Source organism: Denticeps clupeoides, chromosome 12, assembly GCF_900700375.1.
Source record: "Denticeps clupeoides chromosome 12, fDenClu1.1, whole genome shotgun sequence".
NCBI lineage: Eukaryota > Metazoa > Chordata > Actinopteri > Clupeiformes > Denticipitidae > Denticeps > Denticeps clupeoides.
Window position 1 is genome coordinate 20,469,814 of NC_041718.1, and position 283,803 is coordinate 20,753,616.

General features: G+C 48.3%; 13 protein-coding genes across 21 annotated transcripts; 7 read left to right on the forward strand and 6 right to left on the reverse strand.

The window, feature by feature from the left end:
* Positions 1-99,695: 99,695 nt before the first annotated feature.
* On the reverse strand, positions 99,696-104,112 carry LOC114800327 (protein FAM72A). The gene is made up of 4 exons (XM_028997523.1): positions 102,733-104,112; positions 101,941-102,018; positions 101,741-101,865; positions 99,696-101,088 (listed from the first exon to the last, which is right to left on the reverse strand). The coding sequence occupies exons 1-4, from the start codon at positions 102,876-102,878 to the stop codon at positions 100,994-100,996; spliced, it is 444 nt and encodes a 147-aa protein (XP_028853356.1). The 5' UTR covers positions 102,879-104,112; the 3' UTR covers positions 99,696-100,993.
* Positions 103,500-154,061, forward strand: srgap2 (SLIT-ROBO Rho GTPase activating protein 2). Of its 5 annotated transcripts, none has more exons than XM_028997504.1 (23): positions 103,500-103,602; positions 103,855-104,078; positions 126,529-126,721; positions 135,197-135,359; positions 137,981-138,043; positions 140,968-141,183; positions 141,358-141,486; positions 141,685-141,906; positions 142,821-142,922; positions 143,599-143,796; positions 144,136-144,220; positions 144,694-144,721; positions 145,077-145,107; positions 146,098-146,158; positions 146,405-146,482; positions 146,564-146,698; positions 147,602-147,707; positions 148,612-148,836; positions 150,337-150,416; positions 150,619-150,817; positions 150,915-151,043; positions 151,124-151,439; positions 152,883-154,061. In XM_028997504.1, the coding sequence occupies exons 2-23, from the start codon at positions 104,009-104,011 to the stop codon at positions 153,354-153,356; spliced, it is 3,303 nt and encodes a 1,100-aa protein (XP_028853337.1). In that variant the 5' UTR covers positions 103,500-103,602; positions 103,855-104,008; the 3' UTR covers positions 153,357-154,061. The 5 variants fall into 5 exon arrangements, with proteins under 5 accessions (XP_028853337.1, XP_028853336.1, XP_028853338.1 ...); XM_028997503.1 differs by having other exon boundaries at positions 103,509-103,602; positions 103,852-104,078; XM_028997505.1 differs by having other exon boundaries at positions 103,509-103,602; positions 103,852-104,078; positions 150,637-150,817.
* Positions 154,062-155,294: 1,233 nt separating this feature from the next.
* On the forward strand, positions 155,295-164,889 carry ikbke (inhibitor of nuclear factor kappa B kinase subunit epsilon). The gene is made up of 21 exons (XM_028997509.1): positions 155,295-155,529; positions 156,051-156,154; positions 156,249-156,386; positions 156,457-156,592; positions 156,671-156,852; positions 157,208-157,368; positions 158,148-158,258; positions 159,301-159,480; positions 160,048-160,244; positions 160,793-160,851; positions 161,692-161,783; positions 162,098-162,199; positions 162,281-162,338; positions 162,417-162,529; positions 162,663-162,739; positions 163,640-163,679; positions 163,764-163,865; positions 164,032-164,128; positions 164,234-164,307; positions 164,428-164,499; positions 164,583-164,889. Exons 2-21 carry the CDS (start codon positions 156,065-156,067, stop codon positions 164,629-164,631), a joined length of 2,130 nt encoding a protein of 709 aa, XP_028853342.1. The 5' UTR covers positions 155,295-155,529; positions 156,051-156,064; the 3' UTR covers positions 164,632-164,889.
* Positions 164,890-166,022: 1,133 nt separating this feature from the next.
* Positions 166,023-192,108, forward strand: rassf5 (Ras association domain family member 5). 3 transcript variants are annotated; one of them, XM_028997516.1, is made up of 6 exons: positions 166,023-166,443; positions 178,277-178,386; positions 189,104-189,217; positions 189,317-189,578; positions 190,124-190,239; positions 190,414-192,108. In XM_028997516.1, exons 1-6 carry the CDS (start codon positions 166,065-166,067, stop codon positions 190,564-190,566), a joined length of 1,134 nt encoding a protein of 377 aa, XP_028853349.1. In that variant the 5' UTR covers positions 166,023-166,064; the 3' UTR covers positions 190,567-192,108. The 3 variants fall into 3 exon arrangements, with proteins under 3 accessions (XP_028853349.1, XP_028853350.1, XP_028853351.1); XM_028997517.1 differs by lacking the exon at positions 166,023-166,443 and adding an exon at positions 170,879-171,203; XM_028997518.1 differs by lacking the exons at positions 166,023-166,443; positions 178,277-178,386 and adding an exon at positions 181,537-183,272.
* Positions 192,109-193,055: 947 nt separating this feature from the next.
* On the forward strand, positions 193,056-197,510 carry dyrk3 (dual specificity tyrosine phosphorylation regulated kinase 3). The gene is made up of 3 exons (XM_028997512.1): positions 193,056-193,763; positions 194,163-194,278; positions 195,872-197,510. Exons 1-3 carry the CDS (start codon positions 193,721-193,723, stop codon positions 197,450-197,452), a joined length of 1,740 nt encoding a protein of 579 aa, XP_028853345.1. The 5' UTR covers positions 193,056-193,720; the 3' UTR covers positions 197,453-197,510.
* A 15,392-nt stretch (positions 197,511-212,902) lies between these two features.
* Positions 212,903-236,073, forward strand: mapkapk2a (MAPK activated protein kinase 2a). Its single transcript, XM_028997515.1, has 10 exons — positions 212,903-213,475; positions 227,703-227,842; positions 233,451-233,515; positions 233,615-233,694; positions 233,808-233,934; positions 234,020-234,095; positions 234,175-234,299; positions 234,439-234,524; positions 234,614-234,691; positions 234,789-236,073. The coding sequence occupies exons 1-10, from the start codon at positions 213,257-213,259 to the stop codon at positions 234,939-234,941; spliced, it is 1,149 nt and encodes a 382-aa protein (XP_028853348.1). The 5' UTR covers positions 212,903-213,256; the 3' UTR covers positions 234,942-236,073.
* Positions 236,074-240,095: 4,022 nt separating this feature from the next.
* Positions 240,096-241,665, reverse strand: il10 (interleukin 10). The gene is made up of 5 exons (XM_028997522.1): positions 241,472-241,665; positions 241,326-241,385; positions 241,077-241,241; positions 240,935-240,997; positions 240,096-240,235 (listed from the first exon to the last, which is right to left on the reverse strand). Exons 1-5 carry the CDS (start codon positions 241,658-241,660, stop codon positions 240,140-240,142), a joined length of 573 nt encoding a protein of 190 aa, XP_028853355.1. The 5' UTR covers positions 241,661-241,665; the 3' UTR covers positions 240,096-240,139.
* Positions 241,666-246,538: 4,873 nt separating this feature from the next.
* il19l (interleukin 19 like) lies at positions 246,539-247,701 on the reverse strand. Its single transcript, XM_028998975.1, has 5 exons — positions 247,530-247,701; positions 247,156-247,218; positions 246,867-247,019; positions 246,723-246,785; positions 246,539-246,628 (listed from the first exon to the last, which is right to left on the reverse strand). The coding sequence occupies exons 1-5, from the start codon at positions 247,680-247,682 to the stop codon at positions 246,539-246,541; spliced, it is 522 nt and encodes a 173-aa protein (XP_028854808.1). The 5' UTR covers positions 247,683-247,701.
* A 5,045-nt stretch (positions 247,702-252,746) lies between these two features.
* Positions 252,747-255,207, reverse strand: prelp (proline/arginine-rich end leucine-rich repeat protein). The gene is given in 4 exon segments (XM_028997513.1): positions 252,747-253,445; positions 253,447-253,550; positions 253,767-254,719; positions 255,001-255,207. Coding segments are annotated over 4 exon segments (1,215 nt in total). The 5' UTR covers positions 255,096-255,207; the 3' UTR covers positions 252,747-253,382.
* A 6,362-nt stretch (positions 255,208-261,569) lies between these two features.
* On the reverse strand, positions 261,570-264,545 carry LOC114800323 (lumican). Of its 2 annotated transcripts, none has more exons than XM_028997519.1 (4): positions 264,482-264,545; positions 263,564-264,207; positions 263,158-263,475; positions 261,570-261,893 (listed from the first exon to the last, which is right to left on the reverse strand). In XM_028997519.1, the coding sequence occupies exons 2-4, from the start codon at positions 264,177-264,179 to the stop codon at positions 261,742-261,744; spliced, it is 1,086 nt and encodes a 361-aa protein (XP_028853352.1). In that variant the 5' UTR covers positions 264,180-264,207; positions 264,482-264,545; the 3' UTR covers positions 261,570-261,741. The 2 variants fall into 2 exon arrangements, with proteins under 2 accessions (XP_028853352.1, XP_028853353.1); XM_028997520.1 differs by having other exon boundaries at positions 263,564-264,194; positions 264,482-264,543.
* Positions 264,546-271,268: 6,723 nt separating this feature from the next.
* Positions 271,269-273,239, forward strand: fmoda (fibromodulin a). Its single transcript, XM_028997521.1, has 3 exons — positions 271,269-271,339; positions 271,736-272,674; positions 272,792-273,239. Exons 2-3 carry the CDS (start codon positions 271,780-271,782, stop codon positions 272,941-272,943), a joined length of 1,047 nt encoding a protein of 348 aa, XP_028853354.1. The 5' UTR covers positions 271,269-271,339; positions 271,736-271,779; the 3' UTR covers positions 272,944-273,239.
* A 1,481-nt stretch (positions 273,240-274,720) lies between these two features.
* slc6a14 (solute carrier family 6 member 14) lies at positions 274,721-279,835 on the forward strand. Of its 2 annotated transcripts, XM_028997511.1 has the most exons (14): positions 274,729-274,955; positions 275,729-275,891; positions 275,977-276,108; positions 276,194-276,349; positions 276,449-276,542; positions 276,632-276,764; positions 277,277-277,417; positions 277,506-277,734; positions 278,134-278,259; positions 278,338-278,456; positions 278,701-278,800; positions 278,875-278,984; positions 279,065-279,232; positions 279,327-279,835. In XM_028997511.1, the coding sequence occupies exons 1-14, from the start codon at positions 274,890-274,892 to the stop codon at positions 279,474-279,476; spliced, it is 1,887 nt and encodes a 628-aa protein (XP_028853344.1). In that variant the 5' UTR covers positions 274,729-274,889; the 3' UTR covers positions 279,477-279,835. The 2 variants fall into 2 exon arrangements, with proteins under 2 accessions (XP_028853343.1, XP_028853344.1); XM_028997510.1 differs by having other exon boundaries at positions 274,721-274,955; positions 276,194-276,542.
* A 140-nt stretch (positions 279,836-279,975) lies between these two features.
* LOC114800476 (acidic mammalian chitinase-like) lies at positions 279,976-282,231 on the reverse strand. The gene is made up of 11 exons (XM_028997899.1): positions 282,207-282,231; positions 282,097-282,126; positions 281,804-282,005; positions 281,638-281,694; positions 281,408-281,573; positions 281,202-281,326; positions 281,001-281,124; positions 280,729-280,914; positions 280,523-280,645; positions 280,288-280,426; positions 279,976-280,208 (listed from the first exon to the last, which is right to left on the reverse strand). Exons 1-11 carry the CDS (start codon positions 282,229-282,231, stop codon positions 279,976-279,978), a joined length of 1,410 nt encoding a protein of 469 aa, XP_028853732.1.
* Positions 282,232-283,803: the final 1,572 nt, after the last annotated feature.

The window sequence follows — 283,803 nt, forward strand, 5'->3', positions numbered from 1 at the left end:
GACGGTTAAATACAGAGGACACGTTTCACCGTGTGCTGTGCTGCGGCGTTTCACTTTAACGTCTTCCACTAGAACACTGAAATGAATAAACCAAACTTTCAAAAGTCCTGTACATTTCATAAAATCTCCTCATTGCTGAGGCCTTCGTCCCACCATAACAGTGAAGCCGACACCCAGAAATGTGGCCCGCCAGAAGTAAACAGGAAGTCAGAATCAGACAAGCTGTCTGTGCTTCGCTCTTACAGTCGCTGTCAATGTTTTTTACAGATTTTTTAGAACTCTGAGCCCAACACCGATGCAAACGAGTCCAAATTCAACAGCAGTCATGCTCTTTCAGCCTTTTATAAGCAACTTAAAGCAAGTATGTTCCATACGTTCTGGTTCTATTCTTTCAATTAAAATTGTTACTTTCAATAGTGTGAAAAAATTATTTCAATCTTTCATTTAAATTCACCTTATATTAATAAAACTTCATGAATAATAGTATATAAATATACAGATATTATTATTAGTGTATAATCTTTTTTATAGGTTTTTAAAATAAAAATAATACACATTTTTATGCACGCTTTGTGTTAGGGTCTTCTGAGTGGGTCTGTAGCCCGATCCGCCCCCTCCAGACCCGCAAACCCACCCCCCAGCTGTGGACACAAAATGGCGCCGGCTGATGATGTAATTTACAGAGGCCATATTAGCGCTAATGTGAAGCCATGTCTGTCCGGGAAGTGAGACGGAATTGCGTGACGGTCGCACACTTCCGAGATTGGATGGAGGTTAGTTAGCGCGACACCTTCCCCTCCAGCGCGCCGAGCGCTTGGCCAGGTGTCGCTGCATGGAGATTACTGTCAAAGAATTTTGGAGGGTCCAGCAATGCAAAGAATCTGGTGTGGAAAATGGAACGGTGGCGGGAAGAATGGGAGTCAGGATAAAGAGAAGGGAAAAAAATGGAGACGGAGAGGAGGAAGAAAGGCATGAAAGGACCAAAGGCGTTTAATCCATCTGTGTCGGAGGCGAGCTCTCAATTATAAATTCCTCAGACTCCTCCATCACTGCTCGTTTTTCATTCATTTATAACACTGAAACAAATTACCTTTGCATGGATGAAAATTACACCTAAATGTACCGTAGCCGTTTGGCATTTGGTGATTAAATATTCCCTGTGGATTTCGCATGCGTGATGAGGCATCGGCTCTATGATGAACGCCGGCGATGTTATTAAGTTAGCAATGAAGACCTGCTAATTTCCCCGTGTACACATTTGTTAAAACCAGCGAGCGGGCGGTGACGGGACGACTCAAGTGCATCAGATAAACACGGCGTCGCCGTCGCACACTTGCATCTGGGACTGCTCCTCACCAGCCTTCGCCACAGAACAGACACCAGACTGGACGCCGGTGAGGACACCTTCGCCCCTCCCACCGCCGTTTCCCATCGGCCCATCAGCAGCCTGTTTTGTTTGCGTGCGGTTATGCATGACTTCCAAAGACATACTTTAATGATGTTTAACCACCGTCTGCCGCTGCTTCTGTTTGTTCTCTCCGACCACCTGCAGACTCCAGTAAAGGGACCACCAGATGAATGCTGGTCCCTAGCAATGAAGTGCTAATGAGACGACTTAGCATGAAACGAACCGGAGGGTCACCACAGCCACCACCACCGTAACAGCCAAAGCTTCAGGGATCTTCAAATGGACCAGTAGCATCACAATGGACACGTAATGCGGACCATGACACTGGACTAAAACCTACTCTGCACTGTCCAGCACCTCCAAACATGGACAGATGCTCTATACTACACTTTGGACTTCTCCACCTCTACAACTGTTGGACTTTTTCTCTTATTGGACAAATCACCACCAACCCTGCGCTGACGCCATTCCCTCTCTGTATCACTCCTTCCCAACGTTTCTTCCTTTCTTTTTTCTCTCTCCTACAGTTTTTCTTTGTGTGCAGAAGGGTCTAGTGTGTTGGCTGTCAACTGTAGGGTCTGTCAAAGCCAATTGAGACATACTGTATGTGGTTATGGGCAACATAAGAAATACATGTTGTTGTTGTTTTCATAAGCAAAGATTAAAAGGGGAGGGGCTTGTAGGCATGATTGACAGCTCTCACACATCCCACTTCCTCACTCCCTCCAGTCAATACGTCACATGCCCAGGTGCAGCGTTCGTCTCCTCTCTTCCTCCCCCGTTTACCTCCATTCTCCACACTCCTAAAACCCCTAAAACACACACGTGACCACGCCCACTACCAACACCAACGTCAGCGTTTCAATCAGGCATCCTGATGACATTAGTGAGCACATTTCGTTCCATTGAAGAGATTTTTATCATGGATTAAAGTTTGGAAAATTTACCCAGCCGCCCCTGTACCTAGAGATACGGTCTGAAGATGTGCGCGGGGTCAAAACGAGCCCAGCAGAAAAAAGAAACGCCAGTGACTTGGAGAAGGAGAGCGGAACTGGAGTTGGTCTGCATGCTAATCACCAAACGCCTGCATTTTCCGACTCGCAGCCGCTTGCTGCCGCATTCAGGTGATGATTGATCCTCCATCAGACGCATTGTGGAATGAGCGCGTCATGAAAGGCGAGGCCCCTCCCGAGAAAAGACTAATAAATAAAACGTACGCCGAGCGCCAGAGATAACGGAGACGGGGATCTTTTTTCTCTTTGCCTGCCGCCTATAGATTAGCATTAGAAGTTTGTTTGGGTGCCGCCATTGTCCGCCTCACCGGCGACTCAGCCTAGGAGGCTTAGAGCAAAGAAAAGATACCTGGCGCTTCCCAGCCGCCTGTGGAGCACGTTGTCTTGTTGTCAACTGGAGGGAGACGCTTTGGGAGCAGATGCCCTGTTTCATCCGTGAGGTGAAGGGTTGTCGAAGTCAAAGACTCCAGTCGCAGGTTCAAACCCCACTGACCATGACATTTACATTTACAGCATTTACCAGACGCCCTTATCCAGAGCGACTTACAGTAGTTACAGGGACAGTCCCCCCCTGGAGACACTCAGGGTTAAGTGTCTTGCTTAGGGACACAATGATAGTAAGTGGGATTTGAACATAACACAATGTAACACACTCGCCTATGAACCAGAAGACCCAGGTTTGAATCCCACTTACTACCATCGTGTCCCTGAGCAAGACACTTAACCTTGAATGTCTCCAGGGGGGGGACTGTCCCTGTAACTACTGATTGTAAGTCGCTCTGGATAAGGGTGTCTGATAAATGCTGTAAATGTAATGTAAATGTTCCATGTAGCCAGTGACGCCAAGCTGCTCTGGATTTACCTCGTCAGCTTGGGACAGTTAATGGACCAGCGCGGCGATGACGATCGCCACATTGTCCTGAGTTTGATGTGGAAAAGCTTCACTGGGAAATCCCCAACCGATACCAGACCTATCAGAATTCTGGTGAATGTTTTAGCGTTTGGTTTGGGCTCTCTCTCTCTCTCGGCTCGCAATTTCAATCAAAGTTTCAACCAAGCCCTACACGAACCATCTGTGCATCCTTCCATCCGTCCAAAACTTGCTGGTGCCTGAGATCCCAATCTGGACATAAGCCGCAAACGTCCTGTGACTGGGTCTCTAGTTCTTAAAACCGTCCATTCGTCCATAATTTACTGGGGCTTAAGATCCCAATCTTCACATAAAACCGAGACGTCCCGTGATCGTGTGTCCCCAGTTCTTAAAACGTCTCCGTGCTCCCAGAACTTACTTACGTTCGCGCCGTAACTCCGTCCCGCTTTTGTCATTAGTTCGTTAGCGTATTTAGTTGGGGGTGGATGGAGGCGGGCCTCCCCTCATCCAGACGCCTGCCTGCGCCGGCGGCTCGTCGGGAGTTTATTTTCTGCCCGGCATGAAAGCCATTACTCGGGGAGAAGGCGCCCTCACCGCCGACTGCATCCGTGTCAATTATTTCCCCCCCCCCCGATCCCGCCGACTATTTACACGCCCGCTTGAAAGCCGCCGCGGCCTAATGGGATCGCTTTCACCGGATGACGATAAGCCACATTTCCCGCGCCACCTCGAATTGAGGCACAACAGCGTCTCCGGCAGAAGATTAAGGCGGGGGGGAGAAAACAAATCTTCCCCCAACGGGGAATTTGAATATGAAACGAAAGCGGGGCTGGCGTCGGCACCGGCACCGGCTGACAGGTATTAAAGGCGCGTGGCAGGCATTGTTACCGCCGAGAGAGGAACACGCGCTACAAGAGGGTTACAGGCTAATAAACGCGCCGCGAACACGACCGCCGGCTTTGTGGCGGCGCGGGGGAGGAAGGGGGGGGGGGGGCGTAAACTGTCAACAGGGGCGCGGGAAACGGGCCCTCAAATTAAGCGGGCCGCGCGGCCGGCCCCGCCGGAGGTGAATTGGCTTTTATCACTTCGCCGAGCAACGGGCAGGCCGCCGGCGCTCAGCCCCGATAACCGCGAGCGGCCCTGTATTTACATCTCTCACTCCCTCCGCCTTGATCCCGGCCAAGTTCCCCTCCCGGCTCTCAAGTGTCGGAATCTTCAACCCTGTTTACTGCTTCCGAACGGAACGCCGCCTTGTTCTGTAAACCGGCCGTTTACCGGCGGCGGCCGCAATGTTTTGACGGGCGGCTCCGGAGCGCTTCTTCCTGCTCTTTGGCTGGTTCGATCCCTTCGTTCCCATGAGCAGTTTTCGACACTCCGGTGAAAGCGGGATTTCTTTACGGATCCCGTACGCAACCGCGGCGGCCGGAATTCCGCGAGGCAAAGCCGCACATTCGCTCGGCCGCTCTCACGAGCTCTCACAAAGGAGCCCAGGTTTAGCGGCGAGGACTTCAATCCCTCTATCTTGGTAAGGAATAAGACTTTAGCAGGGAGCGGGATTGCTTTAATAAGGACGCAAGCCGAGGGGATGATGATTTCATGATCCGCCGCTAAGTGGGCAGGTAGATGCCAGGAGCTTAGCCGGACCTGAAAGAGGGGCATAGAACTTGACTCTGAACAACTTGAAGTATTTCTTGCGTGTGTGTTTATTAGTCCTGCGGTCGCAGAAAGAGACTAACAGATAAGAACCTGAACTTGTGAACTCGGCTATACAAACAGACCCACAATATTCTGATCACGTCACTTTCAATTCTGTTGTTGGATCCACCAAACTAGGAAACTCTGTATTTTCAGGGCAGGCAGATGTATCCTGTATCCAGATATTCATTTGCATTTATCTGAATTTAATGAGCTAAATTTAAATTGATACCAAGGGTGGTAGTAGCCTAGCGGGTAACACACTCGCATATGAACCAGAAGACCCAGGTTCGAACCGCACTTACTACCATCGTGTCCCTGAGCAGGACACGTGATTATAAGACTTAACATCCACGAAGAAACAGGCCCCAGGTACATTTTACATGTACATTTACAGCATTTATCAGACACCCTTATCCAGAGCGACTTACAGTCAGTAGTTACAGGGACAGTCCCCCCCTGGAGACACTCAGGGTTAAGTAAAAATATTTTTTATTGATTAAAACATAAAACCATCCACCATCTGACCATAAGCAGCCCTTCTCTGCTGGAATCACATAGTTTCTGTGTTTTGTGTAATATTGATATAAATATGGTTACCAATATTTTCAATAGTTATAATTTATGCTTGTCAGTAGTGCAGACATTGGTATTGTAGCAGGTATGTATAATTGTTTGTTAGGGTTTAATTTTTATATTTGTGTATTATTAATAAATATGCATTTGATTAAAAAGAACTTCAAAACACGTCATGTTAACATTGTGCTTTTGCAAAAAAAAATTATATATATATATTTTTTTTCATGTATTTAATTATTAAAGCCCAAATTTGTTATTGTCAGTGAGGTGTTACATTCTCAGTATTCAACACCATCACACTGCACACACACTCCACCATCTTTTTTCTCTGCAGCCATTGGAGAGTCAATTATAATCATCTTCATTTGTGGTTTGTGGAGGCTATCCCCAGCTGACTCCAGACTCTTTCAGGCTTAATGAGGGGATGTTAAGTGCCTTTTTTCCTTGCTCTATATGTGTGTATGCTAATGCGCCCAGCCCTCACTTTATGCATTTTTGGCCCAGAGCCCCCATCCAGGCGCTGGCTGCGGTTCTATTAGGGACCCTGTTTAATATTTATACCGCCGCTGCTGACAGGGCCATCCTCTTCAGCAGCGCCGCTCCATTGAGATGTTCCGTTTGAAGGTCCCACGGATGACAATGCGCTCACACTTCCTCCAAATTGTTTTGATGGCCTTTCCCTCTGGGAGTCTTTAGTGCGCTTCCTCCCAGCCCGGCGAGGCCAGAGGAGCTGTCTGGGGTGGAGAGGGTCTCTGTATGATTTAGTACAGGAGAGAAACAAGAAATACGCCCTGCGGGGCCCGAACGACGCGGAGGAGGCGTGGAGGAGTGGGCCGTGATGGGATTCTGACAGCCTGCTGGTGCCTGCAAGCCTTGGTGTTTGTACACACTGTAGACCTCTGTGTGTTACACTCTGCACGTGCACATTAAAGACAGATGCGGGGGGTTAGAATTGCAATTCAGCTGCGTGTTTGTGTGTGAACTCAAGTATCATTTTCCACTGGTGATCGGATGGTCCTAGGTTCTCTGGCCTCTGTTCCGATACTGGAGGGATGGAGTTCTTCCAAAAGGTTGTTCCTCATTTGGTGGTGTGATGTAAGAAAATGCTGAAAATCTTTACATTTATGGCATTTATCAGACGCCCTTATCCAGAGCGACTTACAATCTGTAGTTACAGGGACAGTCCCCCCCTGGAGACACTCAGGGTTAAGTGTCTTGCTCAGGGACATGATGGTAGTAAGTGGGGTTTGAACCCGGGTCTTCTGGTTCACAGGCGAGTGTGTTACCCACTAGGCTACTACCACCAATCTTGCCGAGGTATGGAGTTGGGTTGATACATGGTGACTGTAGGTCACTTTCATATTCGTCATAAAAAGCACAAAAATGGTCATTTGTCACCTGTTCTGCCATTTTGAGTACAACCATCAGTCCCTAAAAAAGGGAGGAAACGCTATCGACATGGCCACGAAAAGGAATAAATGAGTAGATAAAAATCAGGTTCTGAGTATATCTAAGATGTGCAATCAGATATTAGGAAGGGGGGAGGCCTTTGGTCTTGTCTGAGAACCTAAAGTAAACTACATTTTTAAGTTTTCTATTTTGTATTTTCATTCATTTCTTTCATCATTTATTTAATAGCAAATTGTTATGAATAAACTTGAGTGTTGTAGTGTCCTTAAGTCAATGGCTCCTAATCAATTCCTACTTCACTTCGGAGCACCATAATTGATGATGATTGATCAGATGATTCAAGCGAACCGTTCATGTTAATCAATGCGATTGCGAGGTATTCCTGCGAGTATTGTACAGAATTCCGTGTAAAACACACAACAGTCCAGAAGATTCGATAGACGTCGAATGTTTCTGTACATTCTGAAAGAAGACCGAACTATGAAAGCAAGTTTGTACGACTGAGGAGGTGCCGGATAGCAGTTTGTGATGAAGAGCATCGCCTGTGTGCAGAAGACGTTGAGGCAGACAATAGTGATCCAGATTTTTGGACCTCTTCTTCTGAAAGGTATGTACTCTCTGTTTTAAAATGTATTATTATAAAGAACCGTTATTCATGCATTTTTCAGCTAAAACTAAATGAGGTTTTCTCCTCATTGTTGAATTCCTGAGTACAGTATACAGTTACATAATCTAAATGGCTGGCTACTCATGCATTTTCATGCATTTTCTACCCCCACCTCTCTGCCAAGCGCCAGTGGAATACTGCAGGATGCTGGAATCCATGGAGTGAAAACAGCCATACGCTGCAGAAAGTGTCAGGTGCCACTGTGCCTCACTTCCAAAAAGAACAGATTCAACCACCGGCATGAAACACAATAATGTAGATACAGTTCAATCATTTCTTATTATTAATGGATTTATATATAGTTTATTTTTAGACAACTGTTATATATTTTTCATTTTAGTGTTATTTTTATTGTTTTTCTAATCAATAAATAGTGCTTTTGTTTAGCCAATTGTCCTGCATGTTGTTCTTTTTAATTGGTAACATATAAATGGGGTATATATATATATATAGAGATAGTGAAGACAGCAGAGCGCATCATCGGGGTTCCACTTCCACCCATCTCCCAGCTCTACAATAAACACCTCATCCGTCGAGTTCGGAACATAATGAAGGACTCTCACCACCCCTCACACGCCCTGTTCTCCCTCCTACCGTCTGACAGACAGTTCCGCAGCATCAGAACTGTATCTGCCAGACACGGCAAGAGCTTCTTCCCACAAGCAGTCAGAGATCTCAATGCCCCGCCATCACCAGAACACGGATAAACTCAACAACAATACACTTCCAGCCTTATGCACCTGAGTTTCGCACATCTCTGCTCTTTTTGCACATTCCAATTCATTTTGCACATGTTTGTCTTGTCTTGTGTGTCCTGTTTGAAATATCCAACATATCCACTTACAAGCGTCCTACATGATGTTGTCCAGTTATGTCCTGTTCATTGTACAGAAAGGTTTTACTTTTCTCTTATAGATGAAGTTAGTATAGTTAAGTGTGTAAATACATATATATTTTTCTTTTATGATTGCACTATGGGGGGGTCTGTGTGAAACATTATTTCAATGCGTGGTATACTGTGTATACTGTTGTACTGACAATAAACCAATCTTGAAACTTGTGATATTTTTAAAACAGTCGCAAAACAGCTGTAATTATATAACTATAGTCTCAAGTAAAATTCTAATTCAAATGTTATTTGTCACGTACACAGTCATACATGGTATGATATGTTGTGAAATGCTTTAGCGACTGCTACAGCCCACAGTATTGCAAATATTGCAAGTATACAATAAGTGAAAAACTGCTTTATAGTTTGGTTCCTGTGACATCTCAAATGGCACAATATGGTGTCCAAAACGTCCCGTTCTCTTTTATAGCAATATGTTTGATTGAGGTTTATTATTAGATTTAGTATCATGGGTTACTGAGGAGCTTCTATAGCCTCTCTCAGATGGCCAAATCACTGTAAAAGTGATTGTTCCATCTTCATTTTTTTCCTGACCCAGTTGAAATATATGCTGATTTCTACACTCTGGAGTAGTTTCAGGAGAAGTAAAAAATAGTAAAAAAAATTACTAATAGACCATGTAGTTGTGGAGATGTTCTCTGTTCAAATCTGGGTGTGTCCACTCAAAAAGAGCAGAGCTGACCCGGTCTCCTCCTGTGAAGATGGTCCCAACCCACATATCTAAGGACCCTCCTTTTGCTCGAAGCATGTATCAGTGTATCAGCGAGGCTAATGTAGCTGCCAAACAGATGCAGGCCATGATGAAATACGTAATAGGCATCGATTTCAATCAATTCATCAATCTGTGTTTTTTCCCTTCCTGCATGAGCAGCGGTTTCACACGAGTTTCCTGGCCGCTGTAGGTCTACAGCAGCACTGAGATAAACAGGCAGATTATCGGGGCATCTGTGACCGGTAATATAACTCTGTGTGTGTGTTTGTGTTGAGTAATCCAGGCAGTAAGGAAAACCGTAACTGAGGAGTAGGCAGCAGTGAGGTCAACACTGGAAACCTCTGCCGATTCCCACCGCTTTTCCCAGCGGCGGCGGAGGCTCGGATGTCTGACGGCAGCAACGCTGCAGACGAGCCGTGACGAGTTCTGGTCTGAGGCAATTAGCTCTGGCATCTCAGGAGATGGATCTCCCTCCTCAAGTACACACATGCAACCCAGCATTGGCCAACACACACACACACACACACACAAAGCATAGCACAGAAAAATGCACACCAGCATTCAAAGGAGGAAAAAAAATGACAAAACCCAGTCATTAAGGGGCAACAACTTACTAACACTCAACACACACAAACACAGATACATAGGCTCCATTCAGCTAATGTATGCAGTGGTATGCAGCGGGGCAGTGGTGACCTAGTGGTTAAGGAAGTTGCCCCGTAATCAGAAGGTTGCAGGTTTGAATCCCGCTCCGCACACACTGCTCCCCGGGCGCCTGTCATGGCTGCCCACTGCTCACTCAGGGCAGAGGACAAATTTCCCTGTGTGCACCATGTGTTGTGCTGCTGTGTATTCACTTCACTAACAGCACTTTTACTGTTAAATAGCAGTTTCTCTCATTGCGCTCTCATTGGTTGGTGCCCAGTTAATGCATTATGCAGTATTCATTTATGTTGTACTGTGTACATATATTTGTGATTCTGTATGAGTATCGGTGTGCAAAATATGCAAAGGTTTCAGGCACGTTCTGAGTGGCCTCCAACACAATGTTCATAACCGCTAAATACATGTAATTATTTGTATGTTTTCTTCTCTTTTTATCGAAAAGCACATGAAAATCAACACTCGCACTAATGCGTCATTCACAATAGAACTCTTAGCCCGACAAGAATAAAACGCCACGGATCAAGATCATTCCGCCTGGAATTCCATTCGGACTGGGTTGAGTCACCTTGATCGGATCTGTTGCAGCGCTTGCGAGAGGTGGCCTTGGAAATGCACGTCCCTGTAAATAATGGCAGTTTTGTGTGTGTGTGTGTCCAAGTAAACAGATTCATGAAATAATAATAATAAAAAAAATGAAAGTTTAATGGCTTGGTCCCTGTGCGCATATTTGCATGGATTCCTGATATTTTCTTACAATAACACTTTGCATGAAAGATTGGAGTCCTGAACTCCTGAACTTTTCCCTTCCAAGCAGCGCAGCAGCAGCCAACCTGTTCAAGTTGAAAAATGCAGGAAAGCATAAATAAGATTAAATCAATGGTCGTCGTGCGGCATAAAAGCCCCACATGCGTGATGAGTGGGGGGGTAACGCTGATTCAGGAACAGCTGTGACATAAAAGCTTCTCCATCACAATGTACCGGGATCCTTTACCCGCCCGCTTCACGGCTCCAGGCGTGCGGGGCGCGGACACGTTTACTCGCCGAGCTGCAGGAGAACAATCCCTCTCCGCCGCGGGCGTATCTGAAGGTGAGGCCGGGTTTCACGCCGCTGACCCCGCAACTGCAGCCTCGGGGCGACGGGCGAGGACAGCGGCCCTCAGCTGAGGGGAGCCACAAAGGAGCGGTGGCTCGCATCACATCGCCGATGGCCGTAATGGAGATGCGGCGAGGGCGACGATTTGGAGGAAAGCGAGAAGTCTGATCTTCAAACGTTCTCATCCAACACACACACGCACGCATGCACACATCCATCACCTGCTTAAACACACGTCTACACTTACAAATACACACTCACACACACACGCACTACCTCATGCACGTATTTACACATTCACAGCTACACACACGTTTGCATCAGTGCATATTTACATTTACAGCATTTACCAGAAGCCCTTATCCAGAGCGACTTACAGGGACAGTCCCCCCCTGGAGACACTCAGGGTTAAGTGTCTTGCTCAGGGACACGATGGTAGTTAGTGGGGTTTGAACCTGGGTCTTCTGGGTCATAGGCGAGTGTGCTACCCGCTAGGCTACCACCACCCACATGCGGAAGTTTGCTTTTCAACGCATACGGACTCCTTTCTTCGCCTTGCCGACTTACACAGAACACGCGAAAGTACACAGAACAGCACAACTTCCTGTGTATGAATTCCCAACAAACAAAAGGAGCCGCAGCCCCCCAGTTCTACACCCCCCCCCCCCATATAATTTATTCATTCCGCAGCATCGCAGGCGAGAGGCCTGATAACTTGGGCATGACAGCTCTCCCGCTGCGGTCGTCATGGCGCCCAACGGCCCAGCCGATGCTACATTGTCTCCCGCGCGGCGCTGCTGTGGCAACAATGGCGGGAGCGGCGTGGCGCGCAACCCGCTGTTTAAACTTTATCGTAATTGGAAGGAAAGTTGGAATGGAGGGATGGGGGGGGGGTAACAAAGCACGTACCTAGTGTTTACAGTCCTTTAAAAGGAAAAAGACCAAGGGAGATGAAAGACAGCGTGGGGGGAAGACAACGGAGCGGGACGCAACGTTTACGGCCTTTTTTATTATTTCAAATGGATTCGCAACGCCGCGAAAGACACGAGGCGGCCGCCATTCCCGCGCCTCACGCGAAGTGCATTAAAGGCGGCGGCTGCTTATCGGCCCTAATTTGCGGTAACTTTTCCTCGTCTGTTTATTTATTTATTTTCAAACGAGCGTTCGCGGCAGACTTATCGCCAAGCCCGCACTTCGTACGGGCGTAGCCGCTATCTGGCAAGGCGCTCGCTCGCTCGCTCGTCACTTCATTTACCCTCCTCGCTGTCAAAAGGCATCCGCGTAGTTACCGAGGAGGCGAAAAATAGCTCCCGGGTTCTTTGTCCTTGGTCCCGGCTTTTTGTGATTGCAACGAAAGGGAAAACACAAGGCGCGGCGCCCGTTTGGTGTTTCCCGCCTTTGCTGAACTCTGACGCACTCCCGCTGCGCTCGACGGCCCTTTAATCTTCTACGCCGGCACTCGTGCGACAACAACCAATCAACTCCATCGAAAGAGAAAAGTTCAGCGCGTCAGACGTTTCAGAGCTCGAGGTGGGCGTGGCCGAAGATGGTGGCGCGTTTGCGTTAGAAATGACACCACCGCGGTACAGAGGGGTTTACATTACATTTACGGCATTTACTAGACGTCCTTATCCAGAGCAACTTACAATCAGTAGTTACAGGGACAGTCCCCCCCTAGAGACACTCAGGGTTAAATGTCCTGCTCAGGGACACGATGGTAGTAAGTGGGATTTGAACCTGGGTCTTCTGGTTCATAGACGAGTGTGTTACCCGCTAGGCTACTACCAATGCTATACCGATAACATTCGGAAGACAAACAGGCTCCGGCCTCAAGGCTTCAGGTTACAGGTCACGTGACTTCCATGGTGCCGTTGGGGAGCGGCCATCTGTCCCTCCTGAAGGTGCCGGTCGTGTTTTTTCGGCACCTGCCCGTTCAGAGCAGCTCACACACAACCGCTTCTGTCTTTCCTGAAATTGGGGTTCAGCTCAATTACCCACATTCCATCTGTCCGCTTCCCCCTGCCAGCTCCCCTCCGCTTCCACTCCTTCCGCGTCCTCGTCCTCCTTTACACCGCGGCTGACAGAAGGCCACGCCCTCTGTGAAAAGGCGAGACCTGAGAAACCAAGCTGAGGAGGGCCAAGGTGAGGGGACAGCGCGTCACCGATCGCCGCGAACCCCCGCCGGAGTGACGCGGTGGACGGCGGCGGGAACTATGACTTTCCAATAGGCTCCTCAAGGACAAGAACAAACTCAGGCGAGGGACAGCATCAAGCGCCACCAGAGCACCGCATCGCCGTGGAAACGTTGCTTCCGCCGCTTGTGCGGACCAATGCCGGAGCAACGCGTGTGTTTGTGCTTCTTTTATCCCCCTTGTCCCTCTGTTGTGATGAAGACACAGCGACGACCTTTGGCAGCGCCGAGGGGACGTGGACACACAGCTGCGGCAGTGATTGACGTCAGGCAGACCAAGGCCCCGCTTTCGAGAAAAAGAAAGAAAAAAATCAATCTTTTCAGCCCAATAGGTCTCCGGCTGCAATTACCGGCAAAATAAGGGTTTCCACTAACAATGTCCACCTTTCTCAGGCAACTTTCTCCTTTGACAAAAGCGAGGGACATAGAATAGGACGAGGAAGGACAACAGATATGGCACCACGCTGCAGGCACAACATAATGGAGGAGCTTCACAGAGAGAACTAGCGACCATAAGATGATTCTGGTGACGGTGGGAGTGGGACAATGACCGACTATTTGACTAGAGTGGACCGCCCAAGGCCTGACCTCTCGTAAGGGTGGGTCCTCAAAAAAAAAAAAAAAGACCTGCGACTCTGTGAAGCAACAGAACGTTCCAGAATGTCAGTAGTGTTTATCCATCTTCACAATCTTCATTACTCGGTTACATTAAAATATCTTTATGTGAACGGCCTGGAATCCGATCGTCCGTGTAGCAGAAAAATATCCGCCATGTCAGTCCTGTTGCATCTGATAATATCGGGATGTTTTATGGCAATTTATTCTGAAAGAATTGGCCCTCTATCCAATACGAGAGGATAATCGCAGACAGTGATTAGGAAAACCTGGTTATTGTGCCGTTCCATAATGGCCACAGCGTCTCTGATTGGTTGATGAGTATGAAACGAAGGAACCAAGACTGGAGAACCTGGCAAAGGGACGGAAACATGGAACGCAGACGCTTGATGACGGGCTCTCGATTCGTCTTTGCCGCTGTCTGTTGAAACAGCCCCCAGGAAGCGTTGCGGGAACGTTCTCACCGGGATGGTCGTCTCGCCGTGTCTCCGTCCGTGTTCCTGTCGAGCGGTGAGTGTGTGTGTGTGTGTGTGTGTGTATAAACATCACTGTTTAGCCGAGCGTGCCGTTTCTGGCAGCGGGAATCAGCGACGGCCGCAACCCCGCCGCCGGTCGTCCTCGTATGGTCATACCTGCGACGAAAAACAGAACCACGTCCGACAGGAGGGGAGAGGGGGGCAGGAAGAGGAAGACACTTTTCCACTCGCCGCTCTTTCATGTAAGCAGCATGCTGACACACTCGCACACACACATCTTCGCTCGCTGTCTCACACACACTGATAGATGTGCTTTTTCATAGTCTTGTGAGGACCGTCTGTCATCAGTGTGTAACACTCATTATTATAAATGTGTTTCTCTCTTCGTCTAATCCAGTTTTTGCTTTCTGACGCTTAAAAAGTATATGGATCAATATACACACTCAGTGCATTCAGTGTTATTCACTCGTGTTCATCCTTTCACACCAACACACACACACACACACACACCTCTGAGCTGCTGGTAATTATTTCTTATTTGGAGCCTTGTCCTCGGGGTAGGGGAGCTGTGTGTGTGTGTGTGTGTGTGTGCGTGTAGCACTTTGTGTGTTGTGTGGCCTGAGAGAAGAAGAGGGCCGGTTTAATTTCTCCTGCTTCATTAGTCAGACACTCTGTCTCTACCTCCCCCCCCATGTCTCCTTCACTCTGTTTGGCTCAAACACACTGTTCAGGTCGGATCAGCTTCGTTGGCAAGCTGGATGTTGTCTGGATATCCAACGCCTGATGAAATGTTGCACTTTACACATTCCTATATTGCTATATATGTTCCTTTAATATTATTATAATTCCAGATTTGTGTCTTCTCTGTACAGGATTAAAGCTCTAAATTATTACATGTAATTTTTGGAATCTGGACACCGCATTTGCTGCAGGAATCTCTCCATGCCTGCGGGAGGGGGGAGCGTGTCCTCACACGTCCACTTCCTGTCAGTTGCGCACGGCACATTCAGCATTCATCTAAATGTTAACTGGCTGCTCATGCTGAGTCCCATTTAGATTAGTTTAGATCTGGGATTTCCTCTATCTATCTATCTATCTATCTATCTATCTATCTATCTATCTATCTATCTATCTATCTATCTATCTATCTATCTATCTATCTATCTATCTATCTATCTATCTATCTATCTATCTATCTATCTATCTATCTATCTATCTAAACACATACACACACAAAGAATAAAATTGCCATTAAAATAGATTAACTTTCTGATATTGTTTTTTAGATCAATGCATTGGTTTGATGATTGGTTATATTGGTTCGATGGTGGACCTGGACCCCACTCCTCTGCTCGGATGCCAGTCTTGAAGTGGCAGTGCCAGGCAGCGTGCCACTGCTGGAACGCCGCTCTCATTTCCTGCCTTTAGAGTAATCCTGTTTAAAATACGACCAGCGGTCTAATCCGGCGGAATCTCCTTAATGGCCTCTTCCTCACAAGCGGCTCCGGTGGCAACCCTGCTGGGCATTGTGGGGTGGCCTTTGCATCGCCACGGAAACAGCAACATGACGAGTCACTGGTTCAGTGTGTCAATACTCCCCGACTTGTCTGAACAAAACCTTTTTTTTTCTTCTTTTTTTTGCCTTTGCAGTGATTTGTGAGTCCACTTTTCTAGAAACACACTCATAACCCATCAGTGCTCTGTGCATTACAGACATACAGGACAAGTGTGGTGCCCAGTGTGGGGCCATTGGACGATCACAACAGGTGCTCCTGCACCAGATTATGGAGTCCTGGTCCATCCCAGCTGAAACCGATTAGGACTCCATAAGACCCGTTAGGCAGCACCCAGTAGGTGCTGCCACATTAAAGTGGACATTACCTAACCTTTGTGTTTAAGTTGCTCCTGGTCTTCGTACCACACCCCATAGTGATTGTTTAAGTTCCTTTTGTATTTCCTTTCTGGCCTGTTTCATTTTTCATTTATAATAAATATCCTTTTTCTGTAATGTCCCGCTTCTGGTCTCCTTCCCCCTTGAGCGCCAAGACGTGACAACAAGTGTGAACAAGCGTTGGGAAAGTATGAATAAACACTTAACCTCATCATACCAAGTCTCGGTAATTCCCTTCAGGGTGTTACCTTGAGCCTCCAGCTGGGTATAAAACATATAACAATTTATTATGGTTATTATCATGGCTCTTTGAAGATGTTACAAAGAAAGACTTTAAAAATGCTAAAAATGTACAAAATATGCTATTTAACACAGTAATACCACTAATTTTGCTGTCTCAGATAAAGCAAGTATACTTTTTATGAGGATGTTTGTCACAGAACACTTTTATTAACCTAAAGCTAACCCCACCTCTAAATTTAGAGCCAAAAGACAAATCTTAATCTCAAAATGTTCCATTATATCCATATGCACCAACACAAAACCCACCACACACACATTTTCACCCTCATGTAAGAACACACGCACACACACAGACATTCAGAATCTTTAAAAAAGTCACAGATGTTCACTCACAGAATCTCTCACCTCTACTGAATCACTCACACACACATTCTCACACCAGACACACACACACAGGCAGTTGTGTGAGTGTGATTGTGTGTGCAGCGGAAACTCAGCCCTGCTGGTGACCCACCCTCTAGGCCCCCGGAGGGGTCAGATCCTCTTGACCTCCACATTTCACACACCGCCTGCTGGTGCTGTGAGAAGTGCCTGTTACACACACACACACACACACACACACACACACACTGCTTTGAGAGGACCTACTGTGATGATAACTATGTAACAACTTTTCTAATCTCGCGAAACTTTGTTTCTTTTTGTTTTAAATATTGATTACTTGACGATAAGCTAACACACACACACACACACACACACACACTTTCACTCTCATTCAGATTCACCCATCTGCCTCTGGCTGCAGGCATTGTGTGCTGAAGGTGACTGTTAACGGGGTGAGGGTGATTTAAGAGGACACACACACACACACACACACACACACTGTATGACCTTTGTGATCTGAGACACTTTGGCCCGAACGCTCCTCCTCTTCAGGGTTCTCTAAGTTTCTCCCCCCCCCCTTCTCCACCCACCCAGATCAGACTAAACAACTGTGACTCGACTGGGAAAGAACTTTGGATCCAGATGCTGTTTCTCTCCATCTGCCTCAACCCCCACCACCTTCATCCCTCCTCCTCGCTCTCCTTCTCTGCCTCTCTCTGTTGTTTTGTCTACACCCCCCTCACTCGCTCATTCGCTGGCTGTGGAAAGGTTTAATTGGAGAGGTCAGCTCACTCTCTCTCTCTCCCTCTCTCTCTCCCTGTCTCTGATGGGAATGCTCTGTTGGCAGCACCGGCGGGTCTGCACTCCAAATAAAAGAAGGCGAAGCAGCGGCGACGGGTGCAGCGTTTCAGGTGTTTACTGCGGCCGCTGCACATCTGCTGCTGCTGACACACACACACACACACACACACACGGATAGAACACACGCAGTGCTAGTGCACGGTAAACCTACGCTGCCGAGCACAGAACTCAAAATCGGACTTTTGTGTTTATAACTGAAAATTTCACGATTTTTTTTATTTTTATATTTATATTTTAAAGTGAAGTGGTTGTCATTGCATCACCCTTGGTGAGCAGTTGGCAGCCATGGCAGGCGTCTGGGGACCAGTGTGTGGGGACGGTGCTTTGCTCAGTGGCACCAGGATCAGGATTCAAACCGGAATATTCTGACATCTCGCTTGGAGAAGATTAAGTGTCAGATCTGCGCAATTTTAAACGATAAAACTACATTCATTTTGTGATATAATGATGACTGAACCAATCTGAGGATTCAGTATTTATAACAATATGAAGCAACAGTAAAATGCCAATATTTAAGGTAGATGGAATTCTGAGGTCCTGGTTGTTAGGACTGAGGACAGGAATCAGGAATTTGGGAGGGTTGTATTCTAATGGCGAAGGACTTCCTCTTTTAGCTCCTCCCCTCCCCCAGGGCTGGTACGATCAGAACGTGAGACTGAAGTGACCCTGGGGGTCAGGAAGTGCTGACAGGTAGGGATCCCCCCAGTGAGAGATGGAGGAACTTTCCAGGACTTTCATTTCCCCGATGTGCTCCGCAGAGCAACGACTCAATTACATTTTCTTGTTCCGAAATTTTGCCGCTTTCCACTTAAATTTGCCGGGGAATAAATCAGCGGTGTGGAAGCTTGGAGAGGCAACCAAAAAAAAAAAAGAGGAAAAAAATGGAACCGGTCCCCCATTCCCTCTGGTGCAAAGAGCGGGACTGCAGACAGGGACACTGTCCCGTCTGACCGCCTGACCCTGCCGGTTCCTGAGCCCACTTCCCCCTCTTCATCGTGCCGGTGAAATCAGCGGGCGCACACAGTCCCCCTCTTCAGCACTTTTCCGAACAGGACCTCTCCGAGGCCGTTCCCAATAAAAGAAAAACATGGAAAGAAAAACAAGAACGCAGCAGAAAGCGACGGCGGAAACGTTCTTTAAAAGGTACCAGACCGCATCATTTTCCAGCGATATTATAAACTCGCCGCCGTATCCAAAATATATACGGGCTGACAGCCAAGAATGTAAAAATAAAATACAGAGACTCAACATCTGGACAGAGGCTGAACAAAACGTCCATTTAATCACAGCTGCGCCCGCCCCGCCCTCGGCGTTCCTAAACACCCGTTTAACCCCTGTTCCCGGGGGGGGGGCACTGCCTCTGATCTCGGCGCGGATCACCTTTCACCGGCGCTTCCTGCAACGCTGACAAAACGCTAGCTTTTTGTTACAGTCACCCACATTGTGGCGGGCGTGGCTGGCGTTTGGGGCGGCCCGACGGGCCACTGGGTGCTAGCAGGCCGCGGGGCCGGGGCCCCCGTCCGATCCGGCCGGACGGAATGTCAGATCCGCGGGTGTGGGGACTCGTCACATTCTCATCCAGTTTTTTTTCAGCCATTTCCATGAAGGATAATGGCCTGGTGGGTAAAACACACCCGGAGCGAGACACTTAGCCCCGAGTGTCTCCAGGGGGGGACTGTCCCTGTAAATGCTGCTTGTAAGTCGCTCTGGATGAGGGCGTCTGGTAAAAAAAACATGATCACCAGTTCACCAAAGCTTCACGTGTGTGTGTGTGTGTGTGTGTGTGTGTGTGTGTGTGTGTGTTTGTGTGTGTGTGTGATGAGCTGATTAGTCTTTTACAGTTTTTACTCATTGCATGAACACTATGCTTAAACCAAAGAAACATAACTTGAAGCTGTTGTTACTGCACCTTAAACAAAAGTGCTGCTTAGCAACACACACTCGCTCCCGCACACTACACACTACACACTACACACTCTCTCATACATAAGATACCTTGTTCAAAAGCGATGTCTCCAGGTACCATTGGGAAAACAACTACAACATTTATTTCTTATGTAGCCCAAAATCACATACAGTATGTCTCAATGGGCTTTGACAGGTCCTGTAGTTGACACCCAACACACTTGACCCTTCTGCACACAAGGAAAAACACCACACAAAAAACCTCTAGGAGAGAGAAAAAAAAGTCGGAAGAAACGTTGGGAAGGAGTGATAGAGAGAGGGACGCCCTTCCAGGGTAGAGTGAGCCTGCAAGTGGTGTCAGTGCAGGGTTGGGGATGGTTTGTCCAATAATAAAAAAAAAAAAAGTCCTACAGTTGCAGGGTCATGGTCTACATTACGTGTCCATTATGATGTTACTGGTCCACTTGAAGATCCCCGAAGCTGTAGTTGTTACGGTGCGGTGGTGGTGGCTGTGGTGACCCTCTGGGCATCTATTCAAAATACAAAACACACTGGGCAACAAAAAAGAAGAACACCAATCAGCCATCTACAACAAGACCTCACTTTGCAAGCCTGAAAGCAGGGAGAGCTGGACGTCGAGTTAAAGGAAGAGGAAGACAGACTCTGGCGGACCATGTCATGAACCATGGCCTGGCCATGTGGGACGCTGGGCAGAGAGTCTACCCTAATGTCAGCCGTTTCACAGTTTCATCCATAATTAGAACATTTCCACTGGAAAACAGGTACGTCATCAGCTCTCTACTCTGACTGTATCTAGAGTATTTACAGTACTGTACCATATCACATGTACTGTATTTCAGGGTGGATAATGCTCCTTTTTAACAAAAGTAGTAGTTGTGTGAAACACGGTGATAACGTGTTGTTCTTCTTTGTTGTACTTGGCTGGTGGAATGACTTGCCCGGCTCCATTCGACTAGCCAAGACTACCACCACCTTTAAGAAGCAGCTGAAAACCCACTTATTCAAAAAGTATTTCAGACAAATCAAACACTTACACACGCGCATGCGTACACATTGCACAATCGACGAGCACTGAACAATCTCCAAGCATGTTCTGGGTTTATCAGGGCTCTTAGTTTTTGTAAACTCAAAATCTATAGAAATCGAACGAGAATTGCTGGTGTCGTCCTCCTGTAAGTCGCTTTGGATAAAGTAAAGTAAAGTAAAGTAAAGTGTTGAGATGTTTTAGTACTGTGTGTGTTGTGTCTTGGTTTGTGCGTGTGTTTCTGTGTGTATATCAGTGTTTGTTGTGTCTGTGTGTGTGTTTCTGTGTGTATATCAGTGTTTGTTGTGTCTGGGTTTGTGTGTGTGTGTTTGTTTCTGTGTGTATATTAGTGTTTGTTGTGTCTGGGTTTGTGTGTGTGTGTTTGTTTCTGTGTGTATATTAGTGTTTGTTGTGTCTGGGTTTGTGTGTGTGTGTTTGTTTCTGTGTGCATATCAGTGTTTGTTGTGTCTGGGTTTGTGTGTTTGTTTCTGTGTGTATATCAGTGTTTGTTGTGTCTGGGTTTGAGTGTGTGTTTGTTTCTGTGTGTTTATCAGTGTTTGTTGTGTCTGGGTTTGTGTCTGTGTGTGTGTTTCTGTGTGTATATCAGTGTTTGTTGTGTCTGAGTTGAGCCGAGTGTGTGTGCGTGTGTGTGCTTGTTTGTGTGCATGTATGTGTACATACGTGTGTGCATGTGTGTGTGCTTGCTGGTGTGTTTCTTGTGCATGTGTGTGTGCATGTGTGTATGTGTGTGTGTGTATGTGTGTGTATGTGTGCGTGTGTGTATGAGTGTGCATGTGCATGTGTGTGTTTGTGTGGGTGTATGCGTGTGTGGGTGTTTGTGTGGGTGTGTGTATTTGTGCGTGTGTGTATATGTGTGTGTGTGTATGAGTGTGCATGTGTGGGTGTGTTTGTGTGTGTGTATGTGTATATGTGTGTGTTTGCGTGTGTGTGGGTGTTTGTGTGAGTGTGTGTATTTGTGCGTGTGTGTATATGTGTGTGTGTGTATATGAGTGTGCATGTGTGGGTGTGTTTGTGTGTGTGTGTGTGCGTGTGTGTGTATATGTGTGTATGTGTGTGTGGGTTGACTTATCAGTGCCTGATGGAGTTGTCAGGCCAGGTGAAGGCCGCTCGGCAGCTTGTCTCCGTCAGGTCCCCGCAAGGCTGTCAGCCAACCAGCAGCCTCCCCTGGTGTGTTTACACGGCCTGTTATCAGATAACCTGGAGACTCCATTCACCGCCGGCAGGATTCTACACGCCCCGCCACCGCCGCCGCTGATACGTATACAGATATCACACCAACACCAACACCATTCACACGCGTCCTCAGAAGACGTCCTCAGAATGGACCCAGGATGGCGCTTATGGGGACCAAATCCCACAATTCCTGAAAGTTCTGAATCTAAAACATCAGTTGAAGAATCTCTACTAAATCTCCAATCTTTGTGTGTTTTTTTGTTATTTTATGGAGGGGAATAAACACGTTGCTCAGGTGAATCGTCTTTGCTTGGGAGGAAATGTGGGTTCAGGGACGCTGTAACCCCGAGAAACCGGGCTGCCTTTTTTTTTTTTTTGGTTTGCCGAGCACTAGCGAACAATTTTCTGCCCTTTTCCGCTCTAAAAAGCTGTTTGTTTGTCTGGTGGAGACTGGATTATTTTTTACAAAGCCGACCCCGTCGCCATTAGCGAGGTCGGGCCGCCCCGGCCGATCAGCCCCCCCCTCATCGCGGCCGAGGTTACCGGGGGCGACAGGTGGCGCTCGGCGAGACACGTCTCCACGTTTCCGGGCCTGAAGGACGACATCGGCCGCGTTGCATCAGTGTGACGTGTGAAGTGACGTATAAAACGGGTGGGAATGCTGCTCCGATGCAGGCCTGTTTATGTCCCTTCGGCCACCGCGGGGGAGAACAGGAAGGCCTTTGTCTTCGTTTCGGGGAGAGAAAACGCCATTGTGCCGTGGCCATGCTGCCCCGCGGGTCACGTGACCTTCGCTCGTACACAGGCCGCCGAACGCTTTGCCTGATTAATTCGTTTGCCGACTTGGACGAGGTTAATCACAGCCTTTCTTCGCTATCGGAGAGCAGAGGGGGCGGAGCCTGCGGCTGTATTGCACATGGTCAGCTGCTCTCGCCGCCGCAGGGACCGGCAACAAATTACAGTTACTCTCGCGTAAACAACGGGGGTGCGTGTGTCAGAGAGCGCCAGAGACTTTAAGTCAGCCTTTGTCCTGGCGCTTGGACCGGAGACACTTCAGAAGACACTTTATCAGCAGGGCGTGGCCGTGAAAGGGTATCCCAAAAATGCGTCAAAAGGAAGGAGGAAGAGAAGAAGGGAAGAACGAGAGAGCAAATAAAAGTGAACGAGAGAGAGAGAGAGAGATGGAATGAAAGACTGTATGTGTGTCCAATGTGTAGAATATTTCTGTTTGGACATCATCTCCCTTATCTGACAGTAGACTCCACCCACCCCACAACAGAGATCTGCAGCAGGTTGGAATCTGTTTAATACATTCACAGTATTTACCAGCCGCCCTTGTCCCCAGGGACAGTCCCCCCTTGGAGACACACAAGGTTAAGGGTCCTGCTCATGGACACTAGGCCACTACCACCCATAATAAAGGTGTAACTACCTCTTTATAACAAGAAATATAAACCATACAACCGTAGCCTGACCAGCGATCCCAGCATCTTTCAGCTCTTTTTAGATTTTACTCTTTTTTTTTGTTGTTTGTTTGAATAGAATAATTTTCCCAGTGGAGATCCAGTTTTCTTATCTTCATTTGGAAGCTTGGTGTTCCCACATCTGTTAGATACACATGCACAGACACAACAGATAAAACACACACACACACACACACACACACACACTTCTCCCTTTCCAGGCCTCTCCACCTCATAGGACAGAAATTCAGGACGACTTGTCACAGCTGGACCAAAATAATCCGTTATTCCAGCATTCTCACAGCAGATATGGAATTTTCCACCACTTCTGAACAAAAAAAAAAACAGATTCATTTTCCCTGTAATAAAATATGCATTTGATCACTCTTTTGTGTTATGCTGTAATTTTCTTTTGCTGTACTGTTGTGTAGTTAATAAATAATAAATATGTAAATAAAAGCAGAGGGGAAAATTCCCTTTTCCTTATAAAAGTCAAAAGATGCTCAAGCAGAATCTGAGATCAGAGTTTCATTCGTCTGAAAAGCAACCAGCAGCGGCAGCTTTGTGTGTGTGTGTGTGTGTGTGTGTGTGTTTGTTTCATAGACGATTCCTTCTGGTTGGTCAGACTCCCAGAAATCCAGTTTACATGTCATGTCACTACATTCGTCACTAGATTTCGTCAAACCTGAGAAGTGTGGGCGGAGAGAGGGGCGGGGCCACCTGTCGTTACCACGGCAGCACTTGTGTCGTTTTAATTGCAAGTGCAGAGGTGTGCATTTCGTGTGTGTCGGTGTGCATGCTGAGTGTTTGTAAGTGCGTACGTCTCCTCGCGGCGAGATAAATTAAGTGTGCGGGTCCCTTGTGAGGGTTTGATAAGTGCCACGCCCTCTCCTCCACGCCTCCCCCCTCCGCTTAATATTCATAAGACATCAGACAAATGATGGCGGCTCCCGAGAGAGCGCCCCGCACGCTGCTTAAGCTGACAAGGTGCTGAACTCTAATTGAAACGAGGAGGGGCGGCGTAACGAAGGCGCTCATCGCCACCGACTGACGAACTTTGAAGTGGATCCGTGGGCGGAGGGCGGGGGGAGGCGGCGCTGTTCTCGGTGCTCGCGTTCGTGCTCCGTCTACGGTCACTTTTTATTCGCAGGCGGACGGGCCTTTTGAAGGCGGTAATGCGAAGGCCCAACCCCAAGATATGCGGGGGCGGGGCCTTCGGGGGGAACCCCGCCTCCTCTGCTACGCCATTTATTTGCGGTTTAACCCGCTGGAGAGCAGGTGGAGGTGAATACTGATCGCGCCTGCAGGACCCACATTTCACTTAGAGACATAATTTATTTAAATGGACACAGTGCGCTTTAATGAAAAGTCATTAGGCTTCAGTATCTAATTAATTATGCAAATGATCACACGAGCACCCATTATACATGTGCTAATTAACATATATGTATATGTATGTCTGTGTGTTGCATAATGAATTACCAGCTGATAGGTGTTGGTTTTGACAGATTCTGACTGCTGTACTGAGGTCAGTTCGTCACTTTTAATTACGTACAACCAATATAATGACGAATAATCGATAGAATGTGGCTCTGTGTTAAAAAGGGCGTGGCCCTTCACTCTCACAATGCAGACGAAGGGGGAGGGGTCGGCATGGATTTCGTGTTTAAGGCCCGTATCTTTCGCCAAATAAAGAGGTGACGTGTTTTGTGGCGGAACGTGGTGCTGGCGTGCCGGTGGCCATGTTTGCGCCTCGGAGGTTGTGCGCATGTCTGTTTGAGTGTGCGTTTGCATGAAGTTCCCGTGCGATTGCTCAAGTGAAGGGTGCATGCATCCCTGAGTGTGTGTGTGTGTGTGTGTGTGTAATTATGTGACCACTTGTCTACTTGTGCGTCATGTTTGAATTAGTGTCCATATGCGTGCGCCATTGTGCGTTGGAAGTGTGTTGGAAGTGTGTGTACGTGAGTCTACGTGAACCATTGTAGGTACCTGCATGCACGCGCGTGGTGTTTGTGTTGGTACTGTATGTCCGTACGTTCTCTACACTGTATTTAACTACAAGGTTTGCTTACGTCTGTAAGTGTGTGTGTGTGTGTGTGTGAGCGTCTTAGTGTTTGGTTAACGTGAGGAAGGCTGATAAACAGCACAATGGTGAGGCCAGCGCCGAGGCAGGCAGACGGAGAATGAATGTTCTTTGTGAAGGTTAAAATATCTGACATGAACCTTTTCAAGCACTAAAGTTTATGTCAGATGTTTTCAAGGAGATAAATTCAAGGAGAGGCTGCGTTTCAAGACACCCGACAAAGACAGGTTCCCTGCCTTCAGAACCAGAAAAAGAAGGAGCTAAACAAACCGAAGAAAAAGACGTTTATTTCTGCCTCACGTTCGCAGCTACTGCACAACTTTCAGACGCCGGGCCGGGCCGGGCCCGGGTTCAATCATCATTACACGTCATCTGAAACAAAGCTGCCCGCTCGAGTGTTGTGGATCATGTAATGCCGTTAATAAAATATTCTAATGACGCCAGTCATTGGAGGACATGTACGCGTGCCGATAATTAACATCTCACAACGGGACACGCTGGCGCCGGATTTATTCATTTCCCGGCTGCGGCGTCGTTCCAAGTTCCTCCCCCGACCCTCCTCATTTAAGCCAATTAGCAGGAAGCTCTCCGGCGAGCACCGCGAGGAGTCCAAGGTGCGGGCCGATCGATGGACGTTAAACCTCAAGTTCAGATATAAACAGCCGGATAAGTTGGGGATCAATAGAGCCAGATCCCGGAGCAGCTGGTCAATATTTCATCACTTCGGTCCCGCCCGGCACGGGCGGAGGATGTTAATGACTGCGCCGCGGCGACCCGGGCCGATAAGCTGATAGCCGCTCGCCGCTGATTCAATAGACGGCGCCGTGATGAAAAAAAAAGAAGAAGTGCGCCTCCCGTCGCCATCGATTTTCCCGCCGCCGGTTTGATTCCTTCCGGCCGGCTAATTCACTTGTGTGGGTTCAACACGGACACCGGCGGGCCGGGCCGCGGTTAAAAACGGGTTTATTACTGGACACATGAAATTCCCTCTCCTTCTCCTGCCATCTGCTCCTAATCAGCCTTCCTTGCCTGAGCGGACGCACCGTCCGGGCCGGGATCGGCTTTATTAGCGCCGCACAACGTCACCGGCGGCGATTAATGAGTCCCGAAATAAACACGCGGCCGGGCGGAGCGCTGTTTATTTGGCCTGCGGTCGACTGTTTACGCCGAATAGGCCCGAACCTCGCTGTCACGATCCGGTCCGAAAGGGGGGTTACTCCGGTCCGGATCAGGATCCGGACCGGAGTTTCATTGTTGTCCTGTGTAATGTTCCCTAATCGTTTTCACCTGTGTTAATTGTATAAAGCTGCCCTGTTCGTTTCTGTCCGCGGTCAGGTCTTTGAAGTTATGTTCCATGTTCACCAGTGTCTTCGTCTCGGATGTCTCCCCTGTCCTGTGATTCACTAATTAAACCCCTGTTCCGTGATGTCAGGTGAAAGCGTCCTTCATTCCTCGTCACTCTTCGTCCTCTCCGTTCACCCGCCGCGTCATGCCCGCATGGACGTGACAGAAAGACCTGACCGACATTTGGACGCCACCTGACGCAGCCCCGCTGATCGGAGGAGCCGCGACTCGCCGGGAGGACGCCGCCAGCTTCCTTGTCCCTGGCCTTCCATGGCTTCATTTTCAGCAGGGTCCCGACCCCTGCCTCTCAGTCCCGTGTCTGGCGGCGTTGAAGGTGAGGAGCGGCCATTCAGCGGGGCGAGCCGGAGACTGACAGGGAGCGGCGGACGCATGTGGACGGCGGACGAGGTGCCGGTACCACACTGGCCCGAAGCCGTCTGCGCTGGACATCCGCCGCTCGTCCATCGTGAATACCGGACCATTCATTCATCCAGTCATTAATCATTCATCTCTGCTCATCTTTTCTATCCTGGTTCACTCAAATCGATTCCGTTCGATTCCTCCTGTCCACTCGAACCATTCAGACTCTGTGTATGGACTTTTCCCCCCTCCTTCATGGACTGCTCCGTTTGGCCCGCCAGGCGTCGTGCCATAGGAGGGGGGATTCTGTCACGATCCGGTCCGAAAGGGGGGTTACTCCGGTCCGGATCAGGATCCGGACCGGAGTTTCATTGTTGTCCTGTGTAATGTTCCCTAATCGTTTTCACCTGTGTTAATTGTATAAAGCTGCCCTGTTCGTTTCTGTCCGCGGTCAGGTCTTTGAAGTTATGTTCCATGTTCACCAGTGTCTTCGTCTCGGATGTCTCCCCTGTCCTGTGATTCACTAATTAAACCCCTGTTCCGTGATGTCAGGTGAAAGCGTCCTTCATTCCTCGTCACTCTTCGTCCTCTCCGTTCACCCGCCGCGTCATGCCCGCATGGACGTGACACTCGCCAGGCGAGTCCGTAATGGCGGCCCGCCCGTCACTACAACCGCTCGGCCCCGAATCGGTAAAATACTTCGGTAATTACGTTTCCTTTTTTTCTGCGCGTGATAATCAGGCGAAAACGGGCCGGAAGTGACGGCGAACGTGATCGCGGCGCCGCCGCCACCGTTGACCCTCTTCCATCGGCTACTAATGGAGCGTTTCCACTCGGGTGGCTCTCGCCGGGCGGGGGCGGAGCTGCGGTCCAGACAACAACATGTGGAGTGCATTAGGCGCAGAGTCTCTGCCCAGCACACACACACACACACACACACACACACCGCAGGGTTCACCTACTGCAGGGTCCGGCCTGCGAGGCGACGGGATGGTTTTCACAGCTGGGCCAAATTGAGTGGAAAAAAAGGAGAGAAGGATGGGATATGAGAGAGAGAGAGAGAGAGAGAGAGAGGGGATCAGGGGGAGAGGGTAATGTTACAGGTTAGGTGTGGGAGAGGACCATTCTGACACACGCACACACACACACACACACACACACTGGGGAGGGAGCGGGGTGTTACAGTAGCCTGTGTGTTGGGCGGTCAGCGCGGTGGAGAAGATGGACTCCATATGGCCACTGTTTTCACTGCCTGCAGGAAACGGCGGACGCGATGGAAAACACTCCGCTGCTCCGTGAGGTTTCCTTTTGTGTGTGTGTGTGTGTGTGTGTGTGTGTGTGTCTGCATATTTTTCTGCAGCCTTTTTGTGTTTGTGTTGTCAAGCTGCTCCCAGCGTTGAAAAGCGCCCAGTCAAATAAATAAAGAAATGCATTAGTACCGAGCAACGAAGAGATAAAAAATGACTGTGATTTTATGTTCTCCGTAACGTAGTGGCAGCCGGTTAATAAATTAACATTTGCTCTTTATAAAAAAAAAAAAGAAGAATATGTCCCAGTGGCAAAGATTAAATATTATAACTCCCGCTGTATATGATGTTTTTATCATATCACAGGCTGGCTGATAGCTAAGTGAATTAAATAAATGTACAGTAAAATACAGGCAGTGGTGGTGATCAATTTTGCTTTACATTAGAAAGGTTTACCTTATTTGCATGTAGTTAACAAATGAAACCTCGAAAACGATAAGCGCAGGAAAAGTTCCAAAGACGCTTTTTAATGAAAGGTGAGGTGACCACGACCTGTAGGGTCGACATCTACAAAGAATCGGCAACAACTGTTCCTTAAATGGCCGTGTCACACAGGTGCTTGTCGCCTGGCAACCGAGTGACCAGGATGTGTGGCCGTGACCGCTCCCAGTGGCGCTCTGCCCCGCACCTCGCACCCTCCCGACACCGGCGAACAATTAATAAGCACTCATGCATTTTTAACAGCCGACCCCACGAGACTGGAAATGGGTAAAAATATGCCACGTCTGTTCCATGGCGCTCGTGCTAATGAAGCCGAGGCGAGGGACTGGGGGCATCAATCACGACCCCGCCCTGTTCAGAAGAGCCAGAACACACGCGTTTCTTAAAAGAAGTCAATAGAATAGAACATAAATAATTGACAAATTGTCACTTTATGATAATTAAATTAGTTCCATTCAAAACTACAATCACATGCAGTCCACACTCAAATAAAAAAACTCAAATGACAACTATCGAATGTTCATTGATGTCCAATCGTCAAAACAGACGCGCTTCCGTCCCGTCCAGCGCTTTTTGGAATTTCCTGTTGTACACGCCCAGTAGACAGAATGCTTCTCTTCATTTCCCCTCAAGGTCTAGATAGTTCTACAGTGTCTTAAAGTAGCATGGCTTCATAAGGGGTGCTAGTAGCCTAGTGGGTAACATTCTCAACCAGAAGACCCAGGTTCGAGCCCCACTTACTACCACCGGAGTGTCTCCAGGGGGGCACTGTCCCCCCGGATAAAAGCCCTAAACGTAGCCGTATGAGGATTGCGATCGGTGCGAGCCTGGCCGAGGTTGGGGGGCCGGCTGTTGTCTGCGTGGGGGCCGAGCTCGATATTAATAAGCGGCGTTAAAACCCGACACCTCTCTCCGGCTACTGCGCCGCTTGTGCACAAGCCTAATTAAAAGACCGGCTCCATTCTCCTCCTCTCCGGCGAGGTGGGGGCGGCGGGTCGAGGTGGAGGCGAGGGGACGCGGCGGCGGGCGCGGTGGCAGTTGGATGGGGGCGGGTCGTTAATTACCACATAAGAAGTATTAATGACTCGCTTCACCTCCATCTCTTTGAGGAAAGGTCATGCGAACAGCATTCGCCATTAATCTCTCCGAATGTGGACACACAGTGACCGGACCGCGGCTCCTGGCCATCAAGCGGCCGGCGAAAAGGTGCTCAAAATTCTAAACGTTAGTTCCCCTCAAAAAGGGATTAGCGCCGCACGGGCTGGGCCGCCACCGCGGTGTCCCATTCGGTGGCATTTCGTCTGGTTGGAAAGAGACCTCGGCGAAAACGCTGCTGGCGTTGGTGCCATTTAGCGTACGAACGAATGGGCTAAAGGTGTACAGATGTACGCTGTGGCCCCATGGCCCCCTTCCTCGTGATCCTGCCCCGCCGAGATTTATGCCCCGCCTAGCCCGTGACCTATTAGCATGCTAATAGCTTTCCGCGCCGTGTATATATAATCCCGCGCAGACATATGTATCCCGTCCCGCTGCATATGCAAGAGGGGTCGTTAGACAAAAGGGCCGGTTAAAAGAGACAAGAGGGATGAAGGAGTCCCACACAACTCTTCCTCTGCAAACACACGCCTGATGGCAGCATCGGTATTCCCTCCGGCAGACTTTAACGATATTTTGGACTCGTTATATATAATTCTCACGCCATCGGAGAAATGAAACGAGCGAATTATTGAAGGGGGAAGACGAAGACGCGCATGTTAATGTCTGCGCTCGGCAAGTCCACACTGTACGCTGTCTAAGCGGCGGAGAGTAAGCGAACCAGACAAGGTAAATGTTTAAATCGGCAGTCAATATGAAGAAGACGCAGAGCAGACGGAGCGTAGACACGGCTCTGTTAGATCAGCCTGAAGATAAATGGGACATTACGAATGAAATAAAAATGTCGGAAAAAGGGGCTCTTGCAATTGTTTCGTCTTGATGACGATGCATTTTTGATGCCTTTATGTATGGTGCTCAGTTACTTTTTAGTCTCTTATCAGTTTTTTTCCAGGGCATTCAATCGTAAGGCGGTAGTAGCCTAGTGGGTAAGACACTCGCCTGTGATCCAGAAGACCCAGGTTCAAATCCCACTTACTACCATTGTGTCCCTGAGCAAGACACTTAACCCTGAGTGTCTACAGGGGGGGGGACTGTCCCTGTAACTACTGATTTTAAGTCGCTCTGGATAAGGGCGTCTGATAAAGGCTGTAAACGTAAATGTAAATGATTTATAGAAATGATATTCGCGCTTAATCACAATTGCAGAGTACTTTGTGTCCAGGGGCAGCAGAAGCATCGCTCCCGTGTTTCTTGTAAAGAGCTCGGCGTCCGAGTCTCCGAGTTTTGCTCCCGTGTCATATTTCAGGAAGTAAACAAAACCCAGCCGCATTAGCTGTGTTTTACAGCGTTGAACATTTATACATCTATTTGCTTTGACAGCCCTGGCCCTATTTCTCCAACAATTGCTGCTGTTAACTGCATGATTCATATTCACAAAATGCACGTAGCACCTGTGGGGGTTGAGCCCTGGACCCAATCTTACACAGAGCTTCTTTAAGCGCAGACATCCTAAAACAAATTGACTTACTGCACCAGCAGCTAAATGAACTTGTTGTGAGTAAATGGCGGATTCAGATTGAGATCCATTTATAGGCCCCCAAGGAGGAAATTAGTTTTCACAGCCCGTACACACACGGCGTCAAGTCATAAATACTTACACAAGTAACAAAGCGCGCCGAACAGGGACTATACTAAATCATGTGCGGCCGGCTCAGGGCACAATCCAGCCATGTCCGCCATGGCCCACAGCATGAGGTCAACCGTTCACCTTCTGCTCACATCACTACTAATATGTTTCTAGAAAATGCCGTTTAAGAACACTAACTTGTAAACGCTTCATGATGATGCCACACTGTACCCTGTATACCGTCCGATTCTGATATCGATGGGTGAGATCCATATCGGTTTGAAGAAAAAAAAGGAACATATTTTGACGTGACCCGCTGATTTCATTCTTCAAAACACGTGTAGTGAACAAATTGTTTCCATATTTTTTCATTTCGAAAATGTCATTTTGGCGTCAACTGCTTATGTATGATTGGTGTTAAGTCATGGGTCTTTTGTTTAGCAAACTGATAAATTTGTTCGTACTATTTTTACCCGTAGTAAGAGCCGATCAAGAACTTTCATTTTACATATATATCTCAATTTCGGCCCAAAAATGTCACTTATACCCATACGGCTGTCACCTTTTGAAATGTCATTACTGAGACTCCACAAACACAGGTGTAGAACTGTTTGATGGTGGTCTGGTCTCTTGGTAAGAATCTAACATGTGTTTATCTAAAAGCGGCATCATCCACGGGCACGAGAACACATTTTCCCGTCCAGAACGGGCGGAAAGAGCCGGAAATAAATAAATAAATAAATAAAAACCCTCCTCTGAAACCAAAAAACCCGCGCGCGCGCACAGCAAGCTTTAACAAGGAGCAATTACTGCCTTCTGCCGAACTGTTTTTAATTATGAGCCTATTCACACCGCCTAATGGAGAGGTGTTTATCTCATAAACGGACCACATGAAACCCCCGGCGCACCGCGGCGCATGTTGTTGTGTTGTGCCGCGCGACGTGCCCCCGGTCGCCGGACGCGGAGGGGTCACCCAGCCCCGGCTCATTATCTCCGGCTCGAGTAATAAAGCGGGGCCGAGGAGCTCGGAGCCGACGGAGGCCTGTTTCATTTGCCGGGATGTGACATTTGGAGTCGGCACGAAAAAAAAAAAAAAAAAAAAAAAGCGGCTAATAAGGGAGGGTGCCCGGCTGCAGCATAATAACACATGAACGCGGGGCCCAAATAAGCGGCCAAAACAAGGCGAAGTGACGCAAACAGCCGGACTGAAGACGGAGGGAGGTTAGGGCCGTAGCCGAGGGAATTAGAGGAACAACTGGTGCACAACCGAAAGGCCAATAAAAAGCAACTTTTTCAGAGCGACAATTAGACCCGAACTATAAACCGAACCGTCCAACTGGTACGAGTGGAGGTGAACTTGGTGGGTTGAAATGGAATATTTACATTTACGGCATTTACCAGACGTCCTTATCCAGAGCAACTTACAATCAGTAGTTACAGGGACAGTCCCCCCCTGGAGACACTCAGGGTTAAGTGTCTTGCTCAGGGACACAATGGTAGTAAGTGGTATTTGAACCTGGGTCTTCTGGTCCATAGGCGAGTGTGTTACCCCTCTAGGTTACTACCACCCCGTAAATGCACTATTACATATCGGCCCAATTGAAGAAAAAGGATCCAGAATTGCACGTGTTTATTTACGGATTGCGTTGAATTGCGTCTGTTCATCCGACGCTCTGCACAACCGCCGAGCGAATTGCAAGTCTCCCCTGAGACGCGCGCAGGCCTCCGTGTCCTGGAGTCAAACCTCCAAAAATCTCCGGTGTGAATAAAAACCCGCTAATGAGATGATGGCACCAGTCCTTTGCGTGACGTTCCGAAGTCGGTTTTGAGGCTTCAGATCGGCATGAAAGGCTAAATTCGACCCCCCAGCCGGCGCCCCGATCGTGTCCGCGGCGGGGAATGGCCGCACGTCCCACGCTCCGGCACCATTAGCTCTGAATGACAGGTGGGAAAGTGCCTGAAGGAACGCGCCGCGCTCGCACAATAGCCGGCGTGGCTGTTTAATTTGCCGTTGAAGGGCGTAAAGATAATAAATTCATTTAGGGACTCTCACCTACGATGAAGCGGCCCTTTTATTTTTCACTTGGCTGGGTTGGGAAGAAAAAAGCCTTTGTCTTACGTCGACAACATTCACCACTTTTCCCTTTCTTAATTATTCCTTTTTTTTTTTTTTTCCTCTGTAATTATTTTTTTAATGATTCTTTATTAGCTAAAGTTATGGACGCTGCCGTCTTTGTTTTTCGGTGCTGGTGCTGAACAAAGGCGGCTAAAGCGAAAATGGGACACACTCCTCGCTCGCGCGGGGTGGCTAATTATGGGACAATTATTCCGGGAGGACACGAGCGAGAGGGACCGTCCCCTCCTGCCCACCAATCGCGAATCCCGCTTTTCAAACGACGCCGGCATTCCCGGCCCTCCAGGCCCGAGGCGCGGCGGCCGGGTAAATAAAACCGGAAGGCGGCGGCATTATCTGCAAAAAAGGCAAAATTTCCCATGAAAAGGAGGCGAAGAGGCGAAATCCGTTTCCGGCAGCGGAGCGGAGAGGAGATTTCGGAACAAGCGACGACAGTGGGGCGGCAAAACAAAGAGCGGCGGCGCGGCGGTCCGAACCACGTCTTTAAATATTACAATTTGACTTTGAACAAAGTGACTTTTGAAGTGAAAGAAGCCATTGGCCCCCCTCCTCTTTTTCTTTTTTTTCTCATTTTTCCCCCTATATTTTAATGCTCCCCGCTCTATCATGCAAATCCCCATTCAAATTATTAGAGTATTAGAGCCCTCAGCACTAATGTCAGGGAGACAAAATGAGATGGGGGACTTAAGCACCTAACGAACAATGAAATTTCAAAGCCCTGGGACAGGACAATTAAGCAGCAGGCTTAGCCAATGATGAAAATTTATTGCTATCTAATACATATTTCTATTTTCTGAACACTAACCAATTTGAATGTGATTAAGGGGGGGGGGGAGGGGTCTGTTCATTAAAGTATGGCTGCTGCCAAGGGTCTGCACTGGAGTCGCTTTTGATGTTAAATTACAAATATTATTTATTGTCTTTTTTTTCTTCCCCCGTCTTGTGGCCGCACATTGTTTCGCCGCTTCGTCTTAAAAGGCTTCTTTAACCGCCGCGCCGGCAGATCCGATCGCCGAGGGCTTTTAATGAGCGGCTGAAGAGGGGAGACGAATATAATGTCTCTCCTCCCGCCCCCCCTCGCCGCCGCTCTCCGGCGGGTTCATCTGAATGAAATTGGCCTTTCATTGTTCCCCACCGCTCTCCCTCCGCCGTTATTATAACCTGGGCTCTCCGAAGGCCCGGACGGGCAGAGGTGTGCGATACGGCCTAAAAAAAAGGGGCCGTCGAGCGGAGAGGGTTCCTCGCGGGCCCGGCGTCCGCAGAAGGGCCGAAGGGCCCCCGGACGTTTTTTCTCGGGGACCCGGCCTTTTGTTATTTACCCGCCGGCTCGGGGACGTTTAATTTCCAGCGAGGGTGTGCGCATACATCTCACGGGCTCAGAGGCGCGGCCGCGTTCCCATTAATTCCCCTTAATAAATGCAGTCTCAGGCACAGTTTAACTGGGATAAAGGACATTTTCATTAACTTTCTTTATATTTAATGTTCAATTAGTCCCGGGTATAACTGGACACTAATAAGATGGAAATATGGGCGGCGGGGATTAATGTTCCGCCAGGCGCGGACCCCCGGAACAGTGTGCAGGCCCGGTGACACGGACGCGGCGGTTAAATAAAAAAAAAAAAAACTTGTAAATACGACACTTTTGTTTTTCTGTGTGCGGTACTGAGGTGAAATCTGCCATGAAAATGACGTCTAGGGACCGAGGGTGACGTTGTGCGCGCCGCGGGGGTCACGCTTCTCGAGGTTCCTTCACGCTCCGATGTCTGTCCGTGCTGGAAAACCGCCGGAGGACTGGGAAAAAGAATCGGGAACGGCGACCTGCTACTGTTTACACACAAATAAAGATCCGATTTACACAAACGTATTCAGCATGGACGCGAGCATCGTTTAAACACACAGACACACACATCAGAGGCGGGCGGTTCTCCACCTGGGTGGTGTTGGAACACAGGAGAACCATTGTGTGGTCTGAGACGTTCCACGCTGCCCAGCCCACACACTTCCTCCCAAACTGCACTCAGACAGAACGCGGTGTGTGTGTGTGTGTGTGTGTGTGTGCGGGTCCCAGAGGGAACGAGAGAGAAAGCTGAGCACAGAACTTTCACGCGGTTCTTCAACTTTTTTCCTTCGTTCTGTCCATCCGGCCGCTGCAGAGACCCCCCTGAGCGTCCATCGTGCGGATTAGGACCGCCCACAAATGCCCGGACACCCGAGCTCCCAACACTAGAGCCCGGAGAACCCAAACAGACCAGCACCAGCACACGGAACCTAGAACACAAGAAGCGCCACTGGGAACAGAGTTCTCTCTCTCCGTGTGTGTGTGTGTGTGTGTGTGTGTGTACAAGTCTTCAAAGGTGTGAAGGGGTCGAAGTGGCACAGAAGTGGTGACCCCGTGTGACCCCTCCCACGCCATTCCAGTCCATCACCATTCACTGTAAATCCGCTCTGTTGTTACGCATCTTCCTGCCAACAAAGACCGATTGTGTTCCCTGGCCAGACTACACACACACACGCACACACACACACACACGCACGCACACACACACACGCACACACACAAGCATTCAGTAGGCAGGCCAGTTTCATGACCGGAGCCATAAATATTTCTAATTGAAGAGGCATGCCGGCGGAGGGGAGGGGGGTTCCAGCACTTTAAAGACACCTCGCCTCGCTCCGGATGACTGATGCTGCTATTTAGCGCGTAATTTCGCCCGCTGAGACGAGTGGCCATCTTTAATGTGATTATTAAGGGGGACGACTGGGTCCGATCAGATAGACGCGGCCGCCCTCGCGGGACGAGCGCTGTAAATAACGCCGGCCCCTCTTAACAAATAACAATAATGGCCATAAACACGCCGATTTGTCCTGTAAGCGGCAGCCGTGATGGGAGGCGCCGACGACTCATTAATACCCAAAAATGCAAATGAGCGCCATCAATAACCAAGTTATTTTATCATTTCATCACCGTTTTCAGTTTCCTGTTTGTGTATAGGGTGGGTAGTAGCCTAGTGGGTAAGACACTCGCCTGTGAACCAGAAGACCCAGGTTCAAACCCCACTTACTACCATCGTGTCCCTGAGCAAGACACTTAACCCTAAATTGCTCCAGGGGGGGGACTGTCCCTGTAACTACTGATTGTAAGTCGCTCTGGATAAGGGCGTATGGTAAATGCTGTAAATGTACATGTATATATATTTAATATATACATATATAATAACGTAACATACTGGTCGGAAATAAACACAGATGGTTTGACGTGGAGGGAGGAAAAACTGTCCCCACAATTGAATAATAGTGCAAAGTGGGCTTATATCAGCGATACGATAATCTCCTTAAACCTGCCATGGAATCCGTATCTCCAGCCTCCAGTTTAGGCCTGGCCGTTGGACGGGGGGGCAACTCGTAAACGCCGGGCTAATTTCGCGCCGAAAGCCCCTCACATCAGCCGGGGCCCCGGTGACATTATCGGCTTTACAATTAACTAACAAAAACAGATAACCTCCCAAATCTTATACACTCGCAGCCGCGGTAATCGCCCAGCGCAGCCTATGGATAAAGAGCGTCCTGCGGGGATTTCTTCCCAATTAACATGCATACAAAGCGATTTGGCGCGGAACAAGACGTTTTTGTTTGAGTGCTTCTGGGTAAATTTTTCCCCTTCTTCCCCGTGTTCGAGGCCAAAGAGCCGTTTGGGGGAAGCGCAATGGATTTCCGGATGTAAAAAATAAAAATGGCCGCCTCCCTCGGCCCGCGGCCACAGACAAACACGGGCGCGCCGCAAACATGCCGGGAATCCGTATGGGCCAATATAAAGGCGTCGCATCGTTGTTAATTCCGTTCATTAGCCTCTTCCGGGCCGGCCGATTTCATTTGCGCTTGTCTTTTAGCGAGCCCGGCGACACAAATTGAATTTGCCCGGCGTCGCGGCCTCGATGCGCCGGCGACCTGCGACTTTCGCTCTTTACAGCGTTTCTCGCTCGGCTCAATAAAATCAACACTGATTAGTGGCGACTAAAAGGGGCTCGAAAGCGTCGAAAAAATATCCAACAAACAGCAAGTTATTATTATTATTATTATTATCATTAATATCATTATTATTATTATTAGTCAGCGTGAGATCGTATTAGGCCGAGTAAAAATAGGGTGGTAGTAGCCTAGTGGGTAACACACTCGCCTATGAACCAGAAGACCCGGGTTCAAATCCCACTTACTACCATTGTGTCCCTGAGCAAGACACTTAACCCTAATTGCTCCAGGGGGGGACTGTCCCTGTAACTACTGATTGTAAGTCGCTCTGGATAAGGGCGTCTGATAAATGCCATAAATGTAAATGTAAAAATGGTGGCACGGCGACACGATTGCGGCACGGAGCCAAATGCGGGACAATCCCGGGCAGGAACGCCGTTCGCCACTAAACACACAGGAAGTTATTATTATTATTATTATTATTATTATTATTAGTGGGATCGTATTAGGCCGAGTAAAAATGGTGGCACGGAGCCACGATTGCGGCACGGAGCCAAAGGCGGGACAATCCCGGGCGGGAACGCCGTTCGCCAGTAAACACACAGGAAGTGTGTGTGCCAACCTGAAATGCCAGCGCCGCCCCCCCCCCTCGCCTGCCCGCCATAATTAAACCAATAGTCAGTTTCAATTAGTGCGAGATCCCCCCCCCCCCCCAACACGCCTTTATAGAAAAATTAATTAGTCAATTAGCCAATTAACATCTGAACAGGGCTTTGTGTTAACAAGGCTTTTACAAGCAGCGGTAACCCTTCTGTAATGACACCGGCGTGTGCCGGCATCCAGGGACCGGCGCGCCGGAAAAGGGCCCGCCGCCGACAGCTTGCACTCCATCTGGCCCTCGACACACGACCAAAACAAATCAGGAATAATCGCTGTTTGTTTTTCCGCCGTGCCGCGCGTCTCCGGCCCCGGTAATGAGCGTTCTCGCGGCGCGGTAATCACCGGGCCGCCGCGCTGCTGCCGGGGGGGATGCATAACGCTGATGGATTCGAGGAACGGCTCCCGGTTCAAGTAAACAGACACGGAGCCGCCGACCCGCACCGTCACCGCCGCTAAATCATATCTGTTGGCATTTATCAATGAACACGCGGCAGAGAACCGGGCCGAGTCCCACGCCACCGCCGCCGATACCGGCCAGCAGGCCGCGCTCGGCGAGAAGAGGGTTTATTTTATCCAAACAGGCCCTTAAAAGGCAGCGCGGCAACTTGACGGCCCAGCGTCACGTTTACCGAACACGGGCCTCTAATGAGGACGTTTAAAATCCCGGCGTTAATTGCAGAGGCAGCGCGGCGAACGAGAGAACCGCGCAGAACCGAGAGAACCGTGGCGAGAGAGAGAGAGAGAGAGCGCATCTGCCGGCGCGCTCCGCCGGCCGGGCCGTTCACAATTTCTGTGTAAACAAGAGCCAGTTTTCACCTTAAAAGGGCACGGCGCCGTCCACACGCCGACCCCGCCGCGTACGGCACAAACAGATACGATAATGGCCTCTGTTTTGAGGCCCCTCGCGACCGGCACACGTCCTCGCCGATAAAAGGCCGCGGGTGTAAACGCGGAACCTGCGGTACAAAAAAAAGAGGCCCGACAGTGGAGCCAATCCGTTCGGTAAAAAAAAGTTCTTTTTCCTTTTTCTCCGCGTGATCAGAACGGATGAAAAACTTTTCCAATTTTTGCCCAGAGAGCACGGAACCAATCCTTCTGATCTTAATTCATTCCCCTCCGTTCGGCGTCCCCGGCAGATTACGGTGGACGACTGGACGGCCTCGAGCTTCGCGATTTTCACGCCACCGCTTCTCCGACTTGAGCCAGACCGTACCGCGATCTGGACCCGGTTTTCAGGCACTTTCTTAATCGGAAGTGGGCTCATCATTTCTCACAAAGCGATAATTTCATACATAATTGCAAATTTTTTATTTGAAACTATTCTGAAAGGCGAGTCGCGGTGAAGTGATGTGTTCTCGACGCCTCCCACAAGTTCACGACTCTCGTCCTCGAGGCCACGGTCAACACCGCGCATATTTATTTATCCCCTCATTCATTCGGCACGCATAGAATGAACCCCCTTCTCGTTCTGCTGGTCGTTGTATAGATGAATCGCCAAGGTTCTCTTTAGAACCGTCTGCATGTTTTGAATGCCGCGTCTTCCAGCAGGATTCTGTATCCTTGGTGTTTAGAGACTGTTTCCTGGTGGCAATGTGCGGCGGGGTGAAGAGGGCAGAGGGTGCCCTTCACCAGCATCAACTTCTAGTTCTGGAACATTCCCTCGTAGTTTTTAGTCCTGTTCTCTGAACCTTCGCTGGCGTCTCGATTCGATTCTGATTATCAATGCGCCACGTCACATTATGTTGAGTTGAGAGTTAAGTTCTAGTTTCTTCTGCCATTCGTGGCGTCAGTTGAGCACGGACTGAACCTTTTTCTGCCCATTGGAGCAAATCAAAGCGTCCACACGGGCGATCAGGGCGTTCTGATGCCATCAAATAAACGTAGCACGTCAAACACCAACAAGCGAATGCCGGTGAGACATAGACAACCAACTCTCCTCCTCGACACACATCAGCAATATTTCTCGCTCCTGTAGATTCCTTCTCTACAATATCAGACGAATCCGCCCTTATCCATCAAAACATGGCCATCCAGATACTGGTTCAGACTGGACTACTGTAACTCCCTTCTAGCTGGTCTACCTCTATGTACCATCCGACCTCTACAACTCATACAAAATGCAGCAGCACGACTGATCTTCAACCTTCCCAAGTTCTCCCACACCAGGGAGACGTTCCCTCCACTGGCTCCCAGTACCTGCACGCATCAGGTTCTAAATACTGATGCTGGCCTACAAAGCCAAACATGGAGTAGCACCATCCTACCTCACAGCCCTTATTACACCTCGCACTGCACCTCGTATACTCCGAGCCTCCAGTACTGCTCGTCTGGTCCCTCCATCTCTGAAGGTAAAAGGAAGACGCTCATCTAGACTCTTCTGTCTTGGCCCCTCGGTGGTGGAATGAACTTCCAGCTCAGTCACTGAGCACCTTCACACGGCAGCTCAAGACCTTCCTCTTTAGAGAAGATTTAGATGAACTTGTAACCTTCTTCTTGTCTGACTTCTGTATAGAAACTAGAACAGAGTGAATAAAAAGATTGTATTCATAGTTGGGGGTCCTAGTGAACCAGAACTGATCACTTCATCCATGGTGACATGGAAGCACGTTGTAAGTCGCTCTGGATCAGGGCGTCTGCCAAACGCCTTAAATGTAAATTCATATTACGGCGAACTTATGGCTTTTACCAGACGCCCTTATCCAGAGCGTATAGTGTCCAGTGGGCCGAACTCCTGTCTGAAGCGGCGCCACAGTCCCCACCGGCCAGAAAATCACCGAGCAACGGCGTTATGAAATAATCGATTGTGTCCTGCGATGCATCGATTATTTCCGATTCCTTTCGACACCCCGGCTCATGATGTCGCGTTCTGTTCTTGGAAATGCAGAGCGAATTAAAGGCCACGGAGATCAGGAACGAGGTGGACGAAGGCGGTGGAAGTGCAGCTCGAGGGAGAGATGTTTCCTCACCGCGACAGGGCGGAAGCGGCCATTAAGCTGCTCTAGAGAAGTTTGTTTTGTTCCTGTCGGCCGGAGCCAAACCGCCATTAACCATCGTAAACACGGCGGCGGCCGCGGTCCTTCAGCTGGAGAAAGTTCGTTCCTGTCTGACGTCGGTGATGCCGTTTTATCGGAACCGGGCGGCCTGTAGAGGGGAACCTCGACTGAAAGGTCAGAACCCGCCGAAACGGGACGTTCTCGCTTCTTCCCCACTTATTTATGTTTTATCTCCAGCTTTTCCTTTCTGGACACGTGTTTGATGGCTCAGGCTGATTCCGGCGCCGCCGGCAGACTGACAGTTGACATTCTCCGTCTTTTCACGCCGCAGCCTCTCCCCCCGCCGCTCAGATCGGCAGACAGATCCAATCGTCAGGAGGGAAGGGGGCGCCGCAGAGGCGGTGGCTTTGTGAGGGAGACGCCGTCCCTCCTTTATTTCCATCGGAGAGACATCAGAGGCCCCGGGTGGACGCGGTTCCACCACCCGCCGAGCGGGCCTCCACCGCGCCGCTTGTTAGTCGTGTACGGGTGCGGCGGTCCTCGCCGTAATCGAGTTTGTCCATGTGGAAAAACAATAGATGCGGGGAAAATACTTGCTGCCTGCTGGTTTGTATACATGTCAGGTCGGATGAGCGTTCGCCAAACGGAGGCCGTTCTAAGTGTGTCAGTGTATCACGTGTCACGTATTCCGAGCCTGTTCCAGTACTTAATACATTTTATTTAGCTTTATTCTGACACACGTCTGGTTCCCCTGATCATATCTGGTCATCTAGAAATACATTTTATTAAGAATTGAATCCTTATTTCAGAGATATGTACATTCAGGTTGAAAAAGAACATTCTTATAATAATAATAATTATTATTATTATTATATTAATAATAGAAGATTTCCCAGATTGGGAAAAGGAACTTGCACAAATTCCCTAAAAATAAATTGCTACAAAAACTTGTCACATTGCTGTCACATTGTGGCTCACAACTGACTGAAATACGGGATGATGGTGAAAATGTAGGATATTCACGTCTTCTGTGAGTTTATCCCATATTTCTAGTGTAATCGTGCACTTTTCAAAAAAAAAAAAAATAGAAAAGAACCTGTTTGTTTTCAGTGTTGTTATGGCAACTGTTCTAATCATCACCTGGTCAGTCAGAAGGGTTCGATCAGACCTGACCAGGACCCTAAAGAGCCCCATCTCTCCACGTCCACGCCTCCGGCGGGAACGTTCGTAATCCCATCAGAAAAATGAACCGCACTCATTCATCCCTGTGATGAATTGGGCCCCGCGGAGCACGTTTGGTGACCCGGCTCCGTGGGGACGTAGGCGCGGCTCCGGCCAGCGGTTCTCAACGCTAATAACGACCGGCGTGGGCCGTCCGTTCGCATTTGCCCGTCGGCCGGGAGCTAAATTGTGTCTCGGTTTCACAAGAGGCTGAAAGTAAAAGTGGCTTCCCGCGCGTGTTCATCACGAGTGCTACTTTGCGGGCCCTTTATGAGCGAAATGGATTCCTCTCCCCCGCCCGCCCGCCCGGCCTCTCTCTCTCCGCCTGTCGGTGCCGCGCCGCGCCGCTGATATGAATTCGGCGGGGATTGTTATTTCAGATGTGCGCCGTGGCGCTAATTGAAATGAGCAGGTAATAAAGGGGGCCTGATGCCGGGAAAGTTGAGAGCAGAAGGCCAGAGCCGCCGGAGCCGCTGCGCCTTAATTAAAGTTTTGGGGTACGGACCTCCTGCTCGCACGCTCGTGCGTGCGTGTGTGTTTTAACGCGGGAGAATGCACAGATAGAATGTGTGTGTGTGTGTGTGTGTGTGATTTTTATTTTTGAGAGAGAGAGATTCTGCACATTCACGTCGGCCTTTTAATAAAGAACGACCCCCGAAATGACCAGCGTTCCTGCGGAATATTAAACCTCACGACTGCAAAATATCAGCACGCTACAGTTAAACAGAGCAGAATTCTACTTTCGGAGCGGTCAGCGACCGGACCTGCCGCCTGCCCGGTCGAGTCGCCCCCGCCGGCGGCCATGTGTCGGTTATTGAGTTGCTCCGCAGATGGGATCCGCGAAGGAGAGACGAGGAAAACCTCATTCTCACTCGTCCGCCGGCCAGCTGTCACCGAGCCCGGCGTCTCGATATGAAGACGCGAGGCCGACCGCAGACTGACCGCTCTGAACGCAGACACACATCATCGCGTACTGGAAACGTAATCAATACATTTACATTTACAGCAATTACCAGAGCGACTTACAATCAGTAGTTACAGGGACAGTCCCCCCCTGGAGACACTCAGGGTTAAGTGTCCTGCTCAGGGACACGATGGTAGTAAGTGGGGTTTGAACCTGGGACTTCTGGTTCATAGGCGAGTGTGTTACCCCACTAGACTACTACTGCCCAGACACCCAATTCATTTGTTATATCTGGGCATATAAAATATTTTTTTGACATTTTTGGCATTTGCATTTTTTACACTTTTGAAAAGCCTGAATTTAACCTGTGATTGGAGGTTGGCGACACACCCGCACCCTGACCAGTCTGCAGCTGCGCTGTGTATCAGAAGCAGTGGTTCTGCGGTGGTTCCTCGGTGGTTCTGCCACTGGATCAGAGCAGACGGGACCTTTGTTTAACTGGCTTTAATGTTGCGGCTGATCAGTACGAAAAAAAATCTGAAATAAAACAGCATTTCCACGCATGGCCACCGGTTTCTACTGGCGTCTACTTTACCATGAAATGAAACTGTGGTTTTGGATTTTGTTTAGATGTCTCAGTCCCATCAATGACTCTCAGGATCAAAACCAAAGAATCTGATTGGATTAGGCCGGTTTCCGAGGCCTGAAGTTATCTCAGCGGGGTGAGACGATGGCAAGGAGAGTTTTTCTCCCCCAACTCCCTCACCAGATTTCATTTGGCCCCATGGCCACAGCCCGCTGAAATGAACTGACCCCGAGTGTGTCCAGAACACACACCCTCACACACACACACACACACTGTGTGAAGTGGACAGAGGGGGGGGGCAGCAGCGACACTGAAGGGGTTGGCGGAGGGCAGAGGCAGCAGGTTTTTTTTTTCCTCCCCAGTTAACTACTTCAATTGATCTATTATACAGCGACTGTAAACCCAGGCGATAAGTGGGTCTCAGCTTTTTGGGAGATTGCACCGGGCCCCGGCGTGGAGGTTAATAATAACTTTCAAGCGAGGGAGCGCGCCAAATGGTAGGGGCGCAAGACGGGGGTAAAAAAAGAAAAAGGACAGATTTATCTGTCTAATGGAGAGGAGCGTGCCCGACGGAACCGTGTCAGGCTGCAGGCCGGCCAGTGGAACAGAGCCGGAGACGGGGGAGACGCGAGGACCCCGAAATGGATGAGGAAGGAGCCGGGACTTCTATTCTCCTGGAAACCATAGATGGGGGAGACGCGTGGACCCCGAAATGGATGAGGAAGGAGCCGGGACTTCTATTCTCCTGGAAACGAGAGACGGGGAGACGTGTGGACCCCGAAATGGATGAGGAAGGAGCCGGGACTTCTATTCTCCTGGAAACTAGAGACGGGGGAGACGTGAGGACCCCGAAATGGATGAGGAAGGAGCCGGGACTTCTATTCTACTGGAAACCAGGGACGGGGGAGACGCGAGCACCCCAAAATGGATGAGGAAGGAGGCGGGGACTTTTATTCTCCTGGAAACCATAGATGGGGGAGACGCGTGGACCCCGAAATGGATGAGGCTGGAGCTGGGGACTATTATTCTCCTGGAAACGAGAGACGGGAGAGACGTGAGGACCCAGAAATGGATGAGGCCGGGAGCCAGGGACTTTTATTCTCCTGGAAACCAGAGATGGGGGAGATGCGTGGACCCCGAAATGGAACCCGAAATGTGGGGCAGTGGTGGCCTAGCAGTTAAGGAAGCGGCCCCGTAATCAGAAGGTTGCCGGTTCGAATCCCGATCCGCCAAGGTGCCACTGAGGTGCCACCGAGCAAAGCACCGCCCCCACACACTGCTCCCCGGGCGCCTGTCATGGCTGCCCACTGCTCACTCAGGGTGATGGGTTAAATACAGAGGACACATTTCACTGTGTGCACCGTGTGCTGTGCTGCTGTGTATCACATGTGACAATCACTTCACTTTAAACTCACTTTAAACTTTAATTGGATGAGGCCGGAACCGGCTTATTCTACTGGAAACCAGAGATGGGGGAGACGCGCGGACCCCGAAATGGATGAGGAAGGAAGGAGCCGGGGACTTTTATTCTCCTGGAAACGAGAGACGGGGGAGACGTGTGGAGCCCGAAATGGATGAGGAAGGAGCCGGGACTTCTATTCTCCTGGACGTTTTTATTCTCCTGGACGACACGCACACCAGAGAGGAAGACGACAGGTGGTGTGCCAACACGCGCCGATTTTCCTGCCATTCACGGGGACGTCCCTCTGTCCCCACTCCCAGCCCTGCCATCAAAGTCAAACACTGTAAAGGCGGCGAATTAAACATGCGGCGCAGGCGCCTGCGATACGTTCAAGCCAACCCGCTAATAAAAGATGCGCCCATACATATTCATGATAGGAATCTAGTAATTAGTGAACCTGCACCCCCACAGCACCCCTCGTTCCCCGGTGCTGTCGCACCATGCATGTGCGCGTGCACACACACACACACACACACACACACACACATGCAGGCGACGTCCTCATGCATATTAATGTCTGCGGCCCAGCAAACAAAGCCACTGGCAGCTCAGGGCATCGTCCATTAACACAGTGTGATGGCGGAGATAGGGGCGCCGCCTCTCACGCCCCGCCCCCCAAGTCCCCACATGGTCACAGCAACAGAAGACCCTGTCCTGAGCTCGGAACACACAATCTTACTCATGCTGCACTGAAAGTCGCACACCAGGTCATCATGCGTACAGTATGTGCTGCATGAGTGTAAATTCGGGGCGCGGCTTCCCAGCTACTCACATCCACTCATGTGCTCCCCCAGATACGATAATTCCAGAGCGGGGGCCGCTCTGTTAGCGAGGCGTCATGCAGGGACGTGACATCACTACACCGGCACTTCAGCTCCGACTCTTTCATGTGGGCCAGAGGGGCAACGCTGTGTGTGTGTGTATGCTACTTGTCGGTAAAATCTATGTTGTATGGTTTGTGTGTGTGTGGTTTGTGTGAAATTGTGTTGTATGGTGTGTGTGTGTGTGTGCGTATATGCATGTTACTTGTCTGTGAAATTTTGTTGCATGGTGTGTGTGAAATTTGTGTTGTATGGTGTGTGTGTGTGTGTGTGTGTGTGAAATTTGTATTGTATGGTGTGTGTGTGTGTGTGTGTGTGTGTGTGAAATTTGTGTTGTATGGTGTGTGTGTGTGTGTGTGTGTGAAATTTGTATTGTATGGTGTGGTGTGTGTGTGTGTGTGTGTGTGTGTGTGTGTGTGTGTGTGTGTGTGTGTGTGTGTGAAATTTGTGTTGTATGGTGTGTGTGTGTGTGTGTGTGTGTGTGAAATTTGTGTTGTATGGTGTGTGTGTGTGTGTGTGTGTGTGTGTGTGAAATTTGTGTTGTATGGTGTGTTTGTGTGAAATTTGTGTTGTATGGTGTGTGTGTGAAATTTGTGTTGTATGGTGTGTGTGTGTGTGTGTGTTTGTGTTATATCTGTGTCCCCAGTCAGTCCTGTTCCTGAACCCCACATTACAACTCGGGTCTGATGCACAAACGGGTCACGTTGCGAAAGCCAAAATGTGTTGTCTGTCGGCAGCAGTGAAGTGTGCAGACGGTAGCCGTGCCCGGAGTCCCAGACGGGACGCTTTTTTACTTCATCTGGTCACCAGGCGTCTTGGCCGCGTCGCCCGGCGGCCACATGCTGCTAATTAATTCAGCGAGCGGTGACGTCGCGGCTCGGAACCGATAGCCAAAGATGATGGAATCCCTGCGTTGTTCCAAAAAACTGCCACGGCCTCAAAAACGCAGACGGGGAAAACGACTGCACTGAAAAAAATGATTATTCTTCCATCCACAAATGCACACATCTTCACAAACACCATTCATCCAGATCGCAGTACGATGTGGTCGGATTATTGGAAGGTTCGAATCACGACCCGCCAAGGTGCCACCGAGGTCCCCTTGATGAAGGTAGCATCCCCAGGTGCCTGTCATGGCTGCTCACTGATGGTTAAAGTGAAGTGATTGTCACATGTGATACACAGCAGCACAGCACACGGTGCACACAGTGAAATTTGTCCTCTGCATTTAACCATCACCATAACAAGCGCCCGGGGAGCAGTGTGTGGGGACGGTGCTTTGCTCAGTGGCACCTCAGTGGTACCTTGGCGGATCGGGATTCGAACCGGCAACCTTCTGACTACGGGGCCACTTCCTTGACCGCTAGGCCACCACTGCCCCAGAGGGCACGTTTCACCTCGTGACCATGCACTGTGCTGCGGCGTCTCACAATGACAATCGCGTCACTTTCCACCATTTCCAGGACACCGTCGTAATTCCCTGACTTCACCTGCTGCAGCGCCGGTCCAACGCAGTGTAACCAAACCCACTTAAATTAAAGTAGGATTACGGTACGGGAGGGGGCGACTTCTCAGTGATCCCCTAATTGAGCCTTAGAAATAAGTATCAAATTAACATTCCCCTTCAGCCAGACGGAGGAGATGGGACGAGGAGGCCCGCTGCGTCCCCTCCTGCGGCATCTCGCCGTGATCTGGCCCTGGCGCGTCGCCTCAGGGGCGGTCGCTGCTCGGCCTGCTCGCTCTGTCCCGCGTTGCGTTTCCGTGACGCTCGGCCTCGGATGCCGAGCGGTTGAAGGGAAGCCCCCGGGGCGTCAGCTCCGTCCAAAAAGTTCCCCTGAAAAAACATGTCTGCGGAGATGGAGGAGAACAGAAGGAAAGTTGGAGACAAAGCTTTACCGGGATTTGGAGCCGGAGAGATGGAAGCACCAATCACCAGACAGCCTTTGATCTGTTTTTTTTTCCTGATACATTTAGAGCTTCAAGATCTCACACACACACACACACACACACCTAAGAGGACAGGAGACAGGATGAGGACAACCAGGGCTCAGAAACCTTCGTGCTATTGTTGCCTATTATTGAGTGTCTATTATTTATTGATCCAGTGTGTGAAAGAGGCGGGGTCTCGTAATCAAATAGTTGTTAATGAATCACCATGGTTACGCAATAAAAAAAAAAACAAAATGTATTTTTTTAAACATCTTTCAAATGGTGCATGATAATTAAAAAAATATGTTACCACAGCAACTGATCTGAAATATGTTGCTCTTTTTGCATGATTTTTTCCCTTAGAATTAGATGACAAAACCATAGACCTCTATGACAAATGTAAATGAAATATCAATTGCAAATTTCAAAGGACATAAAGATTTGTGATCTGCATAATTACCCCCATGCCATGCTGGCCCCATCAGGCTTTTAATTTCGGCCATGGTAATTTATGCAGATAACCGTCACCCTGTTACATGTGTGCATATGCAAAGCCTGGAATGATGTTTGTACTGGGTTTTCTTTAATAAGAATTTTTCTAGAAAAAGACAAATGCACACGCACAGCGCAGCTTACGCAGGCGTGGGCCGCGACATGAAAATGTAAAAAGCTAATCAGATGGCAAGGTCAGATTTTAAAAAGCCATATAGAACACTGCCACACCCCATCAGTGTCCTGTGCATCTTGTAATGCACTACCCAGGATGCAGCATTCAGTGTCAAAATTGCATCATTTTTGGGATCCATGACTGTTAATACTTTGTTGCATCCTCAGACAGGTGCAATGATGTTTCTCACAAATTTGCAATGTTTCGCAGAGTTCGAGTTCAATGAACAAGAATTTCCGTAGCCAGGGCACATTCTAAGGTCATTACATTCTCTCACCTTTTGTTGTGAACTCTGACCTGTTCATAAATCTCACAAACTGTTACCAACGAATGAATATCTGAACTATTGCGATGTAAATTCTGTACATGCAGGTCAAAGACAGAATGGATAAAGAAGCTAAAGTTAGTTAAATGTACTGAGCAGTGACATTTGTCAAGATGAGCTAATGCCTTTCACTCAGTTGTGAGCTCAGTAAACGGACATTTTGGGGAATGATTTCCTCACAGTGTTAGGTGAAGAGCCTCGATGGACCAGCGTTGCCGGCAACATTTCACGTGGCTAAAAGCTAAAATTCCCAAGTGATGAGTGTTTTAATCTATCGGCATGTGCGGCCCACACACGTCGACCTCCTAATGCGCCGCACCTACAATATTATCACTCCTATGCATACAAAAATATCAATTTTTTCCAGTTTAGAGACACACACACACACACACACACACATTATTAAAGAAAAAAAATGCCAGAAAGCGGGCACCGGCGCTTTGGTCCAATTTAATGGGGCACCTCTGATTAACTGGTGCCATGGCCAGAGCCACTTTAACTAAGTATATTACACGTCTCCATTTAAATGTGTAATTTAACTTTCCTCAAATGGAACATTGTGCTCTTTTCATAAAGCCCGCCCGGAAGAGATTAAACTTTAAGTCATTATGTCTCCATAAAAGAGGACTCTTCCCCGCTCGGAATTAGGTAATATTTTTCTGCTGATGGTCTCTGCGCGGTGGCGCCGAAGGCGGCGATTGGTTTTATTCACCCGCCGTGAGCCGAGGAAAAGAAAGAAAGAAAGAAAGAAAGAAAAAAAAAAAAAAACGCTCCATTCCGCAAAGACAATGGCGGCGCGTCGTGGAGTCGGAGGCACGAAAGGGCCGCAATAAACCAGGTCACGGGGCCAATCTGCCGTACCTGAGCCGTGCGCCGCGGCGGGAAAATGCCTCTATTCCCCTGCTCTTCCTGACAGGCCCCACTTTGATGGACGAAATTAATTGAACCGTCTGGACCGTCCCTCCGACTCTGGGCCTCTGTTCTCCCCCAGTTCGGCTTCCCAGACCCTAAACGGTAATGCCGCTAATGAGGATAACGCCGCTCACCGCACTAATGCCGTCACTTAAGTCGGCAGGTTTGGTTTTAATGATCTTTAAGTTGGACGCGGAGCCTGGAGCTAAGACCCTGGGATAATCCCCTTTAGTGTTCTGCGCGAGCCGGCCGGCGCTGGATCCGAGTCCGGACGCGCGGCACCGCGGCCGCGGCCTATTTATGCGCTGATGAGAGCAGCACATGGGGAAACGGCGGCACAAATAAGGAGAAAAGAGGCAGGCGGATGCGGCGAAGGACAAGGGCGGCATTGTTAACCGTTTTTCCGCTTTTCTCCCCCTTCGTTCCCCGTCTGTGCAGGTTCTGGAGAACGAGAGCGAGCGAGCGAGAGACCCACATTCGCATGTAACTCGACACGTCCACGTCCCAGCCAGGAAAATGTCTTTTCTCCAAAAGGAACCATAAGGCAAAATATTTTGGACAAACGTTGGACATCGTCCGCCATCCAAATGGCCGGAAGCAGAACGTAAGCAAGTGTCACGCGTGTCATTTAAGAACAATATTCCGTCTCCATTTCCATTCCCGTGCTGACAAATAGAGGGTTTTTTTACGGGCCCGTTATTGAATGGCGACGTCACGTCGGAAACTCACCGCGATCGCCAGACGGGGAGCACGGAACCGTGCCGCCGCAGGCGGTCACGCTTTGCTGCCTCTCACAAACACCAGCTCCGCTCGCTCCCCGCCGAAACTTGTTTATTCCGACAGATCCGGCATCATCCTGGGTTGTGCACTCTGTGCCTGTTCTCTGGAGAGATTATGCCGCAAGAACCAACTGGAACCGGAACCAACGTCACCATGGGTTCTAGTTACCTAGCCAGATAACTAATAATTTGATCTGTTCCTGTGCTGTTCCGATACTGTTCTGTTCTGTGACATTTTGTGTGTGTTTTGTGAACCACAATGGCGACAAATCAGTCACGTGTGTAGTTCTTTTTGGGCGGCCTGCCTTCAGTTTTAGTTTAATTTTAGTCTAGTCATTGCGTCCAGCTGTCATTTTAGTCATTATTAGTCTTAGTCATGTCCAGACTCATTTGAATCTAGTCAAGTTTCAGTCAACTATAACTACATATTTTATTCAGAGTTAACCATGAATATTTTAGTCTAGTTTAAGTCAATGAAATGAGTATTTTCGTCTCTTTTTTAGTAATGCAATTCTATTTAACCCAGTCAGTATAGCACAAGAACCCAGTAGAACAGACAAAAACAACATTTTCTTTTAGTCGAACATATTTCAGCTAAACCCAATTATTATATTATTGTTGCCTCATATACTAAAGAATACTCAACATCCATTCCAGACACGGAAGAAACTCGGATTTGTTCCATGTTTTCTTTTCCACTTCGTTACAAAGAAAGTCCGTCTGAAGGTCCCTTTGTCTTTTTCTGCTGACCCACCACAAGCATCCTGAAATTTAATTAATGCTGCAAATGCATACTGAGGAAGTGATGTCATCTGTGCAACCGGATGGAGGGCACATTCCGATTTGGCATATTATGTGAAGAAAGATTACTTAAGGTTTCATTTTAAATTCATTTTATTCAGATTTTCTGTTGCCTAGAAAAGATAAAGAAGAGCCCGTCCTGATATTGCGTGTGGAATAGTCTCAGGGCACTGGGGTAAAAGCCGTTTCTAAAACGTGCCGTGCGTGTGTATGGTCTCAGTGCAGGGTGGCTGAAGTCCTCCATGATGCGCTTTGTGTTTGGTGAGGAAGCGGCCTCGTAATCAGAAGGTTGCCGGTTCGAATCCCGATCCGCCAAGGTGCCACTGAGGTGCCACTGAGCAAAGCACCGTCGCCACATGGCGCCTGTAATGGCTGCCCACTGCTCACTCAGGGTGATGGTTAAAAGCAGAGGACACATTTCACTGTGTGCACCATGTGCTGTGTATCACTCTCTGAGAAATCGCGTGGAGTTAACGTCCTTAATTGCATAAAGTGGGGTGCCGACGGTCCTCTGCGGCGTCTTCACCACTCTCGTCATGTGCAATGCAGCCGCTCCCCCCGGGAGGGGGGAAAGATGAAGCTTGATGGACGAAAGCACTAGTCATGCGCAGGGACACGTTGCCCGTGGTCGCACAGCCAGGCTCACGTTCCCTTTCAGAAGAGCCTGTCTCATTGTGCGCCGCTGTCTGCCTGCGTTCTATTACCAGTGTGGTACGGCAGTGCACTTCAAAGCTCCAGATGGACTGCCTGTTTGTTGCATTTGCTGCTGTGAAGGAGAAATCGAAGTAGATGCTGTATCAAGGTTATTGTGGCTTGGTAGCTTGAGGGCCATTATTCACTGAAAAGCTCCTCCGCAGCGGCCGTGTTGTCTTATGAAGAGGAATCGGGGGGGGAGGAAACAGAACCATGGACACTCCTGGTGACTGTGTCCCCGATGGCTGCTGGATATGTTCAGTCTCTATCTACTAGGCAAAAAGCGGGGCTGATGGGGAAAGACGAAGCGTCGATAATGAATGCACGTGTGTCCCGTCGCCACCCTGGTCAGCTGAAATGATTTAAATGCCACCTCGGCAATGCCGGCCTCTGGCTTTTTTATCTGCCTCGGCCGCAGCTCCCAGTCATTTTAAGTCATAATGGGCCGGGGTTGCACGGGCCTTTTCTGTGTTAATGTCAGTCAAGCCGCTATTAAAGCCGCCGGACCACCGAGAGGAATTTAAAGAGTGCCAAAACAGACATGCCTGACCTTATAGTGTGTGCAAAGGCACAAAAAAGAAAAGATGTCTCTGTGCAGTTTAGAGGAGCCATTGGTCACACTGATGACGGTGCCATGGGACTTTTTAGGTTAAAACTTTTGAACCATGTTTCCTTTAGCTTTTGTGGTGAATCTGCGGCCATAAATAAATAGACAACGATTGCAAAAATATGTCTGCTTTCGCCTGAGGTTTATAGGTAAAAGTGTTTCGCATGTTGTAAATGAGTTTTATTGAATGGTAACATTTTAATGAAACGTTAATTCGATTCGCAATTCTCGGCCACCGCGAGGCTAGCCAGAGGCCTGTGGAAATTATGGCCATTTCTTTCCCTCTTAGTCTGGCGCTCGTAGCGTGCAAAATAAAAAAACACACGGGGAGTGTGTACTTCTCAGGTCGGGTTCTGTCGGGCCTAACTTTTTAGGTCCAATTTGATGGACCTAAAAGGTTATCGGGAAGATGGCACATTTGTTCCTATTTGTCAAATCGAGTAAATAAAAGCTGCAGCAGCCATCCCTCCCGTGCGGTAATGAGCCGCTTTTAATGACTGCACGCTGCCTGCAGGAAGTCATTGAACGAAGACGCAGCCCGCCGTCGCCCCGAGGAGGGGCGCAGAGGGGCGAATTCATGAATACCTTCCCCGGTGCCGGCCGCATTTTGTGTTGTTGTTGTTTGAATATCCGTCTTTTGCTCCACCCCCCCTCGTGTAAAAATGCAGAAGGGGGAGCTTAAGTGCTGAAAAAAGATGCATAATTAACACGTAGTGCTTAATCTGCACGGGGGGAAAAAGGCAGCAAATTCGCCTCGTCTCCCCCCCCCGACCTTCCCTACAGCCACGGGGGACGGGCCTGGACCAGAGAAATAAATAGGTGAGCTGGAAAATAATTAAGCAGAGAGGACAGGCCGCACCTAGATGAGGGGACAAAACAAGTTTTATGCAAATATAATTAAGAGGCGGTCTGAGGTATGCTAATTAGATGCTTTTTTGCTAACGAACCAGCCACGTCTCATTACGGCGGCGGCGTGTAAACAGCGAGCCAGAAAACAAACATCTCAATTCATCAGGAGCCCATTGTTGGAGGACTAATTAATTTGTTTGTGTGATTGCTTCCCTGCTCACCGTGTTCCGCCGGAGAACATCACCGATAACCTCGGCCGAACTTTTCTCTTCGCTCCTCTTCCTCTTCGAGGTTATCGTCCTAATGGCATTCCAGCAGGTCACATTGTGTCGGCCCTCTTATCGCCCTCCCAACAAAAGCCGGCGGCTGCCCTGAGACTGTCCAGAGACGGCGGGAGTCTTGGCCAAGATCACCGCTTCGTCGGGCCGGGATGTTCCTCCATCCTCCAATCCCACGCGCTGACATTCTGCAAGCTGGTTCTATATAAAAAAGAGATTCATTTACGTTGCCCGGGTGAAGGCTGAGAGGAGAACCGGATCCTCGGTAGAAGCCTTGAGCCCCCAGGCCCTCAGCTTCGGCCAAATTACAATACCGCAACAATATGGGGTGTTCAAAAAAGCCCTCTATATTAATCTTTACATACTGGGGCCGAGGTAGCGGTTAAGGAAGTGGACTCTTAACCCAAGGATTGTGGGTTCAAATCCCGAACCACGAAGGTGCCATGGAGGTCCCCTTGATCAAGGTGCTTTCACCGGGCGCCTGTCATGGCTGCCCACCGCTCATTATGAGTGATGGTTCGATACAGAGGACACGATTCGTTGTGTCACTGTGTGCTGTGACAAAAACTAAAGAACCACTTGCTCTTAATTGTCACCTAACGGGCAGTTATTCCTTCATTTATGAATGCATTCAGTTATGTTTGCAGTTCATACCCCTGTTGATCCAAACCCAGAGGATCGCCATCATCACACCAGTTCTCCATTTCACACAGCATCGTTGTCCTGAGAACAATGGTCCACTTTGATATTCCCGTCCTCTCCAGTTTGCACGGGGTTGTTAACATCTCGATAAGCGAAAGTCGTTGCCTGTGTTCCTGTGCTACTTTAATGCGACGATTATTATTCCATTAATGCTAGAAATGAAAACTAATCCGTATATTATTCTCTTTCTTTAATGTGTGCTTGCTGATTGTATTATGTTCAGATGTATGGAAGGGCTTCATATAAAACTTTTTATGCAACCGATGCTGGTTAAAGCTTTTCCATTAAACATTTGATGCTAATCATCAAAAATGCTGCGGTCGCGATTATTAAAACGAAGCCGCATCTGCGACTTCGTACCGACTCAGAGGACAATAGACGCGCGAAAACACATCAAACAAACATCAGAGCGACGATAGCGAGTTTCCCGAACGCCACGCAGAATTAAAACCGGCAAAACGCCAGGCCCATTTTCCGCAGACAAAAAGCTCATTTCTATGGTAATCAATCACCTTCGCATTCGTGTTCCTTGGCGCCAATGCATCTTTCTGCCACTATTAAAATCATTAGCGGAGCCTTTTTCCCACGAAACAGAAGGCCCGGGCTGTAAAAAGCCAACGCAAATATGTGGTTGAAAATAGCGCCTTTAGCATTAGCGCTATGGAAGCGCCTAATGCGTCTTTTGTGCGGCGAAAGGCGCTACTTTCACTTCCACAACAGGTGTGTGGCCACCGCACTTGACTGCTGTCTGGCTTTATGTGGCTGAAAGAGAAAATGAGAGGAGGGAGAAGAAAAAAAAAGAAATGGCGTTTTTTCCACTCCGCCGTAATTACCGTCATTCCCTTTGATGACCAATTAGATGATATTGATTGAAAATGTAGAGAAGCGTGGGATCCTTTCAACAACAAAGATATAAATCATGATATTTGGGTTATTAATATCCGCCGAGCTATTAGTTCTGTGATTTATGGGCCCTTAGAAAGGGTGTGATTAACAGGGAGGTTTGGGTTATCTCCTGAGAGCACACTTATTAACACATTATTTTCCCCCAGAATATCAGCACACGCTGCGCCTCTGCTGCTGGCGTTTCCACCGGCAACTTCGCGGCGTCCTCCTCGCCACACATGATGCCACGGCCGCTTTTGTCCTTTTCTGGATGAGCGACGTCTCCGTTTTCACTGCTTGGGTGTCGGCTTTCTCACGGTCTCGGCCACTCCACACCGGGCTCTCCCCGTGCTGCACCAGGTCTCCTCTGGGTTCTCCAGTTATCTCCCATTTACACTAGTTTGGTTGACTCTGAGTTGTCCATAGGTGTCCATAGGTGTATGACTTGGACTATGGAACGTGAACAAACCGGTTAGAGAAGAAATGTTTTGTTGCAGCACCTTTTTATTACGCCATTCAGTCTTCTTGAGTTGGAGTTTCGCGCCTTTGAATGGCATCAAATAAACAACCAAGGAACGTTAAACAATGACGAGTGGATGCCACACGTCCGTGTGGACGAGGCCGAACTCGTACCCAGAGCAGCGCTGTACTCAGATCAGGCCGCCAAGACTTTTCTTCTACCGCAACGTGAATATGAAATACTCGGTTATGATCTGCACTGCATTAATGCAGAATCGTCCGCGTCTGCATCTCGGTGCATCGAGTATGAGATTACTTCCAACACCCAGCGGTCGCGCTTCTCTTCTCCCTCCTCCCTCCTCTACCTTGTGACGGAACATCTGACTGGAGGGATGGTCCTGTCAGTTCTCCCCTCACGCCAGCCCTTCATCCAGTCCCCCCCTCAAAAAAAACCCAACAAGCTCAAGCGCCCCTGAAAAAACTGTGGACCCGCTCACACCTAATCCCTTGCAGGTGACTCGGGACCTGGGCAGCGCCAGAGCGCCTCTCTCCAGACTGAGCCGCGGGAGGGGCGGGCCGGGGCGGGCCAGGCGGGGCGTTTCTGATGCGCGCCGCTGCATCCCAACACAGGCTCGCATTTTAACCACTCCAACGGGGGCTTCGGGGGCTTCTGTTAAATGATTTTGTACTGTGGATTATTTCAGAATGTTCTCAAACATTCGCTTCCGTCCAAAACATTGGTGAACATAAAAGTGTAACTCAGTCCATGTTCTATATGGCCTGAATAGTGAGAATTTTATTGATTATAAAATTAGGAGAAGGGGGTGCTTTTGTAATAAATTTTAATATTTACACATCCTGTAAAATGTAAAGATGAAATTCCCCTGTTCAGACATTTTTAAAAAAATGAGCCGGATATCAGCAGATCCCCTCTGGATTGTTGTCACTCTCATCTTGATGGCAACATTGATGATCCACATGGAAGGTGGATTTGAAGCTCCATCGGAGAAGTAAAAGGAGGGAAACGGGGGGGGGGAACAACAACAACGGCGGCGGTGGCGGCGGAGCTCAAAATAACCTTTTCAAAATGAAAAGAGAGATGAGAGTCTGGCTTTCAGGGCCTCTGCCGCCGCACTTAACCGGTTGAAAAGTGTCACGCCGCCTTCGCACTGCTGCAAAGGGAAGATGTGACAAGAGCGGGGACTCTGATGAAAAAGCCTGTAAACGTTCATATCATCTCATCTACAAAAAATATACAAAACCTTCAGAGTGTTTTCCTTACTGGATAAAGAGTTCTCATTCAGCAGAAAGTCTTTTAAAAATCCATAAATCTTTATAAGCCTGTAAAAATGGATGCAATATTACTTAAACATTGGCCAAAAGAAGACAAATTCAATTAAAATTCAGTTAAACTTGAACATTGAAGCATAAAAACAGTCATCCGTGTATAAGAAGCGGTGAAAAAAAAAAAAAAAATAGCAATAAGAGTCAAGTCATACACATACATACCAACACTGTACCAACACTGTGAGGTGGTAGTAGCCTAGTGGGTAACACACTCGCCTGTGAACCAGAAGACCCAGGTTCAAATCCCACTTACTACCATCGTGTCCCTGAGCAAGACACTTAACCCTGAGTCTCTCCAGGGGGGACTGTCCCTGTAACTGCTGACTGTAAGTCGCTCTGGATAAGGGCGTCTGGTAAATGCTGTAAATGTAAATGTAAAATGTAAATGTATGAAAAAGTATATTCGGGAATTTTCAGTAAAGGGCCATTGTGCGATATTGTGCATGAGTAAATACGGTTATAATATAAAGTATATAACTATAAATAATGACAATGCAGTTATGCATACGTGTACGAAATAGTCTCTGATTTGCCTCCCCGACTTTTAATCACAAATTTAAAACTCACACTGTCCTAGTTATATAATCGTTATGTAACCAAATAACCATCATAATTAACCAAAGCAGATTCTGAACGAATAAGACTTTCCTTGGTTTTGCTAGATTTCTCCGTCCTCGGCTCTTTGTTCTCGCCCTTTTCGAGTGCGGGGGGATTATTTTAGCTCAGTCAGTTTGGATTATTTCACACTGAGCTGTTCCTTTCACCAACACACCTGAGTGTGCAGCTGGGAAGGGAGGAAGCACAGAGCTGGGCGGAGTTAAAAACCGCCGGCCCATCTGATGCCGATAACTGGGAGCCTAATGGAAAACAAGCAGCTATCTCTCAGCTGGTCAGGGGAACGTCATGTGCGAGGAATCGGTTGGCCACCGGCCACAAACAAGCGGCAGGAGCCTGTCAGATAGCTGCGGCAAAAGCAGCGGCTGGACTGGAGCGGCCGTAATTGAAAGTTGGCTCGCTCCAGGGAGCGTGACACAAAATCAAGTAGCAGGAACCTTTTTTTTTTTTTTTTTTTCTCCTCCTCCTCCTCTTCCTCCTCGCCAGACGCCGGGAGGAGAGGGGGCTGCGTCGGCGAGGACGACCCGAGCCACTCCGCGCACCCTATGGATGGCTGGGTCAGCGGTCGGGCAGCCGGATCCGGCCATAAGCGCTTAACTGGCGAGAGGTCCGGGAGGGCGGCGTTAAATCCTGTCTGACATGGCTAATGCTCAAATCTTATTCCCCCTTTTTACAACAACACAGGATCAACAAAGCCGCGGCCAAAAATCCTTTGAGGCAGTGACACAGAAAATTCCCATCCCGGAGCTTCCAGGGGAACAACAAACAGAGGCTGGAAATGCAGCTGCATACGTTCGCCCAGATAACGCTCCCCAACCCTTTTTACCCAGGAGCCCCTCCCCCACGGCCGCTCCGGTCGCCCCGACTTTCACAGCCGGGGTCGCGGGGTTTCTGTCGGGGCTGGAGAGCACCTAGCACCACCCGGAACATGTGGCTCGCACACGGGAAAGGGCACGGCCACCCGCGGGAGCGAAGGATCGCTGCCGCACGCGTCTGGGCCGGACAGATGCCCGCCATGCCGGGCGAGAGGCTTCCTCCAGGCCGTTTGATGTAATCCAGGAAGTTGGTTCAGTAACCCAAGCCCTCCATCTTGAATGGAGTGAAGGAGGCCCTTGTCCAGCAGGGCCCGGCCCGCTTTTTCCACATCTGCCTTCTGCATTGTGCCTGTCTGTATAAACACTCCCCTGCTTGTTATGGCTGCACATGTTGGGCTTTTTTTTTAACGCTGATTGCATTTAAGCGTTAAATCGTCCGCGTCGAAGTTAGCGTTCGCGGGCAAACAGCGTGTTTATGCGACATTAGCGGTCCGATTTCTGCAGCAGGAGAACATCCGGCAGCGTCCTTCATGACTTCGGCACCTGATATTATTACTTTGCCCGCTGCCGTAACCCGGCAACCAGCTGCGACTTTCCTGCGTTGCGCGCGAAGTCCAAAGCAAACAGAGAGGAGCGTTACCGACAGGGAGCCTTTTCAGCCGCGTCCTCGCAGTGTTGACTGTCGGCACGCAAACGGCCATCAGCAGAATGAACCGGACTCAGAAGAATGTTCCAGAGAGGAGCGAAACCCTTTTTTCCCCTCCGCTCAGGCATGCGGGCCGGAGTCGGCCCTGCGCCACGGAGGACTGAGGTGATTCAAAAGTTCGCGATTCGACACAATGCCATCGGGTCTGCTGTTCAGCGGAGCAAAAATAATCACATCATCACAGAGACTCTGCAGACAAAGGGACAATCCGGACGTGAGACTTCAATCACGGAGAAAAGGGAAGGTAAATCGGGAGGCTCATAAAACACCAGGAAGACGGATGAACTGTGTGATGCAGGACATCAGACCAGGACTACCATCTCGGTGGGACCTTCACTGAATGTCAAAAAGCAGTTTGTTTAAATTGAATTGCATGTGTTTGGCGTGGTAGTAGCCTAGTGGATAACACACTCGCCAATGAACCAGAAGACCCAGGTTCATATCCCGCTTACTACCATTGTGTCCCTGAGCAAGACACTTAACCCTGAGTGTCTCCAGGGGGGGACTGTCCCCTGTAACTACTGATTGTAAGTCGCTCTGGATAAGGGCGTCTGATAAATGCCGTAAATGTAATGTAAATGACTAAGAAACCCACCATAAACACGCCAGATGAAGTCAGCATGGGACTTGAGGGCGGCGCCTGCTGGGCACCAGTCCCTGGTGCACAACTCACTTGTGGTCCTTTCTTCTGCATGGCACTAGATCGCCTCAGCTGTTTTGTGAGATCATCTTACGTGTTTAAGTCAGGGGTCACCAGCCCTGCTCCTGGAGGGCACTCATCCAGCCCTCCAGGTTTGGGCGGGGTGGAACATGGAAAGATCTAAGCGTTGCAAGGACGTAGCCCTCTGGGACCAGGGCTTCCGACCTCCCGGGTTTATCATTACAGTCTCTTTTCATGTCACCACTTGACACTTGTCATGTCACAGTTTGTTCAGAACTCTGATGGAGGGGACCAAAAAAAAACAGGTTTGACATTTTTATCCCAAAACAAATCCCTAACATGATCTCTGATTGATAAATTCTGGCAAAAAGATGATAGCTGGCCACCTGAACAGCAGCAGGTATTTGAGAAGTCCACTAAGAATCAGTTAGAAGCATTTAGAGTATTTGTTCATAATGTTACCTTTCAAAAACTTTCCCTCCACAAACAAAATGTGTTGTAGAAGATTGTGTCCAACCTGGCAACAAGGTGGTTGGACAGGTTTGATATTTGAAAAAAAAAAAGTCATTTGGAATGATGATTTGGAATTGGAATATTTTCAATTTAGAACAACCGAAGATTGCATTCATGGAAAGATGGAAATGTACATTTAAAATCAGAAGTTACAGGGACAGTCCCCCTGGAGACACGCCTCAGGGACCCGATGGAATAAGTGGGGTTTGAACCTGGGACTTCTGGTTCGTAGGCGAGTGTGTTACCCGCTAGGCTACTACCACCCTAGTGGGGTGCTTTCCAGTAAGCAGGCTTGTAAAGCCAATTGCTTTTAATCACATCATGCACGGGGTTCATTTCATCAACTTGTATGAAATGTTGAGCTTGCGGTGAATCCAGATCCTTGTGCTGGAAAATGCCGCTGATGTCGATTCTCCGGAATTCCGGAATTCTGCTGCACATTTTACAACCAGTAGCCTTTCCCGATTCCCAAAAACCCCTGATGCATCTGCTGGCGTTGCAGCGGAGGCCATTATCTGCTATTACATTTTTTTTATCTTTCACTGGAGGGAGGGAAAGCATTCCTGCGCCGTTTGGTCACAGCCTGCGCTGCAGCCAGTCCTCTTATTTATGGCACCGCTTGAAAGGCGCAGTGTTTTTACACTAAACGCGCTCATGGGCGCATAATTACGCCGTGATCTGTGTGTCTTTTTTGGAAATGCCGTGGCAATAACTGGAGAGGATTGTAATGAAGGGTTCATAGTATGATCATAAATCTGTACACGCTCCGACAGTTAATATCTCTCTACTCACGTAGAAACAAACACACACACACACACAAGCAGTATATACAATACGACATTTATACAGAGGCGGGCGTGGACGCATCCAGCCCAAAAATAAGCATAAAATGAGCAGATACAGGTTTCTGCTTGTAATTGCACATGAAGTTTGAAGTGTTTGTTGGATTTACACCAAATGGAAATAAGACTGTTCATTTTTGGGCCAAAATATAAGCCAATGAGCATTTGCTTTTATCAATGAATCAACAATCAAGGCATTGAGACACACATTGTGAGGCCTTATTTTACACACATAACTACATTTGAAATATTTGGTGTTCGGTCTTTGAAAATCCTGCTGCATTCTGGTGTGCGTTAATGCTGAACAGTTCTGGCCAGATGTGTCAGGTTGGACACAAGGCTGCTCTGTTTTTCTACGCCATTCCATTAAAACACCGCAATCCTCCAATTTAATTCAATTAAAACTTTTAAACCTCCTAATTGGAAACAACTGCCTGGAAAAATATAAATTGCATAAACAAAAATACTTCAGCAGATTACGTCTAATATTAGACATCTGGACCATAGTAGGTCGGAATAATAATAATAATAATTTTAATTTAGGAAAATAAACAGTGTTGTGTCTGTGGGTGCACCTCAGCAATGGTGATTTTATGGATGAAGAAGTCGCGGCCTATAGGTGCTCAAATGGGGAACATGTGAAGAAAACACACAAAGTGGATTCTAAACGCTGACATATTCCCACAGGAGAAGGTTCCATGCAGCGGAACACAGACCTCCTCTATCTGCTCCCCTCTGTCATCACGTTAATTGAAAGCAGCGTCGTAAAAGCCCCGGTTTCAAAATCGATGACTGCGATCGCATCTCAACCCAGAAACACACTGAAGAGGCTCACACAAATGTCCTCATGAGAGGGACATCAATAAAACCACAACTCGTGCCACTCAGCATCTTCTAACGCTATAAATATTCATATAACTAATCCACAGTAATGTTGTAAGCGTGACAGAAACATGTACGCTGTAATTTCCACCACGTGAGGCGGGATTACAGGCAAACGCAGAATTCAATGAGATTTGTGTATTTTCCATTCATATACATGCATCACTTTGCACAATTACGTACAAAGTCTTAAAAAATAGTGAACAGATCCCAGCTAGAGTTGGGGCAGTGGTGGCCTAGCGGTTAAGGAAGCGGCCCCGTAATCAGAAGGTTGCCGGTTCGATTCCCGATCCGCCAAGGTGCCACTGAGGTGCCACTGAGCAAAGCACCGTCCCCACACACTGCTCCCCGGGCGCCTGTCATGGCTGCCCACTGCTCACTCAGGGTGATGGGTTAAATGCAGAGGACAAATTTTACTGTGTGCACTGTGTGCTGTGCTGCTGTGTATCACATGTGACAATCACTTCACTTTCACTTTCAAATGATCGGTCAGCAAACACAGACTTCTGGTCTATAGTACCTATCCTTTCCGCACGATTCAGAAAAAGTGTTTCGCATGCTGTAAATGCGTTTTATTAGATGTCAAGTTCTTTAATGAAATGTTAATTTGATTTTGACATCTTGTCCACCGTCGTCAGGCGATGCGCTTTAATCATCACGAGAGATACTGACGATCATATTTCCCCACGCGTGTGCAGCCAGGCTTTTAAAAATGAAAAATTCCCAAATTCTGTCGGGCACATTTTAGGCCCGATTGCTGCTCTACGCCATCCTGCAGGTAAAGAACACGAATCCCCTCCATTAGAAGCGGGGAAAAGCCATTCCGAGTGTGCTAGCTTCACCTCTCATTGCAGCTAGACTCTAAACAGCCGAAGTCACGTCTGGTGGGGATCAGCCGACCGAGAAGAAGAAGAAGAAGTTCTCAGCAGAGGGGCTGTGGCGTGGGCGGAGCTGTGTCATTTGCCCGCATGTTCGCACGCCGACCCGCTGATTGATTAAAGCCACGGAGCGCGGTTTAAAAAAAGACATCAGGCACACTCGTGAAAAGCAATTAATTTCAGGCTTTGGAGGCTCACACGTTCGCCGGCTTACTGGGCGGAACAGGGGGGAGCCAATGGGAGCGCGGCCCTGGCGCGACTCTGAATGTCACACTCAAGGTAGCCGAGGCCGGCCGATGCCCGGCCCGGCGAGCGAGGGGAGCGCCCGGCCACGGATCATTAAGGAAACATGCGAGGTGATTATGAGTTGAGATCATCAGGGCCTGGGCTCCCCTTCATTTGCAATGCTCGGCAGCGGCGGCGGCGGAGACAGCATTAGCATCCAGCTTTAATCCCGGAGCGCGGCTCCGCAGGCGGCTTGCGGTCAAATTACCACGCCAGGATGCCACGCTCACTTGGCGCTGAGAGGAATGAGGTCTCGTCTCAGAACCAGGGCTTAGCTTCAATTCGAGCTTGTCACCCGAAACCCTGCCCTTAGTACGCGGCCTACGAGAACCAGAACATCTCTTACCCGAAAATGCTTTTCTTTTCTCGGTTTCTAAAAGAAAATGTGTCCACGCGGCGTTCATGAGAGAAAAAAAACCTCGCTTCGCCATCTGGACTGATACGCGGGAAAAAGAAATTACATTTACATTTAAGGCATTTGGCAGACGCCCTGATCCAGAGCGACTTACAACCTGCTTCCATGTTGTCATGGATGAAGTGATCAGTTCTGGTTCACTAGGACCCCCAACTATGAATACAATCTTTTTATTCACTCTGTTCTAGTTTCTATACAGAAGTCAGACAAGAAGAAGGTTACAAGTTCATCTATATATTCTCTAAAGAGGAAGGTCTTGAGCTGCCGTGTGAAGGTGCTCAGTGACTGAGCTGTTCTGACCTCGAGGGGAAGTTCATTCCACCACCGAGGGTCCGAGATGGAGAAGAGTCTAGATGAGCGTCTTCCTTTTACCTTCAGAGATGGGGGGACCAGGCGAGCAGTACTGGAGGCTCGGAGTATACGAGGTGCAGTGTGAGGTGTAATAAGGGCTGTGAGGTAGGATGGTGCTACTCCATGTTTGGCTTTGTAGGCCAGCATCAGTATATTGAACCTGATGCGTGCAGCTACTGGGAGCCAGTGGAGGGAACGTAGCAGAGGGGCGGTGTGGAGAATTTGGGAATGTAATTCGCTGTGGAAGTCATTTTCTAAAAAAAAAATCCAAACGCCAGATCGGATAGAAACCTTCTCGTTTTAGAGAATAATCCTGTCGTGTGGACGGGGGCCTTAGATTCACGCACTGGGATTTAGAATAAAGAACATTGGGACAGAGCTGTTGTGCTGTAAACTGTATTTTCTGTCTAAGCGCCGTTGTATCAACTGTCATCATGCTGGGAGTGAGCGGCGGGAATAACAGAGCGCAGGAATCGAGCTTGTTCAACATGGCCGGGATTTGCAGCCTCACAAGAGCCGCAGCTTTCATCACCGTTGCCCCGTCTTGTTCCCTTCCATCACAGTAGCTATGGTTTCGTTGCCATGTCCCCTGCAAGTGAAGAAATAACACAGTCAGAGACTCTGCCAATCACTGTCTGGCCCAACTTAATCCACAGGTAAGACTGGGCTTTGCCACTGAGGGAAGGGAAAATGAGGCGCTGAAACCCCCCCAAAAATGTGCTGGAGTGTGATACCCCGTCACACTTGACAACAAAAGGAAGCTGAGTGAAGGGTTTGGAACTTCAGGTTCAGGTTCCAACCCAGAACCGACACCAGGGTTGCCAGTTTGGGTCAGTTCCCTGTAGCGAGAGCAACCGGCACCGTGCCTATATTATCCCGAGGTACTGATGAAGACCTCTGTATAATTGGGTCGATGTATTCAGCCCTTTCATAGCACCCAAAAAAAATGATTACATGATTAGAATTTAGAATAAAAAAATAAGTTTTCTGTTGCTCTTGAATGTCGCACTGAGGACTTGAAGGGCATAAAAAGATGTTCCGCACGTTCCTGCATCTTTAAGTTGTAAGGTAGCTAATGGTTGAAAGGATTTAAAAGGCTCACCTGTGTTTTTCGGCGAGATCTTAAGAAAACATTTTTTAATGCAATTAAAAGCATCTCTGGAGTGGGCGGAGGAGAAAAGGATCCCTTTCAAGGACGGAAGGATTGTCAGCCAAAAGGCCGCTGTCCTTGTGTAGCCGTGGAGGAAAACAGACAGAAACATAGAAAGAAATGGGATGCAAGTATCATGGTGAATTTCTTGTTCAAAACTGACACAGAAAGTCACTTTAATATCCACGAATATTTATTCATATGACATTTATTGAGTTTTGTCAATGTATATATCTATTTAATTACTTATTTTGCACTCCTCCGTCTGAAGTGTTCTTTTTTTGTAAAGTAATGGCGCTGCATTGTTTTGTGTTTTAGCACAGTAAGCGTGAACTTGAACCCTTTTTTGTATATACGTTCCATGGCCAGCGCGTAGGCTGGGTTCGATACAAAGCTGCGTCTCCTGGGATTTTCTTCTGTTCTGCGTCCCTCAACAACAAGACCTCTTTCAAGACGCTGTCTTCGCGGCCTGAATGGGCTCCATGGTTTCTTTTTTTTTTTGGGTGGGGGACAATTGACTTCATTTAGTGCTCGTCAAATGACAATGGGGACCCTTTGTTGACCTGGAGCTTTGAAGGAGAGGAGGACAAGTTTGTCATCTGCAGGAGCACAATTACAGCTGCGAAGTTCTTCTTTCAGTAGGTGATTGCCAACTAGGTTTTCAGGTAAGGGCCAGAACATTTTTGGATTTTAAAGTCTTTTCTTTATTTCTTTTCTTTTTTTTAATAACCATGCCAATGTCAAGGGGCTTTATAAAATCTCATCTAATTCACCATCTGAAATCAGAGCGATAAATCTTCCGTGATTTTGTATCTGTTTCTTTATTAAAAGTACTGATACGCAACCACATTGCAGGTATGAACATGCAGACCAATAACATTTCTTTTTTGGTGGGAGTTCTGGAAAAAAACAGCATTTCTCAGTGACGCGATGAGGGGAAGGGGGCGGGGCTGAGGGCGTCGCCCAGGAAGATTTATACGCCCGACATCTGCGTGACGTGGAGTGACTTACAGCCAGAGCCTCCTCCCCGTCCGCCGGCCGGCCACTACATCACCGTCGCCCTGACAGCCGGGTGTCTCGTTCTCAAATCAGACATCTATTACGGAATAATGGGCCGGGATGGAGGGGTAGAGTTTCCCTATGGGGGATTAGCCCACTGTAATTTATAATCCATAACCTGGATGGGAAGTAATTCATACCCATTACCCCGCCGTGCCCTTGTCAATCAGTTACCGGAAGAGATGGGGGATACAAGTAGTGCAAGATGGAGGGGTTTTTCGCCCTTTCTGGTCTTTCTGACGGAGGTCAGGGGGTTGCCTCGTACATCTGTGTCACGTCTGTCTCTTTTCTACCTCTGCGCCTGTACAAAGGGTCAGATGGACCACAGATATCAGATAAATAGGTAAACAGATAGACAGATCAGGCCTTTGTTCTCATTACTGTCCTGGCGATTATTAAGAAGCCTTGACAGTGAGTATGCAAATGTCCGTGATGAAATAACGATCATCTGTTCCCATTTGCATTCTCCAGGCGTGTCTGCTCCGCTGAATTATCATTACCAACACCTGATGGCCCGTAGCCCGCGAGCAGGAACACGCACAACGCCGCGCTGTGCTTCAATTTTAATTTTGCCACGTCCTGATGCATGACATGCTTTTGAACATACAGCGGCGCAATTAAAATGCAAATGGCGCAAAAAAACGGGGAAGATGAATACACAGATAGAGTCGTCAGCGATGAGGCCTGGCAGTTGCATCCCCCGGCGGACGAGTGGAGTTCTGATGGGACCGCCGGCTAATCTCAGATGAGCAAACAGATACCTGCAGAGAAGTGTGTCGTTGTTGTGCACTGGGGGGTGAAAGGTTAGCAGACGTGGCTTCCTGCTCTCTGCAGACGTCTGCAGGCCAGGGTGTAGCGGTGGGGAACTGGGTCGTGGGTAAGTGCTTCTATGCTGGGAACTGGTGGCTCCATTATTAGCCTTCAGTCTCGGAGACGGAGCAAATGCCACAGCTCTCAAGACGCTGAAGACATTAAAAAACGCCTCACTGGGGGAGCAACTCCTGCTTTTTATGTTCAGATCCGAGGGGAAGACACAAATTTGGAGCACAAGCGGTACAGTTGGAAAACTTCAGAAAAGAGAAACTTTTCCATGCAAGGATGCTCATTGAAATGAAGTACATCTTCAAGCCACCCTGTACACAATTCATTTTAATATTTAGATAACATTAAAAATTGAAAAAATTAATCACGACTAATCGAAGGTATTTGTTGCTTGTGACAAAATTCAACAAAAGTTTAACATTTGTAACTTTATTCTTTAAGCACAGCAGGCGATTAATCACGATTAATCTTCTTTCTTCAGCTGTTCCCATTAGGGGTCACCGCAGTGAATCAACTGGCCTGGATGCCCCTCATGGCGCAACCCTCCCCATTGACCAAGGCTCAGGACCAGGCATGGTCAGACGCATCCCCAGTGGCTGGGTAAAGTGATTAATCGTGATTAATCATGACTCATTTGAACTAATTAATCGCACCTTTTTACAATGTTGCCAGTCATCAGTCCAAATAGACACAGAAATGTCCCACTTCTTAAAAAATGTAGATGCTCAGTACTTGTTTGGAGCTGAAGGTTTGACCTTTTTTTAAATGCTCTTGTATGTGCAGTGGGCGTGAGCTTTGAGAAAGGCAGGGGAAGGAAATAGTTAACGGCGGCACCGCTGCCAGGTACACATCTGTTTGAGCTGACAGGGTCCTCCGGCTCCCACGGTGGAGACAGGGCGTCCGGTGAAGATGAAATATGGCGTACGCGTCGAGGCGCGTACGAGCCGTGGCGTCAGGCGGAGGCTCACCTGCTGACCGACGCTCTGACGGCGGCTTGCGGTAAGATTTAAACATCCATACCATGTCCGCCCCCGGCAGGCCGATCGGAAAGCGGATAGAAAACGCTGGCCCGTCAGTCACTCCGGTGGCACAGGAGGCGTGTTTACACGGGCGGGGAAGTGAAGGACGCTAAGCTGTAGATATACGGGCTGAAGTGTCATTATGGAAGCAGGCGGACTCTTATTACCCACTCCAGGCGAGGAAGGGAGGAGGCTAAACGCCTTCAACCCGGCCTGATCCCATCACGCCGTTCTAATCAGGCCACGCGTTCCAGCTGTGCTCTACAGCAGCCCACACTGACACATCACGCCTGGCCCGAGGTCACCCTCACAGACCGCTGGGGTCACGGGGTCAGCGGTGCCGTTCACTTTCATTTAAATCTGAGTCTGATTCTATTTATCATTCTTTTACTATTTAATCGGCATGAAATGCATTTAACCCTTAAAAGATTACAGCCATTTCATAATATGTTACAAACCACCCCAATTAGGGATAAATAATAGTTTATTTGTCCATTATTCATTTATTGTTCCTAGAAATCTACTCACCAGTGACCCAAACTTCCCAGTGTGTCTCACTACATGAATAAAGTTAAAATGATCCTAATAACACAAGACAGAGGTTAATACGAGATTAATAAGCAGTTAAAATACAATTCAAATTGGACTTCTGTTAACGTTCTGTTAATGTGTGACAGATACTGAACTCCAGAGGGTGAGGTTGGCGCTCACCGATTACTGCAATTCATCTCAAGAATAAATAATAGAACAGGATTAATATGATTGCACACATAGGAATAAAAACGGATATGGAAAAGGCATCACCTACCGATCTGCTTATTGTCCTGCTTATTCTAGACTTCTTATTATTGTCACCATCGTCGGTGAGATCAGTGATCAGGATGAATACGAAGTATAAACCACAGGGATCCAGCAACAGGTTTTATATATTTTTATATCTATATGTAAGCGGTGACACCCTGCAGCGCCTGTTGTCTTTGTCTTTGACAAAATTCACGTCTCCTGGGAGCTAAATGTGGCAGGAGAGTTCAAAGCAGCATTTTTGGATTTATGTACATATGAGAGTGACATCTCGGCTGCGGTTTTATTGGAACGGCTTGAAGAACCGACTTCCTGTCGGTACTGCAGCAGCGGCCCTCGACGCGCTGTACATAATTACTCATTTAAGTCAGAGTCTCGCCGCCGAGTGATTTACGCTCGACGTTTCGGCTTCAAACGGTAATTGTAGCTCGCAGTGTGCCGCTGCCACTGTTTTAAAGATGCGGGAGTTTATCGGAACGCTGCCGAGCCCCCCGGCGGAAAAGCGGGGAGAGAGGGGAAGGTGCCTCGCTGACAAAGGGGTCTCACATGAAACACTCCCAGATATAAAACCCGATACCTGTCATCGTCTCCGCGCCGGTGTGAGCTCCTCGCCAAAAGAATGCCGTAAACCTGACTTTTACGGCACACACACGCACACACACGCACGGACGGGGACCTGTGAGGACCAGATGCCTGTTGTCACCTCCGCCGGAGGGGCTTCTGACGGCCGCTTCCCACATAAATAAACAGGGAGGGGCCTGTCGCGCCGGGCCGGGCCGGGCCGGGCCTGTGTCTCGGGGTCGGGGAATTAAAAACGGCGAAGGAGAAGCGGGATCCCTCCGCCTCGTCTCCCTGCCTCCGGCTTTGTCAGCTGCCAGCGGCTGACGTCTCCTTTCATGTTCCGGTGCCCGGCGAGGGCTTTGAACACTCGTTTGATTCTTTTAAGATAATAGCTGGTTAGCTGTCAGGCGGAGGATGATCAGTTAAAACCTTAATCACCGCCTGTCGGCCGGCGTGACGGTTGCGCTTGTTTTATTTATTTATTTCGCCGCCCGGCTCGTTTCGGGAACTAATCCCGCGTAGCGACGCCACAGCAAACACGGCCGCGCCGTTGTTTAGGAGGCCGCGGCTTCAAATGCACGCCGTAAACCGAGAGGATTATGGGGCTTTTTTCTGTGCGAGCGAGTGAGTGCTTCGGAGAGTTAGTTAACTTTATTCACACCCCTCCGTGTCTCATCAGAAGACAAGATCACCGGGTCTTCAAACCCCCCCCCCGGTAGCTTGTCAACTCCTCGGCGTTCCGGCTGCGGAAAGAGTGAAGAAGGTGTGGAGGAGACACCAGGTAGACGTGCAGCACCTGTCAGGCTCTCCGGCGCGGTGACACTCGTGCAGCCGGTGAGAAGCAGGGCCTTGATCTACCAGGCCAGCGCTGGGAGAGCCGTCACTCGCTGACACCGCCGCGCCGGAGACGCGGAAAGCCGGCGAGACGCGCCGGAGACGGGAGCGGAACTCCGGACGCCGCTCGGGCCCCCGTGTCAATTAAAAGTACGTTCCGTTTGATCCGTTCTCTCAAAGACACCGAGCGGAAGTTAAAAGTTGGCCTTTTCTTTCAGCCTGTCGCTCAGCCCACGGTGGAGCGACGCCGTTCGCCTTCACCATGGTCTACCAGAATACTCCATTCTGATTGGCCGCTTGATATGCACCAGTAGTCTTGCTTCCCTGTATTGTAGAAAATTTAGTCATTTTCACCTCACCATTCTCAAATCTGATCGGCCGGTCAAGTCAGTAGCTCTGGATGCGTTTAGGCAAAGCCGCCCAACCTTCAACCTGACCTTTGACCCCAAATACATCATACATAGAACGATGGCGTATAACACGGTGCAGATAATGTGGGTGCAGGTTTTTTTAGAGAAAAGCGTTCTCGTGTGGACATGTTAGCAATAAGACAAATAAATATGTTGTCACGTGATTCCATCCACGCGACCGGGAGCCACGTGGAGATGATGAGGTGACGTGACTCCCATAAATTGGCATGATGGCCACTGCCGGCTGCTCAGTGATTGACCGCTTGTGTTTGCAAAGAATTGGGCAGAATCACCTCTTACCAAGCAAGAAATATCCAGTTTTGTCTCCTCACCTGTCAACTCTGTCCTCTCGCCCCGTCCCCTCCCCAATCAGCATCCATGGGGTGTGGCGGCTCTCGTTCGCAGATTCAGCCGGAGGAAACCGGTCGCACCGGCGTTCCTCGTTGCTTTATGAAACAAAGCCTTGTTTTATTTCCTAAAATTGATGTTTTCATCTTGCAACTCTTCATTTGAATGATCCGATTATGTGATCTGTTTCTCAAATTCAAGTAGAATAATTTGTACCTTCGTATAGTATCGATCTGACGCGTCTGTGTGTGTGGTGAACATCACCTCATTTCCACACATGTGCCCCCTTGACTCCTGCATTCAGACCAACAGAGACTCTCCAAAGACACAGGTCACACACACACAAACACACACACACACACACACACACATCGGCTAGACTTCCACCTAGAGGAGGTCGGAGGTCGTCTCAGCAGATCAGAGACGAGAGAATGAGCGATGAAGTGCGAGAGCAGAGGAGCCTCCTTCACTCCGAGGGGCCGCTTCAGGGACCCTGCTGGATTTGTTTTGCAGAATTGTCTTGCAGAACCACCTACTGGAATGTTCTTATTCCAACCCCAACTCTAATGAGCCTCATAATGAATGTTTCAGGTTCGAATGCGGGAAAAAAAAAAAAAAACCCGCCGGATTAATCCCGAGCTGGCGAACTCGCGTCGAAAATTTGCTCGGACTTGGCCCGCATGGCGGCCGACGGAGGAGATGCGACTTGGAGGGGCTTAGACACGCCCTGGCTGCCAGGGCATCAACTGGTACGGCTGGGATGATGGCAGCGGCGGCACTTAAGCTGCCAGCTCCAGCGAGGCACTTCATCTTGGATCTGCGAGGGGACGGGGAAAGTCGTCGGAGCCGCCGGAGCGAGCGTCGCGTCGGGGGCCCGCTGCCGGCGCGCTTTCATCACGCCCCGACTTAGAAGTGACAGGGCCGCGCCCAACAAAGGGATTTGTAGTGCCGCCGAGAGACTGCGCTTCGCTCCTTATTATTTCACATTATCCGCGGTAATGAATCTTAAAACAAGATACGGGCCCTCCAGCCTGGTCGGGTTCCCTGGGAGCGCCGATCCACCGGAGGACGGACGTCCGCGTGGCACGGCCGCGCACGGGGGCGTGGAAACACGGAATAAAAAGAAAAACAATGCGCCACTTGTTAGTCTGTTCCTTTCCGCGGGTCTGAAGGGTCGGAAGAAGAACGGCGAAACACAAAGGCAGAGAAAACAGGATAAATTGGGGTTTGTGGCACAAAAGCCCCGCTAATCCTCGCATTTGGATATTTGAAACAGAAGCTCCGCGGAGGAGGCATCAAAGACGGCTCCAAATTAGCCCGTGGAAGAGCGAGCGGGAGGGATGGAGGGAGGGAGAGAGAGGAGGAGAGGGAGTCTGCCGGTTTCCACCGCGGCGAGGGAGCCGCAATCTCGCAGGGGCCCAGATTAGAAACACACACTCATTATTCTCTCTCAGTGGGTGTCTAAACCCCCGAAAATCCCGCTTCCAGGGAGACGCCGCTAACCCCAACGCCGCTCCACCTTTGTAGCCGCGCCGCACCGCCATCTCGGAGGGGGAAGAGACTGACGAAAGCCGGCAATTAGGGCGGGAAGAGTTGCACTCGTACCGGAGGAGGAGGAGTTTGTGGTTTTTGAGCGTTCTTTCACCACCGTTACAAGATTACACAGGCCCTGGGCAGCTTCTCGCCGCGAGATGTTCACCAGGCCGTCGGATGTGCGCTACATGAGCTGCGGGAGGTTACGATTAGAACGTATTTGCTTTATTGTCTTTGCAAGGCTGACGGAGGTTTCCTTCACGACCTGCGGTGAGGATAGTGGTGGAGGCAAAATGCACGGCTCAAGGAGCTGTCCTCCCTCCATCCCTTCGTCACTCCATCTTTGTTGGTGGTTGTTGGTAGTCCAGATCCACCTGGAACCCAAATTGGTTTGCCATGCCGGGTTGAGAACATTGAGACCTCGGCTGTACATCCTCTGACCCACCCTGAGCACAAGAGTTTCACTTCATCATTTTTCACTTTTGGTCACACTGCAGACCAAAGAACAGCAAGAACAGTGGATCATAGGTCCACTCGTCCATTTTGCAACTCTCTAGCTTAAAATGGCAATATAGAATAAAAAGCAGAGAACATTTATATAGGGGTGGTAGTAGCCTAGTGGGTAACACACTCGCCTATTAACCAGAAGACCCAGGTTCAAACACCACTTACTACCATTGTAGTACAACTGTAGGACTTTTTTTTTTCTTATTGTACAAATCATCACCAGCCCTGCACTGACACCATTTGAAGGCTCACTCTACCCTGGAAGGGGGTCCCTCTCTGCATCACTCCTTCCCAACATTTCTTCCTTTCTTTTTTTCTCTCTCCTAGAGTTTTTTTGTGTGTAGTTTTTCCTTGTGTGCAGAAGGGTCAAGTGTGGGGGGTGTCAACTGTAGGGCCTGTCAAAGCCCATTAAGACATACTGTATGTGATTTTGGGCTGTATGTATTTTTTTATTGATGGGAGGAGCCTGTAGGCATGATTGCATGGGCGTGTTCACAGTCTGGCCAACTCACCACAGCTGTTAAACAGTTTATTAAAGTAGCATTTCAAAATCGTGTCCTCTGCATTTAACCATCACCCTGAGTGAGCGGTGGGCGGCCATGACAGGCGCCCGGGGAGCAGTGTGTGGGGATGGTGCTTTGCTCAGTGGCACCTTGGCGGATTGGGATTCGAACCGCAACCTTCCAATTACCGCTAGGCCACCACTGCCCCAGTTGCTTACTTGATTGATAAGTAAGTTGTGTACAGTTGCTAGTTATTTGTGTTTTTGAAGTAATTAAAGGTCCCCTGACATGAAAATGTGACTTAGTGAGCTTATTTAACATTAATACGGGTTACCCTGGCCTGTCTACAGTCCTGCGGTGGCTAGAACTGGCGGTCGGTGTAAAGAGTGTTTTGGTCATTCTGCTTCACCGTTCAGAGAGGGGCAGCTCAGACAGTCGGATCTGGAATTTGTCCCCTTATGACATCATAAGGGGGAAGGTTACCTCCCGTTTCTCATGCTTTTTCCGCCCAGAAAATTTCCTGCCCCTCCCCTAAAACTTTATCCCCACCGACCATCATGGCTTCCAAAGGTGCGAAGCATTGCAGTTGCTCAGTGATTGGATTTAATAATGAGCAAAATGCCCGCTCAACTCCCATTGGCCGCTCTCCTCCTCGTCACGCCTCTCTCCTCCTCATTAGCATTTAAAGCTACAGAGACCAAAACGGCGCGTCCTGCGGAAATCTCATTGTCTGACTGGATAAAAGTGGCTGTAATTCTGCACCACGGCTGAATTCCAGAAAGAGACTTCAGATATGGTATTAGGGGACCAACAAGACCGATATAAAAGCAAAAAAAATGTAATGTTATGTCATCGGCTTCTACATGCATATCCGTGCTGGTAATTAAACGGCTTGTCTAGCCCTGCATGATTGACAGCTCTCACCTTCCCTACTTCCTGGACGGTTTTAACTCCTCCTGTCAATACGTCACACATCCAAGTTTAGCGCAACTTCCATCTTCTCCCTTTCTCCTCCCTTTCCCGTACACAGGGTATGACGGGTAAGCTTGTGAGTTACTGGGAAAATCATTAAACAGTCACTTCTTCGGAAAATTGGTTTAAAAATGTCCCACACTAATTTACGGGGGTAAAATCCATTAGTGCACGTTACAGTGAACATGTGGCCAATTGTCCTTGAACAGAAGCCTCTGTCATTGTTTCCGCACCGAACCACAATAGTTTATTCCCAAATCGAGCATAAAAGGAAGCAGACATCAATGCAGCAAAAACAACGGCTGCAAATCCCTTCAGCAAGAACTCAAATAATGCGCCTTCCCTCCTTCCGTGTGTGCGCAGCAGATTAATCTCGTTCCACAGACGCGAGCGCTAAATATTTACGATTCGGCATTTTTTTTCCAATTGAATTAGTGTTTATCTCATTAGCGGGCTCATCTCGAGTGACTTCCAGAACTTCAGTAAACGCTCAGTCCCCCTGGCTTTCAAGTCTAATGACCTAGAATGGGAGAAACGCTGTTTACAAGCCGGAGACGTAACGAGACGACTTTCTAATCACCGACGTGGAAATACGGTCGTAATGAGACCCTTCCTCAGCAGCAGATGCAAACAAAAGGGTCGGCGTGTGGGCCGAAGAGGTCACGGGGTCCCCGCGCCGCTCGCGCCCTTATCTCCAGCGTAGCTGACGGAGCCCGCAGGCCCGCCGCACCCCCTCCTGGCGCCGCCCGCTGTCACGCCGCGGCGCGGGGCTCCGGCCCCCTCGCGCAGACAGTAGCAATTATCGCAATCAACAGCTCGGCCCAATTATAACTTCCTGCTCATTACGCCCCGGGGGCCCTGCAGTCCGACGTACAAGGAAATTACGCGGCCGCCCAGCTTTGCATAACTTAATTTGAAATGACAGGGTGTGACATCGGGGTTTTCTGACCCTGCCAGCAACCAGCCCCATGTGTGGCAACAATTTACACTGGCAAATTGCTCCCAGACTGCCCTTGGCCAAGGAGCCGCGGACGAACCCCCACTTTCCAGCGGGAACTCGGCCCTCCCCACTCACACGCCGCGCTGGGCTCCCGGGCGCAGTTCCTGCGCGCGCTCCAGAGCCGTAAAATCCCCCCGAAATATTACCCCCCAAAAAAACGGAATTGCCTCCTCGCGCGGTAGTTAGCGGCCATTTTTTATTAGCAGGATTCTTCTGCTTTGTGAGCTCGTGCGAATGTGAACTGGAAGTCTCACATCCTGGACATTGTACACCATTCCTCAACATCCCGGTACGTGGGTTTTAGAATCTACGCAACGCCGGAGGCAGCCATCTTGCTTTTTCCCCGTTCTATTCCGTTTAACCCATGCGGTTTGAAAATTCCGAATCCCATCTGCTGACTCTAGAGTTGCCGAAGAGGACAAGGCCCAGGACGTGGTAGTTCGGAGGACAGCGTTTAATGACAAACGCCCTCTTTTATTCACATTTGTGAAGGTACTTTCCCACAGTCCCCAGGACGGCAAGAGCCATTTTCTCAGCACGTATCTCTGTGGCGCGTATTTCATTAGCACGCTGCAGATAAACCGTATCCGTCCGTAATTAAAGCGGACCGGCGAGGACGCTCGGCGAAATGTTTTGTTAGCGGCCCGAGCGCCGGAGAAGGCGGCGCGTAATTGCCGTGGATTAATTATTTGGATATGGGCTCCCGCCCCTGGGAGGCTTGACGGGCTGCTGAGAACGCGGCCCCGTCCCCCGTCTCACCGCGGGCGGAGATAGCGCGAGACGGGCCGGGGTATTTATAAGTGGACTCGGAGGGGAGATAACGTTATAAAGACCGACTGACCGGCTGGGAAGGCTAATCGGCGTCGGTAACGCAACCCTCCCGATAGCCGGGACTCGCTTTTTGAAGTCACCATTTTTTATTTTTGGGCCGCGCCGGAGAGGGAAAAACTTCTTCCAGGCGTCCACACATGCATGCGTGCGTCCGCAGATGGGAATGGGGAAAAGTTCAACTTCAACATGGTTTTTACAGCAAAAGTTTCAGGTTCATGAATTAAAAACGGTTTATCTGGTGGTAGTAGCCTAGCGGGTAACACACTCGCCTGTGAACCAGAAGACCCAGGTTCAAACCCCACTTACTACCATCATGTCCCTGGGCAAGACACTTAACCCTGAGTGTCTCATCTTAAGTTACAGGGGGACTGTCCCTGTAACTACTGATTGTAAGTCGCTCTGGATAAGGGCGTCTGGTAAATGCTGGAAATGTAAATGTAAATATGACAACTTACCAACTAAACACGCAGTATGCAGGTTTACTTTTGGCAAGCGCAACATTTTATTGGGTTTTATTTTAGCTTCATGAGCTGCTGCCGTGTAGTGCACAATATGGGCCAGGACGTGCCGACCTGAGGATCGCGGCCGCTTCGGGTTTCACCGCGCCTGTTTTGACAGCAACAAATGACGAGTTTTCTCGCGAGTGCGGCAGAGTAACCCAACCTGTTGTTGTTTTTTCCGCTCGTCCACAACACATGCACACATCTCAAGGCCTGTGGCTCCAAATATGTCCGAAAAATGCCTCCGCGGTACAGTATCCGGAAACAGTGCGTTATGTGCTGTGCACAGAGCATTACGATGCATTTGCTTGCATCTTAAAATAGAAATGGTTCTTTAATAAATATCCTATAATGGTATTTATAGTGCACATTTGACCAAAAAGAGAAAAAGCATTAACATTGTAGGTGAACATTACGACAGTTACAACCGTTTAGAAGTCGTTATAATGCATTATGCATGGCACATAAATATAGATGGCATACAATGTGAAGGGAGCGTTTTTTTCAAGCGTTAGCAATAACGATAAGTATAAATGTAGAAATATCTTGATTCCTCACGTTTTTTTTTATCGTAAGCTGTAATTAAATGTTTAAGAAAGAACCCCTGACCGCGGTTTTACCGTCCAGCCGTAACCTCTACCTCTCACCCACAGAAAAAGTCCGGGAGCAGGTAGAGCCATCTGTGCAGAATATCCAAGCCAGATGTCAGGGACCCGACCGCCAGGCCGGATCGGCTTACATAAGTAGTTTACCATGTGAAGAAATAATTTAGCCATATTAATTGACGGTAAACTTTCCCAAAGAATTCCAGCCGCTGGCCCCCGACACACAGGTGGGTTCTTTCACTCGCAGGAACAAAGTGGGTAACCGGAGTCTGATCAAAAGGAAGATTGACATAAATAAAGAGCCTGCAGGAATGCATTGTGCAAACAAAATATGAACAGGGCCTCCAAACATTCAGGGCAGGGGCAGCTGGGGGCTGCGAGCGGGAGGGTGGGCGAGGGGGACCGGGGTCTGGGGAGCCTGGTGCTGCCTCATTACTCACCTTTAACATTCAATCTGTTGTGCGTGCAAAATTGCGGGGTTTTTTTTTTTTGGTAGAGTAAAAAAAAAAAAAATTATTATTATTGCGATAGGCTCAGTAGAGCTGGATCTTAAGGACGGTGTTTTTTTATTTTTTGACGAAATGTATTTTCGTTGTGCCTGTCGATTTTGCCAAACCAATTGTGCAGACGGCCAGACTGGTTGATCCAATGTGGCGACCCCTAACGGGAGATGCCGTAGGTAGAAGAGAACGAAAAGTATTTGGTACAAAGTACATTTGACAGAGAAAAAAATAGTTCAGTACGCCCTGCCGCGCAGCAAGAATTGAAGAACGTGACCACGAGTTTGAGTGTTGACTTGGCCCCCAGACGCTGGAAAAACAAGTCTGAAGCGTGGAGGCATCACCTCGCATCTTAAGATACGTCTTGGTACCTGATACAGCAGGCTTCGATGGTCCAAGAGGAGCGGGGACAATATCGCACAGCTGGTTTTAATGTTGTGGCCATTTGTTCATGTGACTTGTGAAGCTTCTTCACAGATTTGCTTGTTTTTTTTAAGAATAATTTTTTATTAAAGTTTTACTGATCAAATCGCAAACGTCTCACCCTGTCATCCTGTTTTTTTTGTCCTAAAAAGAGCAAAAGCACTTAGGAGGAAGAGCGGCAGTAAGTGACAGTAAGTGGCCAGGTGGGCGTGGTCGTGTCACCTTTCCCCGATTGTTGCCGGCAGGAGTTTCCATTCCTAAACAAGGACACGGGTCCGGGCCACGACCCTAAACCTGCCCACTTTGATATGGAAGCCGCGGCCGGGGCGTGGCCCGGCGCTCAGGTTATCCCCAGACGGGGCACGCACCCGGGGTGCGATCGCGCCCATGTAAGGAGCGAAGCCTCCGAAGGAAAACACAGTGCCCCCGAGCTCGCGCTCGCCAGACCATAAGAGGAGTTAACGGCCAAACGGAGGGGTCAGTCACCCCCCGAACTCCGAGCTACTTTCGGAGTTTCTCCCAAAACAGGCCGCGGGAAGCGGAGGGAACGCGTAAATATATAAAACGGAGACAAAGCTGCTGCTGCTGCTGTAAACCAGTGGGAATTTTTCAAAACCCCCGAAATGACTTCTGCGCCCCGAAGGGTGAAAACTTCTTAAAACTCCTGTTGAAAGGAACCCCGTTTACCTGCGACGTCCTCGCTCCAGTCGGGGGAATTATGCCGCGGTGGCGGCAAAAACAAAAGATCAGAAAACTTCCCTTGGCAATCAAGAGAATCGACCCGTGAGGGGATGAGAGCGGCCTCTTTCTGGGGGGAGCCACCGAGGGCCCTCTTTATTCGGGGACCGGGGGCGTCCCCCCGGTGAGATCCCGCTTTGTGGCGCCCCCGCGGTACATCACAACCCCCCGGAAAGGGTGACAGGCCCCTCGGGTGAGCCGAGCCCAGGGTGGGGGGGCGCCGCCTCTGCCTCCTGGCAACACCGACGGAGGGTACCAGGGGGGTTACCCCGAGAGCCGGGGACACCCAGGGGCGAATAAGAACAGAGGTGTTTGTGCCTGTGTGTTTACACGCACGATCCCTGGAGGCGAATGGCGTTCGCGGAGGAGCCGTCCTCACATCATGGTGGGTTTTCGGGGCGCCTGGGTCTCTGTGGGCCTTCCAAGAGCCCCATTCCCGCTCGCACATGCCAAAGAAGTTCAAATAAAACCTTCTTATTAGGCGTGAAAGTGCGCGTTAGCCACGTCTCCACCCGAACCCGAACCCGGGCCCGTCCCGCCGCCGAGCTGAGCAGCTGGAAAGGAAAACAGGAGGGGCCGAAATCTAATTAGAGGCGCGCACAGCGGCCGAAACAATAAACCGTGTGTTCCTCCGGCATCCTCCGATCGGGCGGCGATACGGCGTGCCGGGGTAACGCGATATCTTGTTTGTTTGCGCTCGGATTTTTCTCAGAGGCCCGGCCGAGCTGAGAAATTCCTGCGCCGGAGAGATGAGCGCCGCCGACGGCCTAATCGAAGCCACATCTCGCGCTCCCGCCACAATCCGGCTGCTACCAGAACTCCATCGGTGGTGAGGCGCTGACCTCGGCCAACTTTACACTTATCTTCGGTGATGAAGTCCAGTGTCTCGGTCCTGCTCCTGGAGACCACGGTCTCAGGTTCTTGCAGCTCCGGTGCTTCATGACTTGGATCAGGATCCTGCAAAATGCGGGGAAAAAAAAGAAAATACATAAATAAACTAACCGTACGACAGCGAGAACAAGTGGGGTTTTGGGTTTGATTTAAAAGCCTCCAGAGATGGAGGGAGAAGGAGGAGATGATCCATCATTTTTGAGTGTCAGCGGAGAGACACTATAAATTCCACAGGCCCGTGCACCGGTTTAGCAGGAGAAATTCCAGGGAGAACATGGAGAAATGCATGTTCACGGTGGCCTGCTTGTTATATAATTAGGGGTTTTTTTTATGTTCCTGTAGATGGAAGCTCCACCACTTTCATCAGGACTTTACCACCGGTTCTCCAGCCCGGTAAAGTTCAGAGAAAGTCGCCAGACGAGGTCACTTCTCTGAGTTTTCAAGAACTGTAGGCTTTAGTCATGGACCTCTCTCCTCCCCAACGCCGAGAACAAAGCCGAAGGCCGTCAGGCAGGCCCTACCTGCGCTTTGCCTCCATCTTTAATTCATGCCGCTCCGCACCTGATTGATTTTAATCGGTGACACGCCGCACGCGTTGGCTCCGATGGCTCTGAGGCTTGACATTTTTCTTCTCACTTCAGAACTTCTTAAAAGAAGAGAGACCTGCCTACTGCCTACACTCACTTCCTGTGATGTCAGTGCTCATCCACTTTTAATGTGACACCCATCAATTATGACTCTGCTATGCATCACCTTCCTGTACCTAAATCTGCACATTTCATTTTCTTTAAAGAAGGATATTGTCCCAGGATGGGCTCTGGCAGCCATCACCCTGATTGGGATATTTCTTTTCAGGACTTACAGTCTATGTTAGCACATTTTTTTGTAAACTTTGTTTATTGGAATTAGAGCATGAGCAATAGCAATATTCTCAAGAGGTTACAAAAGAAAACGGCTCAAACAATCCCCCAATCTACACCCCTATAAAATTAATAAAAGCAAAAAAACAAAACCAAACAACAGGGAAAAAAAAAATATATATATATATATATATATACACACACACACACACACACACACATACATACATACGTATACATACAAATAAATAAATAAGAAAACCTCCATTGCAGAGCTCCACCCAGACAGACAGGGGCAGTGGTGGCCTAGTGGTTAAAGAAGCGGCCCCGTAATCAGAAGGTTGCTGGTTCGAATCCCGATCTGCCAAGGTACCACTGAGGTGCCACTGAGCAAAGCACCGTCCCCACACACTGCTCCCCGGGCGCCTGTCATGGCTGCCCACTGCTCACTCAGGGTGATGGGTTAAATGCAGAGGACAAAATTTCACTGTGTGCACCATGTGCTGTGCTGCTGTGTATCACGTGTGACAATCCTTTCACTTTCATCTGTATCACCCAGGAACAGAACTCTTACTCTTAACCAGATTGAGAAAAGGACCCCAAATTATTTTAAATGTTTCATGGGAACGCCTTATCCTTTCCAGTTGAATGAAGTAAAGAATATCCCGTATCCCGTGAATTTGGCTGGGATGTTTAGAGGATTTCCAGGTTGTCGTAATTAATCTTCTCACCAGTAAGGTAGAAAAGTCCGGCGCGTCCCTTTTGTGGGCAGACAGCGAAGGAGGTGAGGTAGAAAACCCCGAACAATGCCCCGAGCGCGTTGGGCCCTACTCTTTTCCCCACAAATTCTGACAACATGTTAAGGCTAATACATAATTTAACTACAAGGACTCGAACTCGTGGTGGTTGAATTTACCTGCTTAGCAAAGCCTGTTAAGTAGTAGTCGTGATAATAATAATGATATTATTATTATGGCTCCAAATTTGTTCGGGCCGGCCCTGCCTACGATGTGTCCCTAATGAAGAGGCTGCGAGCGTAGTCAGATCTGGCCGCCCGGAGCAGAGGAACGCGAGGAGCCCCGACCCCAAATCCAAACACTCCCGAGAGGAGCTTCTACACGCTCTAGGCGAAAGAAAACGGAAACCCCGCTGCCAGCCTTTGTGGATTTAAGAGTGAGATCAGGAGAGGAAAGGAGAAAAGTTTCAAGCGGATGAGTGACAGGAAGGTGACGAGGGACCTTCCTGCCACCCCTCGGAGGTCGTGGCCAGCGCGAGACCGGGGCGCTCGTCCAGCGCATCAGCGGTGATATTTGCCATGTTAATGACCATGAAAGGGAACACCGGCTCCCCCCCGAATGGCTGACTGTAAACACGGGGCTTTTTCTCCTGCTTCTGGCTGCCGTTTTCACCGCCTTGTGCCTCTCTGTGCACCTGACTCTTCTTCATGAAACAAAGCCGCACGTTCCGGAATCTTCCTACATTGCAGATCATGGGATAAGTGAGCATATGGATTTGGTTCCACTTGTCCCCTTTGACTGAATGGTCACTGCAGATTTCACCCTACAATAAAACATTTGCATTCTGGACAGAGTCCCTAGTTGGAGGTGCCACTGATTGGAAATATGAAACCAGATCAGGAACTCTTCACCTATTTCCTTTTCACTGCAACCGTGAATTCTGCTTCAGAAAATCCATTTTTTTATCTGAGCCCCTTTCACAAACCCAAGGTCGTTGTACATATACATACATACAAAGAATAGTAACAAAATACACATTAGTACACATGCAGAATAGACGTACATCCATGCAAAATACTAAAGTTTTGAGTTCTGAAATAGAGAGACCGGAACAATCATGGAGAGACTGTGGGGGCCTTAACCCTAAAGGACCTGCCATCATGGGCGGAACATCTGGTGCCTGGGACAGTGAGGAGTATACTGATGGAGGACCTGAGAGAGCGACATGGAGTGTATGGCGCTGAGTAAGACAGAGAGGGGTAAGTGTTGTGTTGTAGGGTGGTGGGACATTTCCGGCAGGACAGCATTAACATTGAAGGCTACAGTAAGGTCATTTAGGGTTTTGGTGGTTAAAAGCAGGATCTTCCATGGAATTCTAGATTGGACCAGTAAACGGTGAAGTTGGGATAGAATCGATGTGGTGTGAACAGAGTGGATGTTACAAATACTACTCTTTGTGAGGGACTTGACAAAGTGGACTTGGCATCTGTGTCTCTAAGTTGCTTTGGATAAAAGTAAAGTAAAGTAAATTAAAGTCTCTCAGAAGGACAACTGAAACCTGAAACTCCTCCCATTACAACAGAAGCCCCTCCCTGTGCAAATAAAACCACTCCCCAATGACAAAATCACTGGTTGTCATGTTATGAGCTGATTTGCATATGCCCACTCACATAAAAAGAGGATTTTTTAATTGTAAATTAAAATGTGGTTAAGGAAGTGGACTGAAGGGTTCAGGTCCCCAACCACCAAGGTGCCACGAGGTCCCCTTGATGAAGGTACTGTCCCCACACGCTGCTCCCCAAGCGCCTGTCATGGCTGCCCACTGCTCACCAAGGGTGATGGTTAAATGCAGAGGACACGTTTCGTTGTGTCACCGCGTGCTGCGCTGCAGTGTTTCACAATGACAAAAACTATAACTTTCTACAGCTCAGATGTCATTATCTATGTACGCCACCAAAAACAAAAAAGGAAAAATGCAAAGAGGAAGGGTCTGTTGGAGAAACAGTCAGGCAGGGACGTGGACTAGTGCTGGGTGCTGGGCGCTGGGCTCCGGTGTGCTGGGCGTTAGCGTCCGTCTCAGGTTACAAACACAACATGAGTGTGGGGCGCAGAGGACGCGGAAAAAAAGCACACTCGTCATTGTTCAAATTCACCCGAGGCGAGCGAGAAAAGCGCCACCATGGATGTTAATTTGCGAAGCATTCCTCGGGCCTGACTCACTCGCTGCAGCGCGTTCAAAGGGCAACTTCCTGCGGCCCAGAAACGAAATACCACCGCGTTCTGCCGAAAGGAGGGAAAAACAAATAACCGAGGTCAAGGCCGAAATGGCGGGGAGATGTCCTATAGGCCGGAGAATGCGGGCCGCACACACGCAGAGGCCCTCGGTGGGGGCATGGACACCCCAGAACAAAGACGGACCCACCTGCCCGCCAGGCTGCCTCAATCGCGCCGGTAGGACGTGTTAATGACAAGCATGTGCTCGCCAAGTCGGGAGGCCTCATCCTCGCCGGCCAGAAGAGTCGTTACGGCTGAACCCCCCCATTCCCCCACCCCCAGTGGGCATTGGGGCGTGGGCCCAATGCCCCGTTTTTACTGCCCACCGGCCGTAAGCACCTTCAGGCCCCCCCCCGCGCCCTCTGCCGTTGTTTGCCGCGCTCCCCGTCTGAGGATTCTCTCCCGGTCGCGGCGAGATGGAAATTTGCCATTTACCCCGCGCTCCGGCAGATTAAACGTCGAGAGGATAATTGCTTTTAGGGTTCCGATGCCGACAACGGCGGCGCGGGGGGAAAAAAAAAAAAAAAAAGCAGAAAGGCAAACGGCGTAGCCGCGCAAAGTAAAGAACATGCGGCCGGCAGCCGAGCATGAAAAGATCTTGGCTGGGCGCGGGCAAATGAATAGAGTAAACCACAATAAATTAAGCGGCGCATCAAGGTGGCGGGAGGCGAGTCGGCAAGGGGAGAGGGTCTGATTTGTGTAATCTCCTCAATGGAATTGACTTTTAAATACAATATTCAATTTCCGCGCCGGCGCCGAGTGTTGCTTCTTTGCCTGTCTTTTTTTCGCATGTTAATAATAGCGAAATAACATGCTCGGGCCATAAAAGCAAACATCAAAATGACAAGAGCCGCGCTCACGGGCCGGAACACAATTCCAAGGGAGGGTTTTTTTTTTTTTTTTTTTTTTTTTTTTTGTCACTCCCAAGGTACAAACACTCAATCCGCCGGCCTTGGCTAACAAGGGCGTATCGAATTAGTTCCGCCGCGGCCTTTCTGTTTTCCACAATGGGAAGGAGGCGAGGCTCAGACTCTCGCCGAGATATGGATTTTACAATCGAGTGCGAGGGAGACGGCGGCCATTAGAGGACGCATTCGCCGGACGAGGACATGCATACTCCTGCGGCGTGCGTTTATACTCTTCCTCCAGCGCCAGGTTATGATGGCGGTAGTAGCCTAGTGGGGTAACACACTCGCCCGTGAACCAGAAGACCCAGGTTCGAACCCCACTTACTACCATCATGTCCCTGAGCAGGACACTTAACCCCGATTGTCCCCAGGGGGGGACTGTCCCTGTAACTACTGACTGTACATCGCTCTGGATAAGGGCCTCTTGTAAATACTGTAAATGTAAATGTAATGCACCATGGAGAGGTGTGGCGTTTTCCACCCCGAAAGAAGAACAGAGTGGATTCAGAATTGGTTATAACATTCATATGTACGAAAAAAAAAAACTGACTCACCCGCCCGTAAACGTAATAAATTACAGTGATTAACATGCAAATTTTGACTATTGTAATCGCATATTCACTACTAGGATTAGTTTGCCATTTATAGGTCAATTTTGACAAATATTTAACGTATGAAGTATCGAAGGTGATCAGGCTGAAAAAGAAGGTACATTTTGCCTATTTTGTGGTAATTTACGCTTTTACGTAACTCTGGAAGCGTGCCGTTCTTTTCCTTAGCATGCAAATGCTGCATGTGGGAAATTGTGTCAAGATGATGTGCGGGAGATGTGGAGACGCTAAGGAGGAGGTCACGAGCCAACATTCTTGCTGAGCAGTGGTGATCAATGCCTCCCGGCACTCGGGCCAATTAAAGATAACGCCACGCCGGACCTGTCGCTACGCGGCTGCCGGAGAAACGCAGGTGCGGCGTCGAGTGGTTCCTGGGTCGGATCCCGCTCATTTGCGGTCCTAACAAAGAGTCGCTGGTGCGAGCCAGACAGATGAGTCAAACACACCGAGGACAAATGGGGAGGGAGGAAGAGGAGTCGTAAAATCAAGGAAGGCGGTGACAGATATTAAAACAGCATGAGGGTCCTGGAGGGTAATGAGGCGAGATTCGTGGCGCGGGACGGGGGGACGGCGCACAGGCGGGAGAACCTCGGGACTCCTGCGGAAACCCGATCTCTTCTAGTAGCCCGAGACGGAGACAGACAGAAGCGTCTCTCTCCCTCTCTCCCTGTCCGTCTGCGAGACGCTAGGCTCTCCCCGGCCGGCGAATAACGGGCCAAATTTATGGCCCCCTTCTCCTTTACGGCCCTTCTGGACGAACAGAGACGATTCAGACTGCACGTTGAAGGGCCGGACACTCACGGCCAGACGCTAATGTGCCGGAAAGCGTACGTTCCGCCTTCCCCCCATCCGTCTGGCGCTCCGAGCGCGTAACGTCACTTCGGGACAACGCTCTGTTTGTGGAACTGGGAACAGGATCCATCAAGTCGTGCTTTACAGGTCGGGATTGATGCGAGGAGCAGAGAACGGTGGGAACGAACGGGCGATCCTCCGAAGACTTGGCCGTGAGCGCCAAATTGCTCTATTATTTTGCGGCCTGCAACAAATCAATTGGTTCACCCCGGCGACTCCGCAGCGTGCGTCGCGGCATTCGCATCCAGACAGACACACACACACACACGCGCCGAGCCACGTTCCGGAACAATCGATAAGAGCAGACCGCTCCGACGACAATCTCCGGCCCGGCAAAACACACCTGCGGCTCGGTTCTCGGTGAAACGTTCCCCGCGCGGAACCCGAAGACGTGGAGGCTGCGAGGACGCGTCACCGTGCCAACGAATCGATCACGATCGCGCTCGGGTGTAATTTGAATATAATGGATCCCTTCCCTCGGATGAAGAAAGGCTAATTGCAGGTTTCCCGGTGCGCGGCGCCGCCACATTGACAGCCTTAATGCGAGGCCACTCTAACGAGCAATCTTCCCCGTCCACGTCCCTTCTCCCATCACCACACGCTACAATTTGACTGTCTTAACGCACATCTCCTCGCGTCAGATGGAACCCGATTGTTCTCCATTCCCGATGGAACACCTCATCGTGTCAAGCGTTGATATGGACTTGTCTGATGTGTGTGCGTGAAGTTCAGCTAAGAACGGAATATTCAAACCACATTTAGCTGTGTTGCGTAATCGCGGCGAGTACGAGGAAAACGCATTTAAACAGAAACAACGTATCACCGCAAGTATCCATCGCATCGCTGAAAACATTTACAGCATGTACATTTACAGTATTTACCAGACGCCCTCATCCAGAGTGACTTACAATCAGTAGGTACAGGGACAGTCCCCCCCTGGAGACACTCAGGGTTAAATGTCCTATTCAGGGACACGATGGTAGTAAGTGGGGTTCGAACCTGGGTCTCCTGGTTGAAATTCAAAATTCCAATTTTATTTGTCACATACACTTTACTTTACTTTACTTTACTTTATTTGGCAGACGCTTTTATCCAAAGCGACTTACAATGGGAAGACACCAGCAATTCTCGTTCGATTTCTATAGAATATCAAGTATACAAACTAAGAGCCCTGATAAGGCTTAGACTTGTCATTGAAGAACATGCTCGGAGAGTGTTGGGTGCTAGACTAAGAAAAATTATAATGTATTTATACATTTTGTATTTGTTTGTTAAATGTGTATGCATGTGTATGTGTTAAATTTGTCTGTAATATTTTTGGAATAAGAGGGTTTTCACCTTCTTCTTAAAAGTGGTGATAGTCTCGGCTAGTCGTGTGGAGGAGGGCAGGTTGTTCCACCAGCCAGGGACAACAACGGAGAACAGACATGATTGGAATCGGAGACCCCGTGAAGAAGGAATTTTTAGTCTAATAAATAGGACGGTATGATGTGCAGTGAAATGCTTTTTTGCGACTGCTACAGACCTCAATATTGCAAATGTTGCAAGTAAACAATGAAGACCAATATGCAAATATTGCAAACATAACCAAATATGACACTTTTATGTATTTAACATAAAAGATGTGTAACAAGTTCATAGGCGAGTGTGTCACCCACTAGGCTACTACCACGAGTCGTTAGCCTCAGTTTCTTGGCCAGTTAAAGCAGATTAATGTAATTTAACGGCAAAATGTCTTATTTTAACGTTGTGTACCACATGTTAACAAGCCATTCAGGAATAATGTGACTAAACGTAAGTCGAAGGTCAGTTTTGTCCAAGAAGTCATTTTGGTTTCAGTCATTGTAATGTAGTTTTAATTTGGTAATTAGTTACATTACTCGTTAATTGACGCTGATTATGAAATCATGCTATTTGCAAACAGACGTGTACTGTAAGGGTTTTTTTTTATATCTGGAGGCCTGGATAGAAGCTTTTCTGAAGATGGCTGCCACGTTGAAATGACCAAGATCAATCCTATTTATTAGCAGCTACAACTCCCTCACGTGCGTAAAATCTACAGACATGCTAACTGTCCATGATCGTGGAGCAAAGTATAAATAGCGTCGGGGTAAAAATAAATCCAGCGGACTCCCCGGAGTGGCGCTGAAGTAATGGCCATCCGTCATGGGCGGCGCGATGGACTCTCGGTATCGGCCCGGCCCGGCCCGATAGCGGGGAAGAAATGCATTACCATAAATTCATTACGGCGCGCGGGCAGGGTTTATAAACACGCTGAGATGTTGTTTAAAATTTCTGACTTAACAGATTACAGATATAAACTTTTTACGGGGGGGAAACGGCGGCGAAATATGCCGTGTTTACACGGCCGGGGGGAAGGTACACACGCAGGCCTGAGTGGCACGCTAAAAAATGAAATAAACACGCGCCGCTCGCGCACTCTCGGACGACAAAAGGCCCTTAGCCTGGGGGCGGGGGCGCGGTTCGGCGGGGTCGAGCGGCCGGCCCCTTGTCTCCGGATACTCAGGTGCTGATTTGAAGGAACCGAGGCTGAATGAAAGGAAGAAAGAGGTCCTACACGCCTTTGAAAGGTGCTTTCTGCCGGCGCGGAGAGCCATACACGCCGCTTGTGAAGAAAGGCATGGTGTTACAGCTGGAGTAAGAATCGGCTCAAGGGCACTGAAGAGGCTTTTAGCCCCGCGACTAAAGGATCCATACATAAGCGGCCCTTCTGCGGGACAGAAGAGGGAGGAATAAAACTGCAGTTAACGCGGCCCCGGCATGAATGCATCCATATGTCCAGAGAGCCTGGTGTTCTATGGAACTAAACGGCAGAATTCCCAGATAAAACGTGAACGCGGTCATGTGGTTTTGTGTAGCCGCAAATATCAAAGATTACACATGTGAATAAATGTATGAATAATTTTGATGCTCGTTTCGTCTTGCATGCTTACTATACTCTATATATATATATATATATATATATATATATATATATATATATATATATATATATATATATATATATATATATATATATATATATAGAGAGAGAGAGAGAGAGAGAGAGAGAGAGAGAGAGAGACTTGACTTGTGGTAGTAGCCTAGTGGGTAACACACTCAACTATGAACCAGAAGACCCAGGTTCAAACCCCACTTACTACCATCGTGTCCCTGAGCAGGACACTTAACCCTGAGTGTCTCCAGGGGGGGACTGTCCCTGTAAGTACTGATTGTAATTCGCTCTGGATAAGGACCTCTGGTAAATGCTGTAAATGTAAATAAATATTTCAAGCCATTTACTGGTGACATGTGTAGGTGTGCACACGGTTAGTCCCAAGATCGGCTCCAGAAGCCGCTCCCTGATCTGGATTCAGTGGGTTGATGAGTGCTTTTGTGAATTCTCTTCTGTCTCCCGTGTCCCGTACTCTGCAGGTGATACAACAGCAGGTTGAAACGGCCCCGATCGGACGTGGGTCACGTGGACCGGGGGGAATTGCACGGCGGCTCCGGAGCGCTGGCAGCACCGGCGCTGGTTCCCTCGTATTGTTTAAGAAGAGAAGCAACGCTTCCTGATCTCCTGAGCTGACGGGGAAGCAGCAGAGAAAGAGCTAATGCAGGCGTCTTCCTGCGAAAGTGCAGCCAGTCCATCACTGTTTAATGTCTCCGTGACATTTCTGCTCCAGCCTGCAGGTCCCCCTCCGCCTCCCTCCAGCGAAAGAAAGGGGGGGGATAAAGGGAAAAGCAGCGGCGGGGTCCAGAATTAGACGAGACGTGCGCTGCCTGTATTTCACGCGGGGTTGCGCGGCCCAGACGAGGTCAGAGGTCAGGGTTCACCGGTGGGCCAGGGAGGCCCGGCAGCGGCGGGATTATGTTTCGGGCCCGAGCCGCCTCCGCCTTTTTCATTCTCTGAAGGTTACAGCGGGCTGTTTGTGAAGTGCCTCGCTGAGCACCTTGATCCGCGTGTACCGCGCTTCTCAGCCGGCCGGATCAGGGCAGAGCGCCAGACGGCCCGGAATGGCCACGTAAGCCCGGCTTCCGCCAGCCAGGCGACCGGTTCCGCTCGCTGGTCCAATTTAAAGCATTCTCACTTCCTAACTGCGATGGCCAGGACAGGCAGGTCACACATTCGGAAATAAAATACATTAGAAAGTAGAAAATAGAAAATGAAATGATTGTCACATGTGATACACAGCAGCACAGCACACGGTGCACACAGTGAAATTTGTCCTCTGCATTCAACCATCACCCTGAGTCAGCAGTGGGCAGCCATGACAGGCGCCCGGGGAGCAGTGTGGGGGGACGGTGCTTTGCTCAGTGGCACCTCAGTGGCACCTTGGCGGATCGGGATTCGAACCGGCAACCTTCTGATTACGGGGCCGCTTCCTTAACCGCTAGTCCACCACTGCCCCGAACTTTCCCTGACCGGGAAAGAAAATCTGTTGTCCACCAGATCATCTCAGCCGAGCCCGTGTGGTTTAATTCTTCACGTTGATTAATAACTCATTTCGGTGTAGATACTTACGTGGTCAGTTAGTCGTTTCGTGTGATTTCCACCATTTCGAGGAGACTGAAGTGTCGGAACTGGGGAAGAACAAGAACGGTATGCACACAGAGCCGAATTCCCATGATGCTCTTAGAGCAAATTTATGGAGACGGAACCTGATGGATGATTTCAGACATCAAACCGTCAAGCCGATGGGATCAGAAGTCTGACGTCCATTCAGAACACGTCTGACCCCCGGATGATGCGGCGTAAGGAAGTCCCTTTATTTTCGGGGCTTGACTCTGCAATAAAACCGATTCCTCGGAAATAAATCCGCTTTTACACACACGGGACGGGAAATTCGAGGGAAAAACAACTTTCCACCCGTCGCTTTCTCAAAGTTTCTCAAACTTTGGCCTTTTGACTTCGCACGTCTGCCTCTTCCTGCACAGTTTACATACCTGTCACTGGTCCTACCTGAGGCTGCCAGGGTCCATTTGCCCCCCCAGACACACACACACGACACGCACAACTCACACTCACACACACACACACACGTCCAGCCCCAGCAGCCCTTGCTCTCTGGACTGCAAACATTTGAAATAACTCGATCAGCACTAAAACAAACAGAGGGGGGACCTGCTACCCCACGCCACATCTGTGTTGTGTTACCGCTGACAGGGGAGCGGCGGGGGGACAAAAAAGGGCCGGCCGGCTTTTTTAAAAGGCTGCCACTCTGCCTCGCGGCGCGGGCAGCGGCGCTTCACCCCAAAATATAGTCCGGGGTCCCACCAAACACTCCCCGAACAATGGGAATGTTGTGGATTTAAAGCAGGAAGAGTCAAGTTCACCAGTAATCCCCCAGTTTGGCCATGGAACTGTGTGTGTGTGTGTGTGTGTGTGTGTGTGTGTGCGCCTTCTGAATTACTGGCCAGATGTAATTGGGGGTTATGCACCCGCGCGGGCCAGTAAGGACGTCTGGGGGCCGAGCCCTACGCCCCTCTCGGGGTCGACCCGCAGAGGTTTCTGGCCTCCGTGTCACCCGGGGAAGGGGGGAGGAGCCTCACGATCCAGCCAATCGGAGCCCCTCGTTTGTTCGGTGTCTCTCGGAGACAGGGTACCTCCTTTTAAAACGACAGCTCGGGTACGTAATGCACTTTAATCTCGCCACATCCGCGCCGCGAGTTGCCTTGACAGGGAAAAGTCAACATTTAGATGAATGTTTTCTCTTAAAATCCACACTGGAGCGCCCATGAAAACCTAAACAATCGCTGGAATGCAAACATGAATCCTTTTCTCGCCGGCGCTCCACCTGTGCAAACTCTTTACGAGGAGGGAAAAAAAGGCGGGAAGGCCGCCTGCAGCCCCCCCTGCTGGCGGAGGCCAGCGTCCAGAGCGACTCTGGCAGGGCCCTCGCCGCTGGTCCGGAGCCAGCGAGTCTCGCTCGGCTCGGAAGCTTCTGTCAAAACAAGGGGACGACAACAACTGTTTGTTGTCACTACAGAACGCGGGAGCATCGCAGCTCCTGGAACGTCTGGCGGCTGTTACCCCACGACCGCCGCCGGGCCTTATCTGTAGGCCGCGCCGAAACCCGAGCTGCCGCGGTCCGCCATTATTTCCTAATCAGCTCTCGGCAGCCAGGCTGCCCTCATAACGCCGAGAGGGGTGTGGGTGGAGCTGAGAGGTGGTGCAAATGACACCCTTCTAACCCCCCCCCCCCCCCACCATCGCAAGCACCCTCTCTCTCTTTTTCACCCCGGTCCTCTTGGGGCGAGCGGGGCCGCCTGTAACCACCTGCAAATTACAACTTAGTACTTGAAGAGTTAAGAATGTGTTTCTTTCAGGCCATTGTTGGAGTGTGCGGGTCAGGAGGGAGGAGCCGGCAGAATCTGGTGAAAAGCCTTTAATCCCGGGCCTGTCAGACCCGAGCCCGGCTTGACGTCCTATTGATGTGTAGCAGAACAAAACACAGGGCCCCTCACTAAGCTCAGGCCCGGGCCCCATTCACAGCAACAGGAGAGCAAATTCTTCAGCCCGGAGGCCCCCCGTCTTAAAGGGGCCACGCAGCCGCCAGGCGGACCCACCAGGCGGGCGGCCAGCACAGGCCAGCGACCATTTCAAGCTCCTCCCAGAGGACAAAGAGAAATATAGTGAAACAATGGCCTTAAAATATTATAAATAAAATTACTATTTAATAAAGAAATATATTAAAATGTAACAAAATGTATCTTTTTTTTTTTTTTTTTTCAAAGCAGCAGCATAATTAGAATCAAGAATATTTCAGGAAACTGATAACGAGTTGCCACACTGACAGGATGCATTTGCATTATAAAAGCATTTAATATTTTGTTTGTAATTAATAAGAAAAGATTCAAGGACTCCGGACATTGTGCTCCAGGACGGGGTTTGAAAGGCCCTGGATTGTAGTGAAAGTGTCTGGCAAGGCCATGCGGTAAATGTCCAGTCGGCGCGAGTCTCGGCAGGCGGAGCTCCTACTGAATCCCCGCAGCTGCGGAATAAACCGCAGATGAATCCTGCAGCGAATGCACCCCTGCTCTCTGTGATAAATTATTTCTAATAATGCTCCAAAGTCCAAAATGGGTGTGTAAATACTGGCTAGAATTATCGGATGTGATGCATTTATTTCTGATATATTTTGCATGCACTTTAAATGCACAAATGATATTTTCTTTAAAATGAAATTAATTTCAGGCTGTATTTGAAAAGGAGAAGCATTGCACTGAATTTATACCATTTAAGATTTAAATTCAGACACAAATTGCAGGATTATTATTTCCCTTATTTATAGGGGTAAAGCGACCACTGTTAATGAGAGTGAATTTAAGAGAGGGGGCAGGACGGTGGAATCTCATCTCCTCTCTTGTTATAAAACACACAGTTATGAACGATGAAGCATCTTTCTGCCGGACTGTGCTGCTAATGCTCCAGGTTAAAGCATGCGCCGTCCATGCATATTCATGAGGAGGGCATTCAAATGCAAAGACATGATTATGGGAGCCGGGTCCTCTCTCAGCAAACCCCCACCCCACGTAACACTGTGCCCGGCTCCCGTTTATGCAAATACAGGAAAGATAAAGGTATAGTAATTAAACACCACAAAACCGGGAGTCCTTTCATCAGTAAAGCAGGACGGAGGCTCTGAAAAGGCAGATTGGCAGGAGTCTGCAGGACAATGGGGCTCGTGCCTTTACTAAGAGACAGGTGGAGTGATCGGGTTCTATGGCCTGATGTTAACCCGTATTTTACTGAATGTGACTTTCATGAAATAACATGTGGAAGAAAAAAGCAACAGATTAAATAAGGATTCTGGTCAGAAGTAAAAACCCAATAATAACAGTAATATTAATAATAACATGCAGTGTACTGATTTTTAAAAATAAATTATTTTAATAATAAAATAAAAATGATTTTGATCATTTACATTACAAATCGCACCCGATGTCATATTTTAGGTTATATTTTCTTGCTTCAGACTGGATGGAGCGTCACGAACAGATCCACAGGTCCCCTGTCTGGAGGCAGGTGCCACCTGCCACCTTGTGGCCTCAGACGGTCATGGGGTTTGATGCTGCTTTTGGCAGTGAAAATGTGTCCAGTTAAACAGGAACCAACAAGTAAAAAATAATAACAATAATTATTGGTTATTAAAATAAAAATATGTTTAAAATAATATTTTATAATTATATAATTATAATACGAAAGGTTGAACAACATATACAACCTGAAATAGGTCCTAAATTAAATCTTTAAACATCACACTTAAACTCACTCATATTCAGATCCAATAAAACAGTTTATTGTGAAAATATGCTTCATTTAATATTTTTCCTCTTTCCATGGCCGGAAAACAGTTTGAAGCTCGATTCATATTAAATATAGTGATGGCATATTAATGATCTTAATATCCCTTAATAATGATGGCCGTGAATGAGTGTTTCGAGATGAATCTACTGCAATTTAGCGCGCTGATGCGATTAAAATGCAGATCTATGTCATGAAAAATAAAAAATCTCCGAAACAACCAAATAAAGCCCTTTCTGACCTGGCAGAGCTCAGGGTTTTCCTATTGAGGCCATTTTCTCCATCTGACAAGATTAAAAAGAAACATTAATAACATTATCTGTATTAATAGTGACAGGCTAATATAGATGGAGCAGCGCTGTTCTTGGACTTCATTAGAGGCACCAGAAAGGAAGCCGTGACCTCTGCTGCTGCCATCTTGACCCGCTCACAGTTCTTACAGCAAATAAAATGGAGCTTTTACCTGCTCAACACTCTCATTTGCTTCCTCTAGATCATTGCAGGAACCATCACACGGAGAACAGAGGAGGGCTTGATATGATTGGCGGGTTCTAATGAAATTGAACATGCGGAGCACGTCACGTTTCTTTTATTACAGCTAATTAGAGATTAAAAGTGTATCGCATTCAAATAAGAAAAGTGTGTTTTTTTTTCAAATATATGTGTAAATCAGCCCTGCAAATTCACAGTGACCCCCCCATAGTGATTTTCAATCAATGTGAATTTCTATAGAAACGTTGCACAGAATGTGAAATTCTGTGTTTGGGTGAAAAAGTGCTTGAATAAATGAAAGGTTCCGTAGTGCAGTGTTGGAAATGAGCAGATAATGACTCAGGCTGTCCCTGCAGTGATCTTCACGCAGCAGAAACGGCACCGATCTTGTTAAAACGGAAGGAGGAACTGCTGGAGCAGAGCGGCAGTCCTGATCCTAATCCCATTAGGAATGTGCGGAATTCGTCAAAACTTTCTTCCAAGTGTACACGCACTCTGGAAATATGGAAATATCGTCACTTTAACCATTTATAAACGCTTAATTAATGTGACACAACACAGATGAAGAACTGGTCAAAATAATAATTTGAAAAATATTAAATGCAATTTCCAAAGAAAAAGAAAAATAACCGAATACAAATCTGTAGCCTTCCTGGCAGAGACTTTTACTGATGAACAGGCATATCATCACTAAAAGATGAATTTTGCATATTTCTTCAGCAAATGCCAGCTGCAGTATGGACAGAAACTTTGATTTCAGTTTTGTGACGAAGTCTTGGCCATGAAAGCTCAACAGAGCTCAGGGAAAACTTCTCTGTAAGAAAAGAGGCGATGAAGGAATAAGGAAGGGAGAGAAAAATCTGTTCTCCTCGAGTTCGTGTTCGGTTTTAATAAATCAGAGCCATAAAACAGCAGCACGAGCGCCTTCACTGTCAGAACTGAAACTCATTCTGCTCCTTTTGGGAAAACCTGTCACCAGTTTACATTATTTCAGCTTAAACTCACTTCTGGAGGGTAGCCGCACTCACCCGGCCGATCAGCAGATGGCGCCACAATACAACCTTCTAGCACGGGCTCCTACTGAGGTCACCAGGCCCAAACCCTCTTACTGTTCAATTCAGTACTACCTTTTCATCTGATCTTTCAACTGGGTTTTTCAACTGAAATGTTCGCCACAGACCTGAACATCACACAAGGGTTATAAATGGACCATGTCAAGGAGCTTGACAAAGGATCCCAACCAGATCTCTGAAGTTCCTGCATCATGGATTTCTAGGACTAGAACTTAAAAGTGAAGAGATTGTCACATGTGATACACAGCAGCACAGCACACGGTGCACACAGTGAAATTTGTCCTCTGCATTTAACCCATCACCCTGAGTGAGCAGTGGGCAGCCATGACAGGCGCCCGGGGACCAGTGTGTGGGGACGGTGCTTTGCTCAGTGGCACCTCAGTGGCACCTCAATGGATCGGGATTGAAACTGGCAACCTTCTGATTACGGGGCCGCTTCCTTAGCGCCACCACTGCCCCGCCCCACCGCTTCCAGCTGACCCCAGATCCACTCAAACCCCAACAATATCCACATCCAGACTAAGAACACTGTTGTTCACTGACGGATTACAACTTTTTTGTATTTTGTAAGTCCTTTATTTCTACAATAATTTTCTTAATTGTTCGTGGTTGTCCTTGACTGAAGTGGAGGGGCAGTGGTGGCCTAGCAGGTAAGAAAGCAGACTGAGGTCCCCTTGATCAAGGTACCGTCCCCACACACTGCTTCATGGCTGCCAACTATCTCTGGGCGTGAAATGACATCCTGCAGCCAGCAGAGGGCGACTCCACGTCCCTCATGTCACGTCCACCGGTCATTTTCAGGCCTCACTTTCCATGTCCTCAGCTTCTGCCTTCTATTTTTATGGAGAAAAGTGAGAAATTTTCCAGCTTTTCCAGCAGTTGCAGTGGCACGGTGACCTCATATCCAGACGCCGGTCATCTTTATTTGGGGTTAATGTCTCTGTCTGTGCCACTAATTCCAGTAGAGAACTCAGGAAATGTTCTTATTTGTCATTTTTATATCAGTTGGAGAGTCCTGTGCTCCACTCCACGCTCTTTGAATCTAGAAAGAATTTTCATGTTTATGTGAAATCTCACCGACTGCAACGAAAACCACGTGTTCCATGTGTGCGCGGATTTGTTTTGGCAGGGTTCGGGCGGATAATGGGGCGCAGAAAGGGCGACGCTGGGCAGCCGACTGAAACAGGTGAAAGGTGACGTCCCCCTCGGCAGACCGTCACGTTCCTGAGCTCAGGATCGGAGAAAAACGTCAGCGGCGGCCCGACACCCATCACCCTGATAAAGAAGCGTGTCCATATCGCTAAACGTTTCATACCGCAAGCACATTTGTGCACCACGAGGAGTGCATGAGCCATGCCGTAATGACTTTTTCACATGCTTCCTTGCAATTTAATACCGTTTAATTCCGAAAACTTCATTAAAAGGAGTAAAACGTGCAGGAATGCTTCTGAACAGCCTAGAGTGAGATCATAGTCTTCACCATAGGAAGAGACCGGAGTAAAATTAAAAAGTAAAATGAACATTAAAAGTTTATCTTTTGTTGATTGGATGAAACATAAAATGAATAAAAAATGGAACATTAATAAAGTTATGCCCGAACCAGCCTGAGCCCAACAGAATCTGACCCGACTTTCTTAGGAAATGTGGATTGAAACATAATTTTGGCATCACCAAGATTTACAGCTGTAGCTCATACTAACCCAGAACATTATGTCACGGGGTGGGTCATGTGGCAGGTTGGGTGTGGTGACTGGAGATAAGGCTTCTGTTCCTCAGATGTCATAGGCTGATGAGGCTGTACATTTAAATTTTTCTTTTTAAGTTCCAAATCTGATCATTGCTCCTGACCCCTACAGCCTGGATCATGACCCTGACACATATCATATCGACCACGCCCAACTCCACCACCCCACATAAGAGCCATAACTGCGCAGCCAAATTTGTAATGGGATTCTTCCCACACTTTAGAAATTAAATATGGAATGTGTGTTTGAACATGTGACCAACAATGGCTGCCACTGGCCCAGAATGAATGGCTGTCATATTTTCCTGATTAAAATTCCTGGCCTGCCTGTCAATGGAATCATATGGAAAGTCCCTCCCCACACATGTTGACACAGACAGACCATATTTCATATCTTACGTGTGCAAAGAATGCGTATGATTACAATATTTCACACCACAAGAAGCACTCCAGTTTATTTTCTCATACTTATGCTTCCTGTTATGTCTGTGTATGAGCAGGAATCAATAGAAATGTATCAGAATGGATAAAAACTGCATCAATGATCCAACTGTGATCATTTTGTAAGTCGCTCTGGATAAGGGCGTCTGATAAATGCCGTAAATGTAAATGAAAATGTAAATTTCTCATTGTGCCACGATGTGGGGAGACGCATAATTAAACGTGTCCAACCAAATCAGAAATACTGTCCCCAACATAAGCAATGACTGAAACTGCCCTGCATATTGACACCAGTAACTTCAGTTGCCACGGTGGAACAGGAACCGATAATGCCACGGCAAAAAAAATTCATTCATTTTTATTCATTCATTTCAACAAGCAAATATCAGATTCAATTAAACCGAGAAAAAAAAAAAAAACAGTGCATTTGTTAAATGTAAAAAATCCCCAAACCCAGGTACATTTAAATACAGTATTGTTGTAAATAAATACATTCAATTCATATAAATAAAGAAACGTGAAAGAAAAACTGTCCAAAATGATATAAAAAGTCTAATTGTTTTGGTTGGAGGGTATGATTAAAAAAAAAAAAAATCTCTGTGTGTATTCAGCACCACATCGCACGCTTTATTCACCGAGGCACAATTCACTTCATCTTCTATCCGCATTATTCTGTCAAAACAGTCACACACACACACACACACACACACACAAAGAGAGGGAGAGAGAAAAATAGGCTGCAGAGAGGTGCTGCGCAACACAAATGTTTCTTTTTACCCAAAAGAAAGAGCGTGCATTGTGCTGCTGGAGGCATTTCCCAATTTGCATTTAGACAAATGTGCGTCGATGAGATTGATTAGACTCAACGACAAAAAAAAAAAAAAAAAAAAAGTATGTTTCAGCAAACAGACATTTTATAATCACAAAAATACCTATTATTAAAAATGTCATATTAAATCTGTTTCATAAATAGATATGACCTTTGAATAGGCCTGTAATCATTTATACACTTCAATCTTTGTTGAAATGAAATGTCTGAAGGAGAAAATGCAAAACATTCACTTTTCTTTTTTTAAACTTAAATATTCTACGTACCACAGAGCGTTAACACATTATTTCGGTCTCATTAAATGGGCATAAAGATTAGTTCAATTAGCTGTTCAGAATAAAAAGCAAATAACTCTCAGTGTGAAATGAAAATACAGTACATATTACTCAAGCATATAAAAAAAAAAAATCTAACCAATTATCTTTTTGAAATGTTAGGGCAACTTTTTGCATGCATGGCAACTGCATGTTAATTTCATTGAAGTAAAAAACGGCTGATTCTTAATAGTATTTCTGTGCAGTTACAGCCTCGGACTGGGAGTGTCTGAACTGTGTAGGAGTTTAAAAAAAAGAAAAGAAAAGAAAACTTGCCAGATTTCAGTAAAACTTCACACTAGTCTACCAGCATTCTACGGCAAATATGAAAAAACCGTTATGAAAAGCACATTATTAGGTTTTACTTGCATCTCCGGTTGTGATTTTCTTTTAGGAAAGGCTGAAAGTTGTTTTCCGTACATGGGCTGCTACTGAATGGAATTTTAATGATCATAATGTTACAATCGTCATTACTATATATATAAATATATAGATTAGGAGTGTACTCCTTAATGCCAACCTAAAGGGATCCTACAAGCTCATACTGAAAAAAAACAAACAAAAAAAACAACTCATTCCCTCAGCAATCAATTCAGTAAACTATTGGATGTAATACATATTTCAGAGGAGCAAAATATAGAAAGGTTGATGGAACTGGTTAAAAGGTAATGTGATGCTAGGTTTTTTGTGTCCATTTGTTTCCAAAGAAAAAAAAAAAACTTGCTTCCATACATTCTTTTTATGAAAATAAATCCGTATAGAGAAATTTTTATTTTTAAGATTAAGTACTTAAAAAAGTACTTTAGATTTAGACAAAAATGTGAAGTGGTGCAACTTTATCATAAAAAGAGTGGGAGCCATTTTAAGTGAATGAAGTGAAATGTTGACGACGGTGCAGATTAAATTCTGCCGTGAGTCCGTGCATGGTGGTCCTCACTGTAGACAGAGGATTCCAGCTTTGTCGAGGTGAGAACTTCGTCCTGGTGGCACGGCCACACCTCACCTGCAGCACTGACAGTCTTGAGCGTGGTCCGGACCTGGAAGCCCCGGTTTATCTGATGAACTCGTCCTCAGATGAGCAGTCTGGTGTTTCCTCATCGCTCTGGTCCAGTTCAGGAAGGTCACCCCAGAGCAGCAGATTCAGCCCTGCGTCAAGGCCCAAAGTGCATCTCAAATCATCTGTCGTTTACAACTCACACGTTGTAAGCTTAAAGGTCCCCGGACACGAAAATGTGACTTTGTGAGATTATTTAACATTAATACAATGGCGACAGGTGTAAAGAGTATTTTGGTCGTTCTGCTTCACCGTCCAGAGCGGTCGTATCTGGCATTTGTCCCCTTATGACGTCATAAGGGGAAAGGTTACCTCCCATTTCTCTGTGATTGGATGTAAAAAGTTCCGTCACGCGAGACTCTGAAGAACCAGCGGGTTCATTTTATTTTTCCTGGAAAAACGTCAACACGACTTCCTGTCTGCACCAAACATTATGGTTGGCGAACGGTGTTGATGATGCTCAACTTCTATAGGCCACTCTCCTCCTCGTCCCGCCTCTCTCCTCCTCATTAGCATTTAAAGCTACAGACGGTGAAACGGCGTGTCCTGGGAAACCTCATTGTGGGACTGGATCAAAGTGGCTGTAATTCTGCACCAAGAGACTTCAGATACAGAATTAGGGGACTGACAAGACCGATATAAAAAATGTCAGGGGACCCTTAAACTGAATTAAATGCAGTAATACAGAAAAGAAAATTGGCAAATTTCAATAACTATTCACTGAACTGGCACTGCGCTCCATACCTGAAGCGTCCAGCCTGTTGGTGGTGACAACAGATTCACTGTTGAACATCCAGAAGTGTCCGTTGTTGCAGGACAGCAGGCAGGGCTTGCATGGGGCCACCACATGATACCCAACAACATTCCCGCTGCACAGAGAGAAAGGCCCGGAAACAATGAGGTGCTGAAACGGCATTACGTAGAAATGATGCGAAAGCACATACCACTTCAGGCAGGCAATATCTCTCAGCTTGCATTTGCAGCTGGTCGTAGAGTAGCAGCTGGCGACGAAGTCCACCGTCCTGCACAGAAAGAAAAGGAACGTTACAAATTTACAGCCATGACCGTGCAACTGAGGAGATTGGGGCCAGGCTGCCGCTGACATACTGACATTTTTCAATTGCACTTCCTCCCTTAAACTAGCAGGCAGTCAGCTGATTAGCAAGTAACTACATTTGATTTACATTTCCAGGGTACTGGTGTAATAAAGCAGCAATGATGGCGGTGGTGGACGAGCGGTTAAGGAAGCGCCCCCCGTAATCAGAAGGTTGCCGGTTCCAATCCCGAGCCACCATGGTTCCACTGATCAAGGGACCATCCCCACACACTGCTCCCCGGGCGCCTGTCATGGCTGCCCACTGCTCACCAAGGGTGATGGTTAAATACAGAGGACACGTTTCATTGTGTGCACCATGTGTTGTGTATCACAATGACAATCACTTCACTTTAAAAAGAAGCATAAACTACAACAGTGCACAGTGTAATATGCAGAGGTCATAAGTAACATTAAACAAAAAACAAAAGGGGGGTCCTAGCAGCCTAGTGGGGTAATACACTCGACTATGAACCAGAAGACCCAGGTTCAAACCCCACTTACTACCATCGTGCCCCCGAGCAAGACACTTAACCCTGAGTGTCTCCAGGGCGTCTGGTAAATGCTGTAAATGTAAAAGTACAATAGAGAAAAAAAAAATGTAATAAATTCAAGTGAATTGAAGGCCCGAGCAGAAATGTACCTGTTGGGCGGGATGTCGGTGGAGAACAGCTCGATCTCCGTGTCGGCCAGCAGCACCGCCTTCATGCCCCTGGTGCACAGCAGGCCGTCGCAGTAGGCGCAGTTCAGCCGGCTGACGCACTTGTTCTTGAAGCTGGACGCGGACATGGCGAGCGGCGGCCGGGCGGTCTTTAGAAGCGCAGAGAGCGGCTCTGTCGCCTCGGCGCTAGGCGGCTAATGCTAACTGGCATCGCAACCCGGCCGACTCGCCGCTTTAGTTGCCCCCCCGGCGGTCGCGGCTTCCTGTATTTCGCGGTAAAGAGGCGACGAGTCCCGGGCCACCGGCCGCACGGGTCCGACGGCGACTCGCTTTGTTTACACCTTCCTGTCAACTTCCGGAAACAGTTCAAACGCATCCATTCCTCCTTCTCATTGGCTGACCGCACAACGCGTTGCGCATCCATCTCTGTTGCTGATTGGTCCAAACCTATCTAGCCTGACATGTCATTGGTTCAAAGGAATTCTCGCGCTGCGCTTCAAAACTGTTCTTCTCGACTCGTTTTCGACCATTTATAAAGATTATCGAGGAGTTTTAATGAATCGAACGCTTTCGTCGCGCAGAGCCACCTTGTATTGGCTGGTTTTGTGAACACGTGACGAGAGCCCGCCTCCTTGCGTTGAGACCAATCTCTCGTCTGATTGGTCGGATTTATTCCTCGGCCAAGCCATTCGGCCAATGAAAAAAAGCGCCTTCCACGAAAGTGGGCGGGGCTGCCTTTTGGGGAGACATCAGCGAAATCTCGACTAGTTGAGGGAATGCAGGACGGGCGGCGCTTTCCCTCCTCTCTCCCCGCTCCGGAATAACGCGAACGGATGGGAATCGGCCCTCGAGGTAAATTCCCGTCAAAACGGGCCGGCGCGGCGCCGTCGTCCCCGACTTCCATTGAAGTTTTGAAGCGGTGGGAGAAGTGGGGAGGGGGTGGGGGGTTCCGCGGACACAATGTTGCGCGCAGTGGCGCGCTTTTAAACTTCCTATAGAAATGATGATGATGATGATGATGAACGATTTGTCGCTCATCAGCGGGTCCCCGGAGTTTTATATACACGGTTTTTATTTAAGACGCCGTCTCTGTCTCTCCAGCAGCGCGTCTGGACACGGACTGTTCCCGGATCAGCATGCGGACCGACTGAGGACCGGCCGGAGACCGTAACGCCGCCAGAGGAAAACGCCGACCGAGCGACCGACCTTCCTCCCCCGCGGACCCGCCGAGAGCCGAGCCCGACCCGCAGGCGCAGAGATGACGAGCTCCCCGGCCAAATTCCGCAAAGACAAGGAGATCATCGCGGAGTACGAGAGCCAGGTGAAAGGTGGGTGGCCGCGGCGTCCGGTGCCGGCGTGAGGATGAGGATGGCGGGGCTCTTTCTCCCCCTTGTTCTCGGCTGTTGGTGGGGGAACGGGGCGTTTTCTCCGCTCCGCGTTTTTTTTTTATTATGGGGCGGGTTAAGGTGGGAGTGGTCGGGGGGGGGGATTTTTTACTGTCGCGTGTCCGCCGTTTCTGCGGGGGGGGTCACCTTTGGTCCCCTGAATTGGCGACAAAAGGCGCCGCTCCTCCGCGCGATCTGGAACACAATGCGACCCCCCCCATCGCCAAAATCTTCTGACGTTTCCCGGAGAACACGTCCAGATATGAAGCTGTGACGTCAGCCGCCGAACCCGGGTTCGATCTTTCTGGGTCAGGATCTCTCAGGAAGTGGCTGGGCGAGCATGGGGTGACACCGAGGTCACGCCGGTGGGACTTGGTGTTCCAGGCTGCAGTACCAGTTTTCTTACTAATTCCCTTTAATGCCACCCCTGCTCTCCACATGAGACTTCTCGGATGAAATGATGTCATCGCGCCTCTTTAGTGCTTTTGTTCCCAGATCTCTGCGTTCCGAATGATCAAATGTCCCTCTTCGCAGGACCGGCTTTGTTGTTGCGCTCGTGTTTTGTCCTCCTGTAATCCCGGACTACACCTCCCGTACCGACGTCCGCACACAGGGCCATTGAGACCAACTTGTGCCTGCGGGGCGGCGGTGGCCTAGCGGGTACGAAAATGGGCACGTAATCAGAAGGTTGCCGCAAGGTGCCACCAAGGTCCCCTTGATGACGGTCCTGTCCCCACACACTGCTTCCCGGGCGCCTGTCATTGTACACGTTTACATTTACGGCATTTATCCAGAGCGACTTGCACTCAGTAGTTACAGGGATACAGGGACAGTCCCCCCCTGGGGACACTCAGGGTTAAGTGTCTTGCTCAGGGACACAATGGTAGTAAGTGGGATTTGAACCTGGGTCTTCTGGTTCATAGGCGGGTGTGTTACCCACTGGGCTACTACCACTCATGGTGCCCACTGCTCACCAAGGGTGATGGTTCAATACAGAGGACACGTTTCACTGCGCCACCGTGTGCTGTGCTGCAGCGTTTCAAAATAACAATCGCTTCACTTTCATTAAGCGATAATCGTAAGTGACAGCGCAAGAGTAACGTTTCACAGAAAAACACGTAGACACCAATGAGACAGGCAGCGTTACACTAGTGAAATGTGCAAAGTAAAATTGTACAAATACTGCTATGCAAAATGGAACAGTGCAGTAATAGATGATATTACAGATGGATAATCATACAATCTAACAGAGTGAGAGTGAGTGTGAGTGTCAGCGCAGAGTGGAAAGTCCCTGATGGTTCAGGTGTCTGATGGCCTGTGGGATGAAGCTGTCACAGACTCTGGCACTGGATGGGTGGTAGTAGTCTAGTGGGGTAACACGCTCGCCTATAAACCAGAAGACCCAGGTTCAAACCCCACTTACTACCATTGTGTCCCTGAGCAGGACACTTAACCCTGAGTGTCTCCAGGGGGGGACTGTCCCTGTAACTACTGATTGTAAGTCACTCTGGACAAGGACAATCTGGACCGTCCGGCCGCATATTTCTCCTTTGTGACGTTGCTCAGTGGCACCTTGGTGGTTCAGGATTCGAACCTTCAGCAGTCCAATTACTTTTTCCGCTGCTTTTTGATTATTTTAATGTTTGTTTTTTTCCAAATGAAACTCTAATCATGAGGAAGATGAAAGGCTGACATCTGCTTCATCTTTTTATATTAATAAATAAAAGACAAAGGAAGTTGGAGTTCTAGATGGTGTTCTTCATGCTGGACGTTATGGTCGTATCATTGTGTTTATGACTCCAGTTTTATTTTCGCTCTGCCGTTCTCACTCGTCCTTTGTTAGAGAGAACAAGCCGACCAATCAGAGGCAGAGGTGTAAATTCTGATTTACATACGCTGCGGCGTCTTGTTTCCTGTTAAGAGACGTGTGAGAGGAGATGCGTGGAACCCCGTCCCGGAAATGATGTCTCCTCAGCGCCGGGCCTGTTGATCAGAAGCCCGCTGGGTTTTCCACACCCGGAAGAGCAACACGGCGCGGACCTCCCTCCCCGTCGCAGGACGTCTTCGCCTGGACCCATTAGTGCGCGGGGAGGCGGGGTCTGCGGCGCTGGGAAGGAGGAGTCGACTTGGCAGCCCTGCGGAGATATCTGGATTTTTAAAAACGCGCCCCATTGTTCTCCAGCTTCCGTTCCCTGCTCGCTTCTCCCCCGCGCCCCTTAAAAAGAGAGAGGGGGCGCGTGACCTGCCGGTGAGCGCGCCGTCCACAAGTGTTTGAAGCCATCCCGGCCTATCTGGGGTCACCGCTGAGGTCGTGCTCCGCCCCCACTCCTCGACACTGCGCCGTAACGAGCCGCCACGCCTGCCCCGTCGAGCGAGGGGGCGGGACTTAACGTCAGATGCCGCTCTACGTGTGTGTGGGTGTCCCAAAGAAAATGCTGACTGACTTAAAATAATCTACCAGGAAGGATGTTTGTTTAAAGAACTGGAAGGGAAGGACTAGAACACACACACACACACACACACACACACTCGTCCTGTTGATATTGTGTGCCTTTCAACTTCTTGTTCTGTGGCCAAACGGGACTCCATTTTGTTAAAGGAACCCACCTGTGGACGAGGTAGTCGGACTCGTTTTGCTCTCAACAATTAAGAATTCAACTCGCAGTTAATTACACAAGGAACTTAATACCAACATTCAGTTTTCTTTTCTGTGTGTGTGTGGATGTGTGTGAGTTGCCCAGTACGGACAATCATATGTACCGATTTAACCATTAAAATGGCACTTTGAAGGTTCTGCAAGGTTCTTTAACTTCTTTAACGTGACTGAGGGAATTGGTCTTCCCATGACATCATGTTAAAAATGCTTGTTTATTGTTATTAGAGGTAATACCTTATTATTAAGGTGATACCTTAATAACATGTTCTGGACAAATTACAATCAGTAGTTACAGGGACAGTCCCCCCCTGGAGACACTTAGTGTCCTGCTCAGGGACACAATGGTAGTAAGTGGGGTTTGAACCTGGGTCTTACCCACTAGGCCACCACCCCACCCACCCATTACACCAATTTCCACCACATTTCTTGTTAAGTAGCACGTTTGGGAAATCTTGTCACAGCGGATCATTCAGTTGGGTTCGTATGGGCTAAAACCCCAGTGTCTCCCCGGCGACGGTCACATGGCCTCGTTTGCCAAATCGGCGCTAATTTCCTGAGGAAATGAAAATGGCTCCATTTGACTTTCTGTTCCTTCTGATTCGTTTCCTGCACCTCCTGGAACCCCGTCGCTTCGTTGAAAGGTAGACGGGGGAGGGGCGTGGCACTTTTCAGCCCCTCCAGCCACCCGCGGGATCCTGAGAACGGGCTAAATGGGTCCAGCCCCGCCCATTGGCGTTGCTCGGTTAACCCCTACCTGTCCTTCCCTGTCTCCTCCCCCGTGAGCGCCGCTTCCTCGGGTAACGAGATCGGTTGTCGGCTCGCGAGCCGTGCGAATTTCCCAGCGGCCCTTTCCCAGAGTTGACGCGCAGTGCGTGCCGGAGGGAGGGGCGGAGCGTTTGCTCATTAGCATATTCCCTGGTGTCCTGGAGGGTCCTCGTCCTCCGCCCGTCATTTTAATCCGTACAAACGCTCGACTGACGGGTCCCTAACGGAGGCCGGGTCCATGTTGTTTATTCATGGTGAGGAGGACCTCCTCCTGACGCCCCTCGTGTGTCTGCTGGGCTGAGAGAGGTGTGAACCTTCACTGGTCTCGCAATGAGATTACGATTATCGAAGCATCGGGTGACATCACGTTTTCAGATACGTCCGGATTTACACGCAACTGCGGAAAGTCACCAAGCAACGTCATTCTGATCGATCATGCTGGGAGGAGCACGTTCTAGAGGTTCTAGCTCCAGTGGATAACCTCCTGGTTGTCTGAGCTGTAGAAGGTGGGCCCGTAATGGAGAGCAGATGTCGGGGCTCAGGTCGCCGTGGCTGTGGGTTTGAGGTGACGTTGGAAGGCTCCCCGAGACCCCTGTGTGATTAGGGGGATGCGAGAACCCGGACGCGTTTCAGAGCAGAGCTGGTCCTGGTCCTGGTCCTGGTCCTGGTCCTGGTGGCGCAGCGGTAACGTGCGGCCGTTCCGGCTCGGGCCCATCGGCTGATGTTGTGGTCGCCCTTCCTCCTCGTGGTCCAGACTCTCCACCACCGCTCCTCAGCGACCACACTAAGATCCTGGAATGTGAAACCTGAGACGGGGGTCCCTTTCTACGTTTTTTTTTTTTTTTTTTGTGGGGGGGCGCTCATTGTGCTGCACCCCCTTTCTCGCAGTGGGTTTGGCGGAACAATGGCTGCACAATGAAAGCATTGTGGGAAGTTACGGGACCCGAACGGCCTGACCGGGCGCTCCCTCTCCCTTCACTCTGCCCCGACGCTCGTCCGTCACGCTGAAATCCGACACACTTGTTTTTTGGAACGTTCTCTTGACTCCGGGTCGAATAATTGCAACCACATGATGGCGCGTAGGGATGAGGGCGGAGTCAGGAATTTCGCCGCGGCTACCTGGAGGTACAATCGCGTCTCCTTAACTGGGGATGAAACGCAGTAAATGGAACCCCCCCCCGAGTGTCTCAGTGGGGGGCACTGTCCCTGTAACTACTGATTTGTGAGATGCTCTTGGATAAGGGCGACTGGTAAATGCTGTATTAAGGAGAAACTTGGACCATCATGAGTCGCGTTGCCAGTGCCAGATCCTGGGGTTCTAAAATGGACATTTCTTCATGGTTTCATGACGTGTACTAATTTGAGGGCTGAAACGTGATCCGTTTGTGGACCGTGTGTGTGCGTGAAAGGTGGAGCTGTGGGGCCTTCTGTCCTTTTCGTATCATTCCAGACCATTTGTTTCATCCTCCCCCTCCACTATTCATGTCTTCTGACTGAGTGCTGGACCAGGACTCTCCAGATCAGTTCTTTCCCAGACTCACTGCACCGCAACTTAACAGCGAGGCGGAAGCGGGTGTCCCAACTGAGTTGAAAGGGGACGGTCCTAAAAAGGCCTGGCAGGGAGGATGGGACGCAAAATCTCATCAGCCCAGGGCCACTGGGACTTTGGTTCCGTAGGTGTGGAACATTCAGGAATAAATTCCATGTTTCTATACGTCCTTATACCGTATACACTGTAATAAGCCGCGTGGTTCGTAGAAGACAGGAGACGGAAGGAAAAGAGAAGAGAGTTCTCTCCTTTGCACCCCTGTTAATGTGTTTTTAACGAGGTCGTTCATCACCGCCCCCCGTTACCTGCTCCGAGCCACAGGCCGCGTTTCGATTGGTTCGGCTCGGCTCGGCCCGGCTGTGATTGGCTCTGGGAGCGACTCGTTGTCTCTCTCTCTCTCTTCTTATGTCTCGTGGGGTTTGAAGCTTTTTTTTTGTTGTTCGCGTTTTGTCGCGCTGACGGGGACATCATCGCTCCAGATGCGCGCCGATGTCGGCGCAGGGCGCGCGCCGCCGCGTGTTTTCTGTTAGCCCCGCCCGGCCCCCCTCCATGGCTCTTTCAGGCCTTTACAAGCTTCAGACCTCATTATTCAAACCAGATGTTTCTCACACACACATGAACTGTCGCCCGTTTCCTTTAACTTTGAAGCCCGGCTTTAACTGTTCTTTAATAACGTTCCTTCACAACGTTCTTTAAACGTTCTTCAGGTCCACAACGGACCCAATAATGGCTTTACCCCGGGTGCAGCGATGGAGAGGTGGGGGGTTCGTGGGGCAGGATGGCGTGGATCTGGAACGACTTGGAGACGTCTCGCCACACACACACATCAGTGTGTTCGTGGACAAAGATTCCCTCAGGACGAGATATGAGACACTCCGTACTGTTTGTGTGTAGTTTCTTTTCACTCAAATGTCCCATTGTTAACTCTCTCTTACACACACACGCCCCTACACACACACACACACACACACACACACACTTTATAGAATTGTTTCTACAACTTTTTTTCTGATTGGAGTGTGTGTGTTTCATCCAGATTTTAAATGTACACGTGATTTTGTACACACACACACACACACACACACACAGGACACGGGTGCACGTTGCACATCACACCGCACACAGCGACTCCCAACCTCACAGACCGGTTCTGCCACCGGTTCTCTGCGCCGATCGCAGCCTCTCGCACAGACGTAAACATGTGGGCTCCCTCCCTCGCAGCGTCCCCGCTGCAGCGGGCCGTAACTCCTGCCGTCACCGCGGGGCCCCCGGGTCACCTGACCCCTGTGGCGGCGGCAGGAATTTCAGGGCCGAGCTCGGGTTCCCACTGTTGTTCTCCCCAGATCAAAGCGCCGGCGCCCATGATATTCACCCGCTCGCGATTTAATCCGAATCGTCGTCTACGTCTGCGGGATGTTGCTTTAACGGCGGAACCCGCCAACATCAAATAGTTTGCCGGCTGAATGCGGCTCCTATCTCCCTACCCCCCCCCCAGACGGAATAAATTCTTGAAGCTACTAGGGGAGCACAACGTGCGGTTTGACTTCCATTTGGCTTCTCCACCGAAGTCGGTTGCCGTGAGCAGTTATTCCGGAGAATTCTGCCCTGAGGTCGATTTTTGTACGGCTCTTTACCAGACGTATCCAGAGCGACGTACAATCAGTAGTTACAGGGACAGTCCCCCCCTGGAGACACTCAGGGTTAAGTGTCTTGCTCAGGGACACGATGGTAGTAAGTGAGGTTTGAACCTGGGTCTTCTGGTTCATAGGCGAGTGTGTTACCCCGCTAGGCTACTACCACCCTATACACCTTTTACAACGGACCCCTCCTTCCAAGATGAGGTTTATTGGCTGCTGGAGTGATGTGTCGTTGGCACCATCGCTGGTCGACCTGAGTGCAGGTTCTCCTGGTCTCTCGTCACGAAATGGGATTGTGTCCTTGCATCTGGACGCCATCACCGCATGCAGTTCACGCTCGTCGTTGACCCCGACCTCGACACGACGTGGTATTTGGTATAAGCGTTCTCGAGGCACCGCACTGATGACCAGGCGGCTGGCCGTGGACGTCTCCGGAACAGAAGCTTCGCATTAGTTCAGGGGTTCCATGCGCTTGTTCAGGGGTTCCATGCGCTTGTTCAGGGGTTCCATGCGCTTGTTCAGGGGTTCCATGCGCTTGTTCAGGGGTTCCATGCGCTTGTACAGGGGTTCCATGCGCTCGCGGTGAAGAGGGAGGTCCGCAGTCGGCGTGGTTTTTACACTCTGGATGGGACCGCTGTGTTTGTGAAGCGGAGGTGTGTATGAAGTGTGTGGAGATCCGGTTCTGTTGTGTGTGTGTGTGTGTGTGTGTGTGTGTGTGTGTGTGTGTGTGTGTGTTCAAGGACTCGCTATTTTCTCGCCCTTCGGCAGTGTGGCAAGAGCATCAATTATTCACAGAGAACCGAGCAGAAAGCGGGAGGAGTTGGGGGACCGCGGCGGGGAAAACCGCAGTGGCTGCTGGAGGACGGAGTCGTCGCTTTCCGCTTCTCTTTCTTCGGCTCCTCGTCCTTCTGATAGGAGCTCCGTCAGGCCAGATCTTATTTGTTCAGCCCGGCGAGGAAACGTGTCAGGAAGGGCGTGGCCGCGGACACCGGGGCAGGGTTGCCGCTTTCCTGCTCCGGGGTCCTCTGAAGCGCCCGCTGCATTGGGGGCGGGGCTGATGCGTTTCGTGAATATGGCTTCCGAGTCGACTCCCCACCGACCGGCTATTCCAGTCGGACCATCAAAGGGACGTTGCTGCGGCAACGCTGGGCCGAGCCCTGCCCAAAATGACAAGTGGCATTTCATGCATCGTGTGAATGTGGCCCAGCATCACCCAGACACCATGATGAGAGGTGGGTCACCGAAGGTCGGGCGGTAGAATCCATCATAACCCCCCCCCCATCCGTCCACTGTTCCTGCATGCCTCTCGTATCATGGACCCAGTGCTGAGTTGTCCAGTGGGACGTGAACAGGTGTTTTTGTCCCTTCCGTCGAGCCCTTGCTGTGTGGCTGTAGAGGAGGAACTTCTCGTTCCTCCTGCCAACTGCTCATGACGTTTCTGTGTTGTCTGGAAACGACTGATCTGGAGATGATGGAGTTTAATTCGCCTTCTGGAACCATGTTCCGCTTGTTTTTAAGGGTTTAGTGTCTGGTCATTATTTGAAAGCTCTGATTAGGGGTAAACACCGGCATTAATATAATGATGCGAGGATAATCTGCCGCTGGACGTGTGGTTAGTTTGGCTGCTGTTGACCGCGAATCCGTTTTAACGGTGCGACTTCCTGATGATCTGGAGATTTGAGGTCTGGACGCCTGTGGGACAAAAACACCTGTTCACGTCCCACTGGACAACTCAGCACTGGGTCCATGATACGAGAGGCATGCAGGAACAGTGGACGGATGGGGGGGGGGGGGGGGGGGTAAATGATGGATTCTACCGCCCTTGGCGAGCAGTGGGCGCCATGACAGGCGCCCGGGGAGCAGCGTGTGGGGGACGCCGCTCGGTTCGGGTCCGTTAGCCGCTAGGCCCCCGCTGGCCCGGGGTGATGAGTCCCTCCGACGGCTCCGGTCTGTTGTGCCGTGTGTGTTTTTTATACCTCCCCGCGCCGCCGGCACCTGCTGAGGTGGCTTAAACTGAGCGCGCGCCACGCCACGCCTCCCCCCGTCTCCCCCGTCTCTTTGTCTCCTCCTCCCTTCCTCCGCTCCTCTGCATTGCAGCTTTTTCCTCGTTGCGCTTGGACCGGAGCCTGGCGTTGCCGTATAAAACCCCCAGAAGGACGCGGCAGACGCCGGGTTCTGCCGCCCTTGCCGCTTGTCGGCGTCTTTACTGCCGTTTTCTGTCCCCTTTGACAGGAACTTGGCAGGATGCTCCTTGTGTGGGTTGGGGTTTTGGGGACGCCGAGCTGGCCCACTTTCCCATGAAGCACCGGAGCAGGCCGCAGTGCGGACTTTTCAGCGAAAATCGCCCCGGCATCCTGCAGGTTCGCGATTGGTCGGTGCGGAACGTTAAATCTCGACGTGAGAAATGACCCCCTTCGGTGGGCGGGGCACACTGGAACCCATCAGCCCCGCCTGCGGGATCTCGGCCGCTCGTCCGCGGCCTCCCTCGCCGGCGAGCGGTTTCCGTGGCGATAGAGACCTTTCTGAGCCAAGCGGCGTCGCCTGCGAGCGGAGGTCGTATTTCAGCGCCGTGTGTCGAGGTGACGCAGCTGCCGCGCCTGTCTGGCCTGAGTTACTGCACCTGAGGAATTATGGGACGGGAGGGATGGAAGCGGCCCGGTTTAACAATCTCTTCATTCCGCTGCCTGCGAAAGAATAAAATATTGTGAGGAGGAAAAAAATGGGGCTTTTGTTAAAAAAAAAAAAAAACGATACAACTGCATTACACTCCTGAACATTAAATTGTGCTGCGCTATAAAATCCCCCACAGGAAGTGTGACTTTAATAACCCGCTGTAGGTAAATGACACCTGAACCTTGTTAGGTGAAAAATATGGCGGCGTCGCGCCCCAACCCTCATCCCCTTTCGCCAGGGTAATGATTATTAAGATATATATTTTTTATTTTCCTCCAAGGGCCACGGCCTTTGAAGCCTCGGCTCGGAGGAGAATAAAGGCTCGACATGTTCCGGGCGGTCTGGCCACTCGAGAACGAGCTGCTGGTTCCAGCCGCGTCGGTCCCACACAAGGCCGGCCTGTGTTTGGCGATGGTGGGGCGGGATTAAGAGCTGCGAGGGGCAAGAATGGCACCCTTGTCTCCGCTGAGGAAATGGTGTTCCATACTGAATGAGTTATGACACACACACACGCACGCACACACCAGAGTGTGATGGCTGCTGCTGTTAAAGTTCTCAGTTCTACTAGTACTACTTGCCGGGGCAGTGGTGGCGCAGCCCCGCAATCAGAAGGTTGCCGGTTCGAATCCCGAATCCCAATGATCACTCAGAGTGATGGTTAAATGCAGAGGACAAATTTCACTGTGTGCACCGTGTGCTGTGCTGCTGTGTATCACATGTGACAATCACTTCACTTTAAACTTTACTACTTCTTTATTATTACTGTCACAACTAGTTCTACTAGTACTACTACTCCTTACCACTAGAGGTGGGAACCTTCACTGGTCTCCCTATTGGATTTCACTACAGTTATCTATACATTTTTCTACACGACTTAACATTATGACATTTCATAATGTGCATGGACACAGAATCGACCACGTCTGCGTAACGACGCATCGATTACGAGATGTTATGTGGTGAGTGAAACGCTGCAGCACAGCACACGGTGACGCGGTGAAACGTGTCCTCTGTATTTAACCATCACTCTGGATGAGCAATGGGCACCATGGCAGGCGCCCGGGGAGCAGCGTGTGGGGACGGATTGGGATTCTGATTACTGGTCCCTTTCCTTACCAGCTAGTCCCACCACTGCACTTGGAATACTAGTCCCGCTAACACTGATGGCTGATGTTTCCACTGATACTCGTACCAGACGAACTTTACTCTGACCGTAAAAGGACCTGGATTTGACTGCAGTACACTGGTCCGGCTCCTCTAATCCGGAACACGTCTGTGTAAAGTTCCCTTTTTTAGTGCTACAGCCGCAAATTCTGCTGGTGCTACATAGCGGCCGAGATACGGTGCTAAAAGCCATTACCGCTAATAACGGCACCATCTTTCATTGTCTTGTAAATAAAGCAAAGTCCCATCGTGAAACGGGCTTTACTGCACGGTGATTGCCATGTGTGGAACCCGGGATTATGAACCAGACCATATCCCTGGATTTACTTGTTTATCACGGCCCAGCTTCCTCATTCCACATGCTGCCTATGTTGTCACCTGGTGTGTGTGTGTGTGTGTATGTGTATCCAGATCCATCTTTAGTCTAGCAGTAAATGTAACTCGACGTCACACGCTGGTTCTGCCACCTTTACATGACTCCATGGTCCTACTGTAGGACAAGTGGTGACCTAGCGGTTAAGGAAGCGGCCCCGTAATCAGAAGGTTGCCGGTTCGAATCCCGATCCGCAAAGCACCGTCCCCACACACTGCTCCCCGGGCACCTGTCATGGCTGCCCACTGCTCACCAAGGGTGATGGTTAAATACAGAGGACACATTTCACGGTGTGCACTGTGTGCTGTGCTGCTGTGCATCACATGTGACAATCACTTCACTTTAATGAAACTGAAATATCAAAAAGCAGATTTTGCTCGCACTGTACTGTAGTTTCCGGTCGATGTCAGATTCCAGTGGTTTGATGGTCGCCGGCGATCGTTAAGCACCCCAAAGCGAGCGGCTAGAGTCTGTTTGCATTGATCAGCCGCGCCGCGGTTTAAAGCGGTTAGTCTGATTGATTGTGTGCGAAGTGAGCGACGCGCTCTCATGCATCTTTTATGCCCGCACGCGCGTGTCCTCACTCTGTGCGAGGCCTGGTTTTCTCGGGGTGACTCTGCTCACGCAGGTGACCTGGGGTCCAGATGTGGCTGTTACATAAGAGAGAACCGCCCCTCCTTTTGTTCCCTGCACCGTTCCCGTCCCGTTCCGTGGTGTTGAAATGTGGCCGGTGATTTAATGGCCTCGTTACTTATTCAGGATGAACAGGATCAGCGGCTCGCTGCGGTTTGGACGCGTCTGTGACGCGCCGCTGCGGCGGGAGCCCTGGTATGCGGCTCACCGGATCTTCATCTTTCATCCACCGGACGACGGCGGCTGCCGAAGAAAGACGGACCGAGTTCGGGAATGAAGGAAAGAGAATAAAGGGACTGAGACGGAGTGTCCCTCCGTGTCCCCGTCACACAAAGCCCCCAGCGTGCGTCAGCAGGACCCCCGTGGTCGGTCGGCTGGACGCGGTGAATGGGCGATAAAGCGGGCACACAATGCACACACAATGGGCACCAGGCACTCCCTGGTCCCACTAATCCCCCACTGTGCTCTGTAAGCGAGGGTCTTTATCCTCCCCAGAGCGGGGGGCGAGGCCCATTCACCTTACGGCGGGCTGGTAAACACGGTGGCGCGCCCGCGGCTAAATGTCCACATTGTCCGCGACCTGCCGACGGTGGCAGGTGGCGCAGACCTGAGTCGGCGTTGATGCTGACGCCATTGTTTATAGCACGTGACAACTCGTGATACACTGCAGCACAGCGCACGGTGACACTGTGAAATGTGTCCTCTGTATTTAACAGTCACCCTTGGTAAGCGGCGGCACGTTGGCGCATCGGGATTCGAACCGGCGGTGCCACTTCCTTAACCGCTAGGCCACCACTGGCCCGTGCGTTACCTTTTTACATCGAGGTATCCTGTAGGATTGTGGGATACCAATCAGCTCTCTACGCTTTATTTTTAGCCAGGTCCTTCTCTCCACGTGTCCCTTCAGGGGTCACGACTTCTCCAGAGACCTTCGCATAGTAATGACCTAGAAGGAGTCGCCGCTGGCATTTAGGCCCAAGTCTGTACTCAGATCAACGTCGGGAAATAATGCAAAACGCATCGATTATGAGACTCATTCATTATCATAAAGACGTCGTTTACAGTGACCAGGTATGGTCTTCGAGTTTCTTCTTTTAATCTCACCCGTCCTTCACATCCCCAGTTTTCCTCAGGTCTGCTGATCAAGTCCAACACACTGCGGGAGGTTATAATGCTGCAATCCTTCACAAACTGTAGCCTCGGCTTTATCTCGACAGACCAAGAAGGTCTGTTTCGACTTTCTGCATCTCTGGGAGCACCAATATACAGTACAGGCCAACAGTTTGGAGACACCTTCTCATTCAACGTGTTTTCTTTATTGTCATGACCATTTACGTTGGTTCTCACTGAAGGCATCAAAATGGGTTTCCCACAGTCTTGAAGGAGTTCCCAGAGGTGTTTAGCACTTGTTGGCCCCTTTGCCTTCACTCTGCGGTCCAGCTCACCCCAAACCATCTCGATTGGGTTCCACTTTTTAAGTACGTAACTCCACGTGTGTTCATTCATAGTTTTGGTGCCTTCAGTGAGAATCTACCAATCTGTATGTGGGGACTCAAGTTAGAAATTCAGCCAGAAATGCTAAAGATGTGAAGATTTGAAAATGTGAGCAGTCCATCTTTTAAGCCCATGGTGAAATGCTATAAGCTCAGTCTAACGGCCTGAAATGTCTTCCAGACTCCCGTCTGAGTAAATCTGGGCCTGGAAAAATGCGCAGCCAGCGGCGGATTCCGAGTAAATCGGATAAGAAGCTGCAGCTCGGTCTTCTCCAGGCCGCTTGGAAGTAAAGATGTGTGCTAATAAAGCAGCTAGAAGACGAGCAGGCAAGCCAAGGGCTTCCACTGTGTGGCCCGTGGGCTCGTGATGGATTTATAAGGCTTGGCGTGGATTCAGGCTGCAGTAAAACACGTTGCCTGGTCCAGTTTAAAGTCCTGGGCTTCTACCACATTGTGATTTTAACATGATGCAGCTGTGGAGGTCCAGAAAAAGGACCCTTCTATGAGCTGGGATAGATGTTTCAGTTGCAGATGATCTGATGGTCTGATGTTGAGCTCCACCTTCTTTAGCTTGCGTTCCCAGTGTGGTGTGCTGAAGCTCCTGCACCTGGTTTAATGGGTCCTGTGATGCTCCAGGAATGGAATCGTGAGCTCTCACATTCGCAGGCTTCTCCTTGAGATGGTCTGTGATGATCAATTGTAGAATGCATGCCTCAGGATTCTGCAGTAATTAACCTGCCAAAAGAGACTTCTTAGCTTGCAACAATCGTGCAATGTTCTGAAGCCATGGGGGCCAGATGACACTGACGCTTCCTGTGCTTTTGTTGAAAATGGGTTTTAGGTGATAAATGGGTGCCAGGCAGTTCCAAAAAGGAAGTTCTTTTTTTAAGAGCGTTCTGCCTACAGGCCATCTGGCTTTATGGGACAACCTGCGTCACCGATCATTTATGAGCTGTGACTCGCAAACAGGGCCTCTCAAAGAGACATCAAAGATGTCTTCACAGTGGACCTCAGGACCTTAGAAGACCTTAATTCCGACGGTCTGCTTTTGCTCATCCGAACACACACCTCCTCCAACCCCCTGGTCTGCAAGTTCCTCTCGTCTCCTCAGATCGGATGTCTCCCCCGGCCTGTGTTGGGTGGCGTGGGAGATGGTTTGAGCTCCGGACCTGGGCTGATGTGGCTGATGGGAGCGGGAGGAGGAGAGCGGTGGGGACGTTCTGAGGCCGCTGCTCTCCACAGCCATTATTACAGGTTCTTCTGCGGGGTAACAATCTTTAACCCCTTCATTACAAATACAGTCCCTAATGAGCTGCAGCGGGGACATGAGTTTCGGTCTTCCAGGCTCCACACACACAATTCCAGAAAACGTTTACATTTTTTACAATAGAGACACTTTATTCACCACAGAGGGGAATTCGGTTCAAGATAGACATAGTACACACCTTATAGACGTGTAAACCTGGAGGAACCAACAGTCCAATGATGCTTTTGTGGTGCAGATTGACAGTTTACAACTAAGGGACGTTGTGTAAGGACGTTGTATGGTTACATTAGCATCCCCCACCCATGGTGGAACAGGTCATCGTCAGCATTCTGTCGCTGAAGCTGCTTCTCTGTCTCTGGATGCACCAAACACAATCTGGAGTTTTGGGAGTAAACGTTGGCTGAAGGAAGAGCGTGGTTGTCTTCATTATAAAATAAAATACTTTGTTCTCGACTGTGGGATTATGGGATTATGTTGACCACACCCAGACATGATGGCCCGAGCAGGTGACTGTGGACTCCTCCGAGTGTGTCCTGTATTCCCTGCCACCGCTCTTTGTCGAGCCAGATGGCACCCATGTCGTGGCGTGGGGCGTGGCCAACGTTGTACGCGGCACCGGAGGCTCCAGGCCGGGCGAGCAGACTGGCGCCCAGATGGCGTTGTGATCTGAACTGGCACAGAAAGTCACACGGTCACAGCCAGAACCTCAGACCTGTCGAAGATCATCAAGTAACCGACGGTAAGGAAGCAGTTTACTGCCTGAGCAGTGGGAGGAGCTATGTCACACACACACATGGGCGGGGCACGTTCTATCTGGCCTGTCCCAGCTCCTTTAATCATGGCCTAACACCGGAGTTTATTTGTACGTAAAATAAAATAAATATCCCGGTCATGGGATGTAACATGAGAATAACTTTCCTAATCTAGAACCGGCGAGGAGAATGAGGAGAATCGTTGTCTTTGGCAGCCGATTGTGTTGTCACTTCCTTTCACAAGACCCCTTCATACGAGGAGGTGTGGTCGCTGTCTCCCTTTTCGGTGGCCAGGAGCTTCATAAGCGTGGAGAGGATGGAGGTCCCACACCTTTGAAACACCTTTTACTGGGGCAGTGGTGGCAATCAGAAGGTTGCCGGTTCGAGTCCCGATCCGCCAAGGTGCCACTGAGCAAAGCTCAGGCGCCTGTTATGGCCGCCCACTGCTCACCAAGGGTTAAATACAGAGGGCACATTTTTACTTCAGATGAACAGATGCCAGCGTGGGACTGTACTACAGTTGTTAAAAGCTCGGGTACTAAATGATCTAAAAATTCTATCGATTCTGATGTTTATTTAAGATAAATCTGTGTCATTTTTACTTCGCAAGGAACAACGAACTTTAAGGCGCAGTCGACACATACGCAAATGACGCTGGTTAAAAATCCAAATTGCACTGGATCTAGCACATTACTGCACATGGTGAGGTGGACCACGCTGGCAGGAGAAAGGATTCCGCTGATTTAAATAAAATGATAACGTTCAGTCCTCGCAACTTAGTTTTATATCAGACAGTTAACTAATACTGTTGTTTTTTTAATTGTATTATGAGTTGTCTTATGTTATTGTTGCCATTGTTCTATTCTTCTAATCCTCATTATATTATTTTATAGTATTCCAACGTATTGCTAGAATCATTCTAGAATTTTCTAGTGAAACATGCACTATTGAAAAGCGAGTTTTTGGGTTCGAAATTCTAGTGTCTTGTTAGTGTTGCCGATGCCTCAGCTACGTGACCGGAGAGGGACAATCCGGGTTTCTGCCCCCAGGGTATGGTAAAGGGACGTGCGTCTCTAGATGGAAGATCATGGAGGCCTCGGTTCTGCGGATGGGGGGTTGGTGTGGGCTGGACTTCAGTTGACATTTTACAACACTGCGGGAAGGTCGTCTCCCTCAACCGCGTATTTACGGCATGAAACGGACCATTGTCCACTCGCGGTTTCGCCCTGGTGTGCAATAAAACTTGGTGCGTTGTGTTTTGTGTGCGATTTTATACAATTTTACTAAATAATATTAATAATAATAATAAGCGGGGGACCTGACTGTAGACTTTGCTCTGTACGTTTTGTGTTTAGGACTACGTTTGTCCTTCGCATGCGTGCTGTTCTAGCGTTCTTCCTCTGGCGCTGTGCTTTCCCGACGGAACACGGCTGCTTTTGTTCGTAGAGGAACTGTGATGAGACGCCGAACGTCAGCCCTGCGTGTTAAGGGACCGGGTAGGTTGTGGATCCCACTTCCTTCAGCGCCATCCAGATGCCATTCAGCATAAAAAAGAAAGGGAGAAACAAAAGACCATCCCATTAATGTGTCCATTTTTACACCGAATGAGGAGGAGTGCGGTGGACTGGCTGGACGTGTCCATTTTTACTCAGAATAGGGTGGTAGTAGCCTAGTGCTGTGCTGCTGTGTATCACATGTGACAGTCACTTCACTTTAAACTTTAGTGGGTAACACACTCGCCTATGAACCAGAAGACTCAGGTTCAAACCCCACTTACTACCATTGTGTCCCTATGCACTGTCCCTGTCACTACTGATTGTAAGTCACTCTGGACAAGGGCGTCTGGTAAATGCCATAAATGAAGGAGGAGGAGTGCGGTGGACTGTCTGGACGTGTCCATTTTCACTCAGAATGAGGAGGAGTGCGGTGGACTGGCTGGACAGCCAAAGACCCGGAATGGTTAGTGACGCTCTAATGAATAGATGGCTGAAAGCAGCAGCCGACGCGTGACCGCCCGGGAGCACGTACGGGCCGGTAAAACCCACTGCTGGCGGGTGGGGCGCTGGTGAGATGTTCACGCGGTGTCCCGGTTCAGTTCTTTTCTTCATTGTTCGCTGTGCGCTGGGTATTTTTGGTTGTGGTTTTAGAACAGCCAAGGAAAGTTTGGGGGATTTTTTTTTGTTCTCTTTCTGTTCTCCTTAACTCAGTTAAGAAATGTGTCCCCTGAAAAGTCCTTCAGATGTCTCCTTCCTACTACCTCCATTCATTCTGGGAATGGGGAGACCTCACTTGTTGCGCTCTGAAAGGTCACTGGGTCAAATTTCTTTGGGTGCAGCTGCCAGATGCAAAATTCAAGCAGTGTGTTGCTCCAGGCCATCGGGCGCCATGCGGTCTACAGGAAAACCTCCTGTTTTTAAGTGTTTTTTTTTTTTTTTTCCTTTATTTCTCAATTCTTTGATCCAGCCCACTGACATTTGACCTCTGGTGAAATCCATGCTGTTGGCCGCTTGAAAAGACTCTGAGGCGGCGGCCTTGGTTGAGCGTCTCGTGGTGTTTGTCTAATGGGGGGGACTTGTGGACAGGACTCGCGGCACAGGAACACTGCTTTCTGATTGGCCGCTGCATTCCCACGGACCGACGTTCTCTCTCGGCGCTGGAGTACTTTTAATCCCGGCTTACCTCACCAGCTCAGCGCAGCTGGAAATCCCGCGACCAGCACGTTATTCCGAGATCCATGAGGGGGTGCTGGGCCGGAATTAATCAAAAACGGAGATATGAAATGCCCCCATCCCCCGCTCGCCCGTTTCCACAGTAACCACCGGCTTCGCTCTGGAAATGTAAGACGATGGAGGCTTTGATCGTTTTCTTGTCAGCTCTGCTGAGAAGTGCGTGGCTCGCCGTCACAGCTGCTCTCTAACGGGTCTGGTTCCGGCGTGATGCGGTGAGGAGGAGCTGCGGCTGGCATGGCGGTGAAGAAGCCCCTCCCCCCCCCCGGCTTCGGACGGGTTCCGCAGACCGTCAGCTGTGCTGAAGATCCTCTTTTTAATGATCTCCTTCCGCGTGCCTCGGTGGAAAGACCCTTCATTAGAAGTGTTTCCTGGTGTTCGGAGGCTGGATTGTAGGTTCTGTTCCAGGGAAGTCTGGACTGGATTTCTGTCCATGTCTGATTTTGAAATCAACCTTCAGCATCTGGGAAAATGTCGTCCAGCTGGACTTGTCTTCCTTCCCCACTCCGGCTATAGTTTTCCTGACACCTTTTTCCATAACAGAGTCTCTTTTTAGTTCTTCCTCTCTTTCTGTCTAGATCGAATATGTTCATTCGTTCAAGCCTTCTCGGTGTAAGGTGTCCACTGTCTGCTGTCCATCCACCCAGAATCACTTTTTAACCTTCAGAACCACCTCAAGTCTCCAATCGTCCTCCAAATTTTTTTTTTTTTCCCCCCACTCCACCCTTCCCTATTCCTCCCTCACATCTCCATCCTGCCGTAAAATGTAGGTCACTTCCTGTCTCTCCCTCCCCTCCACTTCCTGTTTTTGCTGAGATGAATGGAGATCCTCCACCGGGGATGATCTCTGGCACACAGAGGAAGGCGAGCTGGCCACGCCGCGTCTTTTTATTTTCGCCTTTTTTTATTATTTCTTTCCACCTCTTCCAAAGACAATAGGTCAGCGTGGACGTATATTGCATTCTGGGACACAAAAAGTCTCCACATGATGAGTCAAGAAGACATCGGGGAACTCCAGCTGTAGTTGACTTAATGTGATCTTTCAGGTGGAACTAAGAAGAATGCGTATTGAGAAATGCCTCAGAGGACTTTCTCCTCCTCATCCTTCTCCTCCTTCGGTTAAGGAAGCGGCCCCTTAATCAGAAGGTTGCCGGTTCGAATCCCGATCCGCCAAGGTGTCACTGAGGTGCCACTGAGCAAAGTCACCGTCCCCACACACTGCTCCCCGGGCGCCTGTCATGGCTGCCCACTGCTCTCCAAGGGTGATTGTTAAATACAGAGGACACGTTTCACCGCGTGCACCGTGTGCTGTGCTGCAGTGTTTCACAGTGACTGTCACTTCACTCAAGTCACTTCTCCTCCTCCACCTCATCTATCTTTTCCTCATCCTCCTCTTCTTCCTTTCCTCTGTCGAAAGCGTGCACAACACATCTGTGAAACGTGGAACATCTGCTGGAGCGGAGGTCTGAACGGTCCCCTCTAATCACCGGCCTGGAGAGGACGCCGCTGGATATTTACACCGAGGCTGTAAAGTGACTTCAGGTGTCACGCGTTCGTCCCACAATGGCGTCATTTAAACACGTGGAAAAGATAGAAAACAACCCCCCCCCCTTTTTTCTGGTATGAAGAGGGGGTTCTGAAAGCCGAGGACGGCGTACCTTTTGATATCAGGCTGACGGTGACGCGTGTGTCCCCGCGCATGTAATTTGGTGTTTAGTGTGCACGGCGACCAGCCCACTGTTCCACTTAAAAAGCACCAAACAGCCACTTACTGTCACTCTGACGGTGACCAACGTCAAAACAGCCGCTTCGTGGCCCTCAGCGGCGTCGGCGTCACAGTAGCCGCTATTGTCCCACAATGTGTTCTGCTTGGGGGACGTGGAGCTGGGGCATTTCTCTGCGTGGAACCAAAAGTCCTTAAAAAAAAAAAAAACTGGACTGGTGCCCAGCGACCGTCGTCACCGGCCAGTAATGCGACGGGACAGATCTGGGGCGGGGCCTCGGCGCGGCCAGCGTGGACTGTCGGGGACAGGAGGGCCGGAGCACAGTGATTTGTGGGACAGTAGCAGGATTCACAGTCCAACTTCTGAAGCTGCTGGTGTTCACCAAACACACACACACACATGTTGGCACAGAACATCACTGGAGTACATTTATTTACATATTTAATCTGTCGCGCCATGCATGACTTTTGGATTTGTAATAAAAACGATCTAGAAACAGGAAGTGTCTGTTGGAGAACAGGATGGTTCCGCACGCCGTGTTGGGTTTTTATCGGTGATCGTTTCTTTCATCTTCATGTTCTAATGCAGTGTTGAGAAGAACCCTAACTGGAAGGTACTGAGAACGTTTTGATGTGTGAGGAACGTTTGATGTGTGAGGGACGTTGGCGTTGACGTCTGTCCCCGGAACCAGTAACATCTGATTCCGCGGACGTGCGCGTCTGCAACAGCCCTGGGGTCTAAAGCCCAGAAAGGTTCTACCCAGGGTGCAGCAGCAGGAACAGCAGCTTCTTCCTCGTTACCGGGCCGTTAGGGGACCATCTGGCGTCCAGCCACGCCCATTTCTCGTCTAGCTGGACACGACGTTGACCACTGAAGTCACATGACCAAAGGCCTGCGCAGACACTTATTTCTTCACTCTGCTGATCCGCGGTGTGATACGGCAGATTACACGTACCGAAACTGTGTCTGAGCGCAGTAAAAATAACCGTGAACCGTCTGGAGATCCCGTGCGGTGCGGCGTCAGGCGTTCTGTCTCGTGCAGATGATGGTCACCGTGATCTTCTCCTCCTTCCTGTGTGTGTGTGTGTGTGTGTGTGTGTGTGATCAGAGAAAATCCCCACTTCTCTGTGGTGTCGGAGTAAAAGTGCCCCCTCAGCGCTCTGACACAAAGCCCGGTGACACGCCGCGGGCGGAGCCGGACGGCCCCTCTGCCGGGCCCCGCCGCGCTCCCGCAGACAGAACACATGGAGTCCAAGGTCGTCCGCTTTCTCTACGGCAGGAAGTGCAAAGGTACGTCCCCGTCCCCCCCAACCCCCGATGGACAACCTCCGTCGTCATGGTAACCTGAGACTGCGGCTGGGATCCCTGCGTCCATGTGAACGCCGTAATTCGACACTTTTTTTTTTGGCGGGGCAGCGAGGAGCCACGCCGAATGGCTTTCTGTCCCCAGAAGAGGATTTTCGGGGTGCAGACGAGAACCACGATTGCTGTAATGATGATTGTGTGTGTGTGTGTGGTGGCCGGAATGTAATGAACTATGACCGCATCCAGGCTCATGGATTCGTGAATAATTCTGTATTCTCACCGTCCCCGTACATGAATTTTAATTGTCGGGATTATAACTGTAAATAGAGGTCAGCGGTTTGGTTATTTGAAAGTAATCCAGTGGCAAATTTGGCTTTTGGGGGTCCCTCTAAAGGCCATTTCCCTCACTCTGCCGCTTTTGACCATGTTCCTACACACACTCCTGTTTCTTCACAGTGTGTGTATTCTCTGTGTGTGTGTGTGTGTATTTGTGTTCTCTCTGTGGTTTGTTTTATTTGGCGGTCGTGATTTAGCAAGATTTGTGCCATTTTCGCCTGAAAAGCTTACCTGCACATTCCTGGGCGCGGCTGCCGTCGAAAGGAACGCGTTGTGGTGGGGTGAACCTGACTGAGAAGATCGGGTCGGTGGTGGTTCACGCTGCTCTAATTATTGCTTGATCTTTGACAAACCGCACGAAAAGAACGAAAGTAAAAATGAGGTTTGTGCCGTCAGACCTCGTAACATTTCAGACATGCTGATGTGCAGACGATGCGGTGGAGGTTGGGGCTGGTAACACCCAGATCTGTGAAGGTAGATCATCTGGTTTTATGGGGACACAAGACAAACTCTCTATCATTTACATTTCACATTTAAGACATTTGGCAGACGGCCTCATCCAGAGCGACTTACAACGTGCTTCCATGTTGTCATGGATGAAGTGATCATTTCCGGTTCACTAGGACCCCCAACTATGAATACAATCTTTTCATTCACTATGATATAGTTTCTATACAGAAGTCAGACAAGAAGAAGGTTACAAGTTCATCTAAATATTCTCTAAAGAGGAAGGTCTTGAGCTGCCGTGTGAAGGTGCTCAGTGACTGAGCTGGAAGTTCATTCCACCACCGAGGGGCCAAGACTGAGAAGAGTCTAGATGAGCGTCTTCCTTTTACCTTCAGAGATGGAGGGACCAGGCGAGCAGTACTGGAGGCTCGGAGTATACCAGGTGCAGTGCGAGGTGTAATAAGGGCTGTGAGGTAGGATGGTGCTACTCCATGTTTGGCTTTGTAGGCCAGCATCAGTATTTTGAACCTGATGCGTGCAGCTACTGGGAGCCGGTGGAGGGAATGTAGCAGAGGGGCGGTGTTATCAGCTCTTGAGGTACGCTGTCCTGTTACGTTGACCGACTAATTTTCAAAAACTGGTATATTTTCACATTTTAAAGGTAAAATCCACAAGGCAGGACCACCATTCCACACTCATGATGTGAATAACCAATGAACTGTCAAACTGCAACGTTATGGGGAAAATAAAATGAATCAAATCTTAAATCTTGTCATTTGTATTATTTCTGAGTCATTTTTTTTCTGGGGGGATGAATTTAAGGTGTCTCTGCGTTTGTCTTCGTTCTTCGGTCTCTGACCCGAGGTGTCCTCCCTTCTCTGTCCTCCCTGTAGAGATCCGAGCCCAGCTGGTGGAGCAGCTGAAATGTCTGGATCAGCAGTGTGAGCTGCGCGTGCAGCTCCTGCAGGACCTGCAGGACTTCTTCCGCAAGAAGGCGGAGATCGAGATGGACTACTCGCGCAACCTGGAGAAGCTCGCCGAGCGCTTCCTGGCCAAGACGCGCAGCACCAAGGACCATCAGTTCAAGTGAGTCCGCAGGTGCCGCACCAGCTGGTAACCAGTGTGAACTTATTTTGTGAATTATTACACCAGGAATTCCGTCCAATGGGCCACCATAAGCACAGCAATCGAATGTGGATGTTCGATGTCTTCTCGCTGGCGGCGAGTCCAGGTGGCGATTTCGTGCTCTGAATGTTCCTCTGGCAGGGCTGAGGCGTGGCCGGAATGGCAGATTCTGGCCGCGGGACTCGCTCCTTTATTAAAGCCACCTACTGAGCGTGGGATTAGTGGAGATGATTGGTGGGTTTTTGCGAACGTGTCTCCTTGGCACGGCGAGGGAGATCGGGAGCGGCGAGGCACAGATTTGTTTGTGAACTGAAGTGATTGTGAAGCACTGCAGCGCAGCACACGGTGAAACGTGTCCTCTGCATTTAACCGTCACCCTTGGTGAGCAGTGGGCAGCCATGACAGGCGCCCGGGGAGCAGCGTGTGGGGACGGCGCTTTGCTCAGACCGTCCATTAAACACGGAAGTGTTGCGGATGACGGGCTGGCGTGGAAGCCAGAGCTCCTCTGTTGCCATGGCGACCCAGTCTGGTTGGCGCATCCTATGATCAGCCACATCCATTTTAATTTCAATTAAACCGGCCCCGTCCCAAAAAACAGCCTGCAGTGGCAGCACCTGGACGTCCTTCTGACCGTCCTCTGGGGTTCTGCTGTTCTGTGGATCCCAGGACTCTGTGTTCCTGGGTGTTATTTTAAGAAGCGGGCTTTGCCCCGTAAAGGGTTTTGCGAACAAAAGCAGTCAAGTCTCCCTGACACATTTAGAATGGTAAATGTGCCTTTAATATTTTATAAAAAAAAAAAAAAAATTAATTGTTAGATAATAAAAATTCTAATATCTCTGATCGTCTGAACCACTAATCCTCTTTAATGCGGAATCCGGAGCGAGTCCGACGTCCTGCCGTTTTACAGCATTAGAGAGGGTGCGTGGGTTTGTACGTTTTTTGACCACACATTCTGTTTTTTTGCCATTTCACTGTAAAGAAAGTGCATCGAAAGATCACTTTGTCACTTTTCTCCCAGCATCTGCTGCCCAATCAGTAGTATTCTGAAATATCAGTAATGCACGAACGGGAATTGAGGAAGTGACATCTGTGTGACCGGATATGAGCTACAGGAAGCCGTTTTCTCAACAATAATGAATAGACATTTTTGTCTATTTTGTAACCCAGATTTAGTCTCATTTTATTAGTCAACAATGTAACATCTCGTTTCAGTCGCGTCATGAAAGTTTGTTGAAGACATTTAGTCATAAATGTCATTTACGAAAACAGCACTAGTGTAGTTACGCTTCAGAATGGTGTTTAGGAGACACTTGAGCATCCTTAAAACTGCACTGGAGGAGGGAACTTGCTATAAAAAAAAAATAGAACTTCCCGTTTTTTGGTCTTTCTGCCCTCTTACTTCCATTTTCTTCTATTTTAACCATATAGTTTACTTTCGATTCTTCTGTCTCAAACGCACACACACAAGGCTCAAAATGCCACGGTGTGGAAAACAGCTTGTGGGATGAAGTGGCCAGTAAGGTGTAATTCCCAGCTCCCAGGCCTTCGGAACATGGACTCCTGGGCATTCCCTCAGGTTCTTTTTTACATTTTCACGGAAAGGAGACCCAAAAAAAGTTGCATATCCAAGGAAGTCCTGGGAATGATGAGCCAGCATGTTTGCATGAATTAAATATAGATTATCAGTAATAAGTGAGACCTCTGTGCAGACTGCTATTCATTTTTAATAGTTTGAGAACTATAAAATGTCCCAAAAAAAATGCTCACTGTTCTGCCAACAAAGCCCTTCTGTTGGGCTCCTGACTTTGGTGACCCCTGAACTTAGGGAATTCTTCTGTTTCCACGTGGCTCCGTGCCCCCTCACTACATCACTTTTTCTTTGAATCGGAATTCCGAGTGTCTGGTGTGTTCCGGCACCCGGCCCTTCACATCTGCACGTTTTACAGGCATTCCAATCGGAGGAATGCGCCGTATTTTCCAGTTGTGTTCCCGCTGCTGTACAGCTGACCGTTGGGACGTCTGGGCTCATCAGTCAAGGACTCGCCGTTTGGACAGAGCTGATCGATCCTGTGGAGACATTTTGCTATTCCTGTTATGTGCTCCGGCCGGAGAGGGAATGCTTGACAGCTGGGCTTCTGGGGCGTAGGAACTCAAGCCATCATTGGCCATGGAGGCGTGTCCATACCACGTTGTCACCTGTCTGTCAGCAGATAAAATCCATTTATACACTTTGACGTCTATGCATGGACTTCAAAATGTACAGTACAGGCCAAAAGTCTGGACACACCTTCCCATTCAACCTGTTTTCTTAATTTTCATGACCATTTACGTTGGTAGATTCTCACTGAAGGCATCAAAACTATGAATAAACACATATGGAGATATGTAGTTAACAAAAAGTGGAGACCTGGTCTCCACAGTCACCGGACCTGAACCCAATCCAGATGGTTTGGGGTGAGCTGGACCCCAACAAGTGCTAAACACCTCTGGGAACTCCTTCAAGACTGTTGGAGAAGCATTTCAGGTGACGACCTCTTGAAGCTCATCGAGAGAATGCCAAGAGTGTGCAAAGCAGTAATCAGAGCAAAGAAACTAGAATATAAAACATGTTTTCACTTATTTCACCTTTTTTTGTCAAGTACAGAACTCCACATGTGTTCATTCATAGTTTTGATGCCTCCAGTGAGAATCTACCAACGTAAATGGTCATGAAGATAAAGAAAACACGTTGAATGAGAAGGTGGCCTGTACTGTATGTTGCTCTGGATGATGTCTGATAAATGCCGTAAATGATGATAACCTTCATTTACATGAATTTGAATGCATAAGAATGAATTTATGGATTCAACCAATGAAGGTTCAAGTTTTTTTTCATTAACTCCATTCTCAGCTGTGAAAATCATATGAAGTCATAACACAGATAAGAAAGTTATGGTGTAAATGATAAGGTGTCAGGATGCATTTTCAGTCCTGAATTCCTGTAGACGTGAAGCAGGCCTCGCCGAGGTTGACTGAAGGTTGGAACATCATGCTGGAGTAGAGGAGAGAGTCATGGTGGGGAAAGTGGGCTGCTTCTGAGTCACGCCGCAGACTTGCAGCTTTTCCTGTAGATGGGCGCTAGTCATGCACTGATTCCTAATTCAGCATGAGAGAAACTGGCAAAATTCCTGCCGGGGTGTTAGTCACCAAACCAGCACGGTAACCGAAACCATCCGATTCCGACTGAGTGTGGTTAAATAAAAAAACAAAAAAAAACCAATCCCAAGCTCAAGCACCAACTGGAGGACGTCGGGATGTTCTTCCTCAACAGCAGCTGCCATCGGCCGCGTGTGGGCCGGGATTGGACTGCCATTATCTCACTGACCATCTACAGAGTCACAAGGCCGGTCACTTCCCCCACAGGAAGTGTGGTGTGTGTGTGTGTGTGTGTGTGTGCGCGCCCGTCTGGAGTGTTGCTGCTGGCCGGAGGGCTGGTTTCATTTCTCGTTCACCGTGAAGGACTCATCCTCAGGCCCTCAGACGTCCAGACTTGGTCCTCCCTCTATAACCGGTCGCCTACTAATGCATCACTCCGCCGGTTAAACTTGTCCCCCTTCACCTATCAGCTTCCCAGTAGAGCTGTAATTCCTGGTTCGAGGTCGGGTCGGGTCGAGCTCGTGCAGTAAATGATCGGCCAGTTAACATTTAACTTCCGGTCTGTAGTATTTAGGGGTGAGGTGCCACTGAGCAAAGCACCGTCCCCACGCACTGCTTCCTGTCATGGCTGCCCACTGCTCACTCAGGGTGATGGTTAAATGCAGTGCTGCTGTGCATCACAAGTGACAATCACCTCAATCCAAATTTAAGTGAAGTGATTGTCATTGTGATAGGCAGCACAGCACGCGCTGACACAGTGAAATGTGTCCTCTGTATTTAACCATCACCCTTGGTGAGAAGTGGGCAGCCATGACAGGCGCCCGGGGAGCAGCGTGTGGGGACGAGACCTTCATCAAGGGGACCTCAGTGGCACCTTGGCGGCTCGGGATTCTGATTACGGGTCCATTACTTTACCCGCTACGCCATCACTGCCCTGCGCTAATAAGAGATTTTCAAGCCTTGTCAAGAATATTCTACATTTTTTATTAGTGGCTATGAAATAAGATGATGTTGCTTCGTTTGCTGTTCGTTCGCTGCAGTGATGGTGATTTATCTGACCGAATTGCGGCCGCCTCTGCGTGGATCGCTCTTTCACTCCGAGTTGACATTGAGAATTCACCGCGGACGCTTCTGAATTCCCCGCCCTGGCCTCCCATTGGCGGCGCGCCATCTGGTGGAGGTCATCTCCCTCCCGTAATTTGCTGCGCTCCCTGCCTCCGGCTCCCTGATGACCCGACCTTTAATTGGGCGTCCTCCCCTCCCCCACCACCACCCCGGTCATGTGACCTTTGCCCCGTGCCCTGAAGCGGTGCGCTGACCGGGAGGTCGCGCCAGTCTTGACGAGACAGAGCCTACGTACGTTTGCTGCTCCCGTAACTGCTTGGTGTTGCGCTTGTGGGTGTGGCCTCCTGTGACAACAGCGTCATACATCGTGAACATACATAGTGAAGTGATTGTCACTTGTGAGACACAGCAGCACAGCACACGGTGCACACAGTGAAATGTGCCCTCTGCATCGCCCTGAGTGAGCAGTGGGCACCATGACAGGCGCCCGGGGAGCAGTGTGTGGGGACGGTGCTTTGCTCAGTGGCACCTTGGCGGATCGGGATTCGGCAACCTTCTGATTACGGGGCCACTTCCTTAACCGCTGGGCCACCACTGGCCCTGATATTCATATTCGCACGGGTTTATCACTTCATGATAAAGTGGGGAATTATTAAGCACCTGGCTGGTCTAGAAATTGTGTGCATGCTGTGTCCTTACAGCTATTCAGATGCGAGTTGAGGTGCTGGGGCCTGTTCTTGGGGAGGCGGAGTCGGTCCCACAAATTCCTCACTGATGCTGGTTGTGCAACGGCTCCTCTGCATGTTTGTGTTTTCTGCATGCTCCGACCAGTTGGAGGCCTTTAAACCAGACCCTTTTTTGGTCCTCACACGCACACACAGTATCTTCTCTCCACGATTGGCGTGAATTGGCCAGATGAACGGGGTCGAGTGCTACGATGGCGGTTCCGCTCTTGCTTTCGCATAAAAAATGTGAGAAGCATGCGGCCTCCTGCGCTTCTCTTGCCGCATTAAAGCAGGTTTACCCTTCTGCTGCCCCCAGAAGACCTGGGGTTCCACCTCACGATCCAACCTCACCGACCCTGGAGAGACTACGAGTGGACTTTAGAACAAAGTGTTTATTACTCATAATTCCTGTAATGACTGCGCTGTAGATTTTAGAGTGTGTGCGTGTGTGTGTGTTAAGGCTGCTGGGCGTTTGTTGATGAGAGGGCTGCAGTTTCTGCTCTTTAATCCCATCAGCGTGAGACGGGAGGGACACGTTTGGGAACTGTTGTTTTTGGCCGGAGAGCCGCGGGTTTTTCTGGGGACGACAGATGTCTGGACGCGCTGGCGCGTCCCCGCGGCCCCCCTGCTACGTTTCGGACCCTGGCCACGCGTCCGTGGGAGACGCGTCTGGCCGCATCGGGCTTTTTTTTTCTCCGCTTGCGGTGCGAGTCGCCTGTCTGGGTTGTCTGGGCCCTCCGAGCGAGCGTCTCGTGGAGGGGTTTTGGCGCAGCACGGCATGCTGGGATGAGCACCAGGGCGCGGGGACACTTGATGCGATTAGCATCGTCTCGAGTGTCCACGTCTCCAGCGCTGTGACCACCTTTAGCCCCAGACTGTGACCTACATGGCAGAATGTGTTGTGTGTTTTATGACACTGTTTGTGGTCACATGACCTTACGGGGTGCAGGTCACATGGTAAAATATTGAAACTCACCCTCACACATCACATTACATTAAAATGGATTTAGGCGGAGCTTCTCATAATATGGAGTGACTCTAGGTGCAGTTTCTTTGCGGGCCATAATGGTAGCGAGTGACGTCCTGAGACCCTGGGTATGGGGGGTAGTAGCCTAGCGGGTAACACACTGGCCTATGAACCCGAAGACCCGGGTTCAAACCCCACTTACTACCATAATAATAATAATAAAGTGAAGAGATTGTCACATGTGATACACAGCAGCACACAGTGAAATTTGTCCTCTGCATTTAAGCCATCACCCTGAGTGAGCAGTGGGCAGCCATGACAGGCGCCCGGGGAGCAGTGTGTGGGGACGGTGCTTTGCTCAGTGGCACCTCGGACGGATCGGGATTCGAACCGGCAACCTTCCGATTACAGGGCCGCTTCCTTAACCACTAGGCCACCACTGCCCGACACTACCATTGTGTCCCTGAGTGTCTCCGGGGGGGGGACTGTCCCTGTAACTACTGGTTGTAAGTCGCTCTGGATTAGGGCGTCTGGTAAATGCCGTAAAGTAGACCCAGCCGACTGGACTGAATGAGGAAGGGCACCTGGATCGAGCTTTGTAGAGCTTCAGTCAGGACGAGGTGAAATCCTTTTCAGGCAACATACCCGACTTCGTCACGTTCTGGCATCAACTAGACCCATCGTCCACGTAACGCCCCGAGGGACAAGTTATAAAAACAGCTGTTTAACTGTCATTGACTATAAAATGTAATAAACATGGGATTTACCCCCGTCTGATCTCTGTTAGTTATCAGAGAGATTTTTATTCATCACGTTCTTAACTGTACGAGTACAACACTCAGTGAACCTCTCTGTTAAACATAGAATATAGAAGTAATAAAATCGGATAAAATCGGAACTACTAAAAAAGTTAACAAGCTGGAAATGCAGGTTATGTATCCTTAGTAAAAATCTAATAAAAGTGCCGAGACCAGCGTAGCTGGGTAGTGATGAGATGAACAGACAACAGTGAACATGTAGACGGTCGGGCTGTGATGTGTGGTGAGGTCTGATGGCATGTCCTGCTTCAGCATCCCTATTTACATTTACATTTAATGCATTTGGCAGACGCCCTGATCCAGAGCGACTTACAGCGTGCTTCCATGTTACCATCAGTTCTGGTTCACTAGGACCCCCAACTATGAATACAATCTTTTTATTCACTCTGTTCTAGTTTCTATACATAATCCTTATGGCCTGAGGATAAAAACTCCTCCGGATAGAGTATCCCAGTCCTGGCCACGACGCTTCGGAGACTTTTGCCCGATTTTTAGTTGTTGAATCAGGCTGCTTGGGTGTGTTAATTAATTAATTAATTAATAACCTTGATGGTCCTGGTCCTTCATCTCTTGGAGTAAATGTCCTGCAGAGATGGGCCATTTCCATAATTTACATTTACAGCATTTACCAGACGCCCTTATCCAGAGCGACTTACAATCAGTAATTACAGGGACAGTCCTCCATGGAGCAACTTAGGGTTAAGTGTCTTGCTCAGGGACACAATGGTAGTATGTGGGATTTGAACCTGGGTCTTCTGGTTCATAGGCGAGTGTGTTACCCTCTAGGCTACTAACACCCCCTGGCAAACTGCTGTATCCCCAACACGCTACATCGTCCATTGCGACACGTTTTGCTTGCGATGCAGCGCTGCTGTCAGACGCTCCCCAGACTGCATCTGCTGTGCTCGTAGCTCCACCCAGACTCAGGAATTTGGGCCTGGGTGCTCCGAAGCCCCACCTCTGCCCCAAATTCTGGCCAGCTGCCCCCTCCCAGGCATCCAGGGGGCCGCCCTGCCTGTCCCCTCAGCCGGAGCAGGGATCAGCGCTGGGCTTAGCAGCGTTCCGATCCCATCCCGACGCTTGTCTCGTCCCGTCCCGTCTCCATGTGTCATTCTGCAGTGGTGGCGGTGTGGGTTCGTGTGGGGACAGGAGAAGGGACACTTTATATGTGTGTGTGATTTCGATGCAGGCAGAAGTCACATGTTTTATGTTGGTCTCCATTCCAACCATTCCAGACTAGATTCCTGTCCAGATGTTTGCTCCATTGCCAAGTTCTGCTGTTTTCAGGCGGAGTGACTGAGCGACACGGCTCCTCTGCTGGCGCTGATCGCAGTTTCTGGGTTCTGCAGGTTCTTTTTTCTGCTCGGTTTGTGTGTTCTTGATACACGATGGAACTGAGCCTTATTTACAATAAGACGGTTTAATCACGTTCTCCCTGCAGAAAATGGACACACGTGAGAACCAGAACCAAGCTGCTCAGTTGGGCCAGAACACGTGTGTAATGTGTGTGAATGTTGAAGACCGACGGCCAAAGGGTCAGGAATGCAAAATATAGGGGTCTTTATTTTGCTCCCAGAGGAAGAAATTCCAGGTAGAGAGTTCCGTTTTAGAACCAAGAGGAACATTGTACCATCGGCCACGGTCTTCTGGTTTTAACTTGCTTGTTCGGGAGGAGGACGGATGGTACAGACGTGGCTGAATAGCTGTGTGTGTGTGTGTTCTGCAGGAAAGAACAGAACGTTCTCTCGCCGGTCAACTGCTGGAACTTGCTGCTGAGCCAGGTGAAGAGGGAGAGCCGGGACCACGCCACCCTGAGCGACCTCTACCTCAACAACATCATCCCACGCTTCGTGCAGATCAGCGAGGACTCTGGACGCCTCTTCAAGAAGGTAACTTTTTCCACTCCAGTGTTCTCGACCTGGTGGGGGAAGGGCCGCTGCAGAACCTGGCCCGTTCTCAGTAGTCGATGGTGAATTTTATCGTTTATGAGACGGATTTTGTGCTGATGACAGTGCACATGGTGGGAGAACAACCGTGCGCCCTTTTTATTGTTTAAGCAAAATCATAATTAATAAATTCTACTATCCTAAAAATTATATGTATCGGATACTCAGATTTTACCCCCAATTTTTACCGCTGTGCGCTTATTGTAGCCTACTAACCGTTTAAAAACGTGAACCCGCCGGTTATTGGAAATGTATGGGTCATTATTCTTATTACTACTAGTTAATAGGCTACACAGGTAAATTAATGTGGTCTTGTTCATTTCTTAAGACTAATTAATGCAAACTAGTTTAAGAAACACTTCAATCATAATCATGTTTATTCACCTAAAAACTGTGTGATTATGGGGTGGATTTGAAAAAAGAACAAATGCAATATGACAAATCACATTTAATCACTGCTAGGGCTTTTGTATATCATTCATATATAAATAATATGTGCATTTCATGCAAATAACTATTTCACAATTTTGCATATTCTTCACATTTAAAATCAACATTTGAAATAACTAAATATTGGGGAGACCTGGAATAGGAATAAAAAAAAAGAGGTTGATGAACTGGAACCATGATGGTAAAACCACGTTTTGAATCAGCTGGAGATCGGGCAAGTGGTCCGTATTCGAGACCGACCGCCTCTTCGCCATTGCTGACCGCGCCTTTACATTGCAGCGGCCAGACTTGAATGTTTTACAACAGATTCCATTTGATTTGTTTGATTCCTCGATTCCGCATCACGGAACCATACGGCCTATGGGCGTGGTAGTAGCCTAGCGGGTAACACACTCGCCTATGAACCAGAAGACCCAGGTTCAAATCCCACTTACTACCATCGTGTCCCTGAGCAGGACACTTAACCCTGAGTGTGTCCAGGGGGGGACTGTCCCTGTAACTACTGATTGTAAGTCGCTCTGGATAAGGGTGCCTGGTAAATGCTGTAAATGTAAATGTAATGATTTATTTCAGGGGAGGTGACATCTCACCTCGAGCCCTGCCTGTTCTAGATACAAATCGAATTCGAGTCTATTATGAGGAGCGGTTGTGAGAAGGTTCAGGAATGATCTGGAAGCCAAAGACGCGCACGGGCCGTTGTTAGACCTGTCATAGCATGAATACCAGGCATAACGTTACACGCAGACTTTCTTCTGTCGTTATCCCCCCCGCATCTCATCGCCTGAATTCATGAGGCGCTCTGCAGGCCTGTCTGGACACGTCACCGAGGCTGGAATGTGGAGCTGGCACCTCTTCTTCATCTCTCCTTCGAGGAGAGGCTGTTTGCAGGGTTCATGAGGCCTTTATGGCTGGAGCTGAACCAAGACATGAAAAACCACTGAAAACCAGCTGACCCCCCCCAGGTCAAGGACGAGACCGATTTCTTGTGCATGATCGAGATTTGTAGATTGTAAACCAGAGGGGCATAAAGTTGCTTAACCCTGAGTAACTAAACTGATGTTTTCTCGCATTCACGTGGCCGCGCAGCGTAGTGGGAACGTTATATTTAGCCCCTGGCTGCTATCGGTCCTCTACGGGTCCTTCCCGGGCTCCAGCGGCGGTTTGAGATGATTCGCTCATGTCTCAGCGAGTTATTTCTTTCCACTGAGGTCAGCGTGCCGGCCGCTGGCGGCGCTCCTGGCTCGGAACCCCGGAGGAGTCGCGCCTGAAGTCCCGGCCGCCGCTTCTCTTTGGCAGCGGGCGTGCAGAGGGGCGGATTCCTGGAGCCCGAATTCCCCGAACTCTTCATTCAGCTTTCAGTGCTCCTGAAAATGCATCCCACATGTTCCCCCGTTCCTGGTGGACCCGGAGCCATCAGAGCAAGCCAGCAGTTCGGACGCTCTCAGCTGGATGAGGAGACCTGGACCAGCAGCAGTGCATGCACATGAAGCCATAAAGACATAAAGACATATATGTTCCAAATATTTCATTATTTTATCACTTTTTTAAAAAACATTTTTGTTTGCTCCGTTTACAATATTAACTTTAATTTTTTTGTAGCATTTTTGTGTGCGATTCCTATTTTATGAACAGAAAGATTAATATTGCGCATTATGGACGACGTCCCTGCGTTTTTGCGTGCCGGTGCAGGAACAGCGGGAGACGGCGCTGCCGCAGTGCGAGTGCGGTCGGCCTGCAGGCCCTGCCTCCGCGTCTGTCGCACTGCAGCGGAGGGACGCTGATTAATCCTCCGTCCCACCGACTCGCGCTCGCCGTCCCTCTGCGCTTTTGTGTTTATTCGCTTTTTGACGTTGTCGTCTGCGGAGTCGGAGCCCCGTGGTCAGAACTGAAGTAGCAGAATATCAGCTCCATTGTGGGTTGTGTGGTCAACACACACACACACACGTGCAGAGGGGCAGATTCATGGGTCAGATCCTGTCTCTGAAATGTTTAAACCAGGTTGCCATGGCAACACCACGCTCTGAATGGGAGACTTTATGCTGTCCATGTTCTCGCGCTCTTCTCGCCCTTTGGTTTGTTGGGTTCTCACGTTGTTTTCTTCTCTCTCCTGACAGAGTAAAGAGGTTGGGCTGCAGCTTCAGGAGGATTTGATGAAGGTCTTGAATGAGCTTTACACGGTAAGACTTCAGCAAAGTGTTCCAATGTTCGGGTCTTCCTAAAAAAAAAAAAAGTCACATAAAGCCGTTTTCAGAAGTTGCATCGGAAAGCAGATGATTGGATGTAGGATGCAGACGATTGCATGATTTTCTCAGACGTCAGATCCTGAATATTCACTGGCACCCCAGAAAATGGCCGATGAACTAATTGCTTTATGCACAATAAAACTCCATGGTTCTGTGTCCGTGGGCCGGCGTTGGCGGATGCCGTCCCTGCTGACGAGCTGAAGAACTCGGTGAAGGTCATTTCTTGTCCTGTAATCGGCTTGTGGTACCATGTGTAGAACCCACTCCTCACCAGTATTACTATTTTCTTTCGTTGGGCTTGACCCAGTCTGCAATAGTACTAACGGCACAATCGCACGGCTAATTAGCCTCCTATTACCCTGCTAATGGGAAAGAGGCGGCGTAGAGCATTGTTTTAGCTGTGTTTTTGTCGCCACGGAGACCCATGTGGTGTGGGCGGAGCCTAAAATAGCTGCGGCGGGATGCACTTGGTGTTTATTATGCCGTTCCCGGCATGATGCATGGTGGGTAAACCTCTTGTGAGACATCAGGATGACACTAAGAGGGCTGCGTGCCTCTAATTATGGCCCTGCTTTGAGTCTCTGAGCTGAGCTGGAGGAAGGGGTCCTTTATTTTTGAAGCCAGTTTGCAGGACTCCAGTTCTACAGGGACTCCTGGTGGGATTGGTCTGCAGCCCATTTCAAGGTCCCATAAAAAAAATAAAGCCTTTAATTAAACAGTCGAGATGGATGAAAATAGACTTGGCCGCCCGGAGTCGACATCTGCACCTTTTTTATGGAGAGGGAAGGAAGAGTTTGAAAGAATGGGGGTTATGGTGATTATCTCAGCTTCTTGGGATGCGGAGGAGAGGAGAAAAAAAGCCTTTGGGTGTGAAGATCGGTTTTGTGTGTTTCCTTCAGCTTCCTTGACTTATGTATTTAAATGAACACGCAATAAGGAAATAAAACTGGATCAAACAGTAAATCATATGTGTTTGGGGAAAAGGGTCAGACATTCGCAGGATGGTTAGAATCGATATTGTTACAAAATTACAATTTGTTCCTCTTTATGGTTTCTTTTTAAAAGTTAAATGGTGATAATATTGATCATCTCAAAGTTGTTTTTGTAATAATGCGTCTATAAATGCAGTTAATGGTGACTCTACATGAACAGTTATTTATTGTGGCTGCTGTGGCGGCGGCCGCTCTTATGTGAGCTTGTTAATGGAGCCTGCAGCCTGATTGATCGCTTTGGTGTCGCGTCACTCAGCGTGAATTTGGTGCGTCCCCCAGTCCACCCTCCCTCCCTCCCTCCCTCCCGCTCGATTCCAGAGCTCCTCTGCTGCCCCAGGAGATGAATCTGGAAATATTTACATTTACAGCATTTATCAGACGCCGTTAGTAGTGACAGGGACAGTAGTGATCAGTAGTTACAGGGACAGACCCCCCTCCTGGAGACACTCAGGGTTAAGTGTCTTGCTCAGGGACACAATGGTAGTAAGTGGGATTTGAACCTGGGTCTTTTGGGTCATGGGCGAGTGTGTTACCCGCTAGGCTACTACCACCAGTTGTTCTGTGGGCGGGGCAAGCAACAGTTCCATTAATTGTTCAAAACGTTTTTAATCCAGTATAGTGGGGAAAAAAGAGAAGTGATTGTCATTGTGATGCTTTTAACCATCACCTTTGGTGAGCAGTGGGCAGCCATGACTGATCCGAACCGACAACCTTCCGATAACGGGTCCATGGCGCCATCATTTGTATGAAATAAAAATGCGTCCGGATGTTAGTCAACCCCCAGAAGTGCCAGTCTGCATTCAGATGTGTGTCTCTTCAAAAGCTGTTTTCCACCTGAAAGAGTAGAATTCCATGTCTTCAAAACCCAGCAACACAAAAGCCCAGAAGTTTTTATATGGAGTCCCATGCACGCAGTCGGACTCCTCTTTCCACAGTTAATCATTCCTTTACACCTCATTCTGCTGTAAGTAATTGGAGGCTTTTGTGACTTTAAGGTCACCGACTTGTGCGCGTTTCTGTCGCAAGTTTCTTGTTTGATCGCCGCCTGTCATTTCTTTCCCTGGTTTGTGACCACCTGCTGAGGCTTATGGGAAAATACGAGTTGAAAGGAGCGCAGTTTTTATTACAACTGAATTGGCTCCGGTAGAGAATTAAAAAGAGTCTCCTCCTTTTGATCTTGTTTCCTGTACTCCGATGGATGGTGATTAAAGTCCTTCGTTGGTTCAGGGATCAAGTGATGTTTGCCACACACGAAATTATATGAAAATCTAGTGGTGGGTTATTATTGAAATAGTGTCGCATGAATGTATGTTGCCCCGCCCTCTCGACTTCTGCCCTTCTTTCCCACAACGCGTCACACTGCTGGGCCTCGCTCTCTACATTGATAATGTTTAACTCTGCTGCCACCAAAAATTGCACTATGGCATCATTTACATTTATTTGATAAATATTACAAGAACAACCACATTCACATTGATTTTGAAAAGTACATTTATTCTCAGGTTTTTTTTTTGTTTTTGTTTTTTTTTTATATATTATGTGTAATGTTTATATATATATATATATATATATATATATATATATATATATATATATATATATATATATATATATATATATATATATATATATATATATATAGTGATTTTCATTGTGAAACACAACTCAGTGACACAGTAAAATGTCACCTCTGCATTTAACCAGTGGGCTGCCATGACGGGCACTCTTGGAGCAGTGTGTGGGGACCTCAGTGGCACCTGGGCATGTTTAGAATTCGAACCTGCAACCTTACGGGCCCGTTACAGGTCTGTTTCTTGCATAATAACCCGCTAGGCCACCACTGACCTCCTTTCCCTCATGGTGCAGGTGATGAAGACCTACCACATGTACAACACGGACAGCATCAACGCCGAGAGCAAGCTGAAGGAGGCGGAGAAACAGGAGGAGAAGCAGATGGGCCGGTCTGTTCGACAGGAGGACAGACAGACGCCCCGATCGCCCGACTCCCTCACCGCCATCAAGACCGAGGAGAAGCACGTACGGCGCAGCTCCGTCAAGAAGATCGAGAAGATGAAGGAGAAGGTGATCTGTGTGTGTTTGTTACCTCGTGAGAAATGTCTGAAGGTCAGAGACATTTCCATCACCGCCTGTGTCTGTCTGATGCTGCATGCTGGTGATTGTGCGTTTTGTATACAGTGTGTGTGTGTGTGTGTTAACCACCTTTTTTTTTTTTTTCTTTCTTCTTCTTCATTGCAGCGCCAGGCCAAATACACTGAGAACAAGCTGAAAGCCATCAAGGCCAGAAACGAATACCTGCTGGCCCTGGAGGCCACCAACGGCAGCGTCTTCAAGTACTACATCCACGATCTGTCCGACCTGATCGATGTAAGCCCCGCCCACCACCACCGTGTAAAAGACGTACAATAATAAAGCCTTTCAGTCCCTGAACAACAGTGCACTAGAAGGTGTTTATACACCCTAAACCAGCAAACCCAGAAGTTCATGAACGGCCGCGGTTGCTTCCCATTCGAGATAAAGACTGGTTAAGGAAACAAAGTAAAGGTTTCTTTTCTCCACCCGCAGTGCTGCGACCTGGGCTACCATGCCAGTCTGAACCGGGCCCTTCGGACGTACCTCTCCGCGGAGTTCAACGTGGAGACGTCCAAACACGGTGGCCTGGAGACGGTTGAGAACGCCGCCGAGAACCTGGAGGCCAACGCCGACAAGCAGCGCATCATGGAAACCTACAACAACGTCTTCTGCCCGCCGATGCGCTTCGAGTTCCAGTCCCACATGGGAGACACGGTCCGTGAAAAGAGAAGTGAACTCTCACGATATTCAGCCAAACAAGATTACAAGTCATACTTATAACCTGTCGTAGAACAGCGATTACTTATTCACAATAAAACTGTCCGTCAGATGATTACTAGTACTAATGTACTGCTGTAGATTGCATATATGATATTTTTCTTTTGTTTAAATTCCCTGTAAAAATTTGCCAGGAAGTGAGAGAACGTGGAGCGTGTCCCCTGCTGGAAAGAGCAGTAGCGTTCTCGTGGGTTGGGTTTTTCGCTGAGGGACGCCATGTGTGAGGGGCAGCTGGTCAACTCAATGCCAGTTGAAGCTGCGTCAGTACAGATGCCGCCCAGATGCCAGCTGCCTGCCCGCTGCAGGGGGCGGGGCATGGGGGAGGCTGTTGGAGGCCCGTCCTGGCCCATGTCTTTGGTCCTGCGGTGGCTAGAAATGGCGGTCGGTGTAAAGAGTGTTTTGGTCGTTCTGCTTCACCGTCCAGAGAGCTCAGCCGGTCGGATCTGAAATTTGTCCCCTTATGACGTCATAAGGGGAAAGGTTTCCTCCCGTTTCTCATGCTTTTTCCGCCCAGAGAATTTCCCGCCCCTCCCCTAAAACATGATCTCCACCGACCGTCATGGCTTCCAAACGTGTGACGCATTGCAGTCATTTCCGCAAGCTAATTTTCGCGAATGCCCCCTCGACTTCTAGGCCGCTCTCCTCCTAGCCCCGCCTCTCTCCTCCTCATTAGCATTTAAAGCTACAGGCGGTGAAATGGCGCGTCCTGGGAAATCTCACTGTGGGACTGGATACTTCAGATGCAGTATCAGGGAAACATTGAGACGATATATAAGCAGAAAAATGTAACGACAGATACCTTCAGATGCCGCCATTTTTTTTTTTTAAATCAGTCTCTCTCTCACCCTCAGGTGAATTTCATGTGTGGCCAGCAGCCGTTGGAGGGGGAGCTGCTCCAGAGGTGCCAGCAGCTGCAGTGCCGCCTCTCCACCCTCAGGATAGAGAACGAGGAGGTGAGCATCTGTCTGCACAGAACACGTCCCTGTGCGGCCGTGTTCTACAGCTTTCATATGTTCATATAAGGCCAACGGCCATTTTTATACACTATTGAGACACACAACCACGGCATGGTGGTACCATCGGACCAAAATACATTCTCATATCCACACTGGCCAACTGTGGGATAATGTCTTATTTCCAGCGTAACACACCACAATCATGCACTTCCTGTTTTATTTGTTTCACTGTGATCTAATATTGATATATTGGCTATTTTATTCATTGGTGTGTTAAAATTTCAATCAGATGTGCAGTGTGTGTGTTTCTGTGGTCTGTAGGGAATGATTTAAAGTCGTTCCTTTGAATAAGCCTCCGTAACTGAGAGTTTTGGGGTCACCTCTTTATTTAGGCTTGAACATTTCTGCGTTCGATGTGTTTGATTTTTTTTTTATTATCGGTGCATGTAAAATGCATTAGTGCTCTATTTTGTTCAGCTGTGGTAACGGTAAACTAAAGTGAGACAGTGATTTGACGTGATTGGAGCAGTGTGTGGGGACGGTACCTATCAAGGGGACCTCAGTGGCAGCTTGGCGACGACCTTCCGGTTACGGGTCCGTTACCACTGCCCCTGTACTGTAGAACCTGCCGGTGAACGGTTATCATCCACTTCCTGCCCCCCCCCACCTCTAGGTGAAGAAAACCATGGAGGCCACCCTGCAGACCATCCAGGACATGGTGACCGTGGAGGACTTTGATGTAACCGACTGTTTCCACCACAGCAACTCCATGGAGTCGGTCAAGTCCACCGTGTCCGAGTCGTACATGAGCAAGCCCAGTCTGGCCAAGCGGAGGGCCAATCAGCAGGAGACCGAGCAGTTCTACTTCACGGTCAGTCGCCGCATCGCCGCCTCTGATAGGTCTTCGCGAGTAGGTCAGGAATTCAGGTGGCGTTGGGACACCTTACCAACTCTGTTGTTCTGGAGGGCGCGTGGAGCTGTTTACAAAAAGCAGGATAAAGACCAGTTTTTCCAGCGAAGCGAGTGAGAGAGCAGGAAGAATAAATGGCGGGCGGGGTTTGTGGTTGAAGGTTTCTGGACCTTCAACTCCCCGCGGATTTTCTTTAGAAACTGATTAGACTTGGTGGGCTGCACCGTAACCTGCAGGCCTATTGATCGTTTGCTGATCTGTGGAGGGCTGATCAGTCTTTTTTTTTTTTTCTCTCTGCAGAAAATGAAGGAGTTTCTGGAGGGACGGAACTTGATAACCAAGCTGCAGGCCAAACATGATCTGATCCAAAAATCGCTGGGAGAGAGTGAGTTCTCTTCTCTCTCTCTCTCTCTGTGGTGTGTGTGTGTGTGTGTGTGTGTGTGTGTGTGTGTGTGTGTGTGTGTGTGTGTGTGTGTGTGTGTGTGCTTTCTCCGGGTGGCACAGCAGCCATTCATCACTGAGCGGCCGGGGAGGAGCCAATCAGAAGCTTGGGGTGGGGTCAGCAGAAGGGGGCCGTGGGAGACGTGTGAGGGACTGAGGTGATGTCTGAAGATCTGGATTCTCATGCTGGTCAGGTGGTCTGTTTGAGAGACTGTGTGTGTGTGTGTGTGTGTGTGTGTGTGTGTGTGTTAGTGCAGGTGGTGGAAGATGGAGGATGTGTGTCCCACAGGAAGATGGAGTGGGGAGGGGGGACAGTTTTTGTGTCCAGCTGTGCTCATGTCCTACTTCTGCTCTGTCTAACCCCCCTTTCTCTCTCTCTTTCTTTCTCTCTCTCTCTCTCTCGCTCTCTCTCTGCAGGTCAGAAGAGCGATTATTCCTTTGCCAGGTAGGTGTGGTGAAGGATGTGAAGCTTGTTGTGTTTCTCCTGTAAAAACACGGTCGCAGCTCTTTGGGGCGCGGTCAGAACGACCTGACCCAGAGCTTATCATCTTTTATTTAAATCGTCTGATTTATTTATAGTGTCACTGAGTGCTGTCTACAGAATATTGGGGACTTTGCTTAGCGGGTGTCGTACCAACGGCCAAAATAATCAGATTTTTATGCAAACTCTGCTATCATATCCGATCACAACCTGTGGCGTGCTGGGAATTTGATTAATTTCACGAATAATTTGTATTCATAATAAATATATTTAAAACGTCTTCTTTTTTTATGCTTTTTTTGTTGTTTTTCCTGCCCAGCGGACGGAGGAACTCCTCACTCAGGAAACAGGTAATTTCTCTCTTCCTCTGGGAGCCGTGTGCTCTGTGTGTGTCCGAGTGTGTGTCCATGTTTGACTTACTTTGTAGGGTCCAGACTCTGTGCATTCAAATTAATTAAAATGTCCCATTAAACCTGTACATCTTCTGCCCTGTCCCCCCCCCAAAAAAAACCCCAGTACTAATATAGTTTGTTTGTACTCGGACCGTCATTCCTAATTCCCATCATACCCTGCTGGATTCCGTGGGGAAGCAGATGATTTGTACTTTGTACCAGCCTAGTGCCCGGCTCAGCTCTTTTCCTGGCACGCCACCCCTCCATAATCGTCCGTCTGGCCCTCGGGGATAATTTTGGACCCGCACAAGTCCAACTCTACCCTGGACTCAACCCGACAGTGTCCCATAAACGGTGGTGGAAAACAATGAAGGGAGCATTTTTTAAAAAGAGAGCGTAGTTCAGGCAGTGTGTGTATCGCCCCCTACTGTTCGTCCTTTTTATCGCTGCGGTGAGCAGGAAGCGATGTCCTTTGTGTGCAAACAGTCTGGATTTCCGGGTGTGTAAATGTAAATGGCCGACGTTAATGCGAATTTTTCCCAATTTTTGGTCTAGTCGTGTCCCAGCGTCGTCACCTTCTTGTGGGTTATCTGTGCGTTTTGATCACCTGTCCCCGCTCTGTCCTCGTCTCTCTCTCTCCCTATATCCATTTCCTTCGAATCCAAACAAACAAAAGGAAGCTGGGTAAGGAGCTGTCTCCTAGCAACCACCCCGATTCCACAGCACTCTTCCCCCGCGGCTCGAACCGCCAAAAAAAAAGAGGGGGGGAATTCCCTGTCTGGCTGATGTATCCCTTCGCAAATATTATTGGTGTTTCGATTCGCATCACTTGAACAGAGGCCCTCGTTCAGGCCCTCGGGTGGGGGCGGGGTTTCCACCCCGTCCAGGCCTGCACATTCTTCCCTCCTTCATTTTCCTTCTTTCTCCCCCCCCCCCCCTCCCCGGCAGGACTGCAGCCAAGCCATTCCCCTCATGGTGGAGAGCTGCATTCGCTTCATCAGCCGCCACGGTAGGTTCTGTGCGTCTCCGGGGCCGCGCCGCAGTCTGCAGTGATGGATCTGTGCGGTTTCCCGCGGAAGATGTTTTTACTGCAGTCTGTCCAAGATGGTCCTCGGGGTTATTGGGGAAACTCAGACGCTGACCTGTAGGCTTCGGGGAGGTTGGGGGCGTGCATATTTTGTAAATTGTAAAGCGCGCCGTGTGATTTGTCCACGGGGACGTGGTCGATGAGTGAAGCCCTGTCTGTCCTCTTCAGGCTTGCATCACGAGGGCATCTTCAGAGTGTCAGGCTCTCAGGTGGAGGTCAACGACATCAAGAACGCGTTCGAGAGGGGTGAGAGTCCGCACGGCAATTTGAAAGGTGGAGCACTGGGATTTCCCTTAGGAGGACACCTCTGTCACCTCTGTCCTGCAGGCGAAGACCCCCTGGCCGGAGACCAGAATGACCACGACATTGACTCCATTGCTGGCGTCCTCAAGCTCTACTTCAGGGGTCTGGAGCACGCACTCTTCCCCAAGGAGGTCTTCCATGACCTCATGTCCTGCGTCTGTAGGTTTCTGCTGCAGTAGTTGCACATTATTGTTTTTTTTTTTTCTTTTCCATATTGATTATTTTATCGAAATGTCTTAGAATAACCCAGCATTCCAGTTATATGTGCAAAAGGTGTGGTTTTTCTGTTTAATGTGATATAAAATCTATAGCTTATGTATGTTATAATGAATTGTCCATTATGGCTGCTTCCTTATAATGCCTCTTAATAAGCCTGTCCTAGTCTTTGGTTAAAGCTTTGTGTAAAATAAGTCATTTTAGTCACGTCCAGACTCATTTATGTCTAGTCAAGTTAGCATTGGGCTCTTAATCATGTACAAATCTTTAGCCTTTTACTAAAGGTTTCCGCGGAGAGGGGCGTCAACACGCACCGTGTGCTGTGCTGCAGTGTCTCACAATGACAATCACTTCACTTTCACGTCCATTTAAAGTCTGAGCAGTTCTATTTAACCCAGTCAATGTAGCACAAGTGCCTGGCAGAACAGACAAAACCCAGTTCATAATTACACCAAGGTTATCTTATGATTCTATTATTTTTAACTCATAGGCTCAAGAATACTCGACATCCATTTTCCACTCCGTCTTTTTCTCCCACTCACGTCCACACCCACTCGCACACCACCGGTATTCTGAAATCCAAATAAGTGGAAGTGACGTCGTCTGTGCGACAGGGAACTGAAATGATGCATTTTTTAAAAAAAAAAACGAGATGCAGCGTAAATGCTGGTAAAAGCATAATACCCGCTTTATTATGCTTTTACCAGCATTTACATTGCATCTCATTTTTTTTTTTTTTTTTTGTCATAAAGGCTCATTGACTAAGATTTTTAATCAAAATTTTAGTTGATTTGATGAATATTAATAGCGGTTAATGTGCTGTACTCCGTGTTTGTGCCCATGCAGCAATGGAGAACCTGCAGGAGAGAGCTGTCCACGTCCGCAAGGCCCTGCTGCCGTTACCCAGCAGCACCCTGGTCATCATGAGATACCTGTTTGCTTTTCTCAACCAGTAAGTGTCCTGCTGGTTTACTGCCCACCGCACACAGTGACCACATCCCTCGGCAAACACCGCGAGAGCGCCATTTTAGCTCTAATTGCGTGCGGACTGCGCTCTCCTCCATCATCCAGCTCCAGATTAATAACGGCCGCAGCTAGGTTGCGACCGAAGTATTCCCGAATGTTGCAGCTGTCGGCCCGAAGCTGGAGTTCGAGGCCGGAGGCGACTCTGGATTGTTGAGCAAAAGTAAATATTCCTCTCAGAGCCGTTGCCCCCGGCGACCGGAGCGACTCCAGCTCTGATGTCGTTGCCAGACGCCATGTGGGGGTTGGCGGGGGTGTTTGGGGATGGAGTGTAGAGGTCTGCTGTTGCCATCAGACCCCCGACTCGTCTCTATTACCGTCCCCCCGGGCCATCGGCGGCTCTCAACGGGTCTCTGTTCTCCAGCCGGCGCAGAGGTGCTGATACACACACACACACACACCCCTAACATATAGAAATACGGGAATTACTAAGCCATACGCAGCACGCTCTGAGCCAATTCTCATAAATTCTGGTTTGTAACCCCCCCCCCCCCCCCCCCCCCCAAAGAAAAAAATAATGCAGACTAAAACGACCCCAAGGAGAGTCCTCACCGGCGCACGAATCAGCCACTGCTGTGGAGGTTTTACATTTACATTTACTGCATTTACCAGACGCCCTTATCCAGAGCGACTTGCAATCAGTAGTTACAGGGACAGTCCCCCCCTGGAGACACTCAGGGTTAAGTGTCTTGATCAGGGACACGATGGTAGTAAGTGGGGTTTGAACCTTCTGGTTACCCACTAGGCTACTTAACAACCTTTAGGGACCCAACACTGTGCCCATGATAGTGGTTTTAATGTGGAGATTTAACTCTTATTTCCCACTTCCCCAGTCTGTCCCAGTACAGCGAGGACAACATGATGGACCCCTACAATCTGGCCATCTGCTTCGGCCCCACCCTGATGTCTGTCCCCGACGGCCATGACCAGGTCTCTTGTCAGGCCCACGTCAACGAGCTCATCAAGACCATCATCATCCACCACGACGGCATCTTCCCGGGCCCGCCGGAGCTCCAGGGCCCCGTCTATGAAAAGGGTGGCCCTGCCGAGGAGTACTGGTCAGTTCCAGTTCACCTACGGCACTTGGAGAGAAAACTGGTCACGTGATGCAGCTCGTTCGCTGAGGTTGGACAAAATGGACCTGGCAGCCTGTAGCGAGTGGAGTGGAGGGGTGGGCGTGGCCTGTGTGTTTAAGGGTCGCACGGTGGGCTGTTCGCATCCGTCTGTGTATTTGTTCATCTAAGCATGCTCCCGGCTGCAGCTGTATGAAGGCTGTCGCGCTGCGAGGCGGCCGGCGTCCAAGACAGCGAGACATTGGGACGAGGCGGGGCGGTTGTGTCCTTTAAGGAGCATGAAAAGGTCGTCGTTAAAAGTTGGGGCCAAGTCCTAATGGAGTTGCTGAACTGCAGTCTGTCAGATGCTGGCCCAGGAAATGGTTATTGCTGCAATGTGTGTGTGTGTGTGTGTGTGTGTGTGTGTGTGTTGCTGGTTGCCTGCTGCTCTCTTCAGGCTAAATTGGTTCTACAGTGTCACCCTTGGTGAGCAGTGGGCAGCTATGACAGGCGCCCGGGGAGCTGTGCGTGGGGGACTTTGCTCAGCAGTTCAGGATTCGAACCCGCAACCTTCCGATTACGAGTGCGTTTCCTGACCTGCGAGGCCAGCCACACACACACACACACACACACTCTAATTCTAATGTCCAGGTACTGTATATGAGAGCAACTGGAGGACCTCTGAACAATCCAGAGACGTTGATTAGTTCCAGTGAGATTTCGGGCAGAACTGGAGCAGAGTTTGCCTGAGCGCTGCGGGTTCCGAGCAGAAGCCATTTGATCCGCTCCCTGCCAAGGAGGGGCGGAGGTCCCCAGAGCAGAGCCACCATCTGGGCCCTGTCTGTCCCTGTCCCCGTCCCGGGTTTGGGGAAAAGTGCTTGAGCAAATGAACGCGTGTCTGGAATGAACGTTCCGGCTCCCACTGCCGCCTCTCTTCCCGTTTCCTCCCCGTATTCCCTTCTCTCTCTCCCTCCCTCTCGGTCTGCTTCAGTGCAGCGTTTGCTTCGTTGCCGTAGAGTGATGAGGAAAGCCATTAATGCAGAAACAATAGCAACAACAATAACTAGATAATAATATACAATAATAAGAACAATAATAGCAAAAATAATAACTAGATAATAATATACAATAATAATAAAATAACAATAATAACTAGATAATAATATACAATAATAATAAAATAGCAATAATAATAAAATAACAATAGCAACAACAATAACTAGATAATAATATACAATAATAAGAACAATAATAGCAAAAATAACTAGATAATAATATACAATAATAAGAACAATAATATCAAAAATAATAACTAGATAATAATATACAATAATTATAAAATAGCAGTAATAATATAATAAATATAGCAACAATAACTAGATAATAATATACAATAATAATAAAATAACAATAATAACTAGATAATAATATACAATAATAATAAAAATACTAACAATAATAGCAACAATAATAACTCGATGGCGTTTCCCTTCCCTCTGTCCGCAGTGACAGTCCGCACAGTGAGCCCCCCCTGGTGGGCGAACCGGCTCCTGACGCGGTGTCTGGCCTCCAGAACAGCGACGACGGTGAGAAGCACCCACACTCACACACGTTCTAATTCTGTAATAACCGCATGGCAGCGCAGCCACCGCCAGCGGCTGTACGCTAATCGCGACCTCTCACCCTAACCTGCCCGGCTGCCTGACCCTAACGCTGACCCCGGCTCCTGTACTTCTGCTTCTTCCCTCCGTCCTCCCCCTCTCTCCTCCTCTCTCCGGCTAAATCCAGGGTCCTTGACTGTTTCAGACGCCGACCCCATCGAGGCCGTGGCGCGCTTCGACTACGCCGGCCGCACCGACCGCGAGCTCTCGTTTAAAAAGGGGGCGTCGCTCCTGCTGTACCACCGCGCCTCCAGCGATTGGTGGCAGGGCCGTCACAACGGGACTGAAGGCCTGGTGCCACATCAGTACATCGTGGTGCAGGACACGTAAGAGACCTTCACCCTTTTACCCGCAGATTCTTAATCTTTGTGTTGCTGACTGTGTGTGTGTGTGTGTGTGTGTGTGTGTGTGGGTGTTACACAGGACGGATGGTTGTCCGGGGAGAGGTCCTAATGAGGCCCTGCTGCAGGAGGAAAAAGTGTCCACTAGGGGCAGCGCTAACTCGCCCACCGGGGGACACGTGGCCGACGTCTACCTGGCCAACCTCAGCAAGTGAGGCTGACGTCCGTTTGGGTGGGAATGGATTGTTATTCCAGTCCGGGGGTCTTGACGGGTCCGTGACTCTCGCGCAGGTTGAGGAAGCAGTCCACCGGGTCCAGTGGGAGCGGAGGACTTCGCAGGACCTTCCGGACGGCCGAGGGGCTGGGCGAGAGCGCGTCCGGGGGCATCAGGACGTCCTCCGCGACGGGGCTCGCCAAAGACGGCCCGGACAAGCGGCCGGTGAGCGCGCACAGCATGCTGAACTCCATCACGCGACACTCGTCCCTCAAGACCAAGGTGGAGAGCCCGCAGTTCCGCAAGACCACGCCCGCCGGCCGCTCCAAGAGCTTCAGCAACCACCGCCCCACCGACCCCGAAGTCCTTGCCCAGGTGGAGCAGAGCTCACAGGTAATGAATAACGGGTATTGAAGGAAGTTGGTCTGTTACCGAACTGCTGGGGTGCCTGACTCAGGGCGTGGCCAGGCCGACGTGCTTGATGTAACGTTGCTGAACTCTCTGGTTCCATTATAAGCTACGCAATTAAATCGAATCTCGATGTCAGTGGTGGCCTAGCGGTTAAGGAAGCGGCCCCGTAATCAGAAGGTTGCCCGTTTGAATCCTGACCCGCCAAGGTGCCACTGAGCAAAGCACCGTCCCCACACACTGGTCCCCAGGCGCCTGTCATGGCTGCCCACTGCTCACTCAGGGTGATGGTTAAATACAGAGGACAAATTTCACTGTGTGCACCGTGTGCTGTGCTCCTGTGTATCACATGTGACAATCACTACTCTTTCTTCTAATACAAAATGCCCATTAATTCCACTCCAGCACATAGCAGATATCACTGGTTAGTTCAGCAGCACAGCAAACGGTCCTCTTCGTGCAAGCCGTCCCGTGAGCGCTGCCGTGGCGCTTGTGTCAAACACCTGCCAACAACGTAGTGTTTGCTACCTTTGTACCTGAACAGTCGCATGCGCCACCCTGTGTTCCACCATGGGTATTACAACCTTTAACAATACAACATTTGGCGCCGACAACGGGAGTCAAAGAAGTGCAGCAAGCTTCTTCAGTGAGATGTACATTATTAATTAGCATAGGTACTTCCTACAAGGGGCGTTCCCACAAAGCTCCCAACAGTTGACCTGTCCCAGATCACAAGTCCGTCCCTCTTCGGGTTGCCTGACAGATGTTGCCACCCGGGCCCTTACTGCTCGTGCATACAAATATGTAATCTGACCCTAAAGAAGGAATGTGTGTGTGCTTAATGAATCTCATCAGCACGTTGTTGTGATGAATAGTTTTCTGGTTATGAATACTGAAAGGGTGTAAAGATTTATACAAGCATATCCAAAATATGCAGAGCGGCGTGGCCTCGGAAACCTGCGCCTGCTGTAAAAACCCCACGCAGCCCCGTCATTACTGTGCTCGTCTTGACATAAACAGCTAAAGCTGCGCTTTCCTCAGAAGTCAGGGGTGTAATGGCCTCATGAGCTAAGAAACTGCTGCCCTCTGCTGGTGGACCGTCTGTGGTGGTGGTTTATGAGCACCGAGGAGCACAAAGTCCCGAGTTCAAACCGCACTTACTACCGTCGGGTCCCTGAGTAAGACCCTGTTAATCCATTTCAAGGTTCTAATCCAGTCATTATCAAACTAGTTAAGGTCTTTTGGGGGGGGCGGAGTATGTCCGGCATACTGATGTAGTGTCATCGAAAACGGCACAACCTGTGTTTGTTTTGCCATCAGGTCATATTATTGATAGAAAATGTAGCCTAATAAGGACATGGCAAGAATTACAAACAAAGATAAATGACTCCCAAGAATTACAAGATTTCAATGTTATTCCCTTCTCAGGATATAGAGGCGGCCATGAACTCCGCCCTCAGCGAGCTGCGCGAGCTGGAGAGGCAGAGTTCGGTGAAACACACGCCGGACGTGGTGCTGGACACGCTGGAGCAGCTGAAGTCGGCCGGGGGTGGGGGGGCGTCGGAGCCGTCCAGCCCCCTCCACTCTCGCATGGCACGAGAGGTCGACACCCCCGGACACGCCCTCCAGCGCAGCGCCAGCTCCGCCAGCGACGTGCCCAGCACCTTCCGGCCTGGGAAAGGCGTGGGCCCCAAGAGTCCCCTGCTGCCCCTCTCGGTGTCCTCCGGCGCCGCCTCCTCTTCCTCCTTCCGCGAGAACCGCCCCCCCGCCACCAGGCCGAAGCCGGTGGTCTTCCCCAAAACCAGCTCCTCCTCAGGCGGGAGTCCGGCTATGGGCTCCCCGACCACCTCCATCCCACCGACCCCGCCGCCCCCGCCCACTGACAAGACCTGTCCAGTGTGAGGTCCCGCCCCTTTAACACAGGGCCCGCATCCCCTTCCACTCGATTCAGCAGGAATGGGGGAAAGGGGTGGGGTCTGTGATTTAAATAAAGAGACTTTATGAAAGACCATGACTGCAGTGGAGTGTGTCGGCGTGTGAGGGTGGAGTGGGTTTTTTTTTTATTTTTTTTTTATACGACTGTTGAACCTGGAACCTGCGGAACCTGGATTGGTCTTTTCAACTCAGAACTCAGGTTCTAGTTTTCTTTTATTTCTCTTTTTTTATTATAAAGAACCCAGTAGCTTTGGCACCATGTAATCTGTGAAAACGAGACTTTTTTTTTTTTTTTTTTTTTTTGCCAGATGAGTTGACTTTGTGTAACTCTCTCCTGGCTGCCAGTGCTGAGATGTTTACGCTGATGCCAGCATTAGAGACGGTGTTGCTGGGGTCTGCTGGGCACGAAGCGCTTGGTCTGCAATAAATATCATCTCCTACGCACACCACACCCACAAGCATGGGAGCAGCTCTAATTCCGCAATAATAGATTAGTGAAGCACCTCAATACAATGAAACTTTTTTTTAACGCTGTCAGCAGTCACCATGTAAATGGCCTTTATTATTACTTAAAGTATATATATTAAACAAAAAGTATGAATTCTAACTGGAAGATGGTCATCAGTGGATCGTCTTACTGCAGGACCTGTTCATCACTCAAAAAAAAAAAAAGAAAATCTATATATACATATACAGACACACACACACACAAATGTTTAGTTTTTTTCTTTTTAATTTCCTTTCTGGTGTTGAAATGACATGTTACATGTTTATAGTGAATGTGTGTGTGTACAGTACTAATGTGTGCATGCGTGTGTGTTCACGGTGTTTAAGGGAAAGATTTTGGGGGGGACCAGACGTTCACAAGAGGGCTAGAACTGTCCCGGTGTGTGACAGTCTCTCATCTGTTACTCCTGTTTCTCACGGTAGCAAAGTAAAGGTGGAAAAAAAGAGATTTGTAGGGGAACAGAACAGAGCAGGAACCTTCAGGGCCACTCTTCTTTTATACCCTCGTCATGAAAAATGTCTTAACCGCTAATTAATGAAATGACTTTGATATGTGAACCATTCATCGTGCTTGATTTTTAATACCTCATTTGGGAACTGGAAACTGTCATTCTGGTGGAGGGAATGAGAGACTTTTTTTCTTTTTTTTTTTTTATTCTCCATGTATGTCAGATTTACATTGAAACCGTGTTATGTTTTATGTTACAACTATGCTGTAAAGTTAAAGGCAAATGTCTTCATGCTCGCCCTCTTGCTCTCTGCATTCGGTAAATCTGAAATCGGTTGTTACGCACTTGAAAACTGCATCATACGCCTGTGAGCCAGTCAGGTGAGAACTTTTATTTTGTAATTGTATTGTCGAATATTGTATTTCCTGTCCGTTCAATACAAGAAAAAGAAGAAACTATGAAACCAGACCTAAACGACTGTACTGTCAAATATATTTATAGTTGTCTCTATGTCACCAGAAGAAACCTGTGTTCTCTCTTGCGCTTTGTATATACAATGCTGTACAGCACAGAGGTACATCATACTTTTTTTCCCTTTCTTTTGGTACAATATTGTACAGTAATAGCAATAGTACATCACTCTCTGATAGACCTTATATAATTCCACGTGTAGTTCTTAAACTTTAGTGTTTAGTAAACCTTTTTTTTTTTTTTTTTTAATAAACATTGCTTGCTATAAATATCCAGGTGTCGGGGTGATTTTGTCGTCGTGGGATGCATTTTTTGTAGCGTTAAAACACTTAAAAGGGTAAATTTCCTTCTAGTTTTATGAATAGAAACGAAGTGAAGCTGCATCCTGCACCTCCCCTCTCTGACCAGCAGGGGCCGCCATTTTAGCTTCAGCTGGCGCGGACCATTTGTTTTTCAAAGAAACTTTAGAGTTTTAGGGTAAAGTTTAATAAGCGTTTATTTACAGCGTTTCCCGCGTCGTTGCGGTTGTTCTGTAACAATAGTAAGAATAATGTTTTAACCGCCTGTTTCTTTAACGCGCGCCGCGCTCCCCGGTCCAACGCGGAAGCGGAGTTGGAACGAGACTTGTCGCGGATTTCCCCCTCTTGACGACCACGACACGGAACGGGCCACTTTCGGCCCTCTTCACGGGGCTTCGCCGTGGACACGAGCAGGTTCCCTCCCTCCTTTTATTTCCTTTTTTTTCGCGAAGCTGAACTTCGTTTCCGCACGTCTAGGCCGTGTGGAACGACGGGGTCCACTGTGCGTTACTCCAACGTTACCGTAACGTTTCCGTAGCATCACCACAGCATACTGAAACATGACTCGCTAACGCTTTTAGAAGTGAAGTAACTACTCCGTATTACTCCGCTGTTGAAGGAAAGATGCTCTTCTGGTGGACGTTACTGTTACAGAGACGTGGAAATCTCACGCGTGTCTGTCCACTTACACACACACATGCTGACAACTCCAATTTACCGTCCGATTTAATGTTGACGTCAAATTTACAGCATTTACCAGACGCCCTTATCCAGAGGGACTTAGTCAGTAGTTACAGGGACAGTCCCCCCTTGGGGACACTCGGGGTTAAGTGTCCTGCTCAGGGACACGATGGTAGCAAGGTACCCTTTGTGCATATATAAAATGGGCAGGAGATTGATGTTCTAAAACTACTGCATGTGACATGTGTGACCAGGCCTCTGCGGAAAAATGACAGCGAGCACGGCGAATTACATCTGGTCCATGGAGGACGTCCTGGGCCAAGGTGCCACAGCCAGCGTCCACAAAGCCAGAAACAAGGTACCTGACTGTTAGTGCAGGACCGGCCAGGCAGCTCCTCTGCCAGCACCGCCATCGAGGACCAAGCGCTCTGTTTCTGTCCCTGTGTGTGAAGAAAACCGGGGAGCTGGTGGCGGTGAAAGTGTTTAACGTGGCCAGCTACAGTCGGCCCTACGAGGTCCAGATGAGGGAGTTCGAGATGCTGAGACGTCTCAGCCACGTCAACATTGTCAGGCTCTTCGCGGTGGAGGAGGTACGGATTGTCTGGGGCCTTAGGTCCCGTGTTTTTACGGATCCGATCAGTGGCTGTTTTCTTTCCGTAGATGCACATGAACCCAAAGCAGAAGGTCCTGGTGATGGAGTTCTGCTCGGGTGGCAGCCTGCTGAACCTGCTGGAGGAGCCGGAGAACGCTTTCGGCCTCTCTGAGCCCGAGTTCCTGGTGGTTCTCCAATGTGTGGGTGCGTGTGCGGGGCGTCTGTCGAAATCCGCCGTTCGGCACCGCAGGCGAACAACTCTCCTTTGTCTCTCCCCTAAAGTCAACGGGATGAACCACTTGCGCGAGAACGGGGTGGTCCACCGCGACATCAAACCCGGGAACATCATGAGGCAGGTGGGCGACGACGGGCGGTCCGTCTACAAGCTCACCGACTTCGGCGCCGCCCGCGAGCTTGAGGACAACGAGAAGTTCGTGTCCATTTACGGCACGGAGGAGTACCTGGTGAGAACCACGACTCTGCACCCAACGTTCCCGGATTCCAAGCCGGGAATGTAGCCGCCGGTGAACCTGCAGCCGGTTGGGTTTTCTCCAGCGTGAGGGCCCTTCCTACCTGGCCCAGGGGCCACATAATCCATGTACCTGCTGCCACTGCAGTCCGCCCCTTTTATCGTCTTTCGTTTCGATGCCAGAAGGAGAATTCCTCTTTGTATCTGTAGAACTTGAGTAGTGAGTCCCGGAAGGGCGAAATAATTTACAAAAAAGGAAATAATTTCATATCCTCACACCTGATCCCATCTGGAATAAAATGACGATGCACCTCAAAATGTGTGTGTGTTTGTGTGTGTGTGTGTGTCAGCATCCAGACATGTACGAGCGTGCCGTGCTAAGGAAGCCTCAGCTGAAGTCGTTTGGTGTGACCGTTGACCTCTGGAGCATTGGCGTCACCTTCTACCACGCAGCCACCGGCAGTCTGCCCTTCGTCCCCTATGGAGGACCTCGCCGGAACAAGCAGATCATGTAATACATGTAATACTACAGAAGATCATTAAGGAAGCGGCCCCGTAATCAGAAGGTTGCCGGTTCGAATCCCGATCCGCCAAGGTGCCACTGAGCAAAAGCACCGTTCCCACACAATGAAAAGAAAAGTGAAGTGATTGTCACATGTGATGCACAGCAGTCGGTGCGCACAGTGAAATTTGTCCTCTGCATTTAACCCATCACCCTGAGTGCTTTGTCAGTGGCACCTTGGTGGATCGGGATTCGAACTGGCAACCTTCTGATTACGGGGTCGCTTCCTTAACCGCTAGGCCACCACTGCCCCTGCTCCCCGGGCGCCTGTCATGGCTGCCCACTGTTCGCTAAGGGTGATGGTTAAATGCAGAGGACAGATTTCACGGTGTGCACCATGTGCTGTGCTGCTGTGTATCACAAGTGACAATCACTTCACTTTTCGCTCCAGAGCACCTTATAATACATAGTTACAGGGACTATCTGTAGCTGGGTGGTAGTAGCCTAGTGGGTAACACACTCGCTTGTGAACCAGAAGACCCAGGTTCAAACCCCACTTACTACCATTGTGTCCCTGAGCAAGACACCTAACCCCAAGTGTCTCCAGGGGGGGACTGTCCCTGTAACTACTGATTGTAAGTCGCTCTGGATAAGGGCGTTTGGTAAATGCTGTAAATCTAGCTCAGCTAAAATCAGATTTTTAATTTTTCCATGACTTTTCATGGCATATTGATGGGATCTTCTCAGCCGAAACCAGGCCTGCTTCTTCATATCTGCTCTTCCCACAGGTACAAGATCACCATTGAGAAGCCACCCCAGGCGATAGCGGGCGTTCAGAAGGTGGAGGAGGGACCAATCGAGTGGAGCTACCAGCTGCCCCACAACTGCCAGCTGTCAGAGTGAGTGCAGCAGGGCGTGCAGACACGTGACCTAATTTCTCAATGGTGCGACGAAAAAAAAAAAGCACTGGACAGTCGGGTTGAAAAATGTATCTGATACAAACACGTATTAGGCCCTTGTATTCTAAACCAATCAGAGATCGTGATGGGCGGGGCCTGCCTCTGACTGGCCATGGTCCGGAAAGTGCGCATGCAGCAGTCAGACCCGTCAGATTAGTTTTTACCAGACATATGATATTTATCATATTTGTATGATATTTTTACCCTATGCACGATCAATAATTCCAAAAATACCCAAATATATGATTTTATATAATGTATTACCCCATTATTTTATGGCTACGTCATTTCATTAGCATGACAAGGTACAGATCTCTGTCTTCATCTGGCTGTGCAGACATACTTGTTTATGCTCATACGTCAAACTTGCAATAACCCCGTAATCAGAAGGTTGCCGGTTCAAATGCCGATTCGCCAAGGCGCCACTGAGCAAAGCACCGTTCCCACGCACTGCTCCCCGGGCACCTCTCATGGCAGGTTTAAAACATAATTGGAGTCTTGGTTCGGGCCAAGATCAACAGCTCTAGCTCACATTTTAATTTTAATCTACCGTAAATTCTACCAAACTCAAGTGAAGTTTGAACATGTAATGTTGAATGTTACACAGTGGCCCATCACTTTAAATGTCAGAATGTAAGTGGGTGGTAGTGGCTTAGTGGGTGAGACACTCACCTATGAACCAGATGACCACAAAGTCCCCGGTTCAAACCCCACTTACTACCATTGTGTCCCTGAGCAAGACACTTAACCCTGAGTGTCTCCAGGGGGGGACTGTCCCTGTAACTACTCACTGTAAGTCACTCTGATAAATGTCGTAAATGTAATTAATGAACTAAACACTTCTGTCCTTTATGCTTATATTGAAATGTCAGTGGATTGATCATGACAAAAGTAAACTTATGTTTCTCTCATTAAATGCAATAGTGTGAGTGAAGACGGAGGTGGAAAAAATGGGGTGATATTAATCTTTTTGTCTCTACAGGGGTCTGAAGGCGCAGCTGGTCCCAGTCCTGGCCAACATCCTGGAGGCCAACCAGGAGAAGTGCTGGGGATTTGACCAGTTCTTCGCCGCCACCACAGACGTCCTCCACCGGGTCACGGTCTACGTCTTCTCGCTGCAGCAGGCCACGCCCCACACCATCTATGTCCACTTCTACAGCACGTGAGTTTGCAGACAACTATATCTATTTATAAGAGCGCCCGCATTGCTGTTAAAATGTCAACATGTACACGGCCAGTTTGCATTTACATTTACAGCATTTACCAGATGTCCTTATCCAGAACGCCTTACAATCAGTAGTTACAGGGACAGTCCCCCCCCTGGAGACACTCAGGGTTAAGTGTCTTTCTCAGGGACACAATGGTAGTAAGTGGGGTTGAACCTGGGTCTTCTGCTTCATAGGCGAGTGTAGTAGGGGCTGGTAGTAGCCTAGTGGGTAACACACTCGCCTATGAACCAGGAGACCCAAGTTCAAGTCCCGCTTACTACCATTGTGTCCCTGAGCAAGACACTTAACCCTAAGGTGCTCCAGGGAGACTGTCCCTGTAAATACTGATTGTAAGTCGCTCTGGATAAGGGCGTCTGATAAATGCTGTAAATGTAAATGTTAACCACTAGGCTACCACCACCCTACCCTGCAACTGTGTGTTACCATGTTCCTTAGCGTGACGTGAATGCACGCACCGTGTTCCGGCCGTTTACATCCCAACACTCGTCCCTTTCCTGCAGGGCCTCCGTCTTCTTCGAGGAGGTTCAAGCGCAGACAGGCGTATCGCCCGAGCGGCAGCACTTCCTGTTCCAGGGCCACCGGCTGCTCCTGGAGCCCAGCATGAAGGTGGTCAACCTGCCCCAGACCACCGAGGACCGACCCATATTTCTGCTGAGCCACTGGCCCGAGAAAGCAGCGGGGATCATGAGCCGGGAACGTAAGAGACTGGATTTATAGTTTGCAGGGTCGTTTGTGCAAAAGAATGTAAGAATGAGCGTGGTGAACGTTGCAGTGCTGTGATGCTACATGTAACATTTAAACAAAGTGACATACTGACGAAAAAGAGCCACCGGCTACATAAAATGCAAACTTGCAAGAATAACAGAATAACAATACAGACGGCGCTAATAACCAGGTGCAGAGTAACAATGTGCAAATGCTGCTGTAATAGAAACGTAGTGGAGACATGTTCTGAACGTGAGAGGAAGAACATGTCTTTATCAGTCCAGAGTGGACAGTCCCTGAGTGTTCGGGTGTCTGATGGCCTGTGGGATGAAGCTGTTGCACAGCCTGGCAGCGAGGGCCCGAACGCTTCGGTACCTTTTCCCGGGTGGCAGGAGGGTGAAGGGTGCATTTTACTGTGGTGACATTGATGCCCCTGAGAGTTTGTAATTACCAAGGTTACAGTGTGTGTGTGTGTGTGTGTGTGTCACAGCTGTGTATGACCTCAAATATGACCTTTTTTTTTTTTTTTGTCATCTGTAGCGGAAACCCCCGCCATGCCCTCGAGATTTGACGTGATGGCCGACTACTCCTTCTCTAAGGTCAGGCTTCATGTTTTTCTCGTTCTTTTTTAAATCATACTCATTTTTATATGTCTGTCTGTGCACATTCAGGTTTTAGCACTGCAGTTTTTGTATGATGAAGGTTTAATAGAACTAATTTTACTATTTTACTAGGGGTCAAGTTTCGATTCTTGGGCTTGCGATTTGATTCAAAACATTCTTTTTTTTTTTTCCATCAGAAGTCACATTACAAAAATATAAACTGTTGCAAATATGCTGCAAACCTCCAACTTAAATTAAACAACTTAAATTGACACTTTAGATAAAATTAGATTAAATTAAACCAAATAAGAGTTGCTATATTTGGTTGTAAAGTTCCATTATCTGAATGAATAAAAATGCTGCTACATTTGGCTGTAAAGTGCTGTAACAAGTGTAACATCCAAAATATTAATTGATTTGCCCAAACGCCTGGACGGGGCAGGTTGAATTTTCTTTTCCATTGGATTTTCCATCCATTTCTTCTTATTCACACCAAGGATTACTATCTGAGCAGAAACCAGCACAGCACCAGCACACTAATCTGACGGGTCTCCTATCCGGAAAAACATTTAAACTCGCGCCGTTACAAAACGGGAAATATGAATCGATTTTGTGTCCTGTGTGAATACCCACCCCTATATTTTACTATGGAAGGACATACAGCGGTTGACGTCTTACTTACTTAATTTAACTTAATTTATACTGTACTTGTATTTGCAGTGTGTGCTACTTTTGTACCTTTACATTTTAGCTTTTTAGCTTTATCTACATGTGCAGGTTTTTTTTTTTGTACTTGATGACATGGTGGTGGTGTGATTGTGTTACTTGATTCTTTAGGCCCTCGTTGGTGTAATTCACCAGTTTTTGAGAGTTGCGTGCTCCCTACACAAGACACGTGAGCTGATCCTGCAGGGCTTCTATGCTTACATGTGAGTTTCACACAGTGCAAGAACACGGGACATGCAAGATTCAATGACCAGAAAAAAGCTGGCATGAAACTGCAGTGCATTCCTTTTTAAATGTGCTTTTTAGTGGTATCCTGGTCATTTGGTGGCCATCAAAATGTGTATGCGTGGCTTCTTCTTTCATAATGCATTGTACATAGTTCTTTCCCAAAATGTACATATACCAGACGGCCTTATCCAGAGCGACTTACAATCAGTAGTTACAGGGACAGTCCCCCCCTGGAGACCCTCAGGGTTAAAAATTGACCCGTTACTCCCTCCACCTGATTGTGCTTCAGAGAAAACGTTCGTAACGAATGCGTCGCATCAATGTCCAAGATCACCATCCTGACCATGAAGCTCCCATCCGTCCTCAGCATGGAGGAGAGGATTCTGAAACTGTGAGTAGTCTTCTGGTTTCTCTGTGGCTGCCTGTCTGAAGAGGCTTCTGAGCAGGTTCTGCCCTGACTGTTGCCCCTCAGGAGCCAGTTCCATTCACATCTGTCAGACTCCACAGAGGACATTGGGAGGTTAAGACAGGTCAGAGCTCCTACGGTGTTTGCTTCAGTCACGGTCTGTTCGCATTTACGTAACAGAGAGCAAATGTTCCTGTTGTAGGTGGAAGAGAACCTGCCGCTCTATGCCAACGGCATAAGAGAATTTCAGAACCGGCTGGACCACCTGCACGTGGATCTCGCCAAGTGTTCGACCGCTCTGGCCGAGGATAAATGGTATTCTCAATTTTTTAACGATGGGTGCTTTTCCGCATTTTAAAAACGGGAACATTTTTATCCGGCCTGGCCTTGCGGGGCCAAAGACCCTTTTCATGGGTCCTGGACACTGAACCCTCCCTCATGTTCCCAGCGTGCAGAAGATGGATGCCCTGCTGAAGAGGATCGTGTGCATTCACCAGCAGTACCGAAAGGACCGCCTCACTGGCAGTAAGTGCAGCGGGACTTCGTTTTGTTACGGAGCCATTCCGTTCGGAAACGTCGCTCCGGATAGATATAGTAGATACAGTGTTGTTTTCGACAAGAACATTTTTGACTAAATATCTTCCTCAGCGAACCTTTATGACGAGTCAGAAATGAGACGAGATGTAAATGCTGGTCATGTGACAATAACAATAATGAAATTGTTGGAAAAATGTATATATGTTATCATGTAATTACTTCTTTTATTCATATCCTTTAAGCACGAATATGTATTAATCCTTGGAATATTACTGACAACTCTTAATCATTAACAAACCTCAAAGCAAAGGTTTATTTCTGACAAATAAAAACAAGACTAAAATGTGGTTTAAATAATAAAAAAAAAAAAGTTTTGTTATCTATTATCTACTATGGAGGTAACGATAATCTAATAACAAGATGTTTTAATTATGAAGTGGGTTTGACTAAAAGAAAATGTTGTTTTTGCTAGGCCACCACAGCCCGACTAAAACTAAAATTAACACAAAATCAAGTACATTTACATTTACAGCATTTACCAGACGCCCTTAGTAGTTACAGGGACAGTCCCCCCCTGGAGACACTCAGGGTTAAGCGTCCTGCTCAGGGACACGATGGTAGTAAGTGGGGTTTGATCTTGGGTCTTCTGGTTCATAGGCGAGTGTGTTACCCACTAGCACTACCAACTATAGGCCAGGAGGTGTGTACCTGTCATTCCATCATTAAGCTGGAGCTGGGAGCTGGCTTGACCCGCTTCTGTCACCACGGACGCTGGGGTTTGTTTGAGAGAATTGGACAGCCGGACTCGTCTTTGTCCACGCCGAGCTGACAGCCTCGGATCTGAGCCGATCTCTGTAATTCTCCTGTCCTCTGACCTTCTTCTTGCAGAGCTCTGCTACAACGATGAACAGATCCACAAGTTCGAGAAGTAAGTCCCGCGGCTCCCACCGGTTCTTGACTTACAGACCTGCTGCAGTGCCCAGTTCCATCTGTCCCGTGTGTCTCTCTGCAGAATAAACCTGTCCACACACATCAAGAAGGTCAAGTCCCTCTACAGAGACGACTGCCTGCAGAAGTTCCACAGTGTTCTAGCAGCCGTGAGCAACTGGACCAGGTGAACTTTTGGTTCCAACCCACATTCCTTATTAAGACTAATTGTATGGTATGGTCCAACAGCCAATAAAATCATAAAGGTTCCAGTTATGGTTCCTGAAGGTTCCTCTTCAGACCCAACGCGGAATAAATAGAGAGGTGAATGTCTTCTTCGTTCCTGTTTGCAGTGTGCTGCATGACATCGAGAAGAAGCTGAAGGACTTCGCTCATTTCTTCTACCAGCTGATGGGAGACCTGCAGATGTGCGAGGAGGGCCAGAACAAGGTGAGACCATCCCACGGCACCGCCTGCAGATCATGCGAAGAAGTCTCAGGTAACTGACTTCTTCGCCCTGTTCTGTTCCATATCCAAACCTCCTGGGACGCGAAGGTCCTGGACAGTGTCCTGGTGCGATCGCTGCAGGGTTCCCAAGACGACATGGGCAAAGACCACATGATCCTCAGGTGTGTCCCGGATCTACTCACTTACGATCCCTGCGAAGAGAAACTGCCCCGAGATAATTGAAGAACAGTAGATGCTTCCTGACATCCCGCTCAGGTTTATTTTTCTCTCTTTCGTCTCAGAATGAAGCACCTGAAAGCCGAGATGGAGGCGGTGGCTCAGGAGCTTCAGTCCAACAACGGCATCATCGCGAGGTGTGGAGGGTTTTTTACGGATCACGGCTGTACCGAGGTCTTTCTTCACCCCTCTGGTCTTTTTTTTTTTTTTTTTTCCCCAGTCTCGGGACCTTGAACTGCCCCACACCGCTGAAGCAGAGTTCATCCTGACCCCGCGGCCAGTGGGACAGGAGGACGTCGGATGGGCCGTGCTTGCAGCACTTTCACCGAATGGAGACCGGAATGATGAAATCCACACGGACCTCGTTTCCAGAACTTTCTATTGCTGACAGAATAAAAATAAAAACGTTTCATGCAGCCTGTATCCGTGGAAAGCAGCAGAGGAACAGAGGGGTGTGGAGGAAGAGGTCGTGGAGAAATCGATTAATGTGGCCAGAACAACCAAAATAAAATCATCATTTAACTGTATGTGTGTGTTATAATTTTACTCTGTATGTGTGTGTGTTATAATTTTACTCTGTGTGTGTGTGTTATAATTTTACTCTATGTGTGTGTGTGTGTGTTATAATTTTACTCTGTATGTGTGTGTGTGTTTAATTTCACTCTGTGTGTGTGTGTGTGTGTGTGTGTGTGTTATAATTTTACTCTGTGTGTGTGTGTGTGTTATAATTTTACTCTGTGTGTGTGTGTGTGTGTGTTATAATTTTACTCTGTGTGTGTGTTATAATTTTACTCTGTATGTGTGTGTGTTATAATTTTACTCTGTGTGTGTGTGTTATAATTTTACTCTATGTGTGTGTGTGTGTGTTATAATTTTACTCTGTATGTGTGTGTGTGTTATAATTTCACTCTGTGTGTGTGTGTGTGTGTGTGTGTGTGTGTTATAATTTTACTCTGTGTGTGTGTGTGTGTGTGTTATAATTTTACTCTGTGTGTGTGTGTGTGTGTGTGTTATAATTTTACTCTGTGTGTGTGTGTGTGTGTGTGTGTGTGTGTGTGTGTGTGTTATAATTTTACTCTGTATGTGTGTGTGTGTTATAATTTCACTCTGTGTGTGTGTGTGTGTGTGTTATAATTTTACTCTGTGTGTGTGTGTGTGTGTGTGTGTTATAATTTTACTCTGTGTGTGTGTGTGTGTGTTATAATTTTACTCTGTGTGTGTGTGTGTGTGTGTTATAATTTTACTCTGTATGTGTGTGTGTGTTATAATTTCACTCTGTGTGTGTGTGTGTGTGTTATAATTTTACTCTGTATGTGTGTGTGTGTTAGAAAGTGAGGGTACAGTAGAGGTGTTGAATCATGTGAGGTGTTTGAGGGGATTCCCACCGTCTCGGCTTTACGAAAATGAACCGGGAATTTCTCTTGCTGTGTTTGTGGTAGAAAAGTAACCTTTCTGGGGGTTTTTTTCCAGGAGTTTTGGTTTTCAGGGTATTTTTTGTTGGAATCTTTTGTGTCACACGTCATTTGGGGACAGTAGGAGTATTTGAATAAACTCGAGATGCGTGTGCGACATGCCGAATTAGAGCAGAAGTGGCAGTAGCCGCTCTGGATGAACGAGTGGAACGAAGTGATTTGTGTCCGGGCTCCTGGTGACGTAGGAAGGGGCGTGTCCCGCCGCCGCCGGTCTCCAGCCGCCGGAGGTGATGGCGTCCGCCACGGTAGGACGCCACCCGGGACCGCCGCGGTTCCCGCTGCCGCGGACGCCGCGGAGGAAGTCGGCCGGCGCGGAGACGGACACGGCGGCGCGGCGGCGCGGCGGAGCGGAGAGCCCCGGCGCCGAGCCGGAGGGGTCCGGCCCGGCCGCGCTGCGGCTGGACGGGCTGACGCAGGGCAGGTCGGGGGTGGTGCGCAAGGTGCGCAGCGGGGCCCGGCGCGCCGTGGCCTGGAGCATCTTCCCCCGCCGGGACCCCCGCGTGGAGCCGGAGACGGGCGAGGGCCACCGCTTCCTCTCCAGGGCCGTGGGCCGGGACTGGTGCGACGCCTGCGGCCGCCAGGTCAGCGCGGAAGCCCTCCAGTGCAGGAGTGAGTTTTTAACCCCGAACCATTTCTTCAGCTCGGTTCTGATCGATCTCGACCTTCGTCCACCACCCTCGGTCCCCCGTGTGTGTGGCTGTTCGTCTTTCGACGAGTTAAACTTGTATTTCTCTCTGTGGGTCCCAGGTTTAGGAGTGAAAATAATTATATATCGATCGGTATATCGGCATGCAGATTAACATAACACGCGGTTGGGAAACAGGTGTAGACAAAACTCAGGGTTGTGTGGGTGTTAGTGGCCTAGTGGGTAACACAGAAGACCCAGGTTCAAACCCCACTTACTACCATCGTGTCCCTGAGCAAGACACTGAACCCTGAGTGTCTCCAGGGGGGGGGACTGTCCCTGTAACTACTGATTGTAAGTCGCTCTGGATAAATGTAAATGTAAATGTAAATGTGTGTAAAATCGCCCTTCATAGGTTCACTATTGATGAGCCGCCCTGCACCAAAACACAAGTACGTGTTCGCTGTCGTTGCCCCGCCCACTCGGAGGCTTAATCGATAGAAATTGTATTTAGTTCACCGGATTTTTCACACTCGTCGTTGTGAACATTTCACTCAAATTGGTTGAAATATTTTGTATTATTTCAGTAAAATGTAATTTCAGTATCATTAAGTGATGAGATCAGCCTTTGCGTGAGTTTGTGTGTATTTGTTGCATCTGAATGTTTGTGTACCTGTGTGTGTTGTGTATGTGTTGTGTGCCTGTGTGCTTGTGTTGTGTACGTTGTGTACATCAAGTGTGCGTGCATGCGTGTGTGTTGTGTACCTGTGTGTGTATGTTCTGTCTGTGTGTGCTGTGTACCTGTGTCTGTGCGTGTGTGTTGTCTACCTGTTTGTGTGTGTGTTGTCTACCTGTTTGTGTGTACATGTTGTGTACCTGTGTGTGTTGTCTACCTGTTCGTGTGTACCTGTTGTGTGCCTGTGTGTGTGCGTGCTGTGTGTGTGTACGTGCTGTGTGTGTATGTGCTGTGTGTTTGCGCGTGTTGTGTAGCTGTATGTGTACGTGCTGTGTGTGTGCGTGTTGTGTACCTGTGTATGTATGTGTGTGTTGTATACCTGTGCGTACCTGTGTGTGTGTGTATGTGTTGTGTGTGTGAGTTAGTAGCTCTGCGGTAGCTGCATGTCTGTGTTGGAGCTGCCCGGCTGCTGCAGTGTGAGGGGCGGGACGTTAAATCGTTTTAACACAAGATGTCCTGCAGTAAACACGCCCACCAACACCTCCCACGTTCAGCCGGTTCTTCATTTATTTACTTTAAATCACATTTACACCATTTACATTTACACCATTTACCAGACGCCCGTATCCAGAGCGACTTAGTCAGTAGTTACAGGGACAGTCCCCCCCTGGAGACGCTCAGGGACACGATGGTAGTAAGTGGGGTTTGAACCTGGGTCGAGTGTGTTACCCACTGGGCTACTACCACCACATTTTGTCAGGTCTGCGTATCGATGCGCTCGCAGGGTTTCTGTTTGTTACGCCCTCACACGCAGTTTAGTTTATTATTATAATAATAATGAAAAAATGAAATAGTTGGAATCGTCTCTCTGTGGCCATTTCATGCGTGTAGTTAATGAGACGTTTCGGCCGGAGTGGATGAGAGAGAGAGAGAGAGAGAGAGAGAGAGAGCGATTATAACGGCCATCAAAGAAAACCGCCCATCTCCACAAAATCTCCATGCAGCCGTACGGTGCGGAATGTTTGATGTTGTTCTAGAGGAGGCCTCACCCACGGCATTCTGGGAAAGTGTGTATTTAAGACTCGGCCGTGGTGGAGGAGAGCTAAAGGCGGACCTTCATCTGTACCGAACCTGGCATAGCCTGCAATTACAAACGCCGAATGAGAAACCCCACTGTGTGTGTGTGTGTGCGTGCACCATGGCAGTAAACCGTTGAAGATGGGATCTTTGCCGGACCGCGTTCGAGTTCTTCTCCCGTCACCTGAGTCGGGCGTGTCACCCGGCGTATTTGTGTGTGGAGAATGGGGACCGTCTCCGCGGTTACAGGAAGACTACAGAATCCCAGAATTTCATATCAGCACTTTTAAGGTTTTGGACATTTTAGTTAAATGGCGCCATATGTCGCTCTGTACACTTTCTGTAGAGGAAAATATGAACATTTTAACTAGTTTATTTAATATATCAATGTTAACATACAATTATCATATATAGATCATTTTTAAGATCAAATATAGTCCATGAATTATTTGATTACAATCAAATATTTACTTGGGTACTTTTGTACTCTTGAGTAGTTTTTTGGATGATTACTTTTTGCTACTCAGATTTGAGTACAATGTCCCTGAGCTAGACACGGATGTCTCCGGGGGGGGGGAACTGTCCCTGGATAAGGACGTCTGGTAAACGCTGTAAATGTAAACGTAGTCGGGGGGGGGGACGATGGACAGATTGACAGGCTCTTAATCCGGCTCCTTTATGGGGCTCCCCGGCTCCTTCTGGCGGCGCCTAATCCCAGACGGGTCAGATCTGAAGTTAGCGTCTTGCCGGTGGATTAGAGGTCAGATTGGGGTTCGAAAGAACGTCTGAAGCTGTGGCCTGATGTTTGTAGGAGAGGACATAGAGCCGGGGCGTCCACCGTGGTGAGTTCAGAGCAGACCACAGCGTCCAACCCGACAGCGTCGCCCCAAACTCTCCCTCTTACGTCCCTGTTATGTCGCCGCTCTAGAACCGTAACGGTGAATGTTGGTTTCACAGGGAATGTTGGGGTGGTAGTAGCCTAGTGGGTAACACACTCGCCTATGAACTAGGAGACCCAGGTTCAAACCCCACTTACTACCATCGTGTCCCTGAGCAGGACACTTAACCCTGAGTGTCTCCAGGGGGGGACTGTCCCTGTAACTACTGTAAGTCGCTCTGGATAAGGGCGTCTGATAAATGCTGTAAATGTAAATGGTTTCGGTCTTGGAGGGCCTGAGGCTCTGTAACTGGCACCGGTTCACCCGTCATGTTCTGTAAGGGGTGCGGAACGTTTCGGGCCTCCTGGCCCGCCAGTGCAGGACTTACTCGTGGTCCTTTCTCCACCAGGGTTTGGAGGAACAAGGGGTGATGTTCCCTGGCGCGAAATATAGGCACATTCGCAGCGCTTCCTGATATGACACCGAACGCCGCCGCGAGGTGTCGGTCCCAATACCTCGAATAATTACGTTGCGGGAAATGCAACGTAAAGCATTACGCCTGAAACACCGAGAAGATGTGAGGACCACGAAGGCCATAACTCCACCTGACCTTCTCTGCCCCTTGGACAGAAACACGTTTTTTCTCGTACTGACCTCGCAAGGCAAGGCCGTCCGACCGAAGAGGAATATTTCCTTGCGAAAGATGAACACCAGTTCCGGCCCGGAACGCCGGAATGCACTAGAACCCCCCCCCCCCCACCACCACCACCACCACCACGCTGCAGTGACCGCAGAGGCCCGTGCCAGCGGTCTGGAGGATTTACAGTCGGTAGGGAGTTCTCTGCCCAGATAAATATAGATGCCCTTGGCTGGGAAGGTGAGGTGAGGTGAGAGAGAGAGAGACCGTGATGCCGGTGTGATGAAGATGGGCGTGGTGACGTGGCCAAAGTGCAGGTCTTCTTACATAATGAACGGGTTTTTAAACCAAACATCGTCCAGGTGTTTTATTAAAATACCTCTAACGTTTTGCTCATATGTGAATATGAATATTGGAATATAATGACATTGATCAGTTGATCACCATTCCTGTATTTGGCGCTGCAGAGTTGGCCAATATATTGATTTTAAATACATATTACACATACATGTATGTACATATGTGCGTGTGTTTGTTTAGGAAAGTCTATGAACCAGAAGACCCGGGTTCGAGTCCCACTTACTACCATCGTGTCCCTGAGCAGGACACTTAACCCTGAGTGTCTCCAGGGAGACTGTCCCTGTAACTACTGGTTGTAAGTCGCTCTGGATAAGGGCGTCTGGTAAATGTTCTGGAATAAAGATCTAATCCGGCGAAGGAATTTGGAGTCGTCGGTAAATATTGGTGGGAGTTCCGTGCCACGTTCCCAGCGGTCGTAGGGAACGTTGCTCTCGCTCCTGGGATCACACGCCGGCCCGGCAGCACTTCCTGTGCGTCAGGAGAAAGTGGAGCAGCAGCAGCTCCCATCATCCTTTGCTCGGCATATTTATAGAGCGGTGAAGGGATCCGGGGCCGGTGGATGCGGAGAAGGTGGCGCGCCGCGGAGGGCGGATGCTGCAGTGCTGCAGGTGTCTGTGCCTTTAAGGGGAGCCGCGCGCGGAGGCTGCGGCGCGAGGGACGTGTGGGCGCCGCGCCGCTCTGCGCTGAAACTGAAAACGGGGACGCGGTGAACGAGTGCGCGGGGCGAGCGAGGGTAGGTTGGGGGGTGGGGGGGGGGGTGGGGGGGTGTAGTGACCGGTGTCAGTGGGGGTGTGGTCGGGGTGAGCGATGCTGGACGCAGCGGTCGGGCGCCCGGCGTTGGCATCAGCCCACCCAGTCACCGCCGTCACCGCCACTGGTAGCGTCACCGTGGCGCCCGGTCGCAGATAACAGCGGCCGCCGCAGGGGTCATGGCTGCGGAGGGCCGAGCTGACGAAGACGAGGAGGAGGAAGGGGAGGACGGGGCCGGCGCCTGCTTCGGACAAGTCTCCCGGCGCCTGGGCCGGCTCCTCCGGCGGCTGCCCAAGTCGCGCTCCTGGTCTGAGGGGCTGAGGCTGCTGCGCCGCTCGTCCAGCAGCGGATCGCTCACGCTCGCAGGTAACCAGGAGGAACTTGTGATGGCGGCTTTAACCGTAGTTCTGTGTTGGACGTGTGTCGGACGTGTCCTAACGGTTCTGTGGTCCTGTGTCTGCGCTTGTGGGCAGCCGATGTGTCCCCCTGTGCCCCCGTCTCTGTCTCTCCATTGTTCAGGGCTCACGTACACGTGGGGTCGGGTGAATAGAGGGCCGGGCTTTTCGGTGTTGTTAGACCCATGGAAACGTCCGGTAAACGCGAGAGGCGGAGAGGGCGGGGAAAAAAGAAATGAAATAATAATCCTGCCGAGTCAGGACGTTCCGGCGCTCCTCTCCGAGCTGCCATGCCGGGGTGGCGCTGACGGGGAACGCGATATCATCACTGCGTTCAGGGGAAGATCGATCCGGACCGATCTGAGGAGGGAAAGTGACTCAGTGGAGCGTCGTGATGAACGGTGAGGGCCGGACTCGGGTGCCGGCCTGTAAGACGAGTCTCCATCCAGGGGATGAAGTAGTGAAACTCTCACTGCTCCCAGTAGGGTCCATTTTGTGCTGGACCTGATGTAACCACCTGCCATCCCAAGCTCATCAAAGTCACGTCTCTCTCTCCTGCACCAATCAAAATGAAGTCAGTAGAGACCTCATGCTTTGAGAAGTGAAATGTAGGTGGTGGTACTACAAACATCAGCCCATCACTGTTCAGAATATTCTCAGAAGAGGCTTCAGGTGAATTCTGACATGCATGTACAGTTCAGGCCAAAAGTTTGGACACCTTCTCATTCGATGTGTTTTCTTTATCTTCATGACCATTTACGTTGGTAGATTCTCACTGAAGGCATCAAAACTATGAATGAACACGTGGAGTTCTGGACTTAACAAAAAAAGGTGAAATAAGTGAAAACATGTTTTATATTCTAGTTTCTTTGCTCTGATTACTGCTTTACACACTCTTGGCCTTCTCTCGATGAGCTTCAAGAGGTCGTCACCTGAAATGCTTCTCCAACAGTCTTGAAGGAGTTCCCAGAGGTGTTTAGCACTTGTTGGTCCAGCTCACCCCAAACCATCTGGACTGGGTTCAGGTCCGGTGACTGTGGAGGTCAGGTCTCCACTTTTTGTTAAGTACAGAACTCCACATGTGTTCATTCATAGTTTTGATGCCTTCAGTGAGAATCTACCAACGTAAATGGTCATGAAGATAAAGAAAACACGTTGAATGAGAAGGTGTCCAAACCTCTGGCCTGTACTGTAAAATCATGTCACCAGTGAGGTTTTAAGTTATAAGTTCACCACGTTAGTTCTCAATGGCAACTCTCATCAATCCATGTGTACTGTGTTTTCTGGTCACTGGGGCAGTTTTGCCGCTGTTTCCCATTTTAACCGTTAACTTCTTAAAGGCCCTATAAGATATTTATTTTTTGCTTTTATATCGGTCTTGTTGGTCCCCTAATTCTGTCTTGGTGTAGAATTACAGCCACTTTGATCCAGTCCCACTATGAGATTTCCCAGGACGTGCCGTTTCACCGTCTGTAGCTTTAAATGCTAATGAGGAGGAGAGAGGCGGGACGAGGAGGAGAGCGGCCTATAGAAGTTGCGCGGACGTTCGCAGAATTGAACCCACTGGTTCACGTGAGAATTTTACATCTAATCACCGAGCAACTGCAATGCTTCATACGTTTGGAAGCCATGACGGTCTGTGGAGATAATGTTTTAGGGGAGGGGCGGGAATTCATGAGGTAACTTTTCCCCTTATAACGTCATACGGGGACAAATTCCAGATCCGACCGTCTGAGTTGCCGCTCTCTGAACGGTGAAGCAGAACGACCGAAACACTCTTTACACAGACCACCATTTCTAGCCACTGAAGGACCATAGACAGGTATAATATAAACGTTTTAATGTTAAATATTCTCACAAAGTTACAATTTCATGATAGGGGACCGCATCCGCCCCAGGTGACCTGATAACCTCAACACTGGGCCTTTCGTGGGATCTAGCCTCACATCTTGTTCTCTATTTTACTGCCAAAACTACTAATTGACTAAATCATTCAGAAAAACTGCGTCGATTAGTTGGTTGTCGATTAGTTGATTATCGATTAGTTGTGGTGTATTGCACGCAATGTTGCGCCGTGGCACTGAAAAACAGAACATTTTAGGTTTCGCTCTTCAGTGAGAAACATGGACGTGTGTGAACTGGGAATGAAAATGAACGTCCTGTCCTGTTGTCTCAGGGTGATGGTGAGGGTGTCACTCTTCATTCTTCTCAGCAGGGTGTATGTGACGCGTGGAGATAAGAGTGTGTGTGGCGCACTGATAACCACCATGTTCCACAGCCTGGTTCAGGCCTGGAAGAGGCCACTTAATAAATTGCATTTGGGTCCTTTTCCGTCCTTATTTAACGAGCGTCTGTCCTGTAGAGATCAGCTTTAAAATTCAGGACCAGGGGGGGTTTTATGTGACTCAGCGTTGGGACCCGAGCAGGTCTGTCCACTGTCAGAAATGACCCCAGCAGTGCACCATGGGAGATTATCTCAGCTTTAAACCGCCCAGATGGAAGTGTCTGCTTTTCAGCGGTTTGCTGGTTATTGTTGGCTGGGTATCGGCAGTCGCTGCCCATGGTGTGAACGTTCATGTGTGTGTGTGTGTGTTGAATCGAAATCCTGTGTATTGACTGGGCTCCGCTCGTGGGAAGCGGCTCGGTCCAAGGTTAAAGGGTCTGCTCATTGGCCTCGGCGAAGCCGGGAAGAAGGTGCCGAGCACAGCAGAATTGGACGGAGGCGCGGACGTCAGCGGAAAGAGAACGCGGCCACCGTTCTGGGAGAAGTGGGAATTATTATCAGGAACGGCACGAGACGGGGGGACAGAGAGGCGTCATTGTTCCCCCTCGACCACAGAGTCCCCCCCACCCCCCAGCCCTCCGCTTCCAGGTATGAAGGGGAAGGATTCAAAGAACCGCCGCTTTGTGGAACACAGTTTTCCGGACATTCCCTTCACAAGCAAAAGCTGCAGATGACCCTGCCAGCAATGGAGGACGGCCTAGAAATAGACTAGAACCTACATGGTTGGGATTTTGAAGTTTATAAATGCATTTTTCCATATTTCTGTAGGCCTTGTTTAAGGAGCCTGTGTTAAAAATCGGGTTCATTTCATGAGTTGCTCGATGTAAAGCCCAAATCATCAAATAATCTGGTTCATGGGAAGGAGCCTTAATACATGCAACTGTTAATCTTTCTTTTTCCCCCTCTGCTGCAGTAAAAGCTTGTTTGCATTTTGACATGCCCGTTGCATTGTGGGATTGCTGGACAGTTGAGTGGTTTGGTGCTTTCTGATCGGACCGGGTAAAGTGTTTGCTCGTGTGCGGATCTTCTCCGGCTTCCTCGAGGCGTTGTGGTACTGGACCGCGGTGGTGTGACCATCTCGTTTCTGTCCCAGCAGCCTCTTTGTAATCTGAGCTCATAGGGATCCCATTTTTTCTTGTGGCTGTGGGAATGTTTATTGGGACCATTTTTGTCCAGAAAAGAACAAATGTTCCATCATGGTCTCTCCGTCTCCGTTAAACCGCGAATGGGCCGGAGGACTGATGCGCGACTGTCCCTCCCCCATCCCTCAGTCCAGCTGGTTATGACTGTCCCTCTGTGTACAGCCATATTGCCATCAAGGAAGCGGAAAATCTCGGATCATCTGCGCGTTAGCGTCTGTCACCTGAGCGGCGGGTGGGCCTGTGGTCACCCCGAGAAGTTGGACACAGACTGGATATGGGGACTGGGGAGGTCGCTAATTAACCTTCAGGGATTACAGTCCCCCTCAATCCCGTTTAGTGCATTTAACTCCATCCCCAGTTCAGACACAAAATGATTTAATGACATGGATGGGTGTCAAAATTCTGTTTTATTTCTAGTGCATCTTCACAAACTACTTACATCTTAGTTAGGCCTGTGTGATATGGCATAAAATTCCAATTGCGATATAAACTGAACCGTATATATTGCAGTATATAATTTGAGGCGTAAAGTTATATAATACACTTTTTACAGATACATCAAGATATAGCATAACCATATACCAGATAAAACACTATCTGGCCCATTCTACTGAAAGTGGACTTTCTGTCACACCCGTAAGGCCAGAGAAATGGCCAGGTATGAAATTTAGGATTTTCTGTATTCAGCTGTAGAGTTTAGATTGAAAACATTGTCAGAAAATATAAAAAAAAAAAAAAAAAAAAAACACTATGCTAGTTCATATTTAATCATGTAGTCCCTCCAGGATTCCAAGATTTTAGATTGTGATTTTAAAAATTACATTATGGCCCCTGGTTGTTATTTCCATGCACGCTGTCAGTACCTGATCGCAGGCACAGAACCGATCGGGCAAATGGCACAGACCGGGCACTGACACAGCGACCGGCATTTACTGACAGACTGATGGCTTGTTATATTTTACTTATTGAGTCAGCAGTATTTTTTTACCTTTAAACTGTCGATTTAAGGATTACTAGTCATTTTTAATGACATTTTAAGGCCTTATGTTGTGGAAACTCGAATTTATGACTGTGCTCTCACCCAAACTAATGGCTTGTGCTGGCTTCAGGCCTGTGATGTGACTTTGTCATTTTCACGAGGAGCGGATATTTTTCCAGAAGTTCGTTATAATCAAACCTGTGTTACCCACTAGGCTACTACCACCCAAAAATGTTTAGTGAAAGTGAAGTGATTGTCCTCTGTATTCAACCCTGGTAACAGGGAAGCACGATGTAAGTCGCTCTGGATGAGGGCGTCTGCCAAATGTCTTAAATGTAAATGTAACCATCACCCTTGGTGAGCAGTGGGCAGCCATGACAGGTGCCCGGGGAGCAGTGAGTGGGGACACTGCTTTGCTCATGGGACCTCATTGGCACCTTGGTGGACCGTGATTCGATTAACCACCAGGCCCCTAAAGGAAATTAGCAGAGGTTTCGATCCATCGACCTCTGGGTTATGGGCCCGGCATGCTCATCACCCCAGATGGGACTCGAACCCACAACCAGGCCAGTGCCTTATCCATTAGGCCACTGGGGCTCTTTGTTTATACCGCTTATACTGCCCTCAGTATTCTCGGTATTTGTTTTATATGTTGTGAATCCTTTTTTTTTTTTTTTTTTTTTTTGGTATTTTGAGGTTCTGGTTTTCTGATACCAGCCATTAATATGAAATATTGTGCTTTTTTCTTTGCGTAGTTCTCCATGATGACTGTTGTAATTCTTCTTTGGTAATTCCTACAGCATTACACAAAAAACATTTTCTTTTATGAACTCTGCAGATCTTCCCACAATGTAGGTTTTGGTGACGTGTCACCACAACCAGGCCAGTTTTCAAACGGTGTCCTCCTTCCTGGATGATCTGATGCTCTGTGTGTCCCGGTGGTTGCTGGGAGCTCAGCTGGGCCGTGGGCTGAGGTGGCGCGCTTCCTCCGCTCTGGCTGTTTGTGTTGGATCGTCTCGCCGAACCCGCTTCTCTCTGCCACACCCTACCCATTTACATTTACAGCATTTATCAGACGCCCTTATCCAGAGCGACTTACAATCAGTAGTTACAGGGACAGTCCGCCCCTGGAGACACTCAGGGTTAAGTGTCTTGCTCAGGGACATAATGGTAGTAAGCGGGATTCGAACCCACTAGGCTACTACCACCCTACGGCATGGCACGGGGCAGGAATGTGACCTCCACTTCCCATTTCTTTATTTTCCAATATAAGCACCGGCCATGACCTCCCCGCCGGAGCGGATTCCCGTCCCGGTCGCTGATTATCAGCTCCTGACACCACACCTCCCCACGGTCCACAGAGGTCTGGGTCCAAGTGAAGGAACAGTGGAATCTGGGCTCGGTGCTGCAAACGTCGGTCAGGCTTTTATTGTCTGCAGTGAGCGGTTGCCGAGGTTACGGCGCAGCTCGCTGGAAGACGTCTTTGGCGGTAGTTACAGGCCAGCTCTGTCCCGGGCCGTGGCCGCAGCTCCTGAAATATCTGCCCCCTTTTGTTCTTTAAATGGACCGGCCCATTGTGGGGGTGTTTTTAGGGCGTGGTGAGCTGTAAAGTTTCCGAAGCGAGCCGTGGACTCCCTGAAATCTGCTAAAATGTGTGTGGCTGGGCTTTCTTTACACAGCGGCGACACCCAGTGGTGACCTGTGGAATTGACGCATATTCGGGCTTGATTATAACACTAATAATACATGCACACATACAGAGTGTGAAATAGTCAAAATGCCTCCAGTCGTTGCATATTACATTTTACATTTACAGCATTTACCAGACGCCCTTATCCAGAGCGACTTACAATAAGTAGTTACAGGGACAGTCCCCCCCCTGGACACACTCAGGGTTAAGTGTCCTGCTCAGGGACACGATGGTAGTAAGTGGGGTTTGAACCTGGGTCTTATAGGCGAGTGTATTACCCACTAGGCTACTACCACCCTATTAAACACTGCTGTGATACAAGTACGCTGCAGATATTAAAGATTTCGGCGTTTACTGACTAGACTGTCTCACAGTGACGGGTTTCCGGCCTGAAGCTGGTAAAGTAAAGAACGTTCCAGCGTTTTGAACGTACTCGTGCGTGAGTGCTGCCGAGTTCTGCTTAGATCCGAGGAGTTTGTTGCACAATTTTCAGGCCCTCAGCCGCTTCCTATGCTGTGGGAGACGAGAGGCGGTTCGCTGGCCCGAGGCTACGCGGCGAGATGCACGCGTTCTGTAAAGGCCCACGCGCTTCTCTTATTCGATCATAAGCTTATCTGCACATCATACTGCAATTTCCTTGTCACTGTATTACATTTAATGTTTATTTATATCTGCATGATACCATTTTTTTTTTTTATATATATCTTATTTATATTAAACTTAACCTAGCTCGGCATTTCTGCGTGGACTGCAATGTAATGTAATTTCTCCTGTACACATGACTGTAAACGCTTTGAATCCTTGAATAAGACACAGGACGTCTGAACAGGGACCTGTAGCCTCTGGTATCAGGCCAGTAAACACGTAGGACCAGGCGTTCACGAGGAAAGCGGATGTCTTGCACGTCGGACTCACGTCCTGTCTTCTTCTGTCCCTTCCCTGCCTGCAGACTGCAGCTATACGTGTCACCTGGAGTGCCAGGGTCTCGTCCAGCTGGACTGCAACCAACGGGACAAGCAGTCTGAGGAGACTGCCTCCTCCCCGGCGGCTCGCGACACGGTGAGGCTGTTAAACTTGCGTTGCGCAGTGCCTGATCGCAGGGACTCCGCCCCACCCATAATGGCCTGTTACCTGGGGAGGGGGCGGAGTCACTGTGAGTCGCTTTTACAGAACTCAGGAAATTGTGAAACGTGCATGTTGGCTTTGTGGGGGAACATGTTGACGCGTGCTCTGCTTTCCTCACGACACTTCCTGCCACATCGCCGCGCCGGTTAGCCCCAACTGGAGGCTGAGTGCGAGCACACTCGCCTGTGAACCAGAAGACCCAGGTTCAAACCCCACTTACTACCATCGTGTCCCTGAGCAGGACACTTAACCCTCCAGGGGGGGACTGTCGCTCTGGATAAGGGCGTACATGAGCAATAGGGTTGATGCAGTCGGGACCGTGTAAATCAGATGTAAAACGCACTTATGATATAAGTAAAATCTGTGCACCATGCATGGATTTCCCAAACTTGAGCCTCAGTCGCTGCAGTGTTTCTGATGTTCGACAGAAAATCCAGTTTAACAACCTGTGCATGTGGGCTCAAAATCTGACTTCAGATCTTCGGTTATTGTTTATTATCCTCATTTTATTACCAGTAACGTATGAAGAGTTAATGGGAATATTAATGTAACTGACCAGCTTTAGTTTCAGTTAGTATAGTTTAGTTAAGTGTGTATATACATATATATTTTTCTTTTATGATTATGAAATAATCTGTGAAAGATTATTTCAATATGCGGTATACTGTGTATAGAGTCGTACTGACAATAAAGCAATCTTGAAATGTTATTGACTATATATGCAGTATATGGACATGTATGAGGTGCTTGATACCCAGTCTCGGCCAAATAAAACCCACACGGTTATCCAACGCCGGCATACGGCCATATTTACACACTAACATCATGCTGGCGGCTCGGTTGCTATGGGGATGAATGATTGACTTGATGTGTTAAATTCTCCGCCACCAGGGGGCAGCACAGCCTGAGTTTCAACCTCTGCCTGGACCTCGAGTCCTTAGCTGCTAACATTATCCCAAACGTCCACTTCCGGAACATGTTCTCATAGCAGTGGGACCAGCACTGTGTGGCTGTGACAAGGAAAAGCAGTAATTATGACAGTCAATGCATGCTTTTTAATTAAAATGTATTTACAGCATTTATCAGACACCCTTATCCAGAGTGACTTACAATCAGTAGTGACACGGACAGTCCCCCTGGAGCAACTTAGGGTTAAGTGTCTTGCTCAGGGACACAATGGTAGTAAGTGGGATTCGAACCCGGGTCTTCTGGTTCATAGGCGAGTGTGTTACCCGCTAGGCTACTACCAGCCCCCCTCGTTTTTTTGTAGTTAAATCTGTCATTACCTGAGCATCGAACGCATTTACGTTTACGCTGTTAAAAGCGCCTTGAGCTTGATCGGCGTGGTGGGGGAAATGGGATATGGATTTTTTATTATTGATCGACCTGCTCTGTGGAGGACCACCTGTGCTCGGTCTTTTGTCCCTTCCTGGGTGCTGGTTGGGGTTACATAAGTCTCGATTGGACCTGCTCACCTGACCTCGGCTGCCGTCTCAGGTAGCCTGCTGACCCGCGGGTCCGTTACAGCTTAATTACAACAGAGTCGTCGACCTCGCCCGTAACGTATGGGCCGGCTCTTCCTCCTCATCGTACGATGCCCCAAAGCTTTGTAGTCCTTGAATTCATGATCTGGGCAGCGGTTGATGATTTATCCATCAGCTCCGGGTGGCTCTCGGTTGAGCACGCCGCTCTTTTCACACTTTCCTCATGCACTCCCACCACACATCGTATTAATCTGTAGGCCAATCAGAAAAGAGCGCAATTGTATCTGGGTAAAATGCAACACAACAACCAACGAAAAGGCGGAATTATTCGCGTCGTTCTGCTACTTGTGACGAAATATCCCAAAAGAATTTCATTGGCACCATGCAAGTCATTTTCTGTTTAAATTTTTCAGCAAATTGACACGAAGGGTGAGAACTTGTCTACCGTTTGAGATTGTGTTGGAGAATAATTGTCTGTGCCACGTATCCAGTCTTTTCTTCCACAAGTCCGAGCAGTTAATAACGACACCGCGTCAGTCTAAGACGCGTCATGACGCGTCGTGATCCTACACTCAACCTGTTTGGTTTCAAAGTTTTCTCTGACGCAGTGGCGCGCCCACACTTCCTGTTGGTGTCATAACTTCCTGTTGTCTGCAAGATCTTCCCCTTCAAGGTGAGAGACTGGAAGATCCGCACTGCAGTTATTATTGCTGGAAAAACATGTTGATACAACGTTTTGTCCCAGTCTCGAGGTAATTGGGACATAGACAAAAAAGGTGAGCGAGGCAAAAATGTAGCTGACTACGGCCGTGAATATCGACTATTTGCTTAAAATAAAAAGAAAAAAAGACAGGATCAACATTACATTTACGCCATTTACAGTCAGTTGTGACTGGGACAGTCCCCCCCTGGAGACACTCAGGGTTAAGTGTCCTGCTCAGGGACACGATGGTAGTAAGTGGGGTTTGAACCTGGGACTTCTGGTTCATAGGCGAGTGTGTTACCCGCTAGGCTACTAGCTCCCATTAGACACACAGCGTTCGTCTGGGGTTCCCGCCCTGGAGGACAGGGTAACGGTGGCAAGTAAAAGTGGGGGCGCAGGTGGCAGCAGCATGGAAAACAGACTCGTAATCGGAAGGTTGCCGGTTCGAATCCCGATTTGCCTTGATGAAGGTCCCGTCCCCACACGCTGCTCCCCAGGCGCCTGTGATGGCGCCCGCTGCTCACCAAGGGTGACTGTTAAATACAGAGGACACGTTTCACCTTGTCACCATGTGCTGTGTTTCACGTTGACAATCACTTGACTTTCTTTCTTTCACGTAAGGGTTTTTCAGAAGAAGGCTTCTCTTCGGGTTGTCCAGAAGTCCATGGCCTTCAGCTGATTGTTGGAGTTTGTTACTCATCTTCGCTGCATCTCTGCATCTCAGTAATCGTCAAGCCTGCAGGCTTTTGTCCCCGTTTGTCCTTTCTCCATTTCTCTCATTACCTTACAGTTCTGCGTTCGTCTGTCCTTTATCTCCCTCGCTCCTGCTGAGTGATTGATTCTTTTTTTGGGGGGGGGGGGGGGGGGGGGGTCATCGTTCATGGCTGCGTGGTGGAGGACTGGGTCCCGGTGGGGCGGTTCTGAGACCTATTGACTGTAACCACGGGGGACCGTGAGTCGATAGTCCAGCCCTGGGGAACGTTCCTTCGCTCCTCCATCTTATCCTGTCACCCCGCTCATCGATTTGCAATAATCGAAGCGAGAGACGGCTCCTTTTTATTTCTTTTATTTTTTCCACTGGCATCCACGTTTTGAGTCTGTCTAAAGACCCAAAGTGTCCCATCCAAAAGCAGTCACTCTGGCGTCTACTAAAAATCCAATCCAGCAGCGTCTTTAAAACAATCCATATCCAACGCCAGGAGCTGCCGAAATGGGGAAAGCTTTATTTTCATAAACGCATCATGCGTGTCTTCAAAGCTATTATAATCAATAAAGTACGAAAATTCACATTGTCATCAATCTGAGCAACATAAAGTTCCAGCCCACAATTTTTATGCTGATTAAATCAGGATATGAGTCCAATGTAATTTATGATCATAGACATTTTCATCTATAGCAATATAATGCAACATCTCCATTATCCATGTCATTTACATAATTTACCAGATGTCCTTATCCAGAGCGACTTACAATCAGTAGTTACAGGGACAGTCCCCCCCTGGAGACACTCAGGGTTAAGTGTCCTGCTCAGGGACACGATGGTAGTAAGTGGGGTTTGAACCTGGGACTTCTGGTTCACAGGCGAGTGTGTTACCCGCTAGGCTACTACCAGCTGGTCATTCTGTTGTCCTGACAGACAACAGAAAAGTAGTCATGTGACCCGTATTGCACGTCTTATTCCATTTTTAATTGACATTGTGCAGTTTATGCAGATTATGCAGTATTAGTACCTGCAACAAACAGCGGAAAATAAAAAATGAATCAGCGCTTCATAAAATTCCTGCGGCAGATTAGTGGGATTCCCAAATTTGAGGGTTCGAGGGAGGCGGTTGTCATCCCTGCACCGTCCACCGGCCAACCTGCCAACTTTCTTTCCGAACTTCCTCATCGACCCGTTCGCTTCCTTCCATCCGCGACACAAAGGTCGGAGTCAGAGGGCAAAGGTCAGCGTCCGACGAGCAGGTCGAGAAACGAGGACGCCGGCGGCTTTCAGCCTCTGGCGCGTCCCCCCCCCCTGCAGAGGAAGTGGGACCGGCTGAGTGGAGAGCGGTTGCAGGCAGGAAAGGGCGACAGGGGAAGAGGGAGGGGTGTGTGCGAGAGAGCGAGAGAGAGAGAGAGAGAGAAGATAACCGAACGAACCACACATGGTGGAGCGAGAGAGGCGGAGAGAGGAGAGGAAGCAGCATCTCCACCTCGTCAGGTTCTCCTCACACACACACACGCGCAGTGTGTGTGTGTGTGTGTGTGTGTGTGTGGCCGGTAGTAAACCGGTGTCACCGAGGCGCTTCTCTCGCCCGACGGACTGATGCGGCAGCTGCGCGGCGGAGGAGAGCGAGGAGCTCGGTGAAGGAGGAACTGGGCGTGATACCAGCCCCGCACGCTCGCACGTCAGCGCGGAAGCTCTCTCTCTCTCTCTCTCTCTCTCTCTCTCCGGTTTCCTGGGCGCTCTCTTCGCCTGGAATGCTGCGGGACCCGAGGCCCCCGAGCTGGATCCGGCCCCGCGCATGACGGCCAGCGGCAGCAGCATGAGCAGCGGGTACTGCAGCCAGGAGGACGACAGCAGCGAGGACTTCTCCTTCTTCACCGCCAAGACCTCCTTCTTCCGCCGGCCGCGGAGCGGCGCAGGGGCCAAGGTACGCCGGGGGCCGCGCCGGCGGCTTGGGCTCCGAGCGAGGAGAAGAAGCGGCGAGCGAGGCGGAAGTGTGTCGGTGCAGCACGCTTCGTGTTGGCGGCAGCGCCTCCAGCTCGTCCGTGGAGCCTGTAGACGATAACGCGTCCGGGGCTGAAGATACGATGCAGGGCTCGCGGTGAATCCGGCACCTTTTCCGCCAACTACGCCCAGAAGCGAGAGTTTACTTCAGGGGTCAGCGCGTGCGAATCTTGACCACCGGCCCGGGACCGCAACCAGCGAGGGAGGCCATCTTCATGGCATCTCGCTAATGTTCCAGCTCGGCTGGCCATCGCCATAGCAACCCCGCTTCTACAGTTCCCTTGGTTAAAGGGGAGAAGCTCCGCAGATATCCGCGTCGGCTCGTTTAACATTAACGGGGGACCGCCGCCCCGTGCCGGCTTTTGAGGTGTCTGTGTTTTTGTTGACGGCGGGACGTAGATGGCGTCCCTCGGGAGGGAAAACGCCTCGGGCCTCCTCGGCGGCGCCCGATTTCTGGTGCACGGCGCACTAGCCACTTCCTGTGCCGTCTGGCGGTATTAAACCCACGCAGCGCGCTGCTACTTCCTGTTCACGTGTGCTGCTATCTGGCTGATAGAGGAGAAGAGAGAGAGGAGGTCTTCACGACAGGGTCAGGAACACGGGAAACCTCCAGTCCAAGGCTCCCGGCGTCCATTCCTGGACAAATACCAGGCATGGTAGACGAGCGAGGCGCCGGATACACGCTCACGATTTTGAAAGTGAAAGTTGGTGCAAATCTCGTCATTTGTGGGCAAGATCTCCTGCGTTATCGAGATCAGGAAACGTTGAGTCCTACCCGCCCAGCCAGAGGTGAAGTGTTCTTCAGGGCCGCCAGCTTGTGGGATTTCATTCGGGTTCACGTATCCACGCTTTTGGGTTGATGACCTCATTGTCCAGGTTGAAATAAATTGTAATTAGCGCCCCCTAGTGTTCCTGAGCAAGACTTGCGGTAGCTTCAGGCCACCTGAAGCATGATAGAAGTCGCTGTGGATGGTCGTGTGGCCTCTCCTGTGAAGACTGAAGACGTTTTGCTGTATAAGGGGTATTTCTGCTGAGACGTGCTGCATTAACCGCTAGAGACAGACGGGCTGAGAACAGGACAGGATGGTTTACTGGGACACGCTTGCCGCGTCTCTGGCGGCTTTAATATTTTAGTGAGCGGGGTAACGTTTGTACTCTGATACTCTCGGCATTGCCGCCTTCAGCTCATTAGCCGGCATCGCGACCCCGGGCACGAAGGTGCGTGGCGGTGTAAGGTTTCTCCGCAGGCCCGTGCCCTTTGACGCCGAGAATGCACCGCTGGATGTAATGAGACCCGTTCAGACGCTGCTGCTTTTGCACGGTAAAGTCTGGTGGTGACGGAGAACCCAGCTCTGCCGAGTAAAAACGAGAGCGGCTCCCTCTCTCCGTATTAATGATTGTGTGTGTATGTGTGTGTGTGTGTGTGTGTGTGTGTGTGTGTGTGTGTGTGAGACCCAGTGACAGGCAGAGTGCTGCTCTGGTTAGAAGCACGTAGGAATACGCCGGTTTCACTTCATTTTCGTGAGCTTGAGATCTGAGGTTTCTCATGTTCAGTAACCAGATATTTATTCCAGTGACTATCCTAATTCAATAAATTGCTGTAAAAATACAGACTAAGCGCTCAGTGTCGTGTGAGGAAGCTCCACCAACCGGTTGTCAGGTGACAAAGTACGTTTGTATACAAGCTATATAGATTTGATATCGCCCCCTTGTGGTCTCCAAAAGCTGCCAGGTCAGACTGCATTTAAATGGAAGGCAAACGGAATGAAAAGGGAGCTGCATGCACTTAAATAGCTTATTTAAAATTGAGCTAATATTAATACATTGATGGTCCGAAGATATATTCATGATGAACAAGGAAGAGCTGCTTGTGTTCATCACAAACACTAGATTTTAGCAAATAGATCTCCTGCTTGCTCTTCCCCCTGCTCCTGCTTCCAGGAAGTGAAACAGCCGCCATCCCTTCATATTTATTCTGTCTCTGACCTTCTTATCAGCTGTGCCGCTCATTGGGTGGCTGGATGTGGATGACATCTCAGCAGGGATGAGCTGCTGGAGACTTGAAGGGCTGTTCCCTCAGATCTGGTCGCCGCGGCCCCACCGCCGCTTAAATCGAGACTCTTTAATCCCCAAAAAGGCTTCCTGGCCGCGCCGCTAATCACTCTGCGGTGTGGTGGGCGGGTCCTGCTAGTCCGCAGCTGACACCGGGGGGGGGGCGTAGTGTCACCTCACCGCGCCGTGTTTACAGATGTCCGCATGACAGGATTTGACGGCGCAGAACCGAGTGTCTGGTGGCTGAGAGGACAGATTCTGCCCCTGGAAATGCCCCGCCCACAAGCCAGACTGCACCAGCACGTTCATCCCACTTCCATTTGAATCAGTATATCAGAAATTAGAGTCAAAAGCTGAATTATGTGACTGTTTCACAGGCCGATGTGAGAGTGAAGTGATTGTCATTGTGAGATGCTGCAGCACAGCACACGGTGACACGGTGAAACGTGTCCTCTGTATTTGACCATCACCCTTGGTGAGCAGTGGGCACCATGACAGGCGCCCGGGGAGCAGCGTGTGGGGACGGGACCTTCATCAAGGGGACCTCAGTTGCATCGGGACTCGAACCGGCATCATCCGTGCTCCTCGTCCATCATGGACCTCAACCAAGTTTCTGATTGCGGCGTATCCATGTCCAAGAAATATTTATTTCAATGCAAATTTTAAGCAGACCAGGATGGAAATTGCTGCAGCGAGCTGCGTTCTCCCTCTATGCTGGCCAGTTCAGAGGTCGAGTGTGAATTCTTGAATGCTTCGGTCATTGTTCGGAGGAAATGCAGTCCAGCGTTTTTCGCCCGTTTGATATCAGACAATGGGAGAGTTTAACAAACGGAGGAAATGACTTTGTTTGAGTACGCTGCTGAGCAGACTGGGGCTTTGTTGACCTGGCGGTGGCGTTTGTGCAGCCGACCATCCATAAAAAGATTTAGGAGAAATCTTGTCTATTTTGCTGAATAAGTGCTTGATGTAACACATCTTTCCTTTTAGAGTTATCGTCCTGGGCGTAAAATAGATGCAAATAAATCTAAAATTCACTCCTCCAGGCCCTGCAGAGATTCTGTAATGCAGCAACTGTCGTGTGCCCACGCATCGCTGCCACCGATTCACGCTGGGACACACACACACACACACACACACACAGAGAGAGAGAGACTGGCGCACAGCAGGATGCACATTTTACTACTTGCAGACACCGGTCAGAACATCATGATCCTGATTCCCCGGTCGCCTTCATCATCTGCTGGAGATTCTACGTAGTAGGGGGGTGTATATTGGCAAGGATCTCACGGCTCACGATGCGATTATATCGTGATACTGAGCACGTTGCGATATTCTCCAGTCCACTGAACATGGAGAAAACGGAGCTGAAGTATAAGATGCTGTGATCGGTCTGCTGTGTTTCGAGTACCCAGCTTAACGCGCCATCTACAGGCGTGGAGGTCATCTCTGCTGACCTCACTGTAGAAAACACTCGACAGCACCACCCGGTGGCGTAAATATGTATACAAAAATATCTATATTTTACATTTACATTTACAGCATTTATCAGACGGCCTTATCCAGAGCGACTTACAAACAGTAGTTACAGGGACAGTCCCCCCCCTGGAGACACTCAGGGTTAAGTGTCTTGCTCAGGGACACAATGGAAGTAAGTGGAATTTGAACCTGGGTCTTCTGGTTCATAGGCGAGTGTGTTACCCACTAGGCTACTACCACCCCCCTACAAGAGAGACTAGCATTATATTTGATGTCCCTGTATCGATATCACCATGTAAAATGTGGCGACATATTGCTGGATGGGTATTTTCCGACTGGTCAGACGTACGCGGGATATGCCTGCCAGCCATGATGCGTACACGCATTCTCCTGAGGTTCCCTACAAAAGTGTTGGCAGATGCCAGTCTCATACCAGAACCATCTGCTTATTTATAGCATGCTTCAATGACAAGTGGGTTCCTTAATGACGTTCCCCGAAGGCAGTTTTTAAACAGATATTCATTTAAAAAAGCATCATAAAACTGCCACGGAAAAAGTAGAATATCTCCCGATTTAATACTTTTAATGTGAATACAAAACAATCTGCTCCAGAGCTTCTGCTGCCTGTGCCCAGAGGAGCAAAATGAATAACCCCCCCCCCTTTTATATTCTCATTCTTTAGTTCTTCGCTGCAGGGGGAGATGGGGGGAAATGAAGAGAATCACTTTGCGTTTACTGGGACACGGTCGGCATCTAAAAATATCACAGTGGAGCTGTTTGTTGCTAAGGCTTGCTCAGCAGTGATGGGTATGCACACACGCACACACACACACACACACACACACACACACACCCATCACTAGGAATGCGTGTTGATATTTCTTCTATAGACAGAGAAACACTTGCAGATGTTCAAGATGTGTGTTATCGATCCAATATGCAGCTTGATTTCATATGGCCTGATGTTTCTGGGTCCGTTTGGAATCATTTCAGAGCTGAATTTAGTCGGGTTGGCATGGTGCTGTGGTGTGGTGTTTAGATCCAGGTTCATAATCACGCACTGGTGGAGTCTCAGGAACTCTCAGGGCTTGTGGCCGACACCCCGTGCAGTTTTACAAGCGTTCAGCTCTAATGACCATTTATAATTTACTGCCACGTCTTCACCCGGTCGCCTCCTGTGGACGTCATGTTGGTGCATTGTTGGGAGCCTGTGTTAGTAGGGTGGTAGTAGCAGCCTAGTGGGGTAGCACACCCGCCTATGAACCAGAAGACCCAGGTTCAAACCCCACATACTACCATTGTGTCCCTGAGCAGGACACTTAACCCTGAGTGTCTCCAACGGGGGACTGTCCCTGTCACTACTGATAAATGCTGTAAATGTTTTAAGCACTCTTCATTGAAGTGGTCAAACTGAGCTTTATTATCATTTCAGCTACATACGTGTTAGACGGTACATAATGAAACGAAACGTTTCTCCGGAACCTACATGTAACATTTAAACAACATTACATTACATTTAGAGTATTTACCAGACACCCTTATCCAGAGCGACTTACAATCAGTAGTTACAGGGACAGTCCCCCCCCTGGAGACACTCAGGGTTAAGTGTCCTGCTCAGGGACACGATGGTAGTAAGTGGGGTTTGAACCTGGGTCTCCTGGTTCATAGGCGAGTGTGTTACCCCACTAGGCTACTACCCACTAGGCTAATAACATTACATACTGACATAAAGTGACCACGTGTGACGTGAATACTGAACGTGGTGAGTAATACGGAGTCCTGAAGGGCGGGACTGTAGGTGCTGGACTCTCCCAGTCAGACCGGTCCAGCTGTCATTATGTCAAATATTCATTGTTTTGCTGAGTCTGAACCCTTAAAGATATATTCACCAAACCAAGATGTGCTTGAACGCACTTTTATTCCGTCTGAGGAAGTTTTGGAGCGAGATTTTGAATGCGTTACTTGGCCTGCGCTTCATTTGTATGAAGTTTGGTGCTCGTGCCTGACTGTCTGAAAGTTGCTCCATCTTCCATCTGATGATGTATTTCCTGTTGGCAACACAGCATGTGACACGATTGGGTGACGGCAAGCACCTGATCTCCGTTGTCCCGGGCAACAGCAGAAAGGGTCCCTGATGGGCTGGATGCTGGCTGGTGATCTTTTGGACTCTTCTGTATGTAAAATGTAGTATTTTTTTTTTTTTTTTTTTTTTTTAACCCCCTTCAGAATGTCACAAAGGAGGAGGATGAGGAGGAAGAAAAGCCAAAGCTCTCTGAGGAGGAGATCATGACTAAAATAGAGGAATATAACTCTAAAATCTCAGAGAATGGAATGAAACTGGTGAGAATGCAAGGTTCAATGTGCTCACACACACACACACACACACACACACACACACACACGCTGACCACTGACTGACCTCTTCTGCCATCCTGCCAGAGTCCAGACGGCTCGTACACCGGCTTCATCAAGGTGCACCTGAAGCTGCGGCGGCCGGTGACCGTTCAGGCGCAGAGTGACAGTGACCCCGGTGGCCCCGGCAGGACGTCCTTCTACCTGCCCAACGACGCCGTGAAGCAGCTGCACATCAGCAGCACCACCACTGTCAGCGAGGTGATCCAGGGGCTGCTGAACAAGTTCAGGGTGGTGGACAACGTGCACAAGTTTGCCCTCTATCAACAGACGCACTGCAGCGGCCAGGGTACGTGTGTGTGTGTGTGTGTGTGTGTGTGTGTGTGTGAGAGAGAGAGAGAGAGAGAACGACTTTAGGACCTCGAATGATACGATCATCATTGATTAAAGCAATTCAGCTCAATCTCCGTGATCAGCCAGGCAGAATGAGAGAGAGAGAGACAAACAGCATCCTGAACCAATCAGATTTCAGTGTGGGCGGTCTTTAATTTCACTTCTCGTGGAGGTTATAAAAAAAAAAAAACTGTGAGCACCGTGAGCCTGAATTTCACGAATTGAATTTGAGCATGCTGAATAATAATGGTTAAAATTTTAAAAGAAAATCTGTGTTTCACAGAATTCACAGGCTGATAAAATTTCAGAATTTGAAGGGATTCCCTGCAGAAAGAGTTTGGGAACCGCAGGCATAAAGCTGGCAAAGAGCAAAAAGTGTTCATAAAATGTTGATTATTTCAATGGTCATTAATGGGGTCCTGTATGGGTTCCATAGGCTCTACAGCACAGACTCTCAGTGTGTGTGTGTGTGTGTGTGTGTGTGTGTGTGTGTGTGTGTAGATCTCCTTCAGAAGCTACTGATTACAGAACACCCTCTGTACCTGCGGCTGGTGATGGGACCCAACCCAGAAAACCTCTCTTTTGTCCTAAAAGAGAATGAGACAGGAGAGGTAGAGGTGAGAAAGAGTCTAATATATTACATTTCTATGTATGCGTCACTTCTGTTGCTGTCAATTTGACGTTTTTTTTAGCAATTTGTTAATAAACTGCAGTTGGTTCCTCTTAGCTGATCCACTGGGTGTAATAGTAAAACGAAAGTGACGTCGCTTGTCCCTCTTTCTCCTGGCCAGTGGGACGCCTTCTCCGTGCCGGAGCTGCACAACTTCCTGACCATCCTGGAGAAGGAGGAGAGTGAGCGCGTGCGGCAGGTGAGGCGACGCTACGTCACCTACCGAGAGCGGCTGCTGCAGGCCCTGCAGGACGTCCAGACCAAGCCGGACTAGAGCGCTGCAGCCCAACCTCAGGAGCCGGGACGGGGACCTGGCCGGCAGCGCCCCACTCCCTGGAACCGAAGACTATCGACAGGCTGACGGACTCCTCAGCAGTTGCTCTCAGGACCCTGTACAGAACCTTCACGCCTCCTCCCGAGCGTCTGAGCCAGGACGGAACGCGTCGGGACGAGAGAAGAGCCCCGGCAGCGAAGCGGCCTGGTCCTTCTCTTCTGTGTGGTTTCGGTTTCTTTGCATCTCATCGTTGTTTCAGTTCATTGGTGCTGCTACTGCAAGTGTTACTTACAGCATGATGCCCCGCCCCCTGCCCTTTCGCTGGTGCTCCATGCATGCTTACCACAGGGGGGCGCCGTTTCACACACGTCCCCGCTGTACAGGCCCTTCGCTTGTGAAGCAAAGCTGTGAAAAACGTGTTTTACCTGCATTTCTGCCAGATCAGGACCTCATTTGAAAATGTGATGCAATTCAGATTATTATCTATTTTTTTTTTTTTTTTTTGTATTATGTTATACCCACCGGTGGGCGTGTTTTGTCATACGGAGTTATTAGACTGTTACGGGGTACCGCGTACCGTAATCTGAGCTCAGACCGGCACTCGTCCACTCCTGGTGTCACATGAAAGCCAGCGCCGGGGGCCGTGCCCCTTCTTAAAGCCGACCAGCACTGCCGTGGACGTCACACCAAAGACATTTTTTGTCTTCTTTGTGCTGTACCCCGCCGAATCAAAAAACGAGGGACCCACACGATGCACAGCGATGCGGTCCACGTATGTGGTCCAATGTATTTGACCAGTACGTCACTCTTCTGAGAACATGGAGAAAAGAGGATATGCTGTATTTATAAAGGGAATGATGATCTGCTTGATAAAATTCTCTATGTATGCATATATTTAACCTGTACGTGTGTGCGTGTGCAAAAAGGGTTGTGAACCAGTCTGACACTGAAGAAATTGCCATTTACATAGATACTATCATCATTATTATTATTATTTATATTTTTAGCATTATTAATTATATCATCACAGAAAGGATGCTGTGCATTTGAATATGTAGATATTAAGACATCACTCGTCCCGAAATTTAAAAGCACATTGCATTGCATATTGCCGTGACAACGCAATTCCTCCCACAGCCTCTTCAACTCCATTTCCTGCTTGCTGTCTGCGGTGTGTGTGTGTGTGTGTGTGTGTGTGTGTGTGTGTGTGTGTGGCCAGGGTGGTGTCCCAGTCGGCTCCTACACAGCCATGTTTCTGCTGCCAGTGCCTTGCGTGTCTGGGAAGCCTCATGTGATTGTACTGTACACACGCTCACAGCGTGACGTGAAAAAGGTCGCTTCTCTCAAGGTGCGTGTGTGTATACTTCTGTAATAGGAGGTGTGTGTGTGTGTGTCAGTGTTTAACTTATTTCACAGTTTACCCCCCCACCCTGTCATGTTGGGGAGGTGAATAGTGCTTTTTTTGGCGGTCTTTTGTCTAAAAGAATCAAAGGTGTACAGATATGTGTATAAAAGTAAATATGAATGAAATAAAAAATCTCAACCTGCTATCCTGTTTACGTGTACTGGTTTATTTCAGTGTGGTAAGAATTTCTACCATAATTTTACCTAAATGTTACCTTAATTGTGCATTATCAAAAAATAAAAACGTGGCTGTACACAAACGGACACTAGGTGGCGTCTGTGATCGAAGAAAAATAAATGGCAGGGTCACAGGGGTCATGAATTGTGAGTGCTGATGAGCTCAGCGGTCGCATGGAGCACGTATATGACTTCCTCGCAGGATTTCCCTGTTTGTTTGCTTTATTGCGTAATAAAAATGTGATTTACAACCTTGTTTTTGTGGACTGGTTACCTGGAATGACCGTTTTAGGAAAAAGTTGTGGAGCAGCGAAGCCCAGCAGATGCAGAAATCCAACGTAGTGGCCAAGACCAGGATACCATCCCATCGGGCCGGTCACCCTTTACACACCAAACCACAACCAAATTGTCAAATAATGTCTGCACCACAGATATCAATTTATGTGTTTAAGGATATAATATGCTGTAGAGAAAAAAAACATAACATAGATAGAATAGCAGCTTCCCAAGCTATGACTTCTAGACCAATATTAAACTGGAATAAAACAGGGCCGTGGAAGATATTTTTACATACGTGACTGGAAATAATCTTAAACTTCAATTAAAAATATGTGTCATATTTGTATTTCATTCTAATCGTTGATTGATTTATTTATTATATCTATTTATAAAAACACTACAATCTCTGGCCGGATAAATCATCCTTCCGTTTAATCAGATTCTTCAGCTCTGAATTTTTCCAGAATTGGGCTGTGCAGCTCAAGGTCGCCCGCCGCCTTACTGAGCCAAAATGGCGCCGGTCGTGGCCCCGCCCGCCGCCTTACGGAGCCAAAATGGCGCCGGTCGTGGCCCCGCCCCGTGTCGCTTCTCCCGATCACCGCGGGGAGGCGCTGTGGGCACCACGAGGAGGAACCGCAAACAGCCCGAGATTTGGACTCGGGCGGAGCGCGGGCTGCGTGTAAGAGGTTCGAGCGGCTCCAGCGGCTCCGCCACCCGCCTGCCTGGCAGAGAACGTTTGGTTTTATTAGCGGGTCCTTGCGCCAGATACAGACGACCGGAAGGAGCGGCTCCGGCTTCCAGTCCAGCGGCGTACCTCAGCGGATCTCCCCAGGCCTCCGACCCCCTTCCCCGCCCGGTCTGGATGGTGGTTCCGATCGATCCACCCCGCTTCAGGACTCCCCGAGCACCCCGCCGCTGGACGAGCCGGAAATACCAGCTTCCCGGAGAAAGTTCCGGTCGAACCAGCCGCTCCAGGGCTGCGGCCTGCCGCGGTTCCCCCTTCGCCGGGACAAAATGCAGATTGGCGGCTGACCGCGGCTCCGGGTCCGACTTTACCCGAGTTTTGCTCGTTAAAAGGTTCCTCCGAACGGCCGCCGCGGCGCTTTAAAACCGACCGATTATCGAGCACTTGTGACCGGGAGGCGACTTGTTTTCTATGGAGCGTCAGGAAGAGGAAGCGGGCTGCGCGGAGCAGGAACTGCCGGGCGATGCGCGTTTCTAGCGTCTTTCCTCACTTCTCTACACCCCGATTCTGTATTTACACGCCGGCCGGGCGTGTGTGGATGCTGCGGCCATGATGATCCTGAGCAGGAAGCCGGACGGCCCCGTTACGGCAGGTAATAACCCCCCCCCCCCAAACAGAAGCCTTCTGGACTCTGGAACCCCCTTCTGAGAACGTTCCTACCCCAAACCAGACGATCACGTCCGAGAAGGTGCATGTAGCTCGTTTTTTAATAAGCCAACTGATGCGTGTGCATTTTGGGACCGTGTCCTGGGGGGCTTTGGACGCGTCCCCGGACCCGTAACCCAGGGTACGCTTGGCGTGTAAGTGCCCTTGGGCGCGGGGCGGGGTCTGTATTGAACAGTGCCAGGCTGGGGTGAGTAATATAGCCTGGGCGCGTTGTAAGAAGTCCCCGCCGCTCTCGTTCGTCCCTCTGAGGACGGCGCTCCGGGCCTTTTGGGGTCCCGGATCCCTGAAAATTCACCCGAATGTTCTTTTTTTTTGCCTCCCGCAGCGCGACACGGCGACGTCCTGTACGACTCGTACATGCGTGCCGAGCACATCGTGAACGGGGACGCGGACGTGAATGGACACAACCCCCCCGGCCTTCCCCCGCTGCCCAAACACACGGTGAGTGCTGCACGCCACGCCAGGATCCGACACACTAACGGTCCTTCTGGGGACCGCTGTGGGCATGCCGGTCAGCAGCGTGTCCCCGGCTGGGGACTCTGTGTGGTTCAGAAGATCTGGTCTGGCTGCTCGTAGTGCTGCCTTCATATTAGGCATGTTTTTGTGGCCATTAAATGATCCTGAGGTGGCCAAACGATTCTGTTACACAGATCCACATTTTTAGGTCCTTATCGAGAGCGACTTATACAGTAGTGACAGGGACAGTCCCCCCCGGAGACACTCAGGGTTAAGAGTCTTGCTCGGGGACACGATGGTAGTAAGTGGGATTTGAACCTGGTACTTTGTGGTCTTCTGGTTCAGAGGCGAGTGTTTTACCTACTAGGCTACTAAACAGCAATTGGACAAAAATGTCTCTTGAATAAGCAGGGTTTAGCTTTTAGGACACGTTGTTAAAAGAATAATTCTGAACTATCGTCTTTGCTGATGTCCAACCACGTGTTCTTTTTTTTTTTTTTTTTTTTTACTTTTCTAGCTGGTCTAGTTTTATTACATAAAGTTAATCCTTAGACTTTTCTGGACGACCCGGCCAGCAGCACCGCGCCCTCCGTCTGATCCGGAAAACGCAGGACCACCCACGATGCTGCGCTGCAACATTAGATTTGTGGAAATGTCTGGAGTTCCATTTACAGCATTTACCAGACGTCCTTATCCAGAGCGACTTACAGTCAGTAGTTACAGGGACAGTCCCCCCCCTGGAGACACTCAGGGTTAAGTGTCCTGCTCAGGGACACGACGGTAGTAAGTGGGATTTGAACCTGGGTCTTCTGGCTCACAGGCGAGTGTGTTACCCAGTAGTCTATGCCTAGTCTATTCTGGTCTATGCTTTCGATGGACTTTGTCTTTATTCTACGTTATGATTTAAATACTTACCGGGGACGCTCCAGGTCGGGTGGAATTGAAGAATATTATTTTTTTTTGAAGTTGTGGAACCAGTTCGCTGTGTCCGCACGCGTCGCGTGCACAGCTGTTCTGTCGGCGCCTCCCCGAGGATTACGGCGCGGCGCGTGCGCGCTATCGACCGACCGACCGACCGCGTCTCGTTAGCTTGGTCGCATTGATTGGCCGCGGCGCTCTCGTGTTCGGGTCACCAGGAGAGGCTTTTCCCTGCGCCAATGAAACCGTTCTACATTTACAGCATTTACCAGACGTCCTTATCCAGAGCGACTTACAATCAGTAGTTACAGGGACAGTCCCCCCCTGGAGACACTCAGGGTTAAGTGTCCTGCTCAGGGACACGATGGTAGTAAGTGGGATTTGAACCTGGGTCTTCTGGTTCATAGGCGAGTTTGTTACCCGCTAGGCTAATACCACCCAGTAGTTACAGGGACAGTCCCCCCCGGAGACACTCAGGGGTAAGTGTCTTGCTCAGGGACACGATGGTAGTAAGTGGGGTTTGAACCTGGGTCTTCTGGTTCATAGGCGAGTTTGTTACCCGCTAGGCTGCCACCACCACCGCTGCTCTGCTGGGCCGGGAAAAAAAGGTCCCAGAAATATTAACCCCTTCGTTGTTTTCTCTGTCCGTTTGTTCTGAAGGGCGCGAACAAGCCGATGATGAAGGAGCACCACCTGGTGCGGAAAGAGCCGGTGAAGAGGTATGTTTACGAGGACTCCTACAACCGCAAGGTCGCCAGCATCGGCCAGACCCCTGCCAAAGCCCAGCCGGCTCTCGCCAAGGAGAAGAGCTCCGAGAGCAACGGCTCGGCCAAGTCTACGGACAGCGTTGCCAAGGCGACCAAAGCCGGTGGCCCGATGGTCCCGGAGCAGGCGGTGAAGCAGTACCGGCAGCATCTGACGGCCCTGGAGCAGCAGGAGATCCTCGGCTACCCCGAGATCTACTTTGTGGGTCCAAACGCCAAGAAGAGACAAGCCGTGGCCGGCGGCACCAACAACGGCGGCTACGACGACGACCAGGGCGGCTACGTTCACGTGCCACACGACCACTTGGCCTACCGCTACGAGTTCCTCAAGGTGATCGGAAAGGGCAGCTTCGGCCAGGTGGCCAAGGTCTACGACCACAAGTTGCACCAGCATCTGGCCCTGAAGATGGTCCGCAACGAAAAGCGCTTCCACCGGCAGGCCGCCGAGGAGATCCGGATCCTGGAGCACCTGAAGAAGCAGGACAAGACCGGCGGCATGAACGTGGTGCACATGGTGGAGAACTTCACCTTCCGCAACCACATCTGCATGACCTTCGAGCTGCTGAGCATGAACCTGTACGAGCTCATCAAGCGCAACAAGTTCCAGGGCTTCAGCCTGCCGCTGGTGCGCAAGTTCGCCCACTCCATCCTGCAGTGCCTGGAGTCGCTGCAGCGCAACAAGATCATCCACTGCGACCTGAAGCCGGAGAACATCCTGCTCAAGCAGCAGGGCCGCAGCGGCATCAAGGTCATCGACTTTGGCTCCAGCTGCTTCGACCACCAGCGCGTCTACACCTACATCCAGTCGCGCTTCTACCGCGCGCCCGAGGTCATCCTGGGCGCGCGCTACGGCATGCCCATCGACATGTGGAGCTTCGGCTGCATCCTGGCCGAGCTGCTGACGGGGTACCCGCTCTTCCCCGGCGAGGACGAGGGCGACCAGCTCGCCTGCATGATGGAGGTGCTGGGCATGCCGCCGCAGAAGCTCCTGGAGCAGTCCAAGCGCGCCAAGAACTTCTTCAACTCCAAAGGCCACCCGCGCTACTGCGCCGCCACCACGCTCGGCAGCGGCGCGGTGGTGCTGAACGGCGGCCGCTCCCGCCGCGGCAAGATGCGGGGTCCCCCCGGCAGCAAGGACTGGCCGGCCGCCCTGAAGGGCTGCGACGACCCCGCCTTCACCGACTTCATCAGGAAGTGCCTGGACTGGGAGCCGGCCACCCGCATGTCGCCCTTCGCCGCCCTGCGGCACCCGTGGCTCTACAAGCGGCTGCCCAAGCAGCAGCAGCCGGCGGCGGGCGCGGACCGGGCCCCGGCGCCCAAGCCCATCGGCGAGCACGCCGGCGCCTCCTTCCCCTCCATCGGTGCCAAACTGCCCTCGGCGCCGCCCCCCGCCGGCAACAAACTGCGGAGCACCATGATGGGCGACTCCGCCGGGAGCATACCGCTGCGCACCGTGCTGCCCAAACTCGTCTCGTAGGGCCCCGCCTTCAGGGATGAAGGCGCTTTTTTTCCACGCGCTCGGCAGTTCGATTAAAAAAAAAAAAAAATTGTTAAAAATTTTAATGTCAAATTTAAACGAAAAAAAACTGTATACGAGTTTTTAATACTTTTTTTTTTTTTTTTTAAATACACCTTTGTAGTGTGTGATGCTATGGAATTGGCGAGTGGTGCGGTTTGTTCGTGTTTCGTATTTATACTAGTTTACACTAGCGGGTTTTATTTAAGCGGCGGCGAAAGAAAACGGCGACGCTTGACCGTTTTTTTTTTTTTTTTTTTTTTTTTTTTTTCGAGCTCCGGTTTGCTCGGAAGGGCTTGTGCGTGCGTTCTAAAGGGCTCTGAGCACCGCGGTTCCTTTTATGCGGAGTAGCGGCGGATACGCATCTGTTGGTACCGTTTTTAACCAGTCTTCCTGACGCCTCTTCGCGCGATCGCTCGGTTTCTCGCGTTTCGGTGCGAGCCGTGGAGATGCCGGGGCGTTCCTGTCCAAAGTAATGCGAGAAGGGCGGGGTGGGGGGGGGGCGGAGTCTAACCGCCATTCGCGGTCTTCCACTCTTCCAGCGTAAACAGGTGGTCATCAGTAAATGTGCCATTGTCCATTATTATAATTGGAATTAAAATTCTGATACCACCAGGGGGGGTGTTCCACAATTATCTGGCTCAAGTTGTAGTAGACGATTCGTGATTGACCAATAGAAATTCTTATTGGCATCGGTTAGCCCAGCTGATGGAGGACGTCCACGTTCTCTGTTTATGTTGCCGGGACTACTGTGTTTTTTTTTTTTTTTTTAAGTTTTCCTCCCTTCCTCCGCTAGCTTTATCCGGGCTCGCGTCAGAATGCATTGTGGGTAATTCACCACGGCTCCGTTGCGTTAATACCTTCGTGTTTACTGCCGCTCTGATAAACGACCCACTTCTGACTCCGCGGAGGCTTCTGCTGGGTGAGCGAAGTGGCGTCGACGTAGAAGCTCGCGTTCCCGTGACCCTCGGCGCCGGGCCACGCCCCCTGAGGCACGGTCGCTGCTGCTCCGAGGGACATCGCGCGGGTTTTTCCACAAAGGGCTGTGACGGCACCAGCGTCCCGCCCCTTGAATCCTGTGGACCAAGTTCGGGGTTCTCGCTGCAGACCCTGAGCCCAGAAAACACGCTTCCTCTCTCTCAGGTCTTAACACTAGTCCTCGCTCGCGTGGGGATGTTTAACGTGCACACGTGTGTGATTCCACCAAATAAACGGCGTATTTATAGGGATCCGGGGGCCGAGGGTGACGACGCGTTCGTAGGCCGGTTTTTCGGGGTGGCCCCACGTCTCGCTGGAAACCCAAATCGTCCCTTCCTCTTAAAACAGCCGTCGTGGTGACGGTCACGTCCCTCCTCGGGTCCCTCCTTGTGGTGCAACTCGCCTCCTGCGAAGGCGGGGCTTCCAATCCGGTGCCTTCAGCAAACACACTTGACCGTCTTCTTCAGCTCTGTGTTTTCAGGGTTTTCTACTGTCTCCTTTCATATATTTTATGTTTTTTTTAATAGCTGCATTTTTCTGTCTGTACACAGATGGTTTTAAATGAAGTGTGGGGAGAAAAAAAAAAAAAGTGTATAATTATTGTAAGGTGTGTAGGTGGACGTTTTTAAGGCATGAAATTCAGACACATAAACGGACTGTGACGTGGTGAGAATTGTGTGAAGAAACCAAATGAGTTTGTATTAGTTTTTTTGTAAAGAAAAATAAAATTGATATGAACCGAAACGTTTCGTGCCTGGACGGTGTGTTTCTACTGATCCTGGATCAGCGTATGTTTAACCGGCCAACATAATGGGTCAAGAATGATCTCGCCGACTTTGTCGCACGTTGAACTGATGGCCGCTCAGTTTTTCCCCACCTTTCCCATCTGCTCTTGTCACCTGAGTTTTTTTTTGGGTGCCGATCATTCTTCACGTATTTATTTTCCGCCCCTTCCTGGAATAAAACGGTTTGAAATACTCTGCATGGTCAAGCCACATTTTGCCTGTTCGTGGTGAGGAATGGACGATGGACGGGTTTCGAATCTCGCACAGCAACGTCTCATGAAGGTTTTTTTTTCAGAATGTGAAATTTTTTCAGCTTCTTCAGCCGTTTCCCATCAGTTTAAGGCCAGTTGTGTTCACCAGAGCGTCTATTTGTCTCTGAATAGTGTTAATTAACTCTTTGTGAACGTATGGAATCCGGCGCGGTGAAAATGCCGTTACGTGCGGCGAGTTTGTTCTGCGCTAAATGAGTCAGTTGTGCCGCTGGCGCAGAGACTCCGCGTCTGGACACGGCGAGGGCGGACGCTTGAACGGAAGCTGTGGCCTGATGGTGGCGGGTGGAAAATGGCCGCCCCGCACGTGGGGCCGTGTCTTCGCTGAGATCGGGCCGCATTCTGTCCACGTTCCGTCTTGCTCGGTAAAACGTAACGTCTACGCACCGGTGCACCGGCACCTGTGCTGGGAGTGAGGAAATGAACAGTAATACCGATGGTTTGGCCTTAACGTCTTATTATCCACTTTGCTCAGTTTTTGTCTGTTGCCAACCCAGACATATACAAGAACACAGAGGGTTGAAGACGTAAAGTGAGACACTTAAAGTCTTTTAAAAGAAGACTTGTAGGACTGTAGTCCAAGTAACAACACACAAGTCTTAAAACCAAACGCATAAAGCAGCTCAGTGTCCACCAATCGGTGGCGTTCAGTCGGGACGTAGGCGGGATGCCGAGGTCGCATGGCGGAGCTTATTCCAACAAGAACAGGTGTTTCTGCTGCTCGCGAGCGTCCAGGTGCGGGAGACGCGGCGGGGAAGAGTCGTAAGTGTAAGTGGGGGGTAAAGGGGACGGAGGGTCCGACTCACAGAAAATAAATAAATAAATAAAAATTGCCCCGCCAGCAGACTGCAGATCAACCTAATCCCATTACGGCTCCTGCCTAAACGAAGGGATTACCCATATGGACCATCCGCACTCGGGAGTACCAGGGTCCCCCTGCTCCTCAGTGACAAGGTCGGCCCTCACGATGGGAGCTTTACACACACACACACACACACACACACACACACTCTAAGCCCTGAAGCCATATGGAGGCTTCAGTGGAATTTGAGCACCGCCCGATAAGCTGTGAGCGTGTGAGAGAGAGAGAGACAGGGATATGGGGGAAAGCAACATCGGTGCGAGGTGAGACCATAATCCATGGGCCTTCCTGCTTTTTCGGGGCAGTGGAGGCCTAGTGGTTAAGGACGCCTGTCATGGCTGCCCACTGCGCACTCAGGGTGATGGGTTAAATGCAGAGGACAAATTTCGCTGTGTGCACCGTGTGCTGTGCTGCTGTGTATCACAAGTGACGATCATTTCACTTTCACTTTGGAGGAGAACCACTCATGTTTGCTGTGGAAACGTTTCAGTGGAAGTCCTCCGATGACGTAACGTTCTGTGGTGGCCGGCCAACGCCGTGGCGCGTTTTGGCTGTGAAGTGATCCACGGCGGGAAGCTGTGAATAATGGCCAACGAGGAAGATCTCCTCGCGATCCTCACCCATAAATCGGCTCATGCCCACCGCTGAAGAAAGTTAATCCTTGCTCGCACAAAAATATGAGATGGCCACGCCCGAAGCTATTTTAGATGTGGCACAATCTAAAACCAAATTTCCGTTTCGGCTGAATGCCTGACCCAGTTCCTCGTTGTCTCGTAATGTGCTTGAAGAACCACGAGTAGGACGTTGCATCGGGGATCTGAGCCCACTTCAGACGAACCTGCTTCCACTTGTGAGTACCATAAAGAACCCTGCTGGTTCGAATCCCGATCTACCAAGGTGTCACTGAGGTGCCACTGAGCAAAGCACCGTCCCCACACACTGCTCCCCGGGTCACACTGCCTGTCATGGCTGCCCACTGCTCACCAAGGGTGGTGGGTTAAATGCAGAGGACAAATTTCACTCTGTGCACCGTGTGCTGTGCTGCTGTGTACCACATGTGACAATCTCTTCACTTTAGAATATGTAATATGAGTCCAGTACAGCCATGTACACCTGACTCTATGGATGTCACAAAATGTCACAGATCACAGTCAAAGGTAAAGAGTCCCCGTCCTTCAAGAAAGCGAGAAGCCATCTTGTAAAACGTCTCTACATTTACATTTCCAGCATTTACCAGACGCCCTTATCCAGCGCCACTTACAATCAGTAGTGACAGGGACAGTCCCCCCTGGAGACACTCAGGGTTCAGTGTTCTGCTCAGGGACATGATGGTAGTAAGTGGGGTTTGAACCGGGGTCTTCTGGTTCATAGGCAACTAGGTCTCTAGCACCCTGGTCTCTAAGGCCAGGAACACTGGTTGGTGCCTTCACTGCTCACTGGGACCTTCCAGAATCTCCCAGCACCCAGTTTGATGAGTTGTGCTGGGGTGCTAGTAGCCTAGTTGGTAACCCAGGTTCAAACCCCACTTACTACCATCGTGTCCCTGAGCAAGACACTTAACCCTGAGTGTCTCCAGGGGGGGACTGTCCCTGTAACTACTGACTTTAAGTCGTGCTGGATAAGGGCCTCTGGTAAATGTAAATGGAACTGATCTGGAAAGCGCCGTAAAAGTGCTTTTTATCACCGTTTAAGTGTCTCATCGTTCGTTAATATTCAGGACCACACCCGCAGTCGTGCGGCAGAACGCTGAACTTCCTCATGCTGCAACAGGTGGCAGAAACTCTGCGGTTTCTGTCTGGATCAGTCCACGCATTCTGATCGCTCCACGCATTGCTGAGCAATTCGTACGGGAATGAGATTTTCGAGACGCCGCGGCCCTCGCGTCTAAAATCCCGGTCCTGTTCCCGGCTCCTACGTAACTGCTTATTACTAATTGGCCCCGGTCGTAAAGGAAGGCCGTGAGGACCACATGTCCACACAAGCACACGGCACGAACAGCTGTGGCGCCGCAAATCGTTCAGAGGCGCGGCTGCGCACCATTTGTCCCGGCGGTCCACATTCCGGGGCCAGAGACGTCGCGTCTTCCTGAGGCCGAGGCCACGCGAAGCCCCGGTGCCCGGTGGCTCCGTCCCCTTCGACGGGCCTGGCTCCCACGCCAGATCTGTCCGGCCGACCGGGACAATGACGGCCTGGCGCTGGTAACGCTAAGGCACCGCGCTTCCCCCGATTCCCGGCGAATCCGGCTCTGCGGCATTTCTCACATTCCCCTCTCGGCCTGCTCAACAGACGCCTTATTTTAACCTTCTGTCCCACTTTCAGTTCCGCCGCGGGGGTTTGTTTACTCCGGCCGTAGACGGCATTGAAATAGCCGCCGGTCTCCATCCTCCTGGCTGGAAGGTGAGGGGGATGAGTTCAAACCCCGCTTTGGGCTGCCGTTGCCGTCTGCCAATTTATTCTTTCCCTTCTGCACGCGGACCCCCATAAATAAATCCCGGTAGAACCCCGGCGCTGCGCTGTGACGCGCGGCTCTTTATTCATTTGCCGGAATGTAAAGAGACAACGTGTTTGGTGTTATTTCAGGGCGAATCTGGCGCCTCGTGCCGGGATGTTCCCGTCCAACAGCCTCCACGAGCAGCAGGCCGTCACCTGTTCCTTTCCAATGTCCCCTCCCTTGTGAAGTGAAGTGACTGTCACATGTGATGCACAGCACACGGTGCACACAGTGAAATGTGTCCTCTGCATTTATCCCATCACCCTGAGTGAGCAGTGGGCAGCCATGACAGGCGCCCGGGGAGCAGTGTGTGGGGACGGTGTGGCACCTTGACGGATCGGGATTCGAACCGGCAACCTTCTGATTACGGGGCCGCTTCCTTAACCGCTAGGCCACCAGCTGCCCCGGTGTGCCGAGCAAGAATCTTCAAAGCTGCCAGAACTGCATTTACGGCTGCTTTCGGTAAAAGTTATTGCTGCCCTCTCGCTGCACCGGGCCGGCGAGATGATATATATATATAGTGGTGTTTACAGGAAGACGTCTGGACGGCGGCCATCGCTCTGAAGGTTTCCCCCATTCCGAGAATGTCTGATGGCCGCCTGTAAAGGTGAGAAGCGTCGCCGTTGCTACGTAAACAGCTTATTTCTGGACGGTGTCGGGTTCCAGAAGCCTTGCGGGGCGGATACGTTTCAGGCCCGTCCGGCCGCCGGGGGGTAGGGCCGCTCCCCGCAGTCACCTGTCTCAGGTGTGGCGCGAGCGTCTCCTGAGGCGGCATGGCGTCACCATCACAAACACAAAAAAAAACTCCGCAAGCTGCAACCGTGAAAGCATTCGTCAACGTCGAGTTCGCCCGTGTTGTTCGGTGAAGACTTTATGGTTCCGCATCGAATAAAGTTTTACTTTCGCAGAGCTGTAAAGCAGAACTTCCTCGATGGAGAAGAAGAGAAACACGTAAACAAAGATAAGATAGATAAGATAAGATACGAAGAACTTTATTCATCCCGAGGGAAACAACATGCTCAATGCAGTAGGAGAAACAAGAGGAATAAATTGTATTTACAAAAAATTGTACAATATGAGCAGTTATCAAAAATAGCTTATGGCTCAATAACAATAATGATATTACTATATCCAGTGAAATGGCAGAGATGGTGCTAAGTCACATAATGATTATGCCATGGGTACAAGTGAGAGGGGGTAAAAACCAACATTTAAAGACATCCAGGTGAGTAGTATTGCACATCTGAGTGAGAAACATTTGTGTTTGAGTAGCCCTGAAAAAATCACCTACAGACCAAGGACGAGTTCTACAATCTGATAGCTCCGGGTAGGAAGGACTTCCTGTGGCGGTCGGCTCTGCATTTAGCGGCTGAGTCTTTTGCTTCTTGCGCTCCGATGGGCCGTTATGGAGGCATGCTTGCTGGCCTGGTTTTATAATTCCGTTTATAGGAAGTCATGGACAAGTGAAACACCGCCAGTCTTCATTTTCTCTGGTTTCTGGGCTCACGTTTTATATCATCTTGCGAACCTCCTCAAGTCCTTGCCTGCGTCAGCAGAGGGGCTCAGACCTGCCTGCAGATGGACCCTCACGGCCACCTGAGCCGGGATTACGCTCCCGTCAGATGTGGATTACAGGGCAGCAGCCCGGCCTGTTGCACTTTGGTGACCTTATCAGGTGTGGGTTTCTGGGATGGGTCATTCGGTCACCGGGGCCAGATGTTTCGTCTAAATGGACTAAAAGAGCAGTCTCAGCATGACGACTAAGGCCGAACGCTGACAATGTGACGTACGACCTTGTCCTAAATAATTCAGCGCTGTTCTAAACACTGCGTTAACGTTCTATTAAGAATTCAGGAGCCGAGACGTGTCTGTACTATTCAGTCACGCGCTTCCTTTCACATCCTACACAACGTGTGTGAGTATTTATACGTACTAATATACCAGAGAGTATCAGTATACCTAATCGTGGGGAAATGACTAAAAAGAAAAATTATATTAATAATAATTTAAAAATTAAGACAATATTGTAATAATCTTATATATGACCCAACATAAACCCAACATATGTAAACTATGTATGTTTTATCTTTTGAATATTTTTTTTACATATTTCAACTTTGTTTTAATATGAGGACAGTTATTAAATGTTCTGCGAATTAATTACATATTTGGATAATAAAATAGCACACGTTATATATGCATCTGAAAACTGTATATTGTGTAAAGTTATGTTATAATTATAATGTATTGTTTTTATGTTATTGCTGTGTACATGGTTGAAACTTTTCGGAACACCTAGATAATCAGTCAAAAATTCCATATTCTTCCGTGGACATGTTTATACACCGCACATCGCTTCGGCTGCTGCCATCAGGTGTTGCCACAGCGGCTCTACCGGTTTGGTTGTTTTATGCCGGATGCGCTTCCTGGCGCACCCCTCCCCGTTTACCTGAGCTTGGGACCGACACCAAGAAAGATAAGATAAGATATTATAATATAAGATAATATGATCCTTTATAAGCTTTTATTTACATTGTCACGGCAGAAAGTGGACAGTACAAGATAATAAATCAGCAAAAAATAAATACAAAAAAGATTATGCCGGCAGTATAATATAAAAAGTTCACTATACGAATAAATAATCTGGAAATAACTGTGAATGAGTGTATTAAAAATGTATGTATACATATGAAAATATAATTTATGTGTGTATGTGTATTTGTGGCATTAAAGGTGCTCTTGCAAGTGTCCACCGGTGAACAGATGGAGGTCGCGAACGGTGCACAGGTGGAGCCCCGTGCTCCCACCTCCAATGGAAAAAGACGCGAGACATCTGCGGATGGCGTTTGAATCTCACGTAATTGGCTGAGAGGAAGGCGGGGCTAATCCTAGTGGACAGTGAAACCTACACTGGAAACGTGAGGGCTGCGATGCTCGTGTATTTTTAGTCAGGGATTACCCGCCATGGCCCACAGACACAGTGCACTCAGAGATGGCTGTGGAAGTGGGCCGCCCAACATGGCCGCCCCCCCCCCCCCCCGGGGACCGTGCACATCTGCTCCCGGCAGCGGGCCAACTGGGCAAGATAAAAATAGCCCCGCAAAGCTCCTCAGAATGCGCGGGATTTGTGGGAAAATGGTTTGGAGCATTGTGTCAAGCTATCTCCCGGACTCCAGTCCCCAGAACGAGGTGACGTGCCTTATCTGGGCCGGCTGGAGCCGGGGACGAGCCCGCGCCCATGGGAATGTGACAGGGGACAGAGGTCCCCGAAACGATGCAGGAGTGCGACTTCTGCTCTGTGCTTAATCTCACACCGTGACTCTGTGGCCCCTGCTAATCTAAAGGCGGGATCAGCAGGCTTAGGTGGATTTGGCGTCTGTGCCTTGTGGCTCCCCCGTGCAGGGCAGGGCCTGAACTGGAGGAGCTGTGATGTGACTCCGGGTGACCGGGTCTGTCTTCCTCGCACCTGGACCTCGGACAGCAGGTGTTTGTGCATCTGTTCCATCAAAGCACGGGACGTCCTTGTGGCTCGTCGGAGTCTTCTAGAAGACAGACACAAACAGTGAGTTTAGGCCTCTGTGATCTCAGCAATGCGGCCAAATAAAATGGAATCCGGACCACTTGCCCGATCCCTTGGTCATGCAAACAAATCAGCTGATTCAAAATGTGCTTTTATTAATATGGTTCCAGTTCACCATGCAAGTGGGCACAACTGTTTTTCGTATTGAAGGTTTATTTCTTTGTTGATTTCAAATCTGAAGCACTTTTTTTTTATCTGAATGGAAGAACGTGTAATATTGTGAAATATTATTTACATATGAACGGTTTAAAAAAGCAAACAGTAAATTCCTAAGCACTTTAATGAACAGTGATTAAATGTGATTTGTCATATTGCATTTGTTCTTTGTTTCCATCCATAATCCATAATCACACAGTTTTTGGGTGAATAAATATGTTTATAATGGAAAATATTGAATTCAGAAAAAATTTATGGGGGAAAAAGACACAAATCTTTTCCTGTCCGCTCGGCTCTTCCCGGCAGCTGCTCTGTTGTGGGATGCCCTCAGTCGTGAGTTTCTGGGTCTTGTTGGGGGGAGACGCGGGGGTTCCGGGAGCCAGTTTGGCCGGCCACCAAATGACCAACGCAGATCTGCACTGTGTGTGACAACTGGGGCGTCCTAGTCTGCGCCCGTCAGGGTAAACTGGGGCAGTTTTTCCAGATGAGCGCGGCACAAGAGAAGGTTCCGTCCAGACAAGTGGGCTAAACAAACGTGCCTGTGACTGGGCATTGTTTATGGGATGGTGGGGCGGCCATCAGGAATGCCCGAGTGACTCAAACGACGGCACGGACCTGGTGGAGCCCTACTAACCCCACATCTTCTCAGCCTCTCCGGTGTCAGCACAAACGGTTGTTCTCGGGCCCGGCGCGGTCACGGGAGACGCAGTAAACGAGGGACCTCTGACCTCACTGCAGACTACCCTGCCAAATATACATTACGTATTCGCAGCAGCTTTATTTAGCGTCACATGACAACACAAGCCCGCGCTCGGCACCTTGTACGAATGGATGGGTGAAGAACGTGACCTTGGCGCATCAGACTGTCAGAAGATGATGTTACAGTCCTTGTTTGGATGCAGGGATGCTGCAGATCACTTTTATGGTGGTACATTCGATATTCACATGAATAATTGAACTAAACCGGCCTAACCATATATATATATATATATTTATTTATATCTAATCATATGAAGTTGAATGAGGATCTCTTAGTAAACGATCTCAGGACCTCAAGTGTCCAACGCTTCCGTGTCCTTTGTTGCAATGGGCATCCTGCCCGGATATATTATTTACAGGTAATATTTTATTAATGTGGGACTCTGAGAGTCTGACTTTGTTCTGGGAGACGAGGCACGGCCCTCCACCTCCTTCAGGCATGCAGATCGGAGCTTTCCCCTCTCCCCACAAAGCCTTCATTCACTCCACCCTGCCGGCCAGCCGCGACGGGCAGCAGAAGGCTAAATTCCTGCCGGTGGTCACGTGACCTGCGGATCCATGGTCCCGGTGCAGCGTATTTGTCTTTCGTTTGAAGACCACGGCGCCGTGTCTATATTTAACGTGCGTTCTGTTGGGATTTAGGGTTTTTTTTTTGCATGTGTGGGTAGAGAACATGCTTACACATGCGTGGCATCAGCCGTTTTTAATATTTCACCAGCGTGACACACTTTGAAAGTGCCACATATGTGGCCTCCACAGCCCTTCACGCCGCAGCGGTACATTTTATACACGACCGTCAAGCCTAAAAATGCATGCGGGGGATAAATAAAGAAAGGGGGCCACAAAGACGGGAAAAAAAACTGCAGGCTGCTCTCTTCCTGGTGAGGTAGAACCTGGCACCGCCAAAATGGCCGCTGTGCCGCTGCACTTATTATCAGGCTCATCAACATTTATTGTTGGGCTTAATGATGTAAAGTTTTATGGCCTTCATATGGGTAAACATTAACTTTCACACGTCCATCTGCCAGCGCGGGCCACATCGCCTCCATTCCGGTCTTCGTCGGGGTAAACAAATCCGACGGACCGATAAGAGGTCGGTAAAGGACAATATATTAGAAAGACTCGTTGTCCGAAAATGCTGCACATGACAAATAAGAGCCAGTCAGCTCTGAGTGCAGTGGGGTCCTGTGTCCATTCTAAATAGAGAACCCAAAGCCTGTCCTTAATATAACGCCCTGGACACATGCTAACTTGGGGGACGAGCAGAAGAGACCAGACGCAACGCTTTAGAAATAGTCGCTGAAGACTGGTCTCGGCTGCTCGGAGGAGGAGGGGCATTCTCTCCACATGCCAAGTTGTCAGTCTAAAAAAAGACGTTGATTACACACGTCCCTAACTTTGTGGATTTAAAAAAAGACTGGAGCGGGAGACGGCGTCTTCGAGGGCTCCAGGAAGCATTGGACTTAACTCAAATCTAACAAGTCACCAACCCAGAGACTCGCAGAGCACGAACGTGTCCACCAGAAAAACGACAAATGACAAATGTGATTTACGATTGTCCAGGTCAGGGGTTCCTAACTCTGTTCCTGGAGGTTCCCCAGCCACAGCTTCTTCATTGATCACCTGCTCTTCTTCCCTCAGACATCAGACTCCAGAACTGCATGCAGGAATATATTTAGTTCAGCATGTTTGGAGCCAGAATTGTATTTATTATTCTGCACACTAGCAATTTTAGAGTTTTGGATATTTTTGTCATATTTTTATGCACGATGTGGTGTCTTTTCCGTGAATTGGACTGGGGAACCCTGGACCCCGGCTATGTATTAGGCGTAGAAGGGGGAAGAACGGCCGTGCCAGTTCATTACGGGGTCTCGCAGGACCACAGCTTTCGAGCCGCAGGCCTCGTGTGCAGATGTGTGTTCGACTCCGTGTGAACCCGGATTACGTAACCTGCGGTAGAACATTTCAAATCTGACCAGCCGGATAGAAAGAGGAAAGTCCTCCCGGGCGCAGAAGTAACTCTGGAGTTTGCCTGAGCAGCGAGAGCTGAGCTCAACGCCAGTGATGTAAGAACTGAGCGCTCAGCCAGTGATGCATTTTTATTCTGTATTGACTTCTGTTTTTTATGATGTTTTTAAGATGTTTTTATGATGATAAAAAATGTGCACCATTACACATGCCCAGTACATTCCCAGAATTCCCCCCAAAAATGCAAAAAAAAAAATATATATATATATATATATAGATGAGAATACGACGTGGGTCTGGAAATCGGATTTTAGTGATTTCTCCGTGATTTGAAAACAAATGCTGCTTAATCCAGTCAAGTAAATTATTTCTTTTGAATGGGCACGGTCTATCTCATTATGCCATAAGTCTTTGTTTTTGAGCGAGAACATAATCAGGATTTTAAACCTTGCCTGCCTTGTACCTTTAACCCAACCGTTCCAAATTAGACAAACGCTTCCTTTTTTTTTTTGGACCACGTACGGTAATAAAATACAGTTTTTAAAATCGAGGTGTCTGGATATTGTTTGGTTGCTTTTACTTGAATTACAGTAAGAGGAGACAGACAATAACTGTAAATAAGACTGACAGGCAATGTGAAGGTCAGTCATGATTTCGGAGTAAGGGTGTTTCATCCCAGGTAACACACACTAGCCAAATTATATCAGCAAACACAAGGTTATAAAAAAGGTGCAGTGCTGAGGGGAGATGACTGCCATCTTCACACGCCACACGAAACCTTTGCAGAGTGCGCCACCCTGTGGGCTCCTGGAACAACCTGTTGCATTCAGACATTCCCGCTTTTCAGAATCAGAATCAGAATCGTATTTATTGGCCAAGTAAGTGCAAGCACATACAAGGAATTTAATTCCGGTAGATGGTGTCTCTCAAGTACAATGTATGAAAAAAAAAAAAAACTACAACAACAACAACAATGTGGAAGGATGTGGTGTTGTTGTACAAGTTGTGGATTTGTTTGTGATTTATAAATAACTATATCTACTTTTTATGAATAAATAGGCAAATAAATAAAAAAACTAAATCATATATACAAGTGAACATGTGTTTTTCCATGTTAAAGATAACGCAAGAAAGACTTTATTGATCTCATGCTGGAAAATCTGGTTGTTAAAACAGCCCAGTCTGGCTTTTGCAGCAGAACATTTCCCGCATTACACTGAAGCACTACACTGCCTCCACCAGAAGGTTTTCTTCCCACAGTTCCTCCAGGTGCCATGTCTTCCCCAGATAATCTACAAGTTGAGAGTAAATGCAATTCATCAGATAACAGTCCAGTGTGCACTTAATAATCTAAAATAAAATTCACATGCTTCATCTCATGAGAATGTATTTTGTGACCTGCACACCAGAGGGTGCTCAGGACAAACACACTACGTCTCCAGCGTCCAGCAGCGGCTCACCTACGGCAGCATCTGCTTCTGCGGGTGTCCCTGGGGCCACTGGCGGTGTCTGTGCAGAATCCAGCTCCATCAATCAAAAGTGACTGGAATTTGTGGCATTTGACAGACACCCTTATCCAGAGGGACTTACAATGTGCATTCATGTTGCCATCGATGAAGTTCACTAAAACCCCGACTATGAATACAACCATTTTATTCCCTCGGTTGTAGTCAGACTACAAGAAAGGGGGGCAGCTACTGGGAGCCAGTGGAGGGAGCGTAGCAGTGTGGTGGTGTGGTCTGCTTTCTGGATGGCAGTTACAGTAATCCAGTCGTGAGGACTGAACAAGGATGGCCTGTGTTGATAGATAAGGTCGGATCGGTCTGATATATATCTAGCGTGAAAGATGTGAGTCGAGAAGGAGAGTTGGTTGTCTATAGTTACTATGAGTCATGTGTCGTCGGCATAGAAACATCTTTTCCACCACGCACAACTCCCAGTTATGGCCAATTCAGTACAAGGTACAAACACCCACAGAACGCACCTGGAACTACTCACATCAGTGTTTCATGTAAGGTAAGACTTGCTGCGCGGCAAACAAGGTAAACAGACATGACATGAGGTTCAGTACCCACTAAAACAACGGGGACAAAGCAAAACGATGCAAACAGAAAGCGTGTGTATCTGAAGCATTATTGTGTGTGAGTGTGTATATAAGTGTATATGAGGGTATAGTATGTGTGTGTGTGTCTGTGTGTGTACATATATATATTAATCTGCGTTAAAATATCGTCGTTAATCTATTCACAAAGTTGTGTTGGGAGCTGGGTCTATACTACGCAAGCTATTGTGCCGGAGTTAAATGGTTACACCAGATTTATAAGTATATTTCTTCTTTCTTGTGTCTTTTATTTTCTTATTGTCTAAAGACTTTTATTTTTGTTTTTGAGACCCGGTTCAGGTCTCTTGGACACATGGCGTGAGTTGTGAGAGGTGCCGCGCTCAGTTGTGAGAGGTGCGTGGGGTTTGTGTGCAAAAAGTTATTTCTTTCATTTTAATTTATGTACATATTAGGAATATTTTGTGTTTTATTTTGTGAATATTTTTTTATGTTCTTTAAATACTGTATATTGTAGAGAGAGGTGCAGAAAGACGCGACAGAACATTTATACAGAATACACTTTGCACAGAAAATCTCTTGGGTGTCAGCTCATCATTTGTGGTTCAAGAAACGAAATCAAAAAGTTACACAATGCAGAAGAAGAACCGCTACACTATGATGACTTTCACCGTGATATTTTAGCGCGGATGTATACCTAGCCGAATTGCACTGTAGGGGGCGAGAACGAGTCTTCGAACTGTGAAATTACCACATCAAACGTGACGTGGTAACATGGATGCAGCTATTTAACTGAATAAACAGTTGGTAAACACAAGTACATCTTATTGAACATAATTTATTTTCATCACCAATTATCATAGTAGAACAGCTTTCTCAAGAAGTTTGTGATGCATTTTGGAAACAGGAGATGAGCCCCTGGTCTAATGCGCCACCTGGCTTGAGAAACCCGTTCTCAAAGACTTACTTTTATTTGGGTAGCACACATATTCTGAATGCCTTCGGCAGACTTCAAATGAGCCATTTTAATCTAGATTAATCTAGAATCTAGATTAATCTAGATTAAGAAAATTAATCTATGCCTACCTCTAATATATATATATATATATATATATATATTAACGGAATGTTAACTTTGTGATGTTTGCAGATGCCAATGTTGCCTGTATTTATGATATGACACCATGTTTTCTAAAAACTAATATACTTACCATGTTTACAGAGAATTGTTTGCTGTATATAAATATAAATATATCTTTTATAGTTATGTGCTTTGCACAATCAGAACATATATATATATATATATATATAGTGTATGTGTGTGTATAGTGTGAGTGTAGTTTGTTTGTGTGTGAGAGTGTATATATATATATATATATATAGAGAGAGAGAGAGTGTGTGTGTGTGTGTGTGTGTGTGTGATGTTTACGCCGTGACGGTTATTTATAAGTCAGGCGCATTCTCGTAGCGTGAGCGCAACTCGGGGCTCCGCCTCCGCCGTGACGTCACACAAAGTGCGGCGCGTTCAGCTCGCTGCCGCCTTTCTCTCGGTCGGTTTTTTTTTTTTAACGAAAACACATCATTTTGTCTTATTCAAACTCGACGAGTTCCAGTTCTGACGCGCCGAGGCGACTAGTTTTACTTCTTTTTCTTTTTAAACTTTGTTTTAAACTACGGCCACTTCCCGGAGTGAGACCCGAATATGGATTTCGGCTCGGTTAGCTTGCGGCTAACTCCCGAAGTGATCTGAAGCGAACCGGCGAGTCCCGGAGCCCCGCGCTGCCGCGGCTGTGGCCCGATAGTCCGTCCTCTCGCTCCTGTCGCCGAGTAGCCGGTTCCGCCTGCGAAGAACCGCGCCATGCAGCAACAGCACCAGAACCAGCCGCCGCCGCCACCGCCGCCGCAGCAGCAGCAGACCTCGGTTCCGATCCCGCAGTTCCAACTCAAGCCCTTTCCCGTCAGGAAAAACGCCATTCCCGAGGACTATCGGGTCACCAACCGAGTGCTGGGCAACGGCATCAATGGGAAGGTGCTGGAGATTTTCCACAAGAACACCGGGGAGAAGTTCGCGCTGAAGGTGGGTTCGGGGGGGTGGGGTGGTGCTCTTATTTCCAGCATGTTCGCCAACTTTATCCGCGGAAAGCGGGACGTTTTTGTCTCGCGTTCGCCCTTCCGGCGTTTCGTGTCGCCGGTCCGTCCGTTGACGAGCAGCGGGCCGCCGGCCCCAAAATTAGCAGCGCGCGTCTTCCATTACGTCACCCAGGAGTCAGTGCGCGTCTGGGATTACTTACTCACGGTTTACGCACACGTACGTACACCTGATCCAACGTAAGGCCGGACACAGGCCAGTTTCGGCTTTCTTCAGACGTTATATATATATTTGAGTGGTGGTAGTCTGGCGGGTAACACACTCAACCTATGAACCAGAAGACCCAGGTTCGAACCCCACTTACTACCATCGTGTCCCTGAGCAAGACACTTAACCCTGAGTGTCTCCAGGGGGGGACTGTCCCTGTAACAGGACGTCTCATGAATGCCGTAATGTAAATGTAAATATATATAATATATATTTCCATCTCATATGTAGCCCTTTGTCCAGACAGTAAACCGTTTCATCTGACCCCTACTCTCTGATTAGCTTTGGACATCTTAATTCCCAAACTTTAATTCACACTTTCTCATTTTGCACTTGACCAGCTGTGGCGTATGAGGTACTATATGGGATGCACATATCCGGCAGGAATATCATACGTAGGTCAGATAATTACTGGGTCAACTGTAGGGCCTGTCAAAGCCCATTGAGACATTTACATTTACAGCATTTACCAGACGCCCTTATCCAGAGCGACATACAATCAGTAGTGACAGGGACAGTCCCCCCTGGAGACACTCAGGGTTAAGTGTCTTGCTCAGGGACACGATGGTAGTAAGTGGGATTTGAACCTGGGCCTTCTGGTTCATAGGCGAGTGTGTTACCCGCTAGGCTCCTACCACCCTATACTGCTCCCTGGGCACCTGTCATGGCTGCCCACTGCTCACTCAGGGTGATTGGTTAAATGCAGAGGACAAATTTCACTGTGTGCACCGTGTGCTGTGCTGCTGTGTATCACATGTGACAATCACTTCACTTTCACATGGGGTTTGAACCTGGGTCTTCTGGGTCATAGGCGAGTGTGTTTCCCACCTCCCTACTACCACCCCCATACTGTATGTGATATTGGGCTATATAAGAAATAAATGTTGTTGTGGATCAGGTATTGGTACTAATATATTCAACCCCAGGTCCTATTACAGCTTATCGCAGTGTGTCCTCATCACACCACCTCAATCTGTCCATCCTCCCCATGAATATTTACATTTACATTTCTGGTATTTGCCAGATGCCCTTATCCAGAGCGACTTACAATCAGTAGTTACAGGGACAGTCCCCCCTGGAGACACTCTTGCTCAGTGTCTTGCTCAGGTATACGATGGTAGTAAGTGGGGTTTGAACCTGGGTCTTCTGGTTCGTAGTCTCATGTGTTGCCGTTTCAGCCCCAAATACAATTGTAGGTTGAATAGCTTAATTGTTAACTGCACTCTCCACAATTTGTACACCGTGTGCGGGATTAATTGCATCCTTTGCTCGGCGACAGCTATACTAAGATGTCAGGAGGATGGAGGCATTTCGCGCCGTATATGAGAACGCTTGGTGAAGCACGTCCAGAAACGTCCTGCCAAAGAATGCGAGGAGTTCAGCAAGACAGAAGCAGGGTCGTCTCAGTCTTTTCCCCACAATAAGAATGTTGTGGAGGTACTGGTATCGGATCTGAACCCTCTATCGGCCAATATCCGAACCGAACATCAGGTATTGGCGTCGGTATTGGTGTGTGCCAAAATGTATACTATACAGGGTGGGCCATTTATATGGATGCACCTTAATAAAATGGGAATGGTCGGTGACATTGAACACATTTTATACGTGGTCAGAAACTTGTAAATCACTCATGAAAGAATAAAGTTAAAACCAATCACACCATTGTTTTTCTTGTGAAATTACCAATAAGTTTGATGTGTCACATGACCCTCTTCCTATTGAAAAAACAACAGTTGGATCCAAGATGACCGACTTCAAAATGGCCACTATGGTCACCACCCATCTTGGAAAAGTTTGCCCCCTCACATATACTAATGTGCCCCAAACAGGACGTTAACATTCCCATTTTATTAAGGTGTAATCCATATAAATGGCCCACCCTGTACATAACAGGTCCACAAACACAGACTTCAACTGAATTTAGTTGCTCCGGCAGTTTTACTTTGGTGTTCTGTTCAGTTCTCCTATCTGTGATATTTAAAATGGATATTTTCCATTATGTTTGACTAGTTTGAGGTCAGTGTAGTTGCAGCGCTTCGATGCCAGACAAGACTCGCTGATGATACCACGCTTGGCACAGCGTTCGCGCTCATGAAGACGTGCCACCCCTGTGACACTGGCAGGCGCGGTGGCTTTAATGGGCCCTGTGCTGATGTCAGAACCCGGCGGCGCAGCTGTCATCGTGCCCCGAGCCAGGCTCTCCGGTGTCAGCGCTGGCCTTGAGCTGCGTTCGTCACCTCCTCACCGTGGCTGTTTTTAGTCTCCGGCCCCCTGTTGTTCATGTACGTCCACCGTGAAATGCGCGTCTCTCTGAGTCCAGGTTCTGCCGTCTCGACTTTTAAAACGAGCGAGTCTCATTTCGGGACCATTCTTTCAACATTTACTCTATTAACTCCTGCCATTATCGTAATGAAGTACGCCTGGACCACAAATATATAAAAATTAATTTAAAAAATCCTCTGATTGACAAGTCTGTTGACTGCATTATGTTGTTGACCTGAGACCTGGCCAGTTAAATCATCTTAAATCACCCTGGACTCATCACACCTCATCATGGCTATTTTTTTATATGTCAGCATCAGTAACGATGAAATAACTCATTATTATTATTAACACTTATAGCCTGTCAATCTGTCCATCGTCCCCATGAATATTTACATTTCTGGCGTTTGCCAGACGCCCTTGTCCAGAGCGACATCGTGTCCCTGTCACTACTGATTGTAAGTGGGGTTTGAACCTGGGTCTTTGTGGTCTTCTGGTTCGTTTCAGCCCAACTACAAGCGATTTGGTGACTCTGGACTAGCTTAGAAGATGAGCGCGGTGGCGCTTTTGATCGCGCGGTAGTCCTGGTGTTTGTGGTGGTTTGTCGCGGCCGTGCGTCGGGCCCGTTTCTCAGTGCTGGAAACGTCCTCCTCCTCTGGTACCACAGGGCGGGCCCCGGAACCGCGTCTCTCCAGGCAGACGGATGGTAGAGGATTTCCTTCCTGAGATATCTGGGGCGCAGCGGTTACTACTGACTTTGAAGATGGCGCTTCCTTAAAAAGAAGTTTGTTTTGATGAGGCTTTTGTTTGATCGGAGCTTTGAGCTGATTAAAGGGGAAATTGAGGGGTTTTTTTGGGTTTGAGATCACTGGATTGGTGTGTGAAGGAGAATTTTGTTACTGCGTATAAAGAATGTAATATAGATATTAATTCGAATGTTGTACTGGTATAATTGTACAGGAAGTACGAAATGCCAAAATAAGACGCACTTCTTACTGGTTTAGATAAAAAAAAATTAAATAATGTGCGGTTTTCACCTTCATCTTCCTGCCAATGGCCCTGAACAGCAGTGGAATGGCGAGGTCGCACTGTAGATGCGTCGTGGCCAGAGCTGTTGCATCTACCTGGGTGTTCTGGGGTCGTGGCGGTTCTCGGCGTGTTTCTTTGGTCGCGTGATCTTGTTTTTGCTTTCCCGTGCCAGCATTAGGATCAGGGGATAACACGGTTTATCAGTTTCAGTGGTTTTACAGACAGATTAAGGCCGGTTAATAAGGTTTAGGAAAAAAAAAAAAAAAAACAACTCAACACGGCTGCTCGTAGCCATGTGTTCGCTAGTCCTGTGTGTGTGCGTGGGCTGAGGGGGCATTCCAGGAGGATGTGGGCGTGTCTGTCTACACGTTGGCATGGTAACCAGAGCACCTGCCGGCTCCTGAATGAACATCTTTTAGGGAAGTGTGGTGCGCTTTTGAGCCGAATTGGTCGGATGTCATGTGTCCTGCTTATTCGGACCCCAAAAAACAAGAACTGCAGCTTCTCTGTCTTCCTCGCTCAACTCGCAGCTTCCTCATTTATGGACCGTTGCTTTAACCATGTTCCTGCTGTGCGTTTTTCTGGATGTACAACCTTGTGGTGCTTCAGTTATGTCCTAAAGCACTATTGAAATTCACTTTTTTTTATGATGTATACCTGGCTATGACAGAATGGTCTATATGATCTATACCACTCTTCCTCTAGACCGTAAATTTTACTCTATTCGACAGTGTCTAGGTGACACTTGTGCTCCAACGCTTGAGAATGTCACATGGTTTTTAGAGTTTATTTAAAATACTGCTTTTAACAAGTACAATTCATTTTGTGTTATATTTAACACAAAATGAATTGTACTTGTTAAAAGCAGTATTTTAAATCCATAGTACATAATTATTAAAGAAAAAAGTAACCAAGCAAGCGAGCCAATCAGGAGGCCTCTTTCAACCTCCGCTATCTCATCTCTGGCCAGTGCGTAGTCTGAACCGCGTAGAGGGACAGAAACTCCCTGCTGCTGCCACCAGACTCAGAGAGGAAATGAAGATAACACCACTGTGGGCTTTTTTGAAGGTAAATGTTCAAAGTGAAACTCTTGGTAGTATTCATCCAGCTTTTGTGTGTGTGTGTGCATGTGTCACTTTGGGTGAACAGACTAAATGTGGGACAGCAATTCAGAAGACACATTTTCTACTAATATTCAAGTCAAGTCAAGTCAACTTTATTGTCAATTCTGCCACATGTACAGGACATGCAGAGAATTGAAATTACGTTACTCTCTGACCCATACAAGTAACATTAAATACAAAAACAGTAACAGTAACGAATACAGAGTATAAATACAATTTAAAAAGAAAGGCACAATATACAATTTTAAAAACACCATATACAAATATTTGGCCTATATTTAATTCCTCTGAACAACCGTTAGGCCATTATACAACTAGTGTTGTCACGGTACCAAAATGTCCGTATTTGGTACCAATATCAGTGAAAATCCATGGTTCTCTGTACCGATTTCAGTACCAAAGCAGAACACAAAAAAACGCGAATTGAACAAGCTATTTTTATTAATAATTAAACAATCATGACTGAATAACTTTTCTTATTTATAAAATTAAACATTCGTATAAATGAAACAGAATATGCCATGACTGAACAATACCTTAAATAGAACAAAACCAAGGCATTCTAAACATTTGACTGATTTGAATAATTAAATAAATGACAAGCATTGACAAGAACATGTTGACCAAATTTCACTTGCTCTGTGCTCACCCAAAACCTCACTTGCCAGCTGTGTTCCTAAATTATTATTATTATTATTATTATTATTTATTTTGCTATTTCAACATATCAACGTGTTCCTGAGTCAGTCTTGAGTGTCTCTGGCTTACAATGTACCCTGCAGTACTGAAAACTAGTTCAGATGCGCAGCTTGATGCAGCAAACTCTGAAAGTTGAGGTAGTGTACCCATATTTCTTTTCCACCAGGAAAGTGGTGTGAAAAAACAGTCCGCTATTATGTCCTGTTTTAAACGTGAGCGGAATAGCAGCATTAAATAGTTAATAAAGAAGCTTTATTCTGATACTAGATTAGCCACACTTATGCTAACAATTAACTATGCGAACGGAAATGTTTATTTCAAGAGCCGCCTCGTAACTTTTTTTTTTTTTTTTTTGTACCCATTTGGTACCGAAGTACCGGGTCTTTTGATAACACTAGATACAATTGTCGCAATGTTTTTTGTGAGTAGTGGGATAGTGACAAAGACAAACACAGCACCAGCAATATACCAGCAATATAATCTAAAGATGTCGGTCCGCAAACGTTTGGAAAACGTTCAGTGGCCGCTTTGCTAACTGCTACACGTTCCACTTGCTGGAAATCTTGTGGTCGACCCCTCATGTCAAAAGGTCACCATACCCCACTGCAACCCTTCCAACAGCTGTTGCAGAGCTGTGAAGGGGGGCGGGGGATTGGGGGGGTCAGCGAATGTCCAGTAGGAAAGCCTCCCATTGCATCATGGCCGGGGGACCTCGCCATCACTTGCTTGCAGAGGACTGCAGTAAAAAAAAAGGGCCTGAACCCATGCCGTTTGGGCGGTGTGGTTTTGTTGAGGTGATCTCTACTCTCTTTAACACCATGTTGTTGGCACGAGAAAATGAGAACTTGTTCAATAGGATGTGAAAACGTAAGCTCATGGAGCGTGAACTTGTCACTACCGCTCTGTCTTTTGGAATCATCAGGGGAATTGGGAAAACGTCAATGCTAACTAAGGGTGTAATGAATCATCATTCAGCTCATGGGTGGGGCGATATATTGAATGTCCCACGTGCCATGTAGTAAATGACAGAAATATGACCACCGAGGATACACACCGAATCACACTCATGTCACGCCTCTTCTCACCTCTCTCCACTGGCTCGCATTTAAATCCCTGATGCTGCCTACAGGGCTGTAAATGGAAGGGCACCCTCGTATATCAACACACTACTAGCTACACTCCTGCACGCCCTCTCAGATCTGCAAACGAAACGAGACAAAAAATTCCCTCTTCATGGGGTCTCCGGTCCCAATCGACTGTTCTCCTTCGTTGTCCCTGGCTGGTGGAACAACTTGCCCGGCTCCATTTGACTAGCCGAGACTACTACCGCCTTTAAGAAAACCCACTTGTTCAAAAAGTATTTCACACGAATCTAACACACACACACGCACATGCGTACACACTCACAAACACATAAATAAATAGTCTAGCACCTAACAATTCCCCTGCATGTTCGGCATTATCAGGGCTCTTACTTTTGTAACTCAAAATCTATAGAAACCAATTGAGAATTGCTGGTGTCTTCCTCCTGTAAGTCGCTTTGGATAAAAGCATCTACCAAGTAAAGTATAAATCCTAAATTATCCTTAAACAAACAGCATGTACTTCACAGTCCAGGTTCGCTTCGCTCCCAGTCAAAGCAGGCAGAAAATAGCCCCGGTGCATGAGCGCGCCAGTGGGGACTCATCTGGAATTTGTCCCCTTTCGTTCTCATAAGTGTAAAGGTTGCACGACTTCCTGTCTGTGCCAAACATTGTGGATGGTGAATGGCCTTGATGACGTCATTCCCGCAAATGAATTTAAAGCTACGGGCGCGGAAACGGCGCGTCCTGCGGAAATCTCATTGTCTGACTGGCTAAAGGTGGCTGTAATTCTGCACCAAGGCTGAATTTCGGAAAGAGACTTCAGATACAGTGTTAGGGGACAAATAAGACCGATATAAAGGTAAAAACAATTTATAAATCAGTAAGATTTAGTATTGTGGTTATATTGTTATCTCTGGAATACATGTTGTTATTCTGGAATAGGTTGGCTGGGTTTTTTTTCTGTTTAATTGCTATGAGTTAAGTGCACAATCTAACCAGAGCTGAAACTAATTAAATTTAATACTGGATTAGTCTGCTCTGTGAGAGAATGAAGAACAGAGTGTTTAATAGCATAAGGACCCTTGACACAAACATGTTTGTAGCTGGTCAGTAACCAAAGACAGACAGACACACAAACGCCTTTTAGCGTACAACCCATCTGTGTTAAGAGGCTTTGCTGGTGTCGTAGGCCAGACTGTTGTTCCCTCGGGTTCTTAAGCAGAAGCAGGTGGATGATGATGCCTCCCCCACCCACTTTCCTTTGTGTGGGGCCGAAGGGGCTCTTTTTGTTGCTGGGGCGCCCTGGAAGGTGAATGGGTTACATCTGTCACCCTCAGCCCTGGCCACTCTGTTTAAAAAGGCACTGCAGCAGATGGGGTATGATTGCCTGCAGAGTCACTTTTTTTTTATTTTTTTTTATTATGTCATCGGAGGGGTGGATCGTTGACGCACACACCCATTTATCAAACCTTTTTCTCTATCAACGTCCCAGGTTTCACATTAAAAGTTATTTTAGCAGGGGAGTTAATGGTTATGGTGAGCTGCTCTCTTTTTCCTCTTTTTAGGGTTTTGAAGCCAAATTATTTAACTATGATTTTTTTTTTTTTTTTTTTTTTTAAGCGATTTCCTTATTTCTGTTGTTGCTGTTCACATACGTAATAAATACCCTTTCTTAGTGACGTCCAGTGTTGCCTGCCTTGTCCTTTTCTTTTGTTTTCCAGGGATTTTTCTTTTAAGGGAAAGTCAAACAGTTAACTGAGCTGAGCGATTTATTTACCTGCCAGTTAGAGGGGATGGTATGAAGCTTGACGTCAGTGCCATGTACCCTGAGCCGTGTGACGCAGGAGAATGTAGTCCTCTGTTTGCTCGGCCACCAACACACTGTTCACGCTGCTTTAAAGGTATAATTATTCTGTCTCTCATAAAGAACCATAAAATGGTTTACGCATATTGTTGGCCAATTAATCAAAAAGTGACACTTTCCTCACTATAACACTTCTAGTGAGTTTATAATGATTTCCATTTATTCATGGGTTATAGATTTGTGCTTTTTAATAGTTTTTATTAGTTGATTTTTAAAGCTTTAAATGTAAAACCAGATGGTGGTTGTGATAGTGTTCAAATGCTGAATGTTAATGGGTTTGAATTTCAGTTTTATGTGATTCCCGCTGCTAGTTTTACTTTCATCGATTCCCACACATTCAGTTGACTTTGGAGAATTTGGACAGTCTGCTAGAAAGTCATTTTTAAAGCAATATTATTTTTGTCTTAGTCACTGTGATTGCTATGATTGCTCGGCATTTTATTTTGCATTTTTTATTTCGCTGAGTTCCTGGAAGTGCTTTGACTGCGCTCGACGCTACCTCCACATGGGCTTGTTGCCCAAGCTTTGGCATCTGCAGGAGGCCGTGTCTCTGACGCAGAAGGCAGAGCACATCTGCTGCTGATTTGCTGCTTCAGCTCCTAAATGAGTCCGATGAGTCAGGGGACCTCGTCCTCACGACACACCAACCCGTTCTGGAGGGTGTTGACCCTCAAACAGATGCTCCCATGTTTACATGTAAATAAAATGGCATGTGTATAGGGGTTACCTTTGGGATTTTTTTTTTTTTTTTTTTTTTTTTTTTTTTTTTTTTTTCTTTTTTTACAATAAAAAATATATACCTTCCCTGTTATTAGGCATGTAAATTGGCAAGGATCTCACGATACGATATGTATCACAATTCATGGGTCACGATACGATTACATTTACATTTAAAGCTTTTGGCAGCAGCCCTTATCCATGTTACAATCGATGAAGGGATCAATTCTGGTTCATTAGGACCCCCAACTATGAATACAATCATTTTATTCACTCTGTTCTAGTTTCTATACAGAAGTCAGACAAGAAGAAGGTTACAACTTCATCTAAATATTCTCTAAAGAGGAAGGTCTTGAGCCGACGTTTGAAGGTGCTCAGTGACTGAGCTGTTCTGACCTCGAGGGGAAGTTCATTCCACCACCGAGGGGCCAAGACGGAGAAGAGTCTAGATGAGCGTCTTCCTTTTACCTTCAGAGATGGAGGGACCAGGCGAGCAGTACTGGAGGCTCGGAGTATACGAGGTGCAGTGCGAGGTGTAATAAGGGCTGTGAGGTAGGATGGTGCTACTCCATGTTTGGCTTTGTAGGCCAGCATCAGTATTTTGAATCTGATGCGTGCAGCTACTGGGAGCCAGTGGAGGGAACGTAGCAGAGGGGCGGTGTGGAGAATTTGGGAAGGTTAAAGATCAGATTATATCAGGATATATCATGATACTGTACATGTTGCGATATTCTACATTTTACTGGACATGTAAAAATATAGCTGAAATATAAGACGCTATTATCGGTCCTTCATGTTTTGCGATTTCACTCTGCCTGAAATGGCAAGCAGTACAGTGAAGTACCCAGCTTTACAGCGCCATCTACAGGAGTGGAGGTTGTAGTCACCTGGTGATTTTAATCTCTGCTGACCTCAATGTAAATCGACAGCACCACCTGGTGGACTTAAATTAGTATACAAAAAAATCTATATTTTAGTGTCGATACAATATCACCACATAAAATATCGCAATATATAGCTGTATCAATATTTTTAACACCCCTACTTGTTACAGTAAAACATGGTTTTATAGCTGATCATTCTAGAAACCTTGGTTTGTGTTCATGTTCTGCATGTTGTAAATAAGGAAGTGTTAAAGACAGCATCATTAAATATGTGCTCTGTGGAAACATCTGTGGAAGTTGATCATATTACTTTTTAATATTTATTTATTCAAATTTGTTAACGATGTATCCCATATCAACTCCTGCACTGTTTCATTACTTATTTCATTGGTGCGCTCAGGTTTTATGGAAGATCACATTTGTCTGTGTATGTTCCAACATAAGAAAAACAGACAATTCTTTAAAAGTTTGCACCTCCCGTGCTGCGGCTTATATCTTTTGTGACCTACAGTTGCTTATAGATGACTCTTATACAAATGTCTTCTGATCTTCAGAAGACTGATCTTCAACCTTCCCAAATTCTCCACACCGCCCCTCTGCTACGTTCCCTCCACTGGCTCCCAGTAGCTGCACGCATCAGGTTCAAAATACTGATGCTGGCCTACAAAGCCAAACATGGAGCAGCACCATCCTACCTCGCAGCCCTTATTACACCTCGCACTGCACCTCGTATACTCCGAGCCTCCAGTACTGCTCGCCTGGTCCCTCCATCTCTGAAGGTAAAAGGAAGACTCTCATCTAGACTCTTCTCCGTCTTGGCCCCTCGGTGGTGGAATGAACTTCCCCTCGAGGTCAGAACAGCTCAGTCACTGAGCACCTTCACACGGCAGCTCAAGACCTTCCTCTTTAGAGAATATTTAGATGAACTTGTAACCTTCTTCTTGTCTGACTTCTGTATAGAAACTAGTACAGAGTGAATAAAAAGATTGTATTCATAGTTGGGGGTCCTAGTGAACAAGAACTGATAATTTAATCCATGGTAACATGGAAGCACGTTGTAAGTCGCTCTGGATCAGGGCGTCTGCCAAATGCCTTAAATGTAAATGCATTTTCTTATGAACAGAGGAACTGTTAGGCCCCCTAGCGGCACTCTTTGTGAAAAGCATCTCTGTTTTGTTGGTCCTTAGTAGGGTTCCCAGATTGATGGTTTTGAAAATTAAATTTCCGGTGGTAGAAAATTAAGTCCTGGAAAAATGTGTTTTCTTGAAAACAATAATTTGTTTGTTTTTATTTATTTCTTTTTACATAAGCACTCGTAGACTGATGAGGAATGACATGACTAAAATCACAACGTCTCAGGGGCTTTTTGGTTTGAAAACTCTGGAATGAGCTCCTCCTGTTTGTCAGATCTTATTCCTCACTGGAAACTTGGGGTGCAAGTTGTTGACAAAAGTCAAAATTACAAATAGTAACAGATGAATTTGATGGTGCTCATGGGCAGTTCTCCACTCTGACTATATATTCAGCATAATGGATGTCTGGTCATAGCCCGAGACGAGTCTGTGAGAGCCTTTGACCCCGTTCACACACTTTATTGATTACCAATCAATCACTGATGTGAGGGCTTTTGTGGGTGACATGAAAATTGAACCAGGCTTAAGATGTGATATAGTGGATGGGAAGGTCAAATTTGTCCATAGAGATTTGAAATGATTTACAATACACAGTATCTAATTAGCCGAGAATTTCTAAACTTATTTATTTGTTTTTGTTTTTTAGTGCTACACATGCCACTGTGTCCAATATATGCTTATGAAATCACTCTTATTCCTATAGCCTGGTCTCTGTTAGATTTTTTTCAATCAGGCCAAAAAATTTAATGAAGTCTAAGTTAGTCAATTTAATTGAATTAAGGTAAAATTAATAATTTTGTATATATTAAGAAAACTTGTTTGAATTTTAATAATGATTCTGGCTGTTGCGATTAAATTAAGATGATTGTCAGATACATTTATATTTAAATAACCATACATGGAAAACGATGCACAAAAGGTACGAGACCCGAGTTACCTGCTGCTAAATCCAACAGACGCAGAAGAAAAGTGCAAGAACTGAAAAGTCCGTTAGCAGCACAGCAGTCACCTTTTACCAAGTCGTGCCAAAGAATAGCTCCTGACCATTTTACCATTAAAAGACCACAACAGAGGTGAAGAGATTTTCCACACTTTCATGTGGAAAATCAGAGCCAGGATTTAGCGTTCCTGATCGATCTTACAGAACATCTCATTGAGCTTAATTTGGAGCTGCAGGGTAAGGAGAAGCATATAATCAAGATTTATCAATTTTAATTGAAAAAAAAAAAACAATTTTTTTCCCCCCAAAAAGCAGGATGGATGTTCATCTTTCATATTAAATATAAAAAAATAATAAGTATTTTCATATTGACTGGCCTTGAGTCTCTCTTAAAACAGAAAATGTTGACAGGCTGGTTTTTATTGGCAAAAATCTGAGAACCTTGTTCACTTGTTTAAAATATAAAGTGCAATAAAAATGTGTTTTACTGAAAATAACAAATAAACATGATTAATAACCGTGATTACAATATTGATAACCATAATCGTGATGATAATTTTGGTTATAATTGCTCACTAACAAACAAAATTTCAAATTTGTGGATATCCATATACCTATAAAAGCTTTACTTTCTTCAGTGCTCCATTTTATTGGGCTTTAGCTCTTAGCCATTTTCTTTTCTAAAGCTACCGATCACTCTGCCCCATCACATGATCTCGCTACTCGACCAGCAAAGTTTAGGGGCCGGTTCAGTGCTTGTTTTACAGCATCAGCACCATTTGTTTTTTATGTGGAAAAGTGTGGCACTGGTTCCAAAATTGGGAACCAGCGCAGTGGAAAAGGGGTACTAGAGTTTTTTGAGGAAATTCACTGCAAATTTGCCATCAAATGTGTAAGCAATACGAAGCAAAGCAGTGAAATGTTGCCTTTGACCTGAAGATGGCGCCAGATCCTCACGTGTCTCAGTCAGTCTGCTCATTTGGTTCTTTTTTTTCCCCACAGTACATTTTGCTGAATTATGTTGTAGTTTAAGGCTTAATATAACTTCTGCCTTGAGTGAAATTAAAATGTCAGATGCTTGATCCACAGTGGATGAAGTATCTCCATTTCCCCCTGTCCTCTGCATCTTTGTCTTCCTCACCAACCATCTGCATGTACCTTTCTCACCCCATCCATAATCCTCCTATTAGGTCCTCAGCATCCTACTTCTAACAGCGTTTCTCCTTTTGTATGTTAACTTTTTGCTAACTTTTCCTCTAATGCACTGAATCTTAATCCTATCCATTCTTGTTGTATGGATTAACCGTTTTGACAAGTAACCGTGGTGTGAAATCACGATTAATCCACAGTCAAGACTTCTCCAACATCTCTCTCTCTCTCTCATATATATATATATATATATATATATATATATATATATACACACACACACACACACACACACACACACACACACACACACACACATATATATATATATATATATATGTATGTATGTATATATGTATATGCACAGACACAGTGAAACACTCACAAAACACCCCAAACAGATCATGGCAGAAGGACAATGAGAGACAACCAACGATGGAACTACTCCCATTGAAGCACTTGAAGTCTCCTGTGTGTTAATGTTTTGGAACAAAAGATGCTAAAGAAGAAATCCAGGACCACTGGTCACCCATTTCCAGAGCTTGCAGAAAAATGTTGCAGCCAGGGGGGGGTCCAGATTCTACGCGGGCAACGGGGAAGTGCTAAAGATGCCACAATTTGCCACTTAAGACGCACGTTTTCTAAAATATATATTTATACAATAGAACGTCATAAGTTTTTTTTTTTTTTTTAATGCCGTTGTCTCCAGCCCATATAACATCTCTCGGGCTGGTACCTGGCTGCCACAATTCACTCTTGCCACTCTTCTCCACTCATTCCCATTGCTCTGGACTTCTTCTTCACAAGCTCTACTTCCTGTAACCTGACCATCCTGCTGTCTCCTCTCATTCTGTCTTTGCCGTACTGACCTTCATTCCTCTTTTCTCTGGAGCGTGTTTCCACCTCTCCAGATACTTGAGATAAATCTTTACAAACATTTTTACAAACATGTAAAGATACATTTTTGGGGAGAAGCATAGAGTGTCCTCATTTAAGTTTGGTTCAATTTAGCCTTCTGACCAGTGGACAATTTTAAGTTTTATTCATTTTTTTGTCACTCAGATGTTGCAGGACTGCCCTAAAGCCAGACGTGAACTGGAGCTGCACTGGCGGGCGTCGGCCTGCGCACACGTCGTCCGCATTGTGGACGTCTACGAGAACCTCTATCAGGGCACGAAGTGCCTCCTCATCGTTATGGAGTGGTGAGTTACCTGCCATCAAATCCACACACACTTTTCACCTTTGAGAATTAGTGCTGCCACAAATGATTATTCTGATAACTGTAAGTTTTGAAAACTGCGGTTCACAAGTTGTACAATTTTGAGTATATTTACGTATTATTTACTCCTGCAATATTATTGTAGCTACGTTTGTGCTGAAAACAAAAATGTGAACCACCTTGGACTCCAAATATGTTAAGTTTATTAAGTTCACGCAAATGTCAGAGCATTTCACAATCACCAGAATTCCTCAGTGTACCATAAGACTTCAGAGGGTTAAAGTATTTTGTGCTCAATGCTCACAACTATATTCAACTTTACATCACTCTGTACTGTATAAAGTCTCTACACAAGACTCTTGTTCATAGCCAGGAAAGTTAGATTAGACTAAACATTCATTGTAGGGAAGGGTGATATCGCAAAAAAAATTATCACGATATACATTCCCATATTGAAGGATACGATTTTTATATATTTTTTTCTGATATTGTCTGCCCATCCTCTGCTCCATTTTAGCCATTTTGCTCTTTGCTAACTTTGCCTTGTGATGAACACTTCCATGTTTCAGCATCATTTTTATTGTGATTGAGAAAAATGCCCAAGGCTGATAACAGAGATCGAGCCAAATTTTCATTCTGATCATCAACCAAGAACATGTAATGAAGGGCCCAGCCCTTAATTAGCCTCCTGCTTTTATTGCATTACAGTAATAATAAATCAATAGACAATAATAAAGTGCTTAGAGTGTGCAGAGTAATCAGTAAAATACTGTTTACATCAGACTTAGGCTTCATTTATACACAGTGACTGATGTGTTTTATGAATACAAGCTGAAGTGCTTTTTCCTAATATTTTCTTCCTAATAAATACTAGTAAGATGTATTGACATCTGTAGGTGGCTTTAGTGGGAATCGTGCTACAGCTCTGACTGATGGTAAAAAGTCCCTGCTGTGCCCCCACTTGGAACCCCAGCTAGGTGTTATCACGTGGAGGTCTTTACTTCCCTTTACTATTCTGATGAAATCATGTCATTTTCTTTCACTATTTGTTGGGTACAACCCCCTTTTTTTTGTTTATGATTCTGGTTCTATTCATTACACACACTCTTGTCATTTCTGATAAGCACAAAGTCATCTTTTATGTGTAGGTTGTGTGAAGCCTATTTTTATGCAGAAGCTCACTGTGACCTTGTGCCAAGTCAGATGCTATTTCACAGTGTAAACGGATAGTGACGTTGTTCACTAACGATGATGTTGTGAGTTTCCATTATGTGTGATAATTTGCACGTTTGTAAATTTTGTAATTTCAGTTATTAATTCAAAGAAATAGCTAGTACTTGGCCTTCCTGTATTATATGTAATAACTTTACAGCTAAATTTGTCTTGTCAAGAATTGCCCATTAATATTATAAGGCTTTAAAATCTTTTAAATAGCCATCCCCAGATTTTCAACCGGAGCAGAACCTTCCACTTTTGTCTCATGAGTATTCCATTGTACAATTTGAGCCATGTTTGAGTTCATCTTATTCCTTTTACTTTTCAAAAGTGTGGTACTGTGTGTATGGCAGGGTTCTAACGGCCTCTCTGCCGGCACAATATGTCAGGCTGTCATTATGAAAAATACCAAAAGTGGATTAATAGTAATTGTTGCCTCCCTTTTTAATTTAAGCTTTTCAGGATTGACTATTTTAGTTTATCAATATTTAGATTTTTTTTCCCTCAAATTTGCAGTAGTTGAAAAGTCATGGAAATTGTATTGTAAAAATGTTTAAGAACCCTGGTATGGTTTTCATCTGCTTGCACAGTTGAACAGTGCACAACCGCTCCCATGATCTGATAAAATCCCCATTTGAAAGCAAATTGTCTTTGCCTTTCTAGGAATCAAATGATCAGTTTGTTCAAAGAAATTTCTTGCTCTTCCAGACCTCAATCTGACCTCCAGTGTTCCTGTTAGCTGCGTGTTCTAAATCAAATGAAGAACTGAGGAAGCAACTGCCTGAAAGCGCTTTGTCATCTGTAACCTTTTCCTGCTTTGGGATTTATTCTATAGTTTAGAATGCTTGGGAGTACGTGGTTATTGATTTTTGTCTAACCGTTCACGAACATGTGCATGCCACTGTGCTTGGGGATTATGAGCATTGGCTTGTCACACTTGGTTTTCCTGGAGAGCTGTGCCTGCTTCTCTTGGAATCACAGTATCGCAGAGTCGCTCAGAATTGCGTTTTAAAGGTCTCCGTTTATTAAGCAGAGGTTCTTCTCTGAAAGAAGCTCTCTTGACTGATTTATTTCTCAAACCAATATGAGTTTAGGTTTGTTTAAGGAAGGTTTGTGACATCAGACATAATATCTCATTGACCCGAAACCTCAGTAAAAATAAATAGTATCTAATGTTCCATTGTTCCAATTTTTGTTATTTTCAAGCACTAACCAGTCAGCTTTCATGCCCATATGAGTGCTAAATTGTGATGCTTATTTACAGGAAATGGTGTGTTTTACACTTTCGTTTTGTTGAGTTGTAGCAAAGGACAACAGGCTGTTCAGTTTCAGTAGCATTTGTAAGTAAGTTCTTGTTTCCTCTGGAAAAAAAAGAAATGAAGGGATGCTTTGATATTATGGCTAATTTTCTGCGGTCAGATGAGCAGAGACTTTATTCACAGACCTGTAGCAGTTCTAGCCCGTGGTCTATAGGGTTGAGCAAAAACAATCTTGCGTTACCAGAAATCGGACAATACCACTCCATAGCTGGCACATGACACCACACAGGAAATGCGTTCTCATCAGAACTTATTAACGGTCTGAGGTGGAAACTAAACGTACGAATGCTGTAAACGGTACAGTTTATGACTTTTCTTTTCACACCTTCACTTGTGATAGCGATATAGGAATGGGCTTTCATCAGCAGAATGTAAATGTACTCTCACCCTTTAGCACTGAATTAGCATACAGTCATCCGCCATAATTTCCCCCCCAAGGGAAGGGACACGGGTGTGTTTCTTTTTTTTGGTGTCTACCATCCCTATTGTAACCGTATCTGGTAGACGGCAAAGCCGTTATGTTGTGAGCTTCTGCCTACAAGGATCAGATTTGTTTTTCCATCCCACAGAATCTTGATCATGAGGACAATTGAGCCCCGTGTCACATTCCTCGAGCTATCACTGAACAGCATGGATGCCAGGTCAGGCTGAAAAAGGCCACCGTGAAGAAAGGGTTCATGGGGTCTACAACAAACTTTAAGCAGGTCCTATATGCCAAAGTCAGTTCCACACATATGCAGGACCCTGTAGAAAGTTGGTCCTGCGTCCTGAAGTAGCTCTTTCCCAGGTAAACATGACCTTCTGTCTAAACCGCTTTGGTCATCCATGACCCCTACCAGTTGTAACCTAGCAGGTAACACACTCTCCTATGAACCAGAAGACCCAGGTTCAAACCCCACTTACTACCACCGTGTCCCTGAGCAAGACACTTAACCCTGAGTATCTCCGGGGGGGGGGGGGGGGCTGTCCCTGTAACTACTGACAGGGGCAGTCTCTCTGGATTTACTCTGGTAAATGTAAATAAATGTACCAGTTCACCGGATCTTCTTCCTTTTACCACTTTTGGTCTGTACCTGGACTTGCCTGCCCAATTATCTAGCATCAATTTACTCCTTGTCAGCCACTCAAATCTTTGCACTTCAGCTTCACAAATATCCTGTCTGTGGTTTTAATGTCTTGAGAAATGACTATAGGGCAAGTCTCGCTCACCCTTATAATGCTCTATGCGATCACATGCTCTTGATTTCATTTCTGACGGCTCTAGCCTCTCCTGTGAGAGGTGGACTGGAAGTGCAGCACTTACTGAGACTGAAAGCAGTAAAACGTGCTGTGGTTTCTGGCCTGCTTCTACTCGTCGCTTGGCCCCAGCCTCTGAGCATTCAGCCCGGAGCTCCGCTGGTTTGGTGATGAGATCTGAAACTTTGCGAAATTTTCGGATGGAGGCAGGGGGAAAACGAAACCGGCTATGCAGCATGTGTAAAGCATCTGGCCAGCTACACACGGCGCCTATTAAGTCATTTGTTTACCGAAAATCTGCCAAGTTTTCAGTTTTGTGGTGTCAGCAATGTTGCATGACTAAATGTTCAGCTTATCTGCAGTGTCTGCAAATGTGCGTCCTAGACGCACTGCCTGTAAATGTGACTTAGCAACTGGACATCGAATTGCTCTTCTCCTCCCATGGTGTGAATTCCACCCTGTGATTTGCAGGTAATTCCCACATCTGTAGCAGTGATAATGCAAGATACATTTACACGGTACCAAAACAGCATGTTCTTTATGTCCTGCAACGGTCACTTGCGTGTGTGTACGTTGCAAAGCATTGAAGCATGATTTTTTCCGATAGGAAACCCAGCGGTGGGAACACCTCATGGTGCGTTCGGTCTGTAAATGTAAATGAAAGCGGCTTGATTTTATTGCAGTCATTGTGGTTTTATAAATTAATTTATTCCAATTGTGATTTTTAGTTCAGCGCAAACATGAACTGGGCTCCCAAGTCTGCGCTACCCGAATAGGATGTGGAATGGAGGTATTTCAGGAAGACTCATGGACAGAGCTGTGTGCTTGTGGGTTTTGCTTGTACATAACGCTGTTGCAGTCTAGTTCAGGCTTTATAGCAAATAATCTATGGTCTATGCCTGACTACATTTCTTTCTTAAATCTTGACATTCTGATAAGGTCATCAGTACGTGTAGATTGTTGATCTGTTTACGTGGAGCAATTGTCATATGCACAGGTTGTGCACCAAATGCTACTTTACTTTACTTGGCAGATGCTTTTATCCAAAGCAACTTACAAGAGGGAGACTATTCTCATTCACTTTCCATAGAGTTACAAAACTATGAGCCCCGATAAGGCCAAACTGAATAGAACATGCAGGGAATTGTTAGACTAAATTGTTAGGGAAGTGCTAGACTAAATTATTTATTTATTTATTTTTGCCGTGCGTGTGTGTGTGTGTGTGTGTGTATTAGACTTGTGTGAAATACTTTTTGAACAAGTGGGTTTTCAACTGCTTCTTAAAGGTGGTGGTAGTCTCAGCTAGTCGAAAGGAGCTGGGCAAGTTGTTCCACCAGCCAGGGACAACAAAGGAGTACAGAGTCGATTGGGATCGGAGGGAATTTTCAGTCTCATTTCATTTGCAGATCTGAGAGGGCGTGCAGGAGTGTAGCTAGTAGTGTGTTGGTGTAAGAGGGTGCACTTCTATTTACAGCCCTGTAGGCATCAAGGATTTAAACTCAATGTGAGCAGCTACCGGGAGCCAGTGGAGAGAGGTGAGAAGAGGCAGGACGTGGGTGTGTTTTGGCTGATTGAAGATGAGGCTGCCACGTTTTGGATCATCTGGAGTGGTTTTATGGTGACTGCAGTTACAATAGTCCAGTTTAGAGGTGACTGCTGCCTGGACGAGGAGCTGCGTAGCCTGTTGTGAAAGAAAAGGCCTAATCTTGCGAGAGTGAGAGCTGCTTCTGGTGGGAGGGTTCCAGAATATAGTATTTAAAATCCTTATCTGTGCATGATGTGAAACACCATATGACCGTACGTCTTTGCATGTGTTTGTAGCATGGATGGTGGTGAGCTCTTCAGTCGAATACAGGACCGAGGGGACCAAGCCTTTACAGAAAGAGGTATGGCCCCAACTCACAACGTCCTTTTAGTTTATTTGTCTGTTCATTCATTCATTCTTTCATTCAGTTGTATCCATGTAACCCATTCTTGTTTTCCAGAGGCCTCAAATATCATGAAAAGTATTGGAGAGGCCATTCAATTCCTCCATGCCATCAACATCGCGCACAGAGATGTCAAGGTATATCTGACTGCATCAGGCATGTCGGTGGCCATAAAGGATTATTTCGCCTTCTAGAAAATATACAAAGCATAATGTATTTTGTGCATGTTTCCTTCTGTCACGTGGTGCAGCCAGAGAACCTACTCTTCACCTCCAAAAGACCCAATGCAGTATTGAAGTTGACCGACTTCGGCTTTGCCAAAGAAACCACAACACACAATTCCCTGAACACCCCCTGTTACACTCCATATTACGTGGGTAAGGATGACCTTTTTTTAATTTGGTCTTCATCACCTTCGGCCGTATGAGCCTCTCACTCATACCGTGTCTTTCTCTTATCCAGCCCCAGAGGTTCTTGGTCCAGAAAAATATGACAAATCCTGTGACATGTGGTCCTTGGGGGTCATCATGTATATTCTGTGAGTAGGACACTCTTGACTGGCTTTGATCTTGATCACCATGCGGCTGATTGTGCATGAATGGTGTTGTTTCTGGTAGGCTGTGTGGGTACCCTCCTTTTTATTCGAACCACGGCCTGGCCATCTCGCCCGGGATGAAGAAGCGCATTCGCATGGGCCAGTATGAGTTTCCAAACCCAGAGTGGTCAGAAGTGTCTGAGCAAGGTAACATTCCGCACTTGCTATTTGTCCAGCTACTAGTAGGAATTCTGGGGATGCACTCCGTTCATTAAAATTGGTTCACCTTTAAGGGTTAGTGATGTTTTTAATATTATTCTTCTTTTTTTTTTTTTTTTTTTTTTAGCCAAGCAGCTTATTCGAACTTTGCTCAAAACGGAGCCAACTCAGAGGATGGCTATCACAGAGTTTATGAACCATCCCTGGATCAACGTTAGTGCACACACCATATCTCCTGTTTAATGTAGTGTACACAGTTGTTATCTGCACTTTGTTATAATGTTCTGTTCTGTCCCCCACAGTCAATGGAAGTGCCCCAGACACCCCTTCATACCAGCCGAGTCCTGATGGAGGAGAAGGACGCGTGGGAAGAAGTGAAGGTCAGCCAGCGTCTCTGCAGTCAGCCCAGCACATCCTCTCCATGCCGTTCACGGTGATGACTGACTTTGCTTTTTTTTGTCTGTCTTTTTCCTTCAGGAGGAGATGACCAGTGCCCTGGCCTCCATGAGGGTGGACTATGATCAGATTAAAATTAAGACCATAGAAGACTCTTCTAACCCACTCCTGAAGAAGAGGAGGATGAAGGCAAACAACAATATGGCATCTGATGCTCAGAAACCTGCCCACTGAGAGAGAGAGAGACCATCAGAAATCCACATATACATACATACACACACACACACACACATGCTGCAAAACACACACACTTGTTTTAAAAGGAAGCAATAATGAGTAGAGAAAGTGTTTTTCCCTACAGTTTTACCTAATCAGCCACACTCATGATTATGGTGTATGCAGGAAAAAAGGGAATGAATTTACGTACTGTGTCTTGTCTAGTTTCCTCTTTCACTTTTATAGCTATGTTGCTGGCTACCAAAGGGCGGTATGAACGCTTTTCTTTTTTTTTTTTTTTTTTTTTTTTTTGTCTCTTTGTCTGTTTTAAAGCCATTGGTACTTGTGTACTTTATTGCTGGGTTTTCTGTTTCAGACTCAATCCATCCAGTCCCTTCCAAACAATTTGTTTTGCCCTGTGGGATTTGTGAGGGTTAGAGAGCAACAGTAACTGACCCTGCAGGTTTGAATGAACTTTACATACGACTTGTTGAATGTAGCTGCATTCTCGTTTCTGTTGAGCGTCTCTCCTCATTACCCTTTTTCCTGTTCTGACTCTGAGCTTAAAGTTCTGTTATTAGTGGCCTGTGCCTCTAGAAGTGTTTTAACTGGCAGTTGGTTCTGGGGCAGCGATGATTAAGAACCCAACAGCCTCCCTCACATGCTCTTTTCATTTTTCTTTTATTGTTATTATTATTTTACATTTTTGCCTTTTAATCCCATGTACCAATAATGCTCCATGTTGCGCCTTGTCCTTACTATGCATATGTGTCCAGGGTTTTTGTATAGCTCCTCTCAAATGTGCCAAAAAGTTTTTGCTGCTGCCATGGCTAATGAATGACAGCATTTAATGACTTGATATTTTCCAGTGATATTTTCCACCCACCAACACAGATGCCACCATGGATTTCGTTGTTTAAAAGTAAAAGGCAGTGCAACTGGGCAGAGGAGAATTGAACTGAACCAGTATTTTTTAATTATTATTATATTACGGCATATTTTCTCCCTTCAGGAACCTTGTATGTCTCAACAAGTGAGGAAGGATACACTTGTGTGTCTGTGTGTGTGTGCATTTGTTCAACTGCTGTACCGTAGGACTAGGTCTGCTTCAACTTTGAATTAAAACACAAAAAAAAAAAAGATTCTTTCACACCCTGGTGGAATCTGCATTTTCTGATTTGACAGCACAGTTTCTGTAAAGTCAGCATCAGCTGTGTGTGTGTGTGTGTTTGGTGGACATCTCGACTCTGCCTTGCCATCATTTAGCTGGTAGAAAAAAAATGTACAAACACGATTTCACACTTGAACCAACTGCCGACTTCCTATCAGTGTTTGATAACAGATCTGAAGATCCCCACACAGTTACGAACCACAACTTGCCCGGGAAGGAAAGCAGGCCCCAAGTGGCATGTGCAGCATTTGTTTGCTTTGAGGGCACTGAGGTGATAATGATGATTATGATGATGATTTATGGCTGGTAAATGCTGATTCACATTCATCGGGGGAGGTCCCTTCTTGGCACCCACCTCAGTTCCCATTCTGAGTTCATTCCCCCCCGGTTTCATTCAGCTCACCTTTCATCGCATTTCACTGATTCATTCACGGAGAGAAACTCTTATTGAAATTAATGCACCTGTCGATTCGAAATGAGTCCTGCGGTCGGAATCAGAAAAACACCCTGGCCCACTTCTATGAAATAAATATTTCAATTTAGTTTTTGTCACCCATACGTTTCATGCAGTAGATCACTGTGAGCACTTTACAGAAATTCTATCCTTGCCAGTTAGAAAATGTGTTCCTGAATTGTGAACAACACGGCATGACCACCATCGTATAACTCGTCTATTTTTTAAAATTAAGCCTTTCATAATGAGGTCATTTGTCTGCTGCTCATTCAGTCACTGGTTCTGTTGGCAGATGTTTGGTGCAAGGTTGGGAAGTCTGACGTGAGATTACACCGACTGGAGGCTAACAGCCCCGAACAGACACGAAACTGCGGCATGTTCGTCTGCATCTGCAACATTCTGCTCATGACTCACATAGAAACTTGATACTCAAACTCCTATTTCGAGTTCGGGCTTTTGGTATCAGGAACCATTTAATGCACCGGTTCATTCACAGTCGCTCGAATTCCATGACCAAAAACTGTACCAACAGGTGAATAAAAATCATGACTGGTTTAATATAAATATCAAGTATTGTTAATACATTAAAAAGCACCTTTTATGCAAACTGAAACAGTATGAAACCTACCTTGTCCTGCCATTCGTTGTTTATCCATGTCCGTCCCTGCCTGATTCTGGGGGGCAGAGACGTCAGACAATCTCAGGCACCCTCGCGGAGATGCCTACACCCCGCATACTGCACTTTCAGCCTCTGGTCTGCTTAGGAAAATGTTGATAGTCACGTGATTTCTTTTGTTCAATCACAGCGTGATCGAGACCTCTGAGGTGATGAACTGAAGGACCCAATCAGGCGTCGTTCGCCACACCTCTGCGCTCTCATGCATGGCAGGCTCCTTGTCCATACAGTTTTGATTTTTACTTACTGGCCTCAGGTCTTGTCAATAAAAAGTGCCTAGTGCTAAATAAACTCAACTCGAACAAACATTACGGCTTATCTCTTGCAGGCATGTCATTTGTGAGCGTGGAGAACACCGCGAACAGGTCTACAGGAAGAGATGGGGTCAGGAAAGTCCAGTAGTAGTGCAGCCAGGCAAGTCCGGTATTGCACAGGGTACGTGTGGTGGGGGGAGAACACCCAATGGGATGGTATCTCCATAGAAGACATGTAAAACCGCTTCAGCTGCCATTTACCAGAAAGCATCATCAATCATTTACTATGAAGTGAAAGTGTGCTGCTTCCAAGGTCAAACAAACTCTATTTATAAAGCACATTTGAAGACATGGAGGGTTTTTACCGAAGTGTTTTAGTTATATAGTAAAAAAAATACTAGTTATAAACTAAATAAAGTAGTATTTCATTGTCCATCTAAATTGTTTATCAGGTGGAAATCTCCATGTCCATCCCTGGGTGGCTGAGAAGTCAGAAAATCTCTTGCAAAAAATGTCAGATACGATAAATTATGTTCCAAATCAATGATAGAACTTTTTTCTGCACGAGGGCAGAAAGGGACCCGAGCGGGATGCAGCTCGGCTGAGTAGGCGTGTCTGTGAGGACAGGTCAGAAGATCATCTCATCATAGTGCAGGATATGAGACAAGCAGAGGATAGTCAAGACCACGTCAGATACAACTGACCCAGAGGCGTGAAGCGTTGGCCGTGGTGATAAGTAGTGACTTGCTTTAGGGTGGGGTTCTCAGGAAGAGGTCTGTCGCTGGTCTTGAAACACTCAGGAACTTCTGCTTTTTTTAGACATTGAGTGCTGCTTGTTCCCAAGATTCACGCTGCTGAATGAAATGGTCTGCAGCAGAGAACGTTGCACCAGAGCATTTACCCACGGACATGAATGAACGGGGAGGGGGTGGAATATCTTGACTACTGAATGACGGAGCTCCATCTCCATGTTCATTCATGTGCATTCATAAGAACCGGCGGTCCTGCTCGCACATGAGGAAGGAAACCTGATGGTTTGTGCTTCCAGGCAAGCAGAGTACCTGCATCCTGTGCAGTGCAGTGACCACAGATGTCTAACCACATCTCTGTACGTTCAGCAATGTCATGCAAGAGCAGAAAGCACAGAAGAAATGAATAAAAATGTACAGATCCTTTTTTTTTATCTTCCATGTTCAACCTTTACCTCACCAGCTAATTACATGTTGGAGTTCTAAGCGTGACCGCATAAGGATGGCAGATTTTTAATTAATTTTTTTACATTACATCTCACGTGTACTCTCCACAATGATGGGTTGTTTTCAGCAAAGACTAGGGGGACTTCTGTAATATTTCTTTTTGCCTGATTTCAGTATCTTGGTAGAGAGTTGATAAAATGTGCTTCAGTTCATCTGATTAAGTCTCTCTACACGTTTGCATTTGCTCATGTATTCTGGCCTGTAACTGCCTCACTTCATTGCTATATTTCCTATATGTTATAGTAATAACCAAATGAAGCATCATGAATAGTAGAGTGGGACACTGGGTCCGTCCCGCGTCCTCGCTCGGTCCATGCTGACATGCTGGCACACTCGCACGTTGGGGGCGAGAACCAGCAGGGAATGGGCTGCGAATCCCATCTATCTCCATTGGGCCCACACACCACCACAGGCCAGTGGTGGCCTTAAGGAAGCGGCTCCCGTAATCAGAAGGTTGCCGGTTCGTATCCCGGTCTGCCAAGGTGCCGTCCCCACACACTGCTCCCCGGGCGCCTGTCATGGCTGCCCACTGCTCACCAAGGGTGACGGTTAAATACAGAGGACACGTGTCACCGTGTCACTGTGTGCTGCAGCGTTTCACAATGACAATCACTTCACTTTTACTTCACACTGCTCTCGTCGTAGTTTCTCTCCCACAGTTGCACTTGATGTCAGAGTGGCGTGGCGGGTCTTCTAGGCTTCATGTCAGGTTCATTGCCAGGCAAGCAGCGAAGCTAGAGTGAAATGTTCGGAAGAGGACGATCAGAGCCACTGTGTCGTCGAGATACGGTGGAAGAAGCTGATTATCACAGCAACACCCAGAAAATGACTCTGCGTGGTTGCGGTTTCCTATGGTATACAGTTAGTGGCATATAGGTGTGGCTGTCTGTATGTATTTACTGTAAAGCGCAGTCTGCTCCACTGCTGGTAACTGGGCTATTTAGGTCACAATGGGGGTTAGACGTTTGGCGAAATGATGTGCAGCGAAAAACGAGACACGGGTGGCATGGACTTCGCTTTCTTGCATAATTTATTCATTATTTTCACAGTGCAACAAATAAATACAAATAATTCTGATAGATAAAAAAAAAAATTCAAGTGTCTTCACCATTATATATAAAACATCTGCCTTTGATATAAATAAACGTAGAAATCATCCTGAATAATTTAATGAGCTTTTCAAGTGTTCCGGAGTCCGCAATGGTTGATAAAACACAACTGTTCACAGGCAACATATTTTGATCAATGTGACCAAATGTGACCGAAAAGTGCGTCAGCTGGAACGTAAAGCCATGAAACTCATGGCACCTGGAACGCAGGCCACGACGCTCCTTCTCGGAGCTCTCAGCTTTAGTGTGGTGGAGACGGGGCGCAGGAAGGTGGCGCTCCTGAGCCGCCCCGGGGGTCAGTGCTTCTGCCGCTTGGACACCAGGTAATCCTCGATGTAGTTGAGCAGGAGGTCGAGCTCGCCCATGGCCTTGTACACGCCTTTCTCGTTCATCTGCGGAGAAGCAAGAAGCGGAGCCGTCAGACCAGACGCGTAAAATACGCGCGACCAGCGGCCGTCGACCAGACGCGTAAAATACGCGCGACCAGCGGCCGCCGACCAGACGCGTAAAATACGCGCGACCAGCAGCCGCCGACCAGACGCGTAAAATACGCGCGACCAGCAGCCGCCGACCAGACGCGTAAAATACGCGCGACCAGCAGCCGCCGACCAGACGCGTAAAATACGCGCGACCAGCAGCCGCCGACCAGACGCGTAAAATACGCGCGACCAGCAGCCGTCGACCAGACGCGTAAAATACGCGCAACTAGCGAGAAGTGGCCGCTGACCAGACGCGTAAAATACGCGCAACCAGCGAGAAGTGGCCGCTGACCAGACGCGTAAAATGCGCGCGAGAAGTGGCCGCTGACCAGACGCGTAAAATGCGCGCGAGCAGCAGCCGCCGACCAGACGCGTAAAATTTACATTTCCAGCATTTACCAGACGCCCTTATCCAGAGCGACTTACAATCAGTAGTTACAGGGACAGTCCCCCTGGAGACACCATAATAGTAAGTGGGGTTTGAACCTGGGTATTCTGGTTCATAGGCGAGTGTGTTACCCTCTAGGCTACTACCACCCCTATGCGCGCAAACAGCGAGCTGCGGTCGCCGACCAGACGCGTAAAATGCGCGGAACCAGCGAGCAGACTTACCCCGTTGTAGGAAGTGATGATGTTGTTGATGTCAAAAGGCTCCTTGCATGAAAAGTGCTTCTTCTGCATGCAGAGCAGATATGAATTAATGGCTAATTTCCACGCCAGCGGCATATTACGCGCTGATCGCCGTGAGACTCACGCAGTGCAGGAAGTCCCGCATCAGGGTCTGGAAGGCGGAGCCGATGGAGTCGATGGAGGTCTGGAGCTCCTGTCTGCGGCTCCGCGCGTCCGCCACGGCGCTCGGCAGCACCGTGTCCCGGTAGAAGCGCAGGACGCTGCGGACGGCGTGGCACCCGTACGGGCTCTGCGGGCCAAGGGGACACAGTCGGTCAGCTCACGGCGCACCGCGGATCGGCCAGGCGACCCGACGCGACGGGACGGGACTCACCTTGAAATTCTGGAGCAGCGAGGAGTCCAGCAGCGCCATCTCTAGATCGTCGGTGTCCTCCTACAGTGAGGAGAGAGAGTCGTCACCACCCAGACCTGCGTCTGCTCCACCTGGATGCAGGAGCATCTCACAGCTCCTCTACTCACGTAGTAATTCCTGATCTTCTTGAAGTCGTGGCGCAGGTTCTTCAGCTTCCCTGGGAAGTTCTCCATGAAGAGGCAGCATTGCTCCCTGCACTCCAGCCTGGCGCCCAGGGACGAGTCCAGCAGCACCAGTAGCAGCGCCAGCATGAAGAACATGAAGAAGGAGCTGGAGATGAGCTTCGTCGACGCCATCCTGCAGTGACCTATTGATCCCCTCGAGATCTTCTGCTGAGATGTGGAGCGCGCCAGGTTTTATAGTCTTAATTGAGAAATCCCTGAAGATGAAAAAAAAAAAGTGGGGTGGGGATTACTGGCAATGCCCTCCGGGTTCATGTGACACACCCCTTTCACTCAAGGGAATTTCTACAAATGCATACATTTGTTCAACTTGCACAATGGAAGACTTTATGGAATTTTAAATCATCACATTTTTGCCTGTATGGTTTTTATGTTTGTTATTAATAAAACACTTCTTTTTTTGGGGGGGGTTGTAGTGCTGCGTGCGAGTTCTTATTTCTCGGTTGGTAGGTATAAACCAGGCTGTGTGTGTACGGTGCGCGTCCGCGGGACAGACATTTCGAAAGCAGAGATGAGTGTCTGCCGGGCGGCGTCCATCATTATGAATGTTGGGGACGCCGGGCGTTGAGAAACTTGCCCTGTGGTTGCTGGGTGACAGAAACGCCGAGTTGTGAGTGCGGTCTCGTTGGGAGCTGTCACCTGCCCCACGGCCCCCCGTGTTTATGGTAAAGCCTGCGCGTGTAAAACCAACGTGTATTTCTCTGCTGACGATCAAATGAAGCGAGCGATTTTGACCTATGACATCACGGCTCCTCAGAGCGAACGTGCATACCCAACCGTTGAGACCCGGATGGGGATTCTGGTGGGAGCAGCGGTGGCCTAGCGGTTAAGGAAGTGGCCCCATAATCAGAAGGTTGCCGGTTCAAATCCCGATCCGCCAAGGTGCCACTGAGCAAAGCACCGTCCCCACACACTGCTCCCCGGGCGCCTGTCATGGTGCCCACTGCTCACTCAGGGCGATGGGTTAAATGCAGAGGACAAATTTCACTGTGTGCACCATGTGCTGTGCTGCTGGGTATCACATGTGACAGTCACTTCACTATTTATTAATTTTTTTCTGTACCGTCATTGGCCAGTTACCTACAGGATCCTAGTGGTGTGTAATGTTGTTTTCTGTTTCGGCAGTGGGGTGCGACCTTTGGGGCTGTGGTGACGTTATGATGGATTTGCACATGGACAACAAATAGTGACGTAACATTTCTGTTTGTTCACCACACACACACACACACACACACACACACACACACACACACACACAGGTCAAACCCGTTTAAAACATTACACATCATTTAAAATCTAGTAATGGACCAGTGGTAATTTGGGACGCTTCGTCTGGAGCCCCCCTGAGAATGGTGCAGTTTCGTACGAAATCTCGGCACCGCCGAGACGCAGAACCGACGGGCGCCTGTGGCCAGGAGTGATTAAGATCGGATTTTTCCTTTGGTGACCAGACGTTAAATAGCGACGACGCGACAAGTGTCGCTGTCAGCAGTTTCTCTCGGTCGTACTTGTGCAACTGAGCGGCGTTTGGAATGTCTGCGGCGGGTTCTTTCGCGCCATCCGGTCAGCTAATAACACTGAGCGAATCCAGACGTTCACCTCGTACTCGCTAAAACGATTATTCGCTGTCATTTATGTAAATGAGGACGCATTTCCCCTCGACCACACCGTTCACTTTTCCCTGCCGTCGGAGGGGACGCCTCCGTTTCTGCCGCTGCACGGTGGCCTGAACCCCCTCTCCGTGACACGCACCGGACCGCCGCTTTCTGTTTAGCCGAGCGCTGCGGCCTGCACGCGTGAAGTGTGAGGGCCGCGTTTCCTCTGCACGCGTGCGCCTTTTTGCTCCGTTCCCATGTGCCATATCTGAGCGAGTGCCGATTGACGTAAGTGCGCGGTTTCGCTGGCTGGCCTCGGCCACGGCGGCGGCGGCAGGTGACATGCTTCCTGTCTGCGGGGAGTGAGCGTGCATTGCAGCGCGTCTTTGTTGCAGAGGAGCGGCCATCTTTGTACCGTTGCGTAACGGCCCGACGCACCAGGGGAAGAAAACAACGTTGTCCCCGAGTCTGAGGACCCGGACAGAGCAGAGAACTTACTAAACTAGAGGACGAGGCGGACAATTGTCACTGTGGTCAAACATTAAAGGGACGTCCATCGACGATTTAAGGCTGAGCACACTTTTTTAAAGTGAAAGTGAAGTGATTGTCACAGCAGCACAGCACACGGTGCACACAGTGAAATTTGTCCTCTGCATTTAACCCATCACCCTGAGTGAGCAGTGGGCGGCCATGACAGGCGCCCGGGGAGCAGCGTGTGGGGACGGTGCTTTGCTCAGTGGCACCTTACGGGGCTTCCTTAACCGCTAGCCCGCCGGTGCCCCTACTTACGGTGCAGTAGAACGATAAAGGTGCAGATATCCGCATATGGAGGAAGAAAAGCGGCTCAGAGCGGTACCACCGGCCACCAGCGGCTACACCCGGTCCTGCTGATGGAGGACGCTCTGGTGCTCGGCAGCCGCGGCGGAAAATGCTGCGAAAAACACTGATCAGCACAAGCTGGCGACAGAGATTCGAGGTACGTGCAGGTTCCGCTGCAGCTGCTAGGTACTGATGTGGTTGCTCAGAGGGCTTTGATATGGTCAGCACTTTCCCCTCCGCTTCCCCTTCCGCTTCAGGGCTGCGCGGGAGCGCTTTTTGTAAAGCGCTGTTTTTACTGTCAAATGCTGAAAAGCCAGGTAGGGATTCAGAAGACCTCTGAGATGAATTATGGTGAGTTCCATCACAGCCTACATCCACAAAGCCCAGAGGAAGTCATGATTCCTCTCAACCCGTGGTCCCAAGCGAGACACAGTCATTGTGACCGATCAGCTGGTGTTCATCATGACAACGATGACACAGAGGTCAGCAGAATGACCTTAATTAGTCATTGAACAATATTCCTTCATCAGGTGAACCTGCACATCCCGTCGCTGCTTTCATGCTGGATTGAGTGGAGCGTCCCAGTCAAGGCCGGGGAACAGGACGCAGTGACACGCCGAAGTCACGTTCGTGTCCACGTCAAGAACGCAACATCTACTACATGACCATACAGGAAACCAGGCCGTGCATCACAGCCATTGCGCTTGTACCTTCGTTACTGAAGCATGGATGGATTTTTCCACAATGTTAAGAAATCACCACCTTTTGACAGGTGACGGAATCAGCCTCTCAGGGGGCCTGAAAGGTTGGAGGTCCCTGACCTTTGACAGGCCTGTGGTCACCGTAAATAGCGCGTACATACTGTCTGTTATATAAGTGTCTGAAACTGAAATCACAGAACCGCACGGTGGTGTCTTTCCACACCGAAACACCGCTACTAAAAAAAGGAATCACTCAAGCGACAGTCAGCAGTTTTAAACCGAACCGCAGCACGTCAACCCTAATCTGCATGAACGCTATCAAAGAAGACACCTCATACTTTCCTGAATCCGCAGGCTGGAAAAGAACTGAAAGAAATGATCACGCACCAAAATTTCGTGTCATCTGAGACAGCAAACTATCATGGGGAAAAACGGCTAATTAATTTCACACTTAAATATGACTCAGAAACGGCATTTTAACCAACGAAAGAGAAAGAAAATGTCGCAACTTTGACAGAAATAGTGTTGATCAGTCCAACGAGCCCACATGATTTCTCTTTACGACATTTACATTTACATTTACGACATTTACCAGACGCCCTTATCCAGGGCGACTTACAATCAGTAGTTACAGGGACAGTCCCCCCCTGGAGACACTCAGGGTTAAGTGTCCTGCTCAGGGACACGATGGTAGTAAGTGGGATTTGAACCTGGGTCTTCTGGTTCATAGACTAGTGTGTTACCCCCACTAGGCTACTAGCACAATACTATCTATCTATATTCTATCAAGCAAACCCGACAAGAAGCTACGAGCTGTAGTTAATCGCGATTACTAATGAGAACTTAATAGGGCCCGTTAATAGGCCTGACCTGTACAACTCAATGGAAAATTAAATAAATCTGTTAGGGGAAAAATTCTAAATAATGTTAAAAGTACAATAAGCCGGTTGTATCAGTGTGCTTAAACGAACTGTTTTAACTGATTTAATTACTGAGTCTGAGTCTTCTCGGCTCACACCTACGTGAATTAAAGAGACTCTTATGGACCCCAAATAAAGCTTTTCACACGTTCGTTTTTTTGTGGTCTTCTAGTTGAACTGAACAGGTTGTAGGTCATATCTAAGATGGGATTGGTTTTGGTTTCACAGAAACCTGACATTTCAACAGGGGTGCGTGGACGTTTGGAATCCACCATATGTATACATTTACGCTATGTTATTGTGCCGTAGTCGGTTTTATGATCTACTGTAGAGCAAGGACGGTTGATGTAAGTCCGTCTTAGTCACATTTAGTCTTCTTTATGGTAAGAAGAACACACTGTGTTCAGTTTTGTCTCGTCCGATTACAAAATACTGTGCTGACTGTCCAAAGAAGAAGACAGGACGCCTGAATGATGAGACCTGGTCAGTATGGCTTCTGTGCTCTCCGTGGAGTTCAGAGTTTGGCGAGCATCTCTGTTTTCGCCTTGATGACAGATTAATATTCTCCCACTAGAGGTCAGCAAAAGGCGAATATGATGCTGGTGAGCAGTCGGGCTCATGCACATACAGACGATCAACTCATTTTCAATAAACTCTTTATCAAAATATTTCATTACAGTACTGTAGGCTTTAAAAAGCCCAATGCCACATTTAACATGTATGCAAAATAATTTGCACATATTTTATGCCAGCTAGGCATGAATGTCCTGATAACGTGAACATTGATACAAGCTGTCTTATAACAGTAAAAATCTGTTTACGGTTTAAAGCCCACTGGATTCACAAGCAGGCAGGGAAACGTTCAAATAAGTTAGAAAATATTCTATGTTCTAAACAATGGCAATAAGTTAAAATGAAATACGTTAAATTAGCAAGTCAATTAGAAATGTCCACTTTCTAGACTTGGGTTGAACGTAAGCTGTCCAGCCAGTCCAGTAGAAAGTCCAGCTCTCCGAAGGCCTTAACTGTGGCGATGTCCCGGTCCAGCTGAGGAAGAAGAGAGATGCAATCCAGAGAAAATCTTACTGATTAATCCAATGCAAGGAATTCTCATACACGCGGCACTATAACGACCATTTACCTTCTCAAAACTGGCCTGGATGGCGTCCATCTTTTGCTTGGTCAGTTCTCCACACTGGCAGTGCTGTTGGACATACATAGCGACAGGTGTTATTGTTGTAAAAAGTCCTGGCGTCGTGCTGCTTTCAGCTCTTTCGAGACTTACACACTGCAGCAGGTCCTTCTTGATGCTCAGAAAGGCGTTAGCCATGAGGCTGGTGGTCCGCTTGTGCTCTGCGTGGATGGACGCGTAGCTGCTGAACACCTTCTCCACGTAGAAGCGTAGCAGATGCTGGAGGAGGCAACATCTCTCTGAGTCCTGCTGAGGAGAATTGCCTCGTTTCAGTACAAGAGTTGCGAAATAGGCGAGAGTCGATGCGCGTAATCCGTAGGATTATATTTGATTATATTTCTGTGATTTTCAACCATGGTTTAAGAGAATGAGGGCGGCCCACCTGAACGTCCTTCATAATATCGCTCTCGAAGAACTTCGCACCCAGGTACATATCTTGTTCAACCTGCAAATGAATCATATCACCTGGTAAAAGTGGTGAATGCTGAAATGCTGAATTTTTGGATTGTACACCATTGTACACTAATACGAGAAACCCCACTGGCTATTCCGAAATAGGTCCGGAAAAATTCCAGCTGTGTAGAAATCCTGACAGACCTGCTTGAGCTCGTTTTAGCGCGGCTGGAAACGAACTCATTGCATAACCCTGTTGTGCTGGCCATTCATGTTGCACGTGCGGCCTACTTTCTCTGAATGAATATTTGGCTGACGGCACGTTGTGTTGTGGAGGGAAGTTGGCGCGGAGGAGAAGCTCACCACACTGTGACGTATGGCGTGGAAGTGGTGTCGCAGCTCGTGAGTGTGCACAGTCACACGGCACGTGCCCAGGTTGAGCTTCCAGCCCCACGCCGGGCCGCTTAGGCTCCACCCGAGCATGATGTACAGCAGTCCAGACATCGTCATCGTCATTATCCTCGGTTTGGCTGCAGGGGTCCGAAGCACAGGTGTCTGCAACAAAGCCTCTTTATTAGATTCTCATGGCAATGGTGTGGAAATGACATACAGCAGATGCACGTAGAGCTGTAGATTTGTCTTCATGTTCGTACAATATTTCTTATTCAATATGAATAGAGTGGACATGATGAAGCCTAATTAGTAAAATTATATATATATACACACACACACACACACACGCTCAGTCTTACCTTTTACCTTGTTCTGTTGGGCTGGTGCAGCTCTGTCCAAACGGATCTGACTCCATTCTGACTCTGGCCTCTTATATACGACAGGTGTGGAATTTCTGCAAACTGTCTCTGGGCTTTTTCCAGCCTCACCTGACAGTACCGGGAAGTCGCAGTCATTCATTCATTCATTCATTCATTCAGCATTTACACCAGTTTTATTTCCACCATTAACTCAGTTCTCTGGTGTGCAGGTATAAGTAATTTGGCATGTATTTAACTCTGGTTAGGCATGAATGTCATGACAATGGGGGACTTTTAGTTCTTTCTTTGAACTGTGTTACAACAAATCATGTTTGATCAAGAAGTTAGAATTTATTTAGAATTATTCATTCATCATCTTATCCTTTTTTAGTGGTGCTGAAGGGTCTACGATGTATTCTTGGTACAACTATTTGTAATTATTAAGAATGTGTTCAAATTGGTAAAGATTTTCAGAAACGACCCAGGGACCAAGGCCCAAAACCTCCATGAACTGGAAAGTGCTGGAGCACCATGGTCACTGTCTACATCAAGCAAGTCTTGCATTGGCCTGCACTGACAGTGTTCCACCTTCAAACCCAAATTTACAGATGCCCACATGGACAGGCCAGACGTTTTATGGTCAGATGAGACAAACTGACATGATTCATCTGCTCTGGAGATGCTTGGCTACCAGTGGTACTGAATAATGAAGAAGAAGGACCACCTCCAAGTTCTTTAACTTTTCTTAAAATCGACAGTGTTTTGAGGCCATCCCAAAGCCCCGACGTCCCCTCCATTACACATTTGTGGACGAAAACCGTGTGGTTGGTGCCAGAAAAACAACAAACCTTAATGAACCAGCTCAGCCAAGAGTATTCTCCCAGAATGACGTTGAAGACCTGCTAATGGCTTGTTTAAAGGACATTCAACCAAACATTGCTGTTGGTTGGACGTTCTGGAGCAGTGGACCCAGTCAGATAGAGACAGTCTGTTTCGAATGTGCAGGGCCCGGGTTTCAGTGGCGTCACTTAAAGGACAAAATCCGCCGAAGCCTGAGAATTGACATCTGATCTGACAGAATCTCTTGTTGAATGATTCACCTGTTGAAAGTGCACAAGCTGGAGTTTCAGTTTGACGAAGAGACTGCTGTGGTAGCTCATTCCTGTGTTTTGGCCCGTGTTTTGTCCGATGCCTCCAATGTCTGCCCATAATCTGCATGGCTGGCCTTGTTGGGTTATGGGAATTGGTCTCTAGGACCTCTAGGGCTTCTGGATGATTTCCTTCATGACTGCTTTACTGTTTTTTTACTGGGTTCCTGCCCAACTCCTCACCAAAGATCCTAAAGCACAAAAGTAATGTGACTTGCATGACAAATTTGAAGCAAAGGGAACGAATGAGAGCTGGCAGCCATTGTCTGTGCTCGCGGACGACCCTGTCACACACCGTTTTTACCGCGAAACCGATCGTACATTCATCCTGCTTCCTCCTCCGCCCTGCTATGAATGCACTTCTCTGGAATGGTTGGACTGTACTCCCTTCCTCACAAAACATTTTTTTTTTAAAAAAACAATGACATCAGTAAACGCACAGATATGGAATAAGCTGGTCACCGAGCGTTCCAGGCTGAAATACCCGGGGAAGCTCTGTTACACAAGTACACACCAAACCAACATCAGCATGTTTGGCTGACAGTGTTGGGGAGTAACGGAATACATGTACCGGCGTTACGTATTTTGAATACAAAATATGAGTAACTGTATTTCATTCCAGTTACCGTTTAAATGATTGATGATCAGAATACAGTTACTTTTTAAAAATAAAAGGATTATATTTCCTCTTTCATATGTTAGGCTATCCCCTCTCTAATTTTGGTAATTCCACGCTGCGTGGACCACGCATAACACAGGTGTTCTGTCAAAAATGCTGCCTATCGAGTTGTGCTACCTAGCTGATCTGCGCATGCGCAGTCCCTCAAGTTTACGTTCAGTTTCAGCGCCCATAAATCCACGCTACCCCTGAAATTTTAAATAACAATATGATTAAATTGACTATTACACCATGATCTTTATACTCTTACAGAGCACATGGACTGCGTGTGTTTAAGGTGACACACCATCATCCGGTTTAACCTCGCCGCTCTGAGGGTTTGAGGAGGGCCGCGCTAGGAAGGTCCTAATCAAAAAGAGGGTCATTTTTCTTGTGCAAGGCTACTTTTTATTTTAACTAAGTGATGGAATGTGTTGGTGACCATAACAGTAAATACTTTTCAATGGCATATTTTATGTTTCTCTTCCACTTTTCAGCTTTATAAATAAAGAAATGGGAAAACAGGGCTTTTTTATTATCTGTGATTGCTACATTCATGTAGTTGTAAAAAGCATGACAATATATTAAGTAATCCAAAGTATTCAGAATACTCACATTGAGTAACTTATTGGAATACGTTACAAACTACATTTTGGGGCATGTATTCTGTAATCTGTAACGGAATACATTTTAAAAGTAACCTTCCCAACACTGTTGGCTGAACGTCCTTTAACAGCTATCAGCTATCTGTAATCTCAAAAGATGAATGAGTGCCAAAGCGTGGAAATTCCTGAGATTTTTGTTTTGTCGTTCTTTCGGAATGAAAGTGAGAAGTGAGGAGACGTGAGGCTGAGATGTGAGGATGCAAGCCATTTGTTGGTGCTGGTGAGTTATGAGTGGCATGGCCCACGTCCAGAAACACAAGCCGCCGGTTTCTCTTTTTACGATTACAACTATTCCTGGGCGTGACACCGCACGACGGAAATGTGAATGTCTGACTACACAATTGGGAAATGATTACTTGATTAATTATGACTTATTCTCCGATCTGACTGGTTGAGGAGCAAAATTGAAAGCCGATTGTCCGTTTTGTCGAGTACCAGCATTGTACTACATGACTCTGCGATATTGAGGGTGAAGGTGTTAACCGCCGCTGACAGGTACGTCCCACATGGTGTGACGGTGTAGGCAGCAGAGCTTGTCGAGATGACTGTGCTCCTTTGTGAATCATGGTCACCCATCTTATCTGCTTCCACCGCGATGGGGCCTTCTCAGGTGTGCGGGTGCCTGTGGTGGGAAATGACTGAAAAAAAAGGCTGCTTGTGTGTGACCTGGGTCAGACAGTTGCTCATATCTCTTCATCATATGATGACTGCTTCCTCTGTACCTCCTGAAAACATAGGTTGTGTGGTCACTCAGATCTGGGTGTGTCACATTTGTTTTCAGGCAGCGCTTTGTGTACTTCCCAGAATGCTGTTTGTTCAAGGATTGGACCAGTAATCTAGAAGTCTCAGGTAAGTGTTGAGCTGTGTTGCATGGACAAGTCCTTTGGAACACACGTAGACATATGTTGATTTGAGGAAATTTTTGGTGTTTGCGTCTATTGGTAAGAACCATCATGGCTTCGATGAGTCACATGCCATCAAAGGCTTGATGTTCTGACACAGCAGATCAACCTCATACATCTCGTCACAACAAAGACCTGGAGACACAGCATGAAGCCCAGAGTGGCGCACAGAAAATGTTTACACCGAATGGAAATTGAACAGCGATGAACTGTCCAACTCGAGCGACATTTCACCTTTTCAGAAAAACGTTTAAGCAAAGTATAGAATTCAGTGGCTTCACAGTCACAAATGATTTTACAATGAATTTTGAATTGTGACCTGAGGAAATATGCAGAATTTGAAGAACAAGGAGGATAATAAAACTAAAAGCCTCTTGCACATTTTTGCACATAATCATTGCACTACATTGTACATAGAGAATTCTGATTATACACTTTTTTTATACATATGTTCATATTTATAGTTAATACTAACTGTATATTACTGCATACTACTGTACATCCATCTGTAAATATTATCCAGTCTCTTCCTGTACATATCACCTTATGTATACCCATAACTTATTTGACCTTTATCCTGCACTTGCTGCTTATTGCACTTCTAGTTAGACCTAAACTGCATTTTGTTGCCTTGTACTTGTACATGTGTAATGACAATAAAGTTAAATCTAATCTAATCTAATCTAATCTAATCTAATCTAATCTAATCTAATCTAATCTAATCTAAAACTGTGCTCAGAACGATCCATGCTTTCAATATGCAACGCCTAGACCAAAAACCTCTGCTTCTCCTCCAATTCCAATTCAGACAGTGAGGCCTGGTGTTATAAAAGGTGTGTACGGACAGGTCATGGTGGTGCAGGATGTGTCTCAGTGAACTGAGCCATTTGTTTCAGTCTCCCGATGGCGGACCCGGAAGCTACGGTTTTCATTTTGATGTTTTGTGGCATACAGCAGGGGGAGCAGGTGGACTTCAGGAAGATCTTTCCAGACTTCGCTGAGTGCCGCCCTTTCACTGCACGGGAATGTGGGCGTGGGGATCTACTGGCGAGGATCTTTTACTCCACACCACCAGCAGAGGGGGGGAAAACAACAATGCAAGACAGAATTTCCTACTTACGTTGGACCTGGTCTGCTGATTATCTGCTAAATGGGAAAAAAACAGTGTTAGGTTTTTATTTAGGATTTTAATCCAGGATCATAACCATAACCATTTTAAATTAGAATTTTAATCCAGAATCATAACCATAAAACTCTGCTGAATCATTCTATATATAACGTCCATGTGATGAGCGGCGGCCCTGAAGGTGCGGCATCACCTGACAGTGTCCAAATTTCTGTTAAAAAGGGATTTTTAGTGGTACAAGCCACTTCGGCACTGGAACATAACTACAATCTTCTTCTTGAACTCCATATTTAAGCCATTTCTAATGTCAGGATGTAGTAAAGAACACATAACAGATAAAGAATGCATTTATTTTACAGAACTGATTTATACAAAGTATGGGTTATTTTACAAATAGTACACTAAAGCAGGTGCATTTAGGACATTTTCAACTACATGGTAGTCACGTGACTTGCACAAGTCTCTTTTCTCACTTATCTCTTTTCATCAGATGAAACAATTTGGAAGCCCTTTGATTTAGTCTCGTAACTGCACTGTACACACTGTCCTTCAGTGTTTTTGTCAATTTTTAATAGTATTAAATTCACTGGAGTAGATGCTTCTTCAGTTGGCATTAATAATACAGCTTCACATAAAATATAACTAGCCTAACTACCTCTATCCATGCTGCCTCCTGCTTCTTTACTCAATAAATACCTTTTCTGAATTATGCATCATACAGTAAAACAACCGCGAGGGTGTAAAATACATCATTCTTTTGGACTTTTCAGTCTGTTGTGTTTGATCAGTAAAATGTATGTTTGTGTGTGAATGTTTCTGAGTGTGTACATGTGGTTTTTGTGTTTGCATAAGAATGTGCATGCAATTGGATGTGCATTTTTTTCTCCGTATGCATATGTGATTAAGCATCTGTGCACACGTACGAGTGCATGCGTGGGTGGCCGGTGCCCGTGTTCACATCGACTCTAAATCACAACAGAGCGCAGGTGTCTGAAGCACATGATGACCCCCATGGGTATGGGGGGGGTGCAGGTGATTCCCGTCCAGCCTCAGGTACCTCAACCTGGGAACAGAAGCCTCATCGTCCTGGCCGGCCATCATACTGCGAGGGCAGATCTCTGTGGCGTTTAAACCTGGGACAGGAACAGCAGATCAGGCTTCACTGATGTAGCGCGGTTTATATTAAATGTTACGTTTTTCAATGAAATGTTCATTTGGTTTGTAATTCTCAGGCACTGTCGTCAGGTGATGTATTTTAATTATACATACATGTTTTAAACCCGCTCATTTCCTTTCCCTTTTGGTTCAGCGCTCATAGCGCATGAAAATGGTCAGAATGATGAACTTACTCTCAATAACGTTGTTGTTCAGGTGCAGATGCTCCAATTGTCCGTTGAACAGCGGCACATTGCTCAGCTTGTTGTAGGCCAGGTGCAGATCCAGCAAGGTGCTCACGTTGAAGACCATCTTCGGGAGACCCTTGTCACTCAACTGGTTGTAGTTGAGCCTCACAAAGGCCAAGTTGATGAAGTTCTTGAAGTAGTTTTCAGGGATTTCCTCAATGTTGTTCCTGTCAAGGAACAACTGGAAGATGCCGCTGGGCACGTTGCTGGGCATCTTCCTTAAGATGTTGTGGGCCAGGTTGAGCTGCATCAGGTTCTTCAGGTCTTTGAATACATTTTTGCCCAGGTTGCTGTCGCTGATCTTGTTGTGGTGCAGGTCCAGCAGGACCAGGTGATCCATCTTGTCGAAGGCTCCGGCAGGAATCTTGGAAATCTGGTTGCGGCTGAGGCGCAGCTGCTCCAGGCCAGCTGGCAGCTCGCTGGGAACCTCTTTCAGCTGATTCCTCTCCATGTAGAGGAACAGGAGGTTGGGGATCTTCTTGAACACATTTGGAGCAACCTGCCGGATGCGGTTGTTGCCCAGGTTCACCCACTTGAGCTCAGTGGCGTTGTTGAAGGACTCGGCCGTCACCTCGTCGATGTAGTTGTTCTGAAGGTACAGGTAGTGGGTGTGGGGCGGGATGGTCGGGACCCTGCGGAGGTTGCGGTTCTCGCAGTACAGCGTGTTGGGGTAGACGGGGTTACAGCTGCACTCCCTGGGACAGTCAGAGTGCGGGGAGGGGGCGTTCAGGATGGGAGGAGGGAAGTCAGTCGGCTCCGCTGGCTCTACCTCCGAGACGGCCGGTTTCCGTGTGGGAGAGGGCCGGAGGGGTTTCTTTGCACTTGGTCTCAGTCCCAAGACAGCAGGGGTCAGGAGAAGAAGCAGCAGAGAGTAGAATCCAAGTCCAGCCTTCATGGTCCTTTGAAAATATAAAAGTAAGTGTTATACCTCATAATATACTGCGTGTTGAAGATCGTATTCTGCACAAATCATTTACTGGACGTTTTCGAGCACACTCAGACGTAACCAGAGAAAGCAGACGTGTAGCACCATCTCCCTGTCTGGTTCGATCATTAGCTACAAAAACACAGCGACCGGCGGGACTTTCCAGGCCACGCTGCAGTCTCATGGAGAAGAGAAAGCCCTCATTGTGTTGCGAAGTCCTGGGAGAGATCGTCCCAATGAGGGAAACAGATAAACCTGGAGCTCGAAGGGAAGCCGAGTTCCCCGGGGTCACGGCGCTGAGCTGCAGTCTCGCTGCATGTCGTCTTCGTAAAATCGTAAAATACTTCCATTCTATTTGGCAAAAACCAGCTGAGCACCGAAAAGAGGGTAACAGAGGAGGTTCTCCAGCCCTGGTTGCCTGCAGGACCCGTCACATCGCAGCACGAAAGCAGAGTGTGCAGTAGCGCAGTCCCCCGGTAACCGTAATCCAGCGCACCCCTGCCATCTGGTTGGCCAGCGGCCCGCCGTTGTTATTGCAGCCTCCATATTTTGCATACCTCGATCCTCAAAGTGATCCCCATTTTCCAAACTGCCCCCCTGGCAAATAATCTCATATCAACAGAAGCCTTCCGTGTCTGGAATGATATATGGCATCCTTCATGCTCTACATGGACGGTGGACTTTTGGGGCCACCTTTTTACTTCCACATCGAATCCCAAGTCAGATAAGAAGCTGTAAATTTCCGCTTTCCACGACTCAAGGAAACGTTTGAGTGCAAGTGAACTACATACAAGCGGCCTGTTGCTTAGTAATTCTTCATAAATACACCCATGCTGTGGATCAACATTTGTCAACTTCCATATGCAACTCATTACAATACGTGATGGAGGTGGAAGGGCTCTGGCGAGTGATGATGTGCAGATGTTTGGCAGGCTCATCAGTGCGATGGGCGGGGCGGAGGACCTGGGAAACTGTGTGCACCTTCACACCTACAAGCGAGTAGGAGGATGAAAGAGAACGAGGGCGGCCGAGGCTCGAACCCTGCACGCTTCTGGAGGTTCGCGGTTTTCGTCGCGAATTCTGTGAGTCAGTCGGCAGCTACGAAGAAGGACGTGAGAGTCCTGCCAAATGCGGCAAATCTGGGTTCCTACTGCACCCAACGCTGCAGCCGTGGTGGTAGCCTAGCGGGTAACACACTCGCCTACGAACCAGAAGACCCAGGTTCAAACCCCACTTACTACCACTGTGTCCCTGAGCAGGACACTTAACCCTGAGTGTCTCCAGGGGGGGACTGTCCCTGTAACTACTGCACCAACCAACCCGGTGATGGATGCAAAGCGTCCCAGCAGCTCGTCCCACATGCGCCTCGCAATTCCGTCTGTGCGCTGATTACATTTACATTTACATTTACGGCATTTACCAGACGCCCTTATCCAGAGCGACTTACAATCAGTAATTACAGGGACATTAGGTTAAATGTCCTGCTCAGGGACACAATGGTAGTAAGTGGGGTTTGAACCTGGGTCTTCTGGAGTGTGTTACCCACTAGGCTACTACATGAGGAGAACAACAGGGGCACAGAGAGGGTGAGAAAACAACCTTTTCCTTCCTCGGCGTCTCCACCCTCGGCGTTTTCGCAGAGAGAGCTTGCTTTTACGAGCAAAAAAACCTGCTTCTGGCACCGAAACACTGCACTGGGGTGTGATGACATTTCGAGTGCGGTGCAAATTAAAGGCGAAGCTGCAAAACCCCGGTAATTATGCTAATGAAACACATCACACATCAAAGCCCGGACTTTTGTCCAAAGTTGAGTGTGTGTGGCCAGAAGTTTCTGTTAGATTAAGTCATGAAGTGAGAACAAAAGGTCTCCCTTGGTGCAAACGTGAGTGTAAAAGCTGGCAGAGCCGCACAGATTCCGATGCGCTGGTTACTATAGAAACACAGAGGTCACATGACAGAAAGGAATAAACACTACTTACCTGCTGGTGGTACCTGCCCTCTTTCACGCTGCTCTCGTCCACACTGATGGATCGGGCTGATGTTTCCTCTCTCCTGCAGACCCCTTCCCTCTCTCTCTCTCTCTCTCTCTCCCTCTCTCTCCCTCTCCAGCCGATTGGGTGTTTTCCTTCTCAAGGTCAATAATGGCGTCTTTCTCCCCCTCCTGGTCCCTGCCCGAACTCTTGTCGCTTTCCTCTGTGTGTGACAGGGAGGAGTGTGGCACCCAGACAACCCTGAATCTCTCGTGCCCTCCTCCCCCCACACTGGCGCCTTTCCAGATGCCGGGGTATTGGCAGTGTTTCCACCGGGCTCTTTATTTGTCTTCTGCGTCTGTGAACTTTTATCAGATGCCACCAAATGGAGCGTCTAAGTTCTCTGATCGCACCCGGAGCCAAGTTCTCCTTCTGTTTCTGTCTTGTTGTTCTTATATTGCTGCCCGGTGGCAGCTGATATTGGTGAGTAAGGAGAATATTTTCCTGGACCGGCGTGCAGATGTTGAGCTAATTGTCCAACCCCCCATGGGCCCTCAGCATGTGGAGCAAGCTCCATCTGACCCTGAAACAGGAAGCATACACTGTGTGTAACAAAGTGCCGCCACTACAGCTCTAGTTTAGTATTTATAGCGAGACTGACTTGCGAAAAGCTTTTAAAACACTACTGAAGAGATTGCGCTGTGTATATGAATACATACTGTATATATGAATATATATGCATCACCCTTGGTGAGCAGTGGTCACCATGACAGGCGCCCGGGGAGCAGTGTGTGGGGACGGTGCTTTGCTCAGTGGCACCTTGGCGGACCGGGATTCGAACCGGCAACCTTCTGATTACGGGGCCGCTTCCTTAACCACTGACCCAATTTAAACGGAATGTGTCCTATAATTCATAGTGGTACGTGCACATTTCCAAAAAGACAACCTAGACCTTGATTAAGAGGCGTGTAATGGCTGGTAATGATGTTGGGGGGTGTACAAAAATATCTCCAGAGGTGACCTGGTCCCTTTCCATTCAGTCAGAGCCAGAAAATACTTGATCAAAGTGGTTACAGGTTGGAATTAGATCCTTCAGCTTTCTGAATGGTCCTCCTGTGGTTTTACTGATGGCTCTGTGCCTGGACGATCGGAACTGGGTGGACCACCACTCCTCGGCCGAGAAGATGGCCTCGCCGGTGCTCAGTGAACACACATGACTCACTGCAACACAATTCTTCCACAGGCCAATAAACGTGCTCAAATCATCGTTTTTCACCGGAGCGCTGCCACGTCTAGGCTAGAAAAACCGAAACGCAACGATTCTTTTTTAGAGGCAGACAGATTGTCTTGCCAGTTTTTGTGTAATAGCTTTATCACTTTTACCAAAATATTTTTTCATATTTGGTTTGGACACCTTCTCATTCAATGTGTTTTCTTTATCTTCATGACCATTCACGTTGGTAGATTCTCACTGAAGTCATCGAAACTATGAATGAACACATGTGGAGTTATGTACTTAACAAAAAGTGGAGACCTGACCTCCACAGTCACCGGACCTGAACCCAATCCAGATGGTTTGGGGAGAGCTGGACCCCAACAAGTGCTAAACACCTCTGGGAACTCCTTCAAGACTGTTGGAAAAGCATTTCAGGTGACGACCTCTTGAAGCTCATCGAGAGAATGCCAAGAGTGTGTAAAGCAGTAATCAGAGCAAAGAAACTAGAATATAAAACGTTTTCACTTATTTCACCTTTTTTTGTTAAGTACAGAACTCCACATGTGTTCATTCATAGTTTTGATGCCTTCAGTGAGAATCTACCAACGTAAATGGTCAAGAAGATAAAGAAAAAACGTTGAATGAGAAGGTGTCCAAACATTTGGCCTGTACTGTACATCATAGTGACTCTGCTTTTTAATGTGTGCATTTTTATGCTCTGCTCATAAACACTTAATGAAGCTCTCATTAATGTCAGCGTGGTTCCTTGGCCTATCTTACCACATGTTGTTATTTTTCGGGGCGCAGTTATGTTTCGCATCCTTAAATGACGTCACTCTTTTACAGACACAGCAGTTAAGGCAGCAGCCGTGAAACTGCTACTGAAACCGAAGCTTCTGTAAAAATCAACGTCTTAAAACCTGCTTTTGTGGAAAAAAGCTGCCTGTAAATGGATTTATTATTCCATAATGTGTGGCTCTGGATAGAGATAGGGGATTTAACACTCATGCTTAGCTCTGATGTGGTGCATCCTGACACACTAAACGCTGGGTTACCATCTCGTCTCCTTCTGCAGCTCCCTCTCACGCACGCTCCTGCTGTAAAATACTGAGACAGAGACTCACAGATCTTCCAGGATCGGTGAAACATCTCATTCGTTTAGTGCGATTGGATTTCGAACCCTGATCCTTTTTACGCCTACTGTATTCACACAGTATTCAGACGTTACACACACTGTACGACAGCGCTTGTCAGCAAGTGTATGAGTAGTATTAGTTGAATATGTCTCCTGGGCCTTCAGCCACCGTACTCTGTTTATTCTTAATCAAAACATCTCAGGAATCCTCTTCTCTCGAGTGTTTGTCCGTCTGGAAGCTGTTTGATTTCCCTAAAGTGTCTTTACCTCGGCTTATTTTTGAGGACATGCCTGTGTCTGTAAAAAAATGCGCTGAGCTGGGTGAAATGTCCCGAGTCCCGAGGCAAGGAAGGGCGCAGACGTGGATAAAATGTTTTGTGAACATTTTCATGGTTTCCATTGCCTGCTGATTAGAGAATCAGATTCTCTTTTATTTCTGTTTAATGTCTCTTGAATTGATTATATTAATTTGCAGATATGAAGATGAACATCTACACATGGGTTTTGTGAAAGGAAGCCGCAGTGGCGCAGTGATTCGTCCCACATCTTCCCCCACAACAAAAGCAAACTCATGTAAACAACTGAGATGATTCCCACCATGGTGAAAAGCTCCTTCACCGCCCTCCCTCTCCTGGGTTTCCATTCCCCGCTTCCTCCATGTAAAAAATGACCGCATGTGCAGATGTGCATGTGCACCATTAAACACACATCCAGAAATGACTCACACACACTTAATCATGCATGCATCCAGGAATCTCATCACGTCACCATGAACTGGGTGGGTCCAAATGGTGCAAAATGTTCCGCGTGGAACCAGTAAGTAGCTGTAGGAATGCTTTATCCCACTGCACCAGGTTCCACAGTGATATGCAAAAGTCTGGGCGCCCTGACTGTCAACTGATCACCAAAAGATTACACTTTCATCTCAAAACGTACAAAACAAAAGTGACGTGGTCACTAACATAACAGCTTGAAGTCATATTAGCCAGAGATTGTCAATAAAGTTCAGGTTCGTGGCAAAACCTTCATCTTGTGCCGGCTGAGGTTTTCCATTGTAGATTTTGTGGTGTGCATTAGATCATTGTTTTATTGCTGCTTCCATCTTTTTTTTTTTACTTCAACTTCTTTTTACAGCGTGACGTAATTTGCCAGAATTTGCTGGTATGTCATATATATTTAGGCGATGCTACCTGGTACACCATGAATCTTCCTGAAGGTCTTTTACACTTTAACTAGGGATTTATTTGGCTTCCTGGCAATCCAATGAGCTGTAATTTCAGGCTTGTCCTAACGATGACTGTGCACAAGGCAGAGCTTGATAAACTAAGGTCTTGGTCATTTTTACTTGCATGTTGTTCCTTATTTTTATTTACATGAAAACAGAAGTCACTGGCTAAAAATGTGGGTTTTTTTTTTTTTATGTGAGTCTAGAATAACTTGCAGTGGACCAGTTCACATTTTTCACCAGAGTAGGAATTTAGTCTCAGAGTACATGTAAAAAGAAAAGGAATATGATAGCAGCTAAAATGCATGATTTATTTTTATGTTATGATGTTATTGTTGTGGGAATCTCATGGGGCTGTATGGTTTCCCCGGGCCAGCTCTGACTGCCTTCAGACGCTGAGAGTAGGGGTCTCTGATGTATTACTGATGACTTGTTGTCAGTGAAGCGTGCCGTAAAGTCGCATTGCTCCTCTCCTCGGTGCATCCCAGATAAGAGGGCTCCTCTGGTGCAGACAGGAACTTCCTGCTGGTGTGCCGGGGGTCGCCGGGGCCAGACGTGCATGTTAGAGCTTCATTGGTGGTGGACCTCGTCCTAATGGAGTCTGGGCTACAGCACACATCTGCCCACAAACCGTTTCGGCAAGACGCCCCCCTGGGGAGCCCAAGGCGCCGTGGCAAGTGACCCATAAAAGTCACGAAAGGATGTTGTTTTTTTTGTACCGAGAGCAGGCAGCATGCGCTCATGGAGAGAATATGTTCAGAGACTACGGTGTCCCTCTGCCAGGCCTGCCGCATCCTGTGGAGGAGTACTGAGATCGAGAGTAATCCTTAACTCAGACGCCACATGACGGTCCGGTCCGGTCCGGCACCCACCGCCACTCAGGGGAGGATAGTAGGTGCCCGCCTCCACCCAGTATGTTCTGTCTTGGTATACATTATTCCCAGAAGTTATTTTTTACAAGGTGAACCCCCATTTTTTGGCAATGCTGGAAGGGTGCAGCTGGAACGTTTCAAGGTGAGGTGTGCTGTTATCGGTTTCTCAGCTGTGCTTGACGGCTTGGTCTCACATCCTTCGTCCCTGGAAAGGTCACCCTGGGATGAAAACAGTTTTTCCATGGTTCCAAGTGACAGTTGACTTCCCTGGCAGGCCATTATGGGGATTGTGTCACAGTTGAAAAATGTTATTGTGGTCTGAAACCCAGTCCCTCCGTTCAAGGGTCTGATGTACTGTGTATTGGTCATGCGTACTGTTTACCCTGCCATTAAATGATATAAAGACCAAGTTTATGCTTACTTTATTGAAAAAATCTATAATTTTTGCATTTGGGGTGACAAAACAGAAGTTTTGTATATGATAAATGGATGTGTGTTTAGCATTTATTTTGATAAATCTTTACACCCTAGACAACGAGACCAGTTTACTGAGGTTAACATGGTTAAAAGAAATGAGTTCAGATGAAGATTTGATGGAGGACCCTCAGGCACATGACCCAGTCGGTGGGCAGCTGGTGAGCAGCGATCTTATTGCCCTCCAGCCTCAGGATGCGAATCCGAGAGTAGGAGTCTGGGCCCACGGTCCGACAGAAGCTGGACACAGTGAACTCTGGTGGGGAAACAGGACAAAACGACATATTTTTTACCCCAGAAAATGAACAGGATGGAAAAGATTCGAACGTGGTGGGACCTCCTAGCTGCAGTGGCATCCCGCAGCTTTAAAGGAAGCTCTCTGTGGCTGTAACACAGTAAATAGGATGCAGGTGCCTGTGTAGGGAGGCTGTAGGGTTCGAATGGAGCCGCTGTGTCATAACGGTGAGACACAGTCTAGGAAAGTAGACGCTTGAATGTGTTGCCGTCTGGAGGTTGGGCTGGATGTTTGGGTTTTTTTCTCACCCGATGACTCTTTGGAGCTGAACAGCATTAGCTACTGCCCTACCCACTGGAAAGACTTGTGGAAAAGCGGCATACAGCCCATTCACCGGCCAACTGGGAACAAGAATGCAGTATGTTTTAGTGGGGCAGGTCAAAACATCTGCTCCTTTCCTGATGTCACACCGACAGTTTGTTATAAAAATGTTGTCCCAGACCAAGAAATATAGGAGCAAAATGGCAGAGGGCTCTCATACAATTGCATTTATTTGGGTTTCAATACATATTTACGGCGATAATGAAGGCACAGCTACATATCTGTGGCTATCGGGCTATCACAGTGCTCAGTTATGAGGCCTCAGGAAGAACGGAACGTGCTTTTGGCACAGAGGACAATCTGTTGAAGTGTTTGCAGATGTTTCTGGACCTTCTGCCCCATTCCTAACCTACTTTTCCTGTACAGTTGTTACTGCATGTCTGAAGATTTGATGAACTGTGGGAAGTGGACGGGGTATTTGTTTTTGCGTTTCAGATTCTGTAACATTTTACATAATTTTTGTTTCTCCTGATGCCCATGGAAATGTTGATCAATGTCTGATGTGCACCATTTCATGAAAACTGAAATTTGACAATTCCAACCAAAATATAGACAGATGGTTTGAACTTTATCAATACGCATAAGGGTTCATGGATTAAACCTAGTTTACATTTACATTTACAGCATTTATCTATCACTTATCCAGAGCGACTTACAATCAGTAGTTACAGGGACAGGGAGCAACTTAGGGTTAAGTGTCTTGCTCTGGGACACAATGGTTTGGGATTCCAAAACGTAACAATTTCTACAGTTTGTCTCGGTTAAATACCATATTTGGGAGAGGTTTCATCACTAGAAGGTGGAACAAGTTCTTGAAATGACTCATGATGATGAAAAGTGGAAATTGGCCGTGAATCTGCTCAATTACTGAACCACATGTTATGGTGGAGAAAGTTTATCTTACTGTGGATGAGGTTGGCTTCCAGATAGAGGTATCGGAGACTGGTCGTCACCACGGGGATCTGGGTCAAATGATTGTAGGACAGGTCCAGCTCAACCAGCGAGGTCAGGTTGAAAGCACCGGGGTCCATCCCATTATCCTGCAGTTGGTTGTGACCCAGACGGAGGTATCTCAGGTTACTGAAGCCCTGCAGACTGTCCCTCTCCATGCCAGCCAAGGAATTGTTTGAGAGGTAGAGCTGCTCAACGGCAGAGGGAAGATGGCGAGGGAAGGTCTTCAGGAAGTTGTGGCTGAGGTCCAGCATTTTCAGAGCTAAAAGACCTAGACAGGAGATAAACAAACCATAAAAAATCACATCTGTCTTCATCTATGACTGATAATGCAGCTTTATTATTCAAAACTCAGCCACCTTGGAAGCTGTTTTCTCCAATCGTCTTGAACCGGTTGCCTTGGAGCAGAAGCAGGGTGAGATTGTGAAGGTTTTGGAAAGCTCCAGGAGAAATCTTCTCAATGTTGTTGTATGCCAGGCGGAGCTGCCGTAGCCCACTGGGCAGCCCCGCTGGCACCTCTGTGAGGTTGTTGTGGTTCATGAAGATGTGCACCAAGTAGGTGAGGTTAGACAGGAGTCCTCCATCCAATCTTAGCAGCTGATTGCGGTCCAGAAACAGCCAGCGCAGACGGGTGGCGTTGGCAAAAGCCTCTGGGGCAAAGCCTGTGATGCCGTTCCCCTGGAGAAACAGGTACTGGGTTCTGGATGGCAGTCCACTGGGCATCTGCACCAAACTCCTGGAGTCGCAGTATATGGCTGTGGGCCACTGGATGGGGCACTCACACTCCAGCGGGCAGCTTTGTGTGTTCACCGCTCGGAGCCAGCGTGGGTCCAGTCGGCCCCTCAGGCTCAGAACACTCGGCTCCCCCAGCAGGCGGTTGATCCAGAGTGGAACCCCACCATAGTCCTGATCGACAGTGTAGGCCACCACTGATTCACATGCAGCAACCAGCAGCAGCAGAGGTCTGATGTCCATGGTGTCTGGCGTTCACTGATGAAACACACTGAAAATCAGTGCAAAATGCATTAAAAGTAAAAATAAAATACACAACCTCACAAGAGGACAGTATGGCGGTTTATCTAAGTTAGAATAAAAAAACATCAATACATTTGTTTTATTTCACATTCAATTCCATCCTCACTTTTCCGATGATGTCTAGATGCTACCATGAATGTGTTTGGAACCAGTCCATAAATCCAAGTTATGACTTTATTTCACATCGTGCAATGGCGAAAAACGCTGAGCACGGACACAATAGTGCGGTAAAACCAACGTACCTGCGTCTGCTGCCAGCGCAGTGCTTCGGCTCGCTCTGCTTTTGTGGGCTCTCCGAGGCTCCTGTTCAGGAGTCTGCGCGGCTTCCAGCAGGCAACCTGCGGCGCTCCAACATTCCACAGTTCTGCAGCCAGGGCCCCGGGACACGCTCGTGCCTTCCATACCCGTCCTTTCTTCCTGCTCGCCTACCAGACAGCAGCCCTGCAACATTTGGTGGAAACGTGTGTGCTGGTAATGCATTAAAGCAGATCACAGCAGAGGGGACTGTTGCCAGACGTTTCAAGATGTCGACAAAATTGTAGCTTCCTGTAGTGTTAACTCGGTATTCAGGACCTCATCTTGCACGTTCACTTACATCATAACTTTGTTATAATCATGTGCACGCAAAAACAAATTAATTTGGGGGCTTTTCATGCACAACTTCCCAAGGCTGTCGGCTGTGGCTGTGGTAGTAGCCTAGTGGGTAACACACTTGCCTGTGAACCAGAAGACCACTTACTACCATCGTGTCCCTGAGCAAGACACTTAGCCCTGAGTGTCTCAGGGGGACTGTCCCTGTCACTACTGACTGTAAGTCGCTCTGGATAAGGGCGTCTGGTAAATGCTGTAAATGTAAACCATCTCGGACTGAGTGATGGTCAGAGTTCTCCAGATGCAGCACTTTCTGGATCTAATGAGTGGACCTGGGGAGCCAAACAGACCCTCTCTCTCTCTCTCTGCACAGTGGACAGTCTTCAAAGCCCTTCCCAGGGGCAGATGCGCAGAGTTTGGGTGTCGGTCAGCGCAGCCACACCGCCCCCTAGCACTGCACGTGCGCCACTGCAGTCCTCGGGTCTCCTGCTGGCTTTACAGATTACAGTGGAAGTGGTTAGTGAGTCAGTAGGTTTCTCTACCACTGGCCTGCTGGTGATTCAGAGAAGACCAAACGTTTGTCTTTCAGAAGAAGACAGGACTCTACTTTTGCAGGGCTGTTCCTCGCATGCTTTCACCATACTCTTCTTTTCTCTTTTGTTGTTTCTTGTGGCAGTGGTGCAAGCAGATAAGGAAGCAGACCCATAATACCGAAGCTCCACGGTGCCACTGAGGTCCCCTTGATCAAGGTACCGCCCCCCCTCACTGCTCCCCGGGCTGAGACCACATTTCACTGGGTGCAGTGGGTGCTGTGCTGTGGCATGTCACATGTGACAACTAATCACTTTCAGTCCACTTATTTGTCCTGTTGGCCTGTCCCCATCTCTTCATTCGAGACAGTGCCCATGTCTCAGCTCGAGATGCTGTCACCCCCCCAGGTACAGAGCTTTCCTCCGATCTGTGTTCACCTTGTCTTTTCATATTTCATATTCGCTCTTTTTGGAATATGAACATGAGGGATTTGTAGTGTGAACCAATTCTGAGAACACAGCAGGCTGCTACCTGAGTCTGATGTCTTTTCCACATAAACAAGGAAAAAGGGAGACACGTTCCAGCCTCTGGTGGCCTGGGAGTCGTTTGGCTGGAAGTAAAACCTGGACAGTGTGCTGTGTTGATGCGTGTGCATATTTTCCTGTCAGTGACCATGAATCAGACGCAAACAGGAGCATTTCAGAGTCCGTCTGGTGTCTGGATTGGTTTATAATCGCCGATTTTTCTCCATTCGCTGCGGAAGGTGCTTGGCTGTCCTGATGGGCGGAGCCGAATGGTTTCTCGGGGGGTGGACGACCTGACATGCCTCCTCATAAGTCAATCCATTTAAAGCTGCACATATCCTTGGCACACACTGCAATGTTTGAATGGAGGTTCTGTACCGTGTGTTATTCAACTGGAAATCACTGAGAAATTGCTGAGGCCTTATTGTTAGGTGGCAGATCTGGCATGTACTGGACAAGATATTAAAATGACGACAGTGTAAATTGTAAATACATGGCGCTCCCCGGGCACCTGTCATGGTGCCCACTGCTCACCAAGAGTGATGGTTAAATACAGAGGACACACTTCAACGTTTCACCATGTGGTGTGCTGCAGTGTTTCACAATGACAATCGTGTCACTTTCATACATTCTAGCAGCTGCACTTGATACACACTGTACGTTCTTGTGTTGTTGCAGCCATATACTCAAAATTTTCCATGAAATCTGCCCGTCAGTGATCAGCAGCCCAGGCTGAATCACAATATGGATATAGGCCCTATAACACAACTCTATCTTTGTGTGTCCTTCAAATATCTCAGTACGTGTTTCACAGTCCTCTCAACCATGTCAACAGTCATTTTGATCTGTGTCTCCTGTCCTATGACAAGATAATAGACCAAGTAGAGTACCCAACAAAAACTGCATCTCACCGGGCTAATCACATGCGGCTTCCCTTTTCCAGCATAATAATCGGTAACACTTTTGGCTAACAATAGATTTTTATAACGTAGAAGCTGGATGAACTCTGCATACGTCTCTCTTTGTTGCTTTCAACTGTTTAAATAGTGTCTCTTATCCTTTACAACCACGTAATTCATAGTTACCCAGTTTGGACCATTATTTTTGGACTGTTTTTATTTAAAAACAGTCCACCAAGGAAATAAATGACAAAATCTATACAATATGTACAACAGACATTGAACAGGACATTTTCCATGTATGCCAACACTCACTAGGGGGCGCTTCTGCTCCAAACCACATGTACAGACATGGTTCAAGATTCATTTACAATTGCAGCATTTATTGCCCTTATCCAGAGCGACTTACTGTCAGTAGTTACTGGGACAGTCCCCCCCCCTGGAGACACTCGGGTTTAAGTGTCTTGCTCAGGGACACGATAGTAGTAAGTGGGATTTGAACATGGGTCTTCTGGTTCACAGACGAGTGTGTTACCCGCTAGGGTACGTCCCCTCGCGCACCCTAGATTCAAGTTTTTTATTTAGTTATAGCAGTAACCCGCAGTGAAATGCATCCTGAACTGCTCTGTTTTGAGTGTAAATGGTTGAAGTAGTAGATATAGAAATAAATAAAATAGAATAAAGTGTAAAAAATAAAATGAAACAGAATATGGCTAGTAAAAAAGTAGCAGGAAAAGTAAGCAAGCTGTAACGCAAGAAAAGACATTTGTGTTCAGTGACGACATAAGACACAGACATGATGGGGCAGTGGCTACGGATTCTGCTAAAAGTGCACTGTGCACAGATTGTTAGATGATTCAGATCGTTCTGATGGTTTTGGAGGTGTGAGGTGTGGTGGCATGTCCTCATTTGGCATCCTCATGGCCTGAGTCTCTCAGTCCTGGACTGAGAGTCTTTTGGTGTGATTTGTCCTTAATAACCTGAGCCTGCATCTCCTGGAGCGAAACTCCTGTGTAAGGTTCTGTGCCAGGATGCTCTCCACAGTGCCTGTATATAAAGAATTCAGAATGTTTGGAGACACCCTGAACTGCTTCATCTTCTTGATGATCATCAAGTCCTTGTGTTATCACCAGAGTTTTGTTTTTCGGAGAAGAGCAGAAAAAGCGGTGAGCTGTGTTTTTGTGTAATGGTTCCCAGCTGTGTGGGCAGGAAGTCTGTAGAGTCGGAGAGGAAACAAGCGCGTCCGATTGTGAAATAGTGAGAGTTGGTCTTCATGTTCGGTGCATGAAGGTACAAATTGTTCTGGATTTGAAGCGCAGGTGCAATGTTCATTATGTGGATGAAAAGCGCTTCATAAAGCGCTTCATGTGCTTTATTTTTTCATTGCTGTGTTTCATACTGCTGTCATATTTCTATTAGCTTTTACTTTTTGTCCCATATATTCCTCATATAAGTGCCTCCAAAATAGAACACAGACACGGAGACCCAATTTATTACATTTTCTGTGTAAGGTGAACTGGCCTCAATGGTTCCTTCTTCGGGTAAGGACTAGAAAACCTTTACCCCAGAAAGAGGGTCACGACCAGCCTTGAAGGGAGCCGCTGGGTGCAGTTGAGGTCTTCAGAGCTGCTTCTGGTGTTTGGCTGTGGTGACACTTACAATAATGCCTTGTTAAGTTCCTCGCAGGCTTCTGATGTCACTGCGCTCCTGTTTAGTCACTTTTTACTATAAGCCTGTCTGTGTGAACAACAAGGCGCAAATTCAGAATGAAAGTTTCTTTTGGGCCCCTCTGGGGGTCAGAGGTTCCGATTATGCAACGGGGCCACGATGCAGCCGAGACGTCCCCCACCCAGTCGGGTGAGTGGGTGTATCTTCATTATACAGAAATGTATAATATGTACATGTATAATATTGTAAAATTTGACTTATTCACCTGAGGAAATCACCTTGAGCCCTGAGCATTCATCTTTTAATAAACATGATGACCTTTGACAGGCATTTTCTACATTTTCTACATTCATTAGGGTTTCATTAGGGTCGTTATTTAAATTTTGAGTCATTATTTCATAAAAAGCATCCTTGACTACTTTTACATTTACATTTACAGCGTTTACCAGGCGCCCTTATCCACAGCGACTTACAATCAGTAGTTACAGGGACAGTCACCCCCTGGAGACACTCAGGGTTAAGCGTCTTGCTCAGGGACACGATGGTAGTAAGTGGGGTTTGAACCTGGGTCTTCTGGTTCACAGACCAGGCTACTGGGCTACTACCACTTTGCCTTGGTGACAGCAAATGTTAAAAAGTAATGACAGTAATTTAATGTCGGAAGACGGTCGACGTGGCTTCATCACAAACCTTAATTCCTTTCAGTTTTGGTCAAACGTTGACATCTGATGCGAAGTCACCCGGTGGACAGCGAGGTGGCGGTGACGCCGCACGTCTCTCATCACCACGCAGTCATTTCTGAGCGGCCCGAGCTTCTCCTTCTGACTTCACCGCACCTTTGGTTCAACGTTTCCCAGAAATACACGTTTTTGGGGTTTTTCTTTTACGTTCAAAGGGTCCCGCTTTTCGTCTAAATCTGAAGAGCCTTGGTGCCGCTCAACAGGCGACCCATCTGTCCATTACTGCCCCAACAAGCCCTTGTATCTGAACTGTCATTGTGAAAAAGGGATCCTGCCAACCTGGAGTTTCTGAAGATCCGGGGCCCTTTCGTTAATAAGAGCAATTCGGGGAAATTCTTGTGTATTTATGAATGGATTTATTTAATACGCTGTTCTGTTCATTTTATCTCTGTTTGCCTGTGCTGCTTTTAAAATGATATAATGTTCCAAAATTCACCATCTGCTGTCAGGGCCGCTGATCGGGGCCCTCTGAACTTCTCACCAGCCGGCCTCTCAGGGATTCTCGTGTTCTTTAGGAGGTATGTAAAGTGTTTCCTGATGCCGGTGTCCAAGTCTGAGATGCGAACCCCCACCCCCCAGTCTTCTTCCAACTGAGTGCAACCAGCACAGCCATAACACAAATATACTCCACTGTCTAATACTGTCCTATATATACTCTGCTGTTCCAATTTACTGTCCTTTTCTTGAATTAAAGATGCATGTGTGTGTTAAAGTGAAGTGATTGATACACAGCGGCACAGCACACGGTGACACAGTGAAATTTGTCCTCTGCATTTAACCCATCACCCTGAGTGAGCAGTGGGCAGCCCTGACAGGCGCCCGGGGAGCAGTGTGTGGGGACGGTGCTTTGCTCAGTGGCACCTTGGCGGCTCGGGATTCGAACCGGCAACCTTCTGATTACGGGGTTCCTTAGCCGCTAGGCCACCACTGCTGGTAGTTGGTAGTGGGCGTGGTCAGGTTTGTGCTCAAGGGGTAGTAGGAGTTTAGAGAACGGAGGAGAAAGGGAGGAGAGGGATGCTTTGTTAAACCTGGGCGTGTCAACTATTGACAGGAGGGAGTTCAATTGTCCAGAATGAGGAAATAGGGAGTTCGAGAGCTGTCAATCATACATACTGGCTCCTCCCCTTTTTTATACTTTTTAAAAATGTATCTTCTGGATATCAGAAATAATTACACACCAACTTAATGTTAGTTCCTCCTCTTAACATACAGATAACCAGCAAGCAGCCACTTCCTGTTACTGTCTGGTTATTTCAGTAAACCTACTTCTCACACGTTAAATACCGTCACTTCATATTATACAGTACACCGTATTAATGTTAGATATGTAGCATGAGGAAACGAGAGAATATGGAGAAAAAGAGTACAATCTGAGGAACATACGGTACTCACACACAGAACTCTTTCCATTACAACTCCCGGATATCATTCTGACCCGAGGGCCCTTCTGCATTTATTAAAGGTCTCAGCTGGGACGGTGCTGAATGGAGAGGAATGAAGATAAAGAGCCACGGCAGGACCTGAGATCTGCCTCGTGAATGCAAATACGAGCCTGATATGGTGTTCTGCTGAAGAGAAAGCAGAGAACCTCAGATCTCCATCTTTGGAACCTTGATGCTTTGCCTTTGTTTGACGATGAGAAGAACGTATGGCACGAACATATGGTTTGCGTTGGGAGCGGCGGGCATGCAGTGGTCTGGAACCCGGAGACAGCGGCCATCGCTTCGTTTTGCCCTTGATTCTGACGAAGCCACTCAAACCAGTCAGAAGAAAGGTCCAACGACTCTTTACTCTGCAGACTCCCGGCCAGTGTTTCTGCTCCCTTCATCCCAGGAAGGCGAATGGGGTAAAGTAAACAGAGCGGCGTGGGACGCGGAGCCCTCTCGCCCCCAGGGTCAGTCCCCCAGAGAGACTCTTCTCTTTGATGCCCTAACATGTTCCAGAGATGGACCCCAGAGCCCTGCCCTGCCGGACGGTGGAAGAGTGATTGTGCGGCGCGGGGTGATTAGATCAGGCTGGGGGGGTGATATGGGGGCGAGCTGGCGAGAGAGAGAGAGAGAGAGAGAGAGAGAGAGGACCTTTACAGCATATTTGGCAGAACTTCCCTCCAGAGTCCAGCGTATCCTGGGACTGTAACAGCCAAAAAGGTACGAGCTTCTCATGACGTGCAATACTATATGTGTGTATATGGATTTATTTGCATTTTTTAAATTCATTTTACTCGCATGCAAAAGATAAACGAGAGAAAATCGGCATCCTTGGTTTTTTGGATGTTTGACCATTTATGTTGCGTGGAATTATTACTCATTGCATTTCTCAGCTCTTCATCAGGAAAAGGGAGGGTTTCTGAATTAATCAATAATCAATGTGCACCACAGGCTCAGACTCTCGGTTGCTGAAGGTGTTGACATTCAATCTGAGAATAAAACTCGTACACGAACGTCCACCACACTTTACCGTGGAAGTTTGTTACATTGGCCTCCAACGAGCAGTCTGAAGTTTTCTTGTGGGCCCCATCTTCTAGCCTGTATTGTATTTTATAGGGAAATAATCAATAAAAAGTGGGATCTGGAGATCTCCTGCCAACATGCGTCTGGCTCCTGCCGTGCTGCTGATGGGGCTCCTGTCAGGGTCCGCCGGAGAACTGGACCCCTTCTTCTGGCTCTCGGCCCTGCGGAGCCGCGGCTACCACGCGGGGTCCCTGCAGGCCGACACCACGGGCGGCGACTGCCCGGCCGAGTGCGACTGTCCCCCGACCTTCCCCGTCGCCATGTACTGCGACGGCCGCAACATGACGCGCGTCCCGTACGTCCCCTCGCGCATGAAGTACCTGTACCTTCAGCACAACCTCATCACCGCCGTACCCGACGGAGCGCTGGACAACGCCACCAACCTGGTGTGGCTCATGCTCCATGAGAACCGGCTGGCCTCTGGCAAGGTGGGCAAGAGGGCGTTCAGCAAGCTCCAGAACCTGGACCGCCTGTACCTGAACCACAACCAGCTCGGGAGCGTCCCTGCCGGCCTGCCGCGCTCGCTCCGGCAGCTCCGGCTCGACAACAACCGGATCTCCGCGGTGCCACCAGACGCCTTCGAGGGCATGAGCAACCTGACCGTCCTGCTTCTGCACAATAATGCCATCCAGGACGTGGGCGGGGCTTTGGCAGGGCTCCGGTCACTTACTTTGCTGGACGTCAGCAGTAACCAGCTGCAGAAGGTTCCGGAGAGCCTGCCCGAGATGCTGCACCAGCTCTACCTGGAGTCTAACGCCATCCAGGCCATCCCGGGCGATTTCCCGGCGCGTTTCCGGCAGCTGCAGTACATCCGCATCTCCCACAACCAGCTGACGGACAAGAGCATCCCTCCCAATGCCTTCAACGTCAGCGGCCTGGTGGAGCTGGACCTGTCCTACAACAAGCTGGAGAGGATCCCCACGGTCAGCACCAGCCTGGAACACCTCTACCTGCAGGCCAATCAAATTAAAGGTAATTCATCCTAAAATGACATCCCTCTTTCTGTTCTGGACTAAATAAATACATTTGACCAAATCCATGCAGCCGTAATTGTGCGGATTGACAGTTGAGCGTTTTCCATTGTCTCAGAGTTTTCCATCGGAAGCTTCTGCAGCGTGGTGGACATTGTCAGCTTCTCCAGGCTGAAGGTGCTGCGCCTGGACGGGAATGAGATCAGCCGCAGCGACCTTCCCTCGGACTCCGCCCTCTGCCTTCGCCTGGCCGCCTCCATCGAGCTGTAATCCCACAAGCCGCCACGGGGGGGCAGACTGGAGTTTTATTTAAATAACCAATATTCGCCGCCAGAGGGCGCACACGTTACATTATTACCGAGATTGGAAACTCTTATTTAGGCCATGAAGATAATTTACTTTATTTTGATGAAGGGGAATAATATATATATAACAAAATTATACATATACCATGTTGTTTAATGCATGAGGTTCAGGGAATTGAAATGATATGAACACTACTGTAGGTTTGTCCCTTTTCTGGTGGGTGTGAGGGAGATATTTAGTAATAAACCTCCAGCCCAGATTTGGGCTGCATTGATCAGGCCAAGATCACTGTGATGCAATAATGACTGCAGAATGTGGTGAATCACACATTTCGATATTAGCAGCTTTCTCACATTCTTTACCTATGAGTAGCCGTTTTTAGGTGTGTCGTTACGGGGGAAGTGTATTTTTGTCTTTTGATCATGGGGTCTGTATATTTTTATCCTGCTTATCTCTGTACAACAAACTTCTGCAACTTCCCGAGGATTCCCGTCACAGCCAGATTGATGGATACGGCGAGTTCGTGTGAATAAAGCTGAACAGGATGATGAGTCTGCGTGTGATGAATTCTTCAGATGAATGGAGTGAATGCCTTCATATTCCATATTCAGTGTATATTAATGTAGAATAAATACTGCATACAGATATAATACAGCATGTAAACAGTGGTACAAAAGGTAAAACATCAATATAATGTATCCAGAGGTCAAATGAACATTTATTTATGAATCTATGTACAGAACCCGTACGTACTCAAACTCAGGTGACGTCCCTTCTGTTTACATGGAAGCATATAAAATAACAGGCGTACAAGACTAATCACACAGCTTAGAGGTTTAGAGTCCCGGACCGGTCATATTTATGACCGCTCCTGACCGGTGTTGTCTGAAAAAATGATTAATCATAATTCACTATTTATATGGAATGAACAGATATGATAAAATAAAGTATGAGAATGTGTAAATGTCTATGAGGACATTTAGGAAGTTTTCAATATGCATCTTTTATGATATACAGTACAGGCATCTGAAGGCTGAAGGCATCAAAACTATAAATGAACACATGTGGAGTTCTGTACTTAACAAAAAAAGGTGAAATAAGTGAAAACATGTTTTATATTCTAGTTTATTTGCTCTGATTACTGCTTTGCACACTCTTGGCATTCTCTCGATGAGCTTCAAGAGGTCGTCACCTGAAATGCTTCTCCAACAGTCTTGAAGGAGTTCCCAGAGGTGTTTAGCACTTGTTGGTCCAGCTCACCCCAAACCATCTGGATTGGGTTCAGGTCCAGTGACTGTGGAGACCAGGTCTCCACTTTTTGTTAAGTACATAACTCCACAAACTTTTGGCATATACTGTATATATGTACTGTATATATTGTAATATCTGGGTTTAGTGTAATGGTGAAATGTATTGATTTAGTGAAAAAGAAGAAGAAACCGGCCAAACAGCGTGCAGAAAAACACAGGAACGTGACGCAAGGTCAGTATGTGACCACGTCTCCGCGCCATAATCCTGCGGCCGTGTCCAAACGGGGACGTCAGCGATGGTGTCACACATCTTAGTGTCTTCAGCAACGCACCACACCTATAATCAGGCGATGACATGAGGGCGCGTGTCAGCGATGATGAGTATGAGCTCACATGCTCTTTATTTCTTTCTATGTCTCTCTTATAAAGAATTAGTACCATATGCAGTTGTCTAAGTTTTACCCGCGCTGAGAAGTATTCCGGAACAGGAGACCAAAAAGATACAGTCAGTCGGGCCGGCATTCCTGCAGAGTGCAATGTCTTCTTCTGAGTGTGTGTGTGTGTGTGTGTGTGTGTGGTTAAGGGGGGCGGACTGTATAAAAGCTGCTCTGTGACCAGCATCCCCACAACAGCAGACAGTGACCTGGAGACTCCTGGACCATGAGGAAACACCTGTGGAGCAGCTTCGTCCACCGGATCTTCAGCAGCACCGAGCCCACAGTCCAGGTAAATAAATGCATGACATGAAACAATGAGCTGCATTCCCAGCACGGTTTTATTCAAAGTTGTCATGATCCGGTCCCGCAGGGGTGACTCCGGGTCCAGAGTTTCATGTTAGTCTTGTGCAATGTTCCCTGATCGTGTTCACCTGTGTATAGTTATATAATTATGCATAAAGCTGTCCTGTTTGTGTCTGTTTGCCATCAGGTTATTGTCTGGTGATGTTCCCTTGTTGCGTGCGTTATGTATTAAACCCCTGTCCTGTGACGTTGTGCGTATGCGTCCTCCTTCCTCACCATGTCCAGCCCAATGTGACAAAAGTATTTTTATCTAGTTCTAAAAGGGTAAAATGTTGATGAGTAGAGATGTCAAGATGTCAAGTCAAGATACTACCATATACACAGAATACAGCGTATCGAAATACTGTTTCACCCCGCATGGTGCATTCATAAAAATATCACAGTAGAAGTTACAGATAAATAAAAACGCTCTAAATTAAAATACTTCTAATAAATAACGACAGGACAGGACACAGTAAAGCGAAGATTTGCAATTACATGCTTCCAGTCTACAGATTAGAGCTCAGAGTCTTTGACCATTGCCATCCTCGCCTGGTCCTGGTACACCTTCACACCCCCAGCTGGACCCTCTGTCTGGGCTGGTGCATGATAACCTTCTGCCTGATGTGGATCCCTCACGGGGAGTTTTCATTACTTTACCAAACTTGCTGAGATGAACAGAGTTCTGCTTTCTCTTCTCTTCTTGCTTTTCCATGGAAGAATGATCAGAGCCAGAAGGGCTGCCCGTCGGACAGCGGGGACGAGAACGTGGAGAGGGGCAACTGGAGCAGCAAGAGGGAGTACATGCTGTCCATGATCGGCTATGCCGTTGGGCTGGGCAACGTCTGGAGGTTCCCCTATCTGGCCTACAAGAACGGAGGCGGTGAGTGAACCTGGGATTTGGAGCGAATGTCAGTTTCCACGTCCCGAGCGGCCGAGCAGGCGTGAGTCTCTCCACCTTCCTGCAGGAGCGTTTCTGATCCCGTACACCATCATGCTGGCTGTGGCGGGAATCCCTCTGTTCTTCGTGGAGAGCTCGTTCGGACAGTTCTGCAGCCAGGGCCCGATCAACGTGTGGAAAGCTGTCCCCATGCTGCAAGGTGAGCGCGGCCGGTTCAGACCAATCCCCGGCAGGAGGTTTGCTGGTGAGACGCCGCTGACTGCACGGAGCTCCTATTTCCTCAGGGGTCGGGGTGGCTATGATGCTCGTCAGCACCCTGGTGACCATCTACTACAACGTCATCATCGCTTACAGCCTCTACTACCTGTTCGTGTCGTTCCAGAGCCACCTCCCCTGGAGCTGCTCCTCCGGCTCCTGGAACTGCACCTCGACCCCAGGAGGTCAGTTGCACGAGACCCACCGGCCTTTCATTTATTACCGCGTCACTCTCGCACGGCCTGAGCTCTTCTGTGCGCGTGTGTGTGATGGTTCTTTTGCAGGACGGTGCAACGAAAGCGTCTTCGGCGGCAGCGCGGCACTGCCAGTCTGCAACGTGACAGGGACCCTGAAGGTCCCCAGCGAGGCGTACTGGGAGTAAGAGGCCACCCTGCTCGCGCGGGCGCTGTTGTGAAAGTGGTGCGTGCCATGCTGGTCTGCCATCTTGTCCCTTCTCTGTCTCTGAGTGAGGTGGTCCTGCAGCGCTCGGCCGGCATGGACGAGACGGGTCCGGTGCTGTGGCATCTCGCCCTCTGCCTCCTGCTCGCCTGGGTTCTGATTGGAGCGGCGCTGTTCAAAGGGATCAAGTCCTCTGGCAAGGTACACGTCTCCTGTTTATTAGCTGCATTTCTTTTTTGTTTTTTTCGCTAATATCTGCTTTGGCACAAATGCATAAAATATTTTATGCTAAAAAGTTGCGTTTCTAAAGTCTAGCGATGCACAATTTGAAGAATTTTCACCAGTACTAGTATTTTTTGTGACGTGTCAAAATAAAAGTCTTCAGATCATAAACCACTCTGTTTTTGGCCTAGTTGGCATAGTTAAAGCTAAAAAAAAAAGCTGGATAATAAATAGTACAGAATAGAGGGTAAAATAAAATAGAATAAAGAGGAATAAGGATAGTACAAAAAAAGGCCAAAACTCAGTCAAATATTCATGTAGGAGGAGAACGTAAGACAGAGACGTCACTAGGTGGTTATGAATATTAAGTAAAATCAGATAATGAGTTACAGTCTAAAGCGCATAGATTCTGCAGAGAGCCGTCTGGCAGGGTGGTGATGGGATGGACAGTCGGATGGTGTCTTGATGTGGAAGAGCTCCCCCCGTTGCAGGTGGTGTACTTCACGGCCATCTTCCCGTACGTGGTGCTGATCATCCTGCTCGTCCGAGGGCTCACGCTGGAAGGGGCGCTGGACGGCATCGAATATTACATCGGCACCAAGTCTGACCTCAGCAAGCTCAGCGAGGCCGGGGTGAGGCGGCGTGAATTCCTGAACCGCGGTGAATGTTCTGGCCTCCCTCCTCCTGAAACCTCCGTCTGGTTTGTTTCGGGCCGTCTAGGTCTGGAAGGACGCTGCGACCCAGATTTTCTTCTCGCTGTCCATCGCGTCGGGCGGAGTCACGGCCCTGTCCTCCTACAACAAGTTCCACAACAACTGCTACAAAGACTCCATCGTGGTCTGCGTCACCAACTGCGCCACGAGCGTCTTCGCTGGCTTCGCCATCTTCTCCATCCTGGGCCACATGGCTCACGTGTATCAGAAACCCGTGTCCGAAGTTGCGAACGCAGGTAAAGCGCTCCGCTTGGCGCGTTATTGTAGCGAGAGCAGATAAACGGGGAAAGGTCGGCGTTGCATTCCTCCTCTCTGCCAAGGTTGGCAGGAATGGCCACATTCCCCCGCGTCCTTGTGCTGAGAGAAAAAAAGAGCGAATACTCAGCAGCTGCTTTGGACTCTTGTGGTAGGTAGTACCACATGGGTGGTAGTGGCCTAGTGGGTAACACACTCGCCTATGAACCAGAAGACCCAGGTTCAAACCCCACTTACTACCATCGTGTCCCTGAGCAAGACACTTAACCCTGAGTGTCTCCAGGGGGACTGTCCCTGTAAATACTGATTGTAAGTCACTCTGGATAAGGGCGTCTGATAAATACCATAAATGTAAATGTAAATGTCTTGTGTGTCTGCAGGCTTCGGCTTGGCGTTCATCGCCTACCCTGATGCCCTGTCTCAGCTGCCCGTGGCCCCGCTCTGGTCGGTTCTCTTCTTCTTCATGCTGCTGACGCTCGGCCTGGACTCTCAGTTCGCCAGCATAGGTTGGAAAGCGTGGAGCATCAGCGAAATCGGCAGCTTTTCCGCAACTGTTCCTCGTGACACCTGACATGTTTCCACAGAGGTCATCTCGACGTGCCTCCAGGATTCCTTCCCAACAATCCTGAAGTCTGGGCGTGGTTTTGTCACCGCTTCCGTTTGCATCGTTCTCTTCCTGCTCGGCCTTCCTTGCATCACAAGGGTAGGGAAGCAAACATCTCACACACCTATGAACACAGGTTCAAGCCCCACTAACTAACATTGTGTCCCAGAGTGTCTCCAGGGGGACTCTCCCTGTAACTATGTAAGGCGCTATGGAAAAGGGCATCTGCTGAAATCCATTACATGTGAACCTGAATGTAAATTCTATTTTTTTTCCAGAGCTGTCAATTCATGAAATAAAGAAAATTTTATGAAGCTGAATTATTCTTGTTCTTTCTGAACAGGCAGGTATATATTGGGTGACACTGATCGACCATTTTTGCTCGGGATGGGTGCTCCTGGTGGCCGGGCTCTTGGAGTTCATCGGCTTGTTCTACATTTACGGTAAACGTGGGAAGGTAACTTCGGTAGTCTGTTAATGTGGCGTCTCACTGTGTAAACTACCATCTGTCTCACAGGAGGGAATCGCTTCATCGAGGACATCGAGATGATGATTGGGACCAAGAGCGCCCTCTTCTGGCTGTGGTGGAGAATCTGCTGGTTTGCTCTCACGCCCCTCGTTCTCCTTGTATGTAAAATCTGCTAAATGTCACCACGGCCAGACGCTCTTGTTTGTCATGACCTGCGACTGTTCTGATGCCGAACCAGGTCATCCTGGCCTGGTCCTGGTACACCTTCACCCCCCCGACGTACGGCCCCGTGGGGTACCCCAGCTGGGCCCTCTCTCTGGGCTGGTGCATGATAACCTTCTGCCTGATGTGGATCCCCGCCGTGGCCGTGAGGAGGGTCCTCGGGGCCAGAGGAAACCTGTGGCAGGTCAGATGAGCGGTGTTATAAGACAGATAAGACAGCGTCCCCTCGGTGCACGCACTTACACTCACGCCGACTGGCTCGTGGTTTTTTTTCGCAGCGCTTGAAAGCGGCGTGCACCGCCACGGACGACTGGGGTCCGTACCTGGACCGCCACCGAGGGGAGCGGTACAGTCGCCAGCGGAAGAGGGACACCGTGGAGCTTCACGCTGACGTCTTCGTCATCGCAAACAATGACATTTGTCCATAAGCGCACAACAATCGATATCATTTTATATGAGCTCATTTTTATACTTTTATACTCAGGGTGTAGGCCTACACGTTTCTGCTCTCTGTCTCCGTACAACGTGAGTGGATGGATTACTGTAGCAATAAAATTCCATTTTTGAGTATAGTTAATAGTGTACAGTTCATTGTGTTTTGTGTAATTTTTTATAATTTTCGTCTGTAAAGTTTTGCCAGCCTGTGCCAATATGCAATCAGTATTTGCCAAAAAATGAAATAAATTGAGTTTTTCCCTTGTTCTGTACCCTCACCGGCTCATATACATTTTTGTTTCATCCCACCTGCGTGTACCACAGGTTTAATAAAACCATTTCTTTTACTCAAGACTTGGTTTCGTGGTTTCATCTGTTTCACTAAGTAGATTTTATTACACGTTCTGCCCGGTTCTCTAGGAGACAAAGAAAACAATCTACGGAAGGAGCGTATTTCTTGCAGGAATGGTTTATTTCACTTTCCAGGCAGGCTCAGGCCCAGTTGCAGCAGGAGCAGGAGCTGTCGAAGACCAGGCCTGCTGCGCAGTGCTGGAGGTAGGTCTGGCCCTGGGAGCACTGGTAGTACTGGTTGCTGTTCTTGGGGTCAGGGTACAGTCCGTTGGACTTGCCGGCGCAGAAGCCGCTTCCTCCGCTGCTGCCGCCGCCGCCGGAGGAGGACTGTGTGGGGGTGACTGGTGGGAGGGGCTGGGTGCGGGAGGTGCAGGCTGGTGGAAGGAAACGTGGAGAAGGTGAGAACTGTGCGGTTTGCTGGTGGACGATGCATGAATTTGCCTGCTCTCGTACATTGGCTGGTTCCCAGGCTGCTCTTGATGGTGTTGATCAGGGGGTATCTGCCCTGGCCGCAGAAATTCCCACTGAAGTCGTCAAGGTCCAGGCTCCACACCATGGCCCCTCCAAACTGGTTCTGCTTCAGCCAGTCCAGCTGAATATGGATTGATGGGAAGATGAATGAAATATTTCTCTGCACACACGCACACCTGCAGTTAAGCAAGATTTACCTGGGATCGGAACACCTCACCTTGATGTTGAAGCTCTTCACGTTGTCATAACCAACCCAGATCATATCGCTGCTGTAAGCGTAGGGAACGTCCTGAGTGGTGTCCCAGGCCGGCGTAGCACCCTGCTTCAGGAAGGTACAGATCTGAAAAGAAAGAGCGAAGAACCTTGGTATTTGCAGCCCACACAATGCGACACGTCTGAAGAACAAACGGAGGACTGAAGGACCTCGTAGTAAGCCCAGAATCCAGCCTGTCTGGTGTAGGTGCCGGCGGGTCCGGGGCCACTGGCGGGAGCACCGACTCCGGTGTTGGAGGCACTGGTCAGCCTGAAGGTGTGCCCATAGGTAGGGAACCCCACCAGCAGCTTCTGGGCAGGAGCACCCTGGCTCTTCCAGTAGTTCATGGCATAGTCCTTAAAGAGATGGAATTGAGGTTCAGGTGGGACCTGCCTGTCTGTCTGTCTGTCTGTCTGTAGTCAGGTGGCGATTCTTCACTCACCACATTGAAATAGATGAGGTCACCCTGGTCACTAGGGCCCTTGTACAGTGGGCTGTTCTCACCAGTGATCTGTTCCCAGGAGCCATGGAAGTCGTAGGTCATGACGTGGAAGTAATCCAGGACCCTTTGAAGGAGAAATAGCGATGGTGTTACCGTTTAGGCAGACAAAAACCCTGCAGTTGTTTTGCAAAAGGCACCCACTGGCCAATCTGGGCAATCTGGTATCCAGAGTCAATGGTCCCCTTGCCAGCAGACACCGCTGCAGTCAGGAGGAGACGTGGGCGGTTGGTCTTCTGGCCCTCAGCTACGAAAGCAGCCATCAGCTCCTGTCGACCACAAAAAATTGTTTTTCGCGGGTCCAATCACAGCAGATGTAGTCGCAAATGTCCACAGATTTGGACTCATACCTGCACAAGGACAGTGTAGCGCTCCTTGTCAACAGCAGGGCTGCCACGGGAGCCAGGGTACTCCCAGTCGATGTCCAGACCATCAAACTCGTACTGCCTCAGGAACTGGATCACGGACTGGATGAAAGTCTGGCGGTTGGCGGCGGTGGACACCATCGCAGTGAACCTTAGAGCACGAGTCGAGTCAAAATTTGTTCAGGGACTGGGGACACTAATAGAGCTCTACTCACTTCTGTGTTCCAAAGTTCCAGCCTCCGATGGCCAGAAGGGTCTTCAGGTTACCGTTCCTGTGAAATTGAACCACTACGTTACTCCATGAAACGATTTTTGCTTGCTGCTCTGCTGAGGCAAGAACATTTATATGGTTTTGATGGACAATGATTTGATTTGACTCACTGGTTCTTAAGGGCCTGGAACTCGCCGTAGAGTTTCTCATCGTCCCACTCATAGGTCTTGATCTGGTTGTTGTCCATTCCGGCGAAGGCGTAGATCATGTGGTCGCAGAGACATGGGTCCACATCAGTTGGGAAGTACTTTCCTGCTCCAGGCCTGTACTGTCCCCAGTTGGTGAAGTAACAGGACAGAAGGTAGGTGGATCCTGGATTCAAGATGGACAATCAATGTTCCTCTTTAGTCACAACCAAAAAAATTATGCACCAGAACAGAGGAAGCGGAAACCAAGCGCTTACCAAGCTGCGCATGCAGCAGGAGAGCCAGTCCTGTAGGGAAGAGGATGGTCATTACATTTAATTTTAACATTCTTTTCTTTTTGCACACCGAGGATCCAGAAGCTTCTTACCAACACAAATGAGTAGCTTGCCCATGATGTCTCTGTACAACGCAGCAAGGTCCTCGGTCCCCTTAAATACTCCCAGACCACCTTCACCATATCTCAGCGTCTCCACTGAGACAATATCCTGTCCCCATCAGCACATTCAAACTCTCGTTTCTAGTAATCAGTGTTTGCTAAACTGATAAAATGTTCAGGGCTTTTTATAATGCACTCAGGTGACCTTGTCACATTCAGCTTCAGAAATATAATATGGTTTGTAACCAGGGTGCATTTTTATGATCAGATACCTTTCATTTAATTTGCAAAAGCTGGGCTAATGCGATGCTGATAAAGTGGGTCGGTGATAAAAACGATAAACCCTGGTGGCCGAAGGTATCCTGTGCTCCTCATGGTGGCATGCAGATGAGCCAACGATTTCCCACAATGCACTGTGGACAAAGGGAGTACTGCACCGTAAGGTGTCATGCTGAGAAGTAAAATATTCACACCGTCACTGGCTATGCTTTAGAATGTCGCCGAACATTTATCGCCCAATTCTAGATGGATGTGTGAAGGCAGCTCTTGTTTGGAAGGACATGGCTTCCGACGGATGAAATTGGGTGAAATGAATACTGCTGACAGCCCGCGTTGCCCTGCGCACGTGGTTTTTGCAAACCTGGGGGCAAATAGCTCACATATTTATTTCAGTGATTAAGAACTTCAGCCTTTTTCCCCCCCGTGCACGGAGATACAAGTAATCAACATATAAAAAGAACGTTTCCAGCATTCCAATCATTCACAAGACCTCCTGGTAACACTGTGTCAAATCGGAGCTTCCAGACACTCTTTCACCAAAATAACAAGCTACAAAACACAAACCGTGCGATAGTTTATCACAAATATTTTTATAGACTGAGACATAAGTTCTGTTTTCCAACGGTTTAGATCTGGACACATTTTATTTGCATTGCCAAAGTTTAGGTGTAGCTGTTTTTACAGACTAATATTCTGTTAAATGCTGCAATATAATATATTTTTGTGATGGTTAAATACAGAGGACCGTGCAGCACCGTGCAACCGTGTGCTGTGCTGCAGTGTTTCACAATGACAATCACTTCACTTTCACTTCTCACTTTCATAATAAACATATGGATTCTGTTTCTTCATAATTGCATTGCATCTGTAAATTAAGTCCAGATTTAACTGAGGGCTTTAGTTTTTTTGAAGGCCACACAGGCCTCAGAGGGGACCTGGAGTGTCACCGTATCTGTCATTTATTTACACACTTTTCCCTCAGCACATTTAATCAGCTCTATCAGTGCTTTTTTTTAATCAGACTCTGTTAAACTGATAGTATAAGAATGGCTTATGATAGAAGGCATTTATTTTTCAAACAGTAAATAAATGATAGCTTCTGGTTATTCTTAAAGATGCATAAAAGACCAAAATGTGTGTTATTTAATGATATTTAATGATGGTATATCATTTAATGATATAAAACATCTTGTGCCTGTGTCTCCATCTGTGACCTCACTACCTGTTATCCGATGCTGAAGGTCATATCCATAAGTACAATTTTAAACAAATGTACAAGTAATGACAATAATGCACAGTCGGAAACAGA

Excerpts from the sequence above, each read along its gene's own strand:
- dyrk3 (XM_028997512.1), top strand. The coding sequence starts at position 193,721 with ATGATGATCCTGAGCAGGAAGCCGGACGGCCCCGTTACGGCAG. Across the intron at positions 193,764-194,162 it reads GGACGGCCCCGTTACGGCAG|CGCGACACGGCGACGTCCTG; the intron begins GTAATAACCCCC and ends TGCCTCCCGCAG. Across the intron at positions 194,279-195,871 it reads CCCCGCTGCCCAAACACACG|GGCGCGAACAAGCCGATGAT; the intron begins GTGAGTGCTGCA and ends TTTGTTCTGAAG.
- fmoda (XM_028997521.1), top strand. The coding sequence starts at position 271,780 with ATGCGTCTGGCTCCTGCCGTGCTGCTGATGGGGCTCCTGTCAGGGTCC. Across the intron at positions 272,675-272,791 it reads GCAGGCCAATCAAATTAAAG|AGTTTTCCATCGGAAGCTTC; the intron begins GTAATTCATCCT and ends CCATTGTCTCAG.
- LOC114800327 (XM_028997523.1), bottom strand. The coding sequence starts at position 102,878 with ATGTCCGCGTCCAGCTTCAAGAACAAGTGCGTCAGCCGGCTGAACTGC. Across the intron at positions 102,019-102,732 it reads ACCGACATCCCGCCCAACAG|GACGGTGGACTTCGTCGCCA; the intron begins GTACATTTCTGC and ends CTTTCTGTGCAG. Across the intron at positions 101,089-101,740 it reads CAACAGGCTGGACGCTTCAG|GGCTGAATCTGCTGCTCTGG; the intron begins GTATGGAGCGCA and ends GCCTTGACGCAG.
- il19l (XM_028998975.1), bottom strand. The coding sequence starts at position 247,682 with ATGACGATGACGATGTCTGGACTGCTGTACATCATGCTCGGGTGGAGC. Across the intron at positions 247,219-247,529 it reads ACGCCATACGTCACAGTGTG|GTTGAACAAGATATGTACCT; the intron begins GTGAGCTTCTCC and ends ATTCATTTGCAG. Across the intron at positions 246,786-246,866 it reads AGAAGGACCTGCTGCAGTGT|CACTGCCAGTGTGGAGAACT; the intron begins GTAAGTCTCGAA and ends TATGTCCAACAG.
- il10 (XM_028997522.1), bottom strand. The coding sequence starts at position 241,660 with ATGGCGTCGACGAAGCTCATCTCCAGCTCCTTCTTCATGTTCTTCATG. Across the intron at positions 241,386-241,471 it reads AGAAGATCAGGAATTACTAC|GAGGACACCGACGATCTAGA; the intron begins GTGAGTAGAGGA and ends TCCTCACTGTAG. Across the intron at positions 241,242-241,325 it reads CGCTGCTCCAGAATTTCAAG|AGCCCGTACGGGTGCCACGC; the intron begins GTGAGTCCCGTC and ends CTTGGCCCGCAG.
- slc6a14 (XM_028997510.1), top strand. The coding sequence starts at position 274,890 with ATGAGGAAACACCTGTGGAGCAGCTTCGTCCACCGGATCTTCAGCAGC. Across the intron at positions 278,985-279,064 it reads TCACGCCCCTCGTTCTCCTT|GTCATCCTGGCCTGGTCCTG; the intron begins GTATGTAAAATC and ends ATGCCGAACCAG. Across the intron at positions 279,233-279,326 it reads CCAGAGGAAACCTGTGGCAG|CGCTTGAAAGCGGCGTGCAC; the intron begins GTCAGATGAGCG and ends TTTTTTTCGCAG.
- mapkapk2a (XM_028997515.1), top strand. The coding sequence starts at position 213,257 with ATGCAGCAACAGCACCAGAACCAGCCGCCGCCGCCACCGCCGCCGCAG. Across the intron at positions 213,476-227,702 it reads GGGAGAAGTTCGCGCTGAAG|ATGTTGCAGGACTGCCCTAA; the intron begins GTGGGTTCGGGG and ends TTTGTCACTCAG. Across the intron at positions 234,300-234,438 it reads GTCAGAAGTGTCTGAGCAAG|CCAAGCAGCTTATTCGAACT; the intron begins GTAACATTCCGC and ends TTTTTTTTTTAG.
- LOC114800476 (XM_028997899.1), bottom strand. The coding sequence starts at position 282,231 with ATGGGCAAGCTACTCATTTGTGTTG. Across the intron at positions 280,646-280,728 it reads GATTCTGGGCTTACTACGAG|ATCTGTACCTTCCTGAAGCA; the intron begins GTCCTTCAGTCC and ends CTTTCTTTTCAG. Across the intron at positions 280,427-280,522 it reads TGAAGAGCTTCAACATCAAG|CTGGACTGGCTGAAGCAGAA; the intron begins GTGAGGTGTTCC and ends ATCCATATTCAG.
- srgap2 (XM_028997504.1), top strand. The coding sequence starts at position 104,009 with ATGACGAGCTCCCCGGCCAAATTCCGCAAAGACAAGGAGATCATCGCG. Across the intron at positions 141,487-141,684 it reads ATCTGTCCGACCTGATCGAT|TGCTGCGACCTGGGCTACCA; the intron begins GTAAGCCCCGCC and ends CTCCACCCGCAG. Across the intron at positions 143,797-144,135 it reads CCGAGCAGTTCTACTTCACG|AAAATGAAGGAGTTTCTGGA; the intron begins GTCAGTCGCCGC and ends TTCTCTCTGCAG.
- ikbke (XM_028997509.1), top strand. The coding sequence starts at position 156,065 with ATGACAGCGAGCACGGCGAATTACATCTGGTCCATGGAGGACGTCCTG. Across the intron at positions 162,339-162,416 it reads ACATTGGGAGGTTAAGACAG|GTGGAAGAGAACCTGCCGCT; the intron begins GTCAGAGCTCCT and ends TTCCTGTTGTAG. Across the intron at positions 164,500-164,582 it reads AACAACGGCATCATCGCGAG|TCTCGGGACCTTGAACTGCC; the intron begins GTGTGGAGGGTT and ends TTTTTTCCCCAG.
- rassf5 (XM_028997516.1), top strand. The coding sequence starts at position 166,065 with ATGGCGTCCGCCACGGTAGGACGCCACCCGGGACCGCCGCGGTTCCCG. Across the intron at positions 189,218-189,316 it reads CAGAGAATGGAATGAAACTG|AGTCCAGACGGCTCGTACAC; the intron begins GTGAGAATGCAA and ends CCATCCTGCCAG. Across the intron at positions 189,579-190,123 it reads GACGCACTGCAGCGGCCAGG|ATCTCCTTCAGAAGCTACTG; the intron begins GTACGTGTGTGT and ends GTGTGTGTGTAG.
- LOC114800323 (XM_028997519.1), bottom strand. The coding sequence starts at position 264,179 with ATGGACATCAGACCTCTGCTGCTGCTGGTTGCTGCATGTGAATCAGTG. Across the intron at positions 263,476-263,563 it reads TGGAGAAAACAGCTTCCAAG|GTCTTTTAGCTCTGAAAATG; the intron begins GTGGCTGAGTTT and ends TCTCCTGTCTAG. Across the intron at positions 261,894-263,157 it reads GGAAGCCAACCTCATCCACA|AGTTCACTGTGTCCAGCTTC; the intron begins GTAAGATAAACT and ends TTTCCCCACCAG.